The 288,358-nt window shown below is 39.7% G+C and overlaps 1 pseudogene; it reads right to left on the reverse strand.

The window, feature by feature from the left end:
• Nucleotides 1-32,006: 32,006 nt before the first annotated feature.
• LOC142452081 (U6 spliceosomal RNA) lies at nt 32,007-32,107 on the reverse strand (annotated as a pseudogene).
• Nucleotides 32,108-288,358: the final 256,251 nt, after the last annotated feature.

The raw sequence follows: 288,358 nt of genomic DNA on the forward strand, positions 1-288,358 counted from the left end.
CAAAGAGCATAAATTAGTCCGAGACAGCCAAGACATCTTTATAGAAAGGGAAAATTGATGGATGCAGCCTCAAAGCACAGAGAGAGAGTTAAAGGGCATGAGCTTGTCTTCTATCAAGCAGTCCTCCAAGGCAACGAACAGTCATGTCTCTAAAAAAATGTCACTTTTCAGGATATCCTGTTTTATATGCATTTGCCAAGTGGGGGTGGAGCGGGAGGGCAACTCTTTATTGGAGTGACCAGTCTGTCAGAGAAAACTAGACTTCCTGGAACCAGGATCTCAAATATTAGCATGATTGGCCCAACCCCTTGACACTGCCCTGTAGCTGACACTGTGTCTTTTAGATGAGATCTTAAAGAACAAACTGTGTTCTGAATATGGTTACTCCAATTAAAATGTATCCTTATTGATTTAGGCATATTCTAAACATCTTTATGACACACAAAGACATAAATTCTTAGATTACAGAGTTAGCAGGCTGTTTAAAAAACATACTCTGGGGAAAGCCAACATAATTCTCAGTGATTTGTGTGATGTGAAATTTCAGCTTTTCTCGACATCCTGAAGGAGATGTCTTTATATCAAGATCTTTACTAATGTTTGGGGAATGACAACTTTAATCTCTTCCAAACCCCAACATCCCAAATCCTAGGAAGTTAACTACAGTCATCTTTTTAGAACAAACAATCCATGCTACTGAACTTATTTATAAATAAGATATTTAAACTATATGATGATGATGGTGATGATGATGATGATGATGATGATGATGATACTTGCTTTCCTCTCTTTACTGAGGTGATGGTGGAGAGAAGTGGTGTGAGCCTGGACCTTATAACCTAAATCCAGACATCTGGATAGAAACCTCCCAACAAAAAGTTGACCAATTACTTAGCTACTCTTTAGGATCAGGTCTCCATTTTTATTTCTTTCTCTTTTTTTCTATAAAATAAACCTAAGTATCTACTAGCTGTGGGGGTTTCCGGAAATAATGTGTATAAAGTGCCTAATATGAAGCAAAACTCAATAAAACTGACACATAAAAGATACATATAACTATATTGATATACAAAGTGGTCATTTGTAATTTATTAGGCAATCTTTCTCTCAAAGCTTTTCACTTTTGTGTCATTTAATCCCTACAGTAACCCATTTACTTTACAAATGAAGGAGACCTTTTTTATAGGATCAAAAATTTACATAAGACCACCAGGCTAACACAGGACTGAGCCATTCCTCTGGTCTTGGGGCCTGTGGACTCCCACTTAGCAAGATAGAAGGACAATTTGCTTCATAACTCTTGTTTTTACCATGAAGACCAGAGATGATGGTGTCCAAAAAAGAAAGGAAAAAATGAAAGGCATTCAGATATCCTTTTTCTTCTAATAATGACCTGTTACTGTTGTCATTTCCAACCCATTGTGAGCCTAGTGAGCCTACAGTGCACGCTATAATCTTTGCAGGAACAGAGTGGCTTTCAGTTTTCATTGCTGACCTGTTCGTAGCCGAGTACTCAACCACTGTGCAACTAGGACTACTACCTTTCGCTGCTCAACCATCTCGAAGTTCAGTCTGATGCCAGGCTCCATACGGAAAATTCTGACTCGTGAAAGAACTATCATTCGAATCTCTTTAGCAGACACCTGGTTTCTCTAGGAAGTTTCATTGTATTCTTTCATTCAGAAATGATTAAGCATCGACTATGCTCTGGACTAGGCTCCCAGTGAAGAAGGTCGATGTGTGTAGTAACTAAAGGTGTGCATTCCAAATTGAAATGGGGGGGGGGGGAGGAAAACTTCAAGAAGCAATATCAATTAACCTGAGTTCGAAAAGAGAGTCACACTTGAACTAGAGAAATGGATTCTATCTAAAATATGTGGGGGTGGATCCAAGGCTGGTGAAAACATGACAGGACTCAAGAAGCTCTCAGGGTTTCCAGCAAGAGAGAAGTCAGGCAGAGAGAAAGGGGGAGGTTTCCCTGGTCCCTCCTAATGAAAATGCCACATCCACAAGGAGGCACTGTCAGTCTATGACCTGATTGACAGCTGGGATACAACCTCAACACTTTTGTGTATCTTCAAGTCCACATAACATTATGTGACTACCACAATTACAGTCATATACATTCACATAACTAGACCTTAAAATCTGCACATCAGATAGATGTTGCCGTGCTCCTCTATCACGTAGACAAGGAATAATATAGTTTCTGGATCCAAAGTCTATACCAGGGCGCTTGGAAACATCATGGAAAAATTCCATTACCTTTTGATTTTACCCCAAATCTGAAAAGCATATGAATTCTTTGTATTTGAGGAGGAGGTTTTTATTTCTCAAATTATATCAAGAGAGCAACCTCTATCTACACGGTATTGGATGACTTTTATTAGTGTGCAACAAAATGTCCATTTATGGGCTTCCGCTCTATTTCAGCCTATCACATTTTCTCAACAAATATCACAATGTGACTACTTGCAAGAGTCATCAAATGGTCTTAATAACCAACTTACGGTTGTACACAAACATTCAGGACTCTTCAGTTCAGCTCTCGCCTTCACAGTTCACATTGCAGCAGCAGTAATTCCCCATTACTCTAGTTCTTCATGCCCCCAAATCAGCAGGGTTCCCATTCAGTTCTTGCCACCCAGCATGTCATTGACTGGATGCAGCCAGCACAATCTCAAAGCCTTGAAACCAATGAATCCATACTATGCCATACCCTTCTTTCAGAGTCAATTTGGCTACACAACCTGCCTATTTTCTGTCCACTTCCAACACTCATAGGGAGTTCTTTCCTATGTTTTATCCAGAGAATAGTTATCTCCCAAGAAAGACTTGCTCAGTTAAAACAAAACTGGAACTAGAGACTTGAAGGTTATATATCAAAATTGCACTATTAGTAATGCTTAAAAAATGCTTGAAGCAGATGGACATTGGGCTTCTACTCAAGTACTCCCTCAACATAAGAACACTTTGTTCTAATAATCTGGCCCTCTGAATGCTCACAGAGCATATACACGGGTACAGATAAGAGCTGGAAACACAGGGAATACAGAACAGATAAACTCCTTGGGTCCAATATTGAAAGTGGCCATACCAGGAGGGGAAGGGGAAGCTGGGGGAAGACACGGGGAACTGATCACAATGACCTGCCTATAACCTGCCTATAACCCCCTCCCAGACAAGGGAGTGGGAGGAGACATCTGACAGTGCAAGACATGACAAAATAATAGTGATTTGTAAATGATCAAGGGTTCATGAGGTAGAGAGGAATGGGGAGGGAGGGGGAAAATGAGGAGCTGATACCAAGGGCTTAAGTAGAAAGAAAATGCTTTGAAAACGATAATGGAAACATATGTCCAAATGTGCTTGAGACAACGGATGGATGGATGGGTTGTGATAACAGTTGTATGAGCTCCCAATAAAATGATTATTTTAAGTGCTTCAAGAGTGCCAAAGTGAACACCCCCTCTCTCATTCTCTCTCTCTGTCTTCCACCTCTACTCCCGATGGGAAAAAATAAAATAACTGTGTTTATGAACAAGATTCTACACTTGGTTTAAAAGTCTTCAAATAATACAATTCTTTTGTAACTTCCGACTGATTGGTTTAAAACTTATCAGTTTTAAAAACTCAATCACCAATAAATTTGGGCAATAAACTCTATGGCTGTATTAAACCGCATGTGTCTCACATTCAATGTGAAGATAAGCTATGTTAGTTCCAACCATCTCACTTGCCTAATCAACTCACCAATAAAAGTTAAGAAGTTGTCCATACAGAAATAGGTATCAATAAAAGTCGATCTTAAAGGCATCTACCAACATATCATTAAGTGCCATTAAGTCTGTTCTGACTCATAGTGACCCTCCCTACAACAGAACGAAGTAATGTCAGAATGTGTAATCTAAGACTGGAAGGTTTGAGTTTGAAATTTTAAAAAGGGACACAGGTGTTGAGGAGAGTATGAAAGAATAACTAATGCAAAATATGTGTCAGGCCATACCTTGGATGCTACTTGAGAAACATTTTCATTACTCTGAATGCAGTCTTCTTTTAGGTGTTTTAATGCCTAGTCTAATCCTACAATGGGTCCTGGTCATGTTGTGGGAAACATGTTGAGCCGCTGCTTAACCATGAGATCCACAGTGAAAACTCACCTGCTAATCCATGACAGACGATACGGCTGCTGCTCCCATGAAGATGAAGAGACAGAAGCTCTATATTGGGAAGCTATGAATCAGAAGAAAGTCAATGGCCAAGGTTTTTTTTTTTATATTATGTTTACAAACTTGCATTTATCTGGCTAGAAATTGTTTGTTGATAGGTGCCATTGAGTTGGCTCCGGCATGCAATGACCCTACGCACCATAGAAGCAAACACTGCCTGGTCCTGTGCCGTCCTCACAATTGTTCCCGTGCCTGAGTCCAGTGACTCAGCAATTGCGTCAGCCCACCTCCATGAGGTTCTTCCTCTTTCGTGCTGCTCTTCCAATCTAACAAACATAATGTCCTTTCCCAGGGACTGGTTTCTGCGGCGATAGCTATGAGTAGGGCTGTGATCCACAGGGTCAGCAGTTCGAAACCACTAGCAACTCCTCCTTGGGAGAAAGACTGGACTTTCTACTCCTGTCAGCAATTAGAGTCTTGGAAACCCACAGGGGTCACTATGAGTCAGCATGGACTCAATGGCAGTGAAGCTGTTTTGTTTTGTTTTGGCGTGTCCTGATGATATGCCCAAAGTATGTAAGACAAAGTCTTGCCATCCTTGTATCTAAGGAGAACTCTAGCCTTACTTTATTCTTCATAGTTAATAAAGCAATAATAGAGTAACCCCAAACCTACTCACTGAGGTTTCCCTATAAAGTTCCCATAACAGCCCTATATGCCTCTGTGAGTTGGAGAATCTTTATGAGAGCAGGGAATTTCCTCTTCCTTCCAAAGTGGGTTTCACCCATCAACCTTGCAATTAGCAGCCCAAGGTTTAACCCACTGTATCATCAGGACTCCTGTTATAAAGCCATTGTTGCCATTGAGCCAAATCTGACTCACATAACCCTGTTGTATTTCAGACAACAGACTGAAATACTATTCAGTCCTGATGTCATCCAACATTTCATCTGGTCTTGGGTCATTAGTGTTCACTACATCAAATCTATTCTTGAAATAGTCTTTAAATTCAAATTGGATATACTTAAGATCATAATTTGGGTCTTGTGGACTTGTTCTAATCTCCTTCAGCCTCAACTTGAACTTTCATCTGAACAATTAAAGGTCTGTTCCACAGTCAGCCTCTGGCCTAGTTTTGGCTTGATATTGAGTTTCTCCATATTCTTTCATCACCAAACCAAAAACCAAACTCACTGCTTTTGTGTCAACTCTGACCCATGGCAACCCTATAGTGCAGGGCAGAACTGCACCCGTGGGTTTCTGAGACTGTAACTGTCGGAGAGTAGAAAGCCTCATTCTTCCTCACTGCAGCTGGTGGTTTTGAACTGTTGACCTCACCATTTTAAACCCAACACATAATCACTATGCCACAAGCGCTCCATCTCTGCCTACAGATGTAGGTAATTTGATCCCTGAATATTTCATCTGGTGAGGCCATGTATATAATCACAATTTATGTTGTTAAATAAAAGTATTTGAAATAAAGAATTTGTTATCCTTCCAAAATTCATAGATACTTGTATATTTTCTCCAGCCTTATTTCTATCCCAAGGTCATATTTTCCAATGTACTGACCCTGCTTTTCTATTTACAACTTTCATATTCCAATCACCAGTAACCATCACAGCATTTTGTTAGCAAGTTTGCTGAATTTCAAAATGAAGGAGTTGGTAGAATTGTTCTATTTCTGCCTCACTGACTTTCGTAGTTGGTGCACAGATTTGAATAATTCTTGTATTAACTGATCTTCCTGTGGGCCAATAAATATTATTACAGACAGCATTGTATTTCAAGATAGATTTTGAAATGGGCTTTCTGATGATGAATGCAGCACCATTCCTCTTGAGTTTGTTACTCTTGGTATAGTAAACCATATAAATAGATCCATTCAAATGGCCCAGACCAGTCCATTTCAGGTCACCAAAACCTAGGATATATATCTTTATGCATTGCGTTTAATTTTCAATGATTTCCAATTTTCCTAGAGTATGAATTTGTACATCCTATTTTCTGATTTCTTTTAAAAAAATTTTTAATTTACTTTTTAATTTTCTGATTTCTAATGGCTGTTTGCAGGGTTTCTTCTCATTTGGTTACATCGCACGAGCAGATAAAGGTCCTGAAGTTTTGCTCCAGCCATGCCATGAAGGTTGCAGCAGCTCTTCCTCAATCATACTGAGTGTCTTCTGAGTTGAGGGATCAGCATCTAGCACTATCTTAGGGGCCGGCTATTCTTCATAAGATTTTCAGTGGATAATTTTTCAGAAGTGGACTGTCTCTTCTTTCTTCCTAATCTGTCCTTAGTCTAGATCTAGAAGTTTCATGGAAACTTGCTCACCGAGGGTGATCCTGGTGATATTTGAAACACCAGTAGCTTCGCTTCCAGGATCATAGCAGCGTGCAAGCCACCGCAGTATGAAAAACTGACTGATGAGCATTGTTTAATAATATTCATCACTTTCTCACTTATAACCAACTATTATATATATATAGCAAATAGATCTGTGGTAAAGATAGGTATACTGGCATTGTCTGCACATAGAATTTACATTGAAGCAACTATTTCTCCACCTATATGAATTAGAAATGTTTTTGAATAACAATCCTTACTATTGAAAGTTAATGAGGCCAATCAAACCACGGAAACTCATCCTAAAAAGGTCAAACAAATCCCAAGCCAGTAAAACTACGTAGCAGGTGAACTGTATATAGGAAATGAATTGTACATATTAACTTACTTAAAGAAAGAACACGTGGCCAGAAAGACGGTTGGTCAACTCTGAAACAAAGAAAAAGGAGTCCCAAAAGTAAACCTTATTAATGTCCATTCAAATAAGGCACAGTTGACCACATGGAAGAGATGTGATTAAATTGCAGGGAGCACTTCATTTTAAAAAGATCTGCCTGAGCAGCCCAAGAACTGACCCAGAAGATCCTCTGGATATCAGGGGTGCTCCTACTGTAAAGAGAAGCATGTCAGAAAGTCTCATTCCTTCATTCACCCATTCATATGTTTAGCAACCTTGCTTGTGTGTGCCAACAAAATATCCATGAACAAGGCACTGATGCTAAGATGGTGAGCTAAACAGACAGAGCCCACATGCATTCCGTTTTCACGCTAAAAAGCAATGATAATGAGAAATAATTACATATTTAAAACCGGACCATAGTTAGAGCAAAAGATAAGTTTTATGAAGGACGTGTATAGGAGGATGTTTGGAACTATACCTCCCAGACCACAGATAGGGCCAGAGTTTATGTCAGCCATTTTGTCTCCGGAACTCATATATGTGCAAAGCAAACTTGCAATGTTAAGTACTTTGTTGATACTGTTATGGTTGTTAGTGGTCCTAGAATCAGTTCCAACTCAGGGTAACTCCATGGTCACAAGGAAAAAATATCGCATGGTCCTGCACCAGCTTCACTATCCTTGGTCTGTTCAAAGTCATTGCTGTGGTCACTCACTGCGTGTCCTGTGTGCCTTCCAATCAATGGACGCATCTTCCAATACTGTACTGGGAAATAGTCTACGGTGACCTGTGTTGTCTTCATTGGCTCGAATTGTGGGATCTCTAGTTGGGATAGGTTTTGTGTCAACTGCTAGGGGCCAGGATTTTCCCATTACGTGATCTAAAACAGTGTGATCAACTCCCTGATGGGAACTTCTGTGAAGCCGCCAAGCAGCTGGGGAAGAAGTAATCTCATTCATCTGGTCACAGTCTTGATAGTATCGAGGAAGGTTTCACACAGGGTGTGGCTTACACTTAGTATAAATTGACAGTGTATGGAAGCACGTGGCTGTCGGCTACTGGATTTGGATCCTGCATATACTGATCTGCTCATCCAGGAGCCACCATCAGACAGCTGACCTGGGATTAATTGAACATTATCCCCACCGGCCTGTGGTTTTCTAGCTCAATCATCCTGTTTCCTATTTATCAGCCCCTGCACTACAGGAATTAGGAGAAAGTTTCAACTCTCATCTGATCCATGGACTTGAACTAGGCTAGACTTAACCTTTTCTATAGCCATGTGAGCTATTTTTTTACATCAATCTCTTTCTATCTACAAGTGTCACTGGTTTTGCTTCTTTGAGAACTCAGCCTAAAATATTGATTCTTTCGCTTCATCTCTTATTTAAATTTTCCTTTTCGCAAGCAAATTCTGGGGCTCAGTCTTGGATGCTTGTGCCATTCCCTAAAGAAGTTCATGTCCGCCATTATACATCTAGTCCGTGTTGAAGGGGTCAAATTCAAGTTCACGTCCAGCAAGTCCATGTTGAAGGGGTCAAATTCATAACATCCTTTCCCCACAGGGGCTGTTATCCTTCAGTACTGCTATGGGTTGGGATGGAGATGAGGGGAGCGAGTCCGGTTTTACATGGAAAGCAATAAATTCAAAATGCAACTGAAACAATTGCCTTTCATTCCATGTGTAGAATTTTGATACAAAAATAATTCATTGGAACATTCGAAGTGAATGCAGCCCGTTGCGTTTCTCCAATGAGGACCATCCTTTCCGGAATCACTGGAGTCTAGTGCATGACAAGCTTCATTTCAAGCATGCCTTAAAAGCATGATGTAAGTCTGACAAGTCAGACTTTGCAACTTGGCAGAGGCAGTTTTTGAAGTGCGTTTATGTATTTGTTGGGTGTAAACTGTTATTGTACTGGAAAACTTCCTGAAAGGGATTTTTATAAGTCTCATCTTGTCTCTCTCAAGTGGCTGTTAAAAATAGAGTTTTTTGGCAACGATTTTTCTTTGTGTTAGGGATGGATTAGTTTAATCCCGGTGCGATATCTTAACACTTCACTATATTCCGTTTGAAACAACTCAACTGTTATTGTGCACAAGACTCAAATAGCTGCGAGTGTCCTACATTATTGAAAAGTTACACACTTGTCAGTCTGCTTTTACAGACCTCTGAAATACAAACGCTGTTCTCTAAACACGGTATTACTTTGCATTCCTACTTATAACTAGGTAATTTCAATTTGAATTAATGCTTATTTCTCTAGTTTTGTTTCTTATAAACTGTAAAATAAATCTCTCTATACTTAAGGAAACATAATAGAACAAGCTGATCAAATATTCTGTCTCTCAATACATATTTTAAAGTTTACATTTCGGATAAAATTATAATATCCTTGGTGTGCATTTGGGCCATTCATCTTTACTTCACTGCCCTTCTTTTTGATTCGGTCCCTTACCCTTGTATTCTGGCAAAGTGAAATTTACCAGTGTATTAGAGCTTAGTATGTACATTCTAAGCACTAGGTTTGTGGAAGCCTACCGTTTGTAGTTGGAGTTCTAAATCAATTTTTAAGCCTCCACATAGATTCCAACTCCGTTGAGTTCTTTCTGACCACCGGCCAGTCATAAGAAAAGCTGTTCCCACAGACAGAGTGTGCTTGAAAATCGATGGCTAGCGCTCACCTAGCCAGCCCAGGGAGAGGCAACCACGCCCTAAGGGACTTGCCTGGGTGTGCCCTTGATGGAAATTGGAGACTAAGGTCACTTAGTCATGAGTTCTATTACCTTGACTACCTTGATCAGAGGACCCTGAGTTATTCGAGTCCTCATGGTCCATCCATGTGCCATGTCTCTGTAGTCCTACACATAACTGTGATGGATTGATCTGCCACCATCGTGCTTTTGTGACAGTTTGCCTGGCTCTCCACATTGTATCCCAGTGGCCTGGCTGGGACTCTTTGGACATGATGGCCCAGTGCTTATGTCCACCCTCATCCTGAGGATTTGTCTTTCTCTTTTTCCTGTTAAAGACAGAATAAATGGGCCTCTATCAATGAAATTTTAGCGTGGCGTCTCTGTTTCCCCTAGAATACCAGGCTGTCTATGAGTATGCTCTCAGTTCCCTTCTTTTTTCTTTTTCTTCTTTGATGTTTCCGCTAGCCATCCTTTTCTCCCTGAGAAGGGCTCATTGCCCTTTCAGAAGCGAAGCCGGATATCAAGAAATAATCTGTCTTTGTCATTGATACAATTTGAATGTAGACCCACGTGTTCCCTCTCACAGAAGAGTTTGTCTTTTAAAGCTTATCTCTCCTTTAGAAATGGAAGGATTTGTCCTTGTTAAAGAAGTTCAAAGAGTTTTGTAAGAATTATTCCTCATACCTTATAAGAGCGACAAGATCACAATCATGGAGGATCCAAGGTCACTGGAATGGGAGAAGAGATGGAAGAGTCACACTGGATTTTAATTGCCTCCAATGTCATCATTGTCCCCAGTTTATTGGTCAATGCCAGTCCCACGCTGCAACCCAGTTACAGTGGAAATTAGGAAATGCTTGGCTATTTTCAAAGCAAAAGGACCTCTAATTAAGTCGTCTCCTCTGGTTACCCTCTGGCTCTCTTTTTCTCTCTTTAAAAAACACCCAGTGCCTCCCCAAAGTAATACCTTCATGTGCTGGCTAGTCTCTGCATTCAACTCCAAGTTCAGCTAATGCTCAAGGGCATCTTCACCAAATCCAGTTTTAGTTGCTTAGAGCAGGCAAATATTTCCACCACACTCACACACAAACAGGTATCCTGAAAGCACAATTGGATACCCACAGTGAGCATTGCTATTCTGAAAGGGGCAGATCCCCCTTCACAGAGACGTCTTGGTCCACAATCATGGTCCATGACCCTCCTAAAATCCTGCAGGGGAGGAGGGAAAGTTCCTTCTGCTGCTTTCCAGGCTCCACCTCTGTAAGATACTTTCTTGCTCATGTTTCTTCTTGGTAGCGTATGAGGTAAGCACTTTCTGTAAGGATGCTTAGGATTGTCAGGACGGTTAGCATTTTCAGGCCACTTCTAGGTAATGAGAATCCCTGGCAGTGTTGTCAGGTGAGTGCTGGACAGCTAACCCACAAGGTCAGTCCTGCCAATCTACTAGCTGCCCCGAGGAAGAAGAGGCTGTCTGCTCCCGTGATGAGTAACAACTTCAGAGACCCTTTATAGGGTTGCTAAGAGCAGGAATCCACTCAATGGCAGTAAAATTGTTTTTCAGTTTCTATTTTATAGGACTTTGAGGAGACACTAGTTTGATTTAAACATTCCATCAGACTCTTTTCTCTGGGAAATGTGTTCCCTTCCAAAACTACACAAGTCTCTGGTTCTTCTTAGATCTGGAAGCATTGGGGTTCTGTGTAACACAGATACGTATAAATTTCTTACTAACAAGACACCTCAGGGGAAAGTGTTGCCATATTGACTTGTTTTGAGATGACTAATGGAGGAGCAGTTGTTCTGTGAGGTAGAATTTCATTTTTAGGACACCTCCCATAGGCCATTTTGGCAATGCCCGGCTTGTCGATAGGAAGTTATATTTGGTCTATTGATGTACTGTTTGGTCTAACTGAGGTAACGATGATGACAATGGAAAATACAATCCTAAAATAGAACTCTTTCTGATGAAATCCAAGACTGATCACTATATGTATGTTGTATATACTATTTTCATTTCTTTTGCAACACATGCATTAGGTTTTTTGGTTGGCTTATTTTTAGACCAATGATGAGCATGCTACCTATTAGTAAAACGGGTACTGCCCCTCAAATCTGGGGTTCAAAAGGAACAACTGGAGCAGCGGATGTATTAAAACACTCAGAGCTTTCCATTGCATCATCAGAGCTTCATAAGGACCCTGTGCTGACGATGTTAAGCATAACTTCTAAGAAAATGTCTATTTGTCATTTGTCCCCATTCTGCTTTTGCACAGGTACAACTGGATATGGCTGCTACCAGAAAATGCAGCAGTTTCAAACCACCAGAGGATCCTGGGAGAAAGACTGGGCTTCCTTGTTTGGGAATCAGTTACAGTCTCAGAATCTCATGGGGCAGTTCTACTATGTTTGATAAGTTCGCTCTGATTCTATTTCACACAAGGTTGATATATATTAAAATCGACATGATAATACCTAACAACAATGCTTATTTGTCCAGTTACACCTCAGAATTCCTTAACTGAAGTTTCCTTCTGCTTGCTTCCAGTGAATGTCATATGATTTCCCCTTATGCTAATCTTTCTTATTCATAAATGTAGGTGACAGTGAATATCTCAGGACATATTTAAAGACAGATTTTAAGACTGAGGGCTCATCCCACATAAACCAAGGCAGAGTGGGTGGAAAGGTGGGAAGGGTGGGAAATGAGACATTAGCCTGATCAGCAACATTTATAGCTCTCATTCTCTGCCACCAAGTTGATTCTGACTCATAGTGACCCTGGAGGACAGGGTAGAATTGCCCCTGTGGGTTTCCGACACTGTAACTGCTTACAGGAGCTGAAAGTCCCGTTTCTCCTGAACATTTAATTATACTAGGCTAAAAAAATCTACATTGATTTAAAACCCCTATGATGAACTAAGTATTGATTTTTAAAATAATGTGTTTGCTTTACAACCCTACATCTTTGTGCAACAGGAAAAGTCATTTCAAATTAGCCCTCAGTTTCTCGCCTGCGATGTCATTTGCCCCTCCTTCTGTAAATTCATAAAAGCTGAAAAATAATTAGCAAAGAGATTAGGTAACCCAGCACTTCCTATTTTTCTTTTTAATATGATTTTTCTTCCAGAGCTTTAGTACTGTTTCTACTTGGTTCAAAATAGGAGTGTGTATTTTGGCAAGTGTGTATGTTGGCACCAAGCTTTCCTTTAGCCTTGGGCTCAAGGAGGTCCTAAACTAGGGGTGGGGACAGCCAGCCTGCGACCCATATAAAGCACAATGATTCATCAATAGCCTGTAATATCGCACATCTCACCGAAAAGAAGCAGTTCCAACCTTCACTTTCACTCACTCACTCACTCACTCTCTCACTCACTCACTCACTCACTCACTCACTCACTCACTCACTCACTGTGATAGAGTAGTTTCCAACCTAGTGACCCTACAAGTCAGCATAGAATTGTCCCTGAGGGTTTCAGAGACTGTAACTTTTTCTGTAACTATTCAGAGATTGTAATTATTTACTGTAACTGAATTTACTGGACTAGAAAGCCTCATCTTTCTCCCATGAAGCTGCTGGTGGTTCTGAACTGCTGACCTTTTTTGGTCAGCAGCCCAATGCCTAACCAATAGGGATGAGTCCGTTAAATGTTTGGCCAAGTAGAGCAAGATGATTTTTAAATTGATAACTGTATATGATGTTAGAGATATCCAATGTATCTTAGCCAAAAAAATAGTCCCCCCCTCTTGTCTAAACTGTGGCCCCTTCCTGCTTGCTGTAGAGTGACTGCTTGTCCATTCAGTAGTATCTGCACATTCAGTGTCTTAAGCTGCACAAACACCCGACTCTTCTCTTAGCTTAGCCTCTCATGCCTTTCAGGTTTGGGTGATTTCAGACTTGAACATTTGAGAGCAGAGGCATTCAAAAGCACCAAACCCACCCCACCGCCACCAAGTAATTCAAACCCACAGCAACACTGAAAGACAGAATCAAAATGCCCATTAAGGTGGCCAAGGCAGTAAATCTTTATGAAAGCAAATTGCCACCTGGTTCTGTGGAGCAGCTGGTGTGGTTTTGGACCACGGACCTCTCTGTGGGCAGCCGAGGACTTTAATCGCGGTAGCATCGGGGATTCTTTTCACACTGACTGCGAGATCAGAATTAGGAACTTAGTGAAACTCAGGAGTATTAATATTTCCAGGTCTACATGTAAAATACTAAGTAAAACAGTATAGACCGCAATAAACTTTGTGTTTTGCTTTGTTTTTTTTACCACATTGCTACTCTGAGAAGATGCTTTCTTTATCTCAAATAAAAAACAAGCTTCACTAGTTTACAAATTCATAGTGACCACTGTAGACCAAGGAGAAAGATCTCTGTGGATTCCCAAGACTGTAAATCTTTAGGGGAAACAAAGTCTCGTCTTTCTCCCTCAAAGCAGCTGCTGGATTTGAACTGATGACCTTGTGGTGAATAACCCGATACATAACCCACGATGACACCAGGACTTGTGAGTCACAATGGACTCCGATGGCAGTGAAATTTTTGTTGCTGTTATTGTTGAGTTAACAAATAAATTTTAATGGTACAACTCTAAACACTGGAGCGTGGTGAATCTTGCTTAGGAAGAGTGTGTATTTGATGTCTACAGAACCTAGAATAATGAAAGGGAACAGTTAATCAATTAAATAAATGTGTGCGACCCCAATAAGAAATATATAAATCTAGATATATTGTTTTTCATGCTGCTCAGTTGCTTGATATTTATGTAACCAATTAGTCATCTTACAAAATGCATGAGCTAAAAGGTGTATAATGATGTTATAGCAATGTTTTTTTAAATTTTTTTTCTGTAGCAAAAATATATTTTTGAATTTGTAAAATTCTCTGGATCATAATCTTCTGCAGCATTCTAAATCTCAGATTTTGTACATGGTATTTTCATTTTTTAATTTGTAAGAGAAAGGTGCTAGATAATTAAAGATTTGCTTAATTTTCCTCATTCATGTACTATGCATATATCAATATAAAAACAGCATATATAATATTGTTTCTGCTATTCTATGCAATCCCTGGTAAAGAGAATTGCTCATAGTAAATGTATACCTTATACCTTGTTTCATACATTCAGTAGAATATCTCTCGAGAGAAGTTAATTCTACATAATATCCATCACCAGAGGCTGGCTCAAGAGTGGCTTAAGTTCCCGTTTCAGAGCACAGTAGCAGTACCAAACAATCACAGTAATTGACCTGGGTCTATACATCAAGGCTAAATAGGCATAGAGTAAATTGCATAGTATTTGGTGAAACAAGTTACTCACTGTTCCTTTTCAACCCATAATGACTGTAATTCCATTAGGTTCATTGTGTGCTATTCAATAGGGTAGTATTGTAAAATTGTTGCTTTTACAATAGAACTTTAGAGTTAAAGAGCCTACTTTTCTCCTTAAAGCATGTGGATCTTCTTGCATTAGAAGAGAATTTCATTATATTTAAAAATGTTTCCTACTGTTTACTTTATCACTGGGGTCATAGAACGGAGCCAGAGTCAAAATTAGTCTCTTATTATGGAGAGTGGGAAGCGAAGAGAGATTTCCCAGTGGAAATCCATTGTGGGTTTATTTGTATTTCCAAAGTACGGAAATTATAGGAACATGGAAGAAAAAGCATGGGCTAGGGGACTGTCTACATGTATTACTATTATTTTGACTCCTAAAATATACTACAAATAATCCTAGTATAATTAAGTACAAGGTATCTAAAATAGTCTATGGACCACAAATAGTTCTCAAACAATCACAAATTTGTTCACTGTCAGAAATATATAATTCTCAGGTTAAGTCCACCAAAAATAATTTATCAATATGATTTCTCTATTCTAACCATGAACACCTTGGGTGTTACTAATGATTATCATGTTCAATTGATGCCAGAAAGGTTTGAAATTCCACCTAGAAGTGCCTCTAATTAAAGGTCTGGTTATCTAGTTCTCCCAAGCCAACCATTAAAAACCATTCTACTCTGACACATGAGTTCATCATAAGTCAAAAAGAACATGATAGCAATTCCTTTTTTCACCATAAATATATCAAGATATATTGCTAACTTTTAGAGTTAAAAATAAATCCTACAGGTTCAAGGAATATTCACACAACTTAACATATGTGTGTATATGTGCATATATGAGGGGATACCCCTCCCAAAAAAGGGAATTTTTTTACAAAACAACCTTATCACCTTCAAAGTACTCTCCATTACACTTAACACATTTATCAAATCTGTGATTCCATTCTTGGAAACATTTTTCAAATGCATCTGTTAGGATGGCTGATAGCACCTCTGTTGCTTTTCCTTCACCTCTTCTATGTCACCAAGTTGCTGTCTTTTCATGTCCTTCTTCATTCACGAAAACAAAAAGAAGTCACATGGAGTGAGGTCAGGTTAGTAAGGTGCATGGGGCAAGAGAGACATGCTGTTTTTTGCCCCAAACTGGCAGGTGCATTGTCATGGTGGCAAAACCATTCCCCAATCTGTCACAAAACAGGCCTTTGTTGTTGTTGTTGTTGTTGCTGTTGTTGCACACCGTTACACAATCTTTTCAGAACCTCTAAATAGAAAACTTAATTAACAGTCTGACCTGGTGGAAAGAACTACCAATGCACCACGAGCCAACATTATCATCTGATCTGGGAAGTTAACAGACGTGCAGAACAAGGTTTGTCATTTGCATTTCACCCCTTTTGAAATGAGAAAACCAGTGGTATACATGAGTTCATTCTGTAGCGCTGTCCTTGTAAGCTGTACTCAACATCACAACAGTTTCTGCAGCATTTTCCCAGAGCAGGAAACAAAATTTCACAGCTGCACGCTGTACTCTTAAATCAGCCATCATAAAAATACAAGGTTTAAGAGAAACTGCTTTTACAAAAACAAAAACAAAAAATCCGTGTAACCAGAAAGAACTTTCCCAGGCAATGCCTCTGGGTGCACTAACTCATGGCACGTTGCTCCATGCTCACCAGCAGGGAAAATGCATACTATAAAAGTTCAGCTCTGCCCAGTGCAATTCTGTTTGTTTTTTTTTGGGGGGGGGTGGAGGGAGAACCCCCCCTCATACATGTAGATCATTACTGTATGAAAAGTAATGATATATCAAGAGCATGACCTTGAGTTATTATCTCTGTAGCTGTAGGCAACTTAGTAAAATTTTCTTGGTCTTGTGTGTCAAAGAGGATTTTTGCAAAGATTAAATGAGTCAGTACAAGTAAAGCACTTAGAGGAGGTCCCTGGTACATTACAAGCCGCCCAAATAGTTAGATAATTTACTCTCAATATTATGATCGCTATTATTATATGGGATAATGTTATAATTCGCCCATCCTAAAACGTTCCCTTTGAGTCACACCTCCATAAAAATCACAATGACGTTTGGTTCCTTTAATAGTTACGCAACTGAACACTGACCAGGAGCATCCTACATGTGAGTATTCCACAGATCTTACCAGATGGTTACTTTTTTTAAGGAGGTAATGAACTTTGAAACTGAGATTATACTCTCCTGGACATAGACACACATACATGTAAGTATGTCTAAAAATGTGAACCCTCCACGAATTTAATCTTAAGAAGTAGTATGGTGACTTGTATTTTTGTACCCTTAACATGCATAGCCTAAACTAGAGACCTAAAAATATTTTGGTAAATAATAATTGACAATATTCGGGCAAACTTTATCCACCTGACAACAGAATCTAGACACTTATGTTCAAGACTTAAATTTATACATAATATTTAAACTATTAGAAAATGAATGGCCCAGAAATAGTTTTTATTCTAACCCCTCTTGTAACTAGTATTATTGAGTAAATAAAGTCTGAACCTGCTTTTTTCCCCCCTCAAAGTTTCTGATATCCATATTTTGGGCTTCTGAGACATTGTAGCTGGTTGAGTTCGTTCAAGGTCACTTATTCTGAAATTACTATGAAATCAGATGGAATGGAATTCTGCATTGAACAAAAGAACCCACTTGTAGTTTTCCCTTGATATTTGCACTTTGTTTACAAGCATCTTTTCATTTTATCAGCATGGTAAAAGTCAGCCACCTTCAAATGGTCACGTTTCCTAGTACTTCAGACATCTTGTTAAATGTGATCAATTCAATTAGCTTGTTGAATTTATAAGATGTCAATCAGTTTGATGTTTCTTTTTCCTTACCACAATAAATAAACTAATGGGTTTCTTTTCCACTCTCCCTTCTTTTCCCAACCCCACTCCCACCCTATCGACATTACCAAGAATAGCATCTGGGTGGACAATTCTACTTGTGTCCAGTTTCTTCGTCTAATACTCACTAGCTGTAACCTGGGACAAGTTTCGGTTTTAAAAATGGGTTATATGTATTAAATGAGTTAAAGAGGTTTAAATGCATAGCATACCATCCAGCACGTTGTAGGGTCAAAAGAGCAAAGGGAAAATACACTGGCGGGTCACAGACATAGTTTTAAAAAGGAGGAAATAAAGGAAAGAATGAAGATAGATTTAGGTTGTGGTTACTTTGGAGGATGGTGGTTGTGGTAGTAGAACATGGGGTCAAATTTCAGAGTTATGGTTCCAGGGACAATTACCACAAGTGTATTATGACCAACAAAATTTATAAGTGACATATTCGCTTTTAGGAATAAACTATCCAACCACTTACAGCTTTGCTTACTTAATGACAGTGCAGTTCTTCAAGCCAGTATTGTCATGATTCTTACACTAATGAGATATATATGTGTGTGTATATATTTATCATATATATGAACTTGAGCCCCCTAGAACAAAGAAGTGTCTTAAATTATCTCTTATTTTAAAAACTCATGAATCTTTTGTATTCCACTGTATAAATTATCTGAGCAAATAATCAGGGTTGCTGAGTTATATGAAGAAGATTTTGTCATCAGTATTAGCACAGGGGGGGGGGGTTATTAACAACCTGTAAAATGCAAATGACCCAACCTTGCTTGCTGGAAGTGAGGAGAACTTGAAGCATAGGTGAAGATCAAGGATTGCAGCCTTCAGAATGGATTATGACTCAATGTAAAGAAGATCAGAATCCTCACAAGTGGACCAGTAGGTCACATCATGATAAATGGAGAAAAGTGTGATGTCATCAAAGATTTCATCTTGCTTGGCTCCACAGTCCAGGTCCATGGAAGCAGCAGTCAAGAAAGCAAACAACACATTGCATTGCGGAAATCTGCTGCACAAGACTTCTTTGAAGTGTTTAAAAGCAAAGATGTTAGTTGCGCTCGACCCAAGTCATGGTATTTTCAATCTCCTTCTATGCATGCGAATGTTAGACATTGAATAAGGAAGACCAGAAAAGAAGTGATGCAGTTGAATTATGGCTCAGATGAAGAATATTGAAAGTACCATGGACTGCCAAAAGAACAAACAAATTTGTCTTGAAAGGAGTACGGCCAGAAAGTTCCTTAGTGGCAAGGATGGTTGAGATGGTGTCTCAGTACGCATTTTGGATTTGTTGTCTGTAGAGACCAGTCCCTGGAGAAGGACATCATGCTCGGTAAAGTAGAGGGGCAGCAAAAAAGAAAAAGGCCCTCTACAAGATGGATTGACACAGTGGCTCCAACAATGGGCTCAAACCTAAGAAGAATTGAGAGGCGGACATAGGACTGGATGATGTTTCTTTCTATTGTAGACAGGTTCCATAAGAGTTGGAACTTACTTGACAGCACCTAACAATAGCAACTGTATAATATGTCTGTTTCCATCCTAAAGAAGTATTTAACTATAACTGATAATAAGTTGGAGATTCTAGGAGCATCCCTAGACCCAGACCTGCAGTTTTGCCTAGCCATTGGTATATTATTGTAGACTGTCAAGTTGATGCTGACTCCTAACAACCTTATAGGACAGTGTAGAGCACCATCATAGGTTTCAAAGGCAGTAATAGGCAGTAATCTCTAGGAAAGCACACTGCACATATTTCACCCACAGAACTGCTATGAGTTAAAACCACCAACCTTTAGTTAGCAGCCGAGTATTTAACAACTAAATCATCTGGGCTCCTTCCTCTTGGAAGGTTGCCTGTCCCTTAAATCTCTTAGGAAAACAATCCATGAAAAAAAGGAGGTTAAAAAAAAAGTGATGAAGAGAAATGTTGTGTTAGTATGGGTAGACTAGAGAAACAAATCCATGGACACACATATGTGTATAAGGAAGAAGTTTATATACATGGCAATTGTACATTAAGAAAACATCCCAGCCCAGTCCAGATCAAGTCCATAAGTCCAATATTAGCCCATATGTCCGACAGCAATCCATATAGTCCTCTTCAGACTCATGCAACACAGACAATGACACCGAATGTAGATCACAGGCCAGTGGGTCGAAAGTCTTTGAATCCAATGGCATTGGAAACATCTCAGCGCTGGCAGCGCTGACCTCTGCATGGCCGCTCCAGCACCCAGGGCTGCATCAGGGTAAGTCCATGTGGCTTCTCCTCAGGGATGTCTCACAGGAAGGGAGCCTTGCCAGTAGAGAGTCTCCAAGGGAGTCAGCAGAGAGAGGGAGGTGTCTCCTGCCTCCAAAGAGGAAGTACCAGATTTCCCAGAATTCTCAGGAGAAGGCCATGCCCACATTGGCTATCTCCAGATTGGCAGCCTAGACTCCACCCCCTATACTCTTAATCTTTAAATCGACACCAGATTAGGTGACTACCACAAGAATTTTTGGTTTAATCTTCAATAATGCTACCAATCTGATGATAAAAGTGTTCATAAAAAAGCATTTTTAAAAACAAGTCTTTATTGTCAGTCCTCTGCAAGGTCTCTGAAGACAGGTGCTTTTTCAAGGTCATTTTAGAGTTCTCCTTCGTCCTGGATCACTCGAACCAATCCTCACACATGGATTTAGACTGAAGTTATGGGAAATGATGGTATTCTCATTTTAAAAAAAGAAAAGAAAAAAGGTGTATTCTCCATGGCCACACTCCAAAGATAAACTGACCCTCGACAACCACGTGCAACACCTACAGGTCAACATCTCTCTTTCGTCGGCATTTCCATCTCTTTTTGGACTCTTTAGAAGGAACTAACGGTGCCCAGCATGCAGAGTGGATAATGTCGGCCCACCATCTGTCTGTACTTACATTCACATGCTTCCTAGAAAATGAGGCCATGCTGTAGTTAAGTTCATGAAAAAGTCTTTCTTTTAAGACAGCGGACAGACTTATGGATTCCTGCATACTAGTCAAAATGTAAGCCTAATCATTTTATAAATCAAGGTGTGCTGTCACAGACCTCTTCTGAAAGTCAAGCACTTCCAAACATTTTCACTCCTCCCTCGCCCGAGGCTGGGGAACACACCAAGTGTGGCAGTCATCCTGCTCATCCATTCTTACTCCTGTGGGGGGCCGTGTTTATCTTCCCATCAGTGGGTGGTCCTTCCACCTCTCAGTTTATCCTGGATTAGGATAATGGGACACCCAGTTTGTCTATCATGATATATGAAGATATTTCTTAAAATGCTTCTTCCTGGAAAGGTGGGGAAATCTTAATCTTCTGCATTTTTTTGGTCTGCTCTCTTTCTGCCAAAATGACAAATAAATCATTTTTCAAATTACTGGAATTATCTTTTACTTTTAATATGAAAAACTATAAGCAGTTTTGTGACTTAGGAATATCAATTTCTGCTCAAGCCCTGTATGTAGCCTTCATTTTTGAAAATGTCTAAAGCTAGATATTACCACTGGAATTGCCTAAAGAGAGACAGACGCGGGTAGTCAGGTTCAAGGTGCCTGTCATACACACAAGTATACACATAATTGCCAAAATGAAATTCCTCTTATTCTAATGCTCCCCCTTCTAGAGGGGTACATGCATTTTATTCACAAATAGAGAAGCCCTAACCTATAAATATTCAAGGAGAGATAGTAATTTTGTCTAAGATCACACTGAAGACCCAGTGACCTAACATGTAGTGTGATAGTTAGGTTTGTGTCAACGTAACTGAACTAGTATTATTCATTTGGAAGTGGAGCCCAGAAATGTCCTATGCAGCACAATGTAACAAACAACTTCATAATGGAATCTACTGAGTAGCCAAGCCTTTGTAAGAAGATGAGGGAGGAATGTAATCCCCTAACTCAGATTACAACCCTGATGTAACCGAAAGGAAATTTCTGAGAGGATATGGACCACTTCATATATAGGTAAACTCTGTTGAAAGCTGGAGGTTCCCCTTGACCCACATAGCTTCGGGGGTTGATTGACCCAAGATAGGCAGGAACACCAGAGGCTGGTAGTTGTAGAGGAGGATAATCCAAGTTCAGCAGTAGAGGCTTATTGACTAGAGTTGCTAATGAATTCAAGACCCACAGGGTGGATGGCAAGTTGTTGGCTCAAGTTCAAAGCACCTGAAAAAGCAAGTGCAGTCCAGTTCTAAGTCTGTGAGTCAGAAGCTACGTTGGAGGCTTCTCCTGACTCACTAGCTTCAGAGGTTGATTAATTCAAGATAAGCAGGAATATATTGAGAGAGAGAGAGAGAGAGAGAGAGAGAGAGAGAGAGAGAGAGAGAGAGAGAGAGAGTATTGGCTTCTCTAGAGAACCCAGGCTAACATATTTAGGTAGTTACTCCTGCCATGTATAAAAGTTATTATATATAAAAGATAGCTAGTTCATAGAAACAATCCTGGATTATACAATAAAGAAATGTTTCAACTCATAAACTATTTCAACTCATAAAATAAAACAATATCCAGAGACAGGGAGATTTGCTCAACCCTGAGAGCTGCCAGGACCCTGGCCTGCTTCTGTTGATCTTGGATCCATGCGACAGAGCCTCTGCTGACCTCGCTGTTCCAGCTTCACCTCTCTGTGTCCATCGATCTGTGGCCCCATGAGTCAGTATAGGACCAAGCTAGCATGGATCTATGGACGTGAGTTGGACTGGGCTGGGGTGCCTTCTTAATGTAAAGTTGCTTCTTAATATAACATTCTTGTACATAGATGAGCGTCATTGGTTTGTTTCTCTGGACAACTCAGACTAACATGCCATGTAAGAATAATCAACCATTTATGATCAAAAGTGCAACCTTGTAGCCAAGGACAAAGTACAAAGAGTTAGGAGAGAAAGGAAGATGGAAGCAGGAAAACAAACCAACAGGCCACTGGACATCCCCTTACAGAAGGGTCGAGGGGAGGAAACGAGCCAGTCAAGGTGCAGTGTAGCAATGATGAAACAGGCAACTTTCCTCTAGTTCCTAAATGCTCCGCGCCCCCCCACCCCCAAATCAGGATACCAATTCTACCTTACAAGTATGGCTAGACCAGAGGATGTACACTGGTACAGATAGCAACTGGAAACACAGGGAATCGAGGGCAGATGATACCTTCAGGTCCAGTTGTGTGAGTGGCGATACCGGGAGGGTGGAGGGAGGGTGGGTTGGAAAGGAGGAACCGATTATAAAGATCTACATGTGACCTCCTCACTGGGGATGGACAACAGAAAAGTGGGTGAAGAGAGACGTCAGACAGGGAAAGATATGACAAAATAATAATTTATAAACTATCAAGGGTCTATGAGGGATGGAGGAGGTGGAGGGAGGGGGAAAATGATGAGTTGATGCCAGGGGATTAGGTGGAGAGCAAATGTTTTGAGAATGATGAGGGCGATGAATGTACAAACGTGCTTGACTCAACTGATGTATGCATGGATTGTGATAAGAGTTGTATGAGCTCCTAATGAAACAATTAAAGAAACTGGAAGGCATTGGGATATGTGATGGTACATTGAGGGGATGGCGATGGAAGAGCGGGAACAAAATGTATACCAACTGTTGATGCAAAACTGATCATCTGCTCTGTAAACCTTTACCTAGTCACAATACAAAATCCTTTTTAAAAATGTTGGTTTCCTTTTTTGAAAGAAGAAACATAATTGAAGCACATGGAAAGCACCATTACAATGACATATTTGTCCATCTCCAATACATGACAGCATCTTTCATTCTAAACAGATGGCTGATAACCAACTGAATTCCTCATAATTGATCCTGTCTCATCTCACTCAATTTCTCTTCTCAGGTCATCACCTCAAAGTAGTCAGTTCCATAATGTGACCGTTGACAGTGAACAAGCTGTATCTTCAGCTGCTATTTGACGGTAGAAGGCAACTCATCCATACCTCGTGAGAACAATATTTGAGGATTTGTGGCAAAGTGAAATGATGATCAAACACTGATGCAAGGAGGAAGCACTCGAGGTAAGCCTATTTCAGTATTCTTGGCTAAAGACATTCAAAATCATGACACAGGATAAAGTATGCAAATGTTTCCACACAATATTAATTAAAAGAGGCAAATCTGTGGTAACTAGAGACTCTGAGAAACTCAATGGAGCTGCTGGAGACCTTTTGCTCCCTCTGCCCTATTGTTAGGTGTGTGGATCTTAATTCTACTGCTCTTTGATCCACCCTCGGCTTATAAGAACTCTAAAAGCCTATCTCAAACCCCTCTGCCTAAGACATCTTCAATACATTGCTGTTTCAATCTAGGAGTTTACCCATTTGTCACAGACTCAAAGCTACCGGGAGATTTTATTTACCTTCACCCATCATGAACTTGGGTTGGGTGAGGAAGAGTCATAAAAACTGTCCTCAAAAACTAGACATCTAGACATCGAAATTATTTTTCCCCTTCTTCCTTACTTTGGGAATTCTTGACCAATATGAAGAAAGAAGAACTGCTCTTCAAATCTTTTCATTTTATGGCTGTTGCTCTCTTTTCAAAATGCAGTCGCCTGACTTTTTTATTCTATACTTCCTGTGCAGCAAGCTCTTCTGCAGGCATAGAAGCAAAGAGATTGGCCTTTTTTAAAAGGTGCCACGGAAATAAAATGGAAAATCATAACTGTTTTCTGATCATCTTTACCCAAATGGTCTTTCAATATGTTTTTTAGTGTTGGATGTTTTCTTATTTAATTGATTAACTATGATAATTATGTCAACACAGCAGGGACATTTCATTTATAATACAAATTATAGGTTAAAAATATTTATAGTTTTGAGAATGAGTGTTAGTGACTGCTTAGAAAACCATGAAAGTAAGTGGATTATTACAGTTACACACATATACATATGAAGAACTTCGAAAAGTCCATGGAAAAAATGAATTGAAACATAATGGAATTTTTCCAAGAATGTTCTTAGTTCCTCACATATTAAATGAAATTTATTTTAGAATACATTGTCTACAGTATTAACTATAAACTTCTCTGATGATTTTCTCAGCGTACAGGTTGAAGAAATATGGTGAAGGGATAGAGCCCTGACACACACCGTTCCTGATTTTCAACCATGCAGTAGTCCTTGTTTTATTTGCACAACTGCCTCTTAATCCAAATTCAGCATAGGCACCATGTATGTTCTGGAATCCTGTTCTCCAGGTCCATAGCATTGAATGTGTGAGCATAGTCAACATCTTCCTGGGATTCTCTGCTTTCAGTCAAGATCCTCTGATGTCAGCAATAATGTTACTCTGAGCATCGAGTAGTGGAATAAAATCAATTCCTATCTCTCCAGTGAATTCATAGGACAAGGCCAAAAACAGTGTTTTAAACTCAGTGGTAGGAAGAGATGAGTATATCTATTTTCTGACTTTATTCATTTCCTTTTTTTCTATTCTGCATCTTTAAACATGTTCGCCATGTCTTTTGCTTCATGCGTAACCTGGAAATCTTAGGTGAATTCTGTGAAGGGATTATGATCATTTGATTTTAAAGAACCCTGTTAACTGAATAACCATTGATATTTAACCATGTCCTATTTCTATATATATTAAGAATAATATAAATCATTTTTTCAATGTTCCAAATAATTTAGTCAAGGATATCTTCTTATTCTACTTTTTTAAAAGATGGTCACTGGAAAATGATTTGTGGGAAGTTTGAATGGTTTCATTAATTGCCTCATGTCTCCACTTCAGTCTCCTCCACCTACAGTTACTCTGGCAGTGGCGAGCTCTTGATGAATGTCAACATTTAAAGAGATGTACAAACCTTTGTACTTGCGATACTTTGCTCATGTCTGGATTTGCCCATGGTACAAAACAATTCTCTAAGCTATTTGAGAAGGAAAATTCTTTTAAAGAATTACTGGCTACAGTAGCTATTAAAGTTCAAATTTATGTGACTTAAAAAAATATCCTGTATATTTCTCCCCACTGGTTTTGAAGTAGGTATAGTAAAACTACCTGTATATATAAAATAATATTCACTGGGTGAGCTGTTAAATACATAACTGATGATTAGGTATAAAGTTTCCTTTCATTCACAATAAAAAGTAAAAAATAATAAATAAAATACCATCAACTTATATTAATAAGTATGTTTGAATGTAAAGTTAAATGACAAGGTGAACTATAACACTAAACAATACCTCATCATGTACAATCTTATAAAGTTATCTGCTTTAAGAAATCACAGGCTGAAAGTATATTTATATTGTTGCATGAAATAGTTTCAAAGTACATTAGTTATTTGAACAATGGCAGCTCCAAATAGAGTATAAAGCAATATTACTAAACTGAATTTTAATTTAAACTAGAATGCCTTTAAATTTATCTTAATTGGAAAGGTTTATTAACAACCTGCGATATGCAGATGACACAACCTTGCTGGCTGAGAGTCAGGAGGACTTGAAGCTTTTGCTGATGAAGATCAAAGGTTGCGGCATTCAGGAAGGATTATGACTTAGGCGAGGAAGACCACAATCCTTCCAAGTGGACCTATAGGTAGCATCATGATAAGTGGAGAAATGATTGAAGCGGTCAAGGAATTCTTGCTTACATCTACAATCATTGCTCATGGAAGCAACAGTCAAGAGATCAAAGCATGCCTTACATTCGCTAAATCTGCTGCACAAGTCCTCTTTAGAGTGTGGAAAAGCAAGAAAGTGACTTTGAGGACGAAGATATGCTTGATTCAGGCTACAGTTTTTTTAATTAGCACATCTGTATGTGGTGTAGACTAGTTCCACAGACTACCAAAAGAAAAATAAATGTAACTTGGAAAAATGACAGCCAGAATGCTCCTTAGAGGGGAAGATGGACAGACTTTGCCTCACGTACTTTGGACATATTGATATGAGGGGCCAGTTCCTGGAGAAGGACATCATGCTTGGTAGGAGGGGCAGCAAAAAAGAGGAAGGTCCTCAATGACATGGATTACCACAGTGGTTACAACAATGGGCACAAACATAAGAACAATTGTGAGAATGGTGTGGGACCAGGCAGAGTTTCGTTTAGTTGTACATCAGGTAACTATGAGTCAGGACCAACTCAATGTGCACTAAGCACAATTGCAACAACAAAAATGATGATCTTATTTTTTTTAATGTATCATGGGTTTTGTCTTGGACATAACCAAAAGCTTTGAAGGATGAGTCACAGGGTCAGCAAGCTCAGGATCTTAGTCTCTGGGGATGCCAAGGTCATTTGGGGATACCAAGGTAATTTGGATTAACATAGCTCACAACGATCATGTATTAGCTTCTACTTTGGTGAGATCAATGTCTTAAAATTCATGAATCACCATCTCAGGTGCAACTATTGGTGAAACTCAAGTGAAACTATTGGTGTCTCCTTTTGAGAGAAAACAGGAGTGAAGACCTTTGAAGATACTTGGAAATCGTTAGTCCAATGGATAAATGGACTACACAAACATCGATCTCTGTCACTCTGAGATGAGATGAATGGACAGTAACCACCTCATACTACCAACAACTTTGAAAAGAATCACACTAGAAAGTCTTGGGTAGACTGGGAGAAAATTGTGGAGCAAAACTCAAAGTCATTTAAAAACAACAAATAAACAAACATAAACAGACTTACTGATTAAACTGAGACCCTTCCAACGATGGCCTGTAGTCACTCTTCAGGTTTCAAATGGACCTCATCTGTGTTCGTCCAGGTAGATGAGAGAAACAAATCCAAGGAGACTCATATGTGTATAACAAAGAGTTTTATATCCAACAGCAATTGAATATTGAGAAAACATCCCAGCCCAGCCCAGATCAAGTCCATAAGTCGGCTATTAGCCCATATGTCCAATAACAATCTTTAAAGTGCTCTTCATACTCACAAAACATACACCATGACGCTGAATGCAAGAAGATCACAGGCCAGTGGGTTGGAAGTCTTGTGGATCCAGTGGTGGCATAAGCATCTCAGCGCTGGCAGGCGTCTCCGCGTGGCTTCTCCTGCTCAGGGCACTAGCCTAGCTCCATGTGTCTTATCAGCTGCTATGTCTCCCAGGGTGTAAGCAGAGAGAGAGTGTCTCCCACCTCCAAGGAGGAATACTGGAGTTCCCAGACTCCTCAGGAGAAGGCCATGCCCACATAGACGCCTCATTATCTATGACCTGATTGACAGGCTAGACTCCGCCCCTTCACTCTGAATCCTCAAATTGACACCAGATTATGTAACTACCACATCATCCCCATGGGTCAAATTTCAGCCAAAGAATAGGCAAGTCTTTAAGTGGAATGATAACACTAATGAGATACGCATCTTAAAATAATCAACTCTTTGAGATAAACACTGCGGCATTTTACGCAAGGACAAAATTCAGAATAGTTCAAAAAGAAGGTGGGAAAAAACAAGAAACTAGGAAAGGAAATATCAATGAATTAATGAAATAAAATGTGTATGAATTGTTGAATGTAAAACTGATTGGCTCTATAAACCTTCACCCAAGAGACAATAAATAAATTATATATATATATATATATATATAAAACAAGTGTTTAACAGCTTTCTGCTTCAATTTCATAAAACTAATGAATTCCCCGTGTTATGTGGGAAATCTCTCCTAGAATTGGATGTTTTTATTTCTGGAGGACACATATATGAATTTACTTTCACGTACTTTTAAATATAATATATACTATAAAGATGATGACAATTTAATTAATTATTGACACAAAACTAACAGAAATATAACCAAAATAGATGGTGAGGTTTACTTTATTTGTTTCAAAATTTGCTAGCTTTTCCCCAAGTACATCTATTAATATTTTGGTTTTGAATTTGGTGTGATTTTTTGGTTTGAATCTATTAAAAATAGATTCACAGAATTGTACAGCCATCGGCATTATCTAACTTTAAAACATTTCATCAGCCTAAAGCCCCAACCTTTGAAAACCTCTAATATGCTTTCTGCCTCTATGAATTTGTATATTCTGAAGATGTTACATAATTTAATGATAGAGTATGTGGTATTTTATGTCTACCTTTTTTCACTTATCATCATATTTTTAAGGTTCACCATTGTAGCATATATCAATGATTTATTCTTTACATCGATGAATAATATTCTACTACATGGGTATTCCACATTTGGTTTAACCCTTCATCAATTTGTAGGTACTTGAGTTGTCTCTATTTTTTTACTATTATGATTAATGTTGCTATGAACAGTTGCATACAAGTTTCTTGTGAATATATGTCTTCATTTATCTTGGGTGCATGCATAGAGGTTGAATTGCTAGATTACATGGCAACTGTACAGTTACCATTTTAAGGGAATGCAGATTATTTTCCAAAATGGTTGTACCATGTTACATTTGCACCAGAAATTCACGAGGGTTCCAATTTCTCTACGTCCTCACTAAATGCTTGCTATCATGACACACACTATGTAATTGAAGCGTTGACTTGCATTGTCGTATTCACGATGCATCAGAACTGACTTGAGGGTTATGCTTGTTTGTTTGTTTTTGGTGTTTTGGTGACTCTGTGCATAATGACTCTCATATACCACCTTTGGGAAAATAGCTATTAAAAGTATTTTCCAAATTGTTACCGGAATTATCTTATTACTGTGTTTTAAGAGTACTTTATAGATTCAGGATACACTAGTCACTTCTAAGAGATATGATTTTCAAATGTTTCCTCTTATTTTGTGATTTGTTTCCTCACTTTCTTAATCATGATTTTCAATATATTTAGGGGTTTGTTTGTTTTTTCCTTCTGGTGAAGTTTAATGTACCTATTCCTTCTTGTTGATTTTAGAGTATGGTTTGCAGGGCATATCTAAGAAACCATTCGGTAAAATTAGTTTAAATAAACACTTTATTTAATAAAATTTATCCCAATATTATCACTTAGCATGCAGTCAAGAAAATAAAATTACCAGTTAACACTTGTATTTTCTTTTTCACAGTAAATCTTTTAAAACCGATACCAAATTTTTATTAAAATAATGTGTGTTTAGATGTCATGAAATTTACAATAGATTAATGCACCCAACTTATTCCAATTTATGAACAACTTAAAAGCTCAGATATTTAAAACTTTTCACTTCATCTTTCATAAGCTTAAGTCACAAAATCATTAGCAAATAAAATAGCTGTTGTTTTAAACTAGTTGTTTGGGAATGTTTTGTATACATCCATAATCAAGTGATGTGGAAATTAGTAGTTGGAAGTGATAAAATCCTATTACAAGACCTAAAACATCACAATTGGCTTTAAGAGGGGCTAGCAGGAAGGTAATGGAATGGTAGCAAATTAGACTTTCTAGTGGGACTTAAAAAGGTAGTAAGAAAATTGATTAGAGGCTGGGAAAGAGCAACCAGTATTTTGTAACGGCAGAAATATTAGTGAAACAATCACCTTCCGGAGTTCAGGAGACACAAAAGGTATTCCAAAAGTCACAGATTCAATTAAGGAGATTGCAAAAAAAATATTATTTAAAGTGCCAGTCGAGCTAAAGATGGTACAGCCAAGTTTTTCATCAGAATTTAATGAAATTGTGGAAGGCCAGGAATGTCTCTCCAGTCTGCAAGAGAGCCTCAAATATGCCTTCCTTCTAAAAGAGCCCAATTCCTTAATGTCTAATAAAAACGGACCTCAGAACTCCAAACCAAACTCCTTGCCATCTCATCGTGACTGACTCAAACTGACCGCATAAGACAGGGTAGAACAGCCCTTGTGGAGTCCAAGATTGCACCTCTTTACAGACTTAGACAGCCTCATTCTCCCAAGAAGCGGCGGGTGTTTCAAACAGCCGACCTTTTGGTATACAGTTCACCCCATAACCCATGAAGCCACCAGAGTCAAGGATACAGAGTAATTTTTTTGTAAAGCCTGCAGAAGGATTTGAGACCATGCCTCACAGGTCTAGATGAAAGGACTTCCCACAGCCCGAATTAGACTGATTAGACATGTCTTGAAGAGATTTGGGATCATGGCTTTTCACCAATATATCTGACAGCACTTTGATGCATAGGAATTCCACAGTTTTAGAGCAGAATGTAACTCTTAAAATAGGTAATTTCAGACAAATGTACAATTAATGAATGAGGAATAACTCCTTCCTTGTCCAATAATTCTAGAAAACAGCAAGAATGATTACATAACTCCAAAAATGTAATCAATGTCACCAATTTGTACATGTAGAAACTGTTGTATAAGTGGAAGTTTTGCTTTGTAGATTCCCAACAACAATAAATTCATATAATTTAAAGAAATTGTCTGTATGCTGATGTTTTGATTTCTATACTTTCTGTCCTGATCATGGATCCGTGAATCTATCATTATATCAGTACCAGGCTGTTTTGACAACTGTAGCTATACAGTAGGTGTGAGGTCAGGTGGTACAAGACCATCTACTTTCTTCTTCTTGAGTTCTTTGCCTATCCTGGGGTTATTTCCTCTCCATATGAAATTGGTAATTATTTCTTCCACTTATTTGAAGAATGATGCTTGGATTTAGATCGGGATTGCATTGAACCTGCATGGTGCTTTAGGTAATATTGACCTTTTCACAAGATTGAGTCTTCCAATCCATGAACATGGGATGGTCCTCCATTTGTATAGTTGCCTTCTGGTTTCATATAGTAATATTCTGTCATTTTCTTTGTATAGGTCTTTAATTTGGGGGGGGCTAGGTTTATTCCTAATATTTCAGCCTCAGCATGGGTATTGTGAATGGTATTGTTGCCTCGATATCTTTTTCGGTATTCCTATCACTGGTATATAAGAAAACAATTGATTTCTGCTTATCAATCTTGTGTCCTACTACACTACCAAACTCCAGTAACCCTTTTGTGGACACCATGGGACTCTCAATATATAAAATCATATAGTCTCCAAATAGTGGAAGTTTCATGTCTTCTTTACCCAATTGTACTCCCTTGATCTCTTGCAGTTGTCTGATGGTACTGGCTAGGACTTCCAGCACAATGTTGAATAAAAATGGGGATAAGAGACATCCTTATCTGGTTCCCTTAATCAGTGGAATGGTTTTTCAGCTTTTCTCCAATGAGTGCAATATTGGCTACTGGCTTTTTGTATATGCCTTTATTCTACTGAAACATATGAATGCTTCACAAACTTACACTGGGGGCATCTTCTCCGTGTCATCCTTGCACTGGGGCCATCTTCTCTGTATCATTCCAATTTTAGTATATGTGCTGCCGAAGCGAGCACTATTTGATTTCTTTACTGATTCTTCCATAGGCATTGATTGTAAATCCAAGTAAAATGAAGTCCTTGACAACTTCAATATGTCCTCTGATTCTCGTGAAGTTCCATATTTCTCATGATTTTTTTGTTTTTCTTTCCATTGCACTCTAAATCATTCTGAAGGCTGCAATCCTTGATCTTCAATTAGTGTTTCAAGTCTTCTTTCAACAAGCAAGGTTGTGTCAGCTGCAAAGCCATTGGTTGCTAGTGAGTGCTGAACTTCAATCCAGCAGCCATATTCTGCTCCATAGAGTGATTCTTTGTATACCAAAGGCACAGCACGCAGCATCTCAGCAACACACAAGCCACCACAGTCGAACAAACGGAAGAAGTGGTGGCGTATGAAAAGGTATGCCTAGTTATAATCCATAGTCAGAAAGTAGAAAGTTGACAGGAAGGTCAGCCATCATAAGCATTAACTTTTGAACCATTTGAGGTTTATTCTCGACAGTGTCAAATCATAGCTGAAATGCTATACTTATAACATGATCCTCCATCTGTCATCTATTTGTCATAGATACCCTGGCTAAAAATCTTGCCTTGAGCCTGGCTAAAAACAAAGAAATGAAACATTTTGTCAAAGTTAATTATTTAATAAGAAGGGCGACTCTAATAATTTTGCAATTGCACTAATTTAGATTGATTGTTACATCTATAAAATAGTAATTCTTTTTTCCAAAATAGACATGTACTCCCTTCACCTACTTATGTGCTCACACACATACTAAATGATTACATAAGGTAGTCCTTTGCTCAGCTTCTTGTCTATAAACACATCTATTATAGTATTCTTTGAATCAAAAAACTGGATGGATTTTTGTTGGTGGTGGTGGTGTCATGGGTTATAATTCTGTAGGCATCTTTGAGAAGATGGCATCAATTCTTAGCCTATATAAATTAATGACAACTTGTTTATGCTGGTCAGGGATCAACTTGGAGGGAAAGGCATTACATGAACATATATATATATATATATATATATATATATATATATATATATATTCTTTTTCATCTATCCCACACTATATTTAGCCAAATTAGCCTCAACTTTAGAGATGTATTTTCATCCCTCTTCTACTTAGGGTATATTAAAGGGACACAATTTGTTAAGTTGCTTTCTATGCTTGGCTTCTGTTGTTTATTAGAATATTTTAGGGACCTAATTAGAACAACCTCGTCTTCTAAATCAACTCAAATTTCTCAGTTATATTTCAATTTCGTCTCTAGGCAAGCCTCTGCTAGTCTCTGGTTTCCTCTTCTCCCAGGAACACATGTTTTTTTTTCTTCCTGAAGCATGTGGTTGACATTGTAGCTTGCCCTTCGGGGAAGGATAATTTGCTTATTGTGGATTAGTTGCCTTTAGCAGGTAAGTCTCACCTGGGTCACATCCTTTAAGGAGATGTCCATGGACAGAGTTGCCTGAAAACTTTCACTGGAATGTGCAAACTTCTGCCCTGGCTTGTCCTGCTTGATATTGTGTTTTCCTCCCAGGGTAATTTTCTCTCAATGATAACACCATTGTAATAGAGTCAACCTTTCTTGCCTTTTTTTTTTTAATTGCAGTTTGTCCACTGATTTTGGTTTTCCATGTCACAAATTAGGCAAGCTGTATCTAGAGTAGAGTGAATTAGTAACCTGGAAATATTTGGTTCATCTATTGCACAAATCTCCAGGGACTTTTGAATCAATCTGCTCCGCATCATTTCTACATTCATCAAAAAAGCAAGATAATAAGTATACATGAAGGGTGGGATAGGAAAGCACTTGGTGCTACATAAAGAATATACCTAAAATAGGAAATTTGGACTCACTTTCCAACCAACTACAAATAACTTAGGATCTCACAATCTGCCCCCATAGTTTATCACATATTCTGCATCAAGGCTATATTCTATTCTAAAGAGTCTTGTCATCTTGCACATTTTGCCCTTGAAAAAATAAAAGCCTCTCTCAATTAGCAAGTAAATCTATAAAATCCTAGAGTTAGCATAAATGACTCTCCTCACACTCAAATAAGAGTGTTTAAGATTCGTGTAACTATTTGTGGACTGTATTCAAGGCTTCAGAAACTCCATGAGTTGCTTAAAATTAAAAGTATATTTTGGCACACATGTGTCATAGTTTTCACGACATTCTCAATGAAGATTCTTATTCCTCCAAAATAAATATGTAAGTAGCTAGGTTAGCTGATGTTTTGGAATGTATTGAAAGTATAAATGAAATGTCATACTTTAAATGAATAACGATAATAGTGCTTTTAGCTTTTATCATCTCTGCATGGTTGTCTATAACTTTCTCTCTCTATTAATTTATATACACTATCACTATCTATACTTCATCATCCCAGAGGCTCCATTATTCAACTGACTCCAGTGTGCTGTTCATCCTGAAGCAAACTAAAAGTGATGGTCACTCCCTTCTGGGTGGAAACCTTAGAGAGGGACTCCCAATCTGAAATGTATTGCTCAATTACATCCTAAAAAGTAATCTTTGAATTATAGGAGAGCATAAATCAAGTAGTTTCTGCAGGAAAAAATTTACACTAAGCTGAAACTAATGATATGTGGACAAAGACAACTCTTTATAAATCATATGCCAATAGATTATATTATCCATTATTTTTGTCTAAATTAATATATTAATTGCTAAAATGTGTTATTTATTATAACATTTCATCTCATGATATGTCTGTATTTTGTAGCATCGTACTCTACAGGTATTCTTTTGTGTTAGGAAGGTCATGTTCATTGGGTAGAGTCATTGTACGGTCACATGGATAGAGTAGAACTTCCCCAAAGAGTGTCCAATGCTGTTAACTATTATGGGTGCTAGTAACTATTATGGGTGCTAGTAACTATTATGGGTGCTAGGCTAGCACTTCTTTCTCTTATAGAGCAACTGGTGGTTTTCAACCATCTATCAGCTAGCTTAACACCGTGCCATGATTTTTAAGATATAATATTTGTATAACTATATATTTATCAACACATTTTAAAAGCTATTTATTTTTCAAAATAGAAAATAAAGTATTTTGGATTGTAGTTCATGATGCTGCTTCCTTATGAACAGTCACAATCCCCCAAGGAACTGCATCTAGAACAATATTTCCCCCTGGAGTATATGGTAGCCAGCATCCAAACACCATCCAATGATCCATATCTCCCAGAATGAGAACACTTGTATAGAACACACACACACACACACACACACACACACACCATTAACCTCATGCCAGTATTAGCCTATGTATTCAACTATTCACTAGAATAGGGCAAATTGATGGCAGGTTAATTCTGAAATTAGGTTGTCAAAAATGAAAAATAGAGCTGGTCTCTTATTATTCAATGGTTGGCTTTGAGAAAGGAGGGCAGTTACGTCCTGAGGAGCAATTTGGGGAGGTTCATGGACTGAGGAAGGGAAGCTTCGAACTAACAGCCAGATAAGGGAACTTGGAAGTTTCGACTCAGTGTAGACTTCAGATCCCAGCAACATAGGCATTCACCATTGGTATAATGTCACGAGACACCCTCAGCCAGAGTCCTCCAACTACTCTTGGATTCTTAATTCACAGAAATTGTGTGAAATAATAAATGTTAATTGGTCAAACTTCAATACATCATACAGATTTTGGTACCTGGAGTAGATTTGGAATTGGGCAATAAACAAAATGCATAAAAACTTTGAGAGGTTTCTCAAGACAAGGATTGCTTTCTTAATATATGGTCTTGGAACAACTGAATATCCATTCGTCATATGCCAAAAATAACTTTTAAAATAAGCATGGCTCCATATCTTGCTTCACCAATGTAGTCACCATAGATCATAGAATATAATGTAAGACCTCAAAGCACAAAAGCTTCAAAAAGAGAGCACAGGTTAAAAACAAAATAAAACCTTTGTGACTTAATTGGCCAAGGTTTGCTAAGGCATGACAAGAAACATATTTATCCAGAAAATGCAAACATTGCACCACATCAAAATGTAAAGGTTCTCTTCTTAAAATTTCCTGGAAAAGAAAAACTTGCATTAATGTGCCTGCATTATATATTTTTTAATTCTCAAAATTCAGCAATGAGAAAACAAATAACCCTGTGATCTCAGTTAGCTGGTGCTGCTATAACATAAAAATGATAAGTGGATTGTTTTTGCAAACAGAAATTTAATTTCTTACAATTTTTGAAGCTACAAGCCCAAATTCAGGTTGGTGGCTCAAAGAAGGCATTCTTTCTCTGCTAGGTCTAAAAAGAAGGAAAGTCCTTGTCTGTTTACAATGTCTGTATACTAGGCATTCCTTGATCACTTTTATGTACCACCGAATCAATCTTCCCCCAGCAAACTTGCTTAATGTGTTTTTCTGTACCTCAAAAAGATAGGCTCCTCACATATTTCACACTAGTCCTGTCTCATTAACATAGCAATGAAGACTCTATGATCAGATGAGGACATAACCATACTGTGTTATTCTGGGTAGACTAGAGAAATAAATCCAGAGAGACTTATATGTGTTTAAGAAAGAGCTTTATATAAAAGAACAGTTGTATATTGAGAAAACATCCCAGCCCAGTACAGATCAAGTTCATGAGTCCAATATTACTCTATATGGCTGATATGAATCCATAAATTCCTCTTAAGACTCACACAGCCATGAAATGATGCTGAATACAGGAAGGTCACAGGCCAGTGGGTGGAAAGTCTTGTAGATGCAATCTTATTAGAAGCATCTCAGCGCTGACATGGGTCTCCCAGTGGCTTCTCCAGCTCCAGGGCTCTGGCTCCATCAATGTGTCTCCATGTGGCTTGTCAACAGGAATGTGTAGCAGAGAGAGTGTGTGTGTGTTCCACCTCCTGGCAGGGAGACAGAAATTCCCAGAATCCACAGGAGAAGGCCATGCCCACACAGAGGCTTCATTCGCTGTGACCTGATTGACAGGCTAGACTCCACCCCTTCACTCAAGTTGACAGGAGATCATGTAAGTGCCACAGACCACCCCTTGCCAAGTTGACACTTTTACACAACTCTTTAGGCATATATAATTTTTAAACAAAACACTAATAAAATCATGCATTTGTAACAGGATAAAAATAAAGTGCATACAATTAACATGTACCAAAGCCTCATTTAAACATAAGTGAACAAAAAAATATTCTACAACAATTGCAGGTAAGTGAACACCTACACCCTAATCCTATAATCCTATGGGAATATTCTCCACCTATGAAAGTTTGTAAGCCAGCCCCTGCATGCCTTTATCCACCCCATTTTGGGTATCCAATTTCTATACTGCCCACTTACATCAACCCAGTGCTCTGAGGAGACAAACCTGTTCTTTGGTATCAAGAATCTTCATTTTAGTTGGAACCTTGTGAGTCTGCACCCATAAGCAAAATCAAATCAGACAAGCCATCCATAAAGTCAGCAGCAATATGCACCAATTCACAGGCTCAAAATCTTTTCTTGATCTGGTTGGGTTCTGGTCAACTCAATACATATAGTGGAATCTACAACACATTTTTAGGCACACTTAAATCCATAACATTCCCCAAAAGGAAAAAATTTCTAATAAAAACATCAAAAGTCAGGTATACATTTTTTAAATTAAAGGCGAAAAGAAGTATTTAAAAAGATGCTTAACAGTATTAGTCTTAAAATGAAATATGAAATAATATGCATAGCTGTAACAATGGATAAAATGCCAAAATTCTGATCATACTAGGCTTGCTGGATATAAATATTTTAAAACCTTCAATCACTGCCATTGAGGATATAAAATGGTATATCCACTGTGTAAAATAGTTTAGCCAGTTTAAATAAAAATAAATTTACCACATGATGCAGATAGTTACACACTTAGAACAAGAATGTTCCATAGGATCACTTGTAAACGAATATTTACAGCAGTTTTGTATGTGATGGCCCCTAATCGAGCATGCTCCAGTGTTTATAAAAATATAAATGAATGAATAAATTATGTTGCATCCATACAACGGATTGGGTTTTAGTGATAGAATGCAATGAACTGCCTATTCCTCATTTAGGGAGCTATCCAGTAGTTCCCATGTATGGCCATCCTCTCCAGCCTTTCACACTTATGGAAGTATTTAAAAAATCTACTGTCTGGCAATTTTGCACACTTCTGATGTATCCTTAATGTAACAAATTCAAGAGATGAGACAATAATAAGACTAATTGTGATGGTTGCAGTTATATGTCAACATGGTTGGACCACAATTCTCAATGGTTTGGCAGCTATGTCATGATGTCATTTGAAGGTTATTAATGATGTAGTCCTCCCACATTTGAGGATCTGATGTGGTCATTCTCCCTTTTCACACAATACTTATTTTCCCATAAAGACCCGGTCTTAGAAACTTAGCCATGCCATTAAGTGAGGAGTGAATTATTGGTGCGTGCATCCATTTCCTAATAGATAGGATGCCTAACCAAAGCCAGGCTAAAATACATATACATACACAAATAACATTATTCACGTTATATAAAACTCTAGATAATGTAAACTATACCATTGTGCTAGAAGATTGGTGGATTCCAGAAAGTGACAGGAGGGAAACAAATGAGGTGACAACAAAACAAAAAGAAACTTTTGAGAGTGAAGGATATGTTTTCTTATTTTGATGCCGGCAATGGCCCTTGATGCCTGTGTAGGACCTGAATTTTTCCAATAATTCAATGCGGAAGGATACACTCCAGAAAAGACCACAGGCTGGCTGACCCTTAATTTCGAACAGGCGAGGCCTATGACAGATTTCAGACCTGCAAAGCTGTAAGATGACACACTTGTTTTAAGATTTGAAGTTTGTGGTGATTGATGCCAACAATGATGGAACACTAATACAGATGTCTTCGGAATGTGAAAGGGTCGGGAATAATTGGTTGCTGGAAGGTTTTGTCATTATTGTTGAGTACACTAGGAGCCTTGATGGAGCATGGCTTTACAATTGGGCTGCTAACAGTAAAGTGCACAGTTTGAAGCCACCAGATGCTCCTTGGGAGAAAGACGGGACACTCTACTCTCACTACCAGTTACAACTCACAGCAGTTCTGCCCACTCCTACAAGGCCACTATGGGTCATCGCCCACTCCGTGGCAGCGAGTTGTTGATACTCTCAATTCTCCTGTATTTTGTTGATTACAGCTATTAGCCTTGACTCACTGTAGGAGAAATTTATATAAAGGGCTCAATATAGGGAGGCAGGGCCTTTTGGGGAGCATGTTGGGGGTTAGCTACCAGTCTACCTTCTCAAAACAAAACAAAACAAAACCCTCAGTGCCATACAGTCGATGTCGACTCAAAGCGACTCTATGGGACCTGGTAGGACCTCTCTTGTGAATTTCCAAGACTGTGCGCCCGCCAGGGGTCCAATTGATAGTATAAATACTGTGCTAATTATTTATCATTTATTGCCTTGCAGTGGTTTGCTTATAAATAATTTAAACAGAAGCAGATACTCTTATGAATTTACCTTCCAATCATGATACGCCAGCATGTTATAACCATACTATATTAATTTCTCGCTTACTTAATTATAATTCCCACTAGAACTGCGGTTCTCAACTTGTGGCTTGCGACCCCTTTGGGGGTTGAACGACCTTTCACAAGGGTCTTCCGATTCTTAACAGTAGCAAAATGACAGTGATGAAGTAGCAACGAAAATGGTTTTATGGTTGAGGGGTCACCACCACCTGAGGACCTGTATGAAAGGGTCGCGGCAGGAGGAAGGTTGAGAACCACTGCACCAGAACATAAGCAGGACCTCTGGTAGTGCAGTGGTTCAAAAGCTAGGTTGCTAACCAAAATGTTGGTGACTGGATCCCCACCAGCCACACAGAGGGAGAAGATGTGATAGTCTGCTTCCAGAGAGATTTATGGCATTGGAAACACTGTGGGGGATGTTCTACCTATCCTATAGAGGCACCCACTAAAAGTTGACTCAACTCATGGGCAGTAGGCATATTTTAAGCTTTATCAGCACAGCTATTACGTTCCATTTATTCATCATTCTGGCCACAACACCTCAAACAGTATTTAATATATGATAATCTAATAATAATACCTGTTACGTAAATAAAGATTAAAATATTCTTAAATAATTTTATTGACATAGAGTTCACCGATCATAAAAACCAAACGAAGAGTTGTACAATCATCATCACATCAAGTTCGGAACATTTTCTTCTCAGATTCCTTGTTGTTAGCTCCCCATCTCCCTCCAACTGCCCCTTGCCATCCTCGTAGGTAATTATTAGTCCAGTTACTTTATAGACTTACTTATCCTGGATTTAATATCCAGAAAAATCACACAAACAGGAAACAAACAAAAATCAAAAACAATGACAAAACCAATTCATTTCTTCAATCAAAAAGAAGGAAATGTTAAAAATTGAAACAACTGTAAAATAGGTCAAAATGGAGATAAAATGATAAGGTGTTACATTGTAGCAAAAGGACATCTGCCATACTCAATGCTCTTTCTGATAGCAAGGCTATTGAAGTCCCTGGGCTATGTTCAGACAGAATTCACGGGTGGCTTAATCCACGAGGAGACCCTGCAAATTGATTTTGGGTTTGTACTGTCATCCGTTATCTTCTGCAAACTGAGTGTTCATAATTCAGGCTCTGATACCTTTCCCTCCTTCAGATTTGGATTGTATTATTTATAATCCTTGAATCACACAGGTGGCGTGATTCTTCTATATGGACTTAGTTGATGCCTTACTTAGATGGCTGCTTGTTTGAAGACAATCTGTTAAGACCCAGATGCTATTCTTTCAGTAGACAAGACCACCTGGTTTCTTCACCACATTTTTCTTAGCACCTATATCTTCAGCGATCGCTTCATAAAAGCAAGTATTATGTATGGCCATGTCATAAGAACTAATTGTACTTAGATTGGGACTAGAATTAAGTTCAAGTCCCAAATTCATCTATATAACAATGGTTTACACATATCTCTGGTTCACTTTATTTTTTTCCCTTTAAAATAAAGTTTTATTCACCTATAACTCACAAATCATACAATTTAATAGTTCAATCATATTAATAATGGTTGTGTAATAATCACACGGTCAAACTGAGGGCATCTTCTCCTTTCTTATACTCATTGTAGTTAACTCCTCATTTTCCACCAACCTCCCCTGATGCCCCTGATTGACTATTAACCCACCTACTGTCTATAGATTTACCTCTGCTGGATTTCATCTGCAAAGAAACCTACAAAACAAAACCAAGAAACAAACAAAACAACAATGACAAAGTTAAAGAGGAAAGCTTCAATTGAAAAGAAAGAAGACGATGGTAAAAATGGGAACAAATTTAAAATGGACCGAAGAAAAGATGTTCATTTTTGAGGCATCCAGGCATTAGAGAAATTTTAGTTATGGCTATCTTTTGTGGTGTTTAACTGAATTTTGACGTATCTCAGTTTTTTCTATAGGGTCACTATGAATTTTTGACACTGGGTTTGGTATTGCGGTTTTTTCCCCACAACAAGAAATAATTTAAGCAATGCCCTGTGACATGCTGCATACATTTTGTCACTCTTTAGCTCTTAGTAACTACACTGGGTATTTTTTAACAGCTGCTTTAATTTTAGCAATTATGAATACTGTAAAACAATATTCCTATTGATTGAAAATGTCTGTCCTCACTACTGGTAGTGAAACAAGAGGCTCATGATGTTATTTCTTTCATCACATGGAATTTAGTACATTCAGAGCCAAGGACAATGTGTTTCCATATTTACAATGAAATTACGGTTTTCTCATCAAAAGGCAAATCCTTCATTCAAAAATTTAAATGCCTCTTAAAATAGAATACCAGATGGTTAAATTTAGGGGCTGAAGAAAGTCTATTTCAGGAATACTGACTGGCGCCATCCCCAAAACCTTCATTTGATTATGGATTGAATATACTTTCATTTATTTTAAAGTCTTGCCTCTCTGTATGTTGTTCTGAGATAGGCAAACTAATGTTGGTAGAAAAATTTGCCTCAAGAAACATGCCATTCTGCTTAAATGATCTATTTATGTTGACATATTGGAAAGATGGCCTCACGATTGCCATCACATTTTCAGTTTCCAAGGTCACTTATATACATGGTAAAATGTACATAATGTTCTGCTTCATAATGAATGTGTTCCCTGCAATTTCAACAGGTGGGCTACAACTAAAGTAATGACAATAGGCGGGAAACACAGATGATGTAAGCATTTCAGCTATGTCCCGAGTTATATCACTCTCTTAGTTTTCACTGTTTGTTTTGTTTTCTTAGGTTCTCATACAACCAGATCAGAAGATGATAGACTTCGGCGTGTTTGCTGTGGAAACATCATCAGAAAAGATCAATTTCTAGAAAAGATTATCTAGAAATGGTCAAGGAAAGTGAGAGAGAATGACCTTCATTAACACGGTGACTGGGGCAATGTCATCAAATATAACACTCATCATGAAGTTAGGACAGGACAGGGCACAGTGTTATCCTGGAATGCATAAGGTCACCATGAATCAGATCAGGCTAAATGAAAAGGAATAGCAACAACCACAATAGAGTTTTCTGTTTGTTTGGACTTGTGTTTTGTTTGCTTGCTTCTATCTTTCTACTGTATCCTCATCCTTCCTTTAGTTTGAAATGTTGTTAATAGGTGTTTACTCTTTATTAGTCATTGCTTTAGGTTGTTTTTAGGCCTTAAAAATCATTTCTCATTTTTCATGAATAATTCTGCTGAACAACTCTCCCCATTCAACCCAGTACATTTTTGGGGAATTTCTTACACAATTAGAAAGTATCAATTAGATGTGTAAGAGATCCATCGCTAGAGCCACGGTTTGCCCATCTCTAAAATGGTGCCATAATAACGGTCTTAGCTAGTTCTCAATGTTGCTATGTGAGATATTTCTTGTGAAAGTATTCCAGAAGCTGAAACGTGCTCTAAGGCTTCACCAGAGACAATTATGTTAGACTAGTCTACTTATCTCCAAATGCATGTTTGTGCAACACCATTCTGACCCTAGGTTTTCCAATTAATTTCTCTTTAAAACCAACTCACAATCAACTTTCTTCCAGAAATCTTTGACTCCTCAGGTGAAGAGTATAAACTTTTACACACATATACATTGTATTCACCTATTAAAAATTTTTCATTGGTTCTTACATTGACTAGGTTCTCTAGAGAAACAAACACAGTGGTGTTTATATGTGGATCTATCCAGAAGGAAATTTGGATCAAGGAATGACTCACATAGTGGTAGAAGCTGGTAAATCCAGTCTGATTCCAGCCTGTGGGTCAAATGGTATACTGCAGGCTTCTTCTAATCCATGGAGCTCTGAGAGGATGATGGACCCGGCAGCAGGAAGACCTGAGGCTGATGGGCACGAAATAGACGCCAAGGTTGGCAGTCAACTGATGGCTCCCGAAATTGGCAGGCAATGAGGCAGAATCCAGAAGGAGCAGAAATGCAGCTTTCCCTCCGAGTCTGTTCACAGAGGAGCAGGCTACATGCCTGAGCAGTCTTTCTTCCCATGGTGGCATAATGGACTATGCACCGACCCGCTAAACCCAAGAACCTTCATAGGAGAAGCATGAGGCTGTCTACCCCCATAAAGATTTAAAATCTTGGAACCACAAAGTGGCAGTTCTACCCTGCCCTGTAGGGTCACTATAAGCCAGAATTGACTTGAGGGCAGTAAGAGGTTTTGTTTGTTTGTTTTGTATAGAGACTGAAAGAGCAAAAGGCTACTGAGCTTCAAAATATTTTCTTGGGAACTCATCTTCATTTATTAACTTTTTCAAAATAACCCAAGAATGGAGTTAGGTATAATAGCATCCTGAAAAATCAAGACCTGGCTGAGGAATTATTAATTACCTTCTAAGAGTTTTTAAAGAAAGCATATTATTTAAAACGAATATTTAAAAATATAAATCTTAAACAAAATAAATATTTTAAAGAAATGAATCTCTTTTTATTTCAATTTAAAATACTGTATGAGAAAATGTGCTAATTTTGCCACTCAAGAACTGGATCGGCACGTGATACCCCCAATTACTGGAATGAGTTAAATGGTCTTAAAATACTACATTACACATAAGTTTTTGAAAAGTGCCTTGAAGTCCACACAATCCAAGCAAAGTTTACAAAGCACTTTGCAAACTTCGTTTAATTAAAAGCAACAGCACGCCTTTGCTTTAAATGTAATGATCATAATTTCTTACGTACAATTTTTAATGAGTTTGCACTTTGCTATACCTCTCATATATTTTCCTCTCCTTCCAGGCACAGGTGATGAAATTGTCATCAACATTATGAAATTGGACCACAATTATTTCTTTAATCAAAACAAACCAAGTCTTATGCCATAGGTGTGGAAATTCATATTGCTATGCTCTCCAATTGCAATCATATTTTGTAATCAGCGCTTTTGGCCAAACACATGGTATAAATTATATGGAAAAATGAGAAGACATGTTCTGTCTCATGCTGTTGCCAGGTACGTTTCATATTTAGATATAAACAGTGAAAGAAATTTAAATTTCACAACAGTTGAGTCATGCCTGCCACTGGGAACCCTTGTAATTTATTTGTTGTTTCTGGAGATCTTATTAATAGCAAAGCTGTTCTCTTGTTTGGAATTTTTTCACTTAAATTATTACACTCCCAGAATGTTGTCATCCATGTTTATTTCATTTATTACTGAATAAAAATTCAATACAAGCATCTTCCAGAGAGGGGCACAAACTTCCAGTATTTACTGAATATCTATTATGCACAAAACAGAGTGGATTAGAAATATATATACAAAAGACACAATGACAAAATTGTGAATATCTCATGCACTGCATGCGTAAAACCAAGCATTTCCCAAGATCAGAGGAGGGAATGGAATTAGAGCTTACATTCCAAGCACCTAGTTTGCTAAGGCTGTGGCTGACAGCGAATGCCCAGAATCCATTTGCAAAATACCCACTTGGATTAGGCCTCCATTGAATTCCTTTAACCCTGTGAACTACCTGACCTTCAGACGGAGCGCATTGGGAAACAGGTTACTGTAGATAGGGTGAGGTTAAACTTGACACATTGTCAGCGCTTTCCCTTTTGAACCAGTTTTAATTTGTTCTAGTTTCTGTCATCTTCTGCTTTCACTTGGATTGAGATTTTCCGTGTTTTGTTTTGGTGTTATTGCTGGGCTGTTGTTGGTGGTAGGTTTGGTGTGGGGTTTTTTGTATATATGATTTTCTTTCATTTCATCTTATATGAAATTCAGGATAGGTAAATCTATAGAGACAGTTACTAGATTAACAGTTCTTTAGGAATATGGCAATGGGGTTTTAAGGGTACCAGAGAGCTAATAATAATAGGTAGAAGAATAGAGAAAATATCCTAAAATATATGGGGGTGATTATTACATGACTCTTTTTAATCTATTTAAACCATGGATTATATGTCAATAAAACTGTGAAAAATGAATTCATATTTCTGTGCATCAGTATCTAGGAAAGGTTTAATATGCTCCAGAAAATACATACTACCATTCCAACATTATTGAAGAAGTGCTAGGAGGGACAAAAAGGCAAAATATTTCTTTACATTTATTTTAGGGGTAAGATCTTTAAAATCTCCTTAGAATGGTAATGAGCTAAGTAGAGACATTGACTAACCTTTCAATAGAATTATCTTTGATTTTCAGTATTAAAATACTAGAGCACATCAGAAAACTTTGCTTTTATATGACGCAAACAATAGACAGGAAATGTTTCAATGACATATTCATCTGAATGTTCCCATTTTGATTGTCTTCATATTATACATCGATAGGTCTCTCCAAATATTTGAGTTACATTAGATTAAAAGAATAAACAAAGAATAAAAGAATTATCGATATTTTATTCTGCATATCCAACTGTAAGTCTTCTGTGAGTAAACATGCATTATAAATGCCTTTATGGTATTGATAAAGACTGAAGTTTTATATGGATGGTTCTCGCATCTTATTCCCTAGCTCTTGTCTAAAAAAAATATCTCTATGAATGTATAATCTCTTAAATTGCATTTTTATTTTAATAATAATCACAAATTAATGGTGTGTAGTCAGTCACATGTCCATTAACTTGGAGGAAAATAACCATATGCTTCAATAACTAAAAGTTCTATTACCACAAACTAATTAAAAGGCCTTGTGGTACAGTAATCAGAAAAACAGGTGTTTCATTTAGTTTCTCCCCTTCAAGGTTGAATAGCTACAATTCAAACTTCCTTCAATTCCTTTAAAGTCCAAGGAAGTCACAGAGCCTTACACGGCCTATCATGCAACAAAATCCTCTGTCCCACCCGAGGAATTTGACGGTATATAAATCATGAAACAAAAGCAAACTATTTTTGCAATATCATATGTTAAATTATGAAAGAAGTTTTTCATGATAAATTTTGAAGATTTAGACTTCCGAGTCTAAAGCAAAGGCGAATAAAATCTTGTTTACTTTCCCTTTCCGTTAAATTTTTTGAAAACTTTGAATTTCCATGGAATTTTTTAAAAAACTTCTTTGTAAACCTAACCAGGGAAGATATGGTCTGTGTTTATTTTTTCCAAATGTAATCCATCTCTAGGACATGTTCTTGTGAGTGCCGGCGCATTGCATACTCTTTTATAATAGTCACCGTCCCCGTGGAAGGCTTCAGCCTTATTCTTACTGTTTGTTAATTATTTAGACTGACATATTGCAATAAAACATTTCATCAAGCACTCCAGTCCAAGAAATGATAAGCATCAAAAGAGTATTGGTAATGCAAAATAAATGGATAAAGGTGGAAAATAATGAGTTTGGTGGATTACATCTGTCATTGTGAATTATTATTGTTGAACATAATAGGGCAAAGCACTACAAAAATAAAGCTTGTCTTCTCTAGTTAAAGGTGAGACAACTACTTCTAATGAGATTCAGAAATTCAAGGGTGAGTTATTAATTGTGTACACAAAAGGATTATCTCCTTGCCCAATCTTACATTTTGTATGTATATACCTGTAGAAGAAAATGTCCCCATTGCTAAACCTGGGGATAGTTCATTGTAGCCTCTAATGGCCAAAATATTTCCATCTGTCATTGCCTGAAACTTGGGCAGAAATTCTGTTTGGCCATGTTTGACCATGCAGGGAAAAAACACCAACACGTGAATAGGCAACAACAGACGCAGAGTCTGGCATTACCTCTTCTACTCACTCACTTCCTCTGTGACACACGTGACCTAATTCTGCAATAAAGAGTCATTATCTGTAAAATTGTCTTTAAATTCATTTCTACCTCTACATTAAATGCGTTGATTCGCTAGGTAGAATTTTACATTGTTACCACAATTGGTTTCTAAGCATTCTTTTTCTACATGGGCTTCTTGGCCTCGTCTCCCTTTTACCTCATCACCCCACTGTAACCCCTTTCCCCTGAACCTCTCATTTTACTTGCTGTCCCTATAGGTTCATCAATTCTGTGTTTCATATACCAGAAACAGAAAAGTATATACCGGTAACACAGCGTCATGAGGGTGACCTCCAATGACATAACACTCTGAGATACACTCTAATATGAACAAGGTAAAACAGAACAAAACAATATAAACCAATACAGACGATTTTTGGAAACCAGATCAAGTCCAGCCTGCATCATAGGGGGATCTACTGACAGCTTTTGATCTTCTATACTCCTCTCTGTTTCTGTTTACTGACAACTTTCCTTCCATCCCTCAATTTTAGAGGGAGTTCTCCAAAGGCTTATATCCTGTGTAGTTTCACAAATTGATCTTGGGATCCCACTATCATCCATCTCCTTCTGCACCCTGGATTCTCACAATTTAGTCTCTGATACTCATCCCTCCTTTAACTACTGATTCCACGGGCTCCAGTCCATTGGTGGCTCCTCATGGTGTTCTTTGCCATGTGGACTTAGTTGACATCTCACTTAGATGGCTGCTTGTTTGGAGACAAGCCTTTAACCCCAGGCATTATTTTATCTCATAACCAGACACCATCTAAATTCTTGGCCACATTTTGCTACGCCATCCATATCTTCTGTGTTCCCTTCCTTATGGTGAGTATCAAGCAGGGTCAGGAAATAAGAATGGATTTTCATAAGTTGGAGCTAGGATGTAGTGTGAGCCCACAACCCATTCCTGGATCTATGTTTTTCTTTGTTTGTTTGCTACAACTTGGGTGTTAATTGATATGTCATATCAGTCCATAGTTCAGTCGCATCAAATAGAATTATACAATTGCTTCTATACTCAGCCTCCAAACATACTTTTCCTTCCTGGACTCCTTGACATTATCTCCCCCTTATCTCTCCACCATCCTGTCTCTCCACCCCCTCTCCCCTGAAACCATTGTTATACTTGCTTTCCCTGCAGGCTCAATGTCCCTGGCATTCATTTACTGTAAAACAGAGAAACAGAGAACTCATTTTCAAGAGAGTGACCCCTAATGGGGACGCACCCTTGATATACACCATAATATGAAAAAGCATAAGCAAACTATAACAGAATGATCATACCAGGATTGCCGGAATAATATGTATCTTAATACAGTATATAGGTTGTTGATGCAGCAAGACATTATTTGTCTGCCAATGAACAGTGTACCACTCTTGATATAGCTGTCTTCTGCTGCCTCTAACACCATGTGTGTTCTGGCTTGAGTCCTGAGGTTACATGTGTGCTTAGGTAGAGTTCAGTTCACCCAGTGGAATTGCCCTATCGATCGAACTGATACAGCTTCTCGAGCATGCCGTGTGCCTCAAAGATCCAGGAGTCCGTGTCCCAGGGGTCCACAGAACCTGGTCTGGGTTCCAGAGATTCCCCCAGTTGCCTTAGTTCAACTTTGTTCACCTGCTGCATGGCACTAAAGATCCACTCCACCTAATGTTCCCCAAAACATCCTCAAGTCTCTCCTACCGCAATTTGGAGGTCAGCTCTCCCTCCCCTCCTCTCCACAGACAGGCACCTATGTTCCCCCAAATGTGATCTTTCCCTCTCCAGTGCTACCCCTCGCATCAGTTAGCCTCCTCTCTCTGACAGGGCCGCTTCCCTTTCCAGGGGACCTTGCACCATATCCACATGGCAACCATTAGGCAGACAGCACGCCCCTCCCTGGGCCACTTGATCCCAGGTGTAGTGAGGTGTTCTTCAGCCATGTGCCCTACACTATACTTACCTGGAGCAGGGCTAGTATGGTTCATTGCCACTGGTCCAGCTCTTTCCCATGCAGGCTGGTCCTCACCCAGAAGAGTGGATGCTCTACAAGCTTGAGCTAATGCCTGTTCTGCTGCTTATTCCCACCACAGTGGACTCCTACAGTGTTTGTCCTTTGTGCTTGACTGATGTCACTCAATGTAATGTCTTCCACATCCCTCCACATCTGGAGGTGTTTTATGGTTTCATAGCTGTTTTCAGGGGTGTGTAGTATTCCATTATGTGTATGTACCAGGCTTTTTATCTACTCCTCTGTTCATGGGAATTTCAGGAGTTTCCAGCTTCTTGCTATTGTGGACTGTGCTGCAATGAACATGGGGGAGCAAACATCTATTCGGGATCTGTTTCTTATTTATTTTGAATATATGCCCAGTAGTGGTATTGCTGGATCATATGGTAGTTCAATTGCCATCTGTTTTAGGTACACCATATTGCCTTCCACAGTGGCTGTTCATATTTACACGTCCACCAGCAATGGATAAGAGATCCTATCTCACCACACCCTCTCCAACATTTGTTTTTCTCAGTTGTTTTTTTTAAAAAACTGGGCTACAGTAATGGGCCTCAGATGGTAGCTAACGGTTGTTTGGATTTGGATTTCCTGGGGACTAATAACTGGGAGCACTTTTTCAGGTCTTCTGCCCACCTTCTCAGAAGGCTATTAGTTTTTTTTTTTCTTGTAAAATTCTGTATATGCTTTGAAAATGATTAGGGCAAAGAATGTACAGATGTGCTTTATACAATTGATGTATGTATATGTATGGATTGTGATAAGAGTTGTATGAGCCCCTAATAAAATGTTTTAAAAATTCTGTATATTTTAGTAATTAGTCCTTTGTCTGTTATGCCATTACTAAATATATTTTCCCTGTCTGTGGGCTCTCCTTTTACTCTCTTAATGAAGTATTTAGATGTACACAAGTGTTTTATTTTTAATATGTCTCACTCCTCTATTTTAACTTCTATGGTGTGTGTTTCCTTTGTTATTTCTGATAGACCGAGTGTTCTCTGCATCGGGGCTCCTACCTTTCTTCCAATTTTCTCATTTATGATTCTGATAGCTTTAGGTTTTACATTTAGGTCTTTGAGCAATCTTGAGTTTATTTTAGTGCCTGGAGTGAGATATGCATCTTGTTTCATTCTTCCAGGTTTTCAAACACCACTTATGGAAGAGGGCATTTGCTTCCCATTTAGTTTTTTGGGCCTTTATCAAAAGTCAGATGTCTGTATGCAGATGTTTTTATTTCTGGGTTTTCGGGCCTGATCCATTAGCCAGTGTATCTGTCCTCATACTGATACCAGGCTGTTTTGACAACTGTGGGTGTGTAGTAAGTCTTGAGATCAAGTCGTTCAGGACCACCTAGTTTGTTCTTCTTCTTGAGAAGTTATTTGCTTATCCTGGGCTTCTTCCATATATGATGTTGGTAATCTTTTTTTTCCCCCCATTTCCTGGAAAAATGATGCTGGGATTTAGATCAAGATAGTCTTAAATTTGTAGATTACTTTAAGTAGCATTGACATTGTCACAATATTGAGTTTTCTGATCCATAAATACAGAATATGTTTCCAATTGTGTAGATCCCTTTTGGTCTCTTGTCGTAATGTTCTGTAATTTTCTTCGTGCAACTATTTTGGTTTTTTGGGTAGGTTTTATTCCAAGATATTTCAGCTTTTCTGTGGCTATTGTGAGTGTTACTCATTCCTCGGTATCTTTTGCTGTATTTCCACCACTATCATATAGGAATTCAATTGATTTCTGCATGCTAACCTTGTATCCTGCTACTCTACTAACTCCTCTATTGTCAGGAATTCTATTGTGAAGCCCTTGGGATTCTCGATGTATAAAATCATAGCGTCTGCAAACAGCAAAAGTTTCACTTCTTCTTGTTCCAATCATACACCCTTGATATTTTGCCTTTGGCTTATGGTATTGGCTAGAACTTCCAGCACAATGTTGAATGGAAATAGGGATCGTGGGCATCCTTGTCAGGTTCATTTATTCAGTGGGAACGTTTCCATCTTTTATCCTTGAGTGTAATGTTGGCTATCGGTTTTTTGCATGTCTTTTATTGTGTTGGGGATTTTCCTTTATAGTCCTATCTTCTTGAACGTCTTCGTTAGGAATGGGTGCTGAAATCATCAAGTGTTTTTTTTCTTCATCAATACATATGATCATGGGGTTCTTGTTCTTTTTCTCGTTGATGTAGTGGATTACATTGTTTTTCAAATGTTGAACCATCCCTGCATCTCTGATATGAATCCCACTTGGTCATGATGTATTAATTTTTTATATGTTGTTGAGGATATGTGCATCTATATTCATGAGAGGTATTGGGCTGCAATTGTATCCATGAGGGACCTTTGCTTGGTTTTAGTATCAGGACTATGCTGGCTTTATAGAAAGTGGTTGGGAGTTTACTCTCCCTTTCTGTGTTCTGGAAGAGTTTGTGTAACACTGATGTCAGCTCTTCTCTGAATGCTTTGTAGAATTTTCCTGTGAGGCTATCTGCAACAGGGCTTATTTAGTTCAGAGTTTCTTGGTGACTTTTCTATTTCTTCTTTTACTATCAGCCTGTTCAAGTTCTTAATGCCCATATGTATTCACTTGGGTAGAGAGTGAGTTTCCAGGTATGTATCCATGTCCTCCAAATTATTGAATCTGTTGAAATACAGTCATTCGTTGTACTGTGCAATTAGTCTTTTTTATTTCATTAGGGTCTTTGGGACTTCCCTTGTTTCGTTTGTGCCTTCTTTTCCTTTGTAAAGTGTGTTGGCCTTTTTTGTTTTCAATTTAGTTGATCTTTCCAAGATTTTATGTTGTTGTTGATTTGCTTTATTGATTTTTTTGTTGTTGATTTTTCCCATTGTCCTCCTGTTTTCCAGTTCATTTATCTCCGTTATAATTTTTAGGATTTCTTTTAGTGTTAGAAGCATTATGCTGCTGACTCTGTTCTAACTGCTGGAGGTACGATGTTAAGGTGCTGGCCAAAATTCTTTCCTCTATTTTCACGTGTTCTGCATCCCATAAGTTTTGGTATGCTGTACTGTCATTCTCATTGGTTTTCAAGAACTTTCCTAATTTCCTGTCTAATTTGGGCTATTATCAATTCCTTTTTTTGAGAAGTGTGTTATTGAGTCTCCAAGTGTTTGTCTTTTTGTTGTTCTTTCTATTGCTGATTTTCATCTTTATGGCACTGTGGTCAGAGAAGACGGTTTACATAACCTCTATGTGTTTGAATTTTCTCAAGCTTGCCTTGTGTCCCAGCATGTAGTCTGTGTGCATTGGATAAAAATGTACTTTTTTTTGTTTTGTTTTATGTTGGTTGGAATGCTCTGAAAATATCTAGTAGGTCGAGTTGTTCAATTGTGATGCTTAGCTCTTCAATTTTGTTATTAAGTTTCATTACCTGTTGATCTTTCTTTGAAAGCAGTATTTTGAAATCACCTATTACGTGTTGATCTGGTGATTTCTCTTTTCATCTCTTTGAAGATTTGGTTGACAAATTTCAAGGGTCTTTGATTGGGTGGGTGCATATATTTTTATTATGGTTATGGGGTTTTGGTCGATTGAACCCTTAAGCCTTTGCAATGCCCATATTTATGTCTCATTATATCATGTCAAATCTAGTCTGTTACTCTGTCTTTTAATAGGTGCATTTAAACCATTAACATTCAGTGTAATTCGATCTAAATGTAGATTAGTTGCTGTCATCTTATACTATTTGTGTTTGTTATTTTCTTTTCTTTTCCTTTGTAGGGTAGTGTGTGTGTGTGTGTGTGTGTGTGTATGTTATGTTGATATTATGTTATGTTATATTGATAGTATGTTATGTTGATATTATGGATTAAATGTTGTCTCGCTACTAACGCCACTCCTGACCCCTGCCAAAAAAAAATAAAATTGATTCTTAGTTGAAAGTAAATATTCCTTATTTTTTGCTCTGAGGTAATTACCCTATATGTTGTAAAATATAACCTCTATGATATTAATGAAAGAGCCATGGTGACCCTATTGGAAATCATTGGACTGGTAATCTCATGGTTGGCTGGTGAAACAGAATTGCTGCTCCAAAGGAAAAAGACAAAGCTATCTGCTCCCACAATTTTTTGCAGCCTCAGAAATCCTTTGTAGCGTCTCTACTATATTGAGTCCCTGTGAGTCAGAATCAACTTATCCCACTGAAGTAGGAGTAGAAGTACTAATGTTAGTAAAACAAGATACACTCTACAAGATTAGATTGCATCTTCAGTCAGTCTCTTATGAGATACAAAAGAGATGAAACTTGCAAATAGAAATTGAAAGACCTCTATTATTAAAGGGAAAAGAGCCTGGGGCAGCAGGGGGTGAAGGGGGGAGTATGTCCTTTGGAGCCTAGCCCTTCCACTGAGAAGCTCCCATAATCAAGAAGGATTGGGGGCAAGGGACTTGCCCCAGAATGGGCAGAGAAAGAACGCTTTCTCTCAAGATAGTGACCCGAATTCAAACTCCTAGCATCCTAAATTGTAAAAGAATAAATTTATGTTTGTTAAAGACAACCATTGTGAAATTCCTGCTATCGTTGAAAAAGATAGCTTAGAAAATTGCCAAACAAATTATCTCTGAAATATAAAAAGAAAATAACAGATATGCTCAAATATGAATTAAGTCAGAAGTACTTTTGAAAGATTTTGCACAGAATTAAACTTCTTTGAATAAATACTGCTAACTAAGAACAATCAAAATAAAAAGGTTGAGTCCAAAAATATGAAAGGGGAAATACTTAAAACTAAACACATAGAAAAATTGTTGTTATGGAGCAAGATTTAATATTCTATATATTATTTATATTTTATTTATATATCATCTATTTGACCACACATTATAATGTAAATATAATAGAATAAAACTTAATGAAATATAATACAGTAAATGCTAAAAATAGTAGCAGCTACAAAATTGAAAGTCATGGAAAATGGTCAATTGATATGGATAATAAATTGTTTTTATGTGCTTTAAAACTGAAAAAGTACTTTAAAAGCATCTTGACTCTAAACTATTGATAATATTTATTTTAAAATCTTAAATATCATGAAAGGCCCCAATATATCTTGCAAAAAATAAAACTAATGTTTAAGTATTCCTTCAACCAAAGAGTTCACTGAAAAGAAAATATTTTTCTATGTTGATCTATGTATTCTTATTTGTCCAGATTTATAATATTCATCTTCTGTTTGTAATACTCATGCTCCTGATTGCATAGATCTATCTGGAAGAATACTAATCAAATGCAATTGCTACTTAATTCAAAGTACTATAATTTATAGTGATTAATTGTTTTTACATTATAGTTTACATTGGTTATTTTTCAAAAATCATATATGTGTGTTATTTAAATATATATAATGTCAACTGGCTAATAATATAATGTGTATAAATATGTTATTATTGACCAGTTGCCATCAGTTAACTCCAACTCATGATGAATGCCTATTTGTCAGAGTAGCTCTGTTCTCCATAAGATTTTCATATGAAGATAAGGTAAGACTTCTTTTTTTAAAAAAAGGGAACATTTCAAATAAAATGTGTGGGACACAGGTAAACTCAGATACACACAGTGAAGTATCAGAAAACTTAGAGAAGGAATTAATCTAGCCTTGATGCATTAGGTTGGGTTCTCCAGAGAAGCAAAACAAGTTATTATATATATGGACTGTCAACACTGGAAGGTATACACACACACACATGTACAGAGAGAAGGGGTGGGTAAGAGAAAGACAGAGTTATATCAAGAAAATGGCTCACACAATTGTAGAATCAAGTCAATCTACTCTGGTGAAGTCCAGGTTAAACGGTCAAATCAGATATTAAGCAAAAGGCTTCTGTGGTTTAGCTGGCTATTCTGATGAACCAGGAAGCAGGAAGACCACAGGCTGGTGGATGCAGCAGCTGATGAATCCAAAGTCAATAGAGTCCAATGACTCCAAGGGTTTCAAGTCAGATGGCAGGCCGCAGATGGGTTCCAATATTGATTAGCAATAGGAAGGGCCATTGGCTCAAGTCCAAAGAGCTAGACTCCAGACATGGAGGCCAGCAAATCAGATGCCAAATCTTGATCAAGCAAAAAGAAAACAAGCTTGTTACAGAGTCTACTTAAGAAAGAAGTAGCCCAAACTCCCAAGGAAAGTGCTTTCCAATCACAGCAGGACTGGGATCTGATCAAGGGGACTGCACTCCAACCTAATCTTCCCACAGCTGCTGGATTGCTCATAGCATATTCTATCACTGAGTTTATTATGTTATGGTAGATCACATTGTGGGGGATTATTGCCAAACTGCTGAGAAGGCTGGTCTAGCTGAGTTGACACAGAGCCTAGCATACTTGATATCTCAGGTGTTTTGAAGAGGAGTTTTAAGAAATGAATAGAAGTTCTCCATATAGAGACCAAGAAGATGTGTGAGGACAATTTTTCTAACTCAACTAGTTGTATGTATATAGGGCATACACTTAAAGTAAGATGGTATGGAGAGATCATAGAACTGCAAATAGTTCAGTACTATGGAATAAAATGGGAAAATTTGACTTATAATGGTTAGAAACAAGAAAAAAGAGACATGGATCCTGTTAGCATCACATTCCCAGTCTAGTGAGTAATACGAGGGTAAATTTAAAAAGTTGCTATAAAATCATGGAAATCTTTTTTAAACTAGAAGATTGAATGAGCTTACTTTTTCTCAACATATCCTTCATCTATATCTATATGCTTCTGAAGGCAGTGTTTCCATCTATCTAACCACCCCCTGAAGAATTCCTGTCTTAATTTAAACCACATCAAAACAATAGTTTTTCCATCTTCAAAGGATTCAAATAATGCTCCTTCTGAATGCTCTTTTTGGGAAACAAAAAGAAGTCTGAAGGACTCAGATCATGGCTGGGGGTGAAATATAGCAATAAAATTCCCCCCCCAAAAAAATTTTACATAGACCAACCCTTACTGCTCTCAAAGAATGGGCAGGTTCATTGTCATGATGGAAAACAATTCCTAAGCCCAACTTTCCTGAACTTTTTCTTACCAATGCAGCTTTTCATTTTCTAAAAATATCACTCTAATAAGCCCCATGATTGTCCTTCAAGAAAACCTATTATAGTCATGGGAAGCAATCCTGAGGAGAAATCAACAGGACCAATCATTCAGAGAGACCTGGGGAGAGAAGGGGGTGGGAGAAAGGAGAAGTGAGCAAGCAATGCCATAGATGGGGGAACAACTAGGAATATAAAAGCAGCACCTAAGAGGATGTAGAGATCCTGGAAGTGTTGGGTCAACAGCCATCTAGCTGAGAGGAATTACTTAGAGGTAGAAGAAGGGTAAGCATAATGGTGGGTCAAGAGGAAGAAAAGGAAACAGAGGAAAGATCTAGGAAGCAAAGCTATCGATAGAAATATAAACATAGGTGTGCACTTATACAAATATATTAATTCATAAAAATACAGGTAGAATAGAGGTATTGGCCGACGTACATATATTTATATGGAAATACGTTGAGGAAGTGGATGGACTTTGGGCCTCTGCTCAAGCCCTCTCAACACAAGAACATTTTGTTCTAACAACCTGGCATTCTGTGATGCTCACCCTCCTGGCATGATCACTGAAGACAAAACAAATGTGGTGAAGAAAGCTGATGGTTCCTGGCTATCAAACGATATAGTGCCTTGGGTCTTAAAGGCTTGAAGTTAAACAAGCAGCCATCAAGCAGAGAAGCAACAAGCCCACATGGGAGAAGCATACTAGATTGTGTGATCATGAGGTGTCTACAGTATCAAGTAACAGGCACCAGAAGACCCAACACAACAACAACAAAAACATATTGTTGAGAATGAAGGGGGTCAGAGTAGAGACCAAAACACATCTGTAGACAATAGGACATCCCTTCACAGAAGGATCACAAGGAAGGGATGAATCAATCCGGATGCAGTATAGCACAGATGAAACACAAAATATTCCTCTGGTTCCTTGAGGCTTCCTCACCTTCCACAATCATGACCCTAGTCCTGCCTTTCCCTTTAGGCTAGACTGGAACATGTACACTGGTACAGATAAAAGCTCATGACACATGGAATCCAAGTCAGTTAAACCTCTCAGGAACAGAAATGGGAGTAGGGAGGGTAGGAAGAAGGTGGGGAGAGGAGGGTAGGAAGGGAGAACCAATTGCAATGATTAATGCATAATTCCCCCCTACCCAAGGGGATAAACAACAAAAATGTGGGTGAGAGGAGACAGTAATTGGTGAGATATGAAAACAATAATAATTTATAATTTATCAAAGTATCAGTTTTTCAAGGGTGGAGGGATGTATATAAGAGGAGCTGATACCAAGGGCTCATATAGAAAGTAAATGTTTAGAAAATGATGATGGTAACATATATACAAATATGCTTGATATGATTGATGTATGGAATGTTATAAGAACCCCAAGTGCAATGAGTAAAAGAAGCAAAATGAATGAATGACTTTAAAAAAACCTATTGCAACTACTCTTTTGGAATCTCAATAAACAGTCATCATAACCTTTTGAGTTCACCTCTCAGCCTTGAATTTAACTGGCCCAGCAGATCCCCCCCCCCACCCGCAGAAGCCACTGTCTTGATGTGACATTTTTTGGAATTAATAAAGAGATTAATGCAAGTAGGCAGTGGGAGAACTTTTTTGCATCCATCCATGGACTGCAGAGAACTGTTTCAACATGTTTTGTTTGGAGCAAACCCAGGACTGTATGAACTGAACCCCAACTAGCAATATTCTTTGATGTAGCTTCATACAGTGACTAGACAAATGCTTGTGATGTGGCTAGCACTCGGTTATGGAAAAAGCAGAGTTCAACTGGAATATTTGAAAAGGCCTCCTAATTAAAATTCTACTATCTGCTTATGTGTTTATCCTACTGCGATGGTTTGCAGGTTCCTTGATGTGATGTTAGAAACTATGCCATTGGGATTTCAAATACAAGCAGAATTACCCATGATAGGCATGTTTCAGTAGAGTTTTCAGACTAAAACAGTCTGAAAGGGGCCCAGTGACAGTACTGCTGAAAAGCACCGAATGAAAATATCATAACAGAACACTATCTAATATAATAGTCCAAGATGAGTCCCCTTGGTTGGATGTCACTCAAGAGACAGTGACTACAATTCTGGAAATGAACATACTAATGTTTGTGAAGTTACTTAGGAATGCCAACATTTGGATGACAACTAACAACATTAGCAATTCAAATCTGGAATTAAGAGAGGCTCTCTGGAAGATTCCATCCTCTCTTGCTGCTTCCTTTATCATTCAATATTTTGCCTATAGAACTTTTCAAAATTGTAATTTGAGGCTTGAATTTTTTTTTGAGTTCTTTCACTTCCGCATATGCTGAGCATGATCTTTTCTCTTGGCCTTCTAATTTTAGGTCCTTTTTGTTATAGTATTTGGATTTTTCTTCCTGAGCTGCCCTTTAAAGTTTTCTTTTCAGTTCCTTGACATCATCCTTTATTCCATTTGTTTTAGCTACTCATTGATTCAAAGCAAGCTTCAGAGTTTCTCTGACATCCACTTTGGTCTTTTCTTTCTCTCCTATCTTTTTAATTCTTCGCGAAAGATGGCCTGGACTCAATGGCAGTGAGAGATGGATTAAGTCAGGAGCAATCTTAGTTCTTGTGACATCCTTGATTTTCAACACTTGAAAGTGGTCATGTGCAGTTCTAGTGCGACAGTAGACTTCCTCTAGGCAATGTGTTCTCTGATCTCTTGACCACTGCTTCCATGAGCATTGATTGTGGATGTGAGCAAGACAAAATCCTTGACAACTTCAATCTTCTCTTCACATATCATGATATTACCTATTGTTCCAATTGTGCGGACTCTGGTCTCCTTTACACTGAGCTGAAATCATATCAAAGACTATAATCCTTGAACTTCATCAGCAAAGTCTTCAAGTCCTCTGTACTCTCAGCAAGCAAGGTTGTATCACCTGCATATCACGGGTTGTTAATAAGCCTTGCTCCAATCCTGATTCCTCATTTTTCTTCATATAACTAGCTCTTTTATTATTTTTCTCAGCATACAGATTGAGTAAGCATGATGAGAGTATATAGTCTTAATGCACACTTCTAATTTTAAAACATGCCACATTCTTTGGTTCAATTCCCACAACTGCCTCTTGATCCATGTATAAGTTCTGCATGAGTACAATGAAGTGTTCTGGAATTCCCATTCTTCTCAAGGCTGTCCATAGTTTGTTAAGATCCATACAGTTGAATGCGTTGGCATATTCAAAGAACAGAAGCAAACACCTTTCAGTTATTCTCTACTTTCCGCCAAGGCCCTTCTGGCATCAACAATGATAAACTTTATTCCACCTCCTCTTCTTCATCTGGCACCTTCCTATCAATGTATTCCTGTCACTGTTGTTGGATGATCTTCAACAAAATTTTACTTGCATATGATGTTGATGCTATTGTGCTATAATTTGAGCATTCTGCTGGTCACCATTCTTTGGAATGGGTACAAATATGGATATATTCCAGTCAGGAGGGCAAGTGGCTGTCTTCCACATTTCCTGGCATAGAAGAGTTTATGTGTCCAGTGCTTCATCGCTTGCTGAAACATTTCAAATGATATTCCATCAGTTCCTGGAGCCTTGTTTTTGGCTCATGCTTTAAGTGCAGCTTTCCTCCAACAGTACCAATGGCTCTTACTCATGCGACCTCCTGAAATGGTGGAAAGTGATTCGTTTTTTGGGGACAGTGACGTTTATGTTCCTTCCGTCCTCTTTTGATGCTTCCTGCATCAGTCAATATTTTGCCTACGGATTCGTTCAATATTGCAACTTGAAGTGCTCCAATGCTTTTCTCCACTTCTTTCCGTCTAAGATAAGATTAGCATGTGTGGTTTTTTTTTTTTTGGTTTTCTACATTTAGGTTTTCCATATTCATTATACTTATTTTGTCTTCTTGAGCTACACTTTGAAACAGTCTAATCAGCTCTTTGACTTCATCTTCTCTTCCATTTGCCGTAACTACTCTACAATTAAGAGTAAGTTTCTGAATCTCTTCTGACATTCACTTTGCTCTTTTAATTCTTCTCTGTTTTCATAAAGACCTTCGCTTTCTTCATCACGTTTTCTGTCATTAGTGTCAAATTTATTCTTGAGATGTTCTCACAACTCAGGTGAGATAGACTCGGGCTTGTATTTGGCTCTTGGGGGCTTGTTTTAATTTTCTTCAGCTTCAACCTGAACTTACATATAGTTAATTGGTGCATCGTTCCACAATCAGCCCTTGCCCGAGGTTGAGCTGCTGATATGGAACGTCTCTTCCCACAGAGAGTCAACTTGATTTCTATGGATTTCATTTAAAGAATGCCATTTGTGTACTCACTGTGTTGTTGGGGAAAAAAAGGTATTTACTATGAATAAGTCATTGGCCTTGCAAAATTCTATTATGCAATTTCCACCTTCATTTCTATCAGCAACTGATAAAAATTTCCAACTACTATTTTCCAACTACTATTCCTTCCTCTCTGTTCCCAAATTTTGCATTTCCATTGCCAATAATTTTCCATGCATCTTGCTTACATGTTTGATTACCTTCAAATTGAAGAATTCTTCAAATTCTTTATCACTAGCTTTAGTGGTGGGTGGATACATTTGAATAATTATAATATTAATTGGTTTTCCTTGTCCATAACTAGATATAATCCTATCACTGATAGATCTTGAAATGTCTCGATGAGGAAATCAACACCATTCTTCTTGATTGTGTCATCCCCAACATTATAAAACACATGATTTTCTCATTCAAAATGGCTGCTACCAGTCCATTTCCGCTTATTATTGCCTTGGATACCGATATTTATGTGTTCACTTTAATTGCTGATTACTTCCAATTTTCCTGGAGTCATACTTTATACATTCCAAGTTTCAATTGTTGGTAGAATTTTGAAACTGTTTTTCACATTTTGAGTAGTCCTCCCTCAGCAAAGGAAGGTCCCACAGGCTGTGCTCCCACAGGCTGTGCTCCCACAGGCTGTGCTCCACGTACGTTATGATGGTTGACTTCAGGTTACAAAGGCAGCTTTTCCTCACTCACATTTTTAGCGCTTTCTACCATGCAGGCCCCACTTTTGGAACTATTTAACAATGTTCTTCTGTTCATTAGGCCTTCACTATCTGACGATGCTTCTGTGCTAGCCACAACATTTTTAGTGGCTGATTCCTCCGACATGAGTAGCCAATTCTTTCTTCGTAGTCTGTTCTCATTTTGGAAGCTCTGCTGACTCCTGTTCACTTTGGGTGAGCCTGCTGGTACTTGAAACACCAATGACATAGCTTCCAGCATTACAGCAACCCACAAGCCACCGCAGAGTGACAAGCTGACAGGCACATGATGATCCTCAATATACACAACTTTAAATGTGAATGCAATCATAAAGAATATAATACGAGCATTCTTTTTATCATCATTCTTTTATCATTCTTTTCCCTTGAGTAAATACATATTTGCATATTTGCATCGTTGTAGAAATGGAACTAGACAGGTTCTTCTGAGGCAACACCAAGTTTTTTGGTTTGATTCAATGGTAAAATGCCGCACAATATAGGATCACACCTCATTATATTTGGAGAAAGGGTTATTTGCTTGTCAAGAATAGTTATATCCTAAGGCATTTCTCATTCATAGTGGGGAAGATAAATGAATTCTCTTAATTCCATCGGAAAAGTCATGTCTTATTTCAATATTGAATTAATGAACATCATCCATAGTAATTATTCCTGTGGCTATGTTTTTGTGTTTTTTTTGTGGGGGGTCGGGTGGGTAAGGGGTTCCTTTCCTTGTCTAAGCTTGGATCGATAACTACATTAAATTTTCTACACTGACTTTCTACTCAATGTAGGACAGTAGTTTAATGACAAGGAAAAGAAAGAAGTGAATATTTGTCTAGGGAAATTTATCATGAAAAACATCAGTTGATAAGGTTGACAATGGGGTAGTATTTTCTGATTGAAAGCATATTTGTCTAGGTAGATTTTTCATGAAAAACATCAGTTGATAAGGTTGACAATGATGATAAATACTATCTGACACTTATTTAAAACTGCATAATTCCAAAGGGTTTTCATATCCATTATTTCATTGGTTTAACTTGTTGAAAAGCCAGCCAGTTTGGGATCTAAGTATCCCTCTGGCAATGTGCATCTCACCTCTTTAATGCTCCGCCTATGAATGAAAGAGCCTTAATGAGCCTTGTCTGTTTTAACAAGAGAAGGGAACCGGTGAGTGAAAAACGCAAAAATCATCCTCATGCCAATTGCCCCCTAAGGGCATGATCTCCTCTGTTATCAAGCAAAATACCACAAGTATGAAATTTAACCCAATTATTCTTTGAAGCTAAATACATAAATTATTGATAAATAACTGCATGCTTCGTTTCTTGACTATAAGATGTTGAAATCACTCAGAGAATATATGGAGCTATTTCCCTTAAATCCTCAACTCCACCAGTGAGTTGAATTATTAAAAAGAAAATCTTTGTGAGTTTGCATTTCCGTAGTAGGCATTGCACTCCACAAAGAGAAGTCCAAGCTTCAAGAAACTGAACGACCATGGTTCCTTTAATAAAGCCTCCTTATTTCTTACCAAAACACCTAGTCATATATTTCAAAGACAAATGAAACCACTTAGATTTCTTTAATCTGATAGATTCTAGAAGTTCAGAGGGAGAATATTCCAAGATGACATTTCCCCCCCAGAAGGTAATTGTTTACATTTCTTTTTGACTGAAATATGTCATAGAAGGAAAAAAAAGCATTGAAAAATACTCAGGTGAATTACTTAAGCTGGGAAAGGATACTAGTTAGTTTATTGAAAGTTTGCAGAGAGCAGCTCTTCACCGGTAATACAAAGACGGGAAGATAAAATATACCACCAGATGTCAGGTCCCAGCTTCAGGCCTAATCTAATGTGAACATTTTCAATCAAATCCTTGTAATAAGAATAGTCATGAAACCACAGGGATGTGGCATAGCTGAAGAACACGTTAAAAACAAAACAAAAACCTCTGATCCTCAAATAAGCCCGACGGCACCTGGGCAATCTTCAGATACACAGAGCCCCTCCCCTGGGTGTGAAGCTCTGGCTTTGTTCCTTCTGAGACATATTGTGATCTCCTGCTCACCATTCATCAGTGTCTGTCAATGGGACGTCACTATTCCTGATTGGGAAAGCAATTCTTAGGGAATTAGAGAAATGAAAAAGTGTCTGTTCATGGAAATCCCCTTCACTTAAAGCCAGTATCATTTGTGTTTAGAAAATACCACTTTGTTGCTGTTCTTAATCTATTGAAATAGTTCCCATTTTAATTCAGCAACGAATGCATGACAAACCATGATAATCACGGGCCAAGTTAAGATCAACTAAAATCAGAACTATCTCTTGCCAAGTATTCCTTGCCAGATGTCATGCAAAAACATTAAAAGATGCACATAAATTGTGGAAGGATCACATAAAGAGCAAATAATGGATATATCTGAATTATGGTGTTGAATATGTCATAGATTGCCAGAAGAACTAACAAATCTCTCTTGAAAGAGATGCAGTCAGAATGCTCTTTAGAAAATGGAATCATGAAGCTTACTCTCAAGTATTCGTATTTTGAATATGTTAGAAGAGACCAGTCCTTAAAAAAGGATGTAATTCTGGATATGTCATGAATTGCTAGAAAAACTAGCAAATCTCTCTTGAAAGAGATGCAGCCAGAATGCTCATTAGAAAGTAAAATGAGCTTAGCGAATGTATTTTGAATATGTTTTGAGAAGGGACCGGTCCCTTAAAAAGGACATAATTCTTGATAAAGTGGAAGGTCTTAAAGCAGAAGAAGACCCTCAACAAGCTGGATTGACCTCATAGAGGCAATGATGAGCTCAAACATAACAACGGTGAGACTGGTGCAAGACCAGTGGCGTTCTGTTCTACCTCAGGTTACTGTGAGTCAGAACTGACTCAGTGGCTCCTAACAAGTATGATCAAACTCAGTTTCATATATGACAAGGGTAAAGGCAGCCTAAGAAGTCCATTTCTTTCTGTAGTGGTCAGTCACATTTATAAATATAGCATCTGTGGTCTTAAAGGTCTTAAAGTTAAACAAGCAGTCATCTAGCGAGGAAGCAACAAAGCCTACATGGAAGAGGCACACCAGCCTGTGTGATCATGGGGTGTCAACAGGAAGAGGTATCGGAAGTTCAAAAGCAAGCAATCAAATTGCTGTGAAGAGGCATGGATGTAGTGACCCCAAACCCACCTGTAAGATAATTGGACAGTCCTTCACATAAGGGCTACATGGAAGGGATGATAAATCCAGGGTGCAGTATGGCACTGATGAACCACATAATATTTCCTCCCTTATTATAACTTTTATTGTTTTTACCTCATTAATCATGTTAAATGCATATGTTCATCTGTGTATTTAAGATCATTCAGCACATGTAATCGAGAGAGATAACTCTTCAGAAACAGTAAAAGGAGAAATAGTTCCCTGAGGGTACAGGAAGAGGGGGTGGGGGGAGGAGTGGAGGAAATAGGGAGTTGGTCACATTGATGACTGTATAGCCCACTAGATGGGCTCGAACCACAGAATTGCATGTGAAGGGATAGGTAGGATTGTGCAAGATATGGGGGCAGGGGGGAGGGTTAAAAACTGTTATAGGAAAAAAAAGGAAGGGTTCTGGGAGGTAAGGAGAGGAAGGGAGTTAACAAAGCAAAGCTGACATCAAGGAGTTCAAGAAGCAAGAAAATGTTTTGAGATCATTTGTGGTAGCAATTGTATAATACTGCTGGATGTGACTGAAGGATGGAATGTTATGGTCTCTGTAAGGGCTCTCAATAAAACATGAAAGAAAGAAAGAAAGAAAGAGAGAGAAAAAACAAAAAGAATATGAGACAGCAAACTCAGATTCCTGACACTGTCAGGGGCCCTTGAGTCTCTTCTGACTTACAGTGATCAATGAAGGAAACAAGTCCCGCCCACCCTGTGTCTGAACCCACTCATTGTGGGAGTCCTTGTGTAATCCAATTTTTTTGCTGGCCTTTTACTTTGTTCTTCCTCTGGAAAGGATTCATCCTGATACCATGTCCAAAGTTCGTGTAACTAAGCCTCACCGTCCTTGGGATGCTCCCAAGTTGCATTTGTTATTCTTGTCCTTGGTACTTTCAATATTCTTTACCAATGCCATAACGGAAATGCGTCAATTCTTCTTCTGTTTTTCTTATTCATTACGCAGTATTTATATGCATATGAGGCAATTGAAAATTCCAAAGATCTGCCAGGCTCACCTTAGTCTTTAAAGAGACCTCTTTTCTCTTCAATACTTGAAAGTGGTCTTGTGTAACATTGTCCCAATGCAATATGCTGTCTGATTTTTTGGCTGTTGTTTCTATGGGGTTGATTTGGGGTCCAAGTGCAATGAAATTCTTCAAAATTTCAATATGTTCTCTGTCATTCATGATATTGTTTGTCTATCAGTCCAGTTGTGAGGATTTTTATTTTCTTTGCATTAGGTTATAAAGACTTCAGTCTTTGATCTTAATCAGCAAATGTTTCAAGTCCTTATTTTTAGCAAGCAAAGTTGAGTCATCTGCATGTTTCAGGTTGTTAATTAGCCTTCCTCCCATTCTGATGGTGAGCTCTTTTTCATACAGTCCAGCTGCTCTTATGATTTGCTCAAAATACAGATAATTCTTTGCATAATCCATAAAATGATGTAAACCTCTTTCTTTTTCTGATATCCACTTTAATTTTATCCTTTTTTCTTTTCCTTTTAATTGACCTTTTTGCTAATGGAAAGAGCAGTCAAGACACCCAAGGACAATTACATTGAGTAAATCTGTTGGACAAGATCTCTTTAAAGTGTTAAAGCACAAGGATGTCTCTTCGAAGACTCAGGTGTGCCTGACCCAAGCCATAATATTTTCAATCAACCTTTTATGCACGAGAAAATTGAATTAGGAAGACAAAAGAAGAGTTGATTTATTTGCATGAAATTACTATGGTCTGCCAGAACAAACAAATCTGTCTTGGAAGAAGTACATCCAAGATCCTCCTTAGAAGTGAGAATGACAAGACATTGTCTTATTCGCATGTTTTCAGAAGATACAGTTACTGAAAAAAAGACATCGTACTTATTAAAGTAGAACGGCAGTGAAAAAGAAAAAGACCCTCGTCTCCCATCATTCCATCTCATCAAGTACCAAAGTTACCTTACCTCAGTGTACAAGTTGATCTTTGTTTTGAGAAAGTGTGTATAGAAAATGAGCGTGATGCCTTCATTGCTAACCAGAACTAGGGACTGAACACATTTTAAAAAGAAACCCTTGCACCACAAACAATAAGGAGTCAAGCACATCTATAGATCATGGAGCCCTGGTGGTACAATGGTTATGATTTTGGGCTGCCCACTCAAACATCAGCAGTTTGAAACCACCAGCCACTTCATAGCAGAAAGAGAAGACTTTCTACTCCTCCAAAGAGTTTCAGCTTTGAAAACCCCCAGGGAAGTTCTCCTCTGTCCCCTAGGGTAGTGAGTTGACAACTGATGGCAGTGAACTTGCTTTTTTTTTTTTTTGCAGATATGGTAGTTGGATACAGGACATGGTAAAAGTGGATGGATATGGGAGTGGAGAGCTAACAATACGTATGAGAAGAAAATGTTCTGTTGATTGTGTTAATCATTGCACAAAACTTAATAAGATTACATGATAAGTTGTATGAAATGTGAAGTATATGCCAAAAATCTATTAATAGTTTTATCTTTTTTGAGTATCATTTTAATGGCGGCTTGTACAACTCTTGTCACAGGCCGTGCATCCATCCATTGTGTCAAGCACATTTGTACATTTGTTGTCCTCATCATTCTCAAAACATTTGCTTTCTACTTGAGCCCTTGGTATCAGCTTCTAAGTAGTCTTTTAAAAGAAATTATCTACAAAGGTGATCCATTGCCTGGCACTGCTATAAAATCATTTTAATACTCAGAACCACCTCATTGACCATATCTTTCAAATTCTAGTAGTTTGGGGAAATGTGGAGAATAAAAGCTTTTTTTTGATAATCCATATATAGCATGGGCATCCATACCACTGGTGCATATAAAAGTAGAACAATGTTTCACGTACCAGTGAGACATAGAAAAGAGGAGAGAAAAGTGGAAAGTGACTAAAGGCTTTATGTTTACGGTTTTCAGTCTCATCTTGCCCTTGCCTAGTGTTCAGGATATCAAGCTGGAGACTGGAATATGTTGGGCTCTTGAAATGCTACTATTAAGAACCCCTTAACCGTATCTTAAATAATAGTACCTAGCCTCCCAGTGAGGGAATGTTGGTGTATAGTGTATAGTAGCTCCACAGTGGGCTGCAAGGTCAATCGTTCAAAACCACCAGCATGTCCATGGAATGAGGGCTCTTTCTACTCCTCTAGTGTGTGTGCTATGAGTTGGCATCAACTCAATGGCAGAGCGTTTGGAGAGAGCGCCTCCAGTTGCACAGCAAACTGTTCCACTGAGCATAATAAAGTTGCTGCCCTGGCTTTAACTTTAGAAAAGTTAATTTACATTAATAACAATGCCTTAGCAAACCCAAATAAAAACTCTGATATTGATGGAATCAACCACCTTTTTTCCAGATAATTGGCACTTGAACTGAGAAACTGAATGTAAGACAGCATAAAATGTTCCAATCAATGGCCTGTCCAAGGATGAAGAAATGAAAAGCCAGAAGGAACGATTGTGAACTTCACACTCCATTCTGAACATTGCCCAACAGCTCATATTTATATTACCAAGACGTGTCCTCCAAATTTGGTCTGGGTTTGGCCTCTGAATTTGTTCAGGGAAGGGAAAAGCCAGGAGTCCAATATCCGGGGAAACTAGAAACAAACGGTCTTATTAAATTACACCTATTTGCAACTAAGCTTAAAATAACACAGACCCACTAGCCTTTTGGAACTAAGGTTCACAGCTTACTCTCACATACAATAAAACAACACAGTAGTTCTTGCTTTATCTCTTTGGCTTTATTTTTTTTTTACTCTTCATTCACTATTTTTCCTTAATATTTTGTTGTGTTTTTTGGTTTACACCAAAAAGAAAGTTTACACAGTAGATTAGATTTCCATTTAGCAATTACTACACATACTGTTCAGAGACATTGATAATATTTTCAGAACATTTTGCTATTCTCATCAAATCCCTCCTGGATATTTGGTTTCCCTTAATTGGTTTCCCTGTCCTCTTGTCCTTTCCTCTTTACATTAAAGTAATTGTTGCCCATTTGGTCTCACACAGATTTTTTCTAAGAAATCCATTATCTGCTAATAATATTCTTTATCTTATGATCCAATCAGTTTTTTAGCTAAAAGTTATCCTCAGGAGGTAGCATTGGTCCAAAGTTTAAAAGTATCTCAGGGCAATAGTTTCTGCGAGTCATCACCAGTCTAGACAATTGGCACATTTTAAAGAATTTAAGTTCTTTTTGCTATTTTGTTCTGAATCAGGTGCCAACTATTTTTGGTCTAAATCACAAGGGCCATTAGTGATAGTTGGGCACCATCTAGTTCTTCTGGTCTCAGGATTAATGGGGCTGTGGTTCATGTTGACTGTCGTTAGCCCTATGTACTTATTTTTCCAATGACTGTTTGGTTTTCTTCCCCCTTTTCTTTTATTTGCAAATAAACGGATAGCTGAACCTTAGATGCCACCTCCAAATTTTCAGATCCCAGAAACTACTTATCAAACAGAGTGTAGACTATAATCTTTGTGAACTATATTATGCCTAAATATTATTTATTGAGGAAATTTTGAATTATTAGAATCTTAAAATAAAAAATAATAAAATGAGGTGTTGGGAAATGAAGCTATTTGAAGTAAGATCAAAAGTTTCTTTACTTTCATCCTAGGTAGCTTTAGTCTCTGTCTGTATCATTGCATTGTACACTGCCTGGGCAAATTAGTTGCCTAGCTAAATTAAAATTTTTAATTTTTCAGTTCGCAAAATGTATATAAATTGACCGTATGGGTCCGTTCTTATAATTAGATCTTGGTCTGTGGTTTTATGGTATCTTGATCTAGTTACTTTCTCTTATTACAAGGGAAATGAGATCAAAGCTACACAGCACTGATGTCTTTATATATATATATATATTATCCTATTCCAAGGTTGCATAATACGAGACATCTTAGCTAGTAAAGACTATATTTAATGAGATCATTTTGTACTCAAGAACTAAATCCCAATGGATGAGATCCAAAAAGAAAGGATCACTGAAACAAGCACCATATTAGAGAAAGTGCTACAGAATAAACTGCGGTGAAAAATTATATTAATGGATGTTATATATATCATAAACATTGACTGAATCACTTCATAGCCCAAATTGTCCTAATTATCTAGTTATAATTTAATACTTAGTAGAAATAGCTATCTTAAATTATGATTTTAGTAATGGGCACATTTGTAGGAAGTTACCATCGAGATAAAACATATTACTCACAAACGATGTTCCAACACTTATGAAGAACTTGTTGGTATATGATGCTCATGCTGTCTCCTCTTCAAAGGTTGTGAAAGTCTTTTTTAAGTACCCAACTTAAATTCACACAGTTAGCAAATTATCTTTCAAATATTTTCGTTGTCTCTACACATTTGGAATATGTTCCCATAATTAATTTTAAGTTTAAGGACCATTATTGAGAATCCTAATTTTTTTTTCATTCCCATCTCTGCAAACCCAGACACCATCTTGATGGGTGTTCATTAGTTGCTTCTGAAAACTCCACAGCTTGCTTACTTGGAGACTATTTATGTGTCAATTTTCTCCTCTGTAAACCGAGGATGATAGAATACACCTAATATGGTAGACGTGAAAGTAAATGGCATTACATATATAAAGAACATACCAAACTCTTAAAAAACAAACCAAAAAAGGCACTGTCTTGCAGTTGATTCTGACTCATAGTGACTGGGGGAGAACAGGCTTTGGAACCTCTTACTCTTAATCCTTAGGCCCATTGAGCTCTGTAATTTTAATGAGAAAACAGAGAATGCATAATCCCCTCCCCCACCCTGGAGTGGAGTGGATCAAAGAATGGTTTTCCAAGTCAGACCATGCATCAGATGGGAGTCTGTCTGTCTAGCGGGGCCCTTTGGAAAGTCCCTTCATTTGGCTGAGTCTCCATTTCCTCATCGCAGCCCATATTCCCTACGGTAATTTATGCCGTTCCTCAGCTTCTTAACTAGGTTCCACACTTCCAGTGCTAATTCTCCCATAGTGACCCTAAAGGTCAGGGCGGAACGCCCCTGTGCATTTACAGCAGTGGAACCCTTTACAGAGTAGAAAGCCTTGCCTTCCCCCTGGAGGAGGTGGTGGTTTCAAACTGCTAACCTTGCAATTAGCAGCTCAACGCATAACTTACGACCCCACTAAGAATTCTCAAGACCTCCCAAGCAAATCAGAATTTCAGATTTTTTTAAAGATGAATTGTAGTACTGTATCGATATCCCATGCTATTGCTGCTGTTGTTAGGTACTACTCTGTTGGTTCCAACGCATAATGACAATAGAGGTATATGTTTTATCATTAGGGCAATCATGAAATGCCAGATAAAAAAGATGCTTAGTGTAAACTCATGATGGCGGTAGGTAGCCGGATAGGTGGGTGCTGCTCTCCGTGCCAAAGGTGCCTCCTACAGGAGGTTGCTGCAGAGAATCAGGCCGGCCCAGCCAACCATAAAGTTTAAAGGACACGTGAAAATCCAGGCCCTGGAAGCCAGGAAGGTGGTACACCTGGGTGGGCCCCAATCTAGGCCACGTGGGCTTAATTCAGGCAATGGGATCAACCATTACTGTGGATCACGCCTCCCAGCATAAGGGCCAAAAAAAGGCTGGACTTTCAGGACCCCGCCCTGCTCCCCTCTGGTCCTGCATGCCTCTGGGTCGGGCACAGTCTCCTCTCCTCTCCCTCTCCCTCTCCCTCCCTCCCCCCTTCTCTCTCCCACCCTCTCTCCTCTCTCCCTTCCTCCACCTCCCTCTCCCCCTCCTCTCTCCTCTCTCCTCCTCTCTCCTCTCTCCTCCTCTCTCCTCTCTCCACATGGATAGCCTTAGTATAACCGTCATTTGCTTCTGGTAAACATTTTTGATTTTTGATTTTCAACCAGATTGTGTCCCCTTGTTCTGTTCACATAACTGCCTTTGGGTCTATATATAGGTTTGGCATAAAAACAAGCAGGTGTTCCCGAATCCCCATTGTTCACAAGATGATCCTTAAACATCATTTCTTATTTAGCTGAAAATCAAATCTAGCTGGGCATCATGTTTCGGGGACTTGTTATTGCCACTGCTGTTGTTTGACTTTCTAAATCTGGTGCCATACACCGAGTGACCTACAAAAACACATAAATCCAGCTTGGCACCCTGAATTTTTAGCAGTTTAATTGACATAGAATTCCCATATCATACATTTCAATGGTTTGATCTTATTCGAAAGAAGTATGTAATCATCGCATCAATAAAGGTCAGGATATTTCTTCTTCTGTACTCGTTCACTCTCTGTTTTTTTGCCAATACCGCCCCCCACCCCGCCTTGCCCCCAGGAAACTATTGATCCACTTTCTGTCTCTATAGCTTGACCTCTCCTGCATTTTTTATACAGGAAAGCATACAAAATCCAAACAAAACAAGCGATTAACTCGGCAACAATTACAGCAGAAAACAGAAAAACATCAATCCAAAAAAAAGCAGGAAACTAAGAAACTGGAACAAGTATACACTGAATCGAAGGGCAGATCATGTGACAGTTTGTCATATTGTGTTTCTTTTGTTTGTTTTTAAATCATTTTATTGGGGGCTCGTCCAACTCTTATCACAATCCATCCATCCATCCATTGTGTCAAGCACATTTGTACATTTGTTGCCATCATCATTCTCAAAACATTTTTCTTTCTATTGGAGCCCTTGGTATCAGCTTCTCATCATTTCCCTTCTTTCTCCACCCTCCCACCCTCATGAACCCTTGATAATTTAGAAATTATGATTATTTTTTCATGTCTTATGCTGACCGATGTCTCCCTTCACACTGGGTGTCATATTGTAACCCAACAATAACTCCAGTGATTCGTCCTAGAATGGGTTCTATCTGATAACAAGGACTTTCCCATTCCTGACGAATAGTCTAAGAGGATTCACAAGGTTTAATCCCCATGGGGAACCCTGCTCATGGATCTTAGGCTTTCACTGTTGTCCACAGCCTTCAATAAACTGGGTGCTCAGAACTAAAACTCTAATACTATGCCCTCCTCTGAATTGGGATTTTTATTTTATAAAACCCTTGGATTATATAGGCTTAGGTGTTTCTTCTTTGTAGTCTTAGTCGACGCCTCACTTAGATGGCTGCTTCTTTTAGGACGAACATTTAAGATCACACATGCTATTCTTTATAGCCAGGTACCACTTGTTTTCTTCACCACCCTTTGCTAAAGCACCCATATCTTTAGTGAGCTCTTAGTGAGAGCAAGTATTGAGCTGACCATATCATAAAAATTTTTCTTATATTTGGCCTACATCTAAGTGCAAGCTCAAAATCTACTCACCTGCTTCTGGTGTGTATAGTTACCTACTTCACTTTACAGATATCATTATTTTATTAGAGAACAATACAAATTATCCCTATAAGGCACATGGTGCTTCTATTGATAATATCATTAATTTAGTCAATGGTATAGAATTTAAAATTCTGCCAAGAGATAGAAAGTATTCATGTATAGGAGAGGTTTTTAGTCCAAAAACACATGGAATGCTGATTTGTAGAAATTAACACATTAGGTGATTAGACACTCTTCTCACAATGAGGATTGGAAAAAAGTCATAACTTTCAATAATGCTTAATGACAAACAGAATTCTGCTTGCTAGACTAAGATCCACCATAAAAAGGCAAAGAACGTGTGAAAATAGCAAATATAAGCTCGTCATGAATGGCTGTTCATCGAGCACCCTCGGAGCAAAACCTTGGTACCCAAGTCCAATGACGTCCACATGGATAGCCTTAGTATAACCGTCATTTGCTTCTTCTCACACAAAGACATTCCAGCCTTAAGCACCAGGGAGTATTTCAGTTCCTTTCAACTGATACAAGGTGTGCTTAAGATAATGTCCAGTTTCTTTAGTGGGAGCTCAAAATCGGATCCTTCTGGATTATGAAGGATGTGTGCCTGGAAAGGGCAGAGTCTCGACTCCTGGCTGTCTATAGTACACAGACTAAGTCACCAAGGGCTTGCTATGCGGGGGGAGGGAATGCTCTAAGATCGATTGTACAATTTCCCTTGATATGATTGAAATGTACAATTATATGATATGTAAATGATGTACCTGTAAAACTGTTGGGAAATAAAAAAGAATGATACATGGAAAAAATTTAATTACAAAATGATTTGGCATCTTAATTATTTTTCATTTTGAAACCATTAAATGGCATCCTATAAGGATTAGGATGCAGTCTGAATCCATTTATACATTTAGAGACTATTCACAATACTGCTTCCTTTCTCCCATTTAGTAGCTTCCACTTCTTTGCGCCTTCGTTGTTCCTTATTTATATGTCTACACAAAATGATAGATCCGTTTGTTCTTCTGGCAGTCCACGGTACTTTCCGTATTGTTCCCTAGCACCACAATTGAAATGCATAGATTCATCTTCAGTCTTTGTTACGCAATGTACAGTTTTCACATGCATGAGGCAATTGAAAATACCATGGCCAGGGTCATGCTTCTCTTAGTCCTCAAAGTAGCATCCTTGATTTCCAGTACTCTAACTTGGTCTTGTGCAGCAGATTTACCAAATGCAATTCATCTTTTGATCGCTTGACTGCTGCTTCCATGAGCATTGATTGTGGATCTAAGCAAGACGAAATCTTTGACAACTTCTATCTTTTCTCCATTTGTCATGATGCTACCTATTGGCCCAGTAGTGAGGATTTTGCTCTTTCTTTCATTGAGTTATAACCCATGCTGAAGGCTACAATCCTCAATCTTCATCAGCAAGTGCTTCAAGTCCCCCTCACTTTCAGCAAGCAAGGTTGTGTCATCTCCCTATAGCAGGCTGTTAATAAGCCTTCCTCCAATCCTGACACCACAGTCTTCTTCAGATAAGCCAGATTCTCTGATTATTTGCTCAGCCCGCCAATTGAATAATTATGGTTAGTGACTATAACCCTTTCACACGTCTTTCCTGATTTTAAACCATGCAGTATTCCCTTGATCCATTTGAACAACTGCTTCTTAATCCAGGTACAAGTTCTGCATGAGTACAATCAAGTGTCCTGGAATTCCCATTTTTTCAAGGTTATATATCATTTGTAATGATCTGCACTTAGTCAATGGAATACAGGTAAACATCTTCCTGGAATTCCCTTCTTTCAGCCAAGATCCATCTGATATCAGCAATTTGATCACTTGTTCTATGTCCTCTTCTGAGTTTTACTTGCATTGTGATATCAATGATATTGTTTTATACTTTGAGCAGTCTGTTAGGTCATATTTTTGGGACTGGGAAGTGAGATAGAAATCCCTACTGTATAATATTTATCTATTTAGGAGCCATTCTTTTTTATAAGAACATACATTTTTACAAGAGAACAGTTATTATTTATCGCTGTATGTTCAGCTCCTAACACAGTACCAGGTATTTAATACACGAAGTATTGACCTGGAATCACAAACAAGGTTCCTAACACTTCCTGTAGTGTGGGTAGACTCATCCCACGTCCTGGAAACTCAGCACTCATCTCTTTCATACAGACTGTGAACTATCATGCTCAATAGAGAATTTGCCAAAAAATATTTTTGACAGGATTCAACAGATTCAACAAATAGTTGTCTGTATCCATGGATTGGGGTTCTTCTGCATCTAGATATCGCTTTATATTATTTAACCTTCTATTCAAAAACCATATATTCCATTACTAGTAAACATAGTGATTAAGCATGAGGCTTCTAACCACAAGGTCAGCAGTTCAAAATCACCAGTCCCCCTGAGCGTAAGAATGATGAGGCTTTCTACTCCCATAAAGAGTTAGTCTCAGAAACCCACAAGGGCATTTCTACCTTGTCCTATAGGGTCCCTATGGATAGAAATGACAGGGAGTTTGGTTTTGAGAGTAAAGATAATGCATTACATGTAATGTGTAGGGAGACCGGATATATAGTGTTTTAGAAGAAATGAAACCATCCCATGGGTTGCAGAGCCAATCAGCAGAGGAGCCAGAGCCACTCTGCTTCTCTACCCAGTTTCCCTTTTCCTAGAAAAAAAGGGATAATTTGAAGGAAGTAGCCCTGGAAATGTCACAGTGGTACACTCATTGGTGATTGTAACTGGCTGAATCGATAACAATCATTCTTCATTATGGGGACACTTCAAAGAGGAGCATCATGAAGAAAGGGCTTAGTAGTGTGGAATCACAGTGAGCAAGCAGGTACCAAGACCAGTGGAGAATTCTCCATATTTTTCAACCTCTAACTCATGAAGTGTGCTTAAGTCAGGATATAGAAAGCACATGGACGCATGCTGAAAAGGATGGAGGCAGTGACAATGATAGGAGAAGTTGTGGGGCTTCTTGATTTAGACTACTTAAAAGATCCTTATAGGCCAAAGTTGGTAAGTTGAGAGAGAAGGTCACCCAGTGCATGCACTGGGACAATCGATCACCCTCTGACCTCAGTGTTACCATCATTGTTGCTTACAAAAGGGATGTATTTAAAAAGGTCCATCTCATTCTAAAATACCATGTCCCAGAGTGAAACTGGGAGAACATCCTCTTCCATGGAGATTGGTATTATGATCTAGCTAAATGCTTTGCTTAAAGACGTTCATTTAGTATAAGTATATTCTTCTATCACTTAAAGTATTTACAGCCAGTACACGATAATTTTAACAGCTCCCCTGTGCTCCTTGCCCTAGTCTCATTTATGATATAATTATAAATCCACCGAGGTCGTGCTTGCCCCATGACTTCATTTTGCTACCTCATCTTTCAGTGCTCCTGTCTATGACACTCGGCTTCTGGCAGACACACCTGTCACTATGCCAATTACCAACATCTATTTAGCTTCTCCTTCTGACCGAATGGACTCCTTGTTCTCTTGCCGATGACAGTCGTGCAAAGCTACAGCAAACTGGCCCTTAGCTTCTGACCTCTCTTGAGACCATCTTATTATGGTAATTGCGAGCCTGGAAGTTGCAGAGACTCGGCCAATTACACCTGTCCGTGTCCAGGTCAGCCTGGGCTTAAATTACTTCAATGGGGTCGAAAGCATGATTTGACTCAGCTGAACAACAACTTTTTCTCTATTCTTGTGAAATCTAGAGACAGACATTCCTAATTATGCTTGTCATTAAGACATAATGACCTAGTATTTCTTTAAATGGCATCATTCTTTATCAAGGAAGCCAAAGCATTATATTAATAGATAACTTGACAGAGGTATTTTAAAGCAAACAAATCTTTTAAATTGACTCTTCAAGTATAACAAAAGCATAAACTGAAAACAAGATATCCAATGTGTTGCCTTTTGGTCATTTCAATATTAATAATATACATATGTGTAGCTGAATGTTTAATGTTTATAAGCCTTATAAACATTATGGTTGCATATACTTAAATCTGAGAAATTATACATAGTTAATTCTATAAATGGGATAGCTGGGGTGTATGTACGGAATTATGCTAAAACATATATATGGTCAGGTTATAGCGAAATAAATTCATTTTTAAATTGCATTGTATAAAACATTAGGAGGGGAATGCTTTTATATTCATTTTAAAATCAAATATTCTTGTTGAGTATCATAGTAATACCAGCGCATAATAATACATGCCTATTAATCTAAATTGAAATTAACTACACACTGTTTTTAATTTTAGTTCATTTAAATATAATGCCTTATTTAATTTCAAGTCCTATATTTCCAAAAGTGCTTGCTTTCTCTAAGAAGTTGTACTTAAAAAATAATTTAAGAATCAAAGATATCCGCATTGATTCAATAACTCATGCATCTTTATAAAGATTCCTGAAGTAAATCCTTTCCAAAATAGGTAATCCAGAGACCCTACATCAAAAGGCATAAATCTTCTCTTCTGGCATCCTTATCAATTCCCCTGTCAATTGTGATTTTGGAGAGGGCAAGGCTGGACTTTATAAGCACCCCATTTTTTGGAGTGGAAGAACCCATCTTTATTCCTTTCTTCTCTGCTGTCCTTGTGAGTCATCAAAAAGTTTTATTCTCTGAACCTCTGAAATCTAATCTGTAGTATAAATTCTCTCCCCACAAAACGCAGAATATGGCCTAGTACTTTGAAAAGTGCCCTTTACTTGGGTCCATGTGGTTCTCCTTGACTGAAATTCAACCTTAGTTTTCTATCTCCTTGAGGTGTAGTCTTCTACAAAATTGTTCTGGAAGATGAAAGCTACTGGGTTCTGTCCCAGTAACCCTATTACCGCTAATAAAACTGCTTCCTCTTTATCAGCTCCCTTAACTGAAGGTTATAAACAGTATTGGAAAATAAAAGGTGGTAGTGAGGATTGAGGGAAATCAACATGTGAAAGACTTATTGCTGCACCTGACGGGGGAGGGAGGGGGGGAATAGAAATCTTTACATGTTTCTATAGCACAGCTTTACAGCTAAACAGACCTCAGCTCACACCCTGCCTCCAGTTTTGACAAGCCGTCTGAACTTTAAGCCAGGCACTTAATGTCTCTAAGTGTGAGTATTAAGTAAGATAGTGTCTATAAACTTCATAGCACTCCTGAATCTGTCCCTTCATAGTTCAGTTGTCCTTTCACTTTCCTTTCCTCCTTTGTCCCTTTTGTTCTTTTTTTTTAAAAAAATAATCAAATTGTACCATGTGTATTAAATACTAGACCGAAGTCATATAGCTGGGTCTCCATGTATGTGGAGGAAGAGTGGTTTCCTCCCACTTTTCCCAGCTTGACCTGGTTCCAGGCTGCTGTCACACTCCCCTCTTTTTCCCAAGCCCAGCTCTCCAACTTAGTGATCCTTGACATCAGGCACCAGAAAGGATTACTGCCCTCCACTTGAGGTCATTTCAATTCTAGTGCTCTTCACTGATGAATCAGTCAGCCACCCACTGGAAACAATACACACGTAGTGACTATTATATCCCATATATAAGTCAATGACCAAACTCCAAAAACACATCTGAACTAACAAACTCTTTCAATTATCCTCGGAAGCTTTGGACTTTCTGCCCCTCAAAGTTCTCTATCCTTCCTTATTAAAATTCTAAAACCACTTATGAAATTACCAAATCATCCTTTCAACTCCATTCAAACTACTTAGGGACTAGTCTACTTTTGTTTGTTTGTTGTATTTTCACTTGAGTTTTTTACACCAGTTATTTCTACGCCATATTTTAGTCAAATAGGGGTCGCAACAGTGTTGTCTGGAATTATTGTGAGAGTTGAGTTTATACAGCAATGGTTCTCAACTTGGGTACGCCTCAAAATAGCCAGCAGAAAGAATCAGTCTCCACAAACTGGAGGCCAGAGGAATTAGATGGTACCAGGCTCTGACTAACAACCGCTCTCAAAATGATCGCATTAGCCGGTCCTGGATAGAGTGCTCAAAAATACGAACGGAAATCAAAATCATAAAAGGTTGACTCGTGGAACATCCAAGTCATAGATGATCTCCAGGTTTGGAATTGTTACACTAATCACCATTTAACATCAAACGGGCTGCATTTAGCCAAGAAATAAAGGCCAGAGTGTTGGGAAGGAAGGGGTAATGCAAAGGAAATGGGTAAAGGAGGGTAAGTGACGTTGCATTGAAGGAATAACAATGAAAGGGTTGAAACAAAATGTATATGAATTGTTGGATGGAAAACTGATGACCTGTTCTGTAAATCTTCCTCCAAGTAGCAATAAAATTAAAAATAAATTAAAACCTAAAAGGAAAATTCACTTTCAGAATCCTTTCTTTGGGACTCAACACAGTTTGCTGAGTCCAAGAGAGAGCATATCTGAAGTGGGGCTTGCAATCATTTGCATTACAACCAAGTTGCCAATTGATGTCCAGGAAGATCAAGGAACGGCTCTGTGTCATTTGCTAAACCCTCTTTTTATTCCCTTTCTCACAGACCCTCCTTGCCAACTTGGTGATTCAGAGCACGAGAGGCCATGAACCTTGTCGCAAGCGATTCCTAGGAGACTAATTATTTATTCCAGGCATAAGTGGCATTAAGTGACTCCTGAATTCCAGGAGGACACACGAAGGCAGGGAAGGGAACGAAGAGAAGAACTATGAAGTACACCTCAGACTTAATCAATGTGCCTTGAAATCAACAACCACTCAAACTCAAATTCATTCCCTAAATCAGATTGAAATAAACACAAAGGATGAGGGTGAGGGGACATCAATTCTTTTTGAAACCCAATCAAATGTACTTTTTTTCTCTCTCTCTCTCTGAGATGAACAATATGTGATTTCCTGGCCAGACCTTGCCATCTGTGTTTATCTCATCTGTGCTCTCTTTAATTAGATTACAAGCCTCTTTGGGTGGTAGCCGTGTAGTTGCAATCAAATTTTGTACAGTGCCTGGCACAGCCTCTTAACCATAAAGTGGGTGCTCAATAAATATTTATTGGTGATGGTTATCGTTAATTCCTCAGGAAGCTTAGGCAATTCTAAGCCACTCTCCTTAGTTGTATGATAATAGAATTGATAAGCTATCACGGGGAAAGGTGCCTGGAAGATATCTTAAACCAAACCACCATCAGAGATTCAAATTGGGAGGGTAACACTTAGTACCCTAGAGACATAAATGGTTCAATGCATTAATTTGTGCCAAAGTTGTAAGAGTAATCGGAGCATTGGAAGAGACACACAGTACATCCTAGGGCTTTTAACGCGAGCCTTCTGGCACTTTCCTTAAGTGAAGCTGAAGTTTATAACAGAGGTTTCTCATCACTTATCAAATTTTCTAATAAATGAAATCAGTTTGTTTACAAATCAATCATGAATTAAATTTTGAGCCTGCATAAGTCATCGACTGTCAGGTGGTTGCTGTGTGTTAAAAATCATGGGACTGATATTACTTATGATATGACTCTGGCTGACAAAGTGTCTTCTATTTACAACTGGTTTAAGAATAAAGTCTGGCATAAGAACTAAAGCTGTATTTTGTTCATTTTCTAAATTTGCAAAGAAATTTTTTTCAAGTTTAACTCCTCCTAAAATACCTTTCCAAACATTTGCGTAATTCACACACACACACACACACACACACACACACACACACACCTCAAGCTTACTGCCAATGAGTTGATTCCAACTCAAAGTGAGAGAATAGAACTGCCCAGTTACCAGGACTCCTGAAACACGTAAAAAGCTATTCAAAAAGTAGATGCTATCCCATTCACAGGGAAAAGTGAGGCAGATTCCAAAACACAGAACAATCCAATCAGACGTTCCACCTAGGTGCAAGAAAAAGATTGTGTATAGGATGCACCCAGAAATGCTTTAGTAACGGCTTGGGTAACGCATGGCATATTGGCAGCCCAACCAATGAGACTATTTGGCCAGCCTTGCGGGCCTTTCCTCTACTCTCTAACACAAATACGGGATGAAATTAAAATGTTGTGCAAGAGGCAAAAAGGTGAGACCAGAGAACACGGAATTCAAGGAGAAAGCGCTAGGATTGCCCAACATTTTCCATTCATGACCCTGTTTGGAGAAAACACGATCCATTGTTTCTTGGAGATGATTCCTTTGGAATTCTTTCCTTGGCTTCTGAGACTTATTCACCTTGTGACCTTAAATATTTCATTAGGGCCAGTATTTTTTTTTTTTTTGCTTCTGTGCCTCTTCCTCTTGCTTTCTTCTGTGCATGAAGCTTCTGTTGATTGAGAAAGTGGGGAGAGCAGACAAAGAGTTCTATAGCTGCAGAGAATGAAGACACTTCACCTGGATCTCTCACCAGCACGAAGGTTAAAGTGTCTGTTACCTTTCATCTAGCTAGCATTTCAGAGGGCCTTCCTCTCCGTAGTTACAGGACTGTTTTCAGGCTATTTTCTCTTGCTTTGGATCTTTGTTTGCCCATGGGCAGTGTGTTCCCATTTGGAACTCAGGACTAATGAAGTTCATTTAACGGCTTATATGGGATTGGCATACTGCCTTCAGATACCTGAAAATACAGTTGAGTATGCTTGCGGCTGAACTACACCTTTCCCAGGTGTCTTCCTATCACAGGAAAACTAAATAAAATGTGGGAATTTTAGTGTGTGTCATAGCTGAGATAATGCCCCTGAGAGGAATAGCCTTCCCGCTGCCCCCACCTGGAACCTAGCTAAGTTGAATGAGCCTCGTGCTGCTAATCGCAGCCATTGACTGACTCTATTTCCCCTCAATAGGTTATATCATGCTTCTGGTTCTCAAGAGCTGGTTGCTGAGGGCCCTTCCAGTTCTAGCTGTAGCAAAGCAGCTTCTGTGTTCCATATGGTGCCCAAGAATGTAGATTCTGGTGAACAGGTCTGTTTTCAATCCCAGTTCACCTACTCCTTGGCGGTATAAACTGTCTTGAGCAGGTTCACCATCTGGCTAAAGCCCCAGTTTTCTCATCTAGAAAATGGAGGGGATGGCAGTGTAACTGGAAGGGTTAGTGTGGAGCTTCTCTAAGATCCTGCTCCAGACTAAGAACTAAATGCAGCTAAGCCAGCGGTTCTCAACCTGTGGGTCGTGACCCGTTTGGGGGTCAAACGACCCTCTCACAGGGGTTACCCAATTCATCACAGTAGCAAAATGAAGTGATGAAGTAGTGACGAAAATAATTTTATGGTTGGGGGGGGGGTCACCACAATATGCGGAACTGTGTGAAAGGGTCGTGGCATTAGGAAGGTTGAGAACCCCTGCTCTAAACCATCATGATGTTATTAGCTGCCACCGTTGGCTCTGATCCGTGCTAATTCATATGCAACAAAACAAAACATTGCCTGGTCCTGCACTATCTTCGCAATCATGGGTTTGTTCAATCGAGTTCATTGTATAGTAAATGCCTGTCAATCTAAAGGGGTCATTTCCCAGCACGGTATCAAATAATATTCTGCTGTGATTCGCAGTTTTTGTTGGTTACTTTTCAGAAGTAAAGGGCCAGGCCTTTATGCCTAATCTAGTTTAGACTGGAATTTCACTGAAACCTATCTACCATGGTCTCTAATACCTGCTGGTATTAGAAATATTGGTGGTATGACATCCAGTATTATAGCAATGAACAAATGACCACAGTAGCTAACTGACAGTGGATGACGGATTATGGGTCAGTTGAGAGTAGTGTATGTTGGATTAAGAGCACAACATGTGTAGACTGACTAGTTTGAAATCTAGCTCTGTCACTGAGGAGGGCTATACAGAGCCCAGGAGTAATTGAACAGTTTATATTCCCTGTTATATGAGCTCTGGATGGTTACCAATTGGGCCGCTAACCACCAGTCACTCCATGGGAAAAGAAGAGGCTTTCTACTCCCATAGGGCTTGCAGTTTCAGGAACCCACAGAAGCAGTTTGATTCTGACCTCTAGGGTGGGTTTGAGTCAGCCTTGACTCCATGGCAAAGAGTTTGGTTGGGGTTTGACTTTTTGGTGATGGGAAGAAAAGGAGGTCATATATAAAACCCTAGAAAATGCAAAATGTTCCTTAAGGCTTGGGGTTTTACCTTAAAATGATATTGAGTTCTCATGTAGTCTTTCATAAAAGAATGGAACTCTATTGTAGTTGTCTGATTTCTCACCCACTAATCTCTCTGGTTTATCTGGTTTATCTTCTCTGTATGGGTCATGATGACATTTTAAAGAGAGGCCAGGCTTTATTGCATTGAACGCTCAACTCAATACAAAGTCACTACTATCCAGTCAATTCCGACCCCAAGTGACCCAGAAGCAGAGTAGAACTGCTTAACCACCCCCAGGCCTCTTTGCTCAACTACGTACGTGCTAGCAATTATGAAAAAAATTTTTTAAAGGATGTCAGCATCCCAGGAAGATAATGAAGATCTGTAGGAGGTACCACCCTTACTGAGTAGGAAAAGCGATGAATATGTATAGTTCTGATGAAGCGAACTGGGAGACGTGCCATCTCCCTGGAGCACGTATGCAAGCTATGACTGAAAACCTGCCAGGAATAATCAGACAATGATCACCATCCACTTCTGCCGATTCATGTAGGAACAAATGAGATAGTCAGAGATCGAGTATTCTATCGCATGACTTTGAAGTTCAAGTCAGGAAACAGAGACCGGAGGGCACGAGGAGTATCACTTTCTGTTTCATCGTGGAGCCTGACTTCAGAAAAGAAGATGGAGCTTTGAACCATTAGCTAACTCAACGGCGTTAATAACCACCTTGTTTGATTTCTAAATGGAGCTCCGATATCTGGTCTTTACTGGGGAAAAACTTCCATACATATCGGAACAGAGCTCTTCCCCATTTCAAATCGGACCACTTAACGAGCGCACACTGACTGGCAGCAGAAAGAAATGCCTGAGATGTCATCAGAGAGATTCGCACTTCGATTTAAACAGCAAAGAACAGGAATTCCAGCAAAGGAAACCACGAGAAGCATTTCTCGGGATAACAACCAAGACAACAGCAAAGACAGCGGGATCCTTCTAAAAAGGCAATTGTTTTAAGGAGCTTATCGGAACATTATATGAACAGAGTAAATGGGGGTTATGTTTGGATAAAATGGGAACTAAATGTTACTATTTGTTTAAAAGAAAAAGATCTACAATGAAAAGACATGTGGTGCAGACTCCAATAGAGTGAAATATACACTTGTGTGGAAGTTGATCGCCTAGAAAATGAAAGTATAGCAGAGATGGTGAAAATTAAGATGAAAATGTGCACCCATTGTCATTGTACAAGATTAATATAGGCAACCCAGATACATGATGCATCCCTTAACTCATTTTACTCTTGATTATCATACACTTGAAACATCTGTGAGGATAAATATTTTTAATTATCTAGCATCCAAATAAAAAAAATTATCATTCTACCATACTTCTTTTGACTTTCTCTCTTCTTTCCTTTTTTAAAACCTTTTTCTTTTTCATGAAGAAAGCAAGGATCCTCACCTTTATCTTTCTTCTCTAGAGGAAATTAATAACAAGGGACTACCTGACCCATTTTTACACCTAATTTTCTATCAAGGTATATATTGCTGAGCAGCATACAACATGGTTTACTATGTTAAAACGTATAAAAGCATCATAAATACACAAATACTTTTACCCAGTGAGACGCATTTTCCATTTAACACTATATGTTTAATGTCCATGGGTAATTCACATAGACCTATTCAGTTTGAAGCAATAAGTGCAAATCCAGTAGATCTACATGGGCTACTATAGATAGCAAACCATTATATCAACTTGATGGCAGTGGGTTTCGTTTATTTTTTTTTTGTTTAGCATTGCAAAACAATACTAATTTACTATGCCACTGATGGAGTTGAATTTTTAGTATTTTAGTTTGGGGATTTTGAAAAAAACTGTTTCCTCCTTTGCTCAAAAATATTCTAAAGTGTGCAAAGCTCTACCTGTATCTTCTGTACTTTTCCAAGAATTCTTTTTATAAAGTAACTAGCAAAAGAACTCAATATGAAAAATGAGGAGCTGATGTCAAGGGCTTAAGTGGAGAGCAAATGTCCTAAGAATGATGAGGGGAACGAATGTACAAATGGGCTTTTTAAAATTGATGTGTGTATGGATTGTGATAAGAGTTGTATGAGCCCCCGATAAAATGATTTTAAAAAAAGAATATGTGTACACATACATATTCTTCTTTGTCTTAACAGGGCAGTGAAGGATTGTTCACCCAAAAGGTTATGTTAATGAAAATCTCTCTCCAAATAGTATGTGAAAACCTATTGAGGCCCATAATTAACAACACTCGCTGTCATCCAACTTCTGTCCATGCTCATAAGTATGGTGTGTATGAAGGGGCATCAAGTTGCTTTAGTTAGTTTAAATTTTCCTGGTTTAACACAGAGGTCAGGCTGTTCATGTGATCATTGTCCATTCCACTTCCCTTTGCTTTATTTTTGCTCATAGTTTTACATTTGTAGTGTGCAGAGTGATTCAGGGGTAATTTGTTTTATGTTTTGCACGTGTTACTGTTTGAGAAATTGTTTCCTCACCCAGTGTCACAGGTATACTCCTCTACACTGCACCTAAAAGGTTTTCTAAACTTTGTTGTCCCTCTGTAAGTGTTCATACATGATTTAGAAATGTATTGTTTTTGTTGTTTAGAGAGCTGATTGCTTTAAAATCACCTTTTAGATAACTTCTTGGTTCTTCACTGATTTGTAATGTTCTACGAACCAAACTCACACATACACATTCCTCTTTCTTTTTACATTAGTGTGTTTATCTATTTCTTCTTTGTAGTATCTGAAATTAGTCATTATTGTTGTTGCTATTGTTTTATTTGACAGTATTATTATTGTTATTGATTTATAAACCAATAAAATATAAGTCAATGCTTATTTAAGTTTACCCACATGATCTATCTTTAACCAAAGTTGGTTACTGCTAATCACACATTATACATATGCTAAGTACCAATGAATAACTCAACAATCAGTATAATTCTTCCACTTTTAGATCATTAGTGTTTTCTCTTAAATTGTTTTTAAGATTTGATTTGGTGCTGTGTGTGTGTATTTTCATTTAGATGGCAATTGTTGTGTGGCATAAGGTTGCTTCTGATTCATAATGAATCTTTAGGAAAGAGAAACATTGCCCCACACAGTTACCTACACTGAAATCCTTATGAGGGCAGGTTCCCAGGTGTCTTCCCCTTGCAGCATTTGATGCGTTTGAATCCCCAATCAGTCACTTAGCAGCTGACTGCACCCCTGCATGCCTGAGCTCTTTTTCATTAGCTCCTTAAGTATGAATTTTATGTATCCTTTTTAGGACTTAAACTTAAGCTGTGTGTGGTATTTATTACTATTATTATTATAAAGATTTGTATCAATCATTATATAGTTTAAAATATAAGTTTGTGTTATATTTATTAAAATATCATTATATTTTTATATTATCTTCAAATATAATTTCCATCCGAATGTTTACTCTTTTCTTTTGAAGCACTTCTCCTGTAGATATCTGCCAGACAGTCTTCTATTTACACACTTCTCCACCTTTTATACATTCTTTATACCCCCCCCCCCCCCCGCTCTACCCCATCCTAAAGTTTCAGTGAAGTATTCTCATTTCTCTTCCGGTTACTTATTTATTTAGGTACAGCTAATTCACTACCTATTTCATCTTTTGATTGTAATTTCTATGATCAGACATTTTTTTTCATTTCAAAACATCTATTTAAAAAAAATAAAAGAACAAATAAACAATAACCAAAAACAAAAAACCACCTCTGCATTGACGGTACCAATGGTTAGCACTTGGTTGTTAACCAACAAGTCAGAGGTGGGAGTCTGCCCACAAGAAAGGCCTGGAGGTCTCTGGCCCAAACAGCAGCCATGGAAAACCTTCTGGAGTACAGGCCCACACAAACGGAGTGACCTTGAGTTGGCGTTACCTCAAGGGCAACTGTTTTTTGTTCTTTCCCTGTCTTCTGCCTTCTTTTATCTCACATGTCACTCTATGTTCCCAGGGTGTTCTGCTTTGTTTTTGTTTCTCCTTAATGCTTACTTAAGGAACTCTTGACTAATTTCTCCTTAGTAAAAATTACTCTTTACTAATTTCCATTGAGTCTATGCTGACTCATAGCAACCCTGGAGGACAGGCTGTAACTACTATTGGAAGTAGAAAGTCCCGTCTTTCTCCCTCAGAGCTCCTGGTTTTGAAAAGCTGACCTTTCACATTGCAGACCAATTTATATCCACTAGGCCACCAGGGCACCAACCCTGGGGTTAAGTAGAGACCATTTAATCCGGCCTCTCTAGGATAATAGCTGTTCTATATTGGGTTCCCTGAAAATCAGACTCTGAGACAACAACTTGACTGTAGGAACGTCACTAGGGTACATCCCTTGAATCAAGCCCATGGAAAAGAGGGGCAGAAAGGAGGATTGGGAAGTTGAGTTTTGAGGCCTGTGTTTGGCGGTACAATGGTTCCTCAGCATTGTCCACATTAGGGGCAAGAGTTTCAGGTTAAAGCTATGGTCATTCCTTGGTGACAGGCTGACCCCAAAAGGGAAGGAAACATTGAAGGAGTACACTGGAAGAACAGCTATATTTAGAAGAGGCAATGGCCTAAAAGAACTGCTAGCTAAGAATTTTCTGATTCCAGTGAAAGTAAAATGAGAAAGTCCATCAATCTTGAAGGGAAAAAAGCGTGCCGAGCAAATCTGAGATCAGAGTTGTGTATAAAATGGTGTGCCACGCACTATGTTGTCAAAACTCCTGTGCACAGATAACCTAAACCACGGAAGTAAATTCTAACTAATAGAAACCGTACAGACAGTGTAGAAACAACTGCCCAATATGGCTTACAGGGCTGCACATCTTTACGGAAGATATTCGACCTCTAGGTAGTTATAGAAATGGTGCTTTTAAGGAGTTGGGTTGATGTAGTGGCTGTGCAAACGAAGCAGGGATCTTGGGGCTAGCACAGAGGCAAGTACAAAGAGGTTCTACTGTACATCGGGCTTCGGAATCATGTTTCCTTGATTCATGGGCCAATGAGGGTAGGTCTGGAGGCATTCTTCTACCTGGATAGCAGTGACATATCCTTATCTACCTCAACTACAGCTAGATTTATGAGGGGACTTCAAAAAGTTTGTGCGAAATCAGAATGACCAGATAATGGATTTTTTCTACAGACTTTTAAAAACCCTTGTGTGCACATGTAGCTATATATACACACAAGCATACATATATGCTGGGAGGTGCTAACGAGTTGGTTCCAGGTCATAGCAACCCTATGTACAACAGAGTGAAACGTGGACTGGTCATGCGCAGTCATCAAAATTGTTACGTTGGAGCCCAGTGTTGGAGTCACGGCGTCAACCTATCCTGCTGTGGTGTTTCTTTTCTTGCTGCCCCTCTGCTAAGCATGATGTCCTTTTCCAGGGACTGGTCTTTCCTAATGTCCAAAGTGTGTGGGGAAACGTCTGTGATCCTTGCTTCTCATGAGCAGTCTAGTTGTACTTCTTCCAAAACAAATGTTTGCTCTTTTGGCAACCCATGGTCATTTCAATATTCGTCACCAGCACCACAATTCAAATGCACGGATTCTTCTTGGGTCCTCATTCAATGTGCAATGTGCATATGTACAAGAGGTGATTGCAAATGCCAAGGTTTGAGTCAGGCACCCCTTAATCATCAAAATGACGTCCTTGCGTTTCAACACTTGAAAGTGGTATTGTGCAGCACATTTGCCTAATGCAATGTGTCAATTGATCTCTTGACGACTACATTCATGAGTATTGAGTGGGGATCCCAGCAAGATGAAATCCTTGAAAACTTCACAATTTTCTGCATTAATTACAATGTTACCTATTGCTCTAGTTGTGAAGTTTGGGGGTTTTCAATATTAAGTTGTAATCCAGACTGAAGGCTGCAATCCTACTGCTTCATCAGCAAGCACGTCATTTGCTCCTCACTGTTGGCAAGAAAGGTTGTGTCATCTGCCTTTCGCAGGTGGTTAATCAGCGTTCATCTGATTCTACTATTGCATTCTTCTTCATGTAATGCAACTTCTCTGATACTTGCTCAGCATAGAGATTCAGTAAGTATGGTGGGAGGATACAACCCTGTGCACACCATCCCGATTTAAAACCATGCAGTGTTGTTTTGCTATGTTCCCACAACTGTCTCTTGATCCATACATGAGTTCCTCATGAGCACAATTATCCTCAAGGCTATACCTCCTTTGTTATGATCCACACAGTCCAATGCATAGTCAACAAAACAGTAAACAGCTTTCTGATAGTCTCTGCTTGCAGTCAAGATCCACCTGACATCAGCTATGATATCCTTTGTTCTTCATGTTCTTCTAAATCCTCTGCTGAAAATATTGTTGAGTGATCTTCAGTAAAATTTTACTTACATGTGATGTCAATGATCATTGTTCTATAATTTGTGCATTCTGTTGGGTAATATTTATTTAGAATCAGTACAAATATAGATCTCTTTCAGTCAGTTGTCCAAGTATTTGTTTTCCAAATTTCTGGGTTATAGATGAGTGATACTTCCAGTGCTTCATGGGCTTGTTGAAATATTTCACATGGTTTTCCATCAATTCCTTGAGCCTTGTTTTATAAGGGCTTCCGTGCAGCTTGGACCTCTCTTTTCAGTACCATTGGTTCTGGCTCATATGCTCTTCTTGAAATGGTAGAATGTCAACTAGTTCCTTTTGATACAATGACTCTGTATTTTTTCCAATTTCTTTTTTTGCTTCCCACATCCTTCAATGTTTTGCCCATCGACTCTTTCAATATTGCAACTCAAAGCTTGAATTGTTTTCTTTAGTTCTTTCTGTTTAAAATATTGTGCATGCTCTTCCCTTTGTGTTTTCTAACTCTAGGTCTTGCTATTTACCTTTATAGAATCTCACCTTCTACAATAGGAATTCCTTGGTGGTGCAACAGGTGAAGTCTTCAACTGCTATTAAAAAGGTTGGCGGTTAAAATCCACCAAGGGAACCTTGAATGTAAGTCCTAATGATTTACTTTGGAAAGATCATAACCACTTAAAAACCTATGAAGGAGGTGGGATAACAGATGGTTTGTTGAAGAAATTTGAAACAAAAACAAAGTGTTATGGAACATAGGTCTACCCTGAAACAAATGGGTTTGCTAAGAGAATCAACTGTATGACAACTTGTTTGGGGTTTTGTTTGTTTTTACTCCTAAAGTGTAAGCTAATTGCAAAAGTTCTAGCTAGCTTTTGGATATATACATTTTAATTTTAATAAATCATTTTATTGCAGGCTCTTAAAGCTTTTATAACAATCCATACATCCATTGTGTCAAGACCATTTGTATTGTACATATGTTGCCATCATCCTCTTCAAAACATTTTCTTTGTAGTTGAGCCTTTGGTATCAGCTCCTCATTTTTCCCTCCCTTCCCCACCCCCACACCTTCATGAACCCTTGATAAATTATAAATTATGATTTTCGTATCTTGCACCATCTGCTGTCTCCCTTCACCCATGTTTCTGTTGTTCATCCTCCTGGGGGTGGGGGGATGTTTATACATTGATCATTGCGATCAGTTCTCCCTTGCTTCCCCCATCTTCCCCCTACCCTCATGGTATCACTACTTTCATTACTGCTCCTGAGGGGTTTATCTGTCCTGGATTCTGCGTATCATGGTCTCTTACCTGTACAAGGGTATGTGCTCTGATCTAGCCAGATTTGTAAGGTAACACTGAGGTCAAGACAGTGGTGGGAAGAAACATTAAAGAACTAGAGGAATGTTGTATACTTTGTCGGTGCTATACTAAACCCTGGCTGTCTTGTCCCTTCCTTGTGACCCCTCTGTGAGGGGATGTCCAATTGTCTACAAATGGGCTTTGGGTCTCCACTCTGACACCCCTTGTTTGCATTGACATGATTGTTTGCTTGGGGTCTTCTATTGTCTGATACCTGATCCTGTCAACATCTCATGACCATACAGGCTGGTGTGCTTCCTCCATGTGGGTTTGTTGCTTCTCTGCTAGATGGCCACTTATTTATCTTCAAGCCTTTGACCACAGATGCTATATCTTTTAATAGCTGGGTACCATCTGCTTTCTTCACCACATTTACTTATGTACCATTTTGTCTTCAGAAATTGTGTTGAGAAGGTGAGCATCACAGAATGCCAGGTTATTATAACAAAGTGTTCTTGCATTGAGGGAGTACTTGAGTGGAAGTCCAATGTCCATCTGCTACCTTAATACTTAGTATATAAATATATGTACATAGACCTATATCCCTATCATTATATATAAATATAGTTACATATGTGTGTGCCTGTATTTGTACCTCTAAAATGCCCTTTGCCTCCTAGTTCTTTCCTCTATTTCCTTTTACTTTCCTCTTGTCCCACTATCATGTTCAGCCTTCATTTGGGTTTCAGCAATTCCTCTCGGCTATATTGTCCTTGATCAAGCCCCACCAGGCATTCTACACTCTCCTCACCACGATTTTATATCACTTGTTGCTCCCATGTCACTGGGTTTGTTAGTTCCCCCCTTCCCTTCCCCCACCTCCCCCTCTCCCATGTCCCCTCGGAACCATTGGTCCCTTGGTTTTCTCTTCTGGATTGTTTATCCTGCCTATCTTATATAGATTGTGTGGCAGTTATATATCTCCTGTCAACCTGAGTGAAGGAGTGGAGTCAATCAAGTCATAGCCAATGAGGCCTTTGTGAGGCCATGGTCTTCTCTTGAGGATTCTGAGAACTCCAGTCTTCCTCCCTGGAGGTGGGACACATAGTCTCTCTGCTTGATATTCCTGTTGACAAGCCACATGGAGCTACAATGATGAAGCCAGATCCCTGGAGCTGGAGGAGCCACATGGAGACCCACACCTGCACTGAGATGCTTCCACTGACACTGGATATGCAAGACTGTCCACCCACTGGCCTGTGATCTTCCTGCATTCCACATCATTGCATGTGTTATGTAAGTCTGAAAAGGAATTTATAGACTGGTATTGGGCATATGGGCTAACATTGGACTTGATCTAGACTGGGTTGTTTTCTTAATATGCAATTACTCTTTGATATAAAGTTCTTTTCAATACCTATGTGAGTCTCCCTAGATTTTTTTTCTATTTTACCAGGACTAACATAGACACATGGGGGGATGGGGGATAAAAGTCTAGAAATAGTTCCAGGTCTGTCTGCTGACCTTTATGAAAGCTTTCTGATCAAGTCTGGTGAGGTGCCAATTCCTGCTCCTGAAGTCTATTTTGGGGATTCCTCTGGGACGCCATTGCTTTGCTCCCCTTGCTTCTCTGTTGCACTCCCTTTGTGTTCTGCATCAATGTTGCAGGGTCAGTCCAGGCACAATTCCCACACGGTGTCTTCATTGTTGCCCCCCCTAGCACTATGGGTCAGTGAGGGATGCTGTGATTCAGGGTAGGGCTGGCCCTCTGGCCTTCTCTGTGCATTGGCTGCTCCAAGCACGAATAAATAAATCTCTCTCTCTCTCTCTCTCTCTCTCTCTCTCTCTCTCTCTCTCTCTCTCTCTCTCTCTCTCTCTCCTTCAATCTTAGTTTGTTCCTATGTGTTCTGAGGAAACAGGATATACTTATCTAATTCAATCACACTTGGACGAAGCAAAGACTGCTTCTATTTTTTCTTATTTTACCAGTGATAAAACTGAGACTTGGTGAAGAGACCTGTCAAGTGATACAAATGCTAAGGGAAGAAACTGATCTCATATGAAGGGTTTCGGGGTCTAAGATACTTAGCACACCTCCCTGCCTCTCCACAAACTCGATGGAGAGCCATCACTGAGTGTTTTCAGTTACTAATATTTTTTTTCTTCTTTTACATTTTATTAGGGACTCATACAATCAGTTACTAATATTTATCATGCTCCTTCCTACCTCAGGTCATGTAATACGTTATTCCCATTCCCTCTGCCAGCAATTCATTCCATTCTCCAAACTACCACAGCATTGGTCTGTACCACGCAAGTTTATTTCCCATTATTTGCTTTCTTGTATTGTTTTAGTAGTCTTAGGCCTTGACTCTCACTCTAGGAAAATAATGCCCATAATGTTTTCACAAAGCCAGAGAAACATAAAAAGCCAATTATTATTGTTTCGTTGATTGGTCATTAGACTCTGTAAACTTTAAGCTTCCAAATAAAGACTAAATCTTACAGTGTTTTCTTTTGCTTCTGCCAAGTGTTTTAAAGTTTTAGGTTCTTTATTAGTTCTCTCTTAGAAAATCCCCAGGATTGATAACAAGAGCTGTAAATCTTGTGTGGATAAAAAAAATGAGCACACTGTTCATGTACAATCAGGCTACAGATTAATGCAGAGGATTGGAATTTGCAACTCAGGAAATCTTTTGATTGCTAAGTCTAGTCTAACTTCATAGTTTAAATTTATGCTATGGTTTTTCTCCGTTTGGTGGTATTTTCTCTCCTTTTGACTGGCTTTGTTAGATCATGTGTTATATTAAAGGTCTTTATTTGAAATGTGTTATTGTGATAAAATGTATGTAAAAAATTTTCCAACACTTTTACCTGCACAGATTTAGTGCTATGTTAAGGCTTTAATCTCTTCTCAAGAAATAACTACCACTTCCACATAAGAAATGTAGAGATGTCTATGAAAAAGATCATTATGAAGTTTTCTAAACATGTCCAAGTTAAAAAGTCATATTGGTATGCTGATTAATAAATGTCCCAAATTCTCTAAAATATAATCATGTTGTAGGGGAATTTACTTACTCATGGGCTTGTCAAAGCACGCCAAATGCATGGTCCTGACTACATGACTTTCTGCTGTGGAACACAACCACCTTCAAAAGCAGTCTGAACTCAACTGAAAATTGCCATCAGAGCTGGCATTCTGCCATTCAGTCAGTACCAACTCATAGTGACCCTGTAAGACAGAGTCGAGCTATCTCCTCAGGTTTCTGAAACTGTCAATCTTTACAGCAGCAGAGAGCCTGGGGGGTCCACATTGTAGACCTTTCTATGAGCGGCTCCCTGAGAAACTCCCAGTGCCACCTGTGCTCCTTTACACACACACACACACACACACACCCTTAAAATCCCAACTTTCTGCCATGGAATCCATGCGGACTCATCATGACCCCCGGTGGACTTCCAAGACTATATCTGATTACAGGAGCACAAGGCCCAGTATTTACCTAGAGATGCTGCTGGTGGTTTCAAACTGCCAACCATGACGATTGCAGCCCCACGTAAAACCACTACACCACTCAGGCTCTCTCCAGGGCTCAGAAATCATTTGACTTCTCTGCATATTACATAGGGCAAGCATAGTTTCAGTGGAATCATTGTGAAAAGGAGGGTTCTAGCTAGTTATTCGCCTTCAGTGGAATATTGATGAACAAAGATTATTTCAAATAATGCAACGTATATATTTGGCAAGTTTATTTACATGGCCTCATCATTCAATGTTAATTTTTAATTAAATTCTTAATTATTTCCCTTCATGCCACTAAAAAATTTGGCTTTCAGTCTCAAGAGCTAATGAAGAAGCCCCTGATATTTTGATTTATGTTTGATCTGTGGAAGATTTACAAGAAATTCTCTACGTATAACCTCCTCCCTGGGAGTTGGACAGTGGAGAAGTGGGTGAAGGGAGACATCAGACATTGTAACACATGACAAAATAATAATATTATATTATCAAGTGTTCTTGAGAGATGGGGTGCTGGGAAGGGAGGGGGGAAATGAGGACCTGATACCAAGAACTCAAGTGGAAAGCAAATGTTCTGAGAATAATGAGGGCAGCAAATGTACAAATGTCCTTGACACAATGGATGGATGGATGAATTGTGATAAGAGCTGTACGAGCCCCCAATAAAATGATTTTTTAAAAAAAGAAATGCTAAGAAACACCAGTGTTCTCTCCCTTCACACTCACACGCACACATGCACATTCAATTCATCATTGCATAACGATTGTCTTTTAGCAATTCTCTTACTGTTAGGCAGCACTTACATCCTAACAAATCAGAATTAAGTAACCTCCAGAATTTTTTTTTAATTTTTAAATTATGTGCATACTAAACAGGTGACATTTGGAAAATATGAAGTGCTTTCAACGGGGAGGTCTATTGGAGTCAACTGATGTTTCCTTTTCCAGATACATGAATGTAAACACTGTTCTGACTTGTGCTATGATACAAAGTGTGCTTCAGCGTCTGTTCCAAATACGGCCGCTCACTTGGAACTTTGAGCTGCTGGAGCAAATGACATACATATATGTATAGATTTGACATTTCTAGCAGTCAGACGAAAGAGAGAAGAAAGGATAAAACGTTAGCTATATATTTTACTTTATACAATATATCAAGGTACCAACTAAGCCTATGTCACTCCCACCAAATGACTGGGATGGGGCATGCTAATAAGATACATGAAAATGTAATGAGGGGATTGACCAGCTTGGCATCCTGTTGAATTTAGAATGATCCATCTCTGTATAAGGAATGGGGAAGTATCTCATTATTACCATCAAGAAAAAAGAGCCACATTGCTTTCTTAAAGAGTGTTCAGTAACTTACGTTTTTAACCTGTGTCAATGACTAAGCCATATCTTTTCATCTAAAATGCTTTCCTCTATCTGATTATTTCCCTTATTGCAATAGTATTTTAAAATATACATCATTACCACATTAATTTCAGCATTATTAGAATTACCAAATGCCTCATGGAAGTGGCTTAATATATTTTTCAACAATCTGATAATGCTACCTCTAAAGTGGACCAAGAATACATATAAACTTTAGATATACAAATGGATTTGACTTCCACTTAATTGAAACCCTTAATATAAGAATAATTTGTTCTTACTACTCAGTCCAGCTTAATACTTGCCCTCATGAAATGATCACTGTAGATTTGGGTCTTATAGAAAAATATTGTGAATAAATCAGAAGGTTCCTGAATACCAGAAAGAATAATGTCTGGAGTCTTAGAGAATTGTCTTATAACAAACATCCATCTAAGAGAGGTGTCACCTAAGTCCACACAGAAGAAACACACGAGCCCATGCGATCCAAGAATTGTAAATAACAAAATCCAAGATATGAGGAAGGAAATGTATTTCAGTTTAAGTTCTGAGTATATAGCTTGTAGAAGATCTATAGATGACAGTCAAAACCCAAAATCCATTTGTGAGTCCCCACATGGGTTAAACCTCCATTGAATTCCCTCAGACCATTGACTAGGGATTTGAAGAGTCTTGCTCTCAAACAGAGTGCATTGGCGAATGAAGTATGCAGATACAGTTAGGTTAACATTTGTTATCTCTTATGATTCATTTTAAATTTATTCTAGTTGACATTCTCTTCTTTCTCTTGAGGTCTTTCTGTGTTTTACTTTGTTGTCATTTTTGTGGCTTGGGGTATGATTTTCTTTATATGAAATCCAGGAGCTACAGCTAGCCACCTGCAAGCCGACGCTCATGGCAGAATGTTGTATCCTCCGGGCATTTGTTGGCAGCACTAAGATAGTATTTTAACATTCCCAGAGGGCTCAGACACAAGTGCGCCCATGGGCACACTGAGAAGCAGCACTCCGGAACTTCCCCAATAATCTATTAAACCTGTGAGTGCTGCCAACGTGAACACAAACCTGTTAACTTCCCTCCTAAACCCATAATTGTGCGTATTAACTGTGGGTTCTTGGTGGCCATTGCGAAGGATTATAGAGCCCAGCAGAGAAGTAACTAGTGCCCTGGAAGGAATGGCGAGTGTCTGAATTAGTAAGGCAATTGCAGGGTGAAGGCACATCTGACTTCCGAATCATAGTAATCAGCTTTAGCTGATGTCGAGTTGGATCGTCCTTCCCTCTTGTGACGTCAGGAGGTCAGGTGCGGCCCCAATACCATTTTCACAACAGGTCTGCATCACTCCATCTCCATGATTTGTTCTGTAAATTAGTACATTATGTAATTTGCTTTCTGTCTAATTCTGTATTAAACCATTATGGGGATCTACTTCTAGTTGCTCTTGTTGCCCTGGCTGCCACGACTCCTTTTGCTGGTGCGGCTGACAAAGCTGGAAGAAAGTGGGCACTGAAAGTGGTGGCGAATGAAGGAGAGGTGGTGGGAGAAGCATAAGAGGAGCGATGAAGAAAGAGTTAAGTGGTTCACCTACATAAGCAGCAAGAGCAACCCTGGCGCTCTAGCACCCACAATGACCACGCTACCAGACCACTGGACAGACTCTTCCTGCACCCAAGGAAGGGCGCCATGTTGTCTGGCTCACCTGCTTGTATACCATCCACACTTCCATACTCCAAGAGGATAGATTTTAGGTCTTTAATACCAATAGAGTAAAAGAATAGACAAAAGGATGGTTTCTTTCTCTTAAACCAAAACAAAGCCTTACGGCACCACAGGGGTGTGTGTGGTGGTGGGCAGTTGTGTGTCAAGTTGGACGTCGTCTGACTGAGTGAACCTTTAGTGATACATAATTGTATTGCCATTTCAACCAACATGCGATCAATATGAAATGTTTGAATGAATTTTTTCTGTTGGTTTTTCATGTAGAGTCTTTGAAATCTAGTGTATCATTTACACCAGCACCACATATCAAGCAGACTAGCCACATGGCATAGGTTCAGCAGCTGCCTGTAACTTGAGGGGACCACTGTTGGACAATGCTGGTCTATAGCTTCTCTTGCCATCCATGTAATGAGTCATAACCAGAGACATTCTCATAGGCAGTCGTGAATTACAGTAAAGGTGTCAGATGCTCTCTTTCCAAAGAGATACTTAGCCATGAATCACTGAAGGAGCAACATCCACAAAAGGGGTGGGAGATCCCAGAAAAAAAAACAAAAACGCTAATCTCTCAATTTGGTCAGGTAATAAAACTTCATCAGATGCTAGCAAAAATAGTTGATTAAAATGATAGCTATCAAACCACTACTTCACCTCTTCTTCCCTCTCACACAAGCAAGTGAGGATAGCAAAAATAACAAAACCACCAAAAAATAACCCTCTCAGGATTATCCTGAACCATACCTAGATATCCTAGTGATACATGTCAATAGCTGGGCTGTGACTCATCAGGCCCAGTGCCCAAGGCACAGACTGGATCCCCATGATATGAGCTAACACCGAAATCACAATCAGAAAGTTGATTGGACTCAGTGGAGCCCTGGAGCTCCATTTCCAGGGACATTACTAGGAAAGTGTGCGGTGGCAGAGGGCACAGGGTTACACTGTGAGATGAGATGACACCCAACTGATTTCTGCATAGACATGCCTTGCTTATTTGCTTATGGTTTCAAACTGTATCCAGCTTTATTAAAGATACTTTTTCATAAGCAATTGTGGTTCTCAGGCAGGGCATGGGAAGACAATTGTTAACAATATACAACTTTCATATTCCCTTCTTCAATGGACGACCAATCAGAAAGTCACTGTCAAGTTTTGAGTGACAGTGGACACTCAACATTTAGCATGTTGTTTCAACAACTTTTCACGAGCTGACCCTGACTTTCAGAAAATGCAGTGAACACGGCAGAATCGCCCAGCTGAAGATCTACAATTGGAACAAAGGCACTGGGGCTCTTTTGCGGACTGGCATCACTGGACAGTCGAGACACATTAACAAACCATGTGTCGAGGTCAGGCCCCAGCAGGTCTCTGGTTTTGTGGGTGTCAAGTCTATGCTAAGGGTCCAGAGGGCATGGAGGATGGAAAAACAGACTGTGCTTTCCCCTCTCACGAGGTGCTTGTGCCAAGGTAGCTAACGTGTGCCCATGTCAGGAAATCTCTCCTCCTGGGCACCCAGAGCAAGTCCTTCAAAACCAGAAGAGCAAGATGTTGGCTTCCGCATCCATCCAGCTTTGGAGACATCCTATGAGTGATATTTGCACCCCGCCCCCCTCGAAACAACAACCACAACAACAATGATGTGTTCTGTGTGCTAACAACATAGCTTTAACCCAAACAAAAATTGCTTCATTTTTATAAAACTTGATACAAAATAGGATTTCAAACTGTACAGTCACCGGATGTCCACAGTCAGCACCTCCAGCACCTTCCGCTTTCTGTGCCTGGCCTGCGTTGGCATCTCCATTTTCTGCGGGGCAGTTTCCGTCCTTTCCAGCAGTGGCTTTCCCCAGTTTCCCTGAGTCCCGTCTCTCTCTCTCTTCTTGGAGGGGGCCTTCTTAGGCTTCGGCTCTGGTGTTGGAGGAACAGGTTTAGCAGACGCCCTTGTTGGTCGCCTCTGAGGATCACCGTTCACCTGGGCTTGTTCTCCCTTAGTCAGTCTTTCTCTTGGGCATGGTGGTGATGGCGCGAGGGCGCAGGCGTTCTAGACATGGGGGTCGATCCAGGGGTGAATCTCTCCTCATCTTCACGCTGCTAGGCTCAGGGGTGGGGCTCATATCAAAAAGGCTTTTTAAAAAATAAACAATATTCCTAAAGTTAGAACAACAAAAGCATTTTTCATAAGTCAGGCTTCTGTGTATATGCATACCTAAAAAGCTGAAACTCTATGCTAGTATACCTTTTGAATCTTCTAAGGCATTCCGCTCAGAGCTGTCATGATTACCCAATTGCAGTGGCCCTTTGAATCATGTGATTTCATGTGCATATGAGATAAGAACATACTGTTGATTTCATGCTGCTAGTGGTTTGTTTTTGTTTTGGTTTTTTGTTTGTTTTGTTTTTTAATGTGCATTCATTTTGTCACAATTTCCAATGTTTTGACCTCATTATTTGGTAAGTACTATTTGTGAATTTCAATCCATATTTGCTTCAGAATCAAATAGTAAACAACTGAGGGGAAAAGAGAAATATTTAAAGATGTCCCCTCAGTTACTGATAATGCTATAATCAATAATGTTGTCATTCAAGGTCGGATCATTTTACAAAACAATTTTGGTTTCAGTATTCATCTAATCTAACAAGCAATTACAACTCTATTTATTACAGATTGCTTCATGCTCACCATTGATCATAGGCACTATTACACATCACTGTATGGTTTGTTATGGGAGGGCTGACATCATGGGCTACTCTACTAGGTGAAGCCAGTAAGGTTGCTGTGTATTTCTCCTCCTCCCCTCCCCCCACCTCAAAACCAAACCAAACAAACAAAATCACTGCCATGGAGTCGATGCTGCCACTAGGGACCCTGTGGGTTTCCAAGACGATAACTGTTTAGAGGAGCAGAAAGCAAGCCTCCTCTTTCTCCCTTGTAGTGGCTGGTGGTTTCCAAGTGTGGACTGTGAGGTTAGCCGCCCAGTGCTTAATCACTATGCCACCAGGGCTCCCCTTCAGAAACACTGCTTGTAAAGTACACCTATGTGTATGTTAGACAGGGCAATCTAGAGAAACAAAACCAGGACATTAATAATTTTATATATATATTTATATAGATACATATATATAGAGAGAGAGAGAAAGAGAGATAACATAAGAAATAAACAGTTAAATCTATAAGGCAGTACAAATGGCTCAGGGCAACTCACTTCCATGCGACCGCTAGTACACTGGCAGCCCTTCAAGTCTTGAGAGCCGCCGGCTAGTCCTCTGTAGAGCAATTCAGGCTATCCAGCCACAGGCAGCAAACAGTAGGGCAGGTCACCAACAGTCAGCCAGATGACAGGTTCCGACAGTCCCCAGCTCAAGAGATGCCTATTCCAGTTGTGTGGCGAGGCATATCTTGAAGGAACCTCAAACTACAGTGACACAGTCCACAGATTGGTGTCCCACAGGTAGTGTAGCGTGCAATTTGAGGCAGAGAAAAGCAAGGCAGCCGCACACTGGTCAGATGGTCAAAGAGCAAGAGACAAGAAAGGCGAGGCTCACTAAGCCATTTATTTCTCTGCCCTTCAGTTAATCCCACATGTGTTTATTGACCAAGTTGGCACAATAAATCTTAACTATCTCAATCCGCTCCTTGCCAGCTTGAAACCTGTACACAGTTCTTTACTCATATATAATTTCTAGACATTAATGAAATCACACTTATACTTAACATCAAACATCTATCATACATATAAATGAAAACACACCGAGTCCAATTTTATCCGATATATCATATATGAACAAAGGAAAGATGTTCGATAAGCACATCTAAAGAAAATGCACTGATAATCACAAACATCACTTTTTCAAGTGATCATGTTATTTTAACTGGTATGTAGAACTACCGTCTACTACCCATTCTGTATTACCTTTGCCCTCAGCAAGCACCTCAGCTGGCTGTGGTTTTTGCCTGGTGGGTTAACCCAGACCTTCATTCCTGAGGGGTCTGGGTCATTATACATCCTGTCAAGACTGGGTTGCTGTAACTTACCATTTACTTTAATAACAGGGCATGGTAACACTAAAGTCGGCCTATGGGATCTCCTGGATTCCAGACATATTCTTCTTTACCTCCATTATGTAGTACCAGTCCAATTTCTCCTTGGTAATCAGGATCAATCACACCACTCAATACAGTGATACCCAACAGTGGCCTGTTGATCAAAAGTCATGAGAAGCCCAAAGTGCCCAGGGGGCATTCTCAGCTGCCAGTTCAGTGGAATCCGTGCTGTGTTTCCAGGTGGGAGAGTTCCTTCCTTCGGGACCAGGAAGGAAGCTCCAGGCCTGAAGCTCATAGGGTTGCTGGGACAGGTTTCTTGGCCCATTCAGACAGGTCTATCCACATACCTCTTCCCCACACCTCCTTGTCACCAATTGCTCAATCATGGTCCTTCCAATTCCCTGACCATCTAGCCAAGTCATTAGCCACAGCCCATGAATCAGTATACAGTCTCACATCTGGCCATTTTTCCTTAAATTCAAACTGAACGGCCCGGTGCACTGCACGAAGTTCTGCCCATTGGGAAGATTTCCCTTCACCACTGTCCTTTAGGGAGATCCCAGAAAGGGGCTGTAGTGCTGCTGCTGTCCACTTACGAGTGGCACCTGCATATCGTGCAGAGCCATCCATAAACCAAGCATGACTTTTTTGGTCTTCACTTAAAGTATGGTAAGGAACTCCCCAGGAGACCATAGGTGCAGACTGGGCATTTGGGGCACTTCTCCATGCAGCTTACTTGTCCCTTCAGGTCCTGCTTTGGCCCGATCTCGTATATACCATTTCCATTTAACAATGGAGTGTTGCTGCGCACGTCCAACTTTATGATTACGTGGGTCAGACAATACCCAGTTTATGATGGGTAGTTCAGACCTCATGGTGACTTGGTGGCCCATGGTGAGGCGTTCAGTCTCCACTAAATCCCAGTAACAGGCCAACAGCTGCTTTTCAAAGGGGGACTAGTTGTCTGCAGAGGATGGCAGGACTTTACTCCAAAATCCCAATGGTCTACACTGTGATTCACCAATAGGGGTCTGCCAAAGACACCACACTGCATCTTTATCTACAACTGACACCTCTAGCACTATCGAGTCAGCTGGATCATATGGTCCCAGCGGCAAAACAGCTTGCACAGCAGCCTGAACCTGTTGAAGAGCCTTTTCTTGTTCTGGGCACCCACTCAAAATTGGAGGCTTTTCATGTCACTTGATAAATAGGTTGAAGTAGAGCACCCAAGTGAGGGATATGCTGCCTCCAAAATCCAAAGGGGCCCAATAGGCATTGTGCCTCTGTTTAGTTGTTAGGGGGTGTGTGTGGATATAATAGCTTATTCTTCACTTTAGTAGGAATATTTCAACATGCCTCACACCACTGGACCCCTAGAAATTTTACTGAGGTGGCGGATGCCTGAATCTTCATTGGGTTAATTTCCAAACCTCTTATACACAGATGTTGTACCAATGAATCTAATCTTTGACACATGCTCCTTAGTGGGTCCAATCAACATAATGTCATCAATATAATGGACCAGTGTGGCATTTTGTGAAATAGATAGGCGATCAAGGACCCTTCTGACTAAGTTATGGCACAGGGTGCAAGAGTTGATGTACCCCTGGGGGAGAGTTGTGAAAGTGCTTTGTTGCCCCTGCCAGCTGAAGGCAAACTGCTTCTGGTGGTCCTTTGAGACTGGTATTGAGAAGAAGGCATTAACCAGATCAATAGCTGCATACCAAGTACCAGGAGAAGTATTAATTTGCTCAAGGAATGCAATCACATCTGGAACAGCAGCTGCAATTGGAGTCACCACCTGGTTGAGTTTAAGATAATCCACTCTCCAGGATCCAACTGTCTTCCTTACAGGCCAAAAAGGTGAGTTAAATGGGGATGTAGTAGGAATCACCACCTCTGCATCTTTCAAGTCTTTGACGGTGGCACTGATCTCTACAATCCCTCCAGGAATGCAGTACTGCTTTTGGCTTACTATTTTCCTAGGCAATGGCAGTTCTAATGGTGTCCACTTGGCATTTCCTACCATGATAGCCCTTATTCCACATTTTAGGGATCCGATATGGGTGTTCTGCCAGTTACTAAGTGTGTATATTCTAATGATGCATTCTGGACCTAGGGAAATAACCACAGGATGGGTCCGGGGGCCCACTGGACCCACAGTGAGGCATACCTGAGCTAAAACTCCATCGATAACTTGATCTCGATAAGTCCCAACTCTGACTGGTGGGCCTTTGAAACACTTTGGGTCTTCTGGAATTAGTGTCAGTTCAGAGCCAGTGTCCACTAATCTCTGAAAAGTTTGATTATTTCCTTTCCCCCAATGAACAGTCACTCTTGTGAAAGGCCGCAGGGCCCTTTGGGGAAGGCTAGAAGAAAGACTAGCAGTATAGACCTTCAGTGATGTAGCAGGGTCCTCCTTCAAAGGGACTCAGCCTTCCCCTTATTCAGGGGCTGTGGGTCTGTAAACTGGCTCAATTCTGGGAATTGATTGAGTGACCGTGACGGTCTTTTCTGCTGTTCACCTGATCTACCATCCTTCCACCTGTATAGATCGCGTAAATATCTAGTGGGTTTCCCATTTATTTCACTTTTAGGGACACCATAGCTTAGTAGTCAAAGCCATAGTTCCACATGAGACAGGTTGCTTTGATTACCTTGTTGTCTGATATAACCATGCCCATCCTGTCTCTGTTGATTCAGTGCTGACACCTGCCTTCTACCACCACGGGGCCAAATCAGCCCCATTGTGGGCAAATGTCGGAGTTCGCTTAGGGCAATGCCTACTGTTAATCCTGGTGTACATAAAATAGCAATTCCAGGAATCTTCAGAGATGCTGGGGCCCACTTCACAAACTTGTTCATTATGGTTGCGGTGAAGGGTATGTCCTCAGGAAACCGCCTTTTTGGGTCTATAGGAATATCCTGAGAGATCCATTCCAGCATACCAATCTCCCTAAGCTTTTGCATGCCATCTTCTACAGTGCACCAAGGTAAGTCAGGTAGCTTCAGTTAGTGTAATCTAGGCCATCGGGTAGTCCATGCTTCATTGAACCAACCAAATAAAGAATTAGATCCTCTCTTATCCTCTTTCGCAGAGACATTGAAAAAAGAGTCTGTGCTTAGGGGTCCCATATCCAGAAACTCAGACTGGTCTAATATTACATTTCATGCACCCCCTTAGTAACCACACCCGTAGTAACCATTCCCAGGGATATTCCCCAGGCTTCTACTTGTACAAATTCGAAAGCTCGAGCAGATCTTTGTGAGTGTAGCGCGCTTCTTGGGTAATCATCTCAACCTCACCTTTAGGAAATTTCTGAGTCTTGATTTTAGTTACAGGTCTAGTGGAAATAATGGGTGGTGAGGATGTTTCTTGGGTGTTCTCAGCAATATCTTGTAAGGCATCTCCCTCAAGCAATACTACAGATGCAGCCCCACCTGGCATTCAGCTTGAACAGTTTGGCTAATCTGCTCAGGTGTGGGGTGTTTTATTGATAGTGGAATAATGCCTTCAGCTGGGAGGGGTGGATCTATTGACTGGGGTGGGTCAGTTGTTTCTAGCAGCTCAATATCCTCCTGGATCATCAACCCATATGTTCCCATCCCATGTTTCAGGGTCTCAACTTTTTCCTATCAATGCCCCCACCTTAGTTACAGACGCTGCTCTAGATCTGCAATTCAGCTGATGTTGTAATTCAGCCACTCGCATCATGGGACTCTGGACCTGGTTCTCAGCAACATCAGCTCTATTACTAGAGGAGAGAAGGCTCTCCTTTGTAGCACAGGTGGGAGCTTTTAAGTCTGTTAGTTGGCTCTTGAGGTGCGCTTCTGAGGTTCTGAGACCATCCTCCTTAATCACATTTTCCAGTGAAAGGAGGACCAGTCAACCAGCTTCGCTGTACTTGTCATCCTGACAAAACTGGTGGAAAATATCAAACATATGATCATCCAAAGCCTCTCCTTTAGCCAGCACCTCATCTATCAGTGGTGCTCCTGTAGATATTAGCTTTCATTCTGACCACAACCTTCTCATGCAGGTAGTCTTATTTTCCTCTTTCACAAATGAGAAAAATAATACTGATGGTGTCATAGTTCAGCTTCCAGCTGCTAACCGAAAAGTTGGCAGTTCAAACCCACTCAATGGCACCATAGGAGAGAAACATGCCAATCTACTCTCATTAACTTATAGCCTAATCCCAGTGGACAATTCTACTCTGTCACATAGGGTTTCCATGAATGGAGATTGGCTTGACAACACGTAACGGCAACAACAATACAGGTGATAAAATTTAGGGACAGAGAGATTAAGTAACTTGTTCCACGTCACCTTTCTTGGAAGATGGAGCTAGGATTCAACATCTGTATGACATGGAGCCAGAAGCTGTGCTCTCAACTGCTCTGTAATGTGTGGTCATCAACCCCACCTGTTGGCAGTTTTCTCCTCCTCCCTTAAAACTGATTGAAAGCATTGATTTTAAAAAGTGTACTTTAAGACCGAGTGTGTGAGTACATTGTAAATAAGCGCCCTGCAATTGGTTCCTGTGGATGATCACAGACCCCTTACCGAACCTAACTGGGAGCTAGCCCCTTAGGCTTTGGGGAGGAGATCATCTTGCAGTTGCCTCTAAAATAGAACTTTCCAGAGGATAAAGGACCTCCCTTTTAAGTTTCACTTGCTATGAGTATTAACTCCAAGTGCCCCAACCCCACAACATTTTGATTTGGATTTTTTGGATAATTCAACCTACAAGGTCATTACTTCAACAGTTCTTAATCTCCCCAGTATCATACAGTCCGCAAAACAAAAACATATGCTTTGAGAAAGAAGCCCAGGAAAATGCACATTTCCATGCAATTTTAAAAATGTGTATGGATCCAATGCAGATCAAGAGGGCTTGAGTTCTAACAAAGTCTAAAGTAAACAATCTCGCTGCCACAGAGTCAAACCTGACTCACAGTGATCCTACAGAACAGAGTAGAACTGTCGCTGGGCGTTTCTGAGACTCTAACTTGTTTCAAGAGTAGACAGTCTCATCTTTCTCCAGTGGAGCAGCTGGTGGTTTCGAACTATTGACCTGTGGTTAGCAGCCCGGAGTACTAAACGTGTGTGTGCTGAAGAGGAAGGAAGGTGATTCTCTGAAACATCTAAATTCAAGCACCCCTAACTGCTACTTGGATTATATTATGAGAAGCACAAGCACCCCTAACACAAGCACCCCTAACTACTACTTGGATTATATTATGAGAAACATGTACTTTCAAACGTCCTATAACCATCGAGAGAATTTATCTTCGAAGCACCTCTCTCCTGGCCTTCTCTTCATTTTACTGTGTCTTGTCCTTTTCCAATGACTCTCTCTTTTAGGAATATAGATGAGAGAATGAATCATCTTCACCTGGAATATAAGAAGAAAGGGATGCTGCTCATTAAGAGCAGGGCAATTAAAACTTCTTCTTTGCCCTAGGGAGGAATACCCAGGTGTGCTCTGACAGACAGGCTTAGAAAGAGAAAAGAGACGCTCTGTAGTCAAATGCACAGCCGTGTCCCTTCTTAGGTGACATGCTGGCAATTGCTGTTAGTCAACCAGTGATAGAACGAAGTAGATGAAGCTGAAAGCTGGGTCAGATGAGTTTTTTTTACAAAAAGAAAGAAAGAAAAATAATATTTAGTCTAACAAAAGCAGCCTCAAACTTTGCCGGGAAGGCAAGCTGATTTAACAGGCAATAGTAGATTAAACAGGAAGCTGAAATGGGAAGAAAAATTATATTAAACCATTAAAAGCTGAAGATAGAAGAATGTCCCAAATGCCAATTATTTGGAGAAAAAGCACAACATTGTCATAGTAGTTTCAAACAATAAGACACATGATATCTGCTTTAGATGTACAAAACTAGGTCTTTTATTCCTGGTATGTATTTTAAATTAAATGCCATTGTTTAACTAATAGACTGGAACTTCTTTCATTAAAGAAATGCAAAAGGTCATTCGACTATTTTGGACCACAAAGGTGCTTCTGAGTCGCCAAAGCAAGATGGCCAATGTGTTTAAAATGTGGAAAAGCCAGTGTCAGTATTTGAATTTCCTGAGGTATTTATTTTTACTTTGGAGTCTTAAGGCCTATACTAATTTGTTGCATATACATCTTTATGAGTAAAATCTGGGTATTTTCATTTTTAAAAATCTCCTAAAATACAAAAACCAATGAATTCATATCCTCACCTGAAGAAGTGGCTGTCCCTGGAAATGACATCCCCGCCCCCACAGAGCTATAGAATGATACATGTTTTTCTTTTTTTTCTACTCTCCTTTCTCTCTGTCATCAAAAACTCCTACGATTTGATTTTACACAGTGAGCCCATTGTTCAATTCATTGACCATCCAGTATATTTTCTGTAGGGGAAGCATATCGTGAAGGGTCCCCGTAACCCAGAGGACATATGTCTGATCACATGAATGCTGCTGCTGTTAGGAGCTATCCTGTCAGGCCTGGCCCACGGGGACCTATGCGTCACAGAACAGCACACTGCGCAGTCCTATATCACCCCCAGCTTGTTCCGATGCTCAAGCACATTTTGAGTTCCTACGTTGCAGCTGCTGTGTCGATCTATCTCCCCGAGGGCCGTCCTCTTCTCCTGCTGTCCCTCTGTTACCAAGCATGGTGTCCTTCCTAGGGATGGTCTCTCCTAACATGTCCAAAGGAGGTAAGCTGAAGTCTTGCCATGTTTGCCTGGAAGGAAACTCCAACTTCACGTCATCCAAGACATCTGTCTGCCTTGCAGTAGTCCATGGTATTTCCAATATTCCTCTCTAGCACATTTCAAACAAATCACTTCTTCTTCGGTTTTCCTTATTCAATGCCTAACTTTCACATGCATATGAGACAATGGAAAATACCACGGCTTGGGTCAGGTGTCCTCCAAGTAGCATCCTTGCCTCAGATGTACCTAACGCAATTCATCTAACATCTTGTGCCTCAAATGTACCTAACGCAATTCATCTGGTAATCTCTTGACTACTGCTGCCAGGAGCCTTGATTGTGGAGCCAAGCAAGAGAAAATCCTTGAAAACATCCATCTTTTCTCCATTTAGCATGATGTTGCCTACTGGTCTATTTGTGAGGATTTTTGTGTTCTTTACATTGAGTTGTCATGCACACAATCCTTAAACTTCAACAGCAAGTGCTTCAAGTCTTCCTCACTTTCAGCAAGCTAGGTTGTATCATTTGCATAATGTAGGTTGTTAATAAATCTTTATGAAATCCTGATGCCACATTCTTCTTCTTAGAATCCAACTTCTCTGATGATTTGCTCAGCGTGCAGATTCAAATAGGGGACATAACCCTGATACACACCTATCGATACTGTAGTCCCTTGTTCTGTTTGCACAACTGCCTCTTGATCGGTGTACAGGTTCTGCAGGAGCACGATGAAGTGCTCTGGAATTTCCCTTCTTCTCAAGGCGATCCATAATGTATTATTATCCACACATTCTTGCTACTTCCACTTAAATAAGCATATCCATCCAAGGCAAGACATTACATTCTCATTCTCATTTCACAGCTCCGTCTCATCACATGGGAACGTCTGGGTAAATGATACTGTATCTGCTGTTGAAACAAAACGAATTTGCTTCGTCTTTTTATATCCCGAGACCCGTCCCTTTTCCCCACATACCTATTTTCCTCCTGCATCTAAGTGGGGGAGGGGAGGCTTGTAGATAAAGAGCACTCTCTATTTTAATCCCTTTCTCGTTCGTCCTGACAGTTATGTCTATAGTTAAGTTCTAATAGGTAGGAAAAAACCTGTTTGGAAGCAAGAGGACATAACAAGGTAAAGGAACGAGAAATTCAATTCTTGTAGCACTCCGATAAAACAGTAGCAACTAGAGAATTCATGCTAGACCTACAAGCATCTGAATGGGTTGGCATCTGGTGGTCAAGACCACTTGCCTCCATCTGCACCACTAATTTCTCCCTCCATATTCACATCCCTCTAATTCTGCTGTTCATGTCATCACCATACTTGATGCTTCAGCTGACAAAATGACTGGGAAGAATTTGGGGACTTTCCAACTCATTGCTTCCTGGGGCATGACAATTCAGGAATGGACAAAATCCTTTTGCAAGGTTTGAAATGTTCTGACACCTGTGTTTTCTCCTCTAAAGACAACCCCCCCCCCCCCCCGCTCACTGAGATTCTGGAATTCTCTTAGTAGAATGCCACCAACCAGATTCCATATGACTCCAGATTCTTTGTTTAACATATGGCCATAATTTAATCATTCAGTGAGTGAGGGCTTGCCCACACTGAGAGGATACCAAATATGAGGTATTTGGAGGCAAATCTGAGTAAGACATGTTGGAAAATAACAAGAAATCAGTATGACTGTAAACTGGAGGAGAAGGGCAGAGTATGAGGCGATGGGTGGGCGAATGGAAAGAGATTATATTGGAGAGAGAAAAGAGGTAAACAGCAGGTCAGTCCAGAAGTGCGTTTTCTGCGTAGCCTGAGTCAGGACCATAGGATGGTGTCAGGCAAGGAAGTGACATCATCAGATCTCTGATTTAGGAAAACCATTCTAGCTGAAGGAACAAAGAGTGTCATTGTTGTTGTTGACTGCCATTTAGAGGGCCCTCTGCCAGAGCCGGATTAACATCTTCCTCTGCTTATTGAAAGCACTGGAACTGGATATGTGATGTATAATATATGTATATATATAATCTTAGCTACCCATATGTGTGTGTGTGTATGTATATATATAATCTTAGTTACCCATGATGTGCAAAGGCTGGACTGTATCCTCAAAGTTGGCAGTTCACATCCACCAACAGCTTCTCAGGGAAAAGATGAGGTTGTCTGCTTCCGTAGAGGCTTACAAAGCCTCAGAGGCAGGGTCTCCAAGAGTCAGACTTGATTTGATGGCAAACAAACCAACAAAACCCACACACTCACTTGCCAGGGAGTGAAATGCCAGTCTCGGCGAGCTTATGAGTTTCTGAGGTGACAAAGCTTTAGTGGAGCAGAGAGCCTCGACTTTCTCCTCGAAGAGTCGAACTACCAATCTTGTTGATTGCAGTCGAACATTACCCTGCAGCAGCAGTCTCTTGACATCAGCAATTCAGAACAACAGTGGCACCGGCCCTTTAAGAAGAATGAGATGAACTAAGTTACTAAAAATGCAGTGGATGCAGCATACTAAGAATTTTACTACATGCCACATTTTCTACAAAAAGAATGGTCTACAGACTCGACAGCAAAGAAAATGAGCTTAATGTAAAATTCTACTGATCTAAAACAGTGAAAAGGTGACTTTTGATCATTTTTCCATAAGTGACTCATAATTTAGTTTTGATGCATATCTAATTACAAATGCTGTCGTTATAAATGAAGATACAAAAAGACGTCCTAAAAGAAAATTTGATGATCAGAAAACATTACTATGTTTTTGAGATAGATTTCTCATCACTTGCATGTTGTAATTTAAAAAAAACATATTTTATTCTTTGTTCTGACATTTTTACATTATTTCATCACAGTTAAGCTACTGAATCACATCTACTTCCGTCCATAACAAGTATAGTTGAGTATTTCCTGAATCTCAGGATCCGAGTCTCTTTAGGGATGAAAATTAGTATTGTGTTGTATAGTTTGTGATTGTTAAAGGTAAGAATTTCAGTATGAAAAATGTGCTTTTATCTGCTACTACCAAATCATACATGCCTACACGAGTAAAATTTATCTTTCCTGCATCTGGAAAGTTAGTTCTCATGTAAAAATGCAATAATACTCCTCCACAATGATTTATAAAGAAATGATCAGGGTAAGCCTTTAGTTTTTTCTTAGATGCCTTCCTGCATTCATCATGTATATCCATATGGTTGAAGAAGGAAACTTTATTCGACAAAACTTCATATACATGTATACTTCTTTGCACAGAAGATTCGCGTGTGTTGATGAAATGATTATATGAAATTGGCATAAGCCACTCGATATTTATTGAGTTGTTCGCCATTTACATGCTGTGCTTCCTAATGTTGTGAGATTGAATGGTTTGATGATCAATATTTAGCAATATCTGTTTGTTATGCTTTGAGAATTTAAAAAGCATCTCTTAAATCGTGTCAATACCCTGTGAGTGACTGGTAGCAACCTATGCATTTATTTCTGAGCCTTGGAGAGGCTGAGTCTCCCAGTGAAAATGCTGCAATATATTATTCCACATACCTAACATAAATACATACCCTCAGTTTGCACTTTGTTGGCAAGGCTTTCAGCTTTTCCCTTTGTATCTCCTTCTCATACCTGGTCTTCAGCAATATATTCTAAGACATGTAGAACCTAAGTGCACCAATCTAAGGTCGCACTCAGCGCTCCAGCCTGTACCCCCCATGTGCTTAGAAAGACATTTTAAAGCTCAATCACAGCCTAAATACATTTTAAGGCCTACCCTTCAGTAAGGGGAAGTGGCCAAAAATGTGCATAGTAGAAAAAAACAATCAAGCGCTTCTGAATAACACCCTACTGTACTACAGCCGATCCAATCAAGTGAATGAATACTCAGCACGTGGTAGGAAAAGGGTGTGTGCTCACTGCTTTTAAAAGTTTCTGTGCATGCCTTTATAAATGGCCTGATCACTGACAGCACTGGCGTAGGGCTGACCTCCTGTGGTCGTTAGATTCTGTCAACTTGACGGAGGGAGGTGTGGAGTCCATCCTGTGTGGAGTTAGAGGTGGAGTTCACCCACTCAATCAGGCTGTAGCATGGAGAGGCCTCTTTGGCCTTGTGGCCTTTTTATAAGAGAGACACTGAGAATTCCTCTCTCTTGTGCCTTTTTGACTCCGTGCTTGTCTGGATTGGATCTGACCCTGGGGTCATTGACCCACATGACCCAGATGACCCTAGGAGCTTTGGCGCCCTTGCCAACATCAGATCTACATGACTCTGCACCCACTGACCTGTGCTGTCCCTGCTTTCCACTTCCCCTACCTTCCTAATCAGTCTGGAACGGGCTCCAGCTAGTCTTTGACCAATGGACTTCAGTTGAATGGCTGGATCCTTGATATAATGTTTTTGTTTATACATTTATGTGTGTCATGGTTTTGCTTCATTAGAAAACTCAGTCTAACCCACCTCGGCACTTAGAAAACCCAAATTTGCAAACTTCCCATAAATGGTAAAGTACACAGAATATCATCACCCGTAGAACTTTTTGAGCTAGTGCACCTGCTCAGTCACTGCAACAGGTTTGCCAGATGCTGGAGATATGTATCAGTATTCAGTATTCAGCTGACCTGCATGAGAAAGACCAGGAGTGGAATTTATAGACAAACTGAAAGATCAAGGTACACTTGTAGACATTAGCCAAAGCTCTGTAAGCAACCATGATTGAATTCATTGCAATGGTCAAAGTATTTGTGTTTCCTTGCTTTGATGCATCACCTAGAACGAGCATTCCATTAGTTGTTTATTAGGATGTATGCAAGAGTGGACTCTTGCCTTCATATCCTGGATAAGAGCGTCGCTGGCTCGCTTCATGAGAGTTGCTCAATCAGGAAGTAAGGATGTACCAGATGATTGTCTCAAAATGGATCCAAGAATTGTTATATATTAACATGATATGTCTTTGCCTAGTAACCACCCATGTTAAATAATACGAATTATACTTGACCACCCATCCCCATGTCCTGTTTATTTGCAAGAAATTCTCACAAGCGACCCATTGAAATAGGGAATTTGAGGCGACCTTAGAAAGAAGATGTCAACAAAGGTGTTCTCATAGCTTAAGTAAACCTTTCGTGAGGCACCCTTGTGACCCTGCATGCATGTTTCTTCCAACTGGCTTGTTCTCGTGCCGCGAACTGCTATCAAATTACTTTGAGTCCCTTGCCAGTTTCTGTCCATTGCGACATGTTCATTTTCTTTTGCCTGCTTGGCATTTATTGGTTTTACTTTGAAAAACTGGGGCACCTGTTTGTTGATGCCCTGTGCACTTACTGACCTTTTATATTGGACAATCTGTCCCTGCCCCTGACAGGTGGCAACCTATGCACAATGGAATGAAACTCTACTCAGTCTTGTGCTGTTCACTGGTATTAAGGAAGTGGATTACCCGGCATTTTTTCCTGGTTCAGCTGACATGAAATATCCACTGAAAAACCTCCTGTTCAGCATCATAGAAAACAACCAGCCTTCCCTGAGAGGTGGTGTTGACTGCACATGAGGTGCATTGGCCATGAATTAAACCTGAGTCTCATCCATGGGAAGCAAATATTCTACCACTGAAACACCAATGCCTCAGTAGAAGTGAATATTAGCTATAAGGTGACACCAATTTCATCTTCATGTCCATTCCAAAGAAAAATAATCCGACACCATGCAGGCCATATCAAATGCAATCAAATATCCTACAGAAGTAAATTTTTGCCGAAGTTAATTCAGAAAGCGTTTCAATGAAGCTGCCAGAAAGAAAGTAAACTCTCATTCAAAAGAGGGTGTGAAATGAGGAACCTCACTGCTCTTGGCTGCAAGATGTGCACCAGTGTTGCATTGAAGATGCAAAGCCGTCATTCAACTGTTATGGATAACATGGTGAAGGATAGGAGTTCCAGAACACATAATTGTGCTCCTGTGGAAACTGCACATGGATCCGTTGACTTGTTCCACCAGCACAAGGGGAAATTGCCTGGCTTAAAATCAGGAATATGTGCACCAGGATTACATCCTTCCGCCATGTCTATGCAATCTCTATGCTGAACAAATAATCCAAGAAGCTGGACTATAAGAAGAACATAGCATCTCGTTACTGTGACCAAAGGGCATCACCTTTTGCTTGCCATGCAGAGAAAAAGTAAGAACTTGGGCAAAGATCTCAGACAGAAAGAACGCCTGCAAATTCAAATGCAGATAGACAGGGGAGGCTTAGGAATCCCAAAGCTATTTTCTACTCCTCTTGTGATGCCATGCAATCTTGCTTGAGATTCATAAAACAGAACAGCATTTGACCATCATTATTTCAAATTTTGAGGCTGACATGGAACTTCATGGGTGAGATGGATGGTACGGCCATGTAGTTTCTCTAGTAAGGCTTATTTAAAAGTCCTTGCATAATTGAGGATCTGATTCATGGGAAAATGTTTAAGAATCACCAGTTAGCCTGGGAACATTAGTCATGTTTTACTAACAATCACCCTGAGATATGTATTCTCTGATCCATAGGTGAGTCATTGACCTTTGCCAACAGGCAGGCAAGATCATCAGGCCTGAGTCCCACCTGGCTCCTTGTGAATCACTTCATAAGGAGATAAGTGATAGTTGTAAAGGGCCACAACACTCGAGAATTAGCCACCCATTGTGATTAACTTTATCTGCATAGGTTTGCCTACATTTTAAAATCTGTCTGTCTCCTAATGCCAACCTATTGTCTTCTTCTGAAAGGGTCTCATTCAGTGCGTTTTCTCTCCCCACCACTCCCCATGCATCCCCCTTTTTACGATTACTGACCAATAAATAAACACATTTATTCACATGTACTCTACACAGGTGCATCATACTTTTGAGGCTATTTAGCAATATGGATGTCAAAAATAAATAAACATTAAGAAATGGTGAATGTTATTATTCGTGTTGAAAAAATCCCCAAGGAGATATGAAGCCATTGGGGGAGGGGCTCTTGAAAGATTTGCTTGATCTCCTAGTATTATAATTTCCCGTGCTTATTGTTTGTTTGTTCATAGCGTACTGTGTAGAATGACAATACTAATAATGAAACCAGTTATGATTGGGTTGACTTCAACTCATGGCAACGCCATGCGTGTCATAGTGGAACAGTGGCCCATAGGGGTTTCAATAGTTGATCTTTCAGAAGTAGACCACCAGACCCTTCTTCTAAGGTGCCTAGGCATGGATTCAAACCTCCAACCTTATGGCAAGCAGCTGAGCACATTGATTATTTGCACTATCCAGGATTTCAACTCTAAAGATAGTTAAGGTGTATTGTCATGTTTTCTATGTTCCATGAATGTGCCAATTCTTTGCATTTATTATATTGCACAATTCTCCCAACAAATCTATGAATCTTTGTTTTTTATTATTAGGTGCAGTTAACAGATGAAGAAACTAATATGTAAAACAACTAACTAAATAGTTAAAGGTCATAGAGTTAAATTGGTAGAGCCTGATTCGGACTTTCTACTACCCAGTGCCAGAGTCAGTTCTGACTGATACTGTTCTTGTTAGGTACCATCCTGTTGGTTCCAACTCATCATGCCCCTAGAAACCCAGAATGAGACACCTTTGGGTTCTGTACCATCTTCACAGTCATTGTCATGTTTGAGCCCGTTGTTGCAACCGTTGTGTCAGTCTCTCCCATTGAGGATCTTCCTCCTTTTCTCTGACCTTCTGTACCAACCATGATGTCCTTTTCCAGGGACTGGTATCTTGTAGTAACGTGTCCAAAGTACAGGAGATGGAGACTTGCCATTCTTGCTTCTAAGGAGCACGCTGGCTCAACTCCCAAGATAGATGTGATTGTTCTTCTAGCAATCCATGGTACTTCAATATCCTCTGCTAACACCAAAATGTGAATGTATCCATTCTTCTCGGGTCGTCCATATTCTTTTTTCAGCTTTTCCACATTCATGTAGGTTGATTGAAAATACTAGGACACCATTATCCTCAACGTGACAGTTTTGCTCTTTAACACTTTAAATAGGCCTTATGCTGTTTGCATGGATGCCCATTATAAATCTAAGTAAAATGAAATACTTAGACAACTTCAATCTTTTCTCCATTTATCACTCTGTTGCTCATTGGTCAAGTTGTGAAAATATTATTTTTCTGTACATTGAGGAGTAATCCACAGAGTACCTCAGTCTTTGATCTTCATCAATAAGTCCTTTGGTTTTCAGCAAGCACAGTTGGGTCATTTGCGTACCAAAGGTGGTTAATGAGCCTTCCTCCAAATCCAAGTTCAAATTTATGTACCCCAATTTGGGGGATTATGCACTCAATGAGCCTAAATGGGGTTTCTGAGACTATAAATCTTTGCAGAGCAGAGTCCTTCTGAGCAGTGGCTGGTGGATTTGAAAGGCTACCTTTGGAATTTGCATTCAATACCTAACCGCCCAGAAAGAAAAACAAAACAGAAGCTGTCAAACAGCAGATGCCACCAGGAGATTAGAGTTAGTAAAAATACAAAGGTGGCCAAGATTAGAGCAAATGAGAGAGGCTCAGGAGTCTCCCTGGCTTTGGAGCCCTTGAAGTGGCTTTAGAAGGATCCATAGGCTTTGTAGTAGACCCTGCAGGCAACGGGAGAAAAGGAAGTGGGTGTGGGAATGTATAAGGTAAGCAGAGGGAAAGTACTTAAGTCAACCAGTTCAATTGCAGGAAAGGAGAGGAGAGGAGGGGGAGGATAAGGTGCAACTAGGTTAGGGTAAGTTGGTCAAAGGTTTGTCAGATCAGAGTGCTAACCTTTAGCCAGGAAGTCTTAGAGACTTATGTGCAAGTTTTCTCATGTCATTGAAAGAGCAAGGGCTCACAGTAAAACATGCCTAAGCACAATCCAACATGCCCTGGTATCAGAGTGGTTACACGTTGGACAGCTAACCATGATGTCAGCAGTTCGAAACCTCCAGGGAGTCCACGGGAGAAAGATGAGACTTTCTGCTCTCATGAAGAATTTAGTTTCAGAAAGCCATTGCGGTACTTCTACCCTGTTCTATAGAGTCACTTTGAAATGGCATCGACTTGATGGCAGTGAATGAGAGACTTATCTTAGGCAGGTTACTCAAGTTTTCTATCTTCCATTTCTGCAAACTTGAACCTAAAATTAAAATCTGGAGTTTTACGGAGATTAGAAATAATTTGCATGCAATATATAGCAAGGTGTTTGATACAGAGTAGCTTGATAACGAACAGTCCTTAGCTTAAGGAGTCCTAGTAGCTCAGTGTTTAAGTGTTCAGCTGCTATCCAAAATGTCAGTGGTTCAAATCCACCAGCCAGACCCTGATGATCTGCTCCCATATAGATTTACTAACTTACTACCATCAAGTTGTTCCGACTCATCATGGCCCTATATAGGGTTTCCAAGGCTATACATCTTCTAGAGCTGATAGCCTCATCTTTTTCCTAGGAGTGGCTGGTAGATTTGAACTGGCAACCTTTCAGTTAAGTTCCACACCTACCCAACAGCACCACAAGACCTATTTTTTCCGTAAAGATGATACTCTCAGAACCCCTATGGGACAGTTCTGCTCTGTCACATTGGAGACACTAGTAGTTGGACTTGACTCAATGGCATACAATGTCTTTAACTTAGTTTTAATATGTTCTGTGTTAATGGCAATTTTGCTTAAAATATTATTGATCTTATTGCCTGTAATTTTCCTCAGATAGACTCTGTTTACTCATGACAAAAGAAAACCAACTTCATAATTTTTTGCTTAAGTGTGAATTAATGCTTTTCAAGTATCAATGCACAAACAAAAAATGTGATAATCCAACCACCCTAATAAAAGTATTTTGATGTGCTTTTTCCTATTTGGGTTTTTTGTTTGTTTCTTTGAGTCTAATGTTCTGCCCTAAAAAATTTTTTTTAATTAAAAAAGAAAACAATGATGGCAACAAATGTACAAATGTGCTTGATACAATGGATATATGGATGGGTGAGTTGTGATAAAAGTTGTACGAGCCCCAAATAAAATTCGTTTTTTTAAGTTCTGCTCTACCTCTGATCATGGTGTACATAAAATTCTAGCCATTAATGTGTTTGTCTATTGTGTCTGCCTAAATAATTGTGCAAAGATTGATAGCTTGTTTTGTCATTAGATTCTATTTCAGATGATTTTATAATTTTTTAAATTAGCTTTTTCTAAAACTCATTTTTACTCTAAAGATAAATATTGGGCCTTATTACTACCAAGCATTTTAATAAAATATTTTTTAATACTTGCAAAGTATAACTCACTATTCTGTTCCTCAAAGGGAGTTTGGAAACTGAAAGCCATAGTTCCTGATTTCAAAAAGCTTTCTAGGGTCTATGAAATATGTTTATAAATGGTATCAGGTAATATACTGCAGGATCTGAAATGCATAGGCTTGAGTCCCACACGCTAAGGATGTTTCCAACATGATCACTGCATACCAGAAGCACTGTTGAACAGCATGCAAGGTGATTTCACCTAAGAGACCAATACTCAGTTGGATGTATAAATCCTAGTGGAGAGTTTAAAGATGAGTAAGTTTGTTTTAAAGTTATAGTCTCCCTCGTGCCAAAGGAGAAAATATGCACATTTCACACTCCCCCACCTTGCCTGTCATTTCTAGCTACTCCGTGAACGTTTTGTAACCTGTGAAAGCAAGGAATGATCCGACAACAGGACCACATTCATGTTATTAACATTTTTATTCATTTAGCGATGCACGACATTGACAGAAATATGTGCCAGAGGACCATAATGCGGTATTTTTATTTCGCCCTGGCATAGCTTCTTTTGTGCATCGGTAAATGAAAAATGAGCACGGGAAACCCCTGACAGTAGACTCGACCTAGGAGAGCCCTCAAATCAAAGCCAGCGATCAGACTCTACTGTACAAACAGGGGACTGTCTCTGAACTCCTCACCTTTGAAAGGTAAACACTGAGAAGGAAACACTCTGCCCGCGGCCTTTGAAGCAGTTACCTTGTAAAAGGAAAAAGGACATCTTGAAAGAGTTCTTCATACAGAGAAAGAGGAAGCTCTTTGAAGTGTAAGGATAATTTCAGGTCACCATCAGAGCGGCCAGCCTTCTATCCACAGGCTACTCTGACCATTTAGAGTCAAAACAATAGAATGGCCCAGGCCATTTTCTTCATCAGCATGAACAACAACAAAAAAAAAAAGAAAACAAAAATCTCCAAGAAAGATACAAAATCTGTAGCCATCCTAGAGGCAGCTTCCTTTGCACTACTAGGCCTCAGCTCCCTCTTGCTCCTTAGCTAAAAGGCAAGCAATCTATACTGGAAGGAGCAATTTAAAAATAAAAGATGTTTTTCCTTTGAAAAATGTAATTTTATGAGAGAAGAATGATAACTTTACAAATTAAGATCCCCAGATGAATCCCATGGGTCTTTACTTGTACTTACTTAATCCAGTACTTGAATCTAGGATCCAAAGGTTAAGTAAGTCATCCTCTGATTTAAATTTAAATGATAAACAGCCTCCTGAAGAATCTGTAGGAAGAACTCCACAAAGACAGCTGGAATGTTCCCAGAAGGAGCCTCTTGGGGAGTAGCCTATTGATTCTTCCACTTGTCCAAATGGATGTCCAGAGCAGGAGCCCCAACCCTCACAGCTAACTCAGTCCCTCATAGGACCTCTCCTGCGAAGGCAGAAGCCACACTTCACCGTCCCCATTTTTCTGCACAGACACAGCAAGAAGGGTTTCAAGCCATCTCCGTGATCTAAAGATGGTTTAGATGGTTTACATCCGAACCTTTGCAATCGAAGTTCTACAGAAATGCAATATTGTGATTTTGTTATAAGAAATGTTCTTGCTAGACAGCAGGGGCTTTATTATTTATTTTTCACTCTTTTATTGGGACTTGGTTTATAGAGCAGATCCTAGTTTTACATCCAACAATTCATGCACATTCTGGTTAAACCCAGCCACGCAATTCCTTCACAGTGCTGTCACTCATCCCATTTCTTCCCTGTTTCCTGCTTCTAATCCTCCTTCTTTCCTAAGCTTCTGAGTTTTGCTTTTGAATAAGTTGTATTTTGACAAATAGAGTGTGTCTATGGCTTCCCATGCCTCTCCTACCTCTATGTGTCTACGACACAGCCAAAGGAGCCCCGGAGGCGTACTGGTTATGTGTTGAACTGAAATCCTCATGATGAGCAGTTCAAAACCACCAGCAGCTCTGTGGAAGAGAGACTGGGCTTCCTGCGACTGTAACAAGAGGTAGCTATGAGTCAGCATTGACATGATGGCAGTGAGTTTGGTTTGGGGGTTGTTGGCTTTTTATTTTGGCTTATGACACAATCAACTGACTTGGTTGGCATGGAGCGACTCTTATCACAATCCATCCATCCATTGTATGAAGCATATTTGCACACATGTCGCCATCATTCTTTTCAAAACATTTTCTTTCACTTGAGCCCTTGGTATCAGCTCCTCTTCCTTTGCCCTCCATCCCCCACCTTCCCAACCTCGTGGACACTTGATAAATTATAACTGATTATTATTTTCATATCTTACACTGTCCGCTGCCTCCCTTCACCCACAATTCTGTAAACACCTTAATCCTTAAAGAACCATCGTGCTCGTCAACAATTTATAGATGTCTTGTATAGCAGATTAAACCAATGCAATGCATCTTTTGACTACCGCTTCACATGAGCATTGACTGTGGATTTAAACAAAATGAAATTTTCTGCAACCTCAAGCTTTTCTCTGCTTCTCCCTATGTTACCCATAGGTCTAACTGTGAGAAGGTTTTTTTTTCTTTACATTAATTCATAATCCATATTGAATGCTGTGTTAGGCCAGGTGGATTAGAGAAACAAATCCAGTGGCATTCATATATGTGGAAGAAAGAGCTTTGTATCGAGGTGTAAATAGATATGGAGAACACATCCCAGCCCAGTCTAACTCAAATCCATCAGTCTGGTATTCATCCACAAGCACCTCTTCAGACTCACGCAACAGTCAGATGCAGTGATGTTTGCAGGAGGATCACAGGTTGATGGGTGTAAAGTCGTGTGGGTCCAATGGCAGTGGTGACATCATAGGCTCTGGCAGCCATCGGGGTCAGCCAGCAGGCAGATGAAAGCGGAGAGAGGGGAAAGGGGAGGTCCTAAGGGCCCACCTTATGAGAAGACCACGCCCACAAGGAGGCACCATCTGGCTGTGACCCGATTGACTGGCTGAATACCATCCCTGCACTTGATATATCTTCAAGTTGATGTGAAATTATATAACTGCCACAAAGTTTGCAATCTTTGATCTTCATCAGCAGCTGTTTCAAGTTAAAGCTTACTTGTGTCACGTGCATATGGCTAGTTGTTAATAAGCCTGATCTAATTCTGATGCTTCGTTCTTCTTCATATAATCCAGAGATTTCAATTATTTGTTCAGCAGACAGATTGAGTAAGTATGGTGAGAGGATACAACCCTGTTGTACACCCTTCCCGATTTATGCCACGCAGTACTACTTCGTTCTGTTTGAACAACGGTCCCTGGATCCCTACATAGGCTCTGTATGAACACAATGGACTATTCTGAATTCTCATTCTTTTTAATGTTGTGGTGCACACCGTCAAATGCCTCTGCATAATCAATAAAACACAAGTAAGCCTCTCTTTGGTATTAACCGCTCTCAACCAAGATTCATCTGATATCAGCAATGATATCCCTGGTTCCAAAACCTCTTCTGACTGGGGTCTGAATTTGTGGCCGCTCCCTGTCTATATACTGCTGCAACTGTTGCTGAAAGATTTTCATCAAAGTAAGACTAGCATGTGACGTTAATGATACTGTTCAATCGTTTCTGCATTCTGTTGGGTCGCCTTTCTTTGGAATGGGCACAAATAATAAGGATGTCTTCCAGTGAGTCGGTCAGGTGTATGTATTCCAAATTCCTTGGCATAGAGGAGAGGGTACTTCCAGTGCTTTATCAGCTTGTTGAGAGATTTCAATTAGTATTCCAGCACTTCCTGTCTTTGAACTACTGCCTTCAGTGCAGTTTGGACGTCTTCCTTCAGGATCATTGGTTCTTGGTCATATGCTACCTCTAGAAATGATTGAACGTTGACTAGTTCTTTTTGGTTCTGTGACACTATGAATTCCTTCCATCTTCCTTTTGATACTTCCTGTATTACTCAATATTTTGTCCATAAAAGTTTTCAATATAACTCAAGGCTTGATTTTTTTCCCTTCAGTTCTTTCAGCTAAAAATATGCTGAGCATGTTCTTTCTTTTGACTTTCTAACTAGATTTTGCACTATTCATTATAATAATTTACTTTGTCTTCTTCATCTGCTCTTTGAAAATTTCTGCTCAGTTCTTTGACTTCATCATTTCTTCTAATTGCATTACCTATTCTATCATTAAGAGGAAGTTCAAGTTCTCTTCTGACATTCACCTCGATATTTTCTCTTTCTTGTCTTTTGAATGAAATGTTGCCTTCTTCATTTGTGATGTTCACGATGTCCTCCCGCAGCTCACCAACTCTTCTTTTGTTAGTAGCCAATGAATCAGTTCTGCTTTTGAGATGTTCCCAGATAGATGCAAGGTTATATTTTGTCTCTACTGGACTTGCTTTAATTATCTTCAGCTTCAACCTGAATTTGTATATGAATAGCTGATGATCTGTTTCACAGTCAGCCCCTGACATCACTTTAGCTGCTGATAATGAACTCTCCATGGTAGGTTCCCACAAATGTCGTCAGTTTTATATCTGTGTATTCATCTGGGGAATTCTATGTGTACAGTTGCCATTTATATTGTTGAAAAAAGGTATTTGTGATGAGGAAGTCACACAATTCTATCTTGCAAAATTCCATCACATGATCTCCAGTTTCACTTCTATTACTAAGGCCATATTTTCCAATAACTGTTTCCTCCTCTGTGTCTCCAACTTTTGCATTCCAATCAGCAACAATTATCAATGCATTGTGATGAAGTTTGATCAATTTCAAAACATTGGTAGAATTCAATTTCTTCATCACCAGCTTTAATGGTTGATGTGTGAATTTGAATATTCTTTTTTTTACCGAATTTCCTTATATGCACATACATACTATCCTGTCACAGACAAAATTGTACTTCATGATCTATATTGAAATGTTTCTTTTATGGTGAATGCAATGGCATGCTTCTTGAATTTTCTATTCCTGGTACAGTAAATCATGTAACTGTCTGATTCAAAATGGCCAGCAGCAGTCTATTTCAGCTCACTAGTGTCTAGGATATTGATCTTTATGTGTTCTATTCCATTGTTGATCCCTTCCAATGCTTCTATATTCATATTTGGTACAATTCCAAGTTCCAGTTATTGATAGATATTAACAACATTTCTTCTCATTTTGAGTAGTGCCTCATCAGCAAGTAAAGGTTCCCCAAAGCTTAATTCCATTCATGTCATCAAGGCCAACTTGACTTTGAGAAGGAAACATGTTCTGAGTGTCTTATAACCTGAGAGACTCATCTTCAGGCACGATAGCTGACAAAGTTATGCTGTTATGCCCTGTTTTCAGTATCTGAAAATAGTCTGCTGCTGTCCATAAGGTTTTCAGTGGATCACTCCTTAGACATGGACAGCATATCCCTTCTCTGAGGTCTGTTCTTCGTTTGAGAGCTCTGCTAAAGCCTGTTCACCTTTGCTGACCCTGCTGTATTTGAAATGGCAGTAGCACAGCTTCCAGCCTCACTCTAACATGAAAGCCAGAGTAGGACAAACTGACAGAGAAGTGGTGATTCATATTTTTCCCTATCTACATTTTACTGATGAGTGACCTGAGACCCATAAAAGTTTAATAATTTTCTTATATCTAGGTATCTAATAAATAATAGAGCCAAACTTGGGTCCAGTTCATCTGAACATCACTGCTCAGTCCTCCCTTATATATCTTGGTAGCCAACATTCAGGCAGTCCCAAATTGCAAATAGATCAAATTCCAGTACTTTGTTTTGAAATCTGAATTTAATCCTTAGAGAAACAATGTTATAAATGGCAGTTAAATTCCTGTCTAATTTTCAAAAGCCAATTTAAGCCATCATGTAACTGAATTATTGTAGCCTTGTTAGACTTAGCTCTGGGGTCTGGAAATAAGACACTTGTGATGACAGCCTCTCAAACTACCAGAGGAGTTTGCATTCTTACAAAGGGCTCTTAGAATATTACAGTGGAGTTATAATTGATGAAATCAATGTAATATTTCTAAAGGAAGTGGAAAACAAGCGGTGTAGGAAGAAGATAACTCAGGGCAGCAGACCAATCTTACTTAGAAATCTGCAACCAAGGTCAATTCAACTTAAGATAAGACTAATTGTCATAGCTTCTTTTCTGCCCCACTATAAAAAACAAAGTGAAACAACACGTATCTAGCAAGCTACAGAAATTTTAAATATACAGTTCAATGAATTATTATAAATTAAAGATCAGTCTCTAAGAAAGAAGTGATTTTGAGTACTTTAAAATCTCCCCTTTACAACCTCCCAATTCCACTCCCTACTTGTTCCCCAAAGTAAACTACATTCTGATTGCAAATAAGTTCTGTCCCAATGACTCTACTGGAAGTCACTTTTGACTTCAGTTCAAAACATCATTTTGTCTTCATTTTGTTGCCTTGAATTATCAATGTCTTCATAACTTCCATCTTTAGTCATCTGTAGGAGGTAACATGAGAAGAAGAGCATTACTAGATTATGTGCTGTAACATGGCCTGTAGTGCTCCTCCTACTGATAAGTTGTTGGTTTTAGGCGCCATTGAATTGGTTCCATCTCATACTGACCTTATGTACAGGAGAACAAAGCATTGCCTAGTCCTGTACCATCTCACAATTGCTCCACATTTGAGCCCATTGCCTCAACTACTGTATCAATCCCCGTCCTCTTATTCACTTACCCTCTGCTTCTCCAGGGACTGGCCCTTCCTGAGAAGATGTCCAATATAGGAGAAGTTAAGTCTACCATCCTCCCTTCTAAGGAGCATTTTGCTGTACTTCTTCCAAAATAGATGTACATTCAATATTATTTCCCCAAACCATAATTCAAATGTATTAATTTATCTCTCATCTTCCTTATTTATTGTCCATGTTTCACATTCATAAGAGGAAATAGAACACACCATGGCTCTGGTCAGACACAGCTTAGTCCTCAACGTGATATTTTTGCTTGTTAACATGGTAAAGAGGTCTTTTGTGGCAGATTTGCACAACGCAAGGTGTGATTCGATTTCCTAACTGCTGTTTCCACCATGGCATTACCCAATGGGTTACACATTGGGTAGCTACTCATAAGAGCAGTGGTTCAAACCCACCAGATACTCTGAAGGAAGGAGATGAGACTGTCTGCTTCCATAAAGATTTACAATCCTCTAAAGTCACTCTGAAGCAGAATCTATTCAAAGGCAGTGGGTAAGTTTACATGAGCATTGATTGTGGATCCAAGCAAAATAAAATCCTTGATAACTTCAATATTTTCTGTTTATCATGATGGTAATTAGTCCAGTTGTTAGGATTTTTGTTTGCTTTACGTTAGGTGTCATTTTGACATACCAAGTGCTGTGTTCTTTCATCTTCATCAGCAAGGGCTTCCAGTCTTCTTGGTTCTCAGCAAGCCAAGGGGCATCATTTGTGTATCTCAGATTGTTCCCAAGACTTCTTCCAGGCCTGGTGTTGAGGGTTTTTTGATACAGTCCAGTGTCTCAGACTATTTGCTCAGTGTATGGATTGAGTTAATCTGATGACTGGTGACACTCTGACACACCATTCCTAGTTTGAAACCATGACGTATGTCTTTGTTCTGGCCGATGGACTGTCTCTTGATCTACATTTCTATTTCATGAACCAGGGTTTGTTATGAGATGAACAGTTTAATTCCACTGCATATTCCATACAATGCAGGCAATCATCTTTCTGGTATTTTCTGCTTTCAGTCAACATTCATCTCATGTCGGCAGTGATATCCCTCATTCCATGTCCTGTTCTGAATTTGGCTTAAATTTCTGGCACTCTATCAGTGTACTGCCATGACTATTTTTTAATTATCTTGAACAAAAATTTACTTGCATATGATTTTAATTTAAATGATGATAACTTAAATGGTTTTCACATTCTTTTGAGTTACTTTTTTTGGTATTGGCACAATGATGTCTCTCTTCCAGTCAGTTGGTCAGGTAGCTGTCTTTCATAGTCCATAAAACACAAATAAATACTTTTATGGTATGCCTAGTTTTCAGCCAAGGCCCATTTGAAGTCAACAATGATACCCTTTCTTCCATGTGCAGTTCCAAATCCAATTTTTTATTATTATTATGAATTGTGTAAAGGTTTGGAGTTAGAAAACAAAAAGAGGAAAACATTATCAGCATTTCTCATGCTGAACATATTAAAAAAATTCAAGCCTCGAGTTGAAATATTGACGAATTCTATAAAAATTATTAATGGCTCAACAAGTATAAAAGATGGAAGGTATACGCAGGATGTACCAAATAGAATTGTTTAATATTCAAAAAATTCAGCCGATATCCTGTGATCAAGAACCAACAGGATTAAAGGGAAAAGTTCAAGCTGTACTGAAAACGTGGGTGACAAACAAGGCTCCGGGAATTTTCAGAATACCAATAGAAAAATTTCCACAATCTGTGACAGAACTGGAGATTCTCACGAGTCTATGCCAAATATTTGGAAGACACCTACTTTGCCAACTAGCTGGAAGAGATCCATATTTGTGCCCATTCCAAAGAAAGGTGAATCAACTGGATGCGGAAATTATCCAACAATATCATTGCTAGCACATGCTAGCAAAATGTTGCTAACAATGATGAGATGCAAATGTCTTTTATAATAAGTGTGATGCATTGTAGATTGGATACTACTTGTATTTTTATATTAATAAGGTTCTTGCTTTTCTTTACTTTTACTACCGATAATTCATCCCCAAATTCTTTAATATAGGTTTGCTGATTTTTGTTGAATTTTCCAAAAGTTGACTTCTATAGTAAACAGTGCTTGGAATTTGCTCCAGCCAGCCAACATTAAATTAGTAACATTCAATGTATTTTTTAGCAAAGTTTTCATTTATTTATTTGTCACTACTAAACACGCTCCATTGAGTAAGTTTGCTTAGTTTCATTTCCATGCATTTTTTTTTTTTGCATTTTTTAACACGTGAAAATCTTGTGGTTTCCCCAGGATCAGCAACGGCAAATAGTCAGAATCTATTTGACAGCAATGAACAATAGATGGACGCTGTTACTGTGGTGTGTCATCGGATCAATTCCAGCTCTTAAAGAGTCTGCAGAACAGAACTGTCCATAAGATATCATGGACTATAATCTTCATGGGAACAGATTGCCAGGACTTTTCACATGTGGAGTAGTAGATTCAACCCACAGACCCTTCTGTTAGGACAGAGCACTGACTCCTTGCACCAAGGCTTCTTCAAGGAGTGCTTGCTGGCAGGTGCCATGCAGTCAGTTCCACCTCAAAGCAGGCCTACATACAAGAGAACGGAATGCTTCTCAGCCTGGCAGTACCTTCACAATCATTATGTTTGAGCCCATTGTTGCGGCCACTGTATCAGTCTATCTCATAAGCCTTGCAGGTTTTGGATGGGCCTCCACTTTACCAAGCATGATGTACTTTTCCAAGGATTGGCTCCTCCTGACGACATGTTCAAAGTACAGGAGACAAAATCATGCCATCTACACCCCCAAGCGTGTTCTTCAAAGAGCGATAGATTTATTTTCACTTCTGACAGCTCATGAGACATGCCATATTCTTTGCCAACAACATAATTCAAATGTATAAATTCTCCTCCATTGGTGTCTAGTTGAGGTTTCAATATGAAATTCCCTATCAATTAATTATGTGGAACATCTTTTTGTGCAATAATATCTCATCTCTATGGCTTCTTTAGTGAAGTATCTATTCATTTGCCTTTTAAAATTCAGATTGCTTATTTTCTAATTATTGAATTTTGAAAGTTATTCTGACCATAAGCCCTTTTTAAAATTATCATTTTATTGGAGACTCTTACATCTCTTGTTACAATCTTTACATTGATTGCATCAGGCATGTTTGTATATATGTTGCCTTCATTCATGTGCATACATTTACTTTCTATTGAGTCCTTGGTATCAGCTCCTTATTTCTTCCCCCCTTCCCTCCCCTCTCCATACCCCTCTGGTATATTATAAATTATTTTTATTTTCATATGTTACACTGACTGCTGTCTCCCTTCCCCCGTGTTTTCTGTTGTTCTTTCCCTCTGAAGAAGGGTGTATGGTTATGTGTCAATCATTGTGATAAATTCCCCCTTTTTCCATTCCCCTCCCCCCTTTATCCCTACCCTTATTAGGTATTGCTATTCCCATGCCTGTTTCTGGATTCCCTGTGTCGTGAGTCCCCATCTGTTTTCTGTACCTGTGTACATGTTTTGGTCTAGTCTGAATTGAGAAACAGTACTAGGTCCTGATAGTGGGAGTTGAGGAAGCCTCAAGGAACCAGAGAAATATAGTGTGTTTCATCAATGCTTTACTATACCTGGTTGACTCATCCCTTCCTTGTGGCCACTTTGTGGGGGAATTGTTCCATTGGCTACAGATGGGCTTTAGATCACTGCTCCACCACCCCTTCGTCCTCCACAATATGTTTTTGTTTGATTGTTTCTTATGTGATTTCTGATGCCTATTCCCCCATCACAATGACTTCTTGTGATCGCACCTATGTGGGATTGTTGCTCCTCTGCTTAATGGCTGCTTGTTTAACTTCAAGCTTTTAAGACCCCAGACCCTATTTCCTTTAGTAACCCGGCACCATCCTCCTTCTTCACCACATTTGCTAACATAGCCTTTGTAAGATAAATGATTTGAAAATCCCTTTTTCCACTCTGCAGATTGTATTTTCATATTCTTTATGTTGTCTTTCAAAAGTTAAGAGGATAGCTTTTGATAAAATGCTATTGAGCATTTCTTTCACAAATCATATCTTTGGCACTGTATCTAATAATTCCTGGTAATAAATTTTTATTCTATGCTTTCTTTTACAGTTTTTCTTGTTGTTGTTTTTTTACCTTTAGATCCATGGCATTTCCAGTTACTTTTTGTGCATATGTATAAAATATGGGTCAGTTTATTGACATATGGCTATCTAATTGTTCTACCACCATTTGATCAAAAAGATTACCTTTTTACTACAGAATTGGCCTCACAATTTTGTTTAAAATAAATTATCTATATAAGTATAGTGGTGTTTCAGCATCCTCTAGGCTGTTCCACTAATCTATTTGCCTATTTGTATGCCAATATGTCAACAATATGCCTATTTGTATGCCAATATGCTGCACTTCATAGTAAGTCTTGAAATTAGTCTATTGATTTACTGTCCTGTTTACATTTTAGATATCTCACATTTTTACATGAATGGTAAATGAAGAAAATCTATAAGTAGATATCACAAATTTTAAGGGAATACAAAGGGAAAAAAGCCAGTCTCTACTTTGATTAAGAGAGCATTGACTCTATAGATAAATTTGGAAAACACTTGCAACAACATTGAGTTTTTCCCACTCATGAAAACAGTGTTGCTCTACATAAAGGTAGAAAAACTATTTATTTTTCATTTTCCAAATTAATCTCCATTTCCTTTCTTGCAGAAATGTTTTATTGCTTTCTAAATCCCTAACTATTTAATATTTCCAATGTTATTATAAGCAATCATTTTCAATAATTAGCTGACAGTAGGGACTAAGAACATTGGTAAACTAAATTTGTGGTTGGTAGTGAGCAATCATTAGACTCTAAGGATCATTTACAATCTGGGTGTGTTGTTTGGAATCTGCCCAAATAATTAAAGCTAGGGAAACTTCTTACCTCATCTTTAATTTAAACAAAACAAAATAAATAAATCCTACTTCAAATATTGCTCTATCTGATCTATTATTAACTCTACTCTAAGAGATTTCTTTGGTTCTCATCTAAACTACTTGCAATTCTATAGTTTTGTGTCTGCAACTTCTTACTCCTTGATTTGTTGGAAAGGGCTTTCCCAAGTGATACTATATCCTGAATTTCTTTCTATTTTCTTTTTTCATCTCCCTGATAAAGACTATTCATGTTATAGAAATACTAAGAACTCAAAAAGTATTTCTATTTGGTGCAATATATGCAATCAAATCCATGAATATGATATATTGCATGTTGTTGTTTGTTGTTAGGGATAGATTCAAACCCATAGTGACTCTAAGCACAACAGAATGAAACACTGCACACTCTTGCTCCATCCTTACAATTGTTCCTAAGTCTTAGTCCATTTTTGCATCCACTGTGTCAATCCATCTCATTGAAGGCCTTCCTTTTGTTCATTGCCCCTCCACTTTACCAAGCATGAGGTCCTTATCCAGGGCCTGGTCTCTCCTGACAACCTGTCCAAAGTATGTAAGATGAAGCATTGCCATCCTTGTGTTTAAGGAGCAATCTGGCTGTACTTCTTCCAATACAGATGGATTTGTCCTTTTAGCAGTCCATGGTACTTTCAATATTCTTCTCCGGCACCACAGTTCTTCAGTCTTCCTTATTCAATGTCCAATTTTCACGGGCATATGAGGCCATGGAAAATACCATGGGTTGGGTCAGCCACATCTTAATCCTCAAAATACACCCTTGCTTTCAATACTCCATAAGATTTTCCTAATGCAGCTTGTCTTTTGTTCTCTTGACTGCTGCCTCCATGAGCACTGATTGTGGATCCAAGCCCCCCACCCCCCAAAATCCTTGATAACTTCAATATTTTCTCCATTTCTTATGGAAAAGATCCATATCTGTGCCTAGTCCAAAGAATGCCTCGACAGAATGTTCAAACGCTAGAACAATATCATTGATATTGCATACAAGCAAAATGTTGCTAAAGATCATTCAATAATGGTTGCCGCAGTACTTGGACAGGGAACCGCCAGAAGTTCAGACCAGATTCAGAAGAGGACATGCAACAAGGGATATCATTACTGATGTTAGATGAACCTTGGCTCAAAGCAGAGAATACCAGAAAGACTTGTGTTTTATTGACTGTGCAAAGGTATTAAACTCTGTGGACCATAATAAAATATAGATAAGCTTGAGAAGAAAGGGAATCAAGGACACTTCACTAAGCTCATGATTAAGAAACAATTGTGTGAACAAAACAAGGGAATTCTGAAAAGGTGTGTGTCAGCGTTGTGACGTCTTGCGATATTTGTTCAATCTGTATGCTGAACAAGTCATCAGAGAAGCTGATGAAGACGAAAGTGACGTCAGGATTGGAGGAAGGATTATTAACAACTTTGCTATGCAAATGACACCGCCTTGCTTACTGAAAACAAAGAGGACTCAAAACACTTGCTGATGAAGATCAAGGATTGCAGCCTTCAGTGTGGATCAGGACTCCATGTGAAGAAGACCCAAATCCTCACCACTGATGGAACACACAGGGGACAAAGTGATGACAATTCTGAGACCCAACCAAACACCTTAAGGGAGTAGGTTGCTGGGCTGGGTGGGACAAAACTCAAAACGATAAGGAAGAGCAGGCTTACTGGTCAGGTAGATATTGAAGGGATGCCTGTGAATATGGTCCTCATTCATCCTTCAGGCCTATAACTCAATTTTCACCCAAATGATGGACAAGTCTAAAAGGGAGACAATAACACTTGTGGGGTGTCCATACCTTGGAATAATCAACCATTTTTGGATCAAAAGGGAAGCTTTGAACCAAGAATGAAATTCAGAAGATTTAGGAAATGAGGAATGGAAACACAAGGAGAAAGTGGGACATGTGATGTTACATTTAGGGGATCATAATAAATACGATGAAAGAAAATATATATGAACTATTGCACAAAACGGATTTGCTCTGTAACCCACCTAATTCACAATAAAAAAATTTAAAACATGAAATAAAGTAAGAAACAGGTACCCCCCCAAAAAAAATTAGCTGAAACATATTTTAATTTCATTTATTCCACTTAGAAGTCCGCACTTAATATGTTGGCATTCAAGATCTTTGTGGTCTGCTATCGCCTTACTTTCCTGTATTATCTGTTACATCCCAGCTTCATCAGTGCTTAAACATAGGAAGTCTGTCATCTAGACCTCTCCAAGCCCTATGCTACCTCCCAACTCAATCCTTGTTCACAGAGGCACCTCCATGAATTTTAGTTCTCTTGCTTGGGATGCCCTCCTCTTTTTCCTTGTTTCCATATTTTGTCACCTATCATTTTTTTCTATTTTATTTCTGCTAGCCTCTGTTTAGCAATGAAAATTAAATATAGATATTACCTCCTCTAAGAAGTCTTCCATGATTCCCTCGTTTTCTCTTTTCCTAAAAGAAGTAAATGTTCATTCTTTGTGGTCCATCTTACTCACCCCTAATATATGGGTTTCAGCACTGTATCATAATCATCTGCTTATTTGTGTGTTTCTAATATTTGAATATTAGTTACCCAAGAGTCTTATTGATGTATCATCTATTTGTTTTTTCCAGCTCATAAGTTATCAATGAATATTAAGTAAGTCCTAAATAGAAACATATAGAAAATTACTCAATATGAAGTGAAATAAGACAATTATTAAAAATTACTCTAAAGGCAGGTTATAATGATAGCCAAATCGATGTTACATACTATAATGTCACTGTTGATCAGCTATACTTTAAAAAATATGAATTCATATATCCTCGGAAAAATTCATTAGAGAAAAAGGCAAAGGCAATGTCCATTTCTAAAAGAAAGAAAAAAGAAATATTGGTCAGCCTCAAACACAGTGCCAGGGAAGTTAGTAAGATAAATCATCAAAATGATCAATTTGCAATCACCTAGAAGAACATAACAGACCGGGCAGCAACCAACATGGCTTTTAGAGGAACACATCATGCCAGACCAATTTAATTTCCTTCTATGATAGAGTGACAGGCCTTGTAGATAAAAGGGATGCAATAGATGTAATCTCTCTGGACTTCTGTAAGCCTTTGATTCTGTCCTACCTGACATTCTCATCAACAAACTGGGGAGATCTAATCTAAACATACAACTATTCAGTGGGTGCACAGGCGACTGGACAGCGGCATCCAGAAAGCAGTCGTCAAAGGCTTAACATTAACCCAGGAAAACATTACTGCCAATAAGTCTCATTGTGAAGCCAGCGACCATTTGATATTTTTAAAGGAAAATGAAAGGTGAAATTATAAATGTAGGCATACATGTAATGAGGGTTTTGTTTGCATCGATGCAATCACAAATAGATCTGGATTCAAAAGAGTGCTTTTACATAGGATTACTCGGTATAACGCAAATGAATCAGAACACAAATAAATACTTTCTAACTGTACTAGAAAATGATTTTGTATATAAATCACAGTGCCACGTCCATAATAGCAATCCTGGAATTGTTATATCCCCATGACTACTGTTTATTCTCTGGTCAGACCCTTTCTCTCTTTGCTAATCAATTCAATGACATCTGCTTCTATCATCTCTTTGGTCTGTTACATCCTGCCTTGTCCTACCCATCTACTACTATTCCTTTTCTCAACTTTCTCGTGTGTCCAAGTAATCATTTTATAGCCTGTTTCCCTGTTATTGATCTGTCTAATTACATCTGTCTTTATTCATAACATCCCGCCCTCTCTTGTCCATGTTTTCTTCACCTGTTCAGTACCCTGGTGTACAAGTAGATGGGACAGAGGTGAACGAAAGTCTAAAATAATGGAGAAGTTAGAGACTAAAGATTAAAGATGAAGTAGAACAGTGCTCATTAAAGAAGTTTTTCATCTAGAGGGTTTATTTGTTTTGTTGCTTTTACAAAATTACAATTTAAATAGATTTAGTTATAGAACCTGGAAAATGATAGATGATAGAATAGAGCTGATGGAGTGAAAAACTAAAAATGGTAATCAGAAACTGAAATAATGTGATAAGTCAGGTTTGAAGATCCAAGAAAAGAATTGTGCCTCGGAGCAATGGCCCGAAGATAAAGTCAGAGCAGGGGGGTGATAGAAAGGCAGTTAATTTGAAGGAAGATCTGCAATATTCTCTCTTTGACTTTAAGAACGTTATCTAAATCTAGTGATTTTAATTCCTCAACTATAATATAGAGTTATTAGAGTTAGTTCCTAATCATTTTACAACACATGAAAATCAAATGTGCACACACACACTTACACAAGGGAGTACCCAAAAAAATAAAAAAGGAATTGTGCTGGACAGAGCAGAGCTTTCATAGTACGCATTTCCCCCCAGATGAACCTGGAGCAACTCTCTCTGAGTTAGTGCACTCAGTGGCATCACCTGGTGAGGTTCTCTTTGGTCATTGTGATTTTTTTTTTTTCATAAAAGCAGTTTCACTCTTTTTTTGTGTGTGATGGCCGATTTAAGGCAACAGTGTGTTGCTGTGAAATTTTGTTTCCTGCTCAGGAAGCATGCCGCAGAAACTGTTGTGATGTTGAACACAGCTTACAAAGAGAGCACTGTGGGAAAACCTCAAGTGTATGTGTGGTTTTCTTCTTTTGAAAAAGGTGAAATGTCAATTGATTGCAAACCTTGTTCAGGAGGTCTATCGACTTCCTGAAGAGACAAAAATTTTGACTCATAGTGCATTTGGAATTTGTTCCACCAGGTCAGACTGTCAAGCAAGCTTTCTCTTTAGAGGTTCTAAAAAGATTGGGCAACCATGTGTGCCACCAAAGGTCTAATTTGTAGTAGGTAGGGACTGTTTTCCCACATGACAATTCACCTGCTCACGCAGCCATCTGAGTACACAAGTTTTTGGCAAAAAAAAAAAAAAAAAAAAAAACCTGCTTGCTTTTCCTGCCTGATGCTACTTACTCACCTGACTTCACTCCATGAGACTTATTTTTGTTTCCACAAATGAAAAATCACATGAAAGGACAGCGAATTGATGATGCAGAAGAGGTGAAGAAAAATGCAAGGTAGGTGCTGTCAGCCATCCAAAAGATGAGTTTGAAAAGTGTTTCTGACAGATGATCCTTTCAGGACCAGCGATGAGAGTGGCGATACCGGGAGGGTGAAGGGAAGGTAGGGTAGAAAGGGGGAACTGATTACAAGGATTTACATATAACCTCCTCCCTGGGGGATGGACAACAGAAAAGTGGGTGAAGGGAGATGTTGGGCAATGTAAGCTATGATAAAATAGTAATAACTTATAAATTATTAAGTATTCATGATGGCGGAAATGAGAAGGGAGGGAAAAATAAGCTGATACCAAAAGCTCAAGTAGAAAACAAATGTTTTGAGAATGAGGGCAACAAATGTACAAATGTGCTGACACAATGGATGGATGTATAGATTTTGATGAGAGTTGTATGAACCCCCAATAAAATGATTTTTTAAAATGTTTCCAAGAATGGAATTGCAAATTTGACAAATCTATTAAGTAAGTGTAATGGAGAGTAATTTGAAGGTGAAAAGATTGTTTGGTAAAAAAAAATTAAATACAAACCTTGAGGGAAAAAAATTGGTTTTTTTGGGGGGGTTGCCCTCATATATAAGAGGAGGTTTCAAAACATTTGTGAGAATATGCCATCATCATTTAATTTCATTTTTATAAACTCTTGGAAGTTTTTATGTATATACATATCTATGCATACGTGTGTATATGTATATACATACAGAAATATGCATGTGTGCTTTTATACTTATACATAGATGCATATATGTATATATCAAAACAGGTCAAACAGTCCTGTGAATAGTTCTCTTAGTAATCCATTCAAAGAGCATTGCATAGGGATGCAATTTGAGTGTCTCAAGAATACCCCAGCTGTGGTGTAAATCAGAGTGCATAGATCTTTGGGAAGGCTTGGAGAGATGGAAACCCTGCCTTGCAAAATGGACAGACCTAGGTGGAAGATATGCCAAGATCCAATAACTTCACATTTGATCTTTTTCCTTACTACGAGTGTCTATGACTTTACAGGAGTACGTTTTTCCTTTCCCTATGTACGACAGGGTAGACTCTCCTCCAACAGGGCTCCCTAGATTTTCATCTTTACAGGATCACCTCACCAGGTCTTTTCCAGAGAGACTAGCGAGTTCAAACTGCCAAGTGTTCAATTAGCAACCCAAGGGCTGAACTGTTTTGACTCTACTTATCATTGGTTAAAAACAGCTAAATTTCTCAGTGCTCTTCATTGTAACACATTCCTCGGTGTCCTTCACATCATCGCCATGTCAACAGATGAAACCTGAGCATTGAGACCACTGTCCAGACACATCATGCCAACTGTTACAAAGGCAAAAACATAAGAGTCATCTTGAGCACTCTTACCTAGATACTCCAGAGGAAACTATTTGGAGGAAGACACTATCTATTTCATTGTTTCAACATCCTACTCAGCATGTGTAGACAGGGCAAGAGACACGCAGGGAGCACGGATGTGTTCAGCACCATGAATTATACTCATTCTCTTTGATTTCTCAGTTTTCCCTCTCTGAGAAACTTCTCCCATATTTTCTCAAATCAACTGTACATACTCTTACTTTTTTGCTGACTGGTTTGAAAACCATCTGTCCCCCAACATTCTGTCCAGTGCACATAAATGGAACTGATCCTGTCAAAATTTATTTTATTTTATTTGGTGACTTCTTCTTCCTTCCTTCTTTAAAGCAAAGCACACCATCAAAAACTCTGTTTTTAAAAGTACAATCGAAAGCATTTTTGCATCTTCCTGTGGCTGACGTTATTCCCAATATTCCCTCACAAGAACAGAAGGGACGGAGTTGGGATCCTCACTCTCCTCGGAGAAGGCCCTTTGGGAGTGAGACTTCTAAACTCTTGGATATCAATAGAGCTCCTGGGTCGTGTGCAGGTCCTGTCCTGCCTGGCTGCATGAGAGAACCTAGTCCAAGGCTCAAAAAAGATGACTGCCCTTGAAGAGCCCACGAGAGCCCTCCCACCAGCTGCCCTGCCACTGTTTTATGCAAAACCATGCACTAGAGATAAGAAAAGGCCTGCTCTGCTCTCTGGGGAAAGAATCTTAACTCTGAAATGGTCAATTAGATTAAATGCCCCTTCTGGAGAGAACAAACTAACGGCCAAATGGGATTTATATTATGTAAAGAAGAGCAAGTTCGATTTGGTTTAAGATAACTTTAGCATTCATTGATAGGCCATTTACTTCATAGGCACAATTAAGCCAGGCTCTAGCAGTAAATAGCTTAGGTGGTGATAGAGTATATGAAGCAAAATAGAAAATTGAGACTTTTATCAACAAAGTACCAGCCAAAAATGTGTTTGGGGCATTTTGTTCTAGCTCTCTATCCGATCAATGCATGTAGGATGAGCCGGGGCAGAAGGCAAGGGTAATTTCTATATATCTTAAATTCACTTGAAATTTGTGGATTATAGAAGGTGGTCATAATAAGAGCAACTGTCATAAGTTTACTGCCTTTTTATTTTCCAAGTTTCCCCCACAAATGTTATCTTTTTGGATTACTGCATTATTTGTCCAAAAAGTAGAGCAAGCATTCACCGTGGAGTCAGTTCTGACTCATGGTAGATTTTCTGTGTGGGGAAGTCACAATATTACTCCATACTATTGGGAAGCCAATGGAAGCTTTCCACTTCACCAGAATCGGTGATCAACACAACGTCACCTGGGTGAACTCATGACTAACTAAGACCTTTAGTTCTAAGGAGAGAACTTCAGTATATAATTTAAAAATTTTTAATAGCTCTGGAGATTTTTTAAATATGTGCTCTCAATAAAGGTAGTAAATATCCCTCTTTTGAGGCTGCTGGTAAATTCTAGACGTTCATTTGTAATGAATGTGATATTTATGTGTTCTTAATAATATAAAATTAAGGGTGTGGGAAACGTGACTTTCTGTCATTCAATTAGATGACTCAACCAGTCTGTTGTTGCTAAAGAATGAACACACGATACCTTGGCATGGTCAAGGAGTGAGTCAAGGATGCAGTCAGAGAAGGGTCATTAGCAAAGCCAATTATTGTTGTCCAAAATTTTTAACTGTGCATTGACTTGCTAAATAGGGTGATAGTTTTACTCCAACTAGCTTCAAAGTTACCCTTGTAATTCAAAGGATAGATATGAAATAATTCATTTGAACCACATCTGATACAAAATGGTTTAATGTACCAGGGTTAATGTACCCTCGCTGCTCAAAGAGAAACTGAATTAAAAGAAATAAACTGCCCAAAGCACACTGTATAGGATTTTACTTTAAAATGAATTAATTATGATTTATTGATTGATGAGAACATTGAATAAACAAAATTGAACTTAACTCTGAAACCTCAGCAGAGTACACACAGAAATTGCAACTTCAAAATGTAACAAAGGGAACTGCCTAATAAAATGTTGTTTTCTTTACTTCGGAAAAGAGGAGAGCAAATGTAATCTGGAAAAGAAGAGAAAGTCATAAAAGCAGAGCTAATGACAGGAGGAGAGAGTAAAACAATGTTAGTTGTCTCCCCTAAATTGTCCACATCCAAAATGAACAGGAAATCTCAGTGAATGCTGAGATGTTTAAAACTTACCCAAGACGAAGGTACATTGATACTTTTAAGTTTATTTTTCCAGTGTCCAACATTAAGCAAACACTAAATAAATATTAGCTATGTATATTATTACTAATAATACCACACTCTACTGACTTTCAAAGTGCACCTCCAAATATAGTGTATGATAAGACCAGAACAATCAAAGCTCCAGGGAAAATTCATTAAAAGGAAATAAACAACTTCTGCTACGATACGTTGCTCTAGCATCAGTTGACTTAGAAGCATGCAGCAAAGAATTTTAGAGATCCAGGAAAATGTGTACAGTAGTTGGGGGGAAAGATAGTAAAAGGATTGACCAAGAGGGGCTCTACCTGGGACAGAACCTATAGTTGGAAATGGAACACATTAGGAAAAGCAACATATTCAAGCATGCTCCTTATCTGAGGAAAGTACAGCATCATACTAGTGATTCATAGAACTTGTCTCTGTAATCACTCTTTAAATCCGGATCTTGTCCTCTGAGTTGCCAGAAATGACAAAGACCACCAGACCTTTCTTCTTGTCTTGCCCTATTATTACTAACAGGGAAAACCCAAGCCTTCCAGTGCAGAGCAGCTAATGAAGGAACAGTAGGTCTAATCTGTGTAGACACGCCTAGCTCATACACTTTCCCACTCACCCTAATACATTGCCCGCAGTAGCTCAGTTGTTCTTTTAGATAATCAGTTTGTGTTCCTAATTGGGGAGTCCTTGGTGGTACAAATGATGAATGCATTTTGCTGAAAAGACTGAAGGGTTGAGTTTGCATGGAGGCACCCCAAAAGAATGGCTTGGTGATCTCGTTCCCAAAACTTAGCCATTGAAAGCCCTCTGGATCCATGGCCCTACAAGGAACAGCACTGGAGACACAGTGTGGGATGCGCGACTGAGCTGACCCCCAGCACACTGAGGCAAAACACTGGGGTTTGCAATTTAGCAGTGGAGGAAACAGAGCAAGGAGGTCCTGAAGGGGGCATAAAGGATGGACTTTGGGGCCAGGATGTGGCACCCCATCAGACTCGTCCTGAAAATACTCCTAAAGTCAACAAACAGACCTTGAACTACTAACAGCCTTTCTTTTTTTCTGTCTTTTTGTTGTTTTTTCTTCTTTTAAATTTTGTACATCACTGGCATTTTTGTTTGTTAACTTGTCGGTGTTGCTACCATCAACGCCATGTTCTTATGTGCCACTTTGGTGTTGTCAAAGCCATCTGCATTTGTATGCACATATTACTATATCTGCAAGTCCACCTAGATAAGATAAGCTGGACAAACAATGTGAGAAGAAAATAACGTAACCAACCGTCCAAGAGGGACATGAGAGTGTGGGAGGTAGGGGAAGGGAGGAGGTGTTGTCCAACCCATGGACAAAGGAACAACAGTGGTTCAAAACCAGTGGAGAGAGGGGATGAGAAGACTGGTAGGGAGTGACCAAGGGCAAGGTAACTGAGAGGAATTACTGAAACTAGAATGAAGGCTGAACATGGAAGTGGGGCAGGAGGAAAGCATAAGGAAATAGAGGAAAGGAGTAGGAGGCAAAGGGCATACATAGAAACCTAAATACAGACATGTACATATGTAAATATATTTATGATTATGAGGGAAATAGACCTATGTGCATATATTTATAGGTTTAGTAGTAAGGAAGCAGGTGGACGTTGGGCCTCCTCACGCACACTCCCTCAATACAAGAACACCTTGCTCAGTTAATGGTCATTTCATGATACCCACCTTCCCAACATGATCACTGAAGACATGTGTGCATAAGCAAACGTGGTGAAGAAAGCTGATGGTGCTGGGCTATCAAAAGATATACCATCTGGGATCTTAAAGACTTGAAGGCAAACAAGCAACCATCTGGTTTGGAAACAACAAAGCCCAAAGATAAAAAGCACACAAGCCTGTGTGAACACGAGGTGTTGAAGGGATCAGGTAGCAGACACCAAAGGAGAAAAACCATCATTGTGTGATCACCTTCCTGCACAAACACTGAAGACAAATGTGTGCATAAGTAAGTGTGGAGAAAGCTGATTGTGCCCGACTATTGAGAGATATAGCGTTGGGGGTCTAAAAGGCTTGAAAGTAAACAAGTGGCCATATAGCCCAGATGCAACAAAGCCCACATGGAAGCAGCACACCAACACGTGTGATCACGAAGGGCCGAGGGGACCAGGTTTCAAGCACCAAAGGCAGGGGGGGAAATCATATCACAGTGAATGAGGGGAGCACGTGATGGGGACCCAATGCCCATCTGTAGACAACTGGACAACCCTTTCAGAGGGGTTGTGTGGAGGAGATGAGTCACTCAGGGTTCAGTGTAGCAATAATGAAACTCACAACCTTCCTCTAATTCTTAAACGCTTCCTCCCCCCAACTTTCAGGATCCCAATTCTACCTTGCAAACCTGGTTAGACCAGGGGATGCACAGTGGTACAGATGGGATCTGGAAACACAGAGAATCCAGGACAGATGAACCCCCTCAGGACCAAGGGTGAGAGTGGCGATACCTGGATGGAAGGGGGGAGGGGGTAGAAAGGGGGAATAGATCTTGGGGATCTACATGTAACCTCCTCTCTGGGGGATGGGCAACAGAAAAGTGGGTGAAAGGAGACGCCAAACAGTGTAAGATAAAATAAAATAATAATTTATAAATTATCAAGGGTTCATGAAGGAGGGGGTAGCAGGGAGGGAGGGGAAGGGGAAAAAGGAAAATGGGGAGTTGATTCTGGGAACTCAAGCGGAAAGCGAATTTTGAGAATGATGAGGGCAACGAATGTATACGTTTGCTTTACACAATTGATGTATGTATGGATTGTGATAAGAGTTGTATGAGCCCCAATAAAATGATGTTTTTTTAATGTTAACAGGAAAAAAAGAAAGAAAGCCTTCTGGACCACGCTTTTACTTTGACACACCCGGGGTCCCCAGGAGTCAGCAGATTCAGTGACAACTGGTAATGTTCCTGGCTCAGACCTCGACAAGATGAAGGATAGTTGGTCTCTTGGCAGAAGAGTCAAAAGGCAGAGAATTCCTGTTTGAGATTTTGACCTTGCTTGTGGTCTGTGATGAAATTGTGTCGACAGCAGGCCACTTCCTGGGCAGGCAACACATGGCCGCAGAAGAATGGGGCGCTTGCTCTGCTGCCACCATCATGAAACTCTGTCTAATTTTACCTTTTAATAACACGGGATTTTAAAGTGAAGTCCAGTGAGAGGATAGAGAATATGGATAAGCAGGGAGATACATGCAAACGTGTGTTTCCTGCCTTCCTCGTCACCTGGTACACAGGTGGCATCTGTAATGCCACAGTTTACTGCCTGACAAAAATGTGCTCAGTATGTGCATGTGAGCCATCAAGTGCACATCCATATCATGCCGGTAATTTCTGTTCTTTTCTTTTTTTTAAATCATTTTGGGGGGCTCATAGAACTCTTATCATAATCCATACGTGCATCAATTGTGTAAAGCACATTTGTACATTTGTTATCCTCATCATTCTCAAAACATTTGCTCTCCACATAAGCCCCTGGCATCAGCTCCACATTTTCCCCTTCCCTCCCCACTCCCCCATCCCTCATGAACCCTTGATAATTTATAAATTGTTATCATTTTGTCATATCTTACACTATCCGACATCTCCCCTCACCCACTTTTGTGTTGTCCATCCCCCAGGGAGGAGGTTATATGTAGATCCTTGTAATTGGTTCCCCCTTTCCAATCCACCTTCCCTCCACCCTCCCGGTATTGCCACTCTCACCATTGCTCCTGAAGGGATCATCCATCCTGGATTCCCTGTGTTTCCCATTCCTATCTGTACCAGTGTACATCCTCTGGTCTAGCCAGCTGTGTAAGGTAGAATTGGGATCATGATAGCGGGGGGGAGGGGGGAAGCATAATACAAAAATGAATGACAAAATATACTTTAATAAAAATCAGCTTTTATCTACCATGAAATTAAATAGCAAATAAAAACAAATATATAGATTTTCTAAAACTACGGCAAGTCAAGGCAGAGCATCTAGGGAAGAAGAGAAGAAGCTTATTTTTGAGCGCCTCTGATCCCCCTTTTTCTGGCATTCTGAACAAACGGTCCTGCGTGTTTCTTTTGCACGCCTCTCCACAATTACATAGCTAGCTCTTGTGGACAGGTGGTGTGTCCTGGGAACAAGGGTGGTTTTAAGGCATCTGTTTCTTTGTTTGGCTTCCTTCCCACGTGCCTTGAGTCATTCTGGAGTCCAGAGTACTTCTGATGTGTTTGGAAAATTCAGACCCATTATTCTTCCACTCTGTAGCACCATCACAGTATTTAAGGCACCCCTGCATCATCTTCTCCCAGATAGACTGCATCAACTTCCGACGTGTGTCCAGGCCCACACTGAGCATCTCTAGAGCACTTCTCACTCCATCCAGGAGCACCTTTCATGGGCAGGACTCATCATTTCTTAGTTTACAATCCTAGTTCTCTGAGGACAGAGTTTTTCAAAGGAATCCTTGCTTTCATAATATTTAGCGAGCACTCATTTGGAGAACAGACAATAAGGCAGCTAATGTCTCTGTCCTTAAGGAAATTCACAACTGTTCATATAATATGAAATCAAGGTACCCAAACGGAATACTTTATTGAAGTTTTGGTTCAGGTTCACTCAGAAATTTAAACTCTTGTGCAGTAATTACGGCATAATGTTTTCAGTTACGTTCTTCACAAGGAGGGAACAGTTTTAGTGCTTTCATCTGGTTGTTTCATTTTCATTAATCCAGCTTCCCAGCTCCCTAAGCATCATCACATCTTTGTTTTAAAATAACTGTTGACCATTTGGTTTCATATAGATAATTTGTTGAAAAGGACTGCAGTGTCCATGGGTGATATTCCTCCATCTGTAAATTAGTTAAAAGGTGACCCCAGAATTACAGAGTAGCTTAGGGCAAGAGTCTCAGCATGTGCTTCAGTCTCAGTGAGTCCAGTAAGTCTGAATGGTTTTCTGAGACTGAAGTTCTGTTCCACATTTTTCCTCATCCTTTCAGAATTCACCCGTGATGATCCTGAGCAGAGTAGTCACCAGTGGGTTGCTGACAGTCCTATAGACCAAGCTTCTTCTTTATCTTTTGCTCTGAACAAGTACAGATTTTTATCCATTTCTTAGATGGCCACTCTCCAGCTGTGAAGACCCTAGGCACTACTCACAAAATTAAGAAATCGAACATAAATGTGAACTACTATGCTAATGGATTCTGGAACTATGGTCCTAAGCCTTTCAATTCAGGAACCAAATCCCATTGGAGGTTTGGTTGGGGTTAAGAAGTATCAATAACGGTGACTCCTGCTGCTTTAATTTATGGGAAGACTTCAGAAAATGCGTGGGAAAATTCCATCATCTTTTAATTCCATTTTTCCACAAACTTTTTGAAACTCCCTCATATATGCAAGTATATATCCATGCACACACACATATATACCTATGCATATGTAAATATACTCACATACAGTGGTTATGCATGAGTTACAGCGTCACTGTGAGTCACTACCGACTCCAGGACATTGAGTTTGGAGTTTGGTATGTAGATAGATAGACAGAGACATGCATACACGTTACCTGCACATATACTTTTATTGCTGGTGTTGCTCTTGTAAAATTATATAAGCCATAGCAATTACCAAAAGGTGTTTTTTTCTTTGTGGGTGTGTATATCTTGATGACCCCATTTATCGTGGTTACACTGTGCGCACTGCCACCCTCCTTTCTGTTACCCCAGGGTGGATTCCTGAAACTCCACATTTGGTCGCCACTGCCAAGCCATATGAACATGAGTATTTAAAGCCAAGTGTAACGTGTGTGCATGCGTGAGCGAGAGAGAGACAGACAGACAGAGAAACCGAGAGAGAGAGGAAGCGAAGGCAGAGTGGATGGATGTTGGGAAGACATAATGTGAAAGTCACAGTGAATCAGAGGCTGACAATGGCAGTGACTTTGAATACTGGACTCAGAAGCAGAACAAAATGTTTCGGCTCTACCTTCTCTCCGCATCAACTGGCTCAGAAGAGCGTGTTTACTTCGTGGATCACAGCCTCTTTGCCACTTTCTCTCATCGTTATCTCGACATAATCTCGGGAACAACAGGTACCGCAAGCACATCTCAAAAACTGTCCAGACTCGAACTTTTCCATGATTGCTCTGTTCCTCATTAAAAATAAGGAGATTCCTCATTTCGTTTGTTATTTATTCTTTTTTATTTCTCTTTCTCTCCAGACCTGCTCTAATAAGGACACAGAGGGCTCCGGAAGGCCCTTTTTGGCTATCTGCAGAGAAACATCTCGACAGACTGTTCTGTGTACACTCACCATTGCGATGCTGGAATGTCAGCTATGTTGCCTGAAGCAACCTGACACATGCAACAATATGTGTATTCACGGGAATATTAAACAGTGAAACAATTCTCCCACACAAGCTTTGGGGTCTATTGGTTAGAAGCCCCTGGATTTCTAGCGGCATCCCTTTCAACCCATCACCGTCTGCTCCTTGGAAATGCATTTTTATCGCACGGTTTGTGGCACGCTTTATGACACTGATCGCCCAAATCCATAATTAGCAAGTGGTAACAGATAGGCAGATATAAACACTCACAGCGACGTCCCTGACACACACCCCTCCCCTTGAAAAAATCCCTGCAAGGCTTCTCGTTTTAAATGTGACCATGCTGAAACACACAGTTGACAAGCCCCGTCTCGTGCTCACGGAGGGGGGGAGGGGGCTATAAAAGCAACGTGTTCTCACAAGCATGACAGAGCCCGTGCATAAACCACTTGGCTCTGCAATTCCAAACAGGTTTGGTTTCCCTCGGCACCGGTAAGGCAACGTCAGACCCACACTCATCCCGAAAAATTGCCCTTGTGAATTCAAATAAACTGTGAGTCTTGACTTTCTCTGTGTTTGTATGTGCAGGCCAAGAGAGTGAATTTCTGGAAAGGGTTTGGGGTATTTCTTTCTGGGCAAGTGCCGTCACTGTGCGTGTATTGAAGCACGGCTGCCCATTTGGTCTGGGTTCCACTGCCCGTTCTGTGTTCCTGAGATCCGTGGTTAGTAGTTTGGATTTGTTCTGTCAGGTGGATGACTCAAGGTAAATTAACTCTCTATGTCCAACTCCCTTTCTTAGGAGAACACCTATCCTAAAGCTCTACCTGAGCAATTGACCCTCACAGAAAGGAAAATAGGAGGAAGTGGTCATGAATTCAGCATAGTATTGCTGTCATTCTTGAATGAAGCATTGAACTATGGGATCCTAAAATACTGAGAGAAGCCATATTTTAAAGCAAAAATCTTACCTGAAAGCTAGAGTTCAGAAGGCCAGTGTAAAGGTCAATGCCAGACCCAGGAAACACATGTTTCCATGAACCAGGCTTTGCTGCTATTTCACTCTCTCTCATTCTTTTTCCCGGTCAGCTGAAGCGGAAGGTGTGGTGTGGCTATAGCTCCTAATTTAGGTGTTGACGGTTACATGATCAGTTCACGAGTTCTGCCACAGGGGGACAAAGCTGTGAAGTAGGGGACCTTACCCAGGAGTTCCAAACTACCAGAACCAGGGCCATTCTGGGTCCATAGCAATTATCTGAACAGCACAAAGTCCGGTCCAAGTGTACCATTAATTACTAAAGCAATCCAAAGTCTAGTTCACCATGATATAGCATTTGATTGCACAAAATTGATTTCAACTCAATATGCCAAATATATACCAAATTTAAAAATATTTAGAAAGCATGTAGAATCAGAGAAAAGCAACTGCTCTCTGCACATAAATGAGAAAGACTCCGTGGCAAGTCTAAGGAACAGCTCAGTTAGCAGACAAGGCATGAGGAATGTGAAGGTTTTAAAATAACAGTGATAATCAAGATTAATTAAAAGAGACAGACAGGAAAGAATAATTAAACAAAGTGCAGTGCACTTGATCTGAAATTTCTCATGGGATGATTTTATCTCCTTCTAATTTGTAAACATCTCACCGAACTCCACTTAAGAAAGTTTCCCTTATTCATGGCTCTTTGGAATTATCTTACAATATCACCTCCAAATGTTGCTTGATAGAATAAATGCTTAAAGGTCAATTGAAATTGACTGTATCATTCTGAAATCCATATCTGTGATAAATATAGAACATTTTTATAATGTGTAAAGTAAGCTAAAATATTACCAGCATGGAGTAAATAAGAATACATTAATATATATGATAATATATAGAGTTGCATTGAAAATGTCAAAATTCTTTTAATGTGTTTGTCACATACTTTATTCCTTCAACTACATAAAAGTATAGATACATGAACATGATTTTGTTTTCTTAAAGATACGTGCTTTGCTTACTTAAGATCTGTGAAATCCGAAAGTAACAAAAAGGAAACTAATTGTCTCTAAGTATGCATTCTTATTATTGCTTTAGTAGGAAACGGACTCTTGCAAATAATAAAGGGATGGAGTTAAAATAAACATTTTCATTTCTATAAGTTCTACTTATTGGTGATTTTTTCCCATACACTTTGGCTATCATTTGGTGTGTGTGTGCCTGCTAACTGCATACACAAAACCTGCAGCATAAGAAACAACTTCAAATTCAAACCAAGTAGTACAGAAATAAAGTCAACCCTTACTGCCACAGAATAACATTATAATTTTATAAAATGGCAAATACATCCAAGAAATTAAAATATATATATATTATTAAAATTATTTAATAAATATTTATGTAAGTTAAGACTTTCCTGCCATAATATAAAATCATTATCCTTGTTGAAAAAAGTATTTTGAGAAGCAAAGGATTTCTGTCAACGAATTTAAATATTGAACATAGGGAAGAAAAAGACTCTACTTCTTCTAAGCTAGTTTATCTGAGCTACTTTATTCCTCAGTGTAAAAGTGTGTTTCCAGTGTAAAACTGTGTTGTGTATCTGAAGTTTAAAACAATAGATAAAGAAATACAGGAAATCACAGGCTCTTTTAAACTTAAGTATGAAAATGACCAATAGATGACATGTTGAAGATTATCCAGGGTATTGAGTGCGTGAAGGGTTAAATACTAAAATATCCCCAACGTGTCGGAACTGTCATAATTGGGTTTCGTGAGGCTTCAGATCAGATACATGCCAAGGTCTGTGCCTGGCAGTGGGCTGAAGAATGAGAACGTCACTAGCAGACCGTCTTCGATCTGAATCAGCAACGCACCCTTCAGAAAACTAAAGACTCTCTCCATAAAGAAAAGATAAACACAAGTCATTATATCATGATAGTAATTTGGCATATGCCTGAACTGAAAGTTTCCATTGTTGGATTTATTCTCAATATCGATAATTCTACAGGAGGGCTTTTTTTATTTTACGTTTCTGTTGTTGCTGGTTTTGTTTTCAAGCAGCACTGCCTATATTTCTACACAGGTTGGCTCGTTCCCATTAGCTGGAGACTCTGTTTCCTCTTAGCCAGCACATACCCTATTTGGGAGAAAGCAGTCCTCCTTCATGGAAACAAAATGCAATTTAATTACGGGAAATTTTTGAATGACGTCATTTACCGTTTATAGAGCACGGAATCTAAATAAGCAGGGAGGTCTCCCTTTTGCCCCCTCTGGAGTCGAGCACAGACTCAGCTAAAATCCACTCTCTCACTCTGAGCCTTTCCGTCATGTCCCTCCGCTGAAAGCATGGCTGAACGCAAGGACCCACCACACTGGGGTGTTGTGAGAAGCTACTCATAAAAAAGGATGTTAATACATGTTGAAAACTGCCAAGCACTGAGAAAATGCTTATTAAAGAATAATAAAATTTTATGAAAATTGAGGAGAAAATGTGCAGTAAACTTTTTGTGTGCTTCCAGGGGTCTGGGTTTGTCAATCCACGTGGGTTTGGCTGTGGTAAACTCAGACAAGAAAAACAAGTTTGAGCATTATTTCACAAGCGAGTGCTAAGGCCGTGGGGGGGGGGGCCCATTCAGTATTCACAAGGTCACCCATGAAAGCATGACCAGTATATGCAGTGCACCTCTTTTGCCAATAGAAATCCAGAAATCAGTAAGAATCTGAGCATTCTGCCAACAAGCCTCCCAGGCAATGCTCACGGCCTAAATAACAAAGTGTAAATATTACCAAATGAGATTTCAAATGGTCGTTGGGACGATTCCTGACAGACGTCAGGACCATGCGGCAAGGGAGTGAAATGTGGTCATTTAGAGAGAGTCTGGGATTGTCCCACAGACAGCAATGTTAGGGTGTCTGAGTTACAGAGCCTGGTGGTTCCTAACATTGTAGATTGATCGCTTTGGGAAACGATATGGTTTACAAAGACTAAAAGGAGAGAAGTTTGTGGTTTGTCCTGTTTGATTTGGGGTCTCGCCCCCACCCGAGTTTTAGGACACATGTAGAATATTTTATCCTTTTATGTAAAAAAGAATGATTTAGGCTAACTCAACGTAGCAGCTAAATTCTGCATGATTAACTTGTTTCAGAGATGTTGTTGAGTAGCATCTCTACTCATGGGACCTGGTGGCACAGTGGTTATGTGATGGGTCGCAATCTGAAAGGTGAGGGGTTCGACACCGCCAGCATCTCCACGGGAGAAAGACGGGACTTTCTACTCCTCTGTAGAGTTAGTCTCAGAAACTCACAAGGGCAGTTCTCTCCTGTCCAATAGCATCGCTTTGGGTCGGTATCAACTTGAAGGCAGTGAATTATCTTTGCTGGGAACTGTTTTCAAACACATCTGCTGGCTCCGAAGACTTTCCTAAGATGCTAATTTAAAATGTGCATTCTTCAACTTAAGCACTGCCCTCAAGAATCCATTTCTAAAGAAAAGTCGTGGCATTATGCATTTAAAGAAACAACAACCGGGTGATTCTTATGATCAAGCAAGCTTGGGAAATCTTATTATTAGAATAGAGTTGTAGGTGACAAAATGAAATGCCCAAATGTCCCAGATGAATTGCAAGAAGAATCCTGATCGTATCATAGAAGATTATATAAGATTCTTCGAAGATGCACGGTGCCATTTGCCTTGGACGCTTTCTGTGACCACCTGGCCTATAGACAGAGACATCACAGCTACCTGTGATTGGTGTTCAATTGAACACACACACAAACATACATACACAGCTTGAAAGCCTTTTTGAAGATTAAAAAAATCAAATCAACAGCCAAAAAATTGTTCAATAAAATAGAAGGAGGCCCCTAGATCAACTTATCCAGAAGCTACTTGGTATTTCATTATACTCCATCCGAATGTAGTGAATTTAATGTAGCAGATAGATAGGAACCGACACAAAACATGTATTTCCATAACAGAGACGAGCGAGCATGCAACTCCTAAGGATAAATGCTTGCGGTATAGCACGTTGCTTTGGCTGAGATAGAATTGTACAGAGTCACAGAAATATAGTGCTTTCTCTGGATTACTGTTTCTGTGTTGGAAATTGTAACTATGACAAAACTAGAAAGGGTCAGTAAATATAATTTATGAAGATTATTATTGATTTACTTTTCTATTAAGAAAACTACACCCAAGGCCCAATTACACACACACTACAGAGATTAAGAACTCTGATTTTTGATGGAGAATATGACACCATCCTGCTGATTTCCAGGATAAGCAACCGAAAGGAACACATCTTCCGGTTAAGGTCATGTCCTATGAATCCATGTGCTACAAGGGGATCCCATCTAATGCCTCTTATTGGTCAAATGTCCCCTTCCAATCCTCTTTCTCCACCAAGCACACAGAAAGTTAAAGGGGGAGAATTGGAGGAATACATGGTTAATCTCAATTCATTTTCAAAATAAAGACACTATAACTACCATCTGTCGTAGCGACGCACTGCTGATTTCTAAGCCCAAAGGTGATATTTAACAAATATATAGCTTCCTATCACCTTTCTACAAAGAAACTGAAGTTATCAGGGAGCTGATAAGCTCATGATCACAGAAACTCAGAAGGACCTTTCAGATGAATAAGACCAGTCAATATCCCAGAGGGACTCAGTAACCACGAGGGAGAGAACACTGATCACTGTAAACTTAATGATTATGTTTGTCTTTCTATATCTCGATGTCCAATTAAATAGTTGTTATCGTTTCTATCGATAAAAACTTACATGGGGAAAAATCACAGTGCAAAAGTGAACGAAGAAGTAACAAAATGAAGCCTTCCCTTTCAGGAATGTCTGTGGCCATGACTCCAGTGGAAATAGGTGCCCCTCATCATTGCTTGCTCTCTCACGTCACCCAAGTGCCTTGAGGGGATCCTAAGGGTCATGTGATGTGTTTGCTTTGGAGCCAGACACCTGAAATGGTTAGCAAGCGATCTGAAAACTCAGTGGTAAATGCAACCTTGCCTGTTTGTTTATTTGTTACTTGTATGTTGTGCTTAAGCATTCCCAGTCCATTGGTTTTAAAACTAAAAGGGGGAAACTGGAAAAAATTGTTCTGATGATATGCATATAGAAAAGTCAACAGCATTGTCTTAATGTTATTTCCAAATGGAGATTAAAAGATGTAGTTGTCTCTTTAAGGTTTCTTTCCTTCCTTCCTTCCTTCCTTCCTTCCTTCCTTCCTTCCTTCCTTCCTTCCCTCCTTCCTTGCACCTTCCTTCTTTTATTCTATCTTGCTAGACAGACAGAACAGTTTGAGATCTCCAGGGAGCCTCCCTCATTGTGAAAATAAGGTCTAAACCTCCAGCCATATTTGCTCCTTCTTTTATGCCTAAACCTGGCTGCTGGAGATCAGGCAATGAGACCAAGACAACAACTCTAAGCTGGCTTTTCATCCATTTTCATCTTCTGACTTGCACCCCTACCATGTCACTGTGTGAGTAAGGTAGCACTGTCAATCTTGGGATGATATAAATGCAAGAGTATAACTTCTCTTGGACGCACAGGTAAAATAATGTAGTCTTGCTCCTTTTGCAAATAACTCTGCTTAAGGGCCAAGACAAGGGAAAATTTGAGGCAACAAGGGGACCGGTATCTTATCTTCTTTTTCTTGAGAAGAAAAAATCCCTGTTGCTGACAAGCACATCGCTCCTACAGAAGAGAAACCCGCTCTGCTTCTGCTGAGTGCAAATCCCTATAGGAGAGAGTGTACAAACATATCTTCAGCCAGGCAAGATTTATCTACTGAGAACCTTTGATACTTAGGATACTGTCACAAGTATCAAGAGCAGTATAAAATACAGTCTGGCCTGCATGGAGTTTATAATCTCCACGAGTAGGGGAGATTTAAACATGGAAAAGGCTTAGTCATAAAAATGACACATCAGGGTATACAATTTAAGTACAAATTAAATACATCCAATAGGATTCTGAGGAAAGTAAAACCAGAAGCTCCTGGGCTGGTTGTGAAAGAAAGAAATCCTAGACTTTGAGCAAAAGGCCAAGGGGGTGTTGGATAAGAGCAATAACTACTTCTGATGTAAGAATCTTGTTCTTTGTTCCTGACCTTAATTATTTCAAATACGCTCTAACCAAAAGAAAACAGAGGTAAGGGTCTCGGGTAAGTGGAATGGACAATAGAAACAGGCATTAAATAAGGATTTTCAAAGGGGCTCTGGTGTCGTACTGCCTAAATAAGGATTTTCATTTTGTTGGGTCTTTAATTTCATTTGAGTTGATTGATTCCCCCCACCCCCACCAAACAAACAATGTGTGGTTTAGATGTGCTGGCTTCTAGCAGAAAGATGAGGCAGGAGAGAGCTTTAGAATTCTAGGAGTGCACCGGATAATTGTGCTGTTTTTCTTTGCCTACCATTCCACTATTACTGCATGATAGTCTTAACAAGTCAGTGCAGATTCTTGCAGACAGAGCGAATGAAAAAAATAAAGAATACATTCAACTTGGCATTAACAAAGAAAGGGAGGGGGAGCCTAAAGTGTCACATCGTTCTATGCTTGTGACTTGCATTGTTTCAAGGTGTTAGGCTCATGGGTCCGCCATGAAGGTTGCACAATTGGACGCTGACAGTGGCTTGTCTCTTTAAACCTGGGCCCGACGCACTCCCTTTCGCAGCTGCCTGCACTGCGTGCTTCACAGAGACCTTTGCGAGAGTTACTTCCCACAATCCAAGAAAGAAAACAAGAAGAGAGGGGAAAGGAGGAAGGAAGGAAAAGAAATGGGGTGTGGGGGGGAGAGCCGGGGACACACAAAGAGAAAAGAAAGGAAGGGTAAGTAGGTATTGTGTTTGAGCTTTGTCTTGGCTTGTCACAAAGATATTTCACTTTATTGAAATAATAGTCAATAAAATCATACCACCGGTTACCTCAAAACAAGCCTTCCACCCACACAACGTTGCCGCTCCAATGTCTTGCTCATTCATCTCGTTACATTCTTGGGACCAGACTCTTAGTCAAGTCTCAGTTTGACTAACTTGTTGCCACAGGCTACTAGTTAGTCCACCTCTGTTCCATTTGACAGCAGCAATGAAATGGTCCTGGATAGTCCGTGCTATGACTTCGCTGCTCTCTCGGGTTCAACCAGTCAGTCTTGCTCCCCAGCTAAAGCCAGGTGTGAGGGGCCCTGTAGGACCACAGCTCTTTTTCATTGTCCCTCCTTGTATAGCCGGTGCTGCTTGGGGATGTTCACCTGTGGAAATGTGCATGAAAGATCATGGTCATGCTCTGTTTTGTTTTTCTTTCTTTGATTTTCACTTGGAGAAGAAACCGTCCAGTTGCATATAAGAAAATGAGCAACCAGAACTGTGGATAAAGAAAATAATAGCAAAAAAGAGAGAGAAAATAATAGCATGCAGCAATAGATCATTCGACCAGGTGTGCTCCTAGCAATGTTGCTCATATGGACTCTTGTAATCCTACCCCGCTTCCGTGCGGGGAGCTCATGAAGGAGATGAACTGACACCTTGGCTGCAATAACGGGCTCTAGCACGGGAACAATGGCAGGGGTACCGTGGGACCTCGCATTATTTCATTCTATTGTGCACAGGACCACTTGGGTCAGAACCGTTTCAAGGACACTTAACACGAACAACACTTCAGTGAGAGAGATGTTGTAACGATTCCCACTTTTAAGAGCAGAACACTAAGGCGCAGATTAATTGACTTGGAGAAGGTCATACAGCAAGCAATTGCAGTCAGGATTCAAATGCAGGCTGCTTGATTCCAGGGGCTACACTTCCTACCTTGATGCTTTGCAAATAAAAGAAGAGGAGTATTTATTGATTAGATTACTCTGCACATGTGTAAAATCGGATCCAGGTCAAACTTCTAAACATGAAAAAGTACTGGGAGAAATGGCAGGGGGTGGGGGGGAGGGTTGAGAAACAATTTCACAAATGTCATCAATGAATTCTGAGAATCTGAATGCGTGGGTCATGTTTTCTATGCCTGCAGCCTCCTGTGATCTGAACGCAAAAATCACTGAGCCCCAGTTTCCTTATCCATGTAGCAGAAATAACATAGCCTCCCAAGGTCCTTTTAAATTATTATATCATGAGGATTAAGAAAATGGATGCAAATCCCTTTGGCACAAAGTTCAATATAGGATAGGTGATCGATAAATGGTAGCTACTATTTATAACTGATTGGATTATTTCCCTGTCTTTTTCACTATCAAATCCGTCTCAGATTTGGGTGTCTACTCTCACATCAGAGCGCAAATAAATGTTCCCACTCACCCATCAAAGCAAACCACAATACAATAAAATGATTATCTTGAACAGAACTCCAATTGGGAAATGGTAAATACATAAGCTAGCACTCCCTGGGTTTAATATTCAGGTTTCAAAGGAAGCGCTTATATGTGATGGTGAAAGTTGTTTTAGAAAGATCTGCTAGAGCAGATACGAAGATGGAAACTTTGATAGACACACTGACTGAAAGAGGAAAGTTACAGCCATGTAGTTATAATTAGATAAGGTGCGTCCAAATACGCTTATGATTTGATAACTCAGCTCTGTATTTGGGGGGAAGCCATTAGCGCGTATTTCTTTGGTGTGTTCTTCTCATGCCGCCTAATTTTCTTACCTGCTGCTCTCCTCCCTTCAAGGAAAAAGAGCTGGGAGTCATGCGTGGGAAGGAATGCGGTTCTTGAATTTTCATAGAAAGAAGCCAGGGCTCGTCCAACTACATACGTGTCCAGACTGTTGTCCCCACTGCTCTGGCCACAGCTTGCCCGGTTCTGTTTCTGACGCAGAGTTGGAGTGATCACAGAGCCTTTGGGTTCCTGGCACAAACGGAGAGGGTACTTCACCTAACACAGATACGGAGAATATAAAATTAATGACCATGCAAATGGTGGCTACCATTGTCCATGGCTGAGAGAAAGACAAGCTTTGCTTAAGAAGTCTGTGTCCAACACAGATTTAAGTGCACATCCACATATTCAAAAGAATCCCTGGTTGAGCAGTGTTCAAAGGTCACTAGTTCAAACCCACAGGGAAAATAGAGGTTGTCTGAGTCTATAAAGATGTACAGTCTTGGAACCCCTATGGAACCTGTGTATTCTGTCCTATAGGGATGTGATGGTTGGAATCCAATCAATGGAGTGTTACACATACTCAAATGTAATTGGGTGTGTTTGAATGTGCATGTGTCTATATGTAGTATGTACTCCAAAAAGGTCATGGGGAAAAATATTGAGTGAAATATAATGGAATTTTTCCTGATAACCCAGAATATGTGTGTCCATCAGTCCATGTCTATATGTGTTGTGTGTGGCTGCCTATCGAGGTAGATACTTATGGATTATGCGTATATCTCTATATAATTGGGAAATACACAGAGTCATACTGGAAGAAAAGTCTAGTGAACTACTCACAAAAATCAGCCACTGAAACTTGGAGAACAATTCTACTTTGACCTACACGGGTTAACCTTAGACAAAATCTACTCCACAGAAACAGGATATTGTTTCTATCTTTTTTGTCTGTAGGCTGTTTGTTTGTTTGTTTTGTCTATGGGACCTATAGTTGTATCTATATGCTTGTGTGAATGTGTATGTATTCATTAAATAATAGGCATTGCTAGTACTGAGTCACAATTTCTTCATGTGGGTCTGAATGTGCATGAAATATTGCTCTGTGAGCTTGAATAGGAGTGGGGACATGGCCCGACAACCGCGTCTGACCTCCTTCTGCTACACTCTCACTCCACATCTGCCCAAGAAGACTTCCTAAGAAACAGAAGTCAGACAGGCCTCCTACCCTCTACCCTCCTTTGTCCAGTTGTGGCTCCAACCATCCCTCCCTTGGCACTCCACTTCTCCACTGGGGTTCATAATCCGTTATGATCACTACATAGAGCTCAACAAACAATAGATGCAATTTTGGAGTTTATTCGGGGAGTTAACAGGTTGCATCAGTCAGGAGGAGATCACTTTAAGAATACAGTTCTTTTGTCCACATTGCCGTTTCTCAGCCATGCCAGGAGATGTGTCTCTTTGGTCTTTGTCCCCTCAACCACGTGGTCCCTCTGCCCTGCTCTGGCAAGTGTTACCAAGCTCCTTTAGTGCTAGTGCATATCCAAAGGGAGCTCTGATCTGGAAGGCATTCAGCCTTACTTACTCCATGGGCTGGGAAGCCCACTACTCTGTCTCATCTCAGTTCACCATTTCTACTCTATCTGGAGGTCTCTGTACTGTGGTCTCTGGTGTCTCTGCTGCTGCCATTTAAGAAAGGCATCTCACATATGTACGTTCTGCTCTTGGCTCTTCTTCCTTGTAGATGGTAGGATTCTCTGTTCCTGCCTGTAGGTAGCTAACTCTTGTACCCAGCAGAATGGCACAACTGGTCAACCCCTCAATAAGAACCTTCTGGACTTTATTTACATGCTCCCACATGGTCATTTGGTGAGAGTGGCAAAAACTATATGGGTCAAAGAGCAATTTCACGTCACCACAAGCATTTTGGAGGAATAAATGCAAATGCTTCCCAGAGACAGAGCCTTTGATTTAGGGACAAACACTTGGTGCACATTTGTGCTGTGCATGGATAGAAATGTGACCTGAGCCAGGTAAGGAGAGGAGGGACAGGGGAAAGCGGATTTAAAAAGCCATACTTTAAACAGCCAAAGATTTGTTTCTCTGTTGGTTTCTCTGTTGGGACCAGTTGATCCTTGCAGCTCCCAAACCAAACCAAGGTCAGATCCATTGCTTTCGAGTCATTTCTTACTCATAGCACCCCTCCAGGACAGAGTAGACTGCCCCATAGTGTTTCCAACGTGGTAACTTTTTTATGAACTAGACTACCGTCTCCTTCTCCTGTGGAGTAGCTGGTGTGTTCAAACCATCATCCTCTCGGTTAATCACTGAGCAGTGCAAAAGTTCTACTCTCTGGGGGTGGATGGAAAATGTGGCCATTTTCCTCCACGATAGTTAAGTTCTGTGCCAAGCTGGCTGGACTAGGATTCTCAGTTATTTGTTCTAGTAATCGCCCTTCATGAAACCTAACATAATATAATCAATTTCTTGATGGGATAGTCTGTGAACAATGAAGCAGCTGAGGGAGAGGTCAAGAGGAGTACAACCCCCTGACTCAAGCCACGGCCCTGATGAATTTTCTTTGGTGGAAGGCCTAATTCCTATATAAATAGACCTGTGAATAGCTCAACTGCTTCTTGTTGGATGTGGAACTTACATCTGGTTCATCAACCTCTGGTTCTTTGGACTGGAGCCAATGGCCCACCATATTGTCTGCCAACCCTGGGAGCCATCAGCAGCCCTCCATCTGACCTGCCATTTGATTGCTTGAGCTTAGATTCACTGGACTGTACAGCCACACACTTGACCTTCTGACCTCAGAGTCATCTGTCTCTACATCCTCCAACTTGTGGTCTTCTTGCTTTCTGGCTGGTCTTTCAGGTTCATCAGCCTCTCAGGCTACACAGTTCTAAATATGCTTCCAGCTTAAAATCTGACTCATGGACTTGGACCCAAATGGACTTATCCAGGTATATCATTAATTGTGTAAGCCATTTTCTTGATAGAAATTTCTATTTATATATAAGTATATGTAACCATCAGTGATTTTTTGCTCCTCTAGAGAACCCAGCTTAACACAGTCACCTTTCAAATCTGAAACTGAACTCACCACTGTAGTTGAATAATCAGCCATTTAAGATCAAAAGGGCAGCATTTACCCAATGACAAAGTTCACACAGTTAGGAGAGGAGAAGGAATGGGAATAGAAAACACAGGGGGGAAAATGGAATAAAAAATGGGGAATAAAGCACATTGGGGGGGTTTACAGAGGAACATAAATGTATAGTTGAATATAAGATTGAGCATCTGCTCTGTAAACCTTCACTAAATTCACAAGAAAGCGTTTGTAAATCTATTACCCAACTTTCTAACATAGTCTAGCAGTAATGAGTGCTGAGGGATGAGGTAAGAGTCTCACTAACTGTGATGATTGAGGTTATACATCAACTTGGTTGAGCAAGGATCCTTGGTCACTTGGCAGATAGGTAAAGACGCGATGTAGAAGCGCTAGAACCATGTTGTCATCCTCCATTTCATGACCGGATGTGGTCACCCTTCATTGTCCCATAACACTGATTTTACAGATGGAATTGGCATCCAGAATCTAAGCAGGTTGACATGTGAGGAAAGGGTGTATACTTATTCATCTACTTACTGGCCTAATTAGAGGCTCTCCTGATGCATCTTCCAATATGAATGATGTGACTCCATCCTAACTTTTATCAAATCAATTTGACTTTCTCTATTACATAAAGAGAAAAGAAGTATGCCTGAGCCCTCCCCCAAAGCAAACAAAAGAAGTATGCCTGAGACCCAACAAATAAACGAACACCCTCACTGCTCTAGAGTCAATGTTGACTCATCGTGACTCTATAGGGTAGGGGAGAATTGGCCCTGTGAGTAATTGGGGTATAGGAAGTTCAGTGTTTCCCCAGCGCAGCAGCTGGTGGCTGCAAGTGGTGGCTCGCTGCCCAATTTGTGACCACTCGGCCACCAGGGCGCCTTTGCATAAGACTAGTGCAAGAAGTTGCTTTAAGATGCTGAGAACTCAAAGAGTTGTCATTGTAAATAGACTGTTCATTAAAAGCAGCCCTTACCCTATGCTGTAGAAATCTTCTGAGAGAGTATGGACAGCAACGGAAGAAATGGCATATACTTTTTAAAAAAAATTTTTAGCACCACCACCAATCAGGTGTCTCTTTGCCCACAGCCAGGGGTTGGCATTTACTTTTACAAATAAAATTTAACTAGACGCAAAAAACCCTTCAAATACTTTGGAAATCTTCCAGAAACAACCCCAACAAAAGAGACATATGATACAAGCACCTTCTTTACTTTGTGAAATCTGATAGAAGAAATGAAAGATAACCTTGATACTTCCTGTCACAGAGTTTCAGAGAAGACTGAAATTGGTTAATTTGCTGTTGATTAACTTTTGCTTAGAATCATCTCAGAAAAATCTTTTACCCTTCTCTCGATGAAATTGTTTCCACACCAATTTTGGTGTCAGGTTGGCCTATCTAGGTTATTTTTTTCCTTCTGGAATATTCACCCATTACGGTCCTCAGGACAATTCTGTAAAAAAAATATTGATTGTTCAAACACTCGTGTCAACCCCTACATGGGTATGAAAAAAGATTTCAAGGTGGCATGAATGTAAAGTCAGGAACAAACAAAATGAATCTGAAAGATGACTTGTGAAAAGTTTGCCAACTCATCTAGTTACATACATATGTGTATGTGATGTGTGAACTTAGATGTTGAGCTACCTTTTAGCATTCCTTGATAAATTTCAAGCTTGATGTCTGCCCATGGCCCTGCCACTGAGTTTCTGCTCTGTCTCAGATGAGTTAAGTCACAGCAAAGCACACGGTGTGGTTACAAGACCACAACTTTTGGCCTGGTTCTATTTGCCTGACTCCTTTCTCACCCACATAATAACTGGTTCACTTTGGGCAAATTACTTAATCTTCTTGTACCTCAGCTTTCTCATCCATAAAACAAGAATAATAATTGTTTCTAGTTCATAGGGCTGTGATGAGGGACAAATGAGATAATATGTGCACAATATTGTTTGGGACATGATAAGTACTAACTAAGTAATAGCCATTGTTATTAGAGCTGAGTCATGGTTGCTCATGTGGTACATGAAGTCAGACCTCAATGATTTCCTTCAGTCTTCAGGAAAATTCTTCCATATGCTATGTAGCTAATAACCCAGCCGTCCAGAATCTCTATAATACTCAGAGAGCTCTCTCTGAATCTCTTTTACCAACATTCAAGTCAGCACAGGACTTATTGATGTTTATTTTACATGAATTTTAAACAAACATGTCTATCTGTCTCCTCGGACCACAGAAAAGTAGATGTCAAAAGATGAAATGAGAACGAATATTAGGAGAAAAATACTCCATATGCAAGAATAATTGCAAATGGCCTGATGTTAACAACAGAGCCCTTAAACGAACGCTGTCACAGAATGGAATGTGTGTGCACAACCGTGACTCTAAGTCTTCAGAAAACTGCTGCTGTATTTAAGGCAGCAATTGATGTTAGAAATATTTCTGCCAAATATTAGCCAATATTTATACATTTGGAGATGAAGACTTCAGTTTTCTGATCATTTTCCTTAAGGACAAAATGCTTCACCTTCCCCCCGATAGACCAACACCCTTTGTCTTTCTTAGTATAGTCTCTCTAGTGTCAACTTGATCACAATATGCCTATCCACAGTAATGTTGTCTCTTATAAGGAGGCCAACAAAAGAGTAGAGAGAATTAGCCCAGGCAGTAAAACAGTAAAATCTTCATATACTCGTCTATTCTCCATACTTCAAGCTCCTGGCAACTTTGCTTTTATATCTCAAACCAAACCCAAACCACTGCCATGGAATTGACTCCAACACAGGACCCTACAAAGGCTTTCTGAGGGTGTAGATCTTTACAGGGGTAAACAGTCTCATCTGAAGCAATTAGTAGATTCGAACCACCAGCCTGTGGTAAGTAGCCCAATATATTTCAGGAGTAGCTATTTTCCTCCCTTGGTCTCATATCCCTTGATTACTGGTCAAACTAAGAAGGTAACTGAGTCAGGAATCAAGTAGATTCAGAACACATTTTGAATTCTGTCCCTGCCGCTTGCTAGGTATCCAACTTTAAGCAAGACATATTAATTTCCATACATACATTTCTTCAACTTGAAAATGCCAATAATAATGACTTACTTCCTGTCAAAGACAGTAAAAGAGATCATATAGCATGATGCTTGGCATAGAAGGCCTATTCAAGGTATATTCGCTATTCCTAAAACCATTTGATTTATATCTACGATTCTCACAGGTCTTGCCCAACCATAGCTCATCACAGCATATAGGTAGGTACACAGTGGGAAATATACTAAATTGGAGTCAGATCATCCTGGATTTAAATTCCCTTTCTATCATTTAAGGAGTCCTGGTGGAGCAGCAAAGTAGCATTGTGTTGCGAACCAAAAGGTCAATGGTTTGAATTCCCTAGTTATTCCACAGGAGAAAGAGAAGGCAGTCCGCAGTTGGAAAGAGTTACAGCCTGGGACCACATGGCAGTGAGTTTGATGTTGTATTTGGTTCTAATATTGACTCCTGTTGTGACTTTTGGGTCATTGTTTGGGCTTCCTGAGACTCAGTGTCCCCATTTCTTAATCCACCTCTTACCTACAAGGTTCTTTGTTCCGCTTTTTCAAATGTGAATTTGGTTAGATAACATTTTTCACAGCACTTGTCTTCAAAGGTTGGTGGTTGATGTTGAAAATAACTCATACTGGTTCAATAAGCTTTAAAGTGGTTTCACATGCATTGTTTTATCCTTATAATAACACTAGATTAGGTGGGGCACATAGTGCCGTGCCATTTTAAAGAGGATGAAACAAGCTGGAGATGCTCTAAGTGGCTTATCTCTTGCCACATAGGCTATACATATATTATCAGGGTGAGGACTAGAATCAGGATTCTGCCTTCTGCAAAGACCACTGATTTGCCATGCAAATATGCTTTTATTAATATGGTTTAAAGCCTTCCTGGACTGTGCATTTCAACTGAAAACATAGACGAGAAGAAGAAACGGGGTTTCTTGCTAATCATCCAGCACCATAAGAATATCTTATGAAATTTCATTCGCAGGTATTAAAATGACCCTTCATCAACTGTATTGAGTAACTAGGAAATTTGATGTTTCATGTAACTGGGGAGGCGAAGGTCACAGAAGAGTGTCTGTGCAGTGGAGTCAGCAGTACAACCATGTTATGAAAGGTGGTTTCTTTCTGCGTTTCTTCCTAGAAGCCAGCATCGGCTTCAGCTTCAGGTTGATTGCTCTCCGGGTCACCAGATGGCTGGCAGGGCCCATTGAAGGTACCAAGTTCAATCGTAGAACAAAGAACGGAATCTCTGCCCCAAGTATTGAATATATCTTCTCTCGTCAGTCTCTTGGATCACTTCATATTATGTCCCAAAACAAATAAGCAACAAAAAAAAAAACCCTCAAAACTCACTGCCATTGAGTCTTTGCTGACTTAAAGCAACTCTTTGTGGGATTCTGAGACTGAACCGCTATGGGAGCAGAAATCCCAGTTTTGCTGCAGCAGCACTGGGGGTGGTCTTGAAGTGCCAACCATGAGGATCGCAGCCCAACGCTTAACCACTCCACCGCCAGAGTTCCACTCAAGTTCCCAGCCATAATATGGTAGGAGGACGGAAATGGCAATGCTTAATCGTGATTACATTAGTTAATTACTACTTCTAAAGCAGGGAATGAAATCATCTTTTCCTGAGTCATCTGACAGAGGGTCCGTTTAGAACTGCCCCTTTGGGCTTCGGAGGCTATACTAAATCTTGATAGAAGCAGAGAGCCTCAACTTTCTCCCTCGGTGGGTTCAGATTGCTGACCTTGTGCTGAGCAACTCAAGGGAGGTGCTGGGGAAGAAATTCATAGAGCCCAATTTATCTTTGCAGATGCTAGTTTACACCTTCTGATTTCGTTCTAAGCTTTCGTATTATTACTATTTTCAGAACACCTCAGAGAGGTAAATTAAAAACAAAAACAGAACAGGTGCTAGCTGGATAATAAGATGTAACAAGGAAATTCCCTCTTAACTTATAAAACTGTCATTTTAGGTTTTAATCTCAATTTAATCAAAACAGTGATTGCAAGTAATTATCTGAACAAAAATTGTAAAAAATGAAAAACACAGGGAATCCAGGGCGGATGATCCCCTCAGGACCAGTGGTGTGAGTGGCAATACTTGGAGGGTAGAGGGGGGATGGTTTGGAAAGGGGGAACCAATTTCAAGGATCTATTTGTGACCTCCTCCCTGGTGGACGAACAACAGAAAAGTGGGGGAAGGGAGATGTCGGACAGTGTAAGATATGACAAAATAATAATTTTTACATTATCAAGGGTTCATGAGGGAGGTGGGATTGGGGAGGGAGGGGAAAAATAAGGACCTGATGCCAGGGGCTTGGGTGGCAAGCAAATGTTTTGAGAATGATGAGGGCAGCGAATGTACAAATGTATTTTACACAATTGATGTATGTATGGATTGTGATAGGAGTTTTATGAGCCCCTAATAAAATGATTAAAAAGAAAAATGAGGAGCTGATGCCAGGGGCTTAAGTGGAGAGCAAATGTTTTGAGAATGATGAGGGCAATGAATTAAGGTACAAATGTGCTTTACACAACTGATGTATGTATGGATTGTGATAAGAATTGTATGAGCCCCTAATAAAATTATTTTTAAAAAAGAAAAAGACACTTTAACAAATTGTTTTGTTTTTCTTTCTTTTGTGGCTCTTCAATATAACTGAGCACCAAGATGATTACTGTTTTGCTATTATAGGGAGAGAAGTCATAGAAATTCCTATGAAATCAAGTTTATTAAGAAAGATCATGCTGAAGTTAATGAAATCCATTTTACTCAGAATTAGCATGTGTTCCAGCACTGAACATGGCCTGTTCCATGGAATCCAGAATTGGTCAGTTACATGGTTGGATACCTCTGTGATTTCCTTGCAAAACAGCGCCTCACTCAGTTCCACCAAGTAATATTGAAACTTCCTTGACTATTGCCCTCGTAAAGAAGTGCTCCCGAACTTAGAGCTCCTATTAGCCTGTGAATTATCTTTTCTAATTCATGTCTCCGAGTCTATACTCTGGAAAATAATGCCTTTCCTTCTTATGTCTCAAAATGAATTTATCCTGATTTGGGGGGGCACATCTTAAACATTATGTAATCACTAGGGTGGATTACCCAATAAGCAAGATAAGCATGGGTTTGCTTGTTCTTACTTATAAGCCAGTGTTTACCTTGCTTACTAATTACTCCATCTTTCTGAGGGTTGGTAAATTTTAAAAAGGGGTTTTAATTCTATATAAAGATACAGTGGGTTTGGGAAAAAGATACCAGTCATTCCTAGAAGCAGAATCTATGATGTGGTGGAAAAAAATGTGAAACTGTTCACTACAGATTAGTAAGTAAACACCAATAAACCCAAGATTGGCTTGCTTATTCCATAGTCCAAACCTGTATAATCATGTCAGTACAGGAGATTTTAATATTCAAGCTAAGCCACCCCAAAACTGTACTATAATTGATATCTTCAAGAGATAACTCAAAGATATTTACTGCTAAAAATTTTGCCATACATAGAGATAGAAGCACTATCATTATACACATAGTAATTTCTCATCTTTTTCTAGTAGTCATTTTGATGAGATTTAAAGATGGCCTAAACCTTAGCTTTTTTAAGTGGATGTGTGTGTGTGTGTTTTAAGTAACTTTAGATGTCAGAAGAAATCATCTTTTTTTAACAATGTGCTTAAGACTTACTAAAATTTCTGACTTCGTTGTCAGTGGTTGACATTTGCTTTCCTGGATTGGGGGATGGGGTAAGGGTGTGGGGGGAGCCTCTTTCAATGGGCTAGTCCTTGATCTAAATTAATATGATGAGAGATAACCTGAAGGAAATTATCAGAAAAGTCTCAAGCGTTTATGAATCGTGCCTATTTCTCCCTTTACTTTCATAGAATGCTCACACTGATGGCTGCACTTCAGTGTAGCAAAGAACTGGACTGCTTATTTACAGGAAGGTAACATAAAAGGTGCCCCACTGAAAGCTGACCAGGATTTAAGACTAAACCTGTGCTATCTCTCTAATGTAGGATTCCTTCTTTCAACTCAGGCAAACACTTTCATCCTTTGGTTGTTTTTGTTTTTGCTTCATCTATTAAAAATTAGATTCCTTTTCACTCTGTACAAGGTTATATTCCAAAAGCAATCATCCACAAAGCAAATGCCTAATCTGATAGTCAATCCAGAGCACATTCAAAGTTGACTGTGCTTAATAGAGAGAAGAAAATCTCTTTGATATGCTTGGAATATGTTTTCCAAAAAGGGCAGAAAAAAAGATAAAGCCAGTGTCCTTTTTGACCTCGCCACCCAGGATGCAACACTGTCTTACACCGAATAATTTTCTTTCACATTTATATAGCCTATGTGTGCCATCGGAGTAAATTTTCCAAGGCAATGTCATCCCAATGCTTCCTGCATTAAAAAAAAATTTTTTGAAGGGCAAATGTTCAGCAAACTAGTATAATAATCATCCAAGAAAAGTACATGGGAGTGGGGGTAAAACTAGAATCCAATAAAAAAACAAATATTCAACCAAGCAGGAAACCGTCCAGCGAAAGTACGCCACCTCTCTCACCATTACTCTGTTGGCAGTTTTTAAAATAAAATCCATATTTAATGAATTCAGTTAAACTACTCGACACAAAATGTCCAATCTTCTAGGCAAATATACACTTGAGAAAAGAGGGCATGAACAGATAAAGAAGCTGCCCTGCATAATCTGTAAAGTTGACTCCATTTGAATTTAAACAGATAGTCCCTGCCTTAGCCACAATATCAGATGGTGTGGTCTGTGTCCCACAGGTTCCTTTGTTCCAATGTAGCTATCTACATGACATCTGAATTATCACTGGATTAGGTCACTACGACTGCTGCAAAAAAATATTTTATTTTACTTTAGAAATAATATTTCAGTACTAATGTGGCTGGTAAAAAAAATCCCTGAGGGAAATAACTTTTCAAGATGGGTGTTTTTAAAATATGCTAGGAAATAATTACAAGTTTTTGAAAATGTATAGAGCTTTATCAGTCCTCCATCACATCTGATCACAGTGTATTTTGCTTTTACATTCATCCCACTTCAGTTTGATGGCTTCTGTGTGATATTTCATATCGCCATCATTTGTATTCCATGCTTGTGCTTTTCATGCTGTAAGATTGTGGTTGGTTTACAAATTCTCTAGCTAATCGGTGTTTGGGTAGCTTAAATCTGAGGGTTTTCTACATAGTCATGCTATGAATAACTCTACATGACTTTCTCCTATATCTAGCTGGAGCTAAACACAAGCCAAACCAAACCCATTGCCAGAGAGTTAATTCAGACTCCTAGTGTCCTAGGTTTTAATGAAAACTAGATTTAGATCTATGAAAACACATAGTTCTGGATACATCACTCTGGATTTGTGGGCAACAAGATGAATTCAATTTATAAAGCAACCAATGACAGTCATGCATTGTGGCAGTTATATAATCTGTCAACTTGAGCAAAGGATGGAGTCTAGCCTTTCCATCAGGTCACAGGTTGATCACCTCTTTTGGAGGTACGACAGAGATAAATAGCTCACTGGAGGACAGACCCACTCTCTCTGCCTTCCTGTTTCTGCTGTTGAGACACTCGGAGAGCTGAAGGAGACACATGGCGAGCCATGCCAGCACTGAGATGCTTCCACTGTCACTGCATCCACAAGACCTTCTACCCACTGGCCTGTGATCTTCCTGCACTTGCCATCATTGCATGTGCTGTGTGAGTCTAAAGAGGAATTTATGGACTAGTATCAGACATATGGCTAATATCAGACTTATGGACTTGGTCTGGACTGGGCTGGGATGTTTTCTCAATATACAAGTGTTCTTTTATATAAAGCTCTTTCTTACACACAGGAGTCTCATTGAATTGGTTTCTCTAGTCTACCTGGACTAATACATTCAAAAATGTACATTTCTCTACATCCAGTTTCTGATAATTTGTTTTGGTTTTAAATTATGTTTCTTTGTTTTCTTAGTTTAACTGGGATACGAAGATACCTAAATTTGTACACTTTTTCATTTATATTACAACTGGTATTGTTTACTATGACCTTTTACTATTGTTCACCAGCTTCTCCACAGGAGAAAAATGTAGCAATCTTGGGTAAAGATTTGCAATCTTTGAAACCCTGTGGGGTAATTATACTCAGTCCTAGAAGGTCATTCTGGCTGGGAGTCAAAAAGTATTGCTGCAAAATTATAGAAATCTTTATTAAACAAAAATATCAAAATGTGAAGCTATTGTTGTGGTAGTTACGTAATCTGGTGTCAATTTGGGATATGAAAAGATTAAGAGTGAATGGGTGGAGTCTAGTTTGTCAATCAGATCCTAGCCAATGAGGCCTCTGTGAGCATGGATTTCTTCTAAGAATTCTGGGAACTCCTATATTTTCCTTCTTGGAGGTGGGAGATACATTCTCTTTTGGCTCAATCCCTTGGAGATGCTCTACTGACCAGACACACAGCACTACACTGATAGACTCCATGCCCTGGGAGCTGGAGAAGCCACATGGACCTACCCTGATGCAATGAGACCTCTGGAGTAGGAGAATCCACATAGAGACCCCTGCCAGTGCTGAGATGCTTACAACACTACTACATCCACAAGACTTCCAACCCATGGCCTGTGGTCCTCTTGCATTCGGCATCATTACATGTGCTTCGTGAGTCTGAAGAGGACTCTATAGACTGGTATCAGACATAAGGGTTAATATCAGACTTATGGACTTGATCCTGACTGGGCTGGGGCATTTTCTTAATATTCAATTGCTCTTGTATATAAACCTCTTTCTTATATACATATGAGGGTGTGAATTTGTTTCTCTAGTCTACACAGATTAACGCAATTATTTTTCAACATCTCCTCTAGATCTATATACTCCAAAAAGCATTGCAACCATCTCGCTAATGATTTTCCAAAAGAATCCTCATTCTTGGAGTTATATGACATCAAAATGGCAATTTTGGTATACAGAATGGTAAAAAGTGTGTTTCTTTTCCATGGTCTTTGAGTTGTGGGAACAAAAACAAAGATACAGGGCAAATCCGTGTTGTAGAGATGCTAATTATCCCTAGGAAATTCTCCTGGGCACCCCTTGCACCACACGAAGAACGGGTACATTGTTATGACTAAAAATTAATTAATTAACATTCCTCAGTGTAACTTGTCTAGCCTTTTTCTTACCAAGGTAGCTTTCAATCTTCTTCAAATGTCTTCCTAATAAACCCAATGATTGTCCTAAGTCTTTGGGGGAATTTTATCAAGATTACGCTTTGGAAATTCCAAAACCATTCACCATAATCTTCTGAATTGACCCATCTCTTGACTTTAACTGGCCCAGAAGTTCTAACACCTTTTGTTAGGAAAAAACTCATGGATGCATGAACTAGAATCCTATGACTTACCTTTGTGAGTGACAATATACTCCATAGCAATGGGTGTGTGTGTGTATGTGTGTGTGTGTGTGTGTGTGTTTTACCACAATGTTAAACAAAAACCAAAAACAGATGGAGTGATAATGTAGTAATGAGCTATTCTTACATGTTACAGCAATGGATGGACTTTAAAAGCATATATAAAATGAAAGAAGACAGATATTTTTAAAGCTACATATTACATGACTCAATCTATGCAACATTCTGTCATGATAAAACTATACTAACTGAAAACAGGTCAGTGTTGCCCAGGGTCTTAGAGAGGGGAAGGGAACTGATTGAAAAATGATGAGGGGTGGAAATATTCTGAATCTTGATTGCAGTGATGGACTACAAGAAGTTATTAAAATGCCTAGCTGTGTATGCTGAAAAAGGAAGCATGTTGCTAAATATAAAGTACACTTCAGTAAATCTGATTTCAGGAGCCCCGGTGGCATGGTCCATAAAGCATTGGGCAGCTATCCACAGGTCATCAGGTCAAACTCACCATCCTCTCCACAGGAGAAAGGGGAGGCTGCTCATATAAAAAAGTATAACATAGGAAATCCGATTGGAGCAGTTCCACTCTGCCCTGTTGAGTCAATCAGAATCTACTCAAAGGTAGTGGGTAGGGTTTAAACTGGATTTCAAAAAAGTGATAAATGAAGCAATTTTGTAAGAATGATCTTTTTTTTAATCAGACTATTGGAATTTATCTCTTCCATGTAATTTACATTGTGAGTATTGGATGATTTAATCTCTCTGGGAAACAATTTGCTAATCTTTTCAATGAGCGTAAGCAGTCCTGTCTACCTCGATGTAATTTGGAATATTGCAAGGCTCATAGTGACCCAGTGCACAGCAGGAGAGGCTTATGGCTCTTTTCATTGGGTGGTTTTCAAAAGAGGATCACCAAGATTTACTGCTTAGTCTGGGATCTCAACGGAAACCTTTTCAACTTCACTGCAATACACATGTGGACAGTGGCTGCTGACTGCACGTGAGATACATTGGCTAGGAGTCAGAGCCTGGTCTCTCTCCTAGAAGATGGGACTTCTACAACTGAATCAACTCTACCCTGACGAGAGCTCAATGGATTTTATTTGTATTTAGTGTTACGATAGAGTATGATAAAACATTCATTGGGAAACAGGTAAATGTCCAGAAAAGATCTTTTATAAAAGAAGGAATTCTCATTAGACATAGTGTACAACCAAATTCAAAAAATTAAACAGAGGCATAAGTATGTCTCAAAGGCACCCAATTTTTAATTTTTTTTAATCTTTCTTTGTCTTTTCCTCCCTTTCTCTCTCTTCCTTTTTTCTTTTCTTTCTTTCTAAGAATGAGACCCAAGATGGATGAGGACCTATACAAACATGCATATATTGTAAGTAGACATGTAAATTGATTAACTTTTATAGCAGCAACTTGTCATATATACCAAGAGCATGAAAGTATTAAGACTCTTCATCCAATAACTTTCATTTCAATGATTTATTAGGAAAAAAACAGGATTAGTAAAATTCCAGGTGATTTATGTGGAAGGACAATTGTGATACATTTTGAGGAGCAATTAAACAAACCAAAAAAAGGTAATATCCTAAATGATAGAAGAAAGGCTAAATACATTTTGGAGTATGCAAGCTGATATATAGCAAAAAATAATGTTTTAAAATTGATAAACGGACATAAAATTATATACAACCCAAACACAAGGTCGTTGGGGTAGGGTCAATAGCAGACTTTTGAAAAAAAAGTTTCCCAGGTATGGAATTGTATTACAGGTAGAAGGAATATTAGGTGCAGGGACCAAAAGCTTAAGCAATCTTGAGGTAGTGTAGAAATGACAATTAGCCCAGTGAAACTAGAATACAAATGATAAGGTATAAAAAGCACAAAACATCATCAACAACAATTAGCCAACCTCAAGATGAAATAATGTGGTTTTCCATAACAAACCACTACAATTTTTTAAAAGAAGAATCTTCACTCAGTTGTTTCAGTTTAGGAAAACACCCCCGGGAAGCAGAATCATCTCACTTTTTGTTGGCTGGTTTGTTTTGCGTTTTTCTCTTGTGAACATTTACCAAATGGAATTCGGTATAGGAAAAAGATTGTTCCAGTTCAGCCCACTCAAAAGATGGTTACAAGGGCCGCATGCTAATTTAAGCATCTCTTTATGAATGGCCTCGGTGAGTTTTGAACTCATTGTTTCCCTGGGAAAGCCACCTCCTATTTTTTGTTGTTTGGTTTGGATCACTTTCTACCAAAGGCTTATTTCCCTACTTTGATCTGTTTTTCTGCCTTCCGGGCTGTTTTACATCACTTTGAGAACTCAGTTAACAGGTACTTTTAAACCATATTTTATGTTTGCTGTCTTCATCAAATCAAGCCTATGCCATCTTTGTAATCCTAAACCCACCACCCACCCAAGGTGAGCCGTCACTTCTTTACTTCTCAGTCTTTGAATCATCAGTTTCCAAACTGGCAGTCTCTGCTTCTAAATAGTAATCAAGTTTTGAGGCGGTTACACCCTGGGCAAAATACCATGTCCTTGGCCAAACTTTTATCAGAAGGCGTTGCAGAAACTCATTAAGTCGCTGGAGGCAAAGATCCAGGTGCATCATTCTAAATCTCCACCCAGTCCAACTTTTCCCTTTGGTAATTATATTCTCCCCTTTTCTCACTCCCACCTCCACCAACACACTATCACATACTGCACAGAGTCACACACACACTCCATGAGAGTTCACAAGCTCGTACAAGGTTCACTCCGGGAGCGATAGGAAATAAAAACGTCTGTCGATCCTTCTATGGAATCGCTGGCAGTAGGAAAACACTAAATGCTGAATGCTAACAAGCATGTTGCTCAATTCCAAACAGCATATTCTAGGTGAAAATGCTACACCTTAAAATACTCAAAGTATAATGAGCTAGTTTATTATTCAAATAATTAACAAAGCTTGCACTGTTAGATCTAGTTCACATAAAGAACCACTGAATCCTGGCATTCAAACAGAACTCATAAAAAGTTCGTGCGCTCTGCAGTTAGTCAGAATGGGCTTAAGTACCAGTTCTCTCACTTATCCACTGTATGGCATTAAGGAACTTAGTGAACCTCTCTGAGCTCTGATTTCATCTATGGGGTTGATACCCATCTCAGAGAGTTGCTGTGAAGATTCGTTGTAACAACACTTCAGTGCTAAGCAGAATAGTTGTTCCTTAAGAGATAATAATGGGAACAATTGCAAACAGGCTGAAAGACCATCTGAATCAATGCCTCTTACCTTGCTTCATCTTCTCAACACCCTATGAGAGAGATGCTACCGTTCTGTTTTATATATGAAAAAAAAAGACACCGAAAGGGCCGTTTATTTCCTCAGCATCCTTATTGCTGTGGCTAGGTGCTGTCCAGTAGGTTATGACTCCCGGTGGCCCTATATTCAGCAGAATGAAACACTTCCCTGCTTGGACCTCACAGTCATGACTACGTTTGAGCCCATTGCTGCAGGCACTGTGTCAGTTTATCTCCCTGAAGACCTTCCTCCTTTTTGCCGACTCTCTACCAAGCCTTCTCCAGGCACTGGTCACTTTTGATAACCCGTCCAAGTTACATGAGACAGAGGTTCATCGTCCACACCCCCAAAGAGCATCCTCATTGCCCTCTTGCCAACGCGGATCTGCTCTTTCTTGCAGTGGCCTACAGTAGCATGAATATTCAGCATAAGCACCGTAATTCAGAAGCTTCAGTACTTCTTCAGTCATCCTTATTCATTGTCCAGCCTCCACGTGTTCATGAGACACGTGAACATCCCCAGGCTTTAGCCCGGTGCTCATTCTCCCTCAAGTGACATTGACAGACTGCCTCTGAACATATTCCCTTTCCCTCTGAGAGAGAGGTTAACTGGAAAGCTCTCAAATGCAAAGTAACTGGCTGACTGAAAACCCAGGATCTGCAAATCTATGTCTCTTGACCCCATATCTAGGAAGCAAAACAAAAGAAGACTGAAACACTACCTAAGTATAGTTGACAGGTTTGAATAAGGCACTCAATTGTTTCACCACTACTTTGTCACAACAAGAGAGTCCATTTCCAGTGAACAACTACTTGGTATCACCCCTCTTGAAATAGTCATGGCAGGCCCTATTCCTACTGGTGAGGCAGGTTCATAGCATACTAGAAAGATTCTGTCTCAGGAGCTCTAAAAAGGAGGAAACTGTTCTCTGCTAACAAGTCACTCCACACTCGCTTCATTCCATGCTTAATATCAAAATTGGCGCAACACTCTAAAGTAAGCAAAGATTGAATTGGGTGCTAAATGCATGCCCTTAGTCAGTAAAGTAAGAGATCCCTGAAGGTAGAATAATAATCACGGCCTTGGATGCCAGGAGTCGGAGTCATTCTGTGATAACTGGTTTGGTTTGGTGTTTTAGGCCACTGAAAATCAGCTACCAGGAACCACTGTCCACTCCCCTCACTCATAAGACAGCACATTTTCTTCAGTATCATTTGTAGACCCAAGCTAAAAGTTCTAGACCTCAAATCTCTAGGGTTTACCAAATCAAACATCAGTTTCCCAGTCCACAGGGTTTTTCCCACACCTACCCAAATAGTTAAAGTGGCTGCAGGAGTACAAAGCATGTGAGGATGAGGCTAGAGAAGGCAGCTGTAATTGAGATGGGAGGTGTCAGTGTTGTTATCTGCAAGCTCCTGACCTGAAGCAAGAGGTGCCAAGGAAAACATTGCAGCTCTGATAAGGGAAGAGGCGATGTAGATTGAGATGTGGCCCAAAGACCTCTCCTCCATTAACTGAGTTACATAGCTATGGGGATCCAAAATGTTAACAAGAGCAATTAATACGTAGCTTAGGAAAAACGTACTAGAGAAAGAAGATAATAATAGTTGACACTTGTTTGAGCTCTTACTGTGCCAGACACAGTCTTAAACTGTTTACATGGATTATCTCTTTTAATACTACAACCCTTTGAAGTTGATACTATCATTACTATTTTGTACCCTGAGATGTAGAAAGGTGACATCATTTGGTTCCCAGGCTTAAAGAACAAGTGAGAAAGACAGGCTACAAATCCAGAAGTCTAACTTTGGAACCCCTGTTCTTAACTTCTTGACTATAAATAGTCAAAAGTAGGAGTTGACCAGGGTTGCCTGGAAAACGCAGGAGAGTAAATGTCACCTGAGTTCTGCTGTGAATGCCACCTGAATTCTGCTTCAGCTAAGCACGTCTGCCATTGCAGAGTGAACACTATCATAGACGATATTTCATAGGCTTTGCTGGACTCTAACAAAACTTTATGAACACTGAAATTTGAATTTCACGTAATTCTCACATCTTATGAAATACTCTTCTTCGGTTTGTTTTTTCCCCAATCATTGAAAATATCCAAACCATTCTTAGCTCACAGGTGACATCAAAAGAGACAACCCACCAGATGTGATCCACAGACCAGTTTGCTGACCCCTGGTCAAAAAAAGAGCGAGAAAGAGAACACCTGAAGATATGTGGAAACGATGATGCACTACAATGTGTTAGCCTCCCCTTTTGCATTCTACTTATTGCAACCTGAAGATTAGTGCTCACACTTCCTTTGTTGATCATTTGGATGCATAGAATCCAGCCTCAGCACTCGGCTCACCTGCTCCCTATGGAGCACGTTGTGCGACCTTGGGCAGTTTGCTTAACTCTGTGCACCACCACTTCCTCCTCTATAATAAGAGTCAGAATTGCACAGGTTGGATGGAGGGTTGATTGTTATAGATAACAAATGAAACAATGCATGCTAAGCTTTCAATAGAAGTTAACCCTTTATTACTACCTGCATGATTGGTACTACAAGCAGTTCCCACGTTACTAATATCCCACTTACATACAACCTATAGTTTTAAATCAGCCTCCATAAAACCTTCTACAGTAAGAATCTGAGGTACAATGTTTCATATTAACAAATGGGCACTACTTGACATGCAACAAAATTGTTATTACTGGGTTAGTATGGTCAAGCGCTTTTAGTGTATCTGGGAGCATTTCATTAGTTGTTTTCTAGGCATGAAAAGATAGACTATAGACTTGTAAAAAGGGCTTCAAATATTTCATGAAAAAAAATCCATTATCTTTTCATTCCATTTTCCAGGAACTTTTTTTTCTTTAGATCATTTTATTGGGGGCTCTCACAACTCTTGTTACAATGTATACATCAGTTGTATTCCACATATTAGTACATATATTCCATCATTCTTTCTAGACATTTGCTTTCCATTGAGCCCTTGGGATCAGCTCCTGTTTTTCCTCCCACCCCCAACCCGCATGGACCCTTGAGAGATTTTTTTATACTAAGACAAACATTTGACTAACTGAAGTTAAAAGACAAACAAACTCAAAACTCACTGCCATCAAGTTGATTGCAACTCTCAGTGATCATACAGGACAGGAGAAACTCACCCCCTGTGAGTTTCTAAGACTTACTTTATGGGAACAGAAAACCTCGTCGTCTCTCTCTTGAGAAATGGCTCGGGTTTCAAACTGCTGACCTTGCGGTTAGCAGCCCAACACATAACCACTACACCAGACTTGGATTATACCTAACTCTTCCAATTTATCTGCACATTTGATTTAAAGACAAATTTAGGACAGGAAGTATTCTGTAATCTGGGGACTGCCTTCCCTACTACTGCTACTATTATCAATAATTTAACAATTATTCTTAACCACATCATCATCACCTCAAGGAAGGACGTTACAATAGCAAATGGCCTGAAGTTCCCCTCTGCAATTCTCTATCAACCGATCCTCTACGACCCCATCACACGCACACCGCATCACCCACAGACGAAAGAAGAAACAAACCCATCTGCTAGCATTGCTCCTGGGTTGAACACATTTTTAGAACAAGTAATGAATATATTCACTACCTTACTTCTTCAACCCGCCTTGGAAATAATGTATTAGATGCAGCCGTTTAGTTCTATCTTTTTGGTGTGCACACCAAGTGTTAGCTGTTAGCTGGGAGAAAACATCTTAACATCTTACTCCAGATTCTCACCATTCTAGAATAAAAATCTCAAATGCACAAGCCCCGAACAATTTTATTTTCTAAAACTCTTTTGTTTACAGTAGTAAACTTCATTCTAGTTATAACCACCGACATTTCAGTCTCGAGCTTTTTCGATGCTTGTTTGGTGTGCTTTGGGGCCACAGTAAGAACATAATGAACCTCGGCGATTCCAGATGACCACACTATCTTATTAATCAGGTACATGTATGGAATGTTCTGTTGACTTAGTAGCCAAGACAGTATGTCTACTCAAGCACGTTGCTTAGGCCATGGACACCATTGCTTTACCATCATATTGTCAGCCACATCCGGATTATGTATTAAGATTTGCTGTGTCGCTGGCACTATGAAGTCATCCACTCCTGACGGTTAGAGTAGCTTCCAGTGCTATCGATCGAATGCACAAATAGGATGCTAGTGTAACACATCCCGCCTTCGGGCCAAGGAAAGCCTTCGCTACACTAAACGTCCTGCTGCCTCATTAGCTCAGGCACTGACCGTTTTGTTCCCAAAAGACGTGTGAGGAAGTAGCTTCGAAAAGTTCATCATTTATCGCCTGGCAAATCAGCTGAGCATGACTGAGTTATCTGATTCTCTGGTTCAGAGCACGGCTGGGTTATGTTCTCAGAAAGGCATGAAAATCCATCACAGAGCGCAGTGAGCGGTGGTTCCCAGAACGAGCCCTACACGTCGGCTTGAGGTTTCCATATCGCCAGAGCCGACATTGCCCCTAGCGGTCTTGAACGATTCCAGCCCTTTTTGAAAAAAAACGCTATATATGTGCTCCTTGTAATTTTTTAAACCTGTTGATGGGAAACCAAACTATCATAGATCATATTATTTTGACAATTCAGTTTCTCACTTGGAAATATTTGGAGCAAGTCCAGGTTAGTCAATCGATGGCAGCAAACATAAGCCTGGCTCTCTTGGTAGGGGTTTACCCTGTCATTTCCCATGCGTGTCTCCATTTGTGTGGTTAGAAAGAACTCAGGGTTCTTCCAAAACAGTGTACACTGGAGAGCTTTGCTGATTAAATATTTTACTTACTTCCTAGAACTGCAAAATTATACAACAAATTGACAACATGATGCCGTACCAAGTGCTCCACCTAATTCAGGTTTAAACCTAACCATTCTAATGCATATAGAAAGAAATAACTAGACACAGAATTCCCTCTTTTAGATATATAAAAAAGTAAATCATAGGTAAAATTATGAAATTGATAGAGTTTCCCTTTCCACATCCAAATATTACTGTTCCCATTTTTCCCCTTGCCTCACAACTACTTTGTCAGGAGCATTTTCATGCTTCTAGATTTTCCGCAAGAATTAGATAACGCTGGAATATTGTGTGATATTTTACTTAAAAAATGCTTAGCACAAAGCAATAAATATATACTATCTAATAGAACTCATGCATTAAGATCATGATGTGGTCTTAATGAGATTCCTTACCTCCAGTCAATAGACAACCATATCCTCACCTATTTCCTAAATGTATGTATATGTGTGTGTGCATGTGTGTGTGTGTTTGTTTATTCGTTTAGGTGGCGTGTGGCTACCAATTCACAACCCATTTCACATTTGGGACAAAATAAGATAGATTAGTACCTGATATAAACAAAACTCTCTGGAATTTCCAAAGAATTAATAAATAATTGAAATATAACTCAGCACTCCAGCAAACAGATGTAAAGAATCTGTAAGGAAGCTTATGTTTCTCCTCTTTTTTTTTATCTTCCTCAATCTCTCTCTCTCTCTCTCTCTCTCTCTCTCTCTCTCTCTCTCTCTCTCTCTCACACACACACACACACACACACACACACACACACATTGTGTAAGACCAATTATAACAAACCATACTGGTGTGCAAAGGCAACAAGTTGCATATGATACTTTTTTGTTAAAAAATAATCCTTGTTTCCTACTTCATGATCAAGAGGAGTGCCTAAAGAATGGCTAGCGCATACTCGTCGTTCAATTAAATATGAATTAAAAGAATGGGAAAACACACCAGATAAGCAAGGGGAAGCTGCTCCCAAACACATTTCTTCGTGCAGCATAGCGAGTAAGTCAGGGCTTAGAGAAATTAAAAGTGTCTAAGTGTCAGAGTGCTCTGTATTTTGCTTCCTTCACCATATCCACCCTTACTTTCCCATCTGACAATACGAATTTAAAAGTATAAACATGGACAATTGAGATAAAATCTAAGTTCTCTCAATCATCCGTGCATGAGCGTTTATAGTGGTTTTATTAATATACAACAGAAACTGAAAGTAACTTAAATGTTTCTCATATGCGGACTGGATGAATTATGATACATTCATATAATATGGCACTGATCTGAAATTAAAAAGGAGGTATTCCTAATAAATCCAACAACACCAATAAACCCAAAAACATTATGCTAAAACAGTGGTTCTCAACCTTCCTAATGCTGCCACCCTTTAATACAGTTCCTCATGTTGTGGTGACCCCCCCAAACCATAAAATTAATTTCGTTGCTACTTCATAACTGTCATTTTAATACTGTGATGAATCATCATGTAAATATCCGATGTGCAGGATGTATTTTCATTGTTGCAAATTTAACATAATTAAAGCATAGTGATTCATCATAAAAACAATATCTAATTACATATTGTGAAATATTTATTTCTAATTACAAATCAATGAAATTTTGTCTTGAAGCATGGTGTAGCATGGGTACAAGTCTTCAGACCAGGTCCTCGTATGTGGGCGTATCTGCCTGTGGGCAGACCCACCTGAAGACGGAGAGAGAAGCGGTGTCTCAGTTCTTAAGACCATCGGAAATGTGTGTTTTCTGATGGTCTTAGGTGAGCCCTGAGAAAGGGTCAGTTGAACCCCAAAGAGGTCAAAACCCGTAGGTTGCGAACCACTGTGCTAAAGAAAGAAGCCATAACCAAAAGGCTATATATTATATGATTCTACATAGAGAGTATCCGTGGAAAAGCAAAGCTATAGGAATGGAATTGCCAGTGACTAGAGATGGGAGTAGAGCTTGGCTAAGAATGGCACAAAGGCCATGGCTGGAGACAATGGAGCTGGACTACACTTTGGTCTCAGGGTGGTGGTAACTCCACTAACTGCTAACAAAAATAGTAATAAAAGTTGCCAATGGGTGGATTCCAACTCAACTGTCTACATCTGTGAAAGTTCACAGATTAAAAAGGTAGGCTTGTAAGGCTCGTAAAGTTTTACTTAAATTTAGAAAAGGAAATAATAAGTATAATAAGACTGGCCTCTGAAAGTAAAGATATTTTACAGGTATTTGGTGCCTGGTCCTGCTAAAACATATACTTTTTTATGGTCTGATTTAGAGGCCAACACAGGCAGCATTTTTTTCTCTAGAGGAATATTTCTGGGGTTTGATTATCAGTGAAAGAACTTTAGTTTTAAAGGAATCATTAAGGGGACTGAGAATTTCCTACTTATGGATTCGCCAATGCTCTAATCCACTGCGATTAATACATTTTACCTGGCAAGAGTGTTGTGAGGATAAATCGGTTAATGTATGCAAAGAACTTTGATTTTGAAGAGCACAAGACCAGGCCTCAAGTGCCATTGTTAACACGAAGACTGAATTTAAGACTAAGCATTTCCCAAGCTGTACCTGGACGGATTTTTCTATCATTTTGTGCCTTTGAGTTTCCAACTGGCTCCTACGCACTGATTACACAGCTTTGCCTCTTAGTACTGAAGCTTGGACCACTTGAAAGAAGAAAGGCTCAGTGCAAAGGCTTCAAAAACAATCGCGAGGTGGCAGCATGGCAGACAGGACATTTCAAAGCCAGCGACAAGGGTCTGGAATTAGGAAGCCAAGGCAGCAAAACCCAGCTCTGAATACAGAAACATCTCCCCATTTCCAATAGATGGATTTCCAAAGTGCAATACAGACACAAAATTGCTCGACGCAAAGTTTATTTGGTGCAATGAAGAATCTCTTTCGATTATGGGTGATCACACTTGAAAGAATGTGATGGTGTTGTCCATAATTATAGCGATTAGCTTTTCTCACAAAGGGGCAGGGTCTACAATGGGTGAAATGTGCAGCTAGAGAATGAGGCACGCAGACTTGACATGCCTGTCTCCTCCTTCAGTAATGGCATGGTGAGCAAGATTGAGTTCAGTCTGCAGTCAATCCAACCCCTCCTGCCACATCCTTCTCCTCCCAAATGGCTGAGCTCATTGATTGGATCCTTATCTCTTTACTTGCCCTGCGTCTTCTCCGGTTGAAATGCAAAGCCAATAGTGAAGTCTTGACCCAAAGCCAAAGAGTCTGAGGGGGAAAAGGATTGAAAAGGGGAAAGTTTAGAGAGGAGCCAGTGAGACACTCTGGCCCTAAGCCTTTAAGAAAAGTTCTTCTCACAGTATGCTGTAAGTGAAGCTGAAAGTACACTCAATGATCTGAAAGCATAAAACATAGAAATAACCCTCAATGGTTAACTAAATGATGAACAAATCACTCGAAGAACTGGGTGCATTCACACATGTGACAATGGGTAGCATGGTGTAGTGGAAAATGTTTGAACCAGTTATTGTGAGACTAATTTCTGGTCCTCATTCTGTCATGAAATCACTGTAAGGCATGTAGTCCCTCTGAACCCAGTTTCTTCAACTGAGAAATTAGGGCAATACATGAAGTAATCTCTCAGGCCCCTTCAGTTCTAACACCCAGCAGATTCTATTTGTTTGCTCTAAGTTTTAAGTCTAGCGTGGCTATTTTTGTTGTTGTTTCGCAATAACTCAAAAACTTGTTTCTCTCCATTCACCGATTTATGGGGCAAGACAATTTTAAGTAGCACCCTGAGTGAGCCTGTCATTTTTAGTTCCTTTATTCATCTATGGAGTTCTTGAGTGATGCAAACGGTTAATATATTCAGCTGTTACTTGACAAGTTGAAGATTTGAGTGCACCCAGAGATGGCTTGGAGAAATCGATGCTGTGGTCTGCTTGTGAGAGATCACAGCCTTGAAAAGTCACATCAGTTTGCGTTGCACCGTTGGGGCCTTCTTGAGTCAAAATCGACTCAACAGCAATAGGTTGGTTGGTTGGTTTTTGAATTTTCTTATAGGGAACACTATGAAAAGAACGTAATTGTTCATGAAATCTATCATATGAGACTATTGGAATGAGGGGAAATAGCTTGGGTGAGCATATAACTTTAAAGAAAATTACAAAATATCTCCTTCACCTGCATTCAAGCAAACAACTCCCTTATCCCTACTTAGGACTTAATTTTTTTTCTTTCATGTATATGATGAAATGAGCAGTTTTATTCAATTAGGAACTTTGAGATGTGAGTTTTAGATAAAGAGGGTCCCAAATGTCAAAAAATATTCAAAACTATAATTCATTTATTAGAAATGTATCAAGAAGAAATTGGTGACTTCAAAACATAATTGGAGACCTTAATCATATGAAAGAGTGGAGATACACAAAAAAGAAGCACTTCAGTTCCTGAGAAGGGAAATTAAATCGTAAAATTAGGGTTGTCTTTTCATTGGTTTTATTTTAGAACTATAATATCTGTAGGTACATGGCTTTGTGTGTTAGTCTGGGTAGACTAGAGAAACAAATTCATAGATATTCATATGTGTATAGGAAAGAGCTTTATATACAAGAGCAATTGGATATTGAGAAAACATCCCAGCCCAGTCCAGATCAAGTCCATAAGTCTGATATTTGGCTAGATGTCCGATACCAAGCCATAAAATCCTTGTCAGACTCACGAAGCATGTGCAATAGCACTGAATGCAGGAAGGTCACGGGCCTGTGGGAGGAAAGTCTAGTGCATTTATAAGCATCTCAGTGCTGGCAGGGGTCTCCACATGCCATCTCCAGCTCCCAGGGCTCTGGCTGCATCAGGGTAGCTGTATGTAGCTTCTCTTCAGAAATGTCTCACAGGGAGTAAGCGTGGGTCCCACCTCCAAGGAGCTATTTATCTCCTTAGCACCTCCAAATGAGGTCATCAAGCTGGAACCTGATTGACAGGCTAAACTCCACGCCTTCACTCATAAATCTCAAATTGACAACAGATTATGCAACTATCACACTCTGCTGCCCCCACCACGTAGGTCATCCCTTCCTTCCTTCTCTCCCCAATCTTTTCCCTAGGAACATCTTTCCATGACATTGCCTTACAGTTTACCCAGCTCTCGGTCTTATTCAGGAGCCTAGGTGGTGTAGTGTTCAGTCTCCTGCTAACTGAAAGGCTAGCAGACCACCCAGTGGGCTACTTCTGTAACGATTGCTAGATCAATGGCAGCTAAAAACACAAACAACAAACAATCTGATCGACATTGAAGCTGATTCCCCATGAACTCTGAGGCTTCTAAGAGGCTACCTATGTCATCCGTCCATTAAGTTTAATGGGTGGCACAACACCTTATGTCGATATTCAGGAACTCAAATAAAAAGGGAGTTCAAATGAACGCCTATGAAGCCATTTGTGATCCCCATGCCAGCTGTTATCAACCCTTCCGCTCATTAACTCCTTTTAAATATTTTCATTACTTTTTCAACAACTCTTTGTCAGGTGAAATACAAAGATTTGTTGCGTGTGTTTTGCTCTTATCGCATGCTATTTTATTATCTTAGTTATCTTTTATTGAAACAATATTATATGCTAGGAACTGGACAGGGCACTTCATATGCATTAATTTATTTAATCTTCATGATAAATCAGTGAATCCTGGGTATCTGGGTTACTTAGTGCTGTCATAACAAAAACCACGAGTGGGTGGATTTAAAGATGAACTTATTTTCTCATACTTCTGGAGGCCAAAAGTCAATATTAGGTTCTGCTGTATGTCAATTCCTCCCGTGGACCCGTCTCCTAGCTTCTGTAGTCTGATGCCAACCCTTGGCATTCCTTGTAGCTGGCATCTGTCTTCCTCACATATTACCTGTTCTCCCCCTTCCTGTTCTTGCATCTGTTCTTCTCATAAGATTGAGTTTGCAGTGGATTCAACAATGGCAAGGATTGTCAGGACAGCAAAGGGGAGCAGGCAGTGTTTTGTTCTGTTCTACACAGGGTTATTCTGAGTGAGAACTAGCATGATAAGGCACCTAACCACAGCAGCACTCCCAAGCACAACAATTTGTGCCACCCAGTAGCTACAAGGGGGTACCATACCCCCTCTACCACCCCTAACCCCCCCCCGCCAAAAAAAGAAAAATGGAAAAAAGCTCCACTGGGCAGACCTTTCATAGTATGTATTTTTCTCCCACTGGGCTAGCGTAAAGCAACTTACTCTGAGTTAGTGCACCCACTGGCATCGCCTGGGAAGGTTCTCTCAGGTTACAGTGAATTGGTTTCATAAAAACAGTTCCAGTTGAACCTCATTTTTTGTGATGGCAGATTTAAGAGGACAGGGTGCAGCTGTAAAATTTTGTGTCCTGCTGAGGTAAAATGCCGCAGAAACTGTTGTGATGTTGAACACAGCTTAAGAGGACAATGTTATGAGGAAAACTCAAGCGTAGGAGTGGTTTCCTCATTTCAAAAAAGGTGAACTGTCGATTGATGACAAACCTCATTCTGGAAGTCCATCCACTTCACAACCTGATGAAATTGTTAATTCGTACTGCATTTTCAGTTTGTTCCTCCAGGTCAGACTAATAATCAAGCTTGATATTTAGCAGTTCTGAAAAGATTGTGAAAGCGTGTGTGCCCCAAAAAGGCCTGATTAGTGGCAGACGGAGGACTGGTTTTGCCCCCACAACAATACATCTACCCACACAGCTATCTCAGCGTGCTAGTTTTTGACAACAAAAAAAATCCTCTCTTGCACCACATACCTTACTCACCTGACCTCACTACATGCAACTTCTTTTTGTTTCTCCAAATGCAGAGGGACGTGAAAGGACAGAGATTTGAGGAAACAGAAAAGTGAAGAAAAAAATGAGGGAGGTGCAGTCAGCCATCCAAATAGATGAGTTTGAAAAATGCTTCCATGAATGGAATTGTAGGTTTGAGATGTATTAAGTGTAATGGAGAGTACTTTGAAGTTTACAAGATTTTTTTATAAAAAAATTAAATACATGTCTTTGAAAAAAATTCTGGTTTTCTTTGGGTACCCTCTCATACATATGAGAAAACAAAAATGCCTGCTGTCTCATGCCTCTCTGGGAGATAAAGCATATCCATTTGGTGTATTTTTCTCCAGCCTTCTGTCTGGGTTTGTCAATGCATAACAAGCTGAAACATATATTTCCATTCCTGAAGTCACACTGTATTTTTGGTCCATACCTTGCATCTTTCACTCGATTCTCTCATGAACCTCTTTCCATAGTTTAAGGGTTTAGCTTGACATAGCTAACCCTTCTTTCATTGTTAAACATTAAATAGCTACTAAGAGAAGTAAAAGTTAATTAAAAAAACACTTAAGACCCACTCTACACTGGCATGCTCTCATTAGCATTGCTATTGTAGTGAGGTTCCATCTAGTCACTTCAGACTCATAGATCCCATACATAACAGTAGGGAACACTTTCCAAACCTGAACCATTGTCACAATCTTTGTTTGAGCCTATTGTTGCAGCCACTGTATCAATCCATCACATGAAGGGCCTTCCTCTTTTTAACTGACATACTATTTCACCAATCATGTTGTCCTTCTGCAGGAACTGGCCCATCTTGATAACATATTCAAAGTACATAGCATGAAGTCTTGCCATATTTGCTTCTAAGGAGCATTCTAATTGTACTTCTGTCAATAAAGATTTTTAAAAAATTTTTCTGGCACCTACATCGTCATAATTCAAATGCATAATTTCTTCTCTGGTCTTCTTTATTCATTTTCCAACTTTCACATGCATATGAGGAGATTGAAAATGTCCTGACTTGGGTCAGGGACACCACAAAGGTGACATCAGTGTGACACTGTTGTTTTTCAACAATGAAAAGAGGTCTTTTACAGCAGGTGTAACCAGTGCACCATGTCCTCTGATTTTCTGATGGCTTCTTCCATGGGCTTTGATTGTGGATCCAAATAAAATTAAACTCTTGATAAAGTTCAATAGTTTTTCCATTTCTCATGATGCTGATTATTCGGCTGTGTTAATCTGGGTTGACTAGAGAAACACATCTAGAGATACTGATATGTATAAGAAAGTGCTTTATATCAAAAAGTAATTGTATAAAAAGAAACATTGCAGCCCAGTCCAGAACAAATCCATAGGTCCACTTTTAGCCCATATGTATGAGAGTAGTCCATAAATTCCTCTTTGGACTCATGCAGCACATGAAATGATGCTGAATGCAGGAAGGTAACAGGCCAGTGGGTGGAAAGTCTTGTAGATCTGGTGGTGGTGGATGCATCTCAGCGCTGGCGTGGGTCTTCATGTGGCTCATCCAGCTCCAGGGCTCTGGCTGCCATCAGCATGGCTCCATGTGACTTGTCATCAGGAATGATGAAAGAGAGAGAGTGTGTGGCCTCCCTCCAGGGAGAAGGAGAAAAAGTTCCCAGAATCCTCATGAGAAGGCCACACCCACAAGGAGGCATCATCAGGCTGTGACCTGTTTGGCAGGTTAGACCCCACCCCTACACTTAGCAAGTTGGCATGAAATTATGTAACTATCATGTAATCTAATTATGAAGAATTTTGCTTTCTTTATGTTTATGTATACTCCAAAAGAGACTCTGAAACTTGCTATTGAATAAAATGGAAATCATTGAAGGGAAGAAATGATAAAGTAAATGAGCTGAACATATTTCAAAGAACAGCTCAAAAAAGGCAAAGTATTCAAATGAAATAGGCAAAAACAAAACTGAAAGGCAAAAATACATTCATTAGTGTAACAGAAGAAAATCCCTCTTTCCAAACAGATTCATATTTATAGGTACAAGGGTTAGGACTTTCATGTTTCTTTGAGGGGCGGGGGACACAATTCAATTCGCAGCACTAGGTGTTATCCACATTCACAGATAAGAAATCAGCTCAGAAAGAGCAAGTGGATCCATATAGGTAGGCCAGATGCATATTTCTAACTCCAAAGTCTATTATTTTTCTAGTACATAAAATAGATAACATCAGAACTACTCTGATTGAAGCAGTGTTGAGGGATCCGGAAACTCTGACCGCTAGTTTCCTTCCATTTGTTAGGGAGGTCTTTCGGGTCTCCCAATTTGAAAAACACCACACTACCTCAATCCTTAATTAATTTATACCTTTTCCACGTACAGCATCTTATTCATTATTCTGACTTCATTTATAGTGTGCTCTGTGTCGCACACATCGAGGTTACCAGACAGAGTTGCATACCAGGAAATGGCTGACATCCTCTATGGGTTTCCATGACCATCAGGTTTGATCACTGTCATCTATCAGGATGAGCAAATTTCCTTTAAGGTAAGATTTTTCGGAGATAGTTTCTAGGAACAGGACATTACAAGCTGAGGGATTTCCAAACAGCAGGTCTTTTCAGGTCTTTTGTGATATTTCTAAGATTTGAAGCTGAGTGAGAGTTAATGTAAAGTTGAAGAATTCATCTCTACTGCTATTTTGAGGCTACCAGGTAGACAAATGGAGGATATGACCCCATTAAGAAAAGACACACTGGCTAAGAACCATAGCCATCAGGATATGAGACAAAAGGTAATTTTTACTAATAATGACCTCTGGAGCTTGGGGAAGTAATATGAAGCAAATTTGTATGGGGCGGGCATGTAGCTTCACGTGGTACATAATCCAATTGTTGTGTTACATGACAACAGACAGTGGTAGAAACATGAATCTCACCAGGTTGACTAGAGAAACAAATCCAGCGACACTCATATCTGTGTAAGAAAGAGCTTTCTATTAAGAAGCAATTATATATCAGGGAATCATCCCAGTTCATTCTAACTTGAGTCCATAAGTCCCTCTACAGTCACATAATGATGTAGAATGCAGGAAGATCACAGGCCGGTGCGTGCAAAGTCTTGTGGATCCAGTGGCAGTGGAAATATCACAGGGCTCTGGCAGGTCTCAGAGTGACTCACCAGGAGGAAGGTGAAGGCCAAGAGTGAGGGGAGGTTCCCAGGACCCTCCTTAGAAGAAGGTTACACCCACAAGGAGACACCATCAGGTTGAATACCATCCCTGCACTTTTATATGTCTGCAACTTGACATGAAATTATGTAACCACCACACTCTCTGAAGAACCCCTCCTGGTAGCAATGTACAAATTGTGTTAGGTGCATCCTATAGCCCCCAAAACAATTAGGAATGTACAAAGTAGGGGTATGAGCAAGCTTCCTACTTTTATTCTTAGGTATTCTCAATAAACTTTAAAAATGAGAAGTTCCAAGAACACTTGTCTACATTTTCTAAATTTATGTAACTTTTTGAATCTATTTTTTCTATGTTTAAAATGAATTTGTAAGTCAGTCAAGACTCCAAGACCACTTCAGTTTTACTTCCCTCCTTTTGTAGCCACTCAGACCAATACTTAAATCAGAGGGAAAAGGAATCTGGAGGGCTTCTGCATCTCTGTTTAAGGAATTCTTACCATCTTGAAGAACTATAGTTCTCATTGGACTCATTTTACTATTGAATATATTAATAATAACCCAATATTGCCCAATTTGCTTCTTTTTACTACTCTGTAGGCATTGGTCTAATTCTAAGAATGTGGAAATAATGTAGGCCTGTCTGAGGCTGGATGGTAGATCTCAGGAGTCTACTAGACAGAGGCTGGCAAACGATGACCAATGGGCCAAACTCTGTCCTGATTGTCTTTTTAAATAGAGTGTTAGTGGAACACGGGCATGCATATTGCTATCATTCAGAGCTAAGTAGCTGTGACTGAGACCATAGGGACCACAAAACCATGAGGTGGGGGGAATGATTTACTATTTGGTTCTTCATAGAACATATTGACCTAGAATGGTCTAGGATATTCATTCCTACTCAAGTAGGTCACAAAGGGTCCAAGTTTAAAACCCACTCTATCAATATTGTCTTTCTTTCCTTTTGTAACTCCAAAACTGGGTCTCCTTTGGGAGACCCAGTCCCCAGGACAAATTCTGTGTGAATGAACCAATTCAAATGTTCTCTCGTCAGTTTTCTTATTCCTGTTTTTGTTCAGATCTTTACTCCCTTCCTTTATAATTCTTATTCCTTACCTCCTCAGCCTTTCAGCCTTAAGGTAGATTAAGGAGCGGCACAATCCCCAGGACTGACACAAATGACACCCTCTTCAGTGTCCCACACAAACAGGAAGTGTGGCTCCAAGGTCTCCACGTTTCTCCACCGAAAGAGCGCAGCATTTTTACGTCATCACAAACTCCAGCGCTATTTTCCAGCCCTCTATTTAAATGTGCTACATACGGCAAGACTTTAGCCAAATAAATAAAAGAGGAATGCCAACAAAGATTTTTCTCAGTGGCAACATCTTGGGAGCACCTTTCTGTACCAAACAAGGGGAGCTGAGCCTGTTCCTTTAAGGAAGCACTTGTATTTTGCACGTTCCTTTTCCCAATATTCAAAATTAAGGCCTTCCAAATGGCTTACACGCTGAAGTTTATAACCTCAGCCTACACAAGTCCAGTGCAAAGAGATCTACAGCCTGCAGGCAGAGCGAGGAAGCTCTTTAAAGATGAATCATTTTCATAAATGAGTGCAGAGGGAGGTCAGGCCAGGGGACATCGAAGGTTACATGTGTGCCTGAGATAAGGCCTCATCCATCCTCCTCCGACTGTCAGGTCTTGATGGGTGAACATTGCCTTGAGCTCCCATAAAACATGTTGTTTGCAGAAAACTTGCAGGTGGTTCATAAAAAAGTCCTAACTGTTACCCTGAAATTTATCTCCCACTGCGGGATCTGTTTATAATAGAACCGAAGGATCTGAAATAGAAATTAAGTATCCCGGACTGACTTATATTGGCTGGGAGGATTGAAAAATTCAACCTGCTTCCCAATCGTTGCACTAAAAACGTCAAAGTATTTGTATTGACGACATCTTGACAAGATGCAAGTATGTTCCAAAGAAAACTAATGCCCATTGTGTGTACAGTGCTTAGCCCTGTGGTGAGAGGAGGCTGCGTGAGATTTTCCCGGGAGAATTTAATCAGACGACTGAACCCTTCATCACATTTTATTTTTGAAGTGTCTCAAGGAACTGTTATTTACGATTTTTCCATCTGTATGGTCAAAGTGAAAAGGGCAATTCAAAAATGTTTTAAGTTGGTACCAGCAGCGCATTATCTCAAAGTCAAAAGGAGATTGGGGGCAATGGCAATGTTGGCCATGATGTGAGTTATCGCCACACAAAAATTGAAGAGAAATCCTGAGACAATGCATGCAGACCATTCACACCCCCAAACTGCTGGCACTTGAAATAAAGAGATAAGTGAGGGAGAGGTGCTCAATTGTGTTTGTGTTTCTTTTTCCAGAGTTCTGTGCATAATTGACTCAATTTATCACACCGCACGTTCAGCGACTGGTATGGCGCCTTAAAGTTGCTGAAAAGAGTCGCAGCCTTAACTTTCAGTTGGATTGATGAACTTAACGCATCTACATGATAGACTATTAGGCAGAGAACAATTTCTGAAATCCCTGTGGGTCGTAAGTCCCTCCCTCCCTTCGAATCGATTCTGACTCATAACAACCCTATAGGACAGGGTAGCGTGACTCACATGGGTTTCCAAGACTGCGATTTTTTCCCGGAGTAGAAAGCCTCCTCTCTCGGTGTTATAACTAGAGGGGACCTAGGATGGCATGCAACCCAGGATTTCAACTTCCAACTGCAGGAAAGGGAGGCACATGGATTCAAAAATAAGAATGCGCTATCTGGTCCTCCTACTTTAGCAGCAGATGTGATTCATCAGCCCCCTCGCAAACACCCCCAGAGGCAAATGTAAGGTGTGGCTTGTGCCCTAGGTGTCCTCTTGGGGGTAGGGGGGAGGGGGATGTTAGTCACTGTGTAATTTCTATTAACCCTTTTCCCTTTATGTTCTTCCTCAAACAGGGCTGACACCCAGAGGTGTGGGAACGGGTGGGGGGACACGGAGCACTTAACCCTAAGTGCAAAGGGGCCCAGAGGAGGCAAGATGATGCTCCCGGTGCCACAAATAGGAAAGGCACCAGATTGAGGCAGTTGGACGAGCGTGGGAGGCATTTTTGCTTGCTGCCCGAACGCAGCTGTCAATATGAATTCATCTTCAAATTAGGGAGAGGTGCATCTTAGATATGGCCCAGGACCCTCGTAACTCTCCCAAAGACCCTGAATGCACTCCCACCCCTCCCTTCTCTAATCCCTTTTACCTTCGGTGAGATAGACGGGGATGCAAAGGACAGTCCGCTCAGAAATACTGCATCCAGATCACCACTTTGATTTAAAATATGACTGCCACGGGTCTGGATTAAACAATAGCGATAACGTCGCCATTCTTCCCTTGTGAGTTGTCCCGTGTCCATCGTTACCTGCTTCCAGTCTGACACCCTGGCCACCCAAGCCCCACGGAAACATTGTGCCTTCCCTCGTGAAAGACCCTGTGCTCTGTACCCCTTTCTTTATACTCTGCTCTCGACCCATATCTTTATCCTAGTCTACCTAATTCCATTGTTTAAAATTAGCATTTCCACCAAGCCCTGCTCTCCTCATTCCCTGACAAGAAAACAGGGTAAAAGTCTTAGTCATTCTAGCACATAAGGCTACACACTTTGGGATAGCTATAAGTGAAAGTATTTGGTAAATATTTAGCCATTAAATTTTAATAGTGGTAACCAGGGGCAGGAGGGACGGAATGGATGGAATTGCTGTGCGGGAAGCACTGACATTTTGTTTATGGGGCTGGAAAAGTTGACAAGGTCACTGAAGATAGTTACACAATATGACTGACGCAGTTGATCCCAATGAGTTGTATATGGAAAAAATGCTGAGCTGGCTATTGTGGTGTTATCTATCTTCTTCAACCGTAAAGAAGGGGGAGTCGTTGATAACTCTGTTCAAATGTCTCAATATCCCTTAAGTGACTAGATGATAGATAAATAGAAAAGTAAATCAGTAGATAGATGAACTCATAGAGATTTATTGATAGAGATATCACATTGTTGCCAGATGGAGCATATTTAGATATTAAAGGTAAATAGGAATCTTCTACTTGGGAGGTGAGATTGTAAGAGTCTAGGAAGCTCCATGCCCTAAAGATATTTAATCATTTTTCTCCAAAGCAGATAATTTGAGTATAAACAATAGTCTAAGATGCAGCATTGTCTGCACTATCAGATGATTGATATTTGCAATTTTTAAATCATAAATTAGATGGGACTTTGTCTACCCTGTCATCCTCCCTAATGCTTCTGGAGGGATTCTCTCTAAGATGAGCAAGGCAGATGAGTTCCTTTCTTATACCAAAAGCCGTCAATAAACAGATTCCTCCTCGAGCTCTCTCTTCTGTCAGAATTCAACATCACTCACTGTCATGAAATGCTTTCTAAGTCTCTCCAATGATAAGATGTAAACCATTGCTAAGCACCACAGAGAGATTAGCTTCATCTATTTAATGAACAACATGCAGACTGTTTGTAAGCACTAGGGTTGACATGCTTCAGATAGTCTGGAATCAAATAAGAATAAAGGGGAAATTTTCTTATTTGTGCAAGTTATAATAATAAGAATTAAAATATATAACAAAAGCAAATAACTATGCTAATGACTTCACTTAAAAAAACTTAGTCCTTCCAACAACACTATTTTATAGATGGGAAACTGAGTAAGAACAAAGGCCACTTATTCAAGATCATGTCCCTAACAAATAACAGCACTGTGAAAGCATTTAACAAATGACATCTGAAATTTTCTACAATATTTTCAATCTTCTTCACTTCCCAAACCCTCGAGTAACTTATTAAAAACATCTCTTTGAAAAAAAAATAAATCTACCATGTATCAATCTGCCAAATATCTCTATTCTCAAACTATCTCAATCTTAACTCAGCTCCTATAAAAGTAGTTATCAAAAGATAAGGCTATGAAGGACACTAAAGTGGGCCACAAAACATCAGGCCAATCGACTTGATGCTCATTATTAAATGTTAATTTGGAAATCTGCATCTGTCCAAGAAATAACAAGATGCTGGTTTCCCTGCCTAGCCCGTGATGGGTAGGATGATACATCCTGTTGATTCCTACGCACATCAAATAGAACATTCATGAAAAATTCGGTGAAGTTAGGATGATTCTTATTGCAATGATTTGAAAGTTAATGTGATTACGCTTTAGCAAGGAGATAAGCCACATACCTAAATAAACGTAAGGTAAACGTTGGGAGGGGTCAGTCGAAAACAGCCCCCAGCCGGAAGGTGACCAATGTAGGCTTTGTGGGTAAAGAGCTTTTGAGTGAAACTTAGAGGAAAACAATAAGAAGCACTTATTATAGAAAGTTGAGCAAAGCAAAGTTTTTGATATACAAAAAGAATTAAAAGTAGTTTGATTTAACAGCATGGGTGCACTATACAATACCTATGACCACAATACAAAGGTGTATGAATATTTTATTCTCTTAAAGGGGAGAGTGAAATCACTACAGGTTTTGGAACAAACTCAAACTCCTAACTCGTCCCCATCGAGTCGATTCTGATTCATGGTGATCCTATAGGACAGGATAGAACTGCTCCCAAGGCTTACAGAGCTCTAAATCTTTATAGGAGCAGACAACCTCACCTGCCACTTTTGGTCAGCCGGTAGTTTCAAACCACCGACCTTTTGGTTAGGAACCTAATGTATAACCCAGTGAACCCACTGGACTTCTTGTAAGAGTTTTAGTTGGATATAATAATAAAGAAAACTGGGAAGGTAAATCAAGGGCAGTTCACAAAGGGCCTAGAACATCAAGCCAAGCTTTAGAAAATCATTAAAAGCGTGTGAATAAGAAATAGGATATGTGGTTTAGGATCGATTGAAAAGAAGAGGCCACAAGCAGAGAGTCTGTTTGGGCAGCTATTTTAACAGTATGGTTGATAGTTAATAAAGAACTGTGTTAGCTGGGATAGGAGCATGGGTAGAGAAAGATACAAGAGATATCACAGAAGTAATATTGGTAAAAAGAAAACGGGGGGGCTGTAAAGGGGGCTAGAGTTCTGGAAAGTCTGAGAGCCTCAGGCCCTAAACTGTTCAGTCTTTTTTCGAGTTTCCTCTTGTTATCCCTGAACTCCAGACTAGAGTTAATAATCTGGGCCTATCCATGCCAGCATGTCCCATAAAGATATGAAAGGAGATACACCAGTTCACAAATAGACACATACATAGATAGAAAGATACACAGATAGACTGATACCAAAGTACATGGACTCATCGATCCAGGTACAATGTATAATTGGAAGGATAGCTGTTTGTTAGTCCAGAGCCCAAGTGTACATTAGAAGTAGGAAGCAAATGTTCCCAACATTGGTTCCAGACATTTCCGAAAACGGCAGGATAGGTCAGGGAGTGCGTGGGATGAATATGAGCTCTAACTTTTTCCAAACAAGTCCTTATATTTCTCCACTACATAACCTTACCAGTAGAACAGGCTTTCCTGATGATTAAACGTAAACACATCCCTCCTCCTCCCCCAAATGCCCTGAGTCCATTCATGTGCTCACGCAGAAATCCAGCATTAAGGTCTCTTCTTAAGTACACACAAACGTCGTCGTTGCAGTGAATGGCGCGGTATTTGTGGAGTGCATCATGCTTTAGGCCTTTGAGCCTATGTGAAGTTCCAGGTATTTCAAACCCTTAGGCTCAGGCCACTAAATTATCCCTAAGGCTTTTATGAGAGGTATAATCCTGGGCTGAGCCAAGCAACACCGACCTGATGGGTAACAATCGAGGTGATGGCAGTTTGCACCTTTCATAAATGTGGATCACACTTCAGGCTACCGGCTCTGTGTTATGCAATCGGTCTTGAATTACTGGGTAGCTCAGGTGTGTTTATTAGTTAATGCTATACGATAGCATGGTAATAACAATTAACTCATTCAAAAGGAAATACCATGAAGTATCCTACACTGTGGTTTAGAAAGCAGAGGTAATTATACCTCTACCCTATAATTTTATGGTTTATCTATCTCGGTAAGCCTGCCACTTGGTGGTAACAAAAGAGATACTATGCAACTTTCATTGAGCCACTGAAAGCCAGGTGGACCATCTAAGGGATTCCCCCATAAACATCTGAACTTTTCCTTGAAATGCTGTCTTTCAAGGAAAGACCATTTCCGCAGATGAAAAGATGTGAAAGGGAGAGGAAACTGGCACAATAGGCAATTGGAGCACATTTCGGACTAAGATCCTTTGTATTCTGCATTCGATTTCAAATGGAGTGAGCAGCAGACTGCTCAGGGATTCCTGCACAGGGTGGGCAGAACCTAGAAATGCTATGAGTTCTAGTGGTCTCGGGCCCATTCGATCTGGCTCTCAGAACCCCTCTCCCTGTCCTGTTCTACTGTCCTCACATAATAATGCATGCACTTGACCTCTATGGTCACCACCTGAGTTTGTTTCTTCTACTTGCCAATTCTGTGAGTTTAGATGAATGACGGGTCTCATCGACCTTGGCTTTCTCATTTATACAATGGGATTAACAACTACCTAACTCATTATTTAAAAAGCATGTAAAGATCTTTGCAAATTCTAAACACTAAAAAAACCTCAAAATTATCATTATACCATGTATTTTTTTACTTGATACACTATGATCATATTGAGGGTGCATATTAAACCAGAAACACTGAACATTATTTAAATAAGAAGCTTGTGAGATGAATAGCATGCATCATATATTTAAAAGCATTCTCTATTACCCTTGTTAAAGCAGCACCATTTCAGCTGAATAAGAATACAGATTCTGTTTAGCCAACCCTGTGAAAAAGTGACTGCACAGCAAAAGACAAAAATATTATGTAGTCGACCATGGTGATTGCCTAGTTGATGAAGCACAACATGCTTGAACTGAACGAAAACCATCTGTAGCACTGCAGTCTATAAAAAGAACCTCCCATGTTCCAGAAAGGTGAGTAAATACGATTTCTTTACTAGTTTTAGCATATGACTAAGTTTCTCTCAGAGTAATTAATGTACCTACTAACGTGTGAAATACTTTTACTCGAGGTATTTTCTAAGGTAAAAATAAAATATTTTTTAAACCTCGATGCCTTAAAAAAAAAGATGGCTTACGTTTCTAAAAGGGAATATGATATAGACTCATAACAAAAAATAGCCCAGGCTAAGATGCACTAGGCAGGAAGACTTAATGAGCTGCCTCCCCAAAGCAGCCAATGAAAACCCTAAGACTCACAATAGTCCAACCCCTTCGGACGTGGGAACACCATGAATCAGGGCCAACTCCTCAGTGGCCAACGCCCAAACAATATAGAAAAGATTGAGAGCTGGTCTGATGTCTTCTCACCCCTTACTCCAAACGTAACTTCGCCCACTCTCAAGCCAGCTTAATCAGGGGCAGTTCCACTAAAGGAATTAACCATGTGGGAACCTGTTTTGCCATTCGCAAGCATCCTCATAATTCAGTGCTGTGACTAGAGCAAATAAAGCCTTCAGAGCATTTTCTTTTCACTTCTCTAAGGCCATTATTCCACCAAGGTCCAGGTTTCCCCAGCCTGTCAGTCATCACAGCTGCATGCTGCCCAGGGACAGTTGAAAGCCGTCGAGGATCTAGTTTGCCAAGGTAGATTTGAAAGAGATGAGGCAGCTGATGGTTGTGGTCTCTCTGGCTCCTACCACACAAAGCCGAAGTCAGAGGCCCACAAGACATTTCTTTTGCTGACGGGGACCTATTGTTTAAACTTTGATTGCCTCTTTTTTCTATCATTTCACTTTTCCTTCCTACCCACATCCCACACCCAAGCACAGACTTCATTCATAGCCTACCATCTGAAAGTTACCTGCTTAGCACACAGACAAAATGAGCCACTTGCAGGTCAGAGCTAGGAGAGAGGAAATTTCACTCATCGATATAACTAAGCCCTGAGTGAATTTTCCTTATCTGCTCAAAAGTCGTGCCTGCTTTCTCTGCCAATTGAACGCCAGCGCATACAACGGAAAATGAAGCAATTCATGTTAAAGTAATTTCATAATGCAAAAAGGACTACACAAATGCAAGATAGTTGAGAAATAAATGGCATATCTCATTTGAGACTAAAGAGACCCTAGACAATTTCCTCCAACCTCAGCAGATACACAATGGCTGTGACACAGGGACAGCAGGCTTTAGAAGTGAAAGCCCTTCTTTGCCATCAAGTTGACTTCAAATCAGAGGAACCCTCTTGAATAGAGTGGTCCTGAACCATCAGAGAGTCTCCAAGGCTGTAAGCCTTAAGGAAGTTGACTGCCACATCTTTTTCCCACCGCGCTGCTGGTAGATTCAAATCAGCATGATCAACCTTTCAGTTAGCAACCAAACCCTTAATCACCACACTGCCTTTTTAGAATCAGACGTCAGTGTGAATTCTGTGTTTATGTCATTGGATAATCATGGAAACTTTAGTTCAGCTAAAAACAGCCTCCGTTTCTTCTTTGAAACGTAAAAAGCACATAACCTATTTCACATGGCTAGAGAAGATAATAAAGAACTAACATATACAAAAATATTTAATAATCTTTGGCACATGTTTTATTTTGATAGTTGCTGGTGAGTCAATTCTGATTCATAGTGACCTAATATATGACAGAACAAATATATGCCCGTGCCTGCATCCTTTTTACCACCAGTGCTATGTTTGAGTCCATTACTGGGCAATTATGTCAAACCAGTTCAATGAGGATTTTCTCGTTTTCACTGAGTCTCTCTGTGTTACCAACAGGATCTCCTGTTCTACCATTGGTCAACATCATCATTCCTACGGAGTGGTATTTCTTTTAAGACTTTTTGTTCACTCTTCTCAATACATAGCTTATTCACTTTATACCAGCACAGAAATGGTAACAAACCTTATCAGTATTGGCTTTTAACATTCCGTAGGGATTAGAAATACATGTGCTATTAACTGGGCCCCCAATGGCCTTCTTAGGTGGATGTGGGGAGTATGACATTGTATGACCCTGTATGACCCTGTCTGACCCAGTGATACAAGAAATGACTGGCAGTGCAATTTCTGTGCGATGTTCCATAGAAATGCATTAAAATATCCCCATAGTGATGGTGTCCAGCTCTCAGAAAGAACAGCATCTGAGTGTTAAAGGCTTGTCTTAAAGCAGCAGTCATCTAATGAGGTATCTGCCAAGTACACAGGGAAAAAGCACACCCGCCTGTTTGATGCAAGCATTGCAAATAATAAAATCTAAGCCTGGAGGAGGGAATGGTGTCAATGCTTGAATTCTGAGCATTTGCTCTATTCAAGCTATGGAGGATACTGAGAGCCCGACATCCATGGACAGGCTCTCTGCATGAATTCAGCCTCTGGTGACCCTCTGACCTCAGACCGTGGATGTGAATAGTCGTACTATCACAGAGTGTATCGGAAAGGGGATTATTGCAGGGGCAGTGCGGTTCAACTTTAACGCTTTAGCCTTGGATCTCCCTTTTGACTCATTTTTATATTTTTTATATTTCTGCTTTCTTTTCTACTGAGCGTTTTCTCCGTTTATTTTGTTATTGTTGTTTTTTTTTGCTTTTGTTTGCGTTTTGTATATTTTTCAATTAAGTTTAGGTAATTTATGGGTAAATTTAACAATCTAGGAAATTTATAGGTAAATCTATTAAGATAGTAATGGAATAAATAGTTTTAGGGGTGTATTGGGGGAGGTTGGGAGGAAGTGTGGCGCTAATAACAAAGAATACAAGAAGGAAGTAAATTTTCTCAAATTGATTTGGTAAAGATTGCACAGCTCTTATTTAATACAATTGAACTATTGACTGATGTGATATGTAAATTATATGTCAATAAAACTGTCAAAAATAACAAATGTCCCTGTAGTTAGTTATAACAACAAAAGGATTTGTGTAATCTCAGCTTACATGTATCAATATAATAACAAGATAAAAAAAATTATCAGGCTCAACCAAGGGATGCATATGGAAGCCAAAAAGGAAAAGGGAGAGGAAAATAGGACTTGGATGGGGAGGGTAGTGTTTATGTCTCCACAGGAAACGGAGTGAGGGACCAGTCCTCAACCTGGTGTGCCAAGCCTTGAGGACAACATACCAGCACAAAGCAACGAACTGACCAAGTGGTCAGTGGGGCTGACCCCAATCCCAGATACATTGACTCCCTCCCTAGGAGGGTGCACTACAGAGGACAGCACTGAAGATACAGCCTGGGGAAAGTGGTGGGTCTGCCCAGACCACACAGGAGCAACTAACAGGGAAAGAAAGAGAGAGAGCGGACAGCATCCTGGACCACCAATCCCTGAAGACGATGCTCTTGCTTGGAGCAGCTGATGCACAGAGAGGACCATAGTGCTGACCCCACCATGAGATACGACGTTCCCTCACAGATCCACAGTGCTGCAGGGAATCCTAAACTAGGCTTCTTGACACCTCATCAAGGTTGATTCAAAAAACATAAATAAGGGTGAGCAGATAGATCTAGAACTATTTATAGACCATTTTCTCTTCTTCTTCTTTTACATGTCTAGCTATATAAGATAGGCAAGATAAACAATCCGGAGGAGAAAACAACAGGACCAATTGTTCCAGGGATACAGGGGAGAGGGGGGAGTGAGGGAAAGGGAGGGGGGAATCAATAAACTCGGGTACAAGAGAGTAACAAGAGATCTAAAATCAATGGTGAGGAGAGTGTAGAATGCCTGACGGGGTTTGATCTAGTGCAGTGTACTCGCAAATGTGGTGAACAAAGCTGATGGTGCTGGGCTATTAGAAGATATAGAGTCTGGAGTCTTAAAGGCTTGCAGCCATCTATCAGGAAAGCAACAGAGCCCACATGGAAGAAGAACACCAGCCTGTGTGATCACAAGGTGTCAACGGGATCAGATATTAGGCAACACAAACAATCATATCAATGTGAACGAAGGGGGTCAGAGTGAAGACCTAAAGCCTATCTGTACACAATTGGGCCTCCCTTCACAGAAGGGTCACAGGAAGGGATGAGTCAACCAGGGTGCAGTATATTTCCAAGGAATCACACAACATTCCTCTAGTTCTTTAATACTTTCCCCACCCCATCCCCATTACCATGACCCCATTTCTACCTTACAAACCTGGCTATGCCAGCACATTTACATTGGTACAGATAAGAGCTCTTTACACACAGAATCAAGGATAGATAAACCCCTCAGGAACAATAATGGGGGTAGCAATACCGTGAGCACAGGGGTGAGGTGGGAGGAGAAGGGGGGGAAACGAGGAACCAATTACGATGATCAATGTATAACACACACACGCCCATGTGGGGGACAAGGAACAGAAATGTGGGTGAAGCGAGACAGCAGACAGTGTAAGATATGACAATAATAATAATAATTTATAACTTATCAAGGGATGCAGATGTGAGGTTGGGGGAGAGAGAGAGAAGAGAGGAGCTGATACGAAGGGCTCAACTAAAAAGAAAATGTTTTGAGAATGATGATAGCAACATAAGTATAAATGTGCTTGATACAACTGATGTATGGATTGTTGAAAGAGGCGTAAGAGCCCCAGTAAAATTATTTATAAAAAGATTTTTAACAAAAATCTATGTTGATTTACTGTGGAATTTCCTAATGCTCTCCAGGCAAAGTTGTGACTTTGCCCAGTTAGCATAATACTGAATCCCATGACTTTTTCTGCAGATACTCTGAGAATCCGCTATTGTTTTGTTGTTGCTGGTGTTCTTATACTTTCTAACTTTGTCAAACTTTATGATGTTTTAGCTACCAGTACTGTTTCCATTCCCACATTTGTCTAAATAATTTTTTTGAGAATTAAGTAGTAATTAAAGGAAAAGGAGAAAAAAATTAAAAGGGCTTTTACTCAATTACTATTCTGGTATTAAATAATAATGTAATTCCAGATGGAAATTGAGCTACCATACAACCCAGCAATCCCCCTACTGGGCATGTACCCAGAAAAGGCAAGAAACAAACCATGGTCAGATATCTGTGCTCCAATGTTCATTGTGGCACAGTTCGCAATCGCAAGGCATTGGAAACAATCCAAATTTCCATCATCTGGCGAGTGGATAAAAAACTGTGGTACATACATACAACGGAGTACTATGCATCGCTAAAAAGCAGTGATCAACATATGTAGCACATTGCTGCATGGAAAGAACTGGAGGAAATCATACTAAATGAAGTAAGTCAAGCACAAAAGGACAAGTACAACATGAGTCTGCTAAGGTAAGCTGATGGTGCCCGGCTATCAAAATATATAACATCTGGGGTCTTAAAGGCTTGAAGGTAAACAAGCAGTCATCTGGCTCAGAAGAAACAAAGCCCACATGGAAGAAGCACACCAGCCTGTGTGACCATGAGGTGCTGAAGGGATCAGTTATCAGGCATCAAAGAACAAAAAAATCATATCATTTTTTGCTCACCTCCCTGATACGACCACTGAAGACAAATGGGTGCATAAGCAAATGTGGCGAAGAAAGCTGATGGTGGCCGGATATCAAAAGATATAGCATCTGGGATATTAAAGGCTTGAAGGTAAACAAGCAGCCATCTAGCTGAGAAACAACAAAGCCCACATGGAAGAAGCACACCAGCCTGTGCGATCACAAGGTGTCAAGGGATCAGATATCAGGCATCATCAGAACAAAAACCTACCATAGTGAATGAGCAGGGGAGTACAGAGTGGAGACCCAAAGCCCATTTGTAGGCCACTGGACATCCGCTTACAGAAAGGTCTTGGGGAGGAGATGAGACAGTCAGGGTGCCATGTAGCACGGATGAAAAATCCAACTTTCTTGTAGCTCCTAAATGCTTCCTCCCCGCCACCTGCCCCCCGCCCCACTGTCATGATCCAAATCCTACCTTGCAAGTTGGACTAGACCAGAAGATGTACACTGGTACAGATGGGAACTGGAAACACAGGGAATCCAGGGCGGATGATCCACTGAGGACCGGTGGAGTGAGTGCCAATACTGGGAGGGTGGGTTTAAAAGGGGAACCAGTTTCAAGGATCTACATGAGACCTCCTCCCTGGAGGACATACAACAGAAAAGTGGATGAAGGGAGACGTGGGACAGAGCAAAAAAGTAATTTATAAATTATCAAGGGTTCATGAGGGAGGAGGAGTGGGGAGGGAGGGGAAAAATGAGAACCTGATGCCAGGGACTTACATGGAGAGCAAATGTTTTGAGAATGATGAGGGCAACAAATGTACAAATGTGCTTTACACAATTGATGTATGTATGGATTGTGATAGGAGTTGTATGAGCCCCTAATAAAATGATTTTTTTAAAGGTAAAACTACCAACCATGAGCAAGACGGAAAAGACCTCAATCAATATTTTAAAAACCATGTATGAAAATTTAAAAAAAAAAGAAAATAATTAACACTCTACAATCTATCAGGGGGCCACTAGGTTGGTGGGTAGCAAGTAGGGAGGGAAAAAAAAAGGAGCTGATCCGAAGGGCTAATGGAAAATAAAGGTCTAGAAAAGAAAAAATGGAATATACGTACGAATATGTCAGATACAAGGTTGGTAACAAGAGTTGTAAGAGGCCCCAATAAAAAGATTTTTTTAATGCAAAAGGACCTTAGGGAAAATAGCTACTGTACACAAACATACCTGGGGGTGACCAGGTAGTGCGGCAGGGGCCAGACCAAACTCAGGAATACATCTGGTAGCCAACTAAAAAGGAGGTGGTGGGGAGGGAAAAAAGGAAATGGGTAGTAGGGGAATAGGCCACTAACCCACCCAAGGGAAAGGTATTGTTTATATCTCCACAGGGAAAGAGGGAGCAGACTTCAACCCAGTGCTCCAAGATGTGAATGCAACACGCCGGCGTGGAGTAAAGAACCAGGGGAGAGGTCTGAGGGCCCGGCCCCAGAACACCTGCATCTCCATGAACACCTATCTACATGAACACCTGCATCTCCAACAAGAAGAATCTATTTCAGAGAACAGCACTGAAGCTGTAGCTCTGGAAGAGGGACATGCCTGATCAGAGTACATGGGCGCTAATGAAGGGGGAGGAAGAGAGAGTGGAGCACACCCTGACCCACCAAGTCTTGAGGACTATATTCCCACTCAGTGCAACCAATCCAGAGAGACCATATGGCCGGCCCCACTATGAGACTCAACATCCCTCACCGACCCATAGCACTACAGGGGACAACAATGGAGACATAGTGTGGGAATTCCACCCTATTTGATCCCACCACACCGAGGCAAAACACTACAGGCGTGCAACAGAACAGCAGGGGGAACAGAGCAACAAAGTCCACAGGGAATACCAAAAATAGACTTTGGGGCCAGGACTTGGTGCCCCATCAGACTCAACTGGAAAACACTCCTAAAGGCTACCAAACAGTCCTTGAACTAACTACAAGCTTTTTCTTTCTTGTAGTTGTGTTGTGTTTTGTTGTCATTGGCTTGTTGGGTTTTTTTTGGTTTGGTTTTGTTGCTTGGTTTTGCTCTGTCTTGTTTTTGTGCATGTTGTTATCTCCATGGGTCTGTCTAAATAAGATAGGCTGAATGAATAATCTGGAAGAGAAAACAACGGGACCAACAGTTCCAGGGGGACATGGGAGATGGGGAGGTGGGTGGAAAGGAAGTGGTGTTAACAAATCCAGGGACAAGGGAACAACAAGTGATCCAAATCGGTAGTGAGGAGGGTGTAGGAGGCCTGGTAGGGCATGACCAAGTGTAATGTAACTGAGAGGAATTACTGAAACCCAAATGAAGGCTGAACATGATAGTGAGACAAGAAGAAAGTAAAAGGAAATAGAGGAAAGAGCTTAGGAGGCAAAGGATATTTATAGAGGTCTAAATAAAGGCATATGCAAATATATGTAAATATATTTATATATGTATAGGTTCAGTATTAAGGTAGCAGATGGACATTGGGCCTCCACTCAAGTACTCCATCAATGCAAGAATACTTTGTTCTATTAAAATGGTATTCCATGATGCTCACCTTTCCGACATAATTGCTGAAGACAAAGTGGTACATAAGCAAATGTGTTGAAGAAAGCTGATGGTGCCCAGCTATCAAAAGATATAGCATCTGAAGCCTTAAAGGCTTGAAGGTAAATAAGCAGCCATCTAGCTCAGAAGCAACAAAGCCCACATGGAAGAAGCAAACCAGCCTGTGTGATCCTGAGGGGTTAAAAGGATCAGGTATCAGGCATTATCAAAACAAAAACTCATATCATTGTGAATGAGGGGGAGTGCGGAGTGGAGACCCAAGCCAATCTGTTGGCAACTGGATAGTCTCTTATGGAAGAGTCACGGGGAGGAGATAAGCCAGTCAGGGTACAGTGTAACAACGATGAAACATACAACTTTCTTCTAGTTCCTCAATGCTTCCTCCCCCAAAACTATCATGATCCCAATCCTTCGTTACAAATCTGGCTAGACCAGAGGATGTACACTGGTACAGACAGAAACTGGAAGCACAGGGAATCCAGGGCAGATGATCTCCTCAGGACCAGTGGTGACGGTGGCGATGCCGGGACGGTGGAAGGAGGGTGGGGTTGAGAGGGGAAACTATTACTACATATAAGCTCTTCCCTGGGGGACAGACATCAGAAAGGTGGGTGAAGGGAGATGTCGGACAGTGTAAGATATGACAAAATAATAATTTATAAATTATCAAGTGTTCATGAGGGAGGGGGGAACAGGGATGGAGGGGAAAAGTGAGGAGCTGATGCCAGGGGCTTAAGTGGAGAACATTTTTTTTTGTGTGAGAATGATGAGGTATGTGCTTTACACAATTGATACATTTATGGATTGTGATAAGAGTTGTATGTGCCCCTAATAAAATTATTTTAAAATAAAAATAATGTAATTCAATGTAGAAAGAAGTTACAAAACAATTTGCTGTTAGAATCTTATAAACTAAGAAAATAATGCATTTGAGCTATTTACAACTATAATTATTGCATATTAGTCTGATTAAAATTGATAATCAGCTTACTAATGATTTTATCTTGCCTGGATCAAGAATAGCTTACTAGTGGTAGAAGGTACTGACATCATCTGGTACTCTCCTGACTGACACCAATTGTAGTAATGCCAATGATTGCCCATATCTTGTTCTATACAGAAATTGAAACCCAGAGAAGTAAAGTAATATGTCCAAGGTCACGCCATGTATTAGACAAGATTCTCTAGAGAAACAAAACCAGAACGCTAATAATTATATAGATAGATAGAGATATAACATAAGAAATAAACAGCTAACTAAATTATAAAGCAATACAAATGGCTCAGTGCAACTCACTCCTGTGAGACAATTGTGATACGCTGGCAATCCTTCAATTCTTGAGGGTCTCTGGGCAGTCCTCTGTAGAGCAATTCAGGCTATTCTGGCACAGGCAGCAAACAACAAGGCAGGTCACCAACAGTCAGTGGTCCGACAGTCCCCAGCTCAAGAGATGTAAATTCCAATGGGGGTGGTGAAGCAGGTCTTGAAGGAACCTCAAATTACAGTGACACAGTCCACGGGTTAGGTGTCCCACAGGTAGTGTAGCTTGCAAATGAAGGCACAGAACAAGCAAAGCAGCTGCACACTGGTCTGATCGTCAAAGAGCAAGAGATGAGAGGCGAGGCTCACCAAGCCATTTATCTCGCCACCCTTCAATTAATCCCACATGTGTTTATCGGCCAGGTTAGCACAATAAACTAACTACCTCACACCACTAATAAGTGGCAGAAGTAAAACTGAAACTTAAAATCAGGCCATCTGGCTCCAGACTCTGTCCTATTAACCATTACATGCTAACATAAATGTTTAGAGTATTAAAGTAACTATTCAGCCTGTGGTCCTTATTGCTGTAAAGAAAAGAAGCTCATCTAAATCAATTCAAAAAGAAGTTTAATTAAGGCTAACAATTAGGTTACCAAAAGCCAAACACATGGCTTCTTCCTCAAAGCAACCCTATAGTACAAAGTAGAACTGCTTCTTTAGGTTTCCAAGGTTATATATCTTTACAGGAGCAGAAAATAGCATCTTTCAACTGAGGAGCAGCCAGTGGATTTGAATTGCTGAACTTATGGGTAACAGGCCAATGCATAACTCACTCCACCATCAAGGTTCCTTTGTTTCAAATTCAAGGCAACTAAGGAGATCTAGTTTTGAAGGTTCTATAGGCAAACTATCGAATGATGTAGGAAGCATCAGACAAGATGGGAAGAAGACACAGAGTCCATGTTCCAAAAAGAACTAGTCAACCATTCACCCTTTCAGGAGGTACCACATGAGTAAGAACCAATGGTGCTGAAAAGAGCTTCCAACTGCACTGACTGCATTAGCCAAAAATAAGGCTCCAGGAGTGGACTGGAAACCCACTGAAATGTCTCAGAAAGCTGAGGAACTGCCAGCACTCATTCATCTATGCCAGGAAAGGGGGAAGATAGCTACTTGGCCAAGTGATTGGAAGAAATCCATATGTGTGCCCATTCCAAAGAGAGATGACTCAGAATGCTCAAATTATAGAATGATATCGTTGATATAGCACAAATGAAATTTTGCTTAAGATCATCCAAAAACAGCTACAACAGCTCTTTTACATGGAACTGCCAGAAGTTCAGGCCGGATTCAGAGGAGGACATGGAACAAAAGATATCATTGCTGATGTCAAATGGATCTTGGCTCAAAGAAGAGAATGCAGAAAGATGTTTATTTGTGTTCCATGCACTATGGAACGGCATTTGACGATGAAGACCATACTAAACTGTGAATAACCTTCAGAAGAATGGAAATTCCAAAACACTTCATTGTGTTCATGAGGAAATTGTGTTCATGTGTGAAGAGAATAAGGGAATACTACATAGTTTAAAATCAGGAAAGGTGTGCATCAGGGTTGTCCCCTCTCGCTGTACTTGTTCCATCTATCTTCTGAGAAAATCATCAGAGAAAATGGATTATATGAAGAAGTACACAGCATCCGGATGGGAGGAAGGCTTGTTAATAGTATATGGTATGCCAATGACGCATCCTTGCTTGCTGAAAGTAAGGAGGAATTGAAACGATCGCTGATGAAGATTAAAGACAGTAGCCAAAATCCTCACAATTGGACAGATAGATAACATCATGATAAATGGGAATATGGTTGGCTTTGTCAAGGATTTTTACTTCTGTGGATCCACAATCAATGTTCATGGAAGGACAAATAGATGTTATTTTGAGGAGTCACGTGCACCTCTCCCAAGTCATGGTATTCTCCATTGCATCATTTTCATGTGAAACTTGGACACTGAAAAAGAAAGACCAAGAATAATCGATGCACTTAAATTGTGGTGCTGGAGACGAATATTGAAAGTGCCATGGACAAATTAATCGAAATTGGGAGAAATAGTGGAGGGCAGGGTGCTCCCTAGAGGCAAGCATAGCAAGACTTCATCCTACATACTTTGGACACACTGTCTGGAGAAACCGGTCACTGAAGAAAGACATCACGTTTGGTAAAGGGAAGGGGCAGTGAAAGAGAGGAGGCCCTTTGATGAGATGGACTGCCGCAGTGGCTGCATCCAGCACAGGAACACTTGTGAGGATGGAGTCGGACCGTGCCATGTTTCATTCTGCTGTGCACAGGTTTGCTGTAGGTCAGAGCTGACTTGGTGGCACCTCACAGCAGGGGGACCTCAGCAAAAGATGGCTTTGGCCCTAGGACTCAGGCAATCTGGTATACCTGAGAAGGCAGGGTCCATTCCACACACACAGCTACATCTAGTAAAGCCTTTAGAGAAATCAACTGTGCATCTATAGCCAACCGATTGTTCTAAATTTGTTTTATACTAATGGCAACCCATGTATGGCAAAATAAAATAATGTTCAATCGAGCTTTCAATGGCTAATATTTCTGAAGGAGACCACCAATGCAGGAGGAAGAGTTTTTTGCTTAGGGGGCATTAAATTTAATTTAATGGTGGTAGAAGAATTTGGAGAGGGATATCAATAATGGAACAGTATAATTAATGGCACTGAATTATACATGTACAAGTTATTGAATTGGAGAATGTTTTCTTGTGTATGTTTTTGGAAAAATTGAAAAAAATGTAAATAATGAGTACAAGGTAGAACACAATCTTTTAAAATTGATTGTGATAAAGATTGTACACCTCATCTTAATATGATTGAAATATTCGAGTGGATGATGTTGATGAAGTGCCAACACAACTGTTTTAAAGATTTTTGTGCAACATATTTACCTACTGGAATTCTTCTTTTGATCTCTTGACTGCTGCTTCCATAAGCATTGATTGTGAATCCAAGCAAGAAAACACCTATAGCCACTTCAACCTTTTCTTCATTTAACATGATGGTACCTATTGGTTCGGTTGTGATGATTTTGGTCTTCTTTACAGTAAACCTTTATCCAAATGGAAGGCAGCAATCCTTGATCTTGATCAGCAAATGCTCTAAACCCTCCTCCCTTTCAGTAAGCAATGTGTGTCGTCTGCATATTACAAGTTGATAATAAGCCTTCCTCCAATGCTGATGCCACATTCTAATTAATATAATATAATAATCAGCTTCTCTGATTATGTGCTCTTACAATGAAGTGTTCTTGGAATCCATTCTACTCAAAGTTATCCATAGTCTGTCAGGATCCACACAGCCAAATACCTGGCAGAGTCAATGAAACACAAGTAAACATCTTTCTGGTAATCTCTGCTGTGAATCACGATCCACCTGATGTCAGCAGTAATACCCCTTGTTCTACTTCCTCTTCTGAATCTGGCCTGAAACTTTGGTAGCTCCCTGTCAATGTACTGCTTGTGGTATCAGTGATATTGTTCTATAATTTGATAATGCTCCTGTGTCATCTTTCTTTGGGTAGAAACAAGCCTCTCTTTCAGTCAGTTGGCCAAGTAGCTCTCTTCCAAATTTCCTGGCATAGATGAGTGAGTGCTTCCAGGGCCTCAGCAGTTTGTGGAAACATTTCTATTACTATTCCATCGATTCCTGCAGCCTGGTTTAGGGGCAATGCTTTCAGTGCAGCTTGAACTTCTTCCTTTAACCGCATTGGTTCTTGCTCCTATGCCAGCTCCTGACGTGGTTGACTGTTGACTAGTTCTTTTTAGTGAAGTGACTCAGTGTATTCTCTCCATCTTCTCTTGATGTTTCCTTCATCGTTCAAAATTTTGTCCAAAGAATCCTTCAGTATTGCACCTCAAGGCTTGAACTTTTTTCTTGAGTTATCTCTATTTCACATATGCTGAGCATGCTCTTCCCTGTTGGCTTCTACCACTAGGCTTTGTACATTTCATTAAATATTTTACTTTGACTTCTCAAGCTCCCACTTTGAAATTTTGTATTCAGCTTGTTGACATCCTCATTTCTTCCAATTTGCTTTAGCTACTCTATAACTGAGTGTAAATTTCAGAGTGTCCTCTGACGTCCACTTTGATTTTTTCCTTCTTTCCGGTCTTTTTAATGACCTTTTGTTTCTTTGTGAATGATGGTCTTGATGTCCTCCCACAGCTCATCACGACTTCTGTCCTTAGTGACCAAGGCATGAAATCTGCTCATAAAAATGTTCTCAAAATTTGGGTGGGGTAGACTCAAGGTCATATTTTGGCTCTTAGAGACTTGCTTTAATTTTTTTTCAGCTTTATCCTGAACTTACATATGAGCAATGGATGTTCTATCCCGTAGTCAGTCACTAGCCTAGTTTTAGCTGCTGATGGTGAACTTCGACACAGTATCTTCCCACTGATGTAGCCAATTTGATCTCTGTGTATTCCATCTGGAGAAATCCATATGTATAGTCAACTTTTGTGTTGTTGAATAAAGGCATTTGCTATGAACCAGAAAATTGGTCTTACAAAATTCTATCATGCGCTCTCCAGTTTCGTTTCTATTGGAGACCAGGACAACATTCTGCTCATACATAAGAACGCATTATTTTCTCTTAAGGTAGGCCAACCTCCTCAATTGTGAGTGGTAGGGATTATAGCTTTACTTAGAGTGGATTAATCTCTTCAGATGTTGCTGGTTGCTACAGTGGCTCAATGGAATCTCAGGACTTAATGTCTCCATCTACTGGATTATCTTCCCCCATCCCAAGTTTAGGGTCCCATTTCTTTCCAATCAGTGCTCTCACTTTAATATCAGACATCTTTTTAGATTGAGAATCAGTGTGGTGTTAGAATTCAGCTACTCATGTGATAAAACTCTGGGTTTGGTTTTCAGCAACATCAGTTCTGTTACTAGAAGAGACAAGGCTCCTCTTTTAAAGCACAAGTAGAAACTTTGGGGTCATTTATATGGCATTTGAGCCAGACTTCTGAAGCTGCCAGTTCGTCTCTTTTCTTTAATAATTTGTCTATTGCAAAACATACCATCCAACTAGCTTCCCTAAACTTCTCATGCTGACAAAATTGTAAGAAGATATTAAACACACAATCACTCATCTCACCAACACTTCATCTATCTTTGGTGCTCTTTGGGGTACTAACTTTGCCAATTTATGCCATGGAACTGCCCTCTTTATGAGTAGTGACAGACTTATCTGTACTTACAGAATGAAGCTCTCTGTGCCTCTAGGTGTAATTAACCTTGAGAACCTGTTTATAAAACTCATGTTTACAATTCGATTTCTCTGGAAACACCCACCTCCTGAAACCAAATATGTTAGGATGAGTTCTCCAGAGAAGCAAAAACAGTGACACTTGTACATGTTGTAAGTAGAAAAAATGTTCATATAAAGAAATGGTTGATGTAGTTGTAGAAATAGATACGTTCAGTCCAGTTCAAGCCAGGTTTCTGCTGAGCCATAGAAACTGATGAACAGAAAGCACAATGATGAAGCAGCGACAGTAGGGGTCACAAGCTGGTGGGCACAGAGATCCAGTCAGTGCAATGAATCCACTGTTGAAGTAGACTGCTCCCAGGATCAGCAGAAACAGGAGATCACTGAGCCACACACAAGGTCCAGCTCCATCAGAAGGTGAAAGGCCAAAGAGAAGTAGACTCTATTCAATCTCTCACTCTTATACAAAAAGGATTTTGATGTCATGGACATGTCATTGGGATTCAACATAATTGATAGGTGGAGTTCTGCCCCTGCCCTTATGCAGGAGTGTCTACCTGACATAATCCCTGACCATCTCAGTCATGTCAACTGGTCTTCTGTGGAGGTATATGGATACTATACTACCACAAGCAACATGGTACCTCAGAAACGACTTCCCCTCGTGTCTTTTGGACATGTTGGCAGGAGGATCCAGTCCCTAGAGAAAGATTTCATGCTTGGCAGAGTAAGGGATCACAGAAAAAAAGGAAGATTCGCAACAAGAAAGTCTGACACAGTGACTGCAACTATGGCCTCCAGGAGAAACGAGTGGAAGATGGAATAGGACAGGGCAGTATTTCATTCTGTGTGCACATAACTCACTCATTCACTTACTCACTCACTCACTCACTCACTCACTCACTCACTGCCATCTCATAGCATAGGATCAGGCAGTATTCATTCTACTTCTACATCACTCACTTACTTACAATTGCCACCTCAATTCTGGCTCATAGCAACCCTATGGGACAGAGTAGAACTGTCCGTGTGAGGTTCCAACACTGACACTGTTTACAGGACTAAAAGGTCTCATCTTTCTCCCGAGGAGCGGCTGGTGGTTTAGAACTGCTGACTTGGCAGTTAACAGCCTAACACATAGCCTACACAACCATGGCTCCCTCTTTGGACATAGAGTTGCTTTAAGTCAGGACTGATTCGAAGATATCGAATAACAACAATGAACTCCAGTCAGAGCTGCCTGTCATTATTGCCCAATTACAATAATACTTCAAATCGCATAGCTTGTTCTGTTTCCAGTACAAATACACCATTGTTGTTGCTACTGCCAATATTTTTATAGTTGCTGGTTTTAACAAATTGTTTGCTGTTTTAACATACCGTATTGTTATAAGTAATATTTGCTAACGGTATTGTGGTAATTAAGTTTTTATATCAATCTGGCTGGACCAGGAATCTCAATGGTTTGTTAGTTAAGATACAGGAATCACCCAGCAGTGTGGTCAACTTCCAATATAAGTAGATGCTATGGAAAAGCTTGCTTGTTTTTGCTGGGTAGGAATCCTGCATCTGACTATTCAACCTCTGATTCTTTGGACGCCAGCCGATGGACTACTGTGTTGCCTGCTGATCCTGGGAGTCATCGGGAGCCACCATCTAGCTTGTGGAACTTGGATTCATCTGCCCCTGTAGCCACATGCCTGACTTGTCAATTTTATGCCCTGCTGCAGCCACGACCCTTTCATCTTCCTGCCTATTTTTGTTTCATCAGCCTCAAGCTATGAGAGGCGATTGAAGATTCTAGCCTGACATCTGACGCCTGGCCCTGGAATTTGCCTGATTCTACACTGTGTATGCCATTTTCTTGATACAAATTTGCATATACACACACACTCGTACGTGAAGCCCTGGTAATGTAGTGTGTTATGCCTTAGGCTGCTAAACGCAGGTCAGCAGTTCAAACCAACCATGAGTAAAGATGTGACTTTCTGCTCCCATGAAAATTTAGTATTGGAAACCCACATGGGGCAATTCTATGTGGTCCTATAGGGTTGATAGTAGTCAGCATCAACTTGATGACAGTGGGTTTAGGTTTTGGTATGTATGTGCCTACATAAATACATGTATTAAAATGTATAATAAGAGTTCTGTCTGGTCTAACATAAGAAGAGGCCCTTGGCTTGGCAGAGTGTGGGTGGAGAGGGGGAGGTGATGGGTACCATGAGTCATCACACTGGATGGCACCCACCCTAGTGGCATCACTGAGCTAGGAAGCACTGGAAAGCTCACAGTTGATCTCTTCTACCTTCCATTTTCAGAGAGGTCAACTCCCTTACAGAGCTTTAGCTGTGAAACTTGGACTCAAGTCTACGGAATTTTTAGTTCAATGTTCTTTTGGTGGCACTACCAGGTGTTGCTGACATCAATAATTGGAGCAAGCCTTGCATTCACTAACAAGAGATAATCAGGGATCTACCACAAGAATGATACATTTGGGGGTAAATACGTAAAACTTGATTATACAGTCATCTGTTTGGAGGTCGCTCTAATGAATCTTGAACATAGACACATCATTGCATGGCGATAGCCCACAGCCTTAGTAAAAGTGCAGCGACGATACCAATGTATACGCGTTGCTGTGCTTTTTAGATGATTGCTGACCATTGACAATGTTTAAACCCTCTGAGTCTCTTCCAGTCCTGGGCCTGCTCTCGGTGGCTGCCCTGTCCTCTTTGCAGGAAAGTGGCCCTGCGACAGTGGCATTGTACTCCTTGGAATGCAAAGATCATGCCTGCCGTTTCCCTCTCATTGAGACGTGAGAATGCCTGAGGCAGCACTGCCAGCTTGTACAAACTAAAAGTCTAGCAACTGACAAAATAGGATGGCAAACAGCGTGGGAAGAAAGGCCACAGCATCACTGGTTCTTTGAGCCATCTCCAGCTGATCACCTTGCAAACTATTGTCATGCCTTAAAAATAAATAAAGTCTTTGTGGTATTTTCTAGAAGAAATTGTAATGTGCTTTCCCTATGCTTTGGAGCCTACCTTGGGCCCTAGGGCATAGTGTCTTCCATGCATATTAACTCTTTTTACTTTTCCCCAAGCCATTGTATTGAGAGCTCATCCAGACAGTATGCCCTTCCATAGTTCAGTCGCATCAAGCCATATTGTGCAGTTGCTACCACAATCAGTTTAAAAACATTTTTGTCCTCCTTGAACAGCTTGAGATCAGCTCCCCTTGGTCCCCGAGCCCCTCTCCCCTCACCAGTACATATTAATGCATGGGCATGAGCTCAAAGAAATCAGGTGATCTAAGCCTTGAGACAAGTGAGCAGTACACTAGATAGAGGATGCGAGCTATCTTGCCTTCCTAGGCATGGGTTCAAACCATATTATATTTGGATTAAACAAACAAACAAAACATTTGTTTTTGTCTTTTCACATGCACGGGAAAATATATTTCTCTATTCTCGCCATTGACAGATAGTTATTGATGTTTACTTACAAACAAGGCACTGAGGCAGGCAATGAAGATGATGAGACTTCATGGTCATTGCCATTGGCTCTAAGATGACTGTCCAAGAGCTGAGCGAAGCCAAAGGAACCTCACCCGTCTTTTCAGTCATCTTAAAATTAGAGACGCTGAGGTCAGGGTGGTTGATAAACCTGAACCAAACAGGCAGGATGGCGTGTGGATCAATGGGAATTCAGAGATCATAGAAAAAGAGACACCATAAGATTTCTGGTGCACTTGGGATGGCTTAGTAGTAAAGCATTGTAATTTTAGTAATTAATGAATTAATGTCAAACAACACTAAAGGTCATTGCTGCTGAGAGATGTCTTTGTATATAGGCTAAAAAGTATTAGTTTTAAATTCAGGGTTCTACAATAAACACTAACCAAAAAACAAACCAAATTCACTACCATCAAGTTGATGCTGACTCATAGAGACCCTATAGGACAGGGTAGAACTGCCCCTGTGAATGTCTGAGACTGTCCCTCTTTACAGAAATAAAATGCCCTGTCTTTCTCCCACGGGGTGGGTGGTGGTTTCAAACTCTTGACCTTGTCGTTAGCAGCCAGATGCGTAACCGCTATCCAAGACCTCTTGGAAGTGAAATTTGGGATAGTTTGAAGAGATCATGGATCCAAGATACCTTTGGGTTTTGACGCTATAGATGTGACTGTACTAAAAGATGTCTTTTTACCATACAGATTTTGTGTTTTTATCTTGAATGATTAGAAAAATGTACTGCAGCAACTGTCAGATAAGCTCATCATTCATAGGAGTCTGGAAATCAGCCTAAGGAGTCCCTAGATGGTACAAGAGGTTAACACACTTCTCTGTGAACCAGAAGGTAGGAGGTTCAAGTCCACACAGAGTTGCCCTGAGAGACCTGACCATCTTCTTCCCAAAAGCCAGCCACTCCAGTCTGCCGCAACACCCTTAGGAGGCTACATGTCAACTAGACATCAACTGGGTTTCTTGGTCTGGTATTAATCTACAGGGGGAAAAAAACGTAGTGTAGCCATGGTTCATGCTTTCTATCCCAGTAAGCTGAAATAGATATCACTCCTGGTGGCACGTATGTAAATTAAATCGTTGGGAAAGGGGGTGACTTTTCACAGCTTGTAAAACCCCAGCACCGTAGTCGCTCCTTTGCTCATTAAGTTGCTGTGCTCTGTTCAGCCCCTCCCCACCAAATCACTCAGGGGGGGAAAGGCTCCTTTCTGGAGTGGCTGCCCACTGGGAGGAGCCCATTGGTCACCTGGGGCTTTATCTGCCCACTGTTTCTTACCTCCCATTGTGTCCATTCCCCCTGCACTGATCATTTAGTATTATCACATTCGTCTACCCTCTTTCTTTAAGCGTAACGCCAAGTCCCCAATTCCTGCTCATAGCCGCAGGTGTTTATCCGTCTAGAGGTCACCAGAAGTCAGTGCAAATCAGGGCAGTTCGCCTAGCAACAAAAATTAATATGTAAGACAGTGCCAGGCTCCAATTGTGCTTACTCCGTTTTATGAGGCGGTATTTTAATTCCCTGGGTTTCATGATAAATTGCCCCAATGCCATTCGGTTTTCAAATGCAATTTGTGCTTCCGTTGTGTGAAAAGACACAATATTAAGTAAAAATTAGTCTTCATATCGGGTGCCTCTGTCCCCTAAGCAGGAAACGCATTGCCGAGCCGTTCTCATTTACAGCGACGCGTCTTTGCTTTGAAAACCTCCATAGCAGAAAAGTACGCGAAGGAGAAGGAAACCGCGCTTCAAAATGTCAAACAACATCTGTTTCCCATTTCTGAGAATTATCGAGCTTTCGCCAGCCTTTTAACCCTTTAGCCCACATTGTAGCTGCCCCCTTCATAGTTTATGAGCTTTCTCTTCACAAGCCTCTAGTAAATGAAACCTGAGCTAGAAAGTGAATCTCTCCTTTAGTTTCTCTCCGAGGATTAGGGAGGAGATTTATTAGAACAACACTGCTCATGCTGCTGTACCTTCAGGTTGCGTCAACATTTCAAGGAGAAACTCTTGCTTCCAGGGATGTGTTACACAGTATGTTTAAAAGAAGAAGACGGTAACGCTCTAGCTTCAAATTTGGGGAATGGGATTGGGATTGAAGGATAACTAGAATTTTTAAAGGATTCCTGGCATTGGTCACCCTCAGTGTAGAAAATGTATCTATTACGTATTTTGGAGTATCGCATACTCCAAAGTTATAGACCTCAGTCAAAGCAAAAATGCCATACTGAGATTATAGGTGAAATAATAAAGCCCCAAATCAAAGTCTGATTAGTGCAGAACACTATAAAATCAGGGTACATTTCACTGGTGCATATAGGAGCTGGAGGCACAAGGAATCCAGGGTGGATGATACCTTCAGGACCAGGGGTGTGAGGGGTGATACTGGGAGAGTAGAGGGTGAGTGGGTTGGAAAGGGGGAACTGATTACAAGGATCTACATGTGACCTCCTCCCTGGGAGATAGACAACAGAGAAGGGGGTGAAGGGAAACTCCGGATAGGGCAAGATATGACAAAATAATAATCTATAAATTATCAAGGTCTCATGAGGGAGGGGGGAGCAGGGAGGAAGAGGGGAAAAAGAGGACCTGATGCAAAGGGCTTAAGTGGAGAGCAAATGCTTTGAAAATGATTAGGGCAGAGAATGTACAGATGTGCTTCATACAATTGATGTATGTATATGTATGGATTGTGATAAGAGTTGTATGAGCCCCTAATAAAATGTTTAAAAATATAAATTTAAAAAGTAAATAAATAAATACCTAAAAAAAATCAGGGTACATTTCAATATGTTTTTTTAGAACAGCACATAAGCTATTTTCTCGGGTGCGGTAACAGATGTGTCACATTCGTCTTCCAGCTACCACTTTAGATCAACCAGTCAGCAGTGGCTGCTTCCACATGATCTGCAGCAGAGCCTTCTGTCCGGTATACAAACAATGGCTTGGCTGAGGGACAGAAAAGCAGGAACGGGTTTGGGGAGGGAGGGAGGGAGGGAGGGAGGCGAGGGGTGAGAGGTGGAAGCTAAACTCTGCCTAAAACCAAACTGGTGGATGCATCGGGGTGTATCAGTGGTGCCCTTTCCTTTATGCTTCATCTCCTTCTACGTCTTTTAGCTTTGTTCCTCGAGCTGTCCCTTGCACGTGTCATCTCTAGTCATTGTCCTGGCTCGAGGACATTTCCCGTCCACATTCCCTGCCCCTGACACGACCCTTCAATCACAACTCACCGCCTGCATATCTGAGAAGCCAAGCGCTACCCCAACAGATTAGAAAGGACCTCCTGGCATTTTACTAATGTCCAGGCATTTATAAATCTTCAATTATTATCTTTCTCAAAGATGTCTGTAATTTTTAAAGGGGGAAAGCGGGTATGATTCTGGATATCTTTACAGGTGCAATAGGAGAGTTGTTTTAAATATGAGATCTTGTTTAAAAATCAAGTCAGTTCTGACTCAGTGACCCTGTGAGTTTCCAAGGCTGTAAATCTTTGCCAGAGTAGAAAGCCTCATCTTTCTCCCACAGAGCAGCTGAAGAGCTTAAACTGATGACCTTGTGGTTACGAACCTAACATTTAACCCACTCCGCCACCAGGGCTCACCCTCTGTCAGTTTGTTTAATGTGGTGCTTAGTGTATTGCTAGGAGGCAGGAAGCTGCTTCACTGGTATTTCAAACACAGCAAGGTCACCAATGGTGGAGAGGTTTCAATGGAGCTTCCAGGCTAAGTCAGACTAAGAGAGGCTTGACAGTCTATTGCTGCAAGAAAGTTCTTTGGATCCCAATAGACTCGAGAGTGTGATGTTTGATGACAGAGGGCCAAGAGGCTGTAGGAACCCTCATTGAGATAGATTGCCATAGTAGACTCAAACATGCTGACATGGTGAGGATGATGGAAGACAAGGCAATGCTTCCTTCTGTTGTACATCAGCGTCGGCAGTATCGAACTATAGCAATAAGAGAAACCTACTCCTCACTTATCGATGATCTAATTACCTGCAATAGCACGTTTATGACAATCTACTAATAGACTCTTTTGTACATTCCCAATGTATACCTGGCTGTAAAAGAACACTTAGGATTCAAGGCAAGAGTAACACTGGCTGTGATGGTTGTGTATAAACTTGACTGGGTCAAGATACTCAGTAGTTTAGCAGTTGTATAATGATGTAGTCATCCCCAATTTTGTGATCTGACGTGGTCATCCTCCATTTATTTTTGCATAATGCTAATTTTTTTCATAACAACCTGGTCTTTGGAACTTAAATGTGGTAGTTTGATACTCTGTTGTCAATTTGAGACTTAAGAGTGAGTAGGGTGGAGTTTTGCCTCTCAATCAGGTCACAGCTTGGTGATCATTTGGAGGCACTAAGGAGACAAATAGCTCACTGGTGGCAGGACAAAAGCTCGCTCCCTGTGAGATATTGCTGTTGACAAGCCACATGGAGAGAGGCTGGTGGAGCCAGAGCCCTGGAGCTATGAAGTTATATGGAGATCCATGTCACCCACAAAACTTTTCACCCATTAGCCTGCGATCTTCATGAATTTGGTGTCATTGCATGTGTTTCATGAGTCTGAAGAAGAATTCATAGACTGGTAACGGACCTATGGGCTATCAGGTTTATGGACTTGACCTAAACTGTGCTGGGATGTTTTCTCAATATTTAATTGCTCTTGTATACAAAGCTCTTTCTTAGAGGAAAAATAAAACATGGGCAGAGGGGAGCAGGGCACTAACCCACCCAAGGGGAGGCTATTTTTTAATATCTCCACAGAAGAGGGAGAAAAAGACCAGGCTTCAACTCAGTGTGCCAAGACATGAATACAACATACCAGCATGTACCAGGGAACCAATAAAGAGGTCTGCAGGGCCGACCCCAATCCCAACTATGTAGATCCCTCCACACACATCCTGCCCCAGAAGAATGCACTTCTGAGGACAGCACTGATGCTACAGCGTGGGGAGAGGGGCACATGGGAGAAATGAAGAGGGATTGAGAGGGAGGGGAACACATCTTGACCCACCAAGCCCCGAGGAAGATATTCCTGCTCAGAGCACACAATGCACAGAGACACGGGGAGGCATGGCCAGTTCCACCACGAGACACGATGACCTTCACAGAACCATAGTGCTAAGGGGAACAACACTGGAGATAGTGCAGGAATTGAGCCCAATCTGACCCCCTCACACTGGGGCGAAACACCAAGGGCATGCAACAGAGCAGCAAGGGGAGCAAAGTGATGAAATATCAGGGAATACCAAAAATAGACTTTGGAGACAGAATGTGGCACCCCAACAGACTCGACTGGAAAACACTCCTAAGGTAAAAAAAAGAGACCTGGAACTATTTATAGGCTTTTCCTCTTTTTGTCATTGGCTTTCTTTCTGTGGTTATTTTGTTTTCATTTTTTGTTGTTGTTTGGCTTTGCCTGGTTTTTGGACTTATTAATGTCTCTACATGTCTATCTAGATAAGATAGGCAGGATAAACAATTCAGAGATGAAAACAACAGAATCAACAGTTCCAGGGGGAAGACAGGAGAAAGGAAGGTAGGAAAAAGGAAGGGGGAGGGCAACCAAACATGGGACAAGGGAACAACAAGTGAACTAAAATCAATGGAGATAAGGGCGTAGGATGCCTAGTGGGGCTTAATCAAGGGCAATGTAACAGCAAGAAATTACTAAACCTGAATGAAGGCCAAACATGATGGTGGGACAAGCGGAAAGTAAAAGGAAATAGAGGAAAGAACCAAGGGGCAAAGGCCACTTAAAGAGGTGTAAATACAGGCATATACATATGTAAGTATAGCTATATATAACGAGAGGGAAATAGATCTATGTACTTATATCTATATGTTAAGAATTAAGATAGCAGATGGACATTGGGCCTCAGCTCAAGTACTCCCTCAACACAAGAACACTTTGATCTAATAATTCAGCATTCCGTGATGTTCACCTTCCTCACACAATCGCCGAAGACAAAATGGGGGCATAAGCAATTGTGAAGAAAGCTGATGGTGCCTGGATATCAAAAGGTACAACGTCTGGGGTTCTAGAGGCTTGAAAGTAAACAAGCAGCCATCTAGCTCAGAAGCATCAAAGTCCACACGGATGAAGCACACCAGCCTGTGCGATCACAAGGTGTGGAAGGGATCAGGCATCTAAGACCCAGAACAAAATCATACCAATGGGAATGGCGTGGGGGATGAGGAATGGAGACCCAAAGTCCATCTGTAGAGAGTTGGACATCCCCTCACAGAAGAGTCACAAGGAAGAGATGAGCCAGTCAGGGTGTAGTATAGCAACAATGAAACACACAACTTTCCTCTAGTTCTTTAATGCTTCCTCCCCCACTACTAACATGACCTCAATTCTACCTTACAGATTGGATTAGACCAGAGCATGCACACTGCTACAGAAAGAGCCTGAAGCAGGGAATCCAGGATAGATAAACCCCTCAGGGCCAACAAGGAGAATAGAAATATCAGGAGGAAACGGGGGATGTGGGGGGAGAAAAGGGGAATTTATCACAAGGATCAACATATAACCCCCTCCCAGGGGGATGAACACCAGAAAAGTGGGGGAAGGGTGACAGAGAGTGATGTAACCTATGACAATAAAAATCTATAACTTATGAAAGATTCATGAAGGAGAAAGGGTCGGGGAGGAAGAGGGGGAAATGAGGAGCTGATACCAAAGGCTCAAGTTGAAAGAAAATGCTTTGAAAATGATGGGGGCAACATATGTACAAATATGCTTGACACATTGGATGAATGTATGGGTTGTGATAAGAGTTGCAAGAGCCCCAAATAAAAGTATTTAATACTAATAAAAATTTTTAAAGCTCTTTCTTGTACATATATGAATGTCTCTGGATTTGTTTCTCAAGTCATCCCAGACTATCACTCTGAACCATGTCAATAAATGAGGAGTTGTTGTACGCTTCATATAATATCACTGAGACCACAACGCATTTTTCTCATCATCAAGAGGTTTTTTAAAAATCTTTTAATTGTTCTATTTGAGTTCTATTTAATTGTTCTGTTTTGAGGACCACTGATAAGTTGGGAGCCCTTAAGATCAGGGCTTTGGTGTTTTGTTCAGGCTTTGCTAGAGCAAAGTCTAAAACATAGATATTCGATAATCATTTGGTGAATAAATTTAAAAGTAAATAAATAAGCAAAATGCTTTTTTATCAGTGCTAAAAGCTTTAGTAGTAAGCATTTTACCAACAGATCTCCTCAGGGGAAAAATACACATATGCATTGCACACACTAGGAAAATAAATATAGTTATGTTATCATCTGCACTGAGGTAAGGCAAAGAAGATTCACAAAAACAAAGCAGAAAGAGAAATAATCAAGATCAATATTTGCTCTCCTGACACGTAAGTTGACAATGAAGAATTTTTCAGAGGAACAAGAGGTTTTTGGTATCTCATTCATCATTTCCTGAGTCTAAGTATACTTTTCAAAAACTAAAGAGCGATCAGAACAATGCCTAAAACATAGATATTCAAAAGTATTAACTTTACATTTTTAACTAGTATCAATTTTTAAAATATGCAGTGCTTTGAAATTTAGCCAACTAGATAATGAATAGATCTCTAAGGCAGGTTAATCCATTTTTAATCCACTTTTTATACTAAATATGTCCAGAAATGCATACTGCACAAAAATCATATTTAATAAAGACATATGAAGTTGGATTGCTTCTTGAGACTCAAGAGTTTCTCTTCACTTCGACTCCAGAGCAAACATCGATCTCAACTACTAATGAGCAGTGAGACTGCTTTCTTTTCCATCCACTCTCTCTGCCAATGTTGGAATGTGCTGAGAAAAAGAGATGAAAGAAGACAAAACAAACAGAGACACATTCTGACCCTCCAGTTGTCCAGACCTTTAGATGATTTGCACATTTACACAATCCCCATCTATTGCTTACTTACATTTTCTAATTTTCCTACAAGAAAGCAGTGCTATTTTAAAAATGAGGAACGCTATTGGTATAGTGGATTACATGTTGGGTCAGCAGTTAGAAACCACCATGTAGCTTCAAGCGAAAAAGAAGAGGCTTTCCATTCCTGTAGCGGTTCACTGTTTCAGAAATCCACAAGGCAAGCCCCACTTGAGAAGAGATATATATATTCTTTGAGGTTTTTAAATCTTTATAATGAATATGATGTGTTTGTTAGAATCCAGCCTTGGCTACTCAAGCAGTCTTGTTCTGTCTTGCTCTGTCTCTTCCCGTGTATCTTTAAACAACAAGACCAGATTGCCTCAAATATTTCTGCTATTTTGTGCCCTTGCAAGTACTTTATTTCTGCATGACCAGTCAGAGGACGTGCTGATCGTGTGCTTAGTTACCGGTTGGGCTGCTAACTGCAAGATGCAAAACCATCCGCGGTTCTTCTTAGGGAAAATGAGACTTGAAACTCCAGAGAAGAGTCTCACAGGGGCAGGTCTACTCTGTCCTATAGGATCTCTGTGAATCAGCATCAATTTAATAGCAGTGAGTTTTTGTTTTGGGTATAGAGATTTGAAAATGCACTTCATTTGCTCATAAATCCTGTCATTCTATTGCAGTTAACCTACAGAATTCTGGTCTTTTCTGTGGACAATAAGTACCCATCTCCTATAAGTTGTGCTATTCTGGCCCGTCGATTCTCTACACAATCAGAGAGAAAAATGCATTGTTCTCCTAAGTGCCCACGTTTTTCATCGTAATAGCAATTTCTTCATAAGAACAAGAAAAAAATCACCATACATTGGCACAATCATTGTCGGATTTCATTCCAGTAACCACTGACGATGACAACAACAACAACAACAACAAAAGCCAGAGCTATTTTTTTTCTTTTTTAATTAAATTCTTTCAAGTCCTGTGGCTCAATACTGCTGGGTAGATCTTGTAAGAAGAGATAATTAAAACACAAACAAACTAGTTCTTTCATTTGGAATAGCAACCACTGCACATGCTCAAGACAGCTAGCCCTAACAAAATCCCGAAGGAGTCTTAGTATGCAAAACGTGTCAGCTTCAGAAATAGGTTCAGTGGATTGTTAAAGAGCTACAAACCCCATCATACTGGGAATCAGGCACGATATCTCTGGACAGTCAGACTCTGTTTTTGAGACACTGGCAACAGAGCCGGTCAAATGAAATGATGCCTTTGGCAGCAGGCTCCTGGGATTGACCTAGGGGTCTCAGGAAAAGAGTCTTTCCACTCCACGGGCTCACTCTACAGCTTTGGGCACAAGCGAGACAATTGGGCCCTCTAGACACTTTTACAGATAATTAAAGTGAGAGAGGAAGAGGGAGTATTTTTATACTTGGGGTTGGATTTTTCCCTACATGGCAGTTGATCCTGGATCCACATAGAGCTCTTTTCATATTCCATGGGCTCTATAATCTGATTTGAGCTGGCCTTTAAATCTCGCCACGGGATTTGTGTTGTCCGGAGGTAACTTTCAGTAAAGTTAACAACCTCAGTAAAACGAGAGCTGTGACCTGGGCCAATTGCCTGTGATTGCTTTAAGGCAATAACTGATTGCAGGGAGATGAATGTAGATTTGAATTCTGCCTTCCTATAGGATCTGGACAAAATCAGCATCGATCTCCTCGCTTGAAGATGAGAGTAATAGAACCTGAGCATATGGCAGATGTCTGTCATGCCCAGGGTCACATTTCCAGACTCCCCTGACTTTACCACCCCTGCAATAGGCAGCGCCATGCACACTTACAGAGGTCCCGCTTCAGGAATAAGCCCTGGTATCTTCAGGCTTTTCGGCCTCATGATGTTTCTGAAGGTCTTGGGAATGACTGGCACAGTCTCCAGAAAGAAAAGAAAAACCAACCAACCAACAAGTGCACTGCCATCAAATCTCTTTTGCCTCACAGAGACGGCTCCTGTCTCTGTCTGAGATGTCAATATGCATGTGATTAGAGAGCCTTGTCTTGCACCTCGAATTATAAAATCAAAAAGGAAGAACATGCTCAGCACATTTGAAACTGAGAGAACTCAAGAACATATTCAAGGCTTGAATTGAAATTTTGAAAAATTCTATAGCCAAATATTAAAGGATGCAGGAAGCATCAAGAGAAAATGGAAGAATATACAGAATCACTGTACTCAGAACAGCAAGTCCACAGTCCACGATTTCAAGAAGCAGCATATGCGCATGAACCAATAGTGTTGAAAGAAGTTCTAACTACACCAAATGCCTTAGTCAAAAACCAGGCTCCGGGAATTAATGGGCTACCCACTGGAATGTTTCAGCCAGCTGGCGGAGCACTGGAAGCATTCACTCATTCATGCCACAAAATTTGTACCAGAGCTGCTTGGCGAGCTGGCTGGAAGAGATGCTTATTTCTACCCATTCCAAAGAAAGTTAATGCAGCAGAATGCTCAAATTGTAGAACAATATCACTAATACCACATGCAAGTAAAATTTTGTTTCAGATCATCCAACAATGGTTATACCAGTACATTGACAAGGAATTGTCAGAAGTTTGGAATCAGACAGATTCCAAAGAAGACATGGAACAAGGGATATCACTGTTGATGTCAGATAAATCTTGGCTCATAGCAGAGAATACCAGAAAGATGTTTACTATGTTTCATTGACTATGCAAAGACTTTCGACTGTGTGGACCAGAATAAATTGTGGATAACCTTGAGAAGAATGGAAATTCCAGAACACTTCATCATATTCATCAGAACTTGTACATGGATCCAGAAACAGTTGTGTGAACGGAACAAGGGAAAACTGCATGGTTTGAAATCAGGAAAGGTGTGTGTCAGGGTTGTATCTTCTCACCATACTTGTTCAATCTGTACACTGAGCAAATCATCAAAGAAGCTGGACTATAGGAAGAAGAATGTTGCATCAGAATTGGAGGAAGGTTTATTAACAACTTACAGTAGGATATGACACAACCTTTCTTGCTCAAAGGGAGGAGGACTTCAAGTACTGACTGATGATGATCAAGGAGTGTAGCCTTCATTATAGATTACAATTCCATGTGAGGATGTTGGTTGGAGGGCTAAGATGCACCTGACTCATGCCATGGTATTCTCTATTGCATCAAAGGAAATGTGAAAGTTGGACATTGAATAAGGGAGACTGTAGAAGAATTAATGCATTCAAATTGTAGTGCTGGAGAAGAATATTGTAAGTACCATGGTCTGCTAAAAGGACAGACTGATCTCCAGTCCCTGGAGAAGGACATCATGTTTGATAAGCAAAAGACAGCAAAGTAGAGGAAGGCCCTCAATTAGATGTATTAACACAGTAGCTGCACTAATGGGCTCAGGCACATAAATGATTGTAAGAATGTCACAGGACCATTTCATTTTGTGTTCTCATGTACATAGGGTTGCTATAGGTTGGACCCAACTCAATGGCACCTAAACACATGAGCTGCAATCAACTTGATGGAAGTGGGGTTGTGTGTTAGGTGGGTTCTCAAAAAAATAAACTGGGGAGGGGAGCAAGACACCAATAATGACAGGGACAGGAGAATAAGAAGGGATCTAAAATTGACGGTGAGGAGGGTATAGCATTCCTGGTCGCATTTGATCAATTGAAATGTATCCAAGAGGAATTACTGAGAGATGAATGATAGGCAAACATGATAGTGGGACAGGGGCAAAGAAAAAAGAAAAAGAGGAAATAACAAGAAGTACCTATATACAGGTATAAATATACATATTAGATGTATATACACCTATAAATATAGGTGTATTTGTTAAGATAATTTGATACATGAAATAATCCAAGATAGATAAAGCCTTCAGAAATAGTAATGGGAGTAATGATTCCCTGAGGGTATGGGAAGAGAGGAGTGGGGGAGGGGGATGGGGGAACCGATAGCAATGATGACTGTATAACCCCATTTGAGGGGAACAAATAACAGAATTGTAGATGAACAGATACATTGGAAGGTATAACATATGGCAAAATAATAATATAACCAGAGTTCCTGGGGGGTAGGATGGGGAAGGGAGGGCATAAAGGGGAGTTGATATCAAAGAGCTCAAGAAGAAAGAAAATGTTTTGAAAATGATAGTGGCAGTAATTGTACAATTATATTTGATCTAATTGAATAATGGATTGTTACAATATCTGTAAGAGTTCCCAATAAAATAATTTTTAAAAAAGAAAGAAAATCAATCCTAAAAAAAACAAACATATATATATATATATAAACCCATAATATATATAGTCATCATTGCCATTGGTTCCCCCTCCTCCCACCCACCCCACCCCACCACACCCCCACCCCCGTCTTCCTGTACCCTCAGGGAATCATTACTCTCATTACTATTTGTGAAGTTTTTATCTATCTTGCATATATCATATATATATATGATGCAGTCAAGTCAGCTTCAACTCATAGTGCCATACAACAGAATGAAACAGTGGCTAGTCTTTCCCATCCTCACAATTTTTCTTATATTTGAGCCCAACTGCGAAGCTACTGCATCAATTCATCTTGTCGAGGGCCATCCTTTTATTTGCTGTCTTTCTGCTTTACCAAGCAGATATGTGTATCCAATCCAAGCTCACTGCCATTGAGTCCATGCTGACTCAAAGGCACTGCCCCTGTGAGTTTCTCAGACTGTACGTCTTCATGGAGTGAAAGCCCCTGTCTTCTCCTGCAGAGAAGTTGGTGATTTTGAAGTGCTGATGCAGTTAGCAGCCCAATGAATAACCAAGATGGCACCATGGCTCCTTATTTTTGCATATAGAAGAGATATATATCAAGAAATGCCTCATATAGTTTTTTAAACAGGTTAAATCCGGTCAAAAGTCTGTGGGTCAGATGGTAAACTGTCGGCTTCTCCAGACTTGGGTGGCTGTGGGAGCTGATGTAATAGGAAGGAGGAAGGCAAAATTAAGACCACAGGCTGGCAGATACATAGTCATATGAATACAAGGTGGGTAGTCTGCTAATGGCTCCTAGGATCTGTAGGCAATATGGCAGCATTCTGACTGATCACATATAGAATCTAGAGCAGTGGTTCTCAACCTGTGGGTCATGACCCCTTTGGGGGTTGAATGACCCTTTCACAGGGGTCACCCAATTCATAACAGTAGCAAAATTACAGTCATGAAGTAGCAATGAAAATAATGTTATGGTTGGTGGGGGGTCACCACAACATGAGCAACTCTACTTAAGGGTCACGGCATTATCAGCAACACTAAGAACACTAAGTGAGCTTTGTAACAGTAGCTTGAACAAGACAGAGGCCTATGGAGCTGTGGCTGAGCAACTAAGGGCCAGAAAGGGAGGTATACCGGTGGGCATAAATGAGAAGAGGCACTCCTCACTGGAGAACCGCTGTTTCTGATACCGATTTTTAACCTGTTAACTCCTTAGTAAGCCCCGCCATCATGAACACTGTCTGTGAGCTGTGTGTTGTCATTGTAATTAGTGAATACAGTGGAGAAGTAGAGTGCCATGGGAGGGACAATTGGTGTCAGAACAGGCTAATGAATGTTGGAGGGTGGTCTGGATGAGCTCGGGCTTGAGCTGATATATAGTTGTATTCCCCCTTTCCCTTTATGAAGTCAGAGGGGGGCCGCATGACCCCCATAGCATTTTTACCCTCTCTTATGTCGTAATATTGGGTTATTTCTGTTGTTAGTTGTGGTCAAATTGGCTCTGACTATGTTCACATTATGTATAATTGAAGAGGTGTTACCCAGTGACATTTTTATAGTTGTTATTTTTGAGTGCACTGTATCTACTGTGTTGATACATCTCATCAAGAGTTTCTTTATTTTAGCCAACTTTGCATTTTACCAATCATGTTGTCCTTTCCAATAAATATGTCTTTCCTAATGACATGTTCAAAGTAAGAGAGCTAAAGTCTCACCATCCACCTCTCAGAGGATCATTCTGGCCCCATTCCTTTTAAGTCTATCTTGTTCATTCTCTGCAACAGCATGTATAGCAGATATTTCATTAGTGCTTGTTGGATGGATTCCAAGATCATACTTAGACAATGCTGAAATGTCGAATCAGTTTGATAAATCCGTCAATGATATGCTGAATTCATGAAGTGAAGTGCAGTGAACTATATCATATGGCTCTTATAGCCATAGCCTTTTATCCTTCCACCAAATTACCTTTTTTTTTTCATGATGAGCCTAGTAAGAAAGTGGGGTGGGGTGGGGGGGGAGATACTAATTAGATTATACAATTCAGCTGTGAGTGATTGTTAACAGGGCTAATGGTGATTGTCATCCTGTTGGGTATAAAATGAGTCATTTCAGAACAACAGGGGGAGATGTCACTGCCTGAAAGAGCAAAAAACCAAGAGTGGAGTGGAGTGGAGTGGAGTGCATCCTTTGAATCCTAAGATACCTACACATTTATCATCCTTTTACTAGATCACTTGGACACAATTCATATAGTAGAGGAGCAGCAATAGTACCCGAGGCCGGATAGTGCAATCAGAGCTGAGTGCCTTGATGCAGGAGACTGGTTTGTGGAGTAGAGTGCCTCTGGGCACTGAATTGGAGGAGCTGGGTTTGCTGACCCACAGAGAAAGAGCTGAGCACCTTCAGGCGGAGCCTTGTGATGGAGTGGTGTGCTCTCTGGGGCATTTAATGACAGCTCTAAAAGAGCTTTGTAGCATTTTACCAGCAGGATGGGGACGAAGGAGTCCTGTGGCTGAGAATCCATAGGGCAGAGAAGGGCCCACCTTTGAGCACAGATGAGAATAGGATGTCCTGTCCAAATCATGGTTTCCTGGGCTTTGGTAATTTGTTCATTTCCATAGTAAACCCTATACTTGCGACTAGTGTCTTTGAGTCCTGTATGACCGTTGCCATGAATTATCAAATTAAGAAAGAAAAAAAATGTAGAGAATACTATAGGATGGGGAAGTTGGTGTAAGAACTGATCAGAAAGTTGGGAGATGGGGTAGGTCTGACTGCAGTCTCATAGAAATCTGCCTAATGTGGAATTTGATTGTCTGTCCCTCTTGTGAAGTTAAAGAACATCAGCTGCTACCCCCACCTCCTTCTTGTATAGGAAGATAATGAATCTTTTATTTTTAGGACATGTTCTCCATTTTTTAAAAATCATTTTATTAGGGGCTCACACAACTCTTATCGCAATCCATACATACATCAATTGCGTAGAGCACATTTGTACATTCATTGCCCTCATTCTCAAAACGATCATGACTCTTATCATCTTTTCCCCCATGTTTCCACCAGGAGGGTTCCTCCACAAGCAAACTGTGAGAAAAGATAACAGCCCCAAACTATCTGTTTTCCTTGGAAACATGTTCCATGACAGATGTGAAACTAATAATCTGGCCTGGGGCTTAATTATTCGATTAGAAATAATAATTCCTTTTATTAAATATATAGATTTCAACCAACAGCTGAGGAGTTCTGGGAAAATTGACACTGGGGCTTGAAGATGCACCTCATTCATAATGCCAATCTACCATAAAAATATTGCGATATCCCTCTTGTCCACTTCCAAGTTAGAACGCATGATCTGGTAATTTTTGTTATAATGCCTTATGATTTTACCTAATTTTATTATGAGTTTGAAATGGAATTTCCTGGGCATTGACATACTTTGGGGGATAAACGAGACTGAACACATATGTTTCCCAGAATATGAATCTGACCTGGAAAGCATGGCTTTGCAACTGCTATACTTACAAACCACTAACTGAAAGCTCACTACAATTGTCTGAGCCAAGCATATGTTTTGTGAATACTCTAATGATGACTGGTTTAATAAATAGGCCTGGAGTGGTTAGGGCCAGCCAGTTGGCCAAATGGCCAAATCTTATTGCTCTGTTCATTTTTGAGTAACTGAAATTACACAATTAGAAATTCATGAATTTGTTTAATCCATCAATTTAGTTTAAGGTTTGGTTCCCTACTAAAAGGTAATGTCCCTGAAAAAGACTGTGTATATATACTAGGACAACACTCAGGGGTAAATGGGTAGCATTTACCCCTTAGTGTTATCCTAATGTTGAAATATGGTTAGAAATAAGAAAAGGGGGAATGTTGGTACTTAGCCTCAGAGTAAAGACAAGATCTAGAAAATAAAATCTGGAGGTTTTAAAATAATGGAAAGATATTTTACCCATGGTTTGCCCTGGGAAAAAAGGATTTGGAACACTGAGCACGGAGTAATGCAAAGTAGTGTCAGGGGTCTGCATGTGAAGAAGAAAAAGAAAATCCACAAGATAATCTTCCTTAAAACATTTCCTGAAATAGCTCTCATTACCTACCTGATTGTAATAAACTGATCATCTCAAAGCAAACTGCTTCTGATAACTCTCACTTAATGCTAAGCTGCTGTATTTCACAGTCTTAGATAAATAAATTCATTCCTGACCAACACTAGAATTAAAGAGCCAAAAGGGGTTTCAGGAATTACCTTAGGCAATTGATACTTTTAACTGAGTCAGTCTGAAGTTAAATACCTCAAAGGAAATGTGATGGTGAGATGTAAAATCTAGGAGCTAACCTCCTACGGCCAAAAGAGAACCACTTTGACATTTCATTGCCTGAGAAATCAAGGTATAAAATAATCCTATTCAAATTGCATCTTGAGACATGGGGAAAATAACTGAATATAAACTCACTAAGATGATTAGCAAAGGAGTTATCAATGATGTCATTAGAGAACTTTGATGCCATTTCCCTGACAGGCAGTAAAGTAGGAACCAGCAAAGTAGAAGCCTAGGTTTTTCTGCTCCTCCCACGAATGTGGTCTTCTCTCCGTGGCAGAGCAGAGACAGTCATATTAAACTCTGCACTCTGGGCACTGGTGCTATCCGTCACTGTTTCCCAAGGTAATGTACAAGGTCAAACTGAACACCACAGTGAATTCAATGTAGATCTTCCACAAGTGTAAGAAGCGTAGAACATGACCATGGCCTAGTCACTTCTACATTATTGGGCCCCTGTCGTTGAGTATTAAGTCCTTGCCTTCTGTGTAAATCTTTAAATATTCTGTTCTCACGATGAACAGATTGGTCTTCTGGCTTTGGAAGACCACATATTCATGAAAATCAGTTTTACATTAACTTAATGAAAAGTAATTCCATTTCTGGATCCTGGATGTCTTAGTCAACATTAAAATTAATACCCAAACAAATAGTATAGCCCAGAAAATAGAAAAGTTGACATGCAAATGAATATTCTTGGTACATTGACACTAAAGTTTCAGAAGTGTGTTTAACCACAGCCATCTGGCTGATTCCAACTCAAAGCACTTCATACGGGGTTCCTTAGGCTGTAGTTTTTTATAGGAGCAGATCACTTCAGCCATGGCTTAGTGGTATTACACAAGATGAAACCCATTGTCATTGAGTTGATCCTATCTAGTAGCAGCCCTACAGGCTAGAATAGAACTACCCTGGGGGGGTTTCCAAGGCTGTACATCTTTATAGAATCATATTGCCACACCTCTCCTACTGTGCAGATAGAGTGTTTGAACCACCAGCTTTAGATCAGAGTAGCAGATGAGCATGTAACCACTGCACCACCAGGCCTCCTGATGTAAGATCAAGAAGATCTAATTTGCCAGTTTGACATCAAATGCCAGGAGAGTATCAGGTTTCATGGTTCGAAATGCACACAACATTTTGATCATTTATTGAAAGCAGCTATTACTTGTCTGTCAGGTGACTTATATGTTTCTGTAAACTGAAAGCCATGTCACTGCTATTTTCACATACCAGCAGGGTCACCCAAAGTGAACAGGTTTCAGCAGGATTTCCATAAGAACACAATATGAAGGAAAAATAGACTGTCAAGTTCAGAGTAACTAGTCACAGAAAACGTTATGTACACAAGCAAAAATCTTCTGAGCTAGTGCCAGAAGAAGAGACCCTCAGGTCAGAAAGCATTTAACATATAACTAAGAACTGTTTTATCAAAGTAGAGTTGACCATAATGAGATTGATAGACATAAAACGTGCCTGGATACAGCCTTCAAGACTTCCATTTGCTGGTGGTGAATAAATCAAAGTGACAAGAAATAACTGGAAATGTCTGTTAATAATTGGAACAAATGTACAAAGTATGAATCTAGGAAAATTGGAAGTCATAAAAAATGAAATGGAATACATAAAGACTTATATTCTGGGCATTGGTGAGCAGAAATACTAGCGTTGGCCATTTTGATTCAGAAAATCATATGATTTACTACACCAGGAATGACAGATAGAAAATTTTGGCGCCTCATTGGTCATCAAAAAGGACATTTCAAGATTATTCTTAAAGGACAATGCTGTGTGTGATAAAATAATATCTATCTGCATACAAGAAAATCCAGTGAATATAACTATAATTCAAATTTATGCACCAATCACTAAAGCTAGTGATGAAGAAATTGAAGAATTTTACCATATTCCGTTTGAAATTGGTCAAACATGCAATGAAGATGCATTGATAATTTTTGGCAATTAGAATGCAAAAGCTGGAAAGAAGGAGAAAGGCATCCTTAGAAACAAAGAGGAAGGAATGCTAAAGTTGGAAAATGGAAACAAAGCTAGAGAGCATCAAATAGAATTTCACAAAACCAATGACTTCATCACACTAATACATTTTTTGAACAACACAAAAGACAGCTATATGCGTGGACTTCCCCAGATGGATACACAGAAATCAAATTAACTACATCTGTGGGGAGAGATGATGGAGAAGCTCAATATCAGTAGCTAAATCAAGACCAGAGGTCAACTGGGGGACAGACCATCAGTTGCTCATATGTAAGTTCAGGTTGAAACAAGAAAATGAAAACAAGTCAGCAGGAGCCAAAATACAACCTCGAGTCTATCCCACATGAGTTTTCAAGAACATCACAAGAACAGATTTGACAACCTGAGCACTAGTGACAGAAGACCTGATGAGCTTACTTGAAGAAAACAAAAGGACTTTAAAAAGACAGGAAATAAAGAAAAGATCAAAGTGGCTGTTAGGAGAAAATTTGAAACTTGTTCTTAATGGTAGAGCAGCTAAAGCAAATGGAAGGAATGATGAAGTCAAAAGAGCAGAACAGACAATTCAAAGGGGAACTTGAGAAGACAAAGTAAAATAATATAATGAAATGTGCATGGATCTGGAATTAGAAAAACAAAAGGGAAGAACGCATTCAGCATTTCTTAAACTGCAATCACTGAAGAAAAAAATTTAAACCTCAAATTGCAACACTGAAAGATTCTATTGGCAGAGTATTGAATGATTCAGGGTGCAACAAAGATACAGAGACTATGCAGTCACTGTACCACAAAGAACTAATTGACATTCAACCATTTCAAGATGTAGCATATGCTCAAGAATCAATGGTACAGAAGGAACATGTCTAAACTGCATCGAAAGCATCAGCCAAAAGGTAGGCTCCAGGAATCGACAAAATACAAACTGAAATGCTTCACCAAGCTGATGAAGTACTGGAAGCACTCACTGGTCTATGCCAAGAAATTGGGAAGACAGCTACTTGGCCAACTGACTGGAGGAGATCAATATTTGTACCACTTCCAAAGAAAGTTGACCCAATACAATGTGAAAATTATAAAACAATATCATTAATCGCACATGCAAGTAAAATAATCCAACAATATTTTGACAGGGTACTGTCAGAGGGCCAGGCCAGATTCAGAAGAGGACATGACACAAACACTATCACTGGCGAGTCAGATGGATCTTAATTTAAAGCAGAGAATACCGGAAAGACCATGTTTACTTGTGTTTTATTCACTATGCAAAGTCATTCAACTGTACGAACCACAAAAATATCCTATGGATAGCCTTGAGAAGAATGGGAAATTCAGACACTTCATTGTGCTCGCGCAGAACTTGTACAAGGATCAAGAGGCAGTTGCTCAGAGAGAACAACAGAATACTGCATTGTCTAAAATCAAGAAAGATGTGCATCAGGACCATATCCCCTCCCCATATTTATTCAACCTGTATGCTGAACAAATCATCAGAAGACCTAGATTTGATGAAGAAGAGAGCAGGATCAGAACTGGAGGCAGAATTTTTAACAATTGGCAATTTGCAGATGGCATGACCTAACTGGCTGAAAGTCAGAAGGACTTGCATGCAAATCAAAGATTGCAGCCTTCAGCGTAGATTACAACTCGTTGTAAAGAAAACCAACATCTTGGTCACTGGACAAATAAACAACATTATGACAAATGGAGAAAAATGTGAAATTGTCAAGGATTGACACTTGAAAGTAAGGAGAATTTGAAGCACTTGCTGATGAAGACCAAGATTTGTGGCCTTTAGTGTAGATTACAACCCAATGTAAAGAAAATAAAAATCCTCACCACAGGACCAATAGGTAACACCGTGATAATCCAAGGAAAGATTAAAGCTACCAAGGATTTATTTCTCTTTGATCCATAATCAATGCTCGTGGAAGCAGCAGTCAAGAGATGAAGTAGCACATTGCCTTGGGTAAATCTGCGGCACAAGACCTTTTAAAAGTGCTGCGAAGCAAGGAGGTTTCTTTGAGGACTGAGGTGTACCTGATCCACGCTATGTGAAAGTTGGACATTGTATAAGGAAAACCAAAGAACTCAAGTATTTCAATTATGATGTTGGAACAGAAAATCTAAAGTATCATGGGCTGCCCCCCGCCCCCCCTAAAAACAAACAACCTTTCAAATCTTTCAAAACTTCTTTCAAATCTCTCTTGAAAGAAGTACAGCCAGAATGATCCTTAAAAGCAAGGATAGTATGTCTCACATACTTTGGACATGTTATCAGGAGAGACCATTCCCTGAAAAAGAACATCATGCTTGGTAAAGGAGAAGCAGTGAAAGTGGGGAAGACCTCTGACAATATAGATTGATTTGGGGCTGAAACAAAGGGCTCAAACATAAGAACAATTGCGAGTATGGCATAGGACCTGGCTGTGTTTCATTCTATCGTAAAAAAGATCGCTAAGAGTCGGAGCCAACTCAGCATCAAGTAACAGAAACAAAGTCATAGTATCAGCCACTTACTTCTCCGTTGAAGTTTAATTTAACCATATAGTTGATTTTAATTTCTTACCTACTAAACACCTCAGCTCTAATAAAATGAATAATTTTATTTTTCTGTACAATTGTGATGGCAGCGCACTTAGCATTTGACATCATATAATTGTGTAAGAATAATCTGATTATATATATATATATATATATATATATATATATATATATATATATATATATGAAAGCTTGGAACCTATATAACTTTCCTAGGTCTCAAGAATTTTCTCTTGGGTTTGTCAACCTATAGAGGTTCTATTTTCTAAAGTCCAAGGCATAACTTCTCATCTGTCCACCACTGCCCCTTCTCCTCCACCAAGGCTGATGTTAGATGATTGCTCCAGCCTTCTTCAAGCCACAAAAGGAGGAGGAAAGAAAACAAAACAAACACATTTCCATCAAGTCCATTTTACTTCATAGCATCCAATAAGACAAAACTGTTACCTAGGGTTTTGAAGACTGTAAACCTTTACCGGACCAATTAGCCTCATTTTCCCCCATAGATAGAAGGGTGGACTTGAACTACCAATGCTTAATCCGCTATGCCACCACGGTTCCTCAAAACTTCTTCAGTTTAGAAAGAAAAGTAGTTAACAATCCAGAACTGTTTCAGACCAAGACTGAACTCCCTAGCCGGTCCTCCTTTAGAATGTTTGGAATTTAAACTTCCCTAAGCCGCTGGCCATGACACTCTCGGTGGCAATGAGAGTGAGGAAGGTAGAGTTAGGCACTGAGGGCTCATGGTGAGACAGGCACCTCTTGAACTATTTTCAGATTGATGGTTCATTTAATCCTTGTAGCAACCTTTTTGGGTGTGACCCCAAATGCCTCTGCGTGGAGGTTAAATAAATTCCTTAAGATCGCATAGCTAATAAATGTCAGTGTCAGGATTCCAACCCAAATGTGTGCAGCTCTCACGCTAGCCCATAAATGCGTTCCACTGCACAAACCTAGCACAAGTGGGGGGAGGCTGACACCGTGGCATAAAGGTGCGTGATACTGCTGATCCACGATGCCCTCACATTGCGTAAAGGAACCACAGATGTGCATGAGATGTTCATTCCCTACTTGTGTGTTTTCTTTGCCACTCCTCTAGCTTGACTGTGATTCCAGAGTAGACTGGCTTTGTAACATGTATTATTATTGACATGGTCTTGAAATCCTCTCAAAACTCCAGGCACTGCATAGAAAGACATTGCATAATGAACAATAAATTGTTGCCTTACCTAGAAAGTACAGCACATTCTTACTTTCACCTAGACCTGGGGGAAATTGGGAAGTGTAATCAAATTGAAAGGGACACTTTTGTTATGCCTCTAGCCCATCTTCCCTTCATACTTGAAGACTACAGAGCACAGACTTGACAGATATACCTATGGACCTTCATTACCATCCTCCAAAATACACATCCTCTGTGTTTCCAACATCCACAAGACTAAAATAAAATGATAACAAGCAAACAAACACACTGGCACCATTGAGTGGACTTAACTTATGGTGATGGTTATGGGAGAGACAGACCGGAGCTCCACAGGACTGTCAATGACTAACTTTTATTTGAAGTTGACCTTTTTCCAGTCCTATCGGAACTTTTCTTTGGGGTGACCTCTGAGTGGACTTGAACCTCCAACTTTTGCTTTACAACCCAACATATTAATCATTTGTATCCAGCAGATACTGGAAAGCATCTGTCTTCACTCTTTCTCCAGAGTCCTCTAAAACATCAAGGAAACAGCATAGAATTCCTCATGTTGTTGCTACTGTATCTCCTCACAAGGTCCACAGTTGATACTGCTTTAGTAAGCCTATAAGACTGCGTTGAATTGCCCCCAGAGAGACAAATCACCAGGTCCTTTCCCCCTTGAGGTAGGGATGGAGGGTTTGAATCGCTGACCTCTCGGCATATGAGAGCTTACCTATTGCACCATCAAGATTCCTATAAGACTGCCTGGGGGCTGGGGAGTTGAAGGTGTCCAATTGATGTCTGAGGCACTCTGCTGACAACAGTCTGCTGCAGGGAACGTGAAAAGAGGTTAAACCCACTGTGTACTGCATTGCAAAAAGATGAACAACGACAACCATCTTCACATAGCAGGGACATTCGCCTAACGTGATTGAACAGTTGATAATTACCCTACAAAAAAAAGACTTATATTATCTTCTCAGTGGAGAAGAGGTTGACAGATCAAACCCACTTCGTGGCTCCACAGGAGAGAGACCTGAAGATTTTCCCCCTTGAAGATTACAGCCTAGAATGCCCTGCGGGACAGGTCTAATCTGTCACATGAGGTTGCTGGGAACAAAAATCACATCAATAGCACCTGACAACAAATGGTTGAATAAAGAAAAGAACCAGATTGAGCATAATTTAGCACGTTCTGATGATACAAACACACACAGATGTCATCCATAATTTTCTTGGTAACTTGGGGCAGTGATTTAAACACTATCTAAGTACACATAGGCATTTAGAGTGTGATCCAAGATCAGGAATGACTTGCTACATTCCTACTAAGACGGCTTCAGAAGTCCACTTGCGTTCAACCCTAGTCATATATTAGGCCCTTCTAAGGTGATTTCTTAGAATTACAGTGTATGGGACCCACCCCAAAACAAGCTAAGCAGAATTTCTGAAGGTAGGAATATTTTCTTCCCCTAAATTCCTCAGATGATTCTCAATATGGAACCAATGATGAGACCCACTAATGCAACACCCCTTTTACTGATGAGCAAATCAAATAACAGAGTGAAATGATCTACCCACCATCTGCCCGTGTGTCTAAGATTATTAAAATGGACTGTAAATAAGCTGCAAAATAAGCAGTTTAAAATAAACTTATTTTAAAGAGAGCAAAGGGGCTTGCCTGGTGCATAAGACATACAGTGCTTGCTGCCAAGGGGCGAGGATTGTAAAGTGATTGGGAACTTCCCTCCGAGAGTCCCCCATGAAAATGCAAATCCCACTTAAATCCTTTATCACCCAATAGTGTGTACACCAGCAGGCTAGCTTTGGAAAAATACATCTACAAAACTCACTACTAGAAGTTTGAAGTTTAGGGATGCAGGACAAGGGTACAAACTCCCCAACCCCAAACCTGAGTAGTCATGGAATTCCCATAAGTTAATAATAAGGAAATATTCACAGTAAGTTTTTTTCTCACTGCATAAAACCATACTGTGGTTAATTTTTATTATGATTTGTTTTACAGTACTATGAGAATTAAGGAACTAAAAATAGTTATCATCTGACGATCAGTACTAAAATAAGTTTCTGTCACTATTTTCCATGTATTAACTTTTATTCTTCCTATAAATAAAAGGGAGAAAAAAAATCCCAAGTTGGTTTGGGCTTTTTCTTTTTGCTTTTGATTTAGAAAATCACTCTGATGTTATTTGATTAATATCAACATTAACTATATATAAACTCCAGTTTATATTTCTTTTCCCAGGTTCCTTCTCAGGCCCATTATCCTCAGGAAGCCTTGTCCAGGGTTTTGATGTGCTAATTGGCTCCTCAGTACACACTAGCCTTCCTGGGTTTAATTAATAAATATTTAGTTGTGACAAAAGGAGGGCAAACAGAAGCTTAATTCATGAATTTGATCATTGTTTTCCCCCCACTGTGACCCTCACTTGAAATTGGTCTTGAGGCTTATCAGTCAGCTCCCTTTTATGCGTTTGCATTTGCATATCAAATATATCATTTTAAGCAGACTGCTCACAGCCATTGCTTGCAGGCAGTTACAGAACCAGTTGCCCACTAGAGCTGCAGAGAAACATCTGTAAACCCACTGTGATTACAGGAGATGAACGTGGGGCAGGGGATTACCCTGGTCTCCTATTCATAGCCGCTCCTCCAGAAATCAAGATATGCCGGGTGTCCTGCTCACACAGGTTTATTCACTTATTTAGATTAACATAAGTATTTGCTCTCTGAAAATTAGAATGACAGAATTCTTCAACATTTAAACATTGAATGTCTTGTCATTAAAATATAGGCCATCCCAGATTAAAAACACGGTTGGTTCCTAAATTTGTCTTGGAGTCTAGTGTGTATAGTCTTTGGAACAGTTAGGTATGATTCATACCTAATGCTAGTCAAATGTTTGCCTTGGTACATAGCAAAAAGGAAGCATACCTTTCTATGCATAAGAAACATTAAACACAGCAAAAAGACTTCCAGATAGATTAAAAGCATCTTCAACATAACAATATAGTAATCATAATAGCAATGTTTTGTTGTGAGTCTCTGAGTGGTATCAGTTTATTGTGGCATGTTTCTCACACGTTTAAATATAATGGGCCTGAGGCTTTCTACTCCTGGTCAGAGTTACAATCTAAGAAACCCAGAGCGGCACTTCTATCCTGCCTACTAGGAACATTCTGAGTCAGAATCAACGGAGGACAGTGAGGTTGGCTTTGACTTTATGAGAGTTGGTTCATAACTATAGGTCATATAAGTAGGAGATTTTTAACTTAGAAGCTCTTTGTGATTCCTTGGGCCATTGGTTGGCTTCGGTATTTCCTTCTTTGAGACAATTTATTTCTCTTAAATGAGGAACAAGATCATGAGGGAAGTTCTGATTACAATCAAATTGCTTTTTTTTTTTCAAATTGCCGTTTTGATCACAACTCAGAAAACTAGACTTCCACAGTGTTAAGGGTCACCATCATTGTGTTCTCGCCCTTATGTGAACTGCCCACACCCACCCATGCCATGCCCTCTCCTGAGCTCACTTCCTGTCATTTAGACAACACTCTGCCTGCTAGATTATGTGAATGAAATATTCAAATCTCTGGCAGGGTTAAAAAAAATATTTCAAAGGTTTGAGAACTGTATTTCAAAGCAGCTTTAATCATGTGACCCACTTATCTGAAGGGCACTTTCGAGATGTGATCATGAGGCACTTTAAAGCAATTTAACCAGCCAAGAGCCAGCCCAATGGCTGATGTCTGGCTTTTAAGAATGCCACACACACAGCCCCAGGAGCAAGAGTAAGAGGAAAATGATGCTCTTATGGAACATATTAATTATGCGCTGAAAAGTAACATTATCTCTTTTTCAAAAAACTACAATATTATAAGGTAAAGCATCATGTCAGTTCTAGCCAACATATTAACTGAATTAGGCAGGAGCAATGGAAAATAATATTGCTGTTCTTTATCTGTGTCACTACTCATTGAGAGGCAGAAGGTGGAAGGCTTCTCCCAACTCTGTCACCAATTCACTAGGCACCATTAAGCCAGTGCCCTCCCAGCTCTAGACAAGTGTCTCCCCCTTCTCAATATGAGATACATTGCAGTTGTGTGCATTAAATGACAAACCTAAGGACTATTACTAACTTCTTTTAAAATGATGTATATGGTCGGATCATTTCTGAGGATCGTGTGTCCTGCAAAAAGGAAAAACAAGACCAGTTGCCATGAAGTTGATTCCAACTCATGGTGATTCCCAGGTGTGCAGAGTTGATCTGCTCTATGATCTATGGCCACAAAAGCAGACCACCAGCTGCTGCTTTAGAGCAGTGGTTCTCAACCTGTGGGTCGCGACCCCCTTGGAGGTCGAACAACCCATTACAGGGGTCACTCAATTCATAACAGTAGCAAAATGGCAGTGATGAAGTAGCAACGAAAATAATTTTATGATTGGGGGTTCAGCACAACATAAGGAACAGTATACAAGGGTCACAGCATGAGGAAGGCTGAGAACCACTGCTTTAGAAGTACTTCTGGCGGGGTCGGAGGAAGGCGGGGAAAAGAATTTAAAATGAATCAACCATTCCATTAGAAATTAAGAGCTTCTCACACACACAAACACACTTTTAACATTTTTCCATGCACAGTGATATATAGAATGCCTTCAGACACCCTAAAAATGTTTCATAGTCAATAAGTTGATTTAATTATTCAATCAAGTATGGCCTGAATGTATTTTACCAAGAATCCCAGGTGTGTTCAAAACATGGATCGGTACTGGACAAGGTTTTCCTAATAATCTCCCATCTGTAGTCAGACCTGTGAGATGATTGCTGCACCCTAACGGGACTGCCTGTGTTCCTGGCTCTTACAATTTGTATACCTCTAACAGGGTGCAATATTAACACTCCACTTACTTAGCACTGATGTGAGGGGGACGTATTTGCCCTTCCTCTCTCAGGAAGGTTTCCACCTTACGCAGATTCTGACTTTGTAATTGAGCTCTGTCCCTGTCCACACGCAAGGCACATCATGTTTACTGACAGGCACAATAGAATATAGTGAATGAACGTGGAACACCTAAGAACAGATAGTCAGGGTCCAAACCTGTACCTTTTCGACTTCCTAGTTTTGTGACTTCAGTTATATTATTTGACTTCTCCATTCTTAATTTCTTCGTATATAGAACATAGACAATATTGTTATCAATTCCATGTGATCATTTTAAGGATTAAGTGAGTTCATGAAATGTGTCAAATGCTTATCACATTCCCTTCGCCTAGTGCTTCATTCTGTTGTGCTATGGGTCGGAACCAACTCGATGGTACCTAACAACAACAGTACGTGCTATCGATGCATTAGTATTGTTGTAATCATTGTATAGATCTTTTAAAAATGCAATAATCTAAGGGCGTGGGGGGGGGTGATGCTTGCTGAGCACCTACTGTAAGATTGGTTGGTGACACATATGGTTTGAGTTCCAGAACTGACCTACCAGATGGCCATTGAACTGACCCAAATCGGTACTCCACCTCCATCAAGACAACAGCCTGGAAAGCCTATGGGTCACTTTTACCTCGCAACACATGGAGTCACCATGGGATGGAATCGTCACATTGTTTTATTTGTTTGTGCTTCTAACACGTGCTATTTGACAGAAGCTTTTAATACAAAATGTCATTAAATCATCAGATCAGGTCAGACTATTTTTTCCCCCGGCAATCATCTGTATTTCCCACCAAGAACAACAAAAACAAAAAATCAGCTGCTATCAAAATGACGATCTGATTTTTCAAGTCGGTAAAGTAAAACTCTGGAGCACATGGTTAGTTCAGTGGTAGAATTACCACCTTCCACGTGGAAGACCCAGTTTCAATTGACAGTCCCTGCAGTGGTGGTGTGCATGTTGCCAGACTGTCGAACAGATTTCAGTCATTTTCAGACTGTTTGGAGCTAAGAAGAAAGGACTGATGATCCACTTCTGAAATTCAGCCAGAGAAAACGCTTGGATCAAGACAGTCCGATCTGCAGATAACCCTGGGGATGGTACCCGACAGAGAGCACTAAGTTCCATTGTGCATGCGGTTGTCATAAGACAGGGGTCATTAGGCAACACCTCACAAACACAACAAAAATAAATAGCTGGGGTATTCAGTCATTTCTCTACCCTTATCATCTAAATAGTGAGATCACAAACTGAAGCTTAACCCCAGGCAGGTATCCCTGCCTTCAAGACTCAAAGTCTTTCTTCCCTCTTACATTGCCTTCAGGAGAGAAAAGTGGTAGAATCCCCATCATTGTAGAGATGATGAAATAAGGCCTAGACATTTCCTAGGATCACACAGGGAGACTCAAATTAAAACATAATCTACTCTAGAGGTGACCCTACTGTCATGCTTTCACTAAGGGTCTTAAATGCAGACAGAAGAACCTACATAAATTAGCAAAAGAAAATCATTCTGATTTTGGTCTGCTTACAATTTTATTAGCAAAAATCATTTTGTCTTTTAATTATGAACCTAATAGCCCATTATGTCACATTTCCTAAATGGCTTAGATTTCCCTACCTGGCTTAGATTTCATTTTTAGTGTAGCATAGGTCTGACATAGACATCTAAAAGTCAAATTAATTCTACTGCCTCTAGAAAGGATTGGATCAAAATAACTTTCAAAAATTAATTCCTTGAGCTATTTTTCTTTTAAATATTCAAGGGTGAAAATTCTGTAACTTTGTTGTTTTTTTAAATCACGTAATTTAATGTATTTTTAAATTCATGATATGCTAGGAACTTTGGGAAATTTTTGAAAATAAAAACACATTAATCAAAAAATAAGCAAAATAGAATTGAAGATAAATTGATTCTCCATTATATACTATTGTGCATTAAGAATTGAATTTCAGGACTGAGATTTTGGGGGAGTAATTTATGGGATATTAATCTTCCATTTTAGCAGACAAGGCGCAGCATTACTTAGAGATGTCTGTTGTATCCAAGTTTTAAAGTACGGGGTCAAAAAACATTCCCCTGCCACATATCCCATAATGCCACTCTGCTCAGCTCATTTAAACACTAAGACTGGTTTTCTACAGCAATGTCAAAGATGATAGAGCTTAGAAAGATTTCCATTTTGCAAGTGTAAAAGGGCAGACAGGTGGTGCACAGGCTGCAATGTACTCAGATACAGCAGCCAGCTGCCTAATTCCCATCCTAAGAGCCGGTCCTGGACCATGGTGCATCTGATTGCCCAGGCAACGTGCACATAAAGGGAGGGAGGGACGAGCACATGGAACCTTCCTCAGCATCCGATAGTCTCCAGTTGGAATGATGGTAGACCCTCTGATTTGACTAAGAGAAATGATCTTTTTCTTTGTGGGTATGCAACAATGAAAAACTGACGTAGTGGCTAACATAAGACATATTTTAACCTGTGTAGCAGATAAAACCACAAGGTGGTGGGTAGTTCAGTGAAAGGCCAAGGTTCAATGCTCAGCCTATGTGTTTTATGTGCAGTCGCCAGCCATCTATGAGTGGAGGCGTTCGTGTTGTTATGCTACATAACAGGCTTCAAATGAAGACTGATGACATGGGCTGTGTTCCACCTGGAAGACCAGCAAGATTTTGTTCTGCTGAATCAAAACAGCATTTCCAATATAAACTTTACGTTTCAGCGATCAACAACTCAGACAACCCATAAGTAACCGGATACATAATATAAGTAGCAACTCTTGCCCCAACCATTTTAATTTGGAGGTCATCAGGTCCCCTGAGGCTGGTTTCAATTCACAGTGAAACAAACACTGTGTGGTCCTAATCCATTGCCACAGAGTACATATGTTTAAAGCATCATCGCAGCCACTGGGCCGATTGTATCGAGGGTCTTTCTCTTTTTCAAGCATCCTAGACCTTTCCAAGTAGGATTGACACCTCCTCATTACATGTCCAAAGTTAGGGAGACAAGGTCTCACCGTCCTTGCTTCTACAGATCACTCAATGTTCTTCTTCCAATGCCTGCTTGTTCGTTCTTCTGACAGTCCGTGGTAGAGTCAATATTCTTCACCAACACCATAAACCAAATGCATCCAATATTCTTGACTCTTCTTTTACCGTTGTCTTTCTTTCACACCCAAATAAGGTGATTGACTTGGGTCAGGCAGACTTGGGTCCTCAAAATGGCATTTTTGACCTCTAGCATATTAAAGGGTCATTTCACAGCAGATATTCCCTGTGACAATAAACTGAAAGGATTATTGAAAGTACAAGATCATTGGAATGGGAAATTATAAGTGCCAGGCCCCGTGAAGACCATCCAGTTAAAGGGGTGACTTTTTCATGAGAATAGATGTAGGCTGAACTCAGGAGTGAAAAGTAAAGAATATTCTGAATGGTAAGCTAATGAACGTTTTTTTGGTAAACCGCTAAGGTCATGCCCAGGCAAGCTCCCAGATATAAGCATCTTTCTATTAATCTACTTTCAATCCCATTTTCCTCAGGGCAAGATGCCCCTTCTTCGTTTACTCGCCAACAGTCCTAGGACATGTTCTCAGAAAAAGAAACAGCGCCTAGGACAAAATGCAGTTTGCACTCGATCTTGTGGAAGTCACTTGAGCTATATCACACACACACTCGAATGTTCAGAGCCCCTACCCATGTCCTTGTATGCAGTAGCATAGGATAGTAATCTGTATCAAAATTCCCTAACGGAGCATGCTAACGACCTGCTGGTGTCTCTGTCTTGACTGACAATTGAAGAAACATCTCAGTTACAGGCTTGGATCTATGTAGAAAAGCTGCAATTAAGAGAGATAAGAACCTGGGCCCTGGATCAACCTTTCTACTGCAGTCAAGTGTCCTATATTTTGGGCACCAATGCCTCTCCTCTTTTTGACTGGGCATTTCATTGACTATCTGCAGATGATAAAGTTAATATGATTATGATCAACTTATTATCATAACAATATGTATTCAAAGTGAAAGATCTGATGTGAATAAAGTAGTCAATTCAAAAACGTTAAAGATATCCATAAGCACAATAATTAACTTTAGTTTCAAAGACCATCACATTTAGCGTATGATAATCTTGAGATATAATAGCCTATCCCAATGATAATAGCAAGAATAAGTCACTAAACATCTTAATAATTTGAAACTCTATAGGCAAATAATGTGAATTCTACAGTTAATACCATGGGTTACTACCAGGGGCTACCAGATACAAAAAAAGAAATTTTCTGCACAAGTTGACAATTAAAATGCTAATACAGTATGTCATAATAGCATATTCTTGTACACAAAAAAACCAAGAGAAAACACTTTCACATAAAAAGTTTAACCCAAAGAAAATAAAACACTTCGCTAGATGTGTCAGCATCTTTTTTTTTTTAATCCCCTCCCTGTGTCAGCATCTTTTCACAGCATTTCTCCTTTCCTGAAATCCACTCGTATACACATATATGTGAATTTATGAACATATGGCAAATGGATACAAGCTTAAATTATGGTATCTTTTAACAATTTAATGTTGATAATTTATATAAAAATCTTAGAAATTATTTTAAGCCTATGTACAACAAAACATAGTTATCATTAAAGTAAAAAGTTTATTTTCACTCAAACTTATACCATATTTTTTCCAATCTAGTTTTGGTCCTTAAATTTTATCAACTGGTTTTGGAAAACACAAAGTGTCTGTTAAACTAGCCAATTCGTGAATATGGATGTCTCTCGTTAAAAGCAGAAATATTTTTCCAGTTCATCACAAGTGTTAATCTGGTGTTTGTGCTTCTTAGAGTTCCTTTACAAAGGAAAAAAAAATTTTTTTACAGTTTTCTTCTGTTTGTTTATAATCAGTATCCACCAATATTCTGAAAACTATAGACAACATTTTTTTTTTATTTAAAGTTTCACCCAGTTGGGAGTTACCTGACCTCAGCAGCTATGAACCAGGGAGATCAGATCCCATCTCATCTTTCCTCTCTTCTAGCCTATAGTCAAAGACAAGAATTAGTCATTGTAATTAACTTACACATATTTGAGAAGGCTTACATGTTATGAAAGAACAAAGATAACCAATTTCTTACCGTTTCACTGTTCTCTTGGTAATCCATTTCTTCCTTCTCATCACAACTTCTTCTCCCCTTCCTTTTAACCCGCACGCACAGCAACCCTGCAGGACAGCGTAGAACCACCATTGTGGCTTTTGAGACGTTAACGCTTCTTCTGAATACACAGCCTCATCTTTCTCCCGCACTGACCTTGTTGGTAGCTCCAGGTGTGGCCCCCTGTTCCACACAGGCCCCTTTTGTCTCCTTTTATAAATGAATCCATCACTTTTAGCGAGCTAATTTTTTCTTCTATAGGTTTATCCTGTACCTCCGCCTTTCCCATTCTGGAACTACTAGTTTTACGTTAAGACAAAATTAACCCTTTTCTTGAAATAAAACACATTTCATAATATCTACCTTAAATTACTGGGAAAGACTTTACTCTGAAGGTTACCTTAAACACAAAAGTCTCTATCAAATTGAATTCATTTTTCACCACTTCTCTGGAATATTAGGATTATCTAATTTACCCAAGTGTTTGCCATTAAATCAATCAATGAGTTCTTTGAAGAAATGTAATCTAACTTAATGATACCACTGAAAGTTAGGAATTATTACTGTGCTATCGCTTTGTCATTTTGCATGATTTTTAAAGATCCTGTGAAGAATCAACTTGTGGAATAATGTGAAGTCCTTGCTATAACGACTAACATTTTTTTCTTTTTCAATACACTTTTCAAATAAACCAATTTGTATTAAATGTACTCAAAGTAACTATTGAAAGCTAATTCATAAGATGCAGAAAGTAGTTTTTCTTGACACTGAACCATGCAGTGACCTCATGAAGGTATGTAAAGGGAATGTAAAGCTCTCTCTAGATCAGTGGTTCTCAATCTTCCTAATGCTGAGACCCTTTAGTACAGTTCCTCATGTTGTAGTGACCCTCCCCCAACAATAAAATTATTTTCATTACTACCTCATAACTGTAATTTTGCTACTGTTATGAATCGGCGACCCCTGTGAAAGGGTCAGCGGACCCATGTGAAAGGGTCGTTTGACCCCCAAAGGGGTTGAGACCCACAGGTTTAGAACCGCTGCTCTAGATCAAAGTCAAATTCCTCAAAAGAAAAATTTCATCCAGAATTTAGGTACCCCGTTTAGAGTTCCTACAAGTAGATACCATGTTGGGTGAGACTCATATAGTCAATGGGTCTCTGGGTCCAGTTGAAAGGACCTCTATCTAAAATCAAATTATACTCGATTTTCTAGCAACAAAACAGTACAACAGAAAATGAGGCAACACACCCACACAAAAGTAGCTATACCATTCCAAGCTATTTCAGTCAGCTCAGCCTCACTTAAAATTACTAGAGAATCTCCTTTGGGTCCAGTCTGAAAATGCTTACCTCAAAACTGGGATAAGTAACCCTATTCCCAAGCAGGGGACATATAACCCTTGTATCCAAACCAGAGCTGATAATTTTGGAGACCTCCCTAAGATCGAATTTGGTATTTTTATTGAGTTTGGCTTAATATCTCTGGATTTTCTAACTATCCCATGATACCCATTGATTATTTAATCTTCTTTAGTTAGTATATGCTGGTGAAAGCAGCAAAGTATACATGTACAACAGTGTGTGTGTGTATATATATATATACATATATATATATATCCTATATATATATCAGGATTTTGGGAACGTGATCCCAAAAAGTCCTTAGACATGATATTTTCCATGTTTACTAAGTAACAGCATGTACCAACAAGGCACCCTAAAAACTTAATGAGCCCTCAGAGAAAGTAAACTGAGTTCTACCACATTCTCAAAAGCTTCCCATATATAGTAACCTTTCCTCATAACTGAGAAGAACTTTTGCAAAATGTCAAATGCATGGTCCTAAATAAAAGTAGAGGCAGAAAATAAATGTAAAATTATTCATAAACCCCAGAGAACTGTGTTACACATTAAAGAGCTCAGTCTGAACGGACTTACTTCCAAGTGACCCTGAATGATGCGTAAATGTTGGAAAATTCAAAGAACCTGATGCTGATTCCAGGTTCTGTATTTCCATCTCCTCAGGGATTGTTTGAAGGAAACCCATCTTTTGATCCTGCCAGCTATACCAAAACATCTTTTAGGAAAAATTTCTCCAAACACTATTAAAATAAAATGGTCTGTTGAAAACACAAGAACTTTGTGAAGACCATGAATCACAGGAGTAGCTGTTTGCTGAGGACTGGACTGAGAAGTCAAGAGCAAATAATAGTCTGATTGATTTGCTAATCTAAGTTCTGATGGGCTACTTTCAGTAAATGAGGAAGGGCCTATCTAGGAAAGTTCTTTGTCTAAGAAGGACACACAGAGACAAGTTCTCTTTATAGTCAGTCACCTTTCTGCATGGTAGTGATCTTTCTGAGGACAAGTTGCCCCCTCCTTTGTTTGCCCACCAGCAGTCCTGAGTAACCACCTCAGAAAAAGAAGCAGAACTTGGGACAAATGGAGTTTGAAATAGACTTTGTATATGAGACACCTCAAATTTTGAAGTGATACGTGTACAGACTAACAACCTGCCAGCAAGAAGCAGAAATTCTAGATCTTACATCTTATAAATGTAAGAATCACTTGAGGGTCTGTTAAAATGCAGATTCTGATTTAGTATATCTGGCCTGGAAATCGAAATTACCACAGGGGCCAAACAAGATCAAACTGGTTCGAAGCTCTGAGATAAACCTTCTAGACTTAAGTTGCCCAAAGTCACTATATCCGGTGGTTGAGATTAGAGCCTCTGGAACTATGTATACTACCTTCAGTTGATCCTGGTTCTGCCCTTTCTCAATTAACCTTGAGCTTCCGTTCCCTCACCTATAAAATGATAATAATAATAGAACTCATCTCATAAGACTATTGGGAGGATTAAATCTACGTGAAGCACTTAGATAAAGCATGGCAAATACAAATACTATATACTAGCTGCGATTACCATCAAAAGTCTATAAATAACCACAAGACTCCAATTTTCAAAAGCATATACATGCAAGTGTGCATATCTATACAAAAGGAGTTGGGAAAATATATTAAGAAGGTTAATGGATATTCTTTAGTGGTTGTAATTATGACTAATTGTTTCTATTTCATTTGCTTCCCTATACATATTTTCTAAATGTCTGAAAATAAATATGATTGGTTGGATAAAATAAAATATAATTAAGCATGAATTCATAAAGTGCAATTAACATGTTATATAGAAGGTTCACTATTCCTATTTTATTTATTAAAATTTTGGAAAATGAAAATAAGTATATTAAATAATAATTTTAATAAAGTATGATTCATCCATATAATGGAATTATGGATGTACAATTTTTAAATATAGTTGAAGAAAGTTTATTAGCATAAGAAAATGCTCATAGCATATACAAAAGAAGTAAAATTTCTTAATAAAATTCCTAATTTTCTAAAAATAAACATATATATTACTAATAATAAGATATGCATATCCCAAGAGGCTAACGGTGAATATCTCTGTATCACAGGATTGCAGAAACTCAGTTTCTTCCAGATAGTTTTGTAAATTTTCTAAATTTCCAATGGCAAACATTTGAAACTTTTTAAATTAGAAAAATGAACTAAATGTTATCTTAAGAAATAAAGATTACTCTTCAGAGTTCTAGTCTAATAAAAGAAAGATTGAGCGATAGGAAAGGAATTAATTTGGGGGAGGGGAGAACTAGCTTGATCTCCTTGCTATTTCTGTTTTGCTGATATTGGCATTTACCAACTTTCAAGTTAGAAGTCTAAGTAGTAAAAAATAAATAAAACATCTGAGAGATTTATAAATATCAGGCAAGAAATTAAAGCTGAATCATGGGTTCCGGGTAAGAACCTCTCTGTGTCTATCCAGGGCAAATGGATAGCAAGGGTAAATTTAATTCATCTATGACCTAATTTTACCTATTGTTGTTGCTCTTAACTGTTAAACTGACTCTGATTCATGGCAATCCCAGTGGCTATGTAATGAAATGTTGCCCAGTCCTGAGTCATATTCATGATCTTTGGTATGCTTGATTCTGGCGGTGGGGCTGTTCTTTAGAAATAGATTGCCAGGTCTTTCTTCCTAGTCTGCCTTAGTTTGGAAGCTCTGTTGAAACCAGTCTACCATGAGTTACTCTGAATTATTTGAGAAATCAGAAGCATCGCTTCCAGCATCCTAGCAACACACAAGAGATACCACTACAAAACAGAAGGGGTAGAATTTAACCTATAGTCAACCACATATGCTTTCCAAACAAGAACGCCTAAAGAATTTGTCTACGCTTGCAATTTCTAAGGAAATAAAAGAATAAAAATCAAGGAAGAAATAGAAAGGAAAACAAGACTGGTAAAAATAAAGAGCATAAATCATTCCAAGGTATGAATAAAATGCAGCAGAGTGAATTATTGAGTGATAATTTTAGTGGTGGTGGGAGAGTAGGGGCAAAATGAGCCTAATTTTCCTTTGAGTATCTGTCAGCATCAGTCAATAAATATTTCCACATTAAATATTAGAAATAGAATGTGTTATTAAGAAAGTTAACTTAGAGGAAAAAAAAAAAAAGTTAACTTAGAAAGTTAAGACATCTTTCCCAAATTAGCACTCAGCTGATAGATAAAGCTTAATATCATGAAATCATTAGAAATATAATGTGTTATTAAGAAACTTAACTTAGAAAGTTAAAACATCATGTCCAAAATAGCACTCAGCTGATAAATAAAGCTTAATATCATGCAATCAATTGCTGATATTATTTGCACTATAAAAGCTTAAAGACAAATAGCCTAAGGAACTTTCTCAGGAGTCTTCATATCAGACAATATTTTATCATTGCAGATATGATATCAAGCCCTAATATCAATCTATTTTGTATCATATTTTTTATCTACCCCTCAAAATGCAAAAAGGAGAAAAGACTGTGACAGAGTGAGAGGACAGACATATGACATGTGAAAGGGACTTTCTTTTTCCTTCCTGGCTCACTTCTGGCCAATCCTTAGCCGCCTCACTCATATTGTTACATAATCTAACGAATACAAAACTCTAATCCATAGCGTTTCAGGGATTGAAGGGATGTGTTTCTTCCTAGGCACCTCTGGATGGACTTGAACCACCAACCTTTCCATTGGTCGAGGAATATTTAACTGTCATTACCACAAGGGGATGCCTCACCTATCAAATAATCCACTTCCACCAGATTGATTCAGATGTATAGTGGTCCTGCATAGGGTTCATGAGACTCTAAATCTTTACAGAAAACAGTCTCATCTCTCTTCCTCAGAGTGGCTAGTGGGTTTGAACTGCCAATCCTGTCTTTTCAGTGGGGTTTTAACCACGGCACTAGCAATGTTGTCTGTCTAAAAACTGGCCTCTGGGATTTCCAGGGTTGTAAGTCTTTACAGAATTAGGCTGTCGTGTCTTTCTCCAGTGGAGTGGCTGGTGTGCCCACACTGCCACCCTTGCTGTTAGCAACCGAGTGCTTTAACTGCGGCATCGCAAGAACTATCTATCTATTTCTCTATCTAGTCAATATATATTTGTCTATCTAGCTGTTTGATATCTAGTGATCTCTCAATAGATAGATGATAGCTAAGAGAGAGGCCACTTTGTGATTTAAAATGAGAAGATGTGGGTAATGGCATTGTCTTCAATCACCATGCTTATTCAACCGCTATGTTGAGCAGATCATTTGAAAGGCTGGGCTGTATGAAGAAGGCAGCATCCAAATTTGGGGAACACTCTTTAATGTGCCAATAACAAACCTTTATTGTTGAAATCAAAGAAGATATAGAGATGTACTGATGAAGATTGAAGACTACAGCCTTGATGATGGATTACATCTCCGCATAAAGGAAACAAAGAAACTCCACATTAGGACCAGGTAGGAATATCACACCAAATGGAGGAAATACCAAAGTTGTCAGGGATTGTGTTTGACATGGACCCACAACCAACGCCCAAGGAAACAGTCGTCAAGAAAGAAGATGATGGATTCCATTGGTGAAGCCGGCTGCAAAAGACCTTGTAAAAGTGTTAAAGAGCAAAGGTACCACTTTGAGAACTTTGAGGTCATCATATGACCTTGATTGAAGCCATAATATTTTATGTTGCTTCATATGCATGTGAAAGCTGAGCCCTGAATAAGGAAGACCAAAGAAGAATTCATGCATTTGAATTATGGTATTGGAAAAATGAAAACATTAAACATACCACGGATTTCAAGAAGAACAAAGCTGTCTTGGAAGATGTAAAAGTAGAGTCTTCCTTGAAAGGGTGGCTGATGAAATTTTGTCTCATTTACTTTGAACATGCTACCAAAAGAGACCAGTCCCTGGAAAAGACATCATGCTTGGTGAAGTAGAAGGTCAGAAAAAAGAGAAGACTTTCGGCAGGCTAGATTAACACAGCAACTGCAACAATCGACTCAAATACAGGAAATACTATGAGGGGTGTGTGTGTGTGTGTGTGTGTGTGTGTGTGTACATATACATCACTCCCATGGAATAGATTCTGTCTCATAGCAACCCTATGTGATTAGGTAGAACTGTCCCTGTGGGTTTTGATATGGCAAATTTTTATAGGAGTAGAAAGCTTCATCTTTCACCTGAGGAGTGGCTGGTGATTTTGAAATGCTGACCTTCAGGTTCGCATCACGACAGGTAACCCTCTACACCACCAGGGCATATATAATTTTTTGATGTCACCAAAGAATTGACACAAACTTCTGAAGACTACTTTTGTTTCAGAGTAGGGTTCCATTGGGTTTTTGATGACTGATGCTTCATAGGTATATTTCCAGGGATTTCTTCTTAAGTGCCTCTGTGTATACCTGTCGCTCAAACATTTCCGTCACCAGCCCAGTTCATTGATCATTGATACAACCAAGGGATTCCAAAGATACTACAAATCCACAGTCATCAAAATAGTGCCGTATAAAGATGCCAAAACACAAACAAACCCACTACCATCAAGTTGCCTCCAGCTGGAGGCAACCCCATAGGACAGAGTGGTATTGCTTCTTAGAATTTCCAAGATTTCAATCTTTACCAGAGCCGACAGACTCCTCTTTCTCCCTCGAACAAGAGCTGATGGGTTTCAACCTTGCCAGTAGGAGTCCACACTTCATGTTCGGTACCACCAAGACTCCTTATGATCATAGGATAGAAATGTACTATTTTAAAAATATTTTTACAGAAAGAATGCATCCTTTATACATTGCTTTTGCCAACTACATACTACCCCGGGATTTTTCTTTGAAAGCATGTTATGCTAACATTTTTACAATTAGCATAGTGTTCCTATGAAAATATGCTGGGGGGTGCAAAGTAGGCACAAAACATATAACGCACCGTGTTAGTCTGTTTAGACTAGAGGAACAAATCCATGGACATACATAGAAGAAAGGGGTTTCTATACAAGAGCAACTGTACATTCAGAAAACAGCCCAGCCCAGTCCAGGCCAAGGCCATAAGTCCAATAATAGCCCATATGTCCAATGCCAATCTATAAAGGCCTCCTCAGACTCACAAAACACATGCAATGACGCTGAATGTAGAAGATCACAGGCCAGTGGTTTCGTAGAAAGTCTTTGGATCCAGTGGTATTAGAAACATCCCAGCCCTGGCAGGGGTCTCTGTGTCCATGTGTCTTGTCAGCTGCTATGCCTCCCAGGGTGTGAGCAGAGAGAGAGTCTCTCCTGCCTCCCAGGAGGAAGTACCGGATTTCCCAGAATTCTCCAGAGAAGGCCATGCCCACACCAGAGGCCTCATTAGCTATGATCTGATTGACAAGCTAGAATCCATCTCTACATTCTTACTCCTCAAATTGGCAAACAATCATCTATCTATCACACTCATTCATCGCATCAAGTTGGTTCCTACTCATCACAACTCTATAAGACGGAAAAGAACTGAGTTTATAAGAAAATAAGTCTTCATGGGAGGAGAAATCCTCATCTTTCTCCCAGGGAGCTGCTGCTGGTTTCTGCCGCTCTGCCACCAGGGTTCAAAGCACATGTCATTCGTGTTAAAATGCAATACTATACCAATGGGATAGAATTGAGAGTCCAGAAATAAACCCATACATCTGTGACCGATAGAGCCTCCAAGAAGGCACAAAATCGATTCGAGGGAGAAAGAGTAGATAGGCCTGTACCTCACACCATATACAAAATGGCCAACGGTCTAAAAGAGCCAATTAACTGATGGCCTTAGGAATTAAATACTTCTTGTCATACGTCATACTGCCCTAACTTAAAACAGATAACTTCAGCACTAATTGACAAGTCCTTGACTGAAATACTTTTTTTTTAATTAAACTGATTTCTGTAAGCCACTATTCTTGTTCGTGGTTTCCTACATGGTTCTGTGTCTTATTCGTAAATACCCTTGTTCCCCTTGCAAATCTAAATAGCCCAGCCGCTCACTTTTTGACCCACTGAAAACACAAAAGGATTTCTCATAGTAACAGAACTCCACAGCTCTGCAAACTTCCTGCTTCCTAGCTCTGCGAGGAGGGGTAAAGGAGCTGGGGGAGTACACAGAGTTCTTCTGAAGCCCCCTCCTGACATTTCCAGACTTATTAGCCAGTTTTCACACTGACTTCAATCAACCTCTTTAATCCTCCAAGGAAAGAGCATTTTTAATTCACCGATTGGCTGATAAGCTTGAAGCCAAAAAATGATTTACACGTAGATGAATTGTGCTTACAAGATGGAACTTCGAGCATTAGAGGCGGATCTGAATTTCCTATCTGTCATTTTATTTGCCACATTCATTTTTTCCCTGCCATTACCCTTGCTGATTGCCATCTTTCAGCGCTATTGGGCCCCTGCTTCTCCAGTTTTTAATCTGCCTTTAATCCCATAGATTTTAAATATTCCCAGCACCGAGAGACTGGAGGCAATTAACTGCCCTTCTGATGCTCTCCTTATCAGTTGCCTCCTTGTATCTCTCAGAAGCAGCCTGAAGACACTTCCCGGCTGACAAATACTACCAGCATTTCAGATGAAGCATCCACTGCAAAAAGCACTGTGAAGTCCGGCTGTGCGCGCTGCCACTGAGCAATCACCGGTGTTTGCCAGGCAGAGCTGGGCAGGCGAGGCTGGGGGCAGACACTGTGCGCTCCTCCTGGCCCGCGGAGCTACCTTCCTCCCGGCCTGCTCAAAAACAATGTATATGTAGCCTTCATATATGTAGCCTCCTTACCTGCCAGCTCTCTGCCTTTAATGAGGGGATTCAGGTGGCATGTTAAAAGGAGACACCAGCTCCTTGCATCGTGCTCAGATCTCTTCTCTGGGTCTTGCTTAATTCGGTGTCCATTTCCAACAGGCCACAGCAAGCACCTGCCCATCAGATCCCGACCGCTAGCTGAGAAACGCCCAGCACATTTAACTGATGCCCGTTCAAACTTGAACGAATTCAGATTTTCTAGCAGAACTTTACTCTGCTCCCTGCTACCCCAAAGATGAATGAACTCTGGGAGGATAACGGAGGAGTCTCATCAGTGTCACCCAACTCACTCACCGTGAGAAAAAGCGAGGGAGAAAGTTGGTCATTAAAGCGCCCGTGCTCATTCAGTGGCCCGTGCATTTGCACACACGCGGGAAACCTCAAAGATCTCTGTAGAGGCCACCCAGTGCCCTTCTGTGACCTGTCCAGAACCACAATCCTGTGGCCCCGTAGAAAGAATAAGCCCTGCAGGTAAGTGCTGTACGTGTTGAGCAGCTAGACGTTATGCTGATTCTTGATTAAAAGAGTGAGCTTGTCACTGTTTTGGGTTGAGTAGAATGGAAACAAAAAACCTCCGACCTCGAATAGAAATCCAAAGGACGCAAAGAACGGGCAGCTTCCACTCCACGTGGCACCTCCATGTCCCAGGACTCTTCCTCCATCCCTTGAGCAGATGGATTATTTGATAGAAATTTGGCTTACAAATGACCAAGCCGTGCTTATTGTTGTTTTCTAACAAGAAAGGGGGGGTGTCATTGGGCATATATATGCAGATGGTTAATTTTCTCATAAATGCTTCCTGCAACTGGGTCACACAAAGTTGACAGTCTTGATTGAGAATTCTTCCTTCCACACAGTCATGCTCATTTCAGTGCGTACTGACATGGCCTAGTGTCTATGCCACCAAGAGTTTGGTGCAAAAGAGAATTTAACCCTCCCTCAGTGGGATAAAAATGATATCTGTTTCTGACTTTACTCCTTTTAAGTTTTGGTCCCCAGATCAAACAATATTTTCTTGAGGTGAAAAATAGGCATTAAATAAACAGGCCATTAAACATCCAACCAGAGTTCTCTGTCTTTTAGAAAGGACACTAATTTTTTTTTTCTCTCTCTCTCCTCCCTCTCTCTTTAAAGTGAAAAAATTACAGAGGGCAATACCATACAGGGAGGACAGATAGGATAGAGAAGACAAACAGTGCAGGAAGTGCATGTGGTTAATTGATTGGCTCCGCTTTCTCTACTAAAAGAAAAATGCGAGCTTTTCTATCAGCCTCTACATTGAATCAAGAGCTTGGTAAATGGATGGATTTTACTGGCGAAGAAATGTTGGGTTGAGAGGTTGTTTATAAACAACACCCTGCAATATAAACAAGAAGGACACCAAGCAAGAAAGGCCAGGGACAAGAAAGAGGCCCAAACTTTGTTATGTAACAGGAGAAACCCGGGTAGCAGCTCTCGCTGTGTTGTTTTGCTGTGATTTGCAGCTTTGCTGAAGCATTTTAAAGAGTCTTGCAGGTCTTTTTCAAGCTGCCATCTCTAGCCCAGGAATTATGGTAATGTGCCACTTGTGAGCCCTCGGCAGGATTTGCAACAGAGAAATCACATCAGCCTATGCTGATTAACAATTCCATTCCAGCCAGAGATTTATATAAAAAAACTATCTTACATTTTGCTTTTTAATAAGAATGATCGCTATCTCAAATTGAGTCCCAGCAAATTTTAATAAAGGCCCAAGGTTGAGTGGCATTTTGCATGCTGATTTAGCTGTGATTGCTCGCTTTTGATGAGCACTAGCCTGGCATGTCTAGCGCTCCTCAGAGCAGGTTTAAAGACCAGGAGTAAGGAAAAGGATAAAAATAAAAACTTCCAACTAAAATTCGAGGTCTTTTCTTTCTATGATTGATTACTGAATAAATACCAACTATATCTTTGCCTTCAGCCAAAGGGTGAAATTCCCTACAGCTAAACAGCTGTTTTTTTAATGGCTTTTAATATACTAACCTGTCAAAATATGTTAACTTTGATGACTGCAATTATTATTTTTAAAGATGTTATCAATCTATTTATCTATCTTCGGCCCTAATATTTCTTCTTAACTCAAATGGGGAGTCACAAACAACTAGCATATTTCATTCTCGAAACATTACCTGTCAATAAGTAAATATTTGTTGGGGAGAAGCATTCTTCTTTGATGAAATACAAGGCACGTGAACGATTCTGGACAAAAAAATTATAGGTAAGCTAAGATTGTCAGCCTCTGCCAATGAAAGCCTTCCGCATAAGAGAAGACAAGCATCCAGACATAACAGCCATAGATTTCTCAGATTTTGTGAGAAGTAAGAATAACAAAAGTAACAAGTCAGTCGTTTTCATGATATGAGATGGTGCCAATGATTGTTACAAGGTGTCCTTTATCTCCATTGCAATTGATTTCATTGTGATGTAGAGCTGCCCTATAATTTCTTGCTGCCATGAAGGTCGCCCCAAACAGGCAACCATCCTATTCAACTTGCCTGCCTCGTAATGAAAGATTTCACTGACCAACATAAAGCCTAATTCAAATAAAGCTGAAAACTACAAGTATAATTCACCTCATTGACTAAAAGCACCCAACTTTCACCAACAAGATAGACCATGAGTTTTCTAAACAGAGATCCTGACCTGAAAATCTTGCAGTTAATCCAGCAGAATAACTCAGTCTTGAAAAGCAAAAATAGAGTTTTATATTTTTTCCAATACCAAGAAGAAAATATCCTTCCAATGGTCAAGAGCTTCTTTAATATAGATTTTCTTTCTTTTTTTTTCTTTCCATGCATAAGGTCTTGTTAACCTTACTTATCTTTTAAAGGAAAATGGACACATTAGCCAATATGATATTATTCATCATGAAAAGCAATGATCACATGAAATATTATATAACAACTTGGCTAGCTAGTATTATCAAGAAATTTTCCAGATAATCTGATCATTTCACATTAGAAATATTACTTTTATCCTATTTTTTGTAGTTTATTCAACAAAAAAGTCACATAACATTTAGTTACTTTTTATTTCCGCTGCTCCTTTTGGATTATTATGGCGGTGCAATAAATATTATTAATATACTTGCTTAATAATTGTATAGCTGGTATCTATGATGAGCCAAACACATTTTTAAGCCCTAGAATAAATAGAACATACATTTTATCCTCAGGTAGCTTACCATCTAACCTAGGAACAGAGAAGCGGATAAAATAAGCATTTACAACTGAGGAAGCTCAATGCTGTGACAAGATTATGTGTTGGGTGCCATGGAAACCAACTGACTGGCAAGAAGAGGATCGAGAAATGATAAAATTTAACTCAACTTTGAGTTTTAAAAGATCAATAATTGTACTCTAAGATCAAACAAAACATAGATGTGGGTTAAAGGAAATCTTAAATGTCTTAAGTAACATAGACAAAATATATTCAAAGAATACAGCAAATAATTAAATGCATCTATGATATGCCAACCACCTTTCTACAAACTGAGGTATAGCTATGAACACAAGGTCAATATCTTGCTTTCATAAATTTTATATTTTAATAAAGAAAGACAAATGAATCCCTCAGGTCCAGTGGTGAGAGTGGCAATACCGGGAGGGTGGAAGGAGAGTGAGGTAGAAAGGGGGAACCGATAACAAGGATCTACATACAACCTCCTTTCTGGAGGTCGCTCAACAGGAACGTGGGTAAAGGGAGACATTGAACAGCATAAGATACAACAAAATAATAATGACTTGTAAATTATCAAGGGTTCATGAGGGGGACGAACAGGGAGGGAGGGGAAAAATTGAGGAGCTGATGTCAGATGCTCGAGTGGAAAGCAGATGTTTTGAGAATGATGATGGCAACAAATGTGCAAATGTGCTTGACACAATGGATGGATGGATGGATGGATTGTGATCAGCGTTGTACAAGCCCCCAATAAAATGATACTAAATAAATTAAAATTTTAATGTTAAATAGAAAAAGTTCTAGGAAGAAAATTAACTAGGGAGATGTGGTTGAGAGTGATGGGAAGGTTATCTTTGATGGGATGACCTGAAAAGACCTCAGGGAGCAGAAGACATATCGAGCTGAGACTGAAATACATTAGAGACTCGAGAGCCGGAGCAAGGCATCTCAGGCAACTGAGGAAACTATTGGTGGATTTTAACCTAAAGGAAATTGATAACTGATGAAAGATTTTAAAGAGTAATCAGGTTTCCATTTTAGAAATGCTCCACTGCAGCTCTGAGTAAAACTACATCAGAGAAAAACAAAAGTAAAGGCAGTGACTTCAGAAAGAGAAGTGCTGTCTTCACCTAGGTACAATCGGAAAGTGGTTTGAATTCATGTAATGATCTTCAAGTGAGGCAGCAGCAAAGAGGAGAAAATTGAGCATTCTCCGGTGCTGTGAAGAAACTTGAATAAATGAGATGTTATATTGAAGTAGAATTAAAAAGAAAACTCTTAGGAGCAATTCTACCCCATCCCATAGGGTCTTTATGAGTACCTACATATAGCTTTTTAAAATGGTCTTTCTTCTGTAGGACAGCCCTTTCTTTATCTAACTCTACTCACCTATCAAAATTCTAATCTTCCACTTAAAGAAAAAGATCAAAGAACTAGAGGTTGCTTATTGGTTTCAGGGGCGGGTAAAGGGTAAAGGAGGTGGTAGGGAAAACAAACAATAAAAGTAAAGACTACAAAAACAAAGTAAAATCACGGAATGTTGTTGTCATCATCAATAGGTGCATGGAGTGGATTTGAACCCCTACTATCTCTATGCACAGCAGAACAAAACACTGCCAAATGATATCCAATCCTCACAATTGTTCCTAAAATCAGATTATACTAATAAACAAATAAAAATTATCTCAATGCTCAATAAACATTTGAAAGAATGATTAACCATAGGAATAATTAAAATATGTCAAGGAAAATTATTTTTACCCAATAGACTCACAAAAAGTTTCAGGAATTAAAATTTTAAGATCTCCTTTATTGGCTAGTGTGAAATGAAGCAGGTATCTTCATATACTACTTATGAATATATACATTTATATGATTTCAGAAAAACTTGGCAATATGTATCAAGTTAATCTTGAAAGTTTTAAATTTTTCCCTAACTAATCATAACAAGAATTTTTCCCAAGAAAATAATTATTTATATAAATCTTTATTTATACTTTGTCCTTTGAAGCCTTATTAATATTAGCAAAAATAAAATATTGCCAAAGCTAAATTTTATATTAATTAGGCAATGTATAAACAAAATAGGACATATTCATAAGATATTCCATATAACTACAATTGTACAATCTATACAAACATTATTTAAACATAATTTAATAACACAATAGATCTTTTTATATTTTATTTTTAACACAATAATAACTATTCATTATAAAAAATGAAAATAGAGGCAAAATCATCTAATAAACATATCATAGAGACCACCATTTTATTTGTAATTTAGGAATCTTCTTTTTTCACATAATGATCAAGTGTGAATAGATGCTAAAAAGATATATGGTTAAAATTAATACTCACTTATGATCTTATATATGAATAAAATAAATTTTCTTTAACAAACAATATTTTTCTTTAATAGTAAAATATTGAAGAAATTCTCATGGAAACAACTATAATATAATTCTGATGTTTAAGGTAAATAAACAAATCTAGACAAATAAATATGAGGTAACCACTTTGGAGAAAAATAACATTATTTTTATTTAAAGAAATACCACTGCAAATTTGCTCTGAGTGTCTCAACACCAGGACAGGGAAGGCAAAGAGAGTGTGTGTCCCACCTCCAGGGAGGAAGACAGTAGTTCCCAGAATGCTCAGGAGAAAGCCATGCCCACACAGAGGCATGATTGACTATGACCTGATTGACAGGCTAGATTCCACCCCTTCTTTCAAGTTGACAGTAGATTAGGTAACTGCCACACAGCCGAACGCTCTAGTAACCCACTACTCCTACTACAGCAGGGATCACTAAAGAGAAGCAAATCAAAACAATTAAATATGATCTGCATTCATCTGGATTGACTAGAGAAACAAATCCAGAGACTCTTATGTGTGTAACAGAGAGCTTTATAACAAAAAGCAATTGTATATTGAAAAAACATCCCAGTTGTCCCAATCAGGTCCATAATTCCAATATTAGCCCATATGGCAGATACTAATCCATAAATTCCATCATGCAGTATATGCAATAATGCTGAATTCAAGAAGATCACAAGCCATTGGGTGAAAAGTCTGTTGGATCCATTGGCAATTGAGGCATCTCAATATTGGCCTATATGTCCCATACTAGTCCATAAATTCCCCTTTAGACTCATGCAGCATATGCAATGATGCTGAATGCAGGAAGATCACAGGCCAGTGGGTGAAAAGTCTTAGAGATCCATGGGCGATGGAGACATCTCATCGCTAGTGCAGGTCTCCACCTGGCTCCTCCAGCTCTGTGAGTATGTGGTGCCTCATAAGGAAAGTGAAGCAGAGAGACTGTGTGTGCCCCACCTCCAGGGAGAAAGAGAGAAAGTTCCCAGAATCCTCACGAGAGGACCATGCCCACCAGGAGGCATCATCAGGCTATGACCCAAATGACAGACTAGACCCCACCCCTGCACTAATTTATCAAGTTGACATGAAATTATGTAACGACCACATCATCTAAACTCCAAAAAACAAACCCCCGCCATGGAATTGATCCCAACTCATGGTGACCCTTCAGACAGGGTAGAACTACCCCTGTGGGTTTCTGAGACTCTAATCCTTTATGATCATAGAAAACCTTGTTTTTTGTCTCATGGAGCAGTTGGTGGATTCAAACTGCTGACGTTGGGGTTGTTAGCCTAACTCTTTTTTGTTGCTTGTTTAATTTTTTTAGCAGCCTAAACCAACCCTCTGCACCACCCAGTAATAATAGTGTGGTAGTTATATGATCTGTTGTCACTTTGAGAGGATTATGAGTGAAGGGGTCGAGTTTACCTCTCAATCAGGTCATAGTCATTGAGGTCTTTGTGTGGGCATGGTCTTCTCCTGAGGATTCTGGGAACTCCGGTATTTCTCCTTGGGGGCTAGAGACAGTTTCTCTCTGCTCACTTCCTGGGAGACAGAGCAGCTGACAAGGCACATGGAACTACACTAGTGCCATGAACTGGAGAAGCCATGTGGAGACCCTTGCCAGCGCTGAGATGCTTACACTGCCACTGGATCCACAAGACTTCCCACTCACTTGTCTGTGATCTTCTTGCAGTCGGCGTCGTTGCATGTGTTTTGTGAGTATGAAGAGGACTTTATAGATTGGTATTGGACATATGGGCTAATATCGGACTTATGGACTTGATCTGGACTGGGCTAGGATGTTTTCTCAATATTAATTGCTATTGTATATAAAGCTCTTTACATATGAGTGTCTCCCTAGATTTGTTTCTCTAGTTCCTCCAGACTAACACAGATAGCAAGGTCAATAAGACCAAAAATAAAATTAAAAGTCAAGTTTTAGAGATTGAAGCCATCAAACACTGCTGGCAGACCTATAATATGGTCAAATAAAAATAACCATATAGAAAATTCTCACATAAAGCACTGTTTGCGCAATAAAAATTTAGCCACTTCTGATCTTTTCCCAAGAAACTTTAAGCATTTCTTTCATATTTAATATTCTAAAATGCTTTAGAATTATTTTAATTCTATTTTAAGGGCATCACCCTTATTTAATATTTCTTGAAATTATAAACAAATTTAAATTCAATTTAAATTTAAAACAAATTATGGATCGCCTTGAAAAGAATGGGAATTCCAGAACACTTCATTGTTCGTGTGGAACTCGCACATGGATCAAGAGGCAGTTGTTCAGACAGACTAAGGACATACTGCCTGGTTGAAAATCAGGAAAGTCAAAGAACAACTTTGGGTAAATCCCACCTAGATTTGGAGAACAGCTCAAGGACAGATTTGATGACACAACTCTCATGACAAAGGCCTGATGAGCCGTGGGAGAATATCAAGGTCATCTCATGCAAAAAGCAAAAGGTCCTTTTTTAAAAGCGATAGAAAGGATCAAAATAGATGCTTCTGAAATGTGTTCTTAATTGTAGAGTTACTAAAGCAAATGGAAGAAAGAATGAAGTGAAGGAGCTGAATTGAAAATTTCAAAGGAAAGCTTGAGAAGGCAATGTAACATATGATCATGAAATGTGTAAAAGGCAGTATTCTAAAAACAAAAGGAACACACTCAGCATATCTTAAACTACAAGAACTGAAGAAAATAGTCAAGCCTTGAGGTAAAATATTGAAAGATTTTATGGGAAAATAATGAATGATGCAGGAAGTGTCAAGAGAAGATGGATAAAATACACAGTCACTGGACCAAGACGCACCAAAAAAATTAGTTGATGGTCCACAATTTTAGGGGATAGCATATGAGCAATAACCAATGGTGCCGAACGAAGAATTCCGCAGCACTGACAGCATTAGCCAAAACAAGGCTTTCAGGAATTGATGGAATCCCAAGTGAAATGTTTCAACAAGCTGAAGCACTCACTCATCTATGACAGGAAATTTGGAAGACAGCTATTTGGCCAACTGACTGGAAGATATCCATATTTGTATCCATTCCAAAGAAATGGACATCCAACAGAATGTACGTCTTATAGAACAATATCATTGATATCAAGTGCAATTCCATTTTTGCTGAAGATCATCTAGCACTGGTGGCAGCAGTGCATTGATGGGGAGCTGTCAAAGGTTCAGGCTAAAAAGAAATAGGAGTTATTAATGGAGCTGTGCCCCACAAAATATGTATGAAAAATCCTGGCCCCTGGACCTGTGGTTCAAGTCACAGTGGTGCATTGATAGATTTGTTCCTGATAGCAGAAAGGTCAGTAGTGGGAATGCACCAGCCGCTTCATGAGAGAACGTTTTGGTAGTCTGCTTTTCAAAACATTTACCGGGTAGGAGCCTGATGAGGCAACCCTGTTAGCCCTATAGGTCAGTGGTTCTCAACCTGTGGGTCGGGACCCCTTTGGGGGGTGATCAAATGACCCCTTCACAGGGGTCACCAGATTCATAACAGTAGCAAAATGACAGTTATGAAGTAGCAACAAAAATAATTTTATGGTTGGGAGTCACTACAACATGAGGAACCGTATTAAAGGGTCAGGGCATGAGGAAGGTTGAGAACCACTACTATAAGTCATTGTGAGTTCAAATGAACAGGATAGCAATGTGAAAGTAGTTTTACTTTGGGTTTTAGTCTCATTTGGGAATGGGCTGCCTTTGTTATGTTCATGAAGTGTTATTCCTGTCGAATGTTTTAAATCAATGTCTTTACAGATATAAAAAAGCAGAGTAAGCAAGCAGCACAGCACGGACCTGGGGAAGGTAGATGCCACACCGCATGAAGATCACTGAGGAGCCAAAAGGTAGAAGCAGAGAAAAGACAAGTGCCTCCTGTGGCAAGCCAAAAAAGAAAGTTTTTCCTAGAGCCGCACAGTAAATCTGGGTTCTAGACTCCTAACCCATGAGAAGACACATGTCTGTTTGTCAAAACCTCCTACTTGATGTAGTTCTTTCATAGAAGCACTGGATAACTAAGATAGATGGGTGTTGAATATTGAACATCGAGCACGTTTATTTTTCTTCTTTTCTTTTTCTTTTATCTGGGATGTGAGTCTGGTTCATAAAGAAACAGAGGATACTGAGAAACAAAAGAGGAGATGGTAGGAAGACGTGATAGATAGATAGATAGATAGATAGATAGATAGATAGATAGATAGATAGATAGATAGATAGATAGATAGATAGATAGATAGATAGAGATAGAGAGATGAGAGAGATAGAGAGAGAGAGAGAGAGAGAGATAGATAGATAGATAGATAGATAGATAGATAGATGATAGATAGAGAGATCGATGATAGATAGATAGATAGATAGATAGATAGATAGATAGATAGATAGATAGATGAGAGAGAGATAGATAGATAGATAGATAGATAGATAGATAGATAGATAGATAGATAGATAGATAGATAGATAGATAGATAGATGAGAGAGATAGAGAGATAGATAGATAGAGAGATAGATAGATAGAGAGATAGATAGATAGAAGATAGATAGATAGATGAGAGAGAGAGAGAGAGAGAGAGAGATAGATAGATAGAGAGATAGATGATAGATAGATAGATAGATAGATGATAGATAGATAGATAGATAGATAGAGAGAGAGAGAGATAGAAGATAGATAGATAGATGAGAGAGAGAGAGAGAGATAGATAGATAGAGAGATAGATGATAGATAGATAGATAGATAGATAGATAGATAGATAGATAGATAGATAGATAGATAGATCGATGAGATAGATAGATAGATAGATAGATAGATAGATAGATAGATAGATAGATAGATAGATAGATAGATAGATAGATAGATAGAAGATAGATAGATAGATGAGAGAGAGAGAGAGAGATAGAGAGATAGATGATAGATAGATAGATAGATAGATAGATAGATAGATAGATAGATAGATAGATAGATAGATAGATAGATGGTAGATAGATAGATGAGAGAGAGATAGGACATGTCAGAAATACCCATAAGGAAAAGACGAGCACCATGAAAGAGAATGAAAGGGAAATACGCCAAATTGACTCCTGTTGTAGTTACTTGACAATATTTCTATTTCCATCTCCAGAAATCAATCAGAAATTAAAATTCCATCCAATGTGAACATGATCATTTTGATGTCGTTGCATGAAATCTGAAGTAGGGCAGAACATCCAACTGGAAATATTCAGAGGAAAATTTGGAGGATGAAAGCTGTGAAATTGGGAATCATGTTAGAGATAAAGAATTCATTAGGAAGAGTGTAGACAGGAAAGATGGAAGGAGCAGTCCCATAGACAGAAGTGGAAGTAAGGGGCTGGGGAAAGAGGGATTAAAACTTAAAAAGAAATTAACTGCTTGAAGTATGACTTGACTTGGGGCGGGGGAGAGGGGGTGAGAAATGAAGAAGAAAAGAAAAAAAGGAAGAAAAACTTTCAGTTTCTCTTTCTCCAGAATATGAATTACAATCCGAGTAAGAATTCCCGGGTGATAGTCGACACTGAAGCCAATAGTCATGGCATGAAGACATCATGATGGGACTCTTGCAAGCAGCAAATATAAGAAAGCAAAGAATTGAGGGTAATGGAGGAAATAGTATCATATTAGAGATTCAATTAAATTAATGAGGTTGTAGCTGTATTCATCCCTCTAACCTTCCCAAGCCATTTTAGACCATGTTTCTTAAAAGGTATACAGTCAAGACAAAGACACATAGACTCAGAAAATCCAAATAAATCTCTATTCTTAGGAAACAAAGAGTTAATACTGACTGTAAAAATAAATGATGAATGAAGTGAGAAGGGATGACACAAATTTTCAAGGATTTCAAAATGAAAATTATGTCTTATAGACCATATTTTTAAATTATAGTTTTGGTATTTTATTACTTTTATGATAGATATAATTTTGAACTGTAATAAATCCACTTCCAAAAAAGAAGAGGACATTGAAACGAATGGCATCAATCAGAAGTTTTCCTATGAATGTTAGGAGAGGGATAGAGAGGAGATAGGAGGGCGAAGTGAATTTTCTTCAAGATGACGGTCTAGAACCTTGGCTGAGTGAAGAGGGGAAGCCAACAGGAAACGGAATTAAGGGCCAGTGGGTAGATCATTTCAAGGGTCTCGCTGTGAATGGATATATTATGAGGCGAAGGTAAAATAGCTGTAGAGACTGACTTAGAAAAGAGAAGAATATTCCTTGGCATAACATGGGGAGGGTAAAGGGACTTATAGAAACAAAAACACTTTGAGCATTTGGTATGGAGACTACCTTATTGACTGGGTCTATTCTCTGTGAATAAGAGGGTTGGCGAGTCGTGATCTGTGAACCCACACACACAGAGACAAGCTTCAATAGAGAGAGAATAAGGAATAGATAAGCAATGGGGGTGTAGTGGTTACATGTTGGGCTGCGATTCTTGAGGTCCGCAGGTCGGAACCAGCAGCCACTTCTGGGGAGAAAGACCAGGCTTTCTATTCCTGTAAACTGTTTCAGTCTCAGAACCTCAGGGGGGCAGTTCTACCCAGCCCAATAGGGTCACTGTGAGTCAGAATCCACTTGGTGGCAGTGAGTTTGGCTTTTAGTTTGCAAACACCCAGCAACTCTTAGAACTCAGTTAAAGTTAATTCTACCCCAAAGCAAATCTCTCCCTTCTTTAGCTTGACCCCAAAACAAAAGAACAAACCTATTGCGATGGAGTTCTTCCCAACTCAGGTGTGTGGAGTCGAACTGAGTGCCCCAGGGTACCCACAGCTGGGACCTTTCAGAAGCAGATCACCTGTGTCCCAAGATGTGTCGAAATGGGTTCTGACCAGAACCTTCAGTTATTAGCTGAATGTGTAAAGGTACTAACCAGGGATTTCTGGCTTGACCTCAAAGCCAATAAAAAATATTTTGATTTCTTTTAGATTATGGGAGAAAAGTTACCTTTTAAGGTTGAAAATGGCAGCCATCTTCATTACAGTGCAATCTTAAAATACAATTCTTGGATATGTGTGTGTGTGTGTGTGTGTGTGTGTGTGTGTCTGTCTGTCTGTCTGTCTGTCTACTTGTGTTTCTCCTTCTTCTTTTTCCTTAATGGAGGAAGAGAGCTTCCCCTAAAGTTGTGAGACTACATGCTCTGAGAACAGCAATGAACATAGTCAGCAGCAAAGATGGTCATCAGAAACATTTTTAAAGTATGCAAAATAAAAGAAAATGGAAAATTTTAGAAGTTTGTGAAGTTATGACATAACTGGTTAATAATGCACATTTTGACACAGGAAAGCATAGTCTGGAAAGGTGACTTGAAAGACAACACTGAGAAGAACTGAAAAACAAGTGCAGAGACATGGAGGAGCTGAAAAGAGTGTGGTCACAGACACGGTCCATCAAATGCAAGCTCAAAGGGCCTTCTGATGACAAAGTGTAAGGATGCTGTGCTGCTGGGATCCAGTGATTCGGCAGATGAGTTAGTAATTAGGGAGAAAAAGAGCCATGAGACATGGAAGGAAACATTAGACAACAATTAATCCAGATGGTTCTAGAAAAGTTTGACACCAAATCAAGCAATTTCCAAGGAGACCTTTAACACTGATTTTGCATAATTAAGTCCTATGGGCAATGCAAAGAGTTAATAATTAAAAAGGCTGGAAATTAAAGTCATCCCAGAGGGACCTCAAAAGAAACACCTGGCAAACTTTTTTTTTAAAGGCACCTTATAAGGTCCTGTTGACTTAGAATAAACTCTATGATAACTGACAGCTGTAATAGGAAATGTATGTACTAAGCTAGCAAACAGACAGCTTCCTTACCATTCAGCTCACTGCCATCAAGTTGATTATAATTGAAAGCAATCCTGAAGGACAGAGAACTGCCCCCCCCAGGGATTCCTAAGACTGTAAATCTTTAAGGGAGTAGAAAGCCTTATCTTTCTCCCAAGTAGCAACTGGTGGTTTCAAAAAGCTAACCTTGTGGTTATCAGTTCAACACATAATTATTACTCCACCGTGCTCCTCCTTTGACTGTTAACCAGATAAAAATGGGGGCGGGGGGAGACAAACAAACAAACAAACCAAAACCACTGCCACAAACTTGGTTCCAACTCATAGTGATCTCATAGAGCAGGGATGGAGACCATCCAGCCCAGGGGCCAACTAACATCACACATCTCACCAAAGAGAAGCAGTCCCAGCTAACACATGCGGGGTGAGTTCATTAAAGGTTTCATCAGAATGGCCTGTGAGTGAGGTTATAAATATCCAAATAGCCCTTAGCAGAAAAAGATTCTCCACTCATGCAACATGGGGTGTCTATGACTATAAATCCTTATGGCAGCAGGCAGCCTCATCTTTTTCCTAAGGAGCAGCTGGTGAGTTGATACCGCTGGCCTGGTGGTTGGGAGGTGCCAATATCTAGGAATGGTTCTAGCAATACCATGTTTGGTTCAGTGTCTCAAAGTTCTAACTTCTGTTGCTCTGTAGTTCTATTCGAGGGACAATACTGATGACACAGGATATAGTTTCACTGGTTATATAGCATCATAGTTATACCGATTATCACCAAAGGGTTAAGGGATAGGCAAACTCCATAAATAGATATAAACACGGAGGCATACGAGGAATGGTTTTTGCTTCTTTTGTTCAAGAAGAGAAACCTTTGGTTATCATTACATCATGTCTCTCCTTTCAGTAATAAGGCATGAAAGAATATGCCTCCACTTTTCCATTTCTCTCCTTTTGAAGTTAATTTCCAAACCTAACTGTAAATCAGCAATGGTGCAATCTTTTGATATGTTACAGAGCAATGAAAATTTAATTTATATATCTTTCCTTTTTAAGTGCCTTGCTCAATTGAAGCAAAAGCAGCTGTGAATGATGGCTAAGTTAAGAATAAAAAGTAACATCAAAGTAATGTCTGTCATTATGATTTCAAAGAGCGTGTGCCACTTGGAAAGTTTGGGGTAAAATCTAAAAAAGGATGTGATCGACTGACTAGAATAGAGGCATGTAAAAGTGAGGTGGCTTGTCAATTTCTGAATTAGTCTACCCATAGGAAACCTTAAGGGCAATTTTGCAAGTGAACAAGCCTATGCCACACTCAATTTTTATATAGGCTACACTTGAGGGCCTCACTCTCCAACTACATATGGAGTCCCAGAAATGCACGTGTGTGCTTTTCCATTCCTAAAAGGCCTAAGTACAGAAAAGATTCCAGCCTCCATATGATAAGTAAAGTTTTGTGTCAACTTGTCTGGGCTAGAATTCTCAGTGGTTTGGCAGTTAAGCTTCCAATATGAATGGATGCTATGGAAAAGCTTGCTTGCTTTTGCTTGGTCTTGTATCCTGCCTCTTGTTTATTTCCCTCCAGTTTCTTTTTTGTTTTTTACTTGAGCCAGTGACCTGTCGTATTTTTCGTATATCTTGTAAGCTGTCAGCCAGCAGCCTGACAACCTTGGATTCATTCTCCTCTGTAGCCAAAAGCCCATCATCTGGTGGGCCAATCTTGAGTTCATTAACCCCTACAGTTATGCGAGTCCTCTAACCCATGAACTTGGAATTTTCCCACCTCTATAATAGTGTGAGCTAGTTTCTTGTTATAAGCCTCTAAGCATATGCATCCAGGCATTGGGTTGTTAACCACAAGGTCAATGGTTCAAGCCTACTAGCCAACCTATGGGAAAAAGATAAGGTTGTCTGCTTCTGTAAAGAAACCCTATATAGGATCATTGTAAGTCAAAGCCTACTCGATAGCAATGGGCTTAATACATAATCATATGTAAGCCCCACTGGTTTCACTTCTCTAAAGAAGCTAGCATAAAATACTCCATAATCTCCAAAGTGCTACAAATAGTACTAAACTGGAAATAAGGGTAGGCTGTAAAGAAAAGAAGGGAAGTATTGTTGAGTCTGCTTCTACTCCTAATAATCCCATATGGTACAGGGCTGGACTGCCCCATGAGGGTACTTTTTGACTGGTCAGATTGTCAAGGATGTCTTCCATCGCACTACTAGGTAGATTTGAGTCCCCAACACTTGAAGTAGTACATAAGCACAGATAGTATGCGGGCGGGTGTGGGGGACACACCCCAGAGGCTATTTCTTCAACCTTTGCCAACCATCTTGAAGCAATAGTAACCCACTGACAATGGATCTATAAGTTGCTAAACTTGATGTAAAATTGGAGAACAATGCAAGTGGCTTGATGGAAAAAAGATTTAGATTGGAATAGTGGGTTATAATTGAAAGTGAAATCAAGCTTTTTGGACAACAGCCATAAATGTCAATAAAACCTAAATGCACATCTTAATAGACTTCTAAGGAAAAGAAGGGTCTAGTTTGCTGCCAACAGAGTAATTTGCTAATGTCAAAGGCCTTCTAGAGTGCATACAATGAAATTCCTACCAACTCTGGCTTAAGTGGTAAGCTGAGGCCAGGCCTGTTTTGTTCCAAGAAACCCTTAAAGCCTTTAGGGGAGGTGAGATAACTACTCTCGTTCCCTATAGCAGGGAACAAAGTCAGACACAAAGCATGGGATCCAGAGAAATAACCATTGACAAATACAGGTAGTATCTGTGACATCCAAAGACCCTTTGTCAAATGAAACAGCACATTTTGAGGGCCACATTTTCTGAAGCCCTGGCCCCAGATTCTAGGTGTTCCATGGGGCCACCACTCTGAGCTCTGATAAGATGCTACCAGCAGGCCTACCTAAGCCAGTGGTTCTCAACCTTCCTAATGCTGCAACCCTTTAATACAGTTCCTCATGTTGTGGTGACACCCCAACCATAAAATTATTTTCGTCGCTACTTCATAACTGTAATTTTCCTACTGTTATGAATTGGGTAACCCCTATGAAAGGGTCATTTGAACCCCAAGGGGGTCGCGACCCACAGGTTGAGAACTGCTGCTTTAAGCAGCTCATTGAATAATTACCATAAAACTGAGAGATCCAAGCCTTTATGGAAGGAAGATTATTATTGACCACACAAATCAAGGTCACTGATTTTCCCCTGCATTTTATTTCTGATTGTAAACGTATTTTCCAGCCACCTAAGGTTGGCTGATTGTTTTTACTTGCTGTTGTTTTAGAGGATTTGTGCAAATATATTTAGGTATCACATCACTCTTTTTTTTCTTACTGTAGTGCTCTGAGAATGTATGGCTTTAAATAATTAAAGCCAAAGATTCTTATACCTTATATAATAACTCCATTTAATAAGTGCTTAATTTTACAGGCTGTCTAGTCTGCATACAATGAAATTCTATGCTCAAGACTCCATACTTTCAAGTGGATTTTTGAATCCAGGTGACCCCATATGACAGAGTACAATTCTCCTTAATTGAGTATTTTTTTATAAAAAGTATAATTGATGTAAGATTCATATATCATACACTTTTACAGTTAATCGGCTTTTAAAGAGTTGTATGTACATCATCACAATCAGTTCTAATGCGCTCTCCCTCCTCCCACATTCATTATTTGCTCCTCAATTTCCATCACTTTCCCAGCCCGATCCCTGTTAAAACATTGCATCGGTTATTGTTTCTACACATCAACTCCTTCAGTGCTTCATAAACTGGGAAACCTAACAAACACTAAAAACAAAAGCAAAATGAAACAGAAATGAAATAATAAGGATAAAAATAAAGAATAAGAAAGAAAAGACTATGAACAATTTTTTTTTTTTAGCTTGAGAGGAAATTTCTGTCATGGGACAAATAAGAAATATTTAAACCTAGAGGAGATGCAGGTTGGGTTAAGAGAGAGGCCATCTGATCAAGTATCACACGATACCACAGTTTCAGCTACCATAAGCAGGTTAATAATAATCTGTCTGATAGCAAGACTGTTCTCATCCCTTGACTGGCCATTGGGAATTTGCCAGTCTTAATTTGATTAAATACTCAGCCAATGGAATTTTATTCACACGGTCCTCCTATAAATTGCGTGTTCACAATTTAAGCTCTGATAATGTTCCCTTCATCATATTTGGAGGGTGTTATTGTCAACTTTGGGTCACACAGGCTGCTGTGCTTCTAACATGTGGACTCCGTGGCTCCTCACTTGGATGGCTGCTTGTTTGAAGACAAGCCTTTCAGACCCCAGACGCTATTCCAATGGACAGTCTGCTCTCTTCACCACATTGCTTTATCTTCACACGAGTAGATCACCAGGACTTACTTCTACAGAGTCACTATTTGAATTTTGGCAATCAAAAAAACAATAAGCACTCTGAGTAAGTGCTCTGCGAAGGCTTACCAGTCTGACCCCACCCGGAGTTACCCTGGAAGAAAGGCCTGAAGATCAGCTTCTGTGTTAGTCTGGGTACTTTAGAGAAACTAATCCACAGAAACTCATGTATAAGAGAGAGTTTTATATAAAGGTTAAATGTGCATCAAGAAAACATTCCAACCCAGTGCTGCCCAAGCCCACAAGTCCAACATTAACCCATTTGTGTGACACCAATCCACAAAGTCCTCCTCCATCTCACAAAACAGATGCAATGATGCCGACTGCAGGAGGAAAGCCAAGCCAGTGAATGTATAAGCATCTCAGCACTGGCAGGGGTCTCCACTCGGCTGCTCCAGCACCCAGGGCTGCATTGGGGTAGGTCCATGTGGCTTCTCCTTGGGGTTGTCTTGCGGGAAGTGAGCCTTGCTAACTAAAGCAGGGAACTGGCTAAGGCAGCTGCACCCTGGTCCGACCATCACAAAGCAAGAGACCCAAGAACTCGAAAGGGGAGGCTCACCATGCCATTTATTTCTCTGCCTTTCAATGAACCACACATGTGTTTATTGGCCAGGTTGGCACAATAAACATTAACAACCTCAGCTTTCAAAAGGTTAATGCCTTGAAAATCCTATGAAACCGTTTTATTCTGCCATATATGGTGCTGTTATAAGTCAGAGCTGACTCAAAGGTAACTGGGGGGGGGGGGTGTATGTGTGTGTTTATGTGTGTGTGTGTGTGTGTATTGTTAAGGTCATTGCATTGCCTCTGACTCATAGGAACCTTATGTACAATAGTCAAAATAACAAACATACCGCCTGAAGTGGATTATAACTCATAGAAGATTTGTGAGACTATAAGCAACTTTTTTACATGAGACGAAAGCCATATCTTTCTTCCATAAACTAGCGGGTAGGTTTGAACAGCAGAGTTTGTGTTTAGAAGCCCAATCCATGACCCTATATGTCACCTTGAGTGCCTCTGGGACAATTGAGTTCTGACAAAATTATTCCCAAAGCAACTGTATTAACATCATACTTCAGATGAGGAAAGTTACGTTCAGAAAGTTTGGAAAACTTGCCGAGATCAATCAGATAATAAATGTTGAAATATGGATTAGAACCTGCTGTGTGACTGTAACAACCCATTATCACAGACTCTGTCCAACTCACAACGCCCACATGGTTTCCAAATCGTAATCACGAAGCAGCTGGTGAGTTCAAGCAACTGACTCTTTGTTAACCGCCACCCCCTTAGCCACGGAACCACCAGAATTCCTTTTAATAAGTATGAAGCCAACGCAAACTCATTACCATCTAGTTGAAATCCAGCTCATCGCAAACTCAGGGTTCAGAGTAGAGTCACCACCAAAAAGGTGCCATGATTGTAAGTCTTCACCAAGCCAACGGCCTCATTTTTTAACATGAAGTGGCTGGTGAGTTCGAAAGTGCGCTCTTTGTGGTTCATTGCCAAGTGCTTAACCACTGCGCCACCAGGACCCCTATTTAAATGAGTATAGCTAAAAACCAAACCAAACCCCCTCCCATCAAATTGATTCTAGCTCACAGTAACCCTAGAGGGTTTCCAAGACTAGAGATCTGTACAGAAGCAGACAACCTTCTCTGTCTCCCAAGAAGCAGTGGTAAGTTTGAACTATTGACCTTGTGGTTAGCAGCCCAAGGCCTATCCCACATTCAATAGACCTGTACAATTCTAGAAGTAATATTACATCTATTCCATTAATTATTTAGCAGTGTTTAAGAAGGCAGATACATTGAGAAATAGAATTCAAGGTACTCAGAGGTCAGTTGAATGCAAAGACTGTTAGAAGAAGAAGAAGAAGAAGAAAAGATGGGGTGGGGGGTCGTGGGGGAAAAAAGAAGCAGAAGACGACGCTGATGATTTTAGTCAGGATGATGAAGGGATACAGGGGTAAAAACAATATAAAAAGAGAGAAAGAATATTATGGGAAAAAAAAGAATATTATGGGAGGCATGAAGTGACTAGTTCCATTTAGGACACTTTGATTTTTAAGTTTATTTTTAAGTTACGAAAGTAATAAAGGAAAACAGAGAGAAAAAAAAACAGAATAATACATCTTCCATAATGTCGCCATTTCAGTACAGGGGCAGCAATTCTTGTTTTGCTTCCAACCTTTTTCTGTTCATCTTTTTTTATTATAGTTGTGGGGAAAATCTACACTTATCTGATGGTTTTTTATTTTTATATATTTTTGCATCTCAAAGACATTGCTATGCGTTCTTCTTTTTTAATGGGTACCTTGCCACCCAGTGAATATACTATGACTTCTTTAATAATTAATTTTGTTGCTTGGAATTTAGCTTACGTAGGATATTTTGCTGTTTCAAGTAATCCTAAATCAAAGAAAGTCGTGTAGTCTACTTAGGTTAGCTATTCAGAAAAATGATTCTGGTAGGTCAGTGTCAGTTTGACTTTAATGGTGGTAAGTGCAAAGAGAATTTTCATCAGCCATATGATTTGTGATTCCAGTGTCCAGGAGAAAAGCCATGGCTAGAGATACAGATCTGGGAGTCACCAGCATATTAGAAAGGGATGCAGTCATCAATCTTGTGAGAATTTTAAAACAAGGCCCCAAATCCTTTGACACTTCTTCTAATAAGAGGTGAGATCTATCTCCATTACCCATAAGTCTGGCAGGGCTTGCAATTACTTACAGGGAAAGAGTCTCATATCAATGTACGGGAGTTGAGGAAGGGCTTGACGCAAATGGGGAGATGGCATTTGGGAGATGTGATAGTCAAATCACACAAGGCCACATATCTTCTGCCTGTTCTGTTCTCTTGCCATCTTCATACTCTGGATGCTCCCAGTTGCTTTGCTAGGAGATTCCCTACCCTTTTGAAGAAGACACATGCAGGGTCTCTGACTGAGCTCATCTTTCAAATCATCTCAGTCTTGGACCCAGAAATGAGAGTGAGACTCCTCTCGTCATTTGATTCATACCAACCCATCTGGCATTTCCATGCTGAAGCCCCAGGGATCATGGATTATAAGAATGATGTCTCCCGGTATGCCCTGCTTGAATTCCTTGTACCAAAAATATATAAATATATAGCTAAATAATTGGGGCTTTATAACATTCAGTTCAGAGTGGTTTGTTTATGGCAAGCAGCAAAACAGGAGTTGGTGCCTGGGAGTATATTCTGTTGGAACAAAAAATCTAACACGTGGGCTTGGTCTTTTGGACAGACTGAAGACAAATGCGCCCCCTGGATATAAATGAGGGCTTTCAGAGCAGTGGAAAGAATGGTGCTAGAAGGTAAAATGCAGACAGGATTTTTATGAAAAAAGTTTTACAACACTGTCCAATAGGAATTGGCCTTCGTGAACCCACTAATGAAGGTAAAAGAATTTCATAGTGTTGAAATTGTCACATAGTTTTTAGCAATCTAAAATAAAAGTAAGAGAAATCATATATATATATATATGAAATTTGGAAGAAATGTGAAAAGCTTGGGAAAATCTCTCTAACAATGTGTCCTCAAAGTAAAGATCACATCTTTGATGCTGTCAGATCTCAGGGTAAAAATAAAGCCAAAAGTCAAAAGAATGATGGTAAAACTTTGGCTAAGACACCTAATTAAATCTGAATGACTTCAAGTGAGGCCTCATGGACCTATTTAGTGAGACAAAATGTCTTTTAAGTATATCAAGGGTGTGTCTCTCAGACTCTCTCTATGAAATAAGAGCATTACTAAAGAGTGCTTCCTAAAAACAATGTTATCGGGTAAAAGGTCTTTGTCTCCTTGCAGCATCTGTGGGTCTGTGTTCTTTGGGGTTTACATGTACCTTGTCATCAATATTTGCTTGGGTCTAGGAGAGTCTAAGCACAGAGACTCTAGATCAGCGGTTCTCAACCTGTGGGTCTTGACCCTGTGGGAGTCGAACAACCCTTTCACAGGGGTTGCCCAATTTATAACAGTAGCAAAATGACAGTGATGAAGTAGCAACAAAAATAATTGTATGGTTAGGGGGTCACCACAACATGAGGAACTGCATGAAAGGGGCACAGCATTAGGAAGGTTGAGAACCACTGCACCAGGTCCAAAGGATACACCGTGTTCCTGGCTCTTCCTGTTTGCTGGTACTGAGGTCCCTATTGTGCTCACTTCTCTCTGCTTTTATTTCTCATAAGACAAAAGGTGAGGCCACACCCCGGGGAAATTCCCTTCACATCAGATCAAGATTCTGAAGTGTGTAAGGGTGTGCATCCCACCCTAATCCTGTCTCATTAGCATAACAAACATTATCTTAAACCTAATCTAATCCTTTATTAACACAGGCAGAGATTTGGATTTATAACACTTAAATCAGAAAATGAAGGACAACCATACACAAGGAATCACAGGCTAGCTAAGTTGACACATGCTTTGGAGGACAACAAAACGATCCATGACAATGAGAGGAGACTTGAGGAAGCCTTGGAATAAGATGCCTACATTTTACATGCAGAAGGATTAAAAATAACTTCTGCCCAGGTCACAAAGTAAGGCCTTTTAAAAACTTGACCTTAAACTCTTTTGACATCTTTTCAATCAAGAGATGTTTTCTATGTTCATGCTGCTTGACTGAGATGAATGTATTGCTGCATTCAGCAGTAGAGTGTTAGAAAAGATGCTATGTGACTTGGAAGGTGAGATCACAAATTCCATGCTTCTCAACAGGTTCACTCTCAGAATGTTCTCTCTCATCTATCAGGTAATAAGAAGCTCAACCCACATCAAAAGCCACATGTTGATGCTCTGAAGCCATAGATAGGTGCATATTTACATCATCCCAGACCAGGCGCTAGAAAGATGAGTAAAGAAGACTCCAGGTGAAAGTTTTTGTCTAATCACCAACCACTTTTGTTTGTACAGTGCCTAGTCACAAAAGGGTTTAAGATGTACAAATCAACAATTCATGTGTTTCTAGTTCCTATCTGTAAATGTGTACATCCTCTGGTCTAGCCAGATTTGTAAGATAGAATTGAGCTAATGATAGTTGCAGGGAGGGGGCAGGGGGGAGGAAGCATTTAAGAACTAGAGGAAAGTTGTATGATTCATTATTGCTACACAGCACCCTGACTGGCTTGTCTCCTCCCCACGACACTTCTGGAAGGGGATGTCCACTTGCCCACAGATGGGTTTTGGGTCCCCAGTCTGCACTCCCCCTCATTCCCAATGATATGATTTTTGTTGTTGTTGTTGTTCTTTGATGCCTACCTGATCCCTTTGACACCTCAGGATCACACAGGTTGGTATGTTTCTTCCATGTGGGCTTTATTGCTTCTGAGCTAGATGGCCGCTTCTTTACCTTCAAGTCTTTAAGACCCCAGACACTATATCTTTTGATAGTCAGGCAACATCAGCTTTCTTCACCACATTTGCTTATGCACACATGTGTCTTCAGCGATCTTGTCGGGAAGGTGAGCAACATGGAATGCCAATTTAATAGAACAAAGTGTTCTTGCATTGAGAGAATATTGAGTGGAGGCCAAATGTCCATCTGCTACCTTAATACTAAACCTATAAATATATGCACGTACATCTATTTCCTCATCCTAATATGTAAATATATTTGCATATGTACATGCCTCATTTAGACCTCTGTAAATACCCTTTGCCTCCTAGTTCTTTCCTTTATTTCCTTTTATTTTCTTCTTGTCCCACTATCATGCTCAGCCTTCAATTGGGTTTCAATAATTCCACTCAGTTACATTGCCCTTGATCAAGCCCTACCAGGCCTCTTACACCCTCCTTGCCACTGATTTTGGAACACTTGTTGTTCCCTTGTCCCTCGGTTTGTTAACATCACTTTCTTTCCCTCACCTCCCCCTCTCCCATGTCCCGCCTGAAATCTTCAGTCCCAATGTTTTCTTCTCTGGATTGTTTATCCAGCCTATCTTATCTAGATAGACCTGCAGAGATAATAATAGGCACAAAAACAAGACAGAGCAAAACAATGCAACAAAACAAAACAATTAAAAATTGACCCAAAAAGAAAAAGAGTAAAACCTGTAAATAGTTCAAGGTCTTTTTCTTGACTTTTAGGAGTGTTTTCTGATGGAGTCTGATGGGGTACCACACCCTTGCTCCAAAGTCTACTTTTGATACTCCCCTGGGACTTCCTTGCTCTGCTCCCATTGCTGTTCCGTTGCATGCTCTTATTGTTTTCCTCGGTGTGGTGGGGTCACATAGGGTGCAATTCCCACTCTGCGTCTCCAGTCTTGTCACCTGTAGGACTTATGGGACAGTGTGGGATGTCGTGTCTCCTAGTGGGGCCGGCCATATAATCCTCTCTGAGCATTGGCTGCTCTGAGCGGGAATATCATCAGCAAAGCTAGTTGGACCAGAATGTGGTCCACTCTCTCTCTTCCTCCCCTTTCATTTTCTCCTGTGTGCTCTGATCAGACATGTCCCTCTCCCTGAGCTGTAGCTTCAGTGCAGTCCTCTGAAGTAAATTCTTCTGGGAGGTAGGGTCAGCTTTCCACTTAGTTGGGATTGGGGCCAGCCCCTCAGACCTCTCCACTGGCTCTCTGCTTCATGCTGGTATGTTGCATTCACATCTTGGAGCACCAGGTTGAGGACTGGTCCGTCTTTCCCTGTGGAGAGATAAACAATATCCTCCCCCTTGGGTGAGTTAGTGCCCTGTTCCCCACTACCCATTTCTCAATTTCCCCCCCGCTTCCTTTTTAGTTGATGACCATATGTATCTCTGGATTTGATCTGGCCTCTGCCATACTACATGGACCCCACCCCAGGAACGTTTATGTACAGTAGCTTTATCCCTATTGCATTTTTTTAAGCTTACCTGAGCGGGCTCATGTTGTATTTGTCTTTTTGTGCTTGACTTACTTCGCTTATCGTTTCCTCCAGTTCTTCCCATGAGGCGATATGCTTCAAATGTTCATCACTGCTTTTTAGTGATGCGTAGTACTCCATTGTATTATGTAACACAGTTTTTTAATCCGCTCGTCAGTTGATGGAAATTTGGGTTGTTTCCAACTCCTTGCAATTGTGAACTGTGCCGAGATGAACATTGACGCACAGATGTCTGGCCTTGGTTTGTTTCTTGCCTCTTCTGAATATATGCCCAGTAGGGGGATTGCTGGGTGGTATGGTAACTTGATTTCCATCTGTTTTAGATATTTCCAGATTGATTTCCATAGTGGCTGTACATACTTACAGGTCCACCAGCAGTGGATGAGTTTCTGTCTCCCCACAGCCCCTCTAACACTTGTTGCTTTCTGATTTTTTTTAATTGGACTATCTTTGAGGGTGTCAGGTAGTATCTCACTGTTGTTTTAATTTGCATATCTCTTATGACTAATGATCAGGAACATTATCTTATATGTTTGTAGGTCATTTAGATTTCTGCCCCTGTGAAACTTATGTTCAGGTCCTTAGCCCACCTCCTCAGTAGGCAATTAGTTTTCTTCTTTGTGTCATTGCTAAAGATGTTTTCCCAGTCCGTGGGCTCTCTTATTACTCTCTTGGTAAATACTTTCCATGTACACAGATGTTTTATCTTCAGTATATCCCACTTGTCAAGTTGTCACTCATCTCTATTTGTGTCCTTCCCTATTGCTAATGGTCTATGTATTCCCTGTGCTAAAGTTCTCAGGTTGGTCCCAATTTCCTCATTGATGGCCCTAATAGTTTCGGTGTTACCTCAAGGTCTATGATCCACTTTGAGTTTATTCTTGTGCATGGAGTGAGATAAGGGTCTTGCTTCAGTTTTCTGCAAGTAGATATCCACTTTTTCCAGCACCACTTGTTGAAGAGGGCATCTGCTTCCCATTAGATACTTTTGGGGCCCTTATCAAAGATCGGTTGTATATATGTTGATGATTTTATTTCTGGGTTTTCAGTTCTTTTCCATTGGTCTCAGTATCTGTCATTTTACCAATACCATGTGGTTTTGACCACTGTGGTTGTATAGTATGTGCTACAGTCAGGTAAAGCAATCCCTCGCACTATGTCCTCCTTCTTGAAGAGTTCTCTGCTAATTCGGGGCTTCTTCCCTCACTATATGAAGTTGGTAAATAGTTTTTCCATTTTTTTCAAGAAAGATGAGGGTAATTGAATTGGGATTGCATTAAACTTATATAGTGCCTTGGGCAGAACTGACATCTTTACTATATTGAGTCTTCTAATCCACTAGCATGGGATAGTCTTCCATTGGTTGAGGTCACTCTTGGTTTCTTGTAATAGTGTTCTGTAGTTTTCCTCACATAAATCTTTTGGTCTTTTAGTCAGGTATATCCCTAGATATTTCAATTTGTGCTTGGCTATTGTGAATGGTACTTTTTTGATCTCCTCTTCTGTGGTCTTATCTGATGTGTATAGCAGTCCAATAGACTTCTGTTTGCTGATCTTATATCCTGCCACTCTGCCATACTCCTGTATTGCTTCCAGTACTCCCCTTGTGGAGCTTTTGGGATTTTCCTTATATAAAATCATATTATCTGCAAATAACGATAGTTTCGCCTCTTCCTTCCCCAGGCAAATACCTTTAATTTCTTTTCTTTTCCTTATGCTTTTAGCTAAAACCTCCAGTATGATATTAAATCAGAGTGGAGACAAGGGGTATCCTTCTCTAGTCCTCTTTTTCAATGGGATTGTGTTCATCTTTTCTCCATTGACTACCATGTTGGCTGTTGGTGTTTCATATATAGCTTGTATTATCTTCACAAATTTTCCTTCCATTCCTATCTTCTGGAGTGTCTTTAAACAGGAATTGGTGTTCGATGTTGTTGAATGCTTTTTCTGCATCTATAGGTCTTATCATTTGGTTCTTAAAGTTTTTCATGTCAATGTGGCGAATGATAATAATGGTTTTTCATATGTTGAACTGTCTCTGCATCGCTGGTATGAACCCACTTGATCATGGTGAATTATTTGCTTTATATAATTTTGTATTCTATTGGCCAGTGTTTTGTTTAGGATTTTTGCATTGATGTTCATTGGGGATATGGGTGTGTAGTTCTAGATTCTTGTTGAATCCCTGCCCAGTTTCAGTATCAGAGTTATACTTGCTTCATAGAAGGAGTTCAGGAGTTTGCCATCCTTTTCTATATTCTGGAAGAGTTTGTATAGGATTGGTATCAGTTCTTCCCTGAATGCTTGGTAGAATTCTCCCATTAAGCCATCTGGTGCAGGGAATTTTTCTTGTTGGTAATCGCTTAATAATCTTCTCTGTTTCTTCTATTGCTATGGGTCTGTTTAGATAGATTCTTAACGTCCATCAGGGATAGTCTAGGGAGAGATTGTTTTCCAAGAATTTGTCCATGTCTTCCAAGTTGTTGAATTCATTGGAGTACAGTCCTTTGTATTACTGTGTAATTGTTCTTTTGATTTCATTAGAGTCTGTTGTAAATGTCCCCTCTTTCATCCCTCATCCTTGCTATTGGTATTTGTTCCCTCCTTGCTTTGGTTAGGTTTGCCAGCAGTTTGTCAATTCTGTTTATCCTTTCAAAGAACCAACTTTTAGCAGCACAAATTTTTCCACAGTTTCCTTATTTTTTACTCTCCTGAATCTCAGCCCGGATTTTTATTATTTCTTTTCTTTTGTTATTTGTAGGATTGTCCTGTTGACTCTGCTCTAGTTGTTGTAAATGTTGTGCCAACATATCAATCATAAGTCTCTCTTCCTTTTTCATGTGTGCATGTATTGCTATGAAACTTCCTCTGATAACTGCCTTTACTGCGTCCCATAAGTTTTGGTATGTTGCTCTCATTCTCGTTGGTTTCTAGAAATTTCTAATTGTTTGCTCTTGTTTTCTTAATCCTCCTTTTGTTGATTTCCAGCCTTATGACACACTGGTCAGAGAGAGCAGTCTGTATGATATCAATATACTTGAATTTATATACATTTACCTTATGCCCCAACATGGGGTCTTTCTTCAAATATGTGCCATGTGGGCTTGAAAAGGATGTGAATTCTTTTATATTTGAAGGAAAAGCTCTATAAATATCCATCAGGTCATTTTGTCTAATTGTATTGTTAAATTTCTAGCTTCCCTGTTGAATTTCATTCCCTGTGATCTAGCTTTCTCAGAGAGCGGTGTGTTGAAGTCACCCACTATAATTGTTGAGGCTGATTTCTTTTTTCATCTTTTGGAGTGTTTGATTGACAAATTCAGCAGGCCCCTCTTTAAGGGATTGTATGTTTAAAATGCTTAGTGGTTCTTTGTCTACCATTCCCTTGAGCATTATATAGTGTCCCCCTTATCTCTCTTTATGGTTTGCACTTTGAGGTCAATTTTATTCGAGATTAGGATTGCAACCCCTGCTTTTTTGAATTGCTGTTTGCTTGGTATGCATTTCTCCAGCCTTTGATTCTCAGCCTATTTGTGTCTGTAGCCTTAAGCTGTGTCTCCTGTTGGCAGCAGATTGATGGGTTGTGTTTTCTAAGCCAGTCTGCTATCCTCAGTCTTTTAATGCCTGAGTTCATTCCATTCATATTCAGGGTTATAATCTTCATCTGTGAACTCTGTGAAGTCATCTTGTCTTATGTGTTGGGTGTTTTCCTTCCTCCCTTTCTTACCAATGTGTTATGCATGTGTATGTGGTTCATTCTTGACTTCTTTCCACCCTTAAGCCAGTGCTATCTTGGGGCTGTTTTCTCTTTGTTGCCCTATGAGTGAGGTTGTGCTACGTGGCAGTCTCTTATTTATGTTTGGTGAGTGCTATTCTTCTGCACATACTGGGTCGGCAAGGATCTTTTGTAGGGCTGGGTTTCTTCTCACGTATTCTTTGAGTTTTTCCTTGTCTAGGAAGACTCCTACTTCACCATCTACCTTGATCAATAATTTGGCTGTGTATTCTTGGGTTTGTGTTATTTTACTTCAATTTTTGGAATTTCTCTCCTCTTCTTCATAGTGTCCACTGATAGGTCTGAGCATATTCTTATTTGGGAAACTTTCTATGTGATTGCTTGTTTCTTACTAGCTGCTCTCATGATTTTCTCCTTTTCTTCATGTACCTTGGTGACTTCTTGGGATTCAGTCTAGGTGGTGTTATTTCAGCCTCCTGAATGGTTGCCTGGTTTTCATTCATTAAGCTGGGGAAGTTTTCCTCCAAGAAGCCTCCCACTATTATTGCAGATGACTTCCTTGTTGTGTCTTCCTTCGGTAATCCAATTATTCTGATGTTGGGCCTCTTCATAGCATCAGACATAGGTCTTTGGTTTTCTTCAGCTTCTCTGATGATCTTATTGGATTTTTGTTCACGTTTGTTAAAGTCTGCTTGGCTGTCCTCCAGGTCACTGATGTGGTTCTCTGTCTCCTCCAGTTGATTGTCAAAGTCCTTGAGTCTGCTATTGATTTTTATTATCTCATCCCCAAGCTCTTGCATTTCCCTTTGGTACATGGACTTAGTCTCCTCTATCATTTTATCCTTTTTCTGTATTGTTTCCCTCAGAATGACTCCTAACTGCATTCTGAAAAGTTCTTTCTGTGGCAGATCAATGTCTGCTTCTGCTACATTGTTAGGTTCAGAAGATCTTCTGCTATTGCCTTTTATTTCTCCTATTTTTTCATTGAGGTCGTTGGGGCTGATTACTGTTTGCGTTGCATTGTTTTAGAGGAGCAAGGTACCACGTTCCAGAGAGTCAAAGAGCACTGGCTCTCTTTGGGAGACTTGTAGGAATGCTTCTACGAACTGCCTGCAGCTAATTTCACTATGGAAGTGGCCTACCACTTTATCCTCTTGTGGCTTCACTCTTTCCCTAGTCAGCCACTATTCTGTTATTTGGAGGGAAAGTTGGATGGTCCTCTCAGGGGCGCTGGTTGGGTTGTTGTGGACCCACGAGGATGGTGCTGTACTGGGTGATCTCACAAGAAGCCTTAATGGTGTGGTTCATGGCAGCTTGTGGAACCACAGAGTGCATGTGGGTGTGTCCGCTGTCACGGGAGTGCCACAGAAGGCTGGTGGTTTTCCTGCTTTGGTGTAGAGCACTGTGAATGGTGGGCGGAATTTCCCTGGTCAGGTAGATCACTGTGGAGGTTGGGCAGAGGTTCCCACAGCAGCATGGAATGTTGGCCAGTGTTATCCAAGCTACCTTCGGCTGTGTGAGGCAGGGAGGAAGTTCCCTCAGTCACGTGGGGTCCACATAGGATGGATAGGGACTCCCCCAACCAAACAGGCAGGATTTTCCTGGAAGAAGGTGGCCGGGATTTCATCAGCCAGGAGTTAAGCACTGCAAAAGAGGCCAGGCAGAATTTCCCCAGAAAGAAATTGGGCAGGATAGCTCTTGATGGAGGGTGAGCGGGCTTTCCCCAGCCTAAGTTTACACTGAAGAGTGTGGTGTGCTCCCAACTGAGTGGAGGTCAGGCATAAATTCCCTAGGCTAAGGGGAGTGGTCTGGAGATCAGCAGTAGCATGTGAGAGAAAATGGAAGAGGAAAAGAAATGAAATAAAAAGAGGGGGACAGAAACTAAGCTTGCTGTGGGGGGGATAGAGAGAAGAGAAGGAAACAAAAGTAACAATATAGCTGAACCCCTATTCATGACCATGCGGCTGGAGGGATTTAATCCCTGCCCTGAGGTGGCAGCAAGCTGTGGCTGTGTTGAGACAAAAGCTCTGTGCTGGCTTCAAATGATCCAGGCTCTAGCCAAGACAGTGGTAGGGCTAAGGTCAAACTCTAGCCGGCCTCCACTGAGGTAAGCCAAAAGCCCCCAGCCCCTCAGAACCTAGTGGATCTGGGCCTACTTATCTTTATGATGCTCCCCTTGTGACCTGGAAGTGTGGAATTTCCCTCTTAGTAACTCTCTTGTGCTGATTTTTGTGGGAGTCCCTCTGGTATGTGTTACTCAGTCGCCATCTTCCTGGAAGTCTGACAATAATCTTTTCATTTACTTATTTGTCGTCCCTATTCATGAAGTCACTATGTTACTTTTTCTGTTGTTATTTTTGTTTTATATTTAACCTTGGTGGAATCTCTGCTAGAATATTTTTCCCATGTTTCAATTGAGTGGTGCTTATTCCTTTTCGGTTTTGAGTGTTCTTTCCTCTGAGTATACAACTTTTGCCAGATATTTAATTTACAAATGTATCCTCTTAATCTGTAGTTTGTCTTTTTATTCTCTGAACTGTGCTCTTCAAATAATTTTTTTAATTTTTATTTTGATGAAGTTTAATTTATAAGGGTTTTTATTTTATTGATAGTATATTTTTGGTGTCATACCTAAGTCCTCTACTACATGTGTGGGGGGGATGGTGGGGAGGGGGAGAGTCTATCTAGGAAAACACTCCATATGGGTGTTAGGTTTCTGGGGTGGGTTACTTCAGTTCTTGGATCTCAATGCTGAAAGAATTCAGGAGGCAGAAGCACTTTTGTAGATCCAAGTAACTTTTATGAGGGAAAGGAAAGTTTCAGGTGTTACAGTCTCAAAAAGGGTACACTATCCCTGGAAAGTACACAAGGCCACATGGCAGGGGCTGTGGGAAAGTTTGTGACTGAAAATGGCCTTTAATGGGAGTGCAGAAAAAACAGGTGAAAGGAAATACCAGCCTAGGAGCAGGGAACCAGCATGTAGAGCCAAGAGCAGGAAATCCCAAGAGAGCCCAGAGCATACGGCTGAGAGGGCTCGCAGTCACTTAGGCATCGAGCACATGGGAGAGCTCCCCACCCTCTGCTTACAGAGCACACCTGAGAAAGAAAACCCTGCCCTCGGCCTATTATTTATCCCCTCTTATCCCCACTGGCTTGGGAGGCATGGTTGAGGGTACTAGCTGACTTTCTTGGGTGAATTTAGGTGCAACTGGGTGATGTCACACCATTGGTGCTTAGGTGTTTTCCCAAAGGTGACTGATGTGTGCCTGATTTTTTCCAACCCCTTTCTTGTGACATGGACAGGTAATTTCTTTAGCATAGAATTTGGTAGAGACAAACTCCCTTTGTTCCTAATCTAGCTACCTTTCAAGGGAATAATTTGAGGGTGTGAAGGTGATTCTGTATCCTGCTGGTGATAGAAGTTGCAAGAACCTACTCATGTGTTGTAATACCTAAAGTAAAATTCCTTCTCTCCCCCCTCAAAAAAGCGAATGTATGTAATAGTTTTGAAAACCTCTTTCAGATGTTTGAGATTATATCTTTCAGATATAATCTGAAGGGGTTTCAAAATTTGTGGAGAAATCAAATGAAAAGCATGCAATGTATAAAATTTTATTTGTTAGTGAAATAGAAGCAGAATAAAAATTAGCCATTAACCTTTACACACATTTGTAAACATGAAAGTGGCATAACATATTTTGTATCCACCTATTATTTATTATCATTTATATGCTATTTATGTGCTAATTTTAACAGTTGACCCATAGCAAGAGAACTTCTTCTTTCGGGAAGCCCGCACTATAGAAAAGATGAGAAAGTGTCACGGGAGCCTGTGTTTCATATATATCCCAACAAGATCAATTGCAAATTGCCTAACAACACATGAGCCCAGGACTCAGGTCTAAATGTCCCAAAACATCTAGGAACATTGAGAACTATTCAAGTAATCGACTCCACCTACAGATAAATGATACCAAACGGTTTGGTATTGTTTCTCTGCCTCTATGACTGATCAAAGCCAAAGGTCTGAAAAGTGCCTTCTAATTGACTTCATTGTTGTGTTTATTGTGCTTATCACAGGGCAGTTAGCATTTGCATTTCTAATGGATACCCTGACATTTTAATTGGCTAAAAATGACCATTAATGTGTTTTCCAGCTTTCAACATGAGCAGTGAGTTTATTCTTCAGGGGAGTAAACTCTACTTAGAACAGTGGTTCTCAACCTTCCTAATGCCACGACCCTTTAATACAGTTCCTCATGTTGTGGTGACCTCCCCAATCTTAAAATTATTTTCATTGCTACTTCATAATTGTAATGTTGCTACTGTTCTGAATCAAAACATAAATATCTGATATGCAGGGTGTATTTTCATTGTTACAAATTGAACATAATTAAAGCATAATGATTCATCACAGAAACAATATGTCATTATGAATTGTGAAATATTTCTTTCTAACTACAAATCAATGAAATTTTGTCTTGAAGCATGGTGCAGCATGGATAAGTCTTCAGGCAGGGTACTCATATGTGGGCATATTTGCATGTGGGCAGACCTGCCTGGACATGGATAGAGGATTGGTATCTCAGTTCCGAAGGCCATCAGAAATATGTGTTTTCCGATGGTCATAGGCGACCCCTGTGAAATGGACGTTCAAACCCCAAAGGGGTTGCCACCCACAGGATGAGAACCACTGACTTAGAAGCTTTGGTGGTACAGTGGTTAAGAAGTCTGCTGTGAGGTAGGACGTTGAAATCCATCATCAAGTTATGCCAAGAGAAAGATGTGGCATCATAAAATGTTCAACCATTTGAAATCCGAAGGGTAGCCTTCTTCACCAAAGGAGCAAGGTCAGAAGGCTAGAAAGGAGGAATGTCGATAGAAAACACAGGGAGGAAGTAGGATACGTGATGGTATGTTGTGGAGGTTGCAATCAATTACGTGAAACATAATACATATTGTTTTAGGGAACAAAAGAGACCCCATCTCAAATATCATTCAAGGAGAACATCTATTAAGTCTTAACAGAGACAAAGATAACACAAAGACATCATCCCAATGAAGGAGGCCACCAACACAAGTTTGAAATGGTGTTCAAGGTTTCATTGAGATGCCAAGCTTTCAAAGGACGATGGATGGTCAAAAGTAACTGTCGTAAAAGCATGAGATCAATGTATCACAGTTACAGGTAGGACTACAGAAGCAGGAAAGGGATCTTGATTAAGACACATAACACTGTTAGATGAAGGGTTGCCAAGATTTATCCAGAAACTTCTGACCAAAGTAAAAATTTTAAAAATTTGTAGTCTCTGCCATCCAGTGAGTGCTGTGGGTTCCCAAGACTCTATAACTGTTTACAGGTGTAGAACCTCCAGTCTTTCTCCTCTGACCAAGGCAGTCAGGCCCAAACTGGTAAAGCATAACTCATGGCTATCCTGCCCCTGTACTGGCTCCAGTACAATGACCACCATCATAGGTATACCTCTTAGACAAACCCCTAAGGGAGACTGCCCCCACACTTAGTTTGCCAGAAAGGAGTTGAGGCGATCTGCCCTCTAATGTAGCAGCTTTGTGGGTGACGACCCCTTTGGGGGTCAAATGACCCTTTCACAAGGGTCGCCTACGACCATCGAAAAACACATAAATATTTCACAACATATAATTACATATTGTTTTGTGATTAATGACTATGCTTTCATTATGTTTAATTATGTTCAATTTGTAACAATGAAAATACATCCTGTATATCAGATATTTATATTAGGATTCTTAACAGTACCAAAATTGCAGTTATGAAAAAGCAACAAAACTAATGTTATGGTTGGGGGTCACCCCAACCTGAGGAACTATATTAAAGGGTCTCGGCATTAGGACAGTTGAGAGCCACTGCTCTAATGGATTGTGCCCGAGGGTAAGGTATCCTTGGTTAATATTCTGAA

Source organism: Tenrec ecaudatus, chromosome 6 (genome assembly GCF_050624435.1).
Source record: "Tenrec ecaudatus isolate mTenEca1 chromosome 6, mTenEca1.hap1, whole genome shotgun sequence".
NCBI classification, from domain to species: domain Eukaryota; kingdom Metazoa; phylum Chordata; class Mammalia; order Afrosoricida; family Tenrecidae; genus Tenrec; species Tenrec ecaudatus.